Here is a 243,178-nt window from a genome sequence, read left to right on the forward strand (position 1 = left end):
ATATTCCTATATTCACTGCTTTCTCATGCTTGCATTATGTCTCCTGTTAAATGCATCAATATTATCTACTTCAAGATCGTCAGGCGTTCGAGACAGAGTAGATAGAGAGAAACATATCCCACCGGCAGAAGGATCAAGAAGTAGAGGACACCATTTTAAGATGATTGGAAAAACAACCAAATACAAAATGAGGTAAAAACTTAATTATGCAGCAAGTGGTTACAATCTGGAATGCATTGCCTGAAAGGCTGGTGGAGGTGATTTAATCATGGTTTTCAAAAGGGAATCAGATGAGCACCTGAGGGAAAAGATTTCCAGGGCAATGGGGAAAGGGCTGGCATAGGAGGTGTGGTGGAACTGGCTAAATTGCTCTTCCCAATTGATGGCATGGGCTTGAGGGGCCAAATGGTCTACTTCTGTAGCCATTCTATGATTTTATTCTATAATCTCTCCGTGTGACAGAAAGTTTCACGTCTTCATTGTTCTCTGAATAAAGAAATTCCTCCTAAATTCTTTGTTTGATCTGTTAGTGGCAGAAAATTACAGCCATGTGTTATCAGCTTACATGCGGAAGCCAATCTGATATCTTCAAATGGTGCCACCAAGGATATAGATGAGGAAGGGAAAGGGTCAAGAATAGATTTTTTTGGAGACTCCATGGGTAATAGTGTATTGGCAAGAATAGAAGCCATTACTGGAGACGTCTTGACTATGACTGGATAGTCAAGAATAAAACCAAGCATACAGATATAAGGAGCCAGATTTTATGGTCAGTGGTGCAGCAACAGTGCAGCCATTGACCTTGAATCAAACTATGAAACTATGAGCCACAATTCCCATGGTGAGAATTTCAGTTTGAAGGAGGGGCATTCCCTCCCGGTGTCAGCCCCAGCAAGGGCCAAAAGCGCTATATGCAGCACAGGCAGAAATGATTGCCAGTTGTGGGTGGGGTTTCCACTCACTGCACTACAAAATCTGTATAAACCAGGCTGCTTCAGTGAAAAGGCATTGGAACAAAGGATTAAATCAGATTTTTTTGACATAAATCATTTTACAAATTAAAAATTTAAACGTTTTTTATAACGTGCAATAATTTTGATCAGAGCCATGTTTATTTTGAGGAAGTCAGATAAATCAATTTAAAAAGTGATGTATATTGAAACATTTGAAAACTGATAAGTAAAACTTATGACTTTTTAGCATGATTTAAAAAGATTTATCACACTTTAATGTAAATTACTTTTTAACAAGATTTACTAGACTTTTAAAAAAGCATTCATGCTGACTTTTTAACAAAATTTCTCTTTTCGAAAGTTAAACAATTGAACATTAAAGTTAATGAAAGAGTCTGATAAAATTTGCAGTTATTTACATTAAACTAGTGAAAAAAGTCTGATGAATCTTCTTAAAACATTTAAAAAGTCAGATTAATGTTCTTAAAACCTCATTTATTTGGAATCCATTTTAACATTTAAAAGATGCTTTCTAGTGCTGGCTCCTCATTAAGCATTAACAAAGTAAGAGGAGTGCCTAATCACCAATGGAAGGATTAACAGCAGAGCAAGAGGCCAACAGCAAAGAAAGCAGTTAGACAGCATTAAGGAGTGGCTTATACAGAACGCCAAATGAGCCATCCACTATTGCTGTGATCAGAAGGTTTGGAAGACCAATATCGCCTATGCCACTCGAGAATGCACTTAGATGATGACGACATCCCTTAATGACTGGAAATAACCATATATGTATATTTTTTTTTCTTTATGAATACTTTGCTTTAATGGGTAATTATACCAATTCATGCTTGTTCCCTAGATACTGCTTAAATCTGCAGTAATAAAAACAGAAAATGCTGGAAAAACTCAGCAGGTCTGGCAGCATCTGTGGAGAAGAGAAACAGAGTTAGCATTTCGAGTCTGTATGACTTCTTCAGAGCTTTCCAGCATTTTGTGTTTTTATTTCAGATTTCCAACTTCATTTTAGTGCTTAAATCTGTAGCTCGGTGATAAAAGTTGTGAGGCCTTGGAAGTAGCATTGGTTGGCCCATCGCAAATTGCGGAATTACACACTATAGTGTGCACAGTTCGGAAGTTGCTGGACTAGTCCGATATTGCATTGCTGTTATTGCTCCTGTAAAATCTTCCCCATTGTTTATATTAACAACACTGCATATGGACACCAATACCATCATTTTTATTTCTAATTCAAAGCAGTAATCTTAAAATTATATGTTAAAAATATTTCTGCAATTCATTGAATATGTTTTAAATTCTCCAAAAATATTATCAATACACTTTTATTTAATTCAAGGTAAAGTTTCTCTTACTGAAGTTACACAGTTTTAATTTAAATACATACTATAGACAAATACCATTTTAGTAGCTCACATTAGCAGAGCTAAAGGGATGTGTGTGTTGTCAATATATAAAAACTACCAACAATGTACTAAGAAATTCTACTGGCAAATGAACAGACATGAAAAATATAGTATACACACATTTTGTTTTACAGTACTTACTGTAGATAGGTTACTGTATTTATGCAGGACAAAAAACCTGGTCATTTGGAAAGCAATTTGTCTAATAAACAGTGCGGATTTAGTTTAACACTGCTTAACTGATTGGAGCACCAGTTGTGACAAGTTTATAATAAGCCCCTTTAAGAGCCATTAGTTCCTCATGAGTTCCCTGCTCAATAATGAGTCCTCGAGACATGACAGCGATAATATCTGAGTTCTGAATGGTTGACAGCCGATGTGCAATCACGATGCAAGTTCTTCCTTGCTTTGCTTCATCTAAAGCAGCTTGGACAATCTAAACTCAAGAGAATGCATTAAACTTTTATCAATGTCAGACAATAAGTAATATACTTGAAGTACTGATAGGTGCTGACTGTGGAGTGTTGTGGCACTCATATTGCATCAGTGTTATTTATCATGCCACATTGTAGGTTGGTCATAAAATAATTCTGTTTCACCTATTGGGGCCAGCTCACATGTTGGGTTAGTAGCTTCCTCTAGGTGCCATTTAGCAAAGGCTGGATTGTGATATCTTGAATATCAAACATTTCTAGGGAGAAATCATTAACAAGGTATGCATGCACAGTGGTTCCAATAGAAGCACTGAGTTCAATGCATCAACAGAAACCAAAAAAATACTGGCAAGGAAGATACAGGGCTCAGAGAAAGGAATGCATTTGTACAGGGAACATTATTAAAGGGCGTGCTAAAGATCAATCTTAATGGATATGTATAGCAATTTCTTTAAAAATATTTTATTAGAAATTTTATTTGTGGGGTAAAAGCAACATGGTATCAAAATAATCTTAGGAAGTTGAGTAATTTGATTGGTTGGTTGGTTTTGTGGTAGCTGCTTATAAGACTAGATTTTCTACTTGATTGGAAACTAGCCACAACTCTAGCAGGCTGGGAATACTAAATATCCAAATAATCAATGCTAATCCTGGCTGATTTTAGGAGGTTTACCTCATTTAAACAATTTTATTCTCCCCCCCACCTCCCGAAAAATTCCCACCTGTGAGCCCATACCTGAGATACATGTGAAACATTGCTGCTGAAAACATTAGACCCATCAAGCAGCACTGTTAATCTTTGGTGCAGCTGAAGGCAAAAATACTGGCAAGGAAAATAGAACCTTAAATCTCCCTCCACCCTCCACAGCAATGTTGCATGCAGCACTTATCATCACTTCTGATAGAAATGGTTTGCAGGCTGCAGGGAATTAGCTGAATGGTACCCTCCCCAACTTTCCAACCCTACCCCCTTGACTGCATCCATCTAAAATGAGGTGGACAGAGAGTGAAAGATTGTCCATTTTATTTCCTGATTGGCATTAATGAAATGGGTTATTTGAGCAAATTAGAATGAGTAACCAAAGAGTTTATGACTATTTAGACAAATTAGTGGCAGATTTAAAGTATAGCATTCAGATTTAAAGTGTAACACAGACCATAATATAGGGCTTTTAATTATAGAGCAAGATACTAATTGATGTCCTGTGGCAAGATTTGTTGTCAAAAATAATAAAAATATATATGCATAAAGCTGTACATAAACCTGATCCACAGTCACTCAATAATCTTACAAAAGCTATTCTTGTCATGCTACATAAAGCTCAATTACAAATTCGATTATGGAAATGTAATGTCAAGGTGGAAAAGGAAATGGTTTGAAACAAAATAGAAGAAGTTAAAAGATAACAGAAAGTGTGCTGAAGATTGTAACACATCTTCTGATGGATGGTTTGATGATAAAATAAACAGCCCATTCCCCCTTTTTGGTGCATTACAGCCTTGTAACATGTCCCCACATATCTACCATCTTCTAACCAGTCATGCCTCAATATTTTCTTTGTGAGTACCTTTTCACTTTCTGTATCTAATGCAGATGTTGCTTCATCCAGTAAAAGAATTTTTGGATCCCGGACAATGGCTCGAGCTATAGCAATACGTTGTTTCTGTCCGCGCGATAACTGAGAACCTTGGGCACCCACATTAGTGTCATATTTCTAAGTGAAAAAAATACAAAAATACACATAAAATTATGTGTTTGAACGAAGTAACCTTTAGGAGATTTTAGCATTTTATATCAGATGTGAACATTTAAAACTATTCCAGAATATAGAACTGTAATTTTACATATAATAAAATAATAATTTTCAATATCTTAGTTATCTCAATATTTGTAAAGTTCCCGATTTTGATTGTTTTTTGATTCTTCGGGGTTGAATCCAATCCAGTCCTCACCTGATGCCCGCACGTGCAAATTTTGAGGATGGAGTCATTGGGTAACAATCTGAGGCAAGAACTCAGGGTGATTTTCTCCTTCCTAGTTCAGGAAAACTGAGATCAACTGCAATTACATCCTCCCAGCCTAGGCCTGAGAGAGACACTGGATGGACTAAAAATTGATAAAGAGGAAGCATGGTTCGGCTGGGCTGTGCTTAACATCGGTAAGTTACCAGAGCTGAATGAGATGCATCCAAGGATACTGAAGGAAGTAAGGGTGGAAATTGCAGAGGCATTGGCCATAATCTTCCAATCCTCCTTAGATACAGGGTTGGTGCCAGAGTACTTGAGAATTGGAAATGTTACACCTTGATTCGAAAAAGGGTGTAAGGGTAAGGCCCAGCAACTCCAGGCAAGTAAGTTAAGTGGTGGTTTTTAGAACAATAATTACAAACAAAATCAACAGTCACTCAGACAAAAGTGGATTAATTAAGGTAAACAAGCATGGATTTGTTAAGGGCAAATCATATTTAACTAACTTTCTGAGTTTTTTTTTGCTGAGTTGACAGAAAGGGTTGAAGGGGTCATGTGGTTGAAGTTTAATTCATGGACTTACAAAAGCATTTGATAAAGTGCCACATACAGGCTTGTCAGCAAAGTTGAACCCCATAAAATAAAAGGAACAGTGACACCATAGATACAAAGTTGGCTGAGTGACAGAGAACATAGTGTAGTGTAGTGGTGAATAGTGGTTTTTTGGATTATATGTGGCAACCTTCTATTCATAAGATGATGGTTTGTGTCTTGGTGGTCAACTCTGTTAAGATCACCTGTGGCTCGGAGGCCACACTCTGGCATGATAGTCTCTACTGCATCTGCTGCAGAGGAAGACAGTGGACCAAGGAGGTATAGGATTTGCTGGCCTCCGTTTTCTCAAAGCCCTCTTTTCGGCCAGCTGAACTTTTCTTTCTGCTTGCCTCTTCCAATGCATTTCCAAAAAGTCAGTATCAATATTTGCCATTTTCATATCTCGCTTGCAGGTGTCCTTTTTAGCGGAAGTGGGGTCACCCAGGAAGTCATGATCCCATGGCCAATTCACCGTAAGAAGGTCTTTCAGTATACAGCCACTATCCCTTTAATGAACATGGCCGAGCTAGCTCAAATGTCGTTGGCTTAGGAATGATTGTATTCTGATGGAATTTGCACGTTCCAGGATCTCTGAGTTTGTGACCTTGTCCCTCCAAGAGATACCGAGGATACATCTGAGACAGTGAAGATGGAAACTATTCAGCCTTTTCTCCTGCCGAGAAAATGTTGTCCAGGTCTCACCACTGTAGAGGAGTGAGCTAAGGGTGCAGGCTTGGTAGATTCGCAGTTTGGTGTTCTCATTCAGTTTGCTGTTGTTCCCCACACTCTTACTCTTGGACATAACAGCTGCAGCTTTTATGATCCATGTGTAGATTTCAGCATCAAGTGACAGATTTCTGGTGATTATGGAGCCTAGACATGTGAACTTATCAACAACCTCCGTGTCACATAATCAATGCTGATAGATGGCAGTATGGCAACATCCAGCATTGTGATATTTGTCTTCCTGATGCTGATGAGCAAACCAAACGCTTTACAGGCATGAGAGAGTTTGTCCATTCACTACTGAAGATGTTCCTCAGTACAAATGCTGGTTTGGCATCGTCAACATAGAGGAACTCTCTGATGAGGACTTGGCGCATTTTTGTCTTGGATCTCAGGTAGGCAAGGCTGAACACCTTTCTGTCAGTTCAGTAGACACTTTCTGTAGATGACCTGTAGGCATATGGCAGCAGCAAAGAGAAGAATATGCCAAAGAGTATCAGTGCTTGAACACAACCCTGTTTGACTCCACTGCGAATCTCAAACAGTTCTGATGTTGCCCTGTCATATCTGACCTTATCCATCATGTTGTAATGGAAAGAGGACATCACATTGAGTAGCTTCAGTGGCAGTCAATTTTCTCCAGCAACTTAGAGATCGCCTCTGCTCATATGATCATGCCTTGGTAAAATTGATGAAGGCAACATATAGTGGCCTCCTTTGTTCACAACATTTCTCTTTCAGCTGCCGGACTGAGAAGATCATGTCAATTGTAGATCTTCCCGTTCTGAAGCCACATTGGGATTCAAGGTAGATTCGTTCAGCCAAGATCTGGAGTCTGACAAGGGCACCATAGGCAAATAACTTTCCCATGATACTCAGCAGGGAGATGCCTCAATAGTTATTACAATCACTGTGGTTGCCCTTGGTTCTTGTACAGGGTCACAATATTTGCATCACACATATCCTGGTTCGCTGCCGCCTCCCTCCAGCAGAGATAGAGAAGTTTGTGCAGGTGCTGCAGGAGTGCCGGTTTTCTGTGCTTGATGAGCTCAGGCGATATAACATCATCACCTGGAACTTTTCCTTTTCCAAGGGAGTCAGTAGCTTTGCTAAGCTCCTCCACTGTGGGTTCTATATCCAGCTCTGCCATGTCAGGCAGGCCTTCTATGGTGTCTAGAGCTTCCTTGATGACAGTGACAACTCAAGATAGTGTTCCACCCATTTCTTCAATTGTTTATTGCAGTGGGTGATGACCTCCCCTACCTTTGTTTTCAGTTTTATTTGCTGATGGACCTGTTGCCTTTTTTATCCCTTCATACATGCCCCTGATATTCCCTGTGTCAAAAGACATCTGGATATTCTAGCAGAGTTGAAACCAGTAGTCAGTGGCTCATCACTTAGCAGTCTATTGTACTCTACTTCGAGTGGCTCTTAGTGCATTCAGAGTTTGCTCCCTCAGATCTCTCTTGTAATTAATGAAAGCAGACCACTTGGCTCCAATGACAGGATCCATCACAGTGATGTTAGCCTCAAACCAGTCAGCATTTTTCCACTCTTGCATTTCTTGAGAGTATGGTATTGTGGATGCTGTTTCAAAGTATATTCCATTTTGCTTGTGCAGTTTGTGTGGGAATGCCAGAGAGTGCCTGCTCAATCAAGACACAGAACTGTTGTGTTTTATCTGGGAAAGCAGAAAGTGGGTGACACTGATAAGGACGGCATTTCAGCTTTGAATGAAAAAGCTGGGTTTCATCCTCACCAAAAGCACAACAGGGAGTGACCTGCGTTACAGTCATGCTTTGGTAGCTGTGCATGTTGAGAATGCTGTTCAGAGAGTCATGTCTGATGAAGATCCAGTTGGTGGATGTCTCCAGGACACCTTGTGGCATGGTTTGTTCTGAAGGAAGGTGTTAGTTACACAAAGGTCATGGTAGCAGCAAAACTCAAGTAATCTTTGTTCTTATTTATTTTTGCCAGGCCATGATGTCTGAGACAGAAGGGCCATGCCTCATGGCCTGCACCCACTCTTGCATTGAAGTCCTCAAGTAGGTAAAGATGGACTGACTTAGGGATTCTCCTGATAGCAGTGTCAAGTTCCTCATAGAACTGGTCTTTCATCTCTGAAGTGGAGCACAGCATTGGAGCATGAATACTGATGAGGTTAACTGGTCCTGTTTGAGTTGAGAGGTGGATGGAGAGAATACATTCTGAACCATTTGAGGGGCCCCTATCATTGAGGGTAGTGAATTCCTTACAGCAAAGCCTGCACACTGCTCATGCGTTTCCTCTAAACTCTTTCCATGCTGGATGAATGTGTAACGCTTTTGTTTTAGTGTGTTCCTCTCCACGCGTCTGGTCTCATGCAGGGATGCTATGTCTATGTGCAGCCTGTCAAGTTCCATGTTGATCACGTGCATTATCCACCAGCTGCAAGTGACTTGTCAGTCCTGCGCACATGATTTGCTTGGATTCTGTCCACTTGTTGAGCAGAGATTCTAATCTCTAAGCATCCAGTGAAGCAGATGGACAGTGGCGGGTCAGCACTTTACTAGTAAGGGGCAGTGGCTGACTATTTGTACACGATGTTCCCTCCCACCATCAGAGATAGCCTGTAACACCTGTTCCCTGCACCAATTAAGTTGGGTTTATCACTTGTGATTACTGTTAACACTCTGTAGCAAGATTGAAGTGTCCTCGAGGACGCAAGCCTAGGCAAAATTTATGGAGACCCTGGGCTGCCCAAATGTCAGGGTCCGTCTCTCGACCTCCCCTGTAGAATCCAAAGGAATGCAAATCACATTTGGTCCCCTATCAGGCCGGAGCCCTCCAGGCCTTGGGTCACCAATGCGTATCCGCCAAGGTCATCACAGACAACAGGACGTAGCTGTCAACAGGCTGCGCCCACCTCTGCTGTGGATGTCAGGGCCGCACCCAGGCATAGTGGTAGGGCTAGGAAAGCAAAGAAATATCAAAATCACTTTTGGGTCGGGGTGTGCAACTACTGTAAAAATATTACACTTTTGTAAATGCATTTGATGATTATGTGAGTGGCTTGGTCAACTGAAGGTGTTGTGATTATGTACATTCAAATTCTCTCAATTTGAGGTTTAGCCATCCTCCCACTCAGTGATAGTTTCCCTTTGTGAGCTTCACATTCATATAATAGCAACCTCATTGAAGATAGTTTCTGCACCTTGTGTAATGTCAGGGAGATGTCTTAAAATTTTTATTGGAAGGGTGTGATTAAAACATTTGTAACCCTTCTTCCTGACGAAACACCATTGTGTGAGGACAGTCCAGCAGCCTTGAAGGATTAGCAGCAGTTGTGTCTCCTCAGTGGTAGTGCCAAAGGACAAGACCTGGACAGGAGGAGGATATCCCCAACCATGTCCTTATGTCCCTGGCCATTGTAGTTATTCATTAACGTGGCGACGACTGCTTCAAGTACGTTTTCGCAGCATTCTCACTGTTGAGTTGACTCACTTCCCAGAGTGAGCACATAGAGGGGGTACCACTGACCTTCTTAGGGATCATGGCCTGGTGAATCATGAGGCTAGAAGTTGCAAGTGTGAATGCTGAACTTGCTCCCCATGTGATAAGTCAGACATCCGTTTCAATGCAATGGAATGGAATTCAGGACCAGGAGAAATGTGACCATCTCCCCTTGCTTCACTTCACTCCTTCTGGAATCTGGTAGCAATTAAAGTGGCACGGGCAAGTCTCCCACATCTTGTTTCCTCTATGGCATTGCCCCATGGAAGCTGACCGTCATCACCCTCTTCAGGTTCCTGGGCCTCCTGATCTTCATCCACCGAGGAGCTCTCATCTTCCTCCATTTCTCCCTCTGGCAAGGGATCACCCCTTTGCAGCGCCAGGTTATGAGGGGCGTAACACTCAACAATAATGCAGGAGACCCTATCTGGAGTGTACTGTAGTGCACCACCTGAGCGGTCTAAATATTGAAAGCGCATCTTCAGGATGCCAATGGTCTGCTCAATTAGGGACCATGTGGAACTGTGAGCTGCTTTGTACCTCTCCTCCGAACCACTCTGAGGCTGATGCAATGATGTCATCAGTTATCATTTCAGTGGGTACCCCTTATCCCCAAGCAGCCATCCCTGCACATGCTCAGGCCTTTCGAAAATCTGAGGCACCTGGGAGTGACTCAGGATGTATGAATCATGGCAACTCCTAGGGAACCTGGCACAAATGTGCATTATGTACTTCTGATTGTCACACACCAGTTGAAAATTGATGGAATGATAGCCTTTATGGTTAAACATTAGGGGCTGTTGCCATAGAGCTTTAAAGCCACATGGGTACAGTCAATTGCGCAGTAATTGCGGGGCCACCTCCTGAAGCTGCGCTCGGCGTCTCCTCACCCTTCTCCTCCTCCTCCATTGAAGTAGAACCATCAAAAAGGCAGCATTGAGCCCTGGATGCATAATTGTTTTATCCTTCTCTCCGAAATGAAAGATTGAATAGATTAATGAGTAATGGGTGAACATAGTGAATCTCACAATCTGTAGCCAATAGCTATTGTAATGGTCTATAGTGGTTTCAGTCCAACTAACCTCGAAGCTAATGCAGCCTTGTATCTGAGGCACAAACAGACACAGCAAGGTGACCAAAATGCCATCTCTGTGACTTAACATTGAATTTCACAGTAGTTGAAGAAGGTTTGAATGACTTGCAAGACCTGACCTAGCTCAGTGCTCCAACCTCTGATCTGGCATACTGATTAACAGTTAGTTGTTCATGATTAATGACTGGATGCTCTTTGGGCCGTTATGAATGCCAATTCTGGAAAGCATATGAAAGTCTTTCATTGATGGGATGCCATATATACAGCACCTGCACCTCCTTAACAGTTGCCTGCATCCCCAAATTTCACATTCCTGTGTGTTAATGTTGAAATGGAGTGACTGTGATGTTAAGCCAGTGACTCCTACACTTCCCTGTTACTGCGTGGCAAAAGGCATGGGTTCCAATGGCTATCTTCTCAAGGAGGTCTCCCTCCTTTCTCTTAACTCAAACTCCAGTTTAGTCTTGTGGCTCCAACAAGTTAGGGACCGCCCCCAAAAAGGGCCCCTTAGTCCAGCAGTGCGCTCCCCTCACACTGCCTCAGACCATTCAGGTTCGTTCCTACTTTTGATTTATCATTGCGTCATAACTTCAATAGTGAAAGATGGTGGTTCTGCACTATTATTTCGAGACCAACTTCAACGGTCCTTCTCTCACTATCTGTGTCCCAGAAATCTACCTGGATCCTCACATTGTGAAGATAGAGTGCCCTCCTGTTATTCTCCAGCCTCCCCCAGTAATGCTGGATCCTATAGTTGTTGTAGTCAACATTCCTACCCTCTCCCCAATCCGCCCATGCCCCTTTGTTGTCCTCTACCTCCTCATCTATAGGCTGTGTGCATGGTCAACTGCCAAGCAGAACACCCGCCAGGAAAGCTTCACATACTGTTCCCCTCCCCCTTATTTTTTTTCCCAAATACAGGCTGGAGATGCCCCCCATAACCATTATGTCCCCATTTGCAGCCCAGTACAGAGATGGACATGCCCATGGATAGCAACTGTGAAAACGCCCTGACACTAAGCTGTGTATTATTTCAATTGAGCCCTTGGCCCTTCCTGGAGAGGGAGTACACCACGCCAACCCCCTCTGCCCCCGGTCGCAATACTGGTCTCAGTTTGTAGGTTGAGTCCTGCCTGAGGACCGCTGAACAGTGGTGTCCTTGTGACTACGGGGGCAGCTGGCAGGAGCAGACCAACCCCACAGCTGCAGCAGTATGGTATTCCACTGGCATCGCAACGACACCGGCGCAGTGCTGTGGCAGGTAGGCTATATGTGTTGCACTCACTTCAAAGTCGACTGGTGCACGCCACGCTTTTTCAAATAAGATTCAGACCGATGTAATTTCCCGCTGGCGTGACGCCCCTTTGGCATGTGATTCCGGTGAGCAGCTAATTTAATGAGCATCATGAGATGGTTACGAATGCAAAAGGCATTCATGCCACTAGTCAGTGGAATACCTGACCCGCCATTAAACCACCAACGGGAGAATTACAAACTATTTTTACGACGGCGGGTTTCCAACTTTTTCGCTCTCGCTAGATTCTCCGCTCCTGCCTGCCACAAAATCCACTGCGGGCAGGATGGGAAAATTCCGCCCTGTGATTCTGTGATATCAGCCCAGCTTGAGATCAGCTAACTCAACACATCCTCAGAGTTGAATTAACAGCCTTCTTACTGTGGTGTCTTAGTTTAATGCTGACTTTATCAACTGATCCATCAGAGAACCTTGCAGCTATTATACAGTATGATGATCTCATATTACATAATTATCAATGGACAGAGCACATTATATAGTAAAAATAATTCCCAATTCCAAATCTTGTAAATATAACAAACCATACTTTTGGTAATGACATCACATAGTCATGGAGCTGAGCTTTCCTTGAAGCTGCAATGACTTCATCCATACTGACTTGACGGTTGTTGTCACCATATTTAATATTGTCTGCAATGCTGCAGTCAAAAAGGACAGGCTCCTGGGACACTATTCCAATTTTAGATCTTAAGAAGACAGTGCTGACATTCTCTGTGTTATGGCCATCAATTAACTGAAATTAATGGAACAGAGAAAGAAAGCTGAGTTAAGTAAATGGCATTTTTAAAGTAGGATGTTTACAAGCAAACACAACAAATTGGAACAGAATATATTCTCTCACCACTTTCCCCTCATTAGGGTCATAAAATCGCTCAAGCAGTTGCATGGTAGTGCTTTTTCCACATCCGCTACTGCCAACAAAAGCAAGTGTTTGCCCAGGCTTGACTGAAATTGAAAGGCCATTTAGAACTTGGCAGTCTGGCCGAGAAGGATATGTAAATTTGCAGTCAATGAAGTTAATTCCTCCTTTAAAGTTGTCCTGTTTAAAAAAATGTTTAATTTTAGATGCAATCATTATGAACATTCATTGTGGATAGTCAATTCATTCTTTGCCATATGTAAATCAGGCTCCCACAATGCAATTGGAAATCTGCTTTAAACTTAACAGTTGCCCCACTGCTCTCCCTGGGATTGGGAACCTGGCAACAAAAGGAAGGCCAGGACTGCCGACATTAGAAGTAAGCACTTTTGTATTACTCCTTGTGGGCCATGAGGAACTGGAGAGCTCCCCTCAGGACCCCAAAGCAAGCCTTTGGCCTCCCCTCTGCCAATCATAGCCTCTCTCTCTATCCAATGCTACAAATTGCAACATGCCCCCCCTGCTAACCCCATATTTGCAGCCTGCCCACAATCGGTGACCCCAAACCCCTGATCTGAAGGCTACACCATGATTATGGCCATCTCTCCTCCCCAACACCAATCCATAACCTGCCCTGCAAATGTGATTGCTGAGGACTGTCCACAATGGTCCCGGGCTACGGCCTCCTATCACTCACTGATTTTTCCAACCAGCCAGCCTGTCAATTTAGCCAACTGCTAAGTGAGAAATGGAAGAAAAAAATTTATAATGAGGCCCTGTTCTTAAATTCAGCAGGATCTCCATGTCCCCAACCTCAACATGTTTCCCCTAGCTGCACTACCACCCTTCCCTGTACTCTACCTGCCTCTCTGTAAATATCAAGGCCATAAAATCAATTATCCCAATGCTAAAGGTACTTAACATATATTGTAGGGCAATTAACTAAGCCACAATCTAGTCAGAAGAACTCTAGCTTTCACTGAATGCCACACCTTATGATGGTGTTCAAAATGTTTTTTTTTTATATATGTAATTGTTTTTATACATGCAATAGTGTAGGTGAGTAGATTATGGGCTATGTTGTTAGTTTTGGCTCAGTGGTTTTAGATATTTCATTGAATCAGGTGTTATAACTTTGACCAAACTATAATGAAGATGGAGCAAGCTGTGAACTCCATGGGTAGAACTGAATGGGGAACTGTAGCATGGTGGTAATGTTACTGGACTAGTAATCCAGAGGCTCGGGTTAATGCTCTGGAGAGACAAGTTCAAATCCCATCATGGGGGGTCATCTAGGGGAAATTTAAATTCAAATATTGAAATCAATTTAAAAAAATCTACTCTCAGTACTGGTGAACATGGAAGTACTGGATCCTTGTAAAATCTCATCTGCTCCACTAATGACCTGCATGTGACTCAGAACGGTAAAATGATTGACTCTTAGCTGCACTCTGAAATGGCCCAACAAGCCACTCAGTTGAGTAAAAAATCCAGTTGTATCAAACTGCTACAGAAAAGTCAAATAGGAACAAAACAGGATGATAGGTATCGGACACACCAAAGACACACACAGCCCAGTCGACTCTGCAAAATCCTCTTCATTAATGTATGGGACTTCTGCCAAAATGGGCAAATCGTCTCATAGACTAGTCAAGCAACAGTCTGATATAGTCATACTTACAGAATCATACATTACAGCCAAAGTCCCTGATACTCCAGCAGCATCCCTGGGTATATCTTGCTCCACCGCCAGGACAGACCCACCAGAAGTGTTTGCACAGTTGCATACAGTCAGGAGGGAGTGGCTCTGAGAGTTCTCAACATTGACTGTAGACCCCAGGAAGTTTCATGGCATCAAGTCAAACATGGGCAGAGAAACCTTTTGCAGATTACTACCTACCACCCTCCCTCAGCTGATGAATCAGTGCTTCTCCACATTGAACATGATTGGAAGAGGCACCGAGTGTAGCAAGGGCACAGAATGTGCTCTGGATGGGTGACTTCAATGTCCATCACTAAGGGTTGCTTGTTAGTACCTCTACTGACTGAGCTGGCTAAGTCCTGAAGGACACAGCTGCTAGACTGGGCCTGCAGCAAGTGGTGAGGGAACTAACATGAATGAAAAAACTGCTTGCTGTCATCCTCACCAATCTACTTGTCGCAAATGCATTTGATGACACTCCACCATCATGTTGTGTGGCAGGCTTGCTTAACAGGATAGATTCAGATCAGATCCAGTAGCTCAAAAAACTGGACATTCATGGGGCACTGTAGGCCATCAGCAGCAGCAAAATTGTACTCAACCAATCTGTAAGTTCATGGCCTGACCTATATCTCACTCTATCATTATCATCAAGTCAGGGGATCAACCCTGATTCAATAGGAGAGCATGCCAGGAGCAGTACTAGATATACCTCGACATGAGGAACCAATTAGAGCATAAGAACATAAGAAATAGGAACAAGAATAGACCATTTGGCCCCTCGAGCCTGTTCCGCCATTCAATAAGATCATAGTTAATCTTCTTGTGTTTCGATTTCCATATTCCCATCTAACTCTGATAACCTTTGATTCCCTTGCCTAACAAGAATCTTTCTACCTCTGCCTTAAAAATATTCAATGACCCCGCCTCCACCATCTTCTGAGGCAGAGAATTCCGAAGCCACATAACCCTCTGAGAGAAAAAAATTCTCCTCCTCTCTGTCCTAAAAGGGCAACCCCTAATTTTAAAACAGTGCCCCCTAGTTCTGGACTCACCCACAACAGGAAACATCCTTTCGACGTCCACTTTGTCAAGGTCATTTAGGATCTTGTATACTTCAATCAAATCATCCCTCACTCTTCTAAACTCCAGTGGAAACAAGCCCAGCCTGTGCAACCTTTCCTCATAAAACAGCCCACTCATTCTCGGTATCAATCTCGTAAACCTCCTTTGAACTGCCTCCAATGTATCTACATCCTTCCTTAAATAAGGAGACTGAAATTGCACACAGTATTCGAGGTGCGGTCTCACCAATGCCCTGTATAACTGAAGCATAACATTCTTATTTTTATGTTCAATCCTCCTTGTAATAAAACATAGCATTCCATCAGCCTTCTTAATTACTTGCCGTACCTGCATACTAACTTTTTGTGACTCATGTACTAGAACACCTAGATCCCTCTGCACCTCTGAATTATGCAGCCATTCTCCATTTAAGTAATAGTCTGTTTTTTTGTTCTTCCTGCCAAAGTGAACAGCTTCACATTTTCCCACATTAAACTCCATTTGCCCACTCACTCAACCTACCTATATCCATCTGCAGCCTCCTCATGTCCTCTTCACAACATACTTTCCTACCTATCTTTGTGACATCTGCAGATTTAGCTATGTCTTTACTCCCCTCGTCCAAGTCATTGATGTAAATCATAAAAAGTTGAGGCCCCAGTACGGACCCCTGAGGGACTCCACTCGTCACATCCTGCCAATCAGAAAAAGACCCATTTATGCATACTCTCTGCTTTCTGCCAGCCAACCAATCTTCTATCCATGCTAACATGTTATCCACTATACCATGCGTTTTTATTTTCCGTAATAATCTTTCATGTGGCACTTTATCAAATGCCATCTGGAAATCCAAGTATAGTATGTCTAGTCTAAGCATGTATCACAATAGAGGATACAAAAAACATTCCATCTGTCCTGCCACTCATCTTTGCGGAGTCGTATGCTTTTTCCTTAAGTTTGATGTTTTCCTTAACATCGTTAGTTAACCACGGATGGTGGATCCTCTCCTTAGAATTTTTCTTTATAGTAGGGATATATTTATTCTGAATACTCTGAAATATCCTTTTAAGTCTCTGCCACTGCTTCTCTATTGATCTATCCTCTAGTCTAGTTTCCCAGTTCACTTCAGCTAGCTTAGCTTTCATCCCCAAATAGTTGCCCTTATTTAAGTTTAAGATACTAGTCTTAGACCCGCTCTTCTCCCTTTCAAACTGGATGTAAAGTTCAATCCTATTGTGGTCGCTGCTACCTAGGGGTGCCTTTACTCTGAAGTCATTAATTTATGCTGTCACGTTACACAATACCAAGTCTAATGTAGCCTGCTCTCTGGTTGGTTCCAGAACATGCTGCTCTAAGAAAATATCTCGAAAGCATTCTAAGAACTCCTCTTCTGGGCTATTACTTCAAACTGATTTTTCCAATTTATGTGTAGATTAAAATCACCCATGATTATTGCCATCCCTTTATCACAAGTGCATAATATTTTCTCTTGAATACTTTGTCCTACACTGTGGCTACTGTTAGGGGGCCTGTAGACCACTCCCACTAATGACTTTTTACCCATACTACTCATCTCCACCCAAACCGATTCTACATCCTGATCTCCTGAACCAAGGTCATCTCTAACTATTGCACCAATGCCCTCTTAGATTAACAGTGCTACCCCTCCACCTTTACCTAACTTCCTATTCTTCTTGAATGTCATGTACCCTTCAATATCAAGGACCCAATCTTTGTCATCTTGCAGCCGCGTCTCCGTAATTGCAATCATATCATATTTATTTACTTCAATGTGGGCCATCAATTCATTTACTTTGATGAATGCTACGTGCATTCAGATAGAGAGCCTTCAGTTTTATCTTTTTCTTACATTTGTAACATCTAGTCTTGACTGTTGATGTATTCTTAGGTTTTTTTTCTCTGTCTTTTCCAGCCATTCTCTGACCCTCATTTCTCATGTTACTATTTTGCTCTCCTGTCTTGACTTCTACACCTTGAATTGCTACCTCTACTCAAACTTGATCCCTCACCCCTCTTGTTTAGTTTAAAGCCCGCTCTATTTCCTTAGTTATGTGATTTGCAAGGACATTCGCCCCAGCACGGTTCAGGTGTAACAGTACAGCCCCCACTTTCCCCAGTACTGATGCCAGTGTCCCACAAACTGGAACCCACTTCTCCCACACCAGTCTTTGAGCCACGCATTCGTCTCTCTAATCTTATTTGCTCTATGCCAATTTGCACGTGGCTCAGGTAATAATCCAGAGATTATTGCCTTTGAGGTTCTGCTTCTTAATTTGGTGCCTAGCTTCTCATACTGACTTTGCAGAACCTCTCTCCTAGTTCTACCTATGTCATTGCCACCTATATGGATCACGACAACAGGATCCTTCCCCTCCCACTACAAGTTTCTCTCCAGCCCTGAGCAGATGTCCCGAACCCTGGCACTAGGCAGGCAACATAGCTGCCTGGACTCTCGCTCTTTGCTGCAGAGAGCAGTGTCAATCCCCCTCACTATATTAACCCTACTATCACTACATTCCTTTCTGCTACCCCTGCTTGAATAGCTGCCTGTACCACAGTGCCATAGCCAGCCAGCTCATCCACTTTGCATACTTTGCTTTCATCCATATAGACTGTCAGCACCTCAAACCTTTTTGACAATTGCAAAGTCTGAGGCCCCTTCAATACTGTCTGCTCGGTCCCATTACCTGTCTCACTGACAGTCACATCCTCCTGTCCCTCACTGCTGACCAAAACAACCCTATTCTAAGAGGGGTGACTGTCTTCTGGAACAAAGTACCCAGGCATTTCTCCCCCTCCTTTATAATGCACAGTGTCTGCATTTCAGCTTCCAGATCAATAATCCTGATCCAGAATTCCTCAAGCTGCTTACACTTCCTGCAGACCTATTTGTCATGGATCACCTTGGTGTCCAAAAGCTCCCACATCTCACAGCTGCAACATAACACCTCTCCCACCATTCTAACTTATGTTATTTAATTTACTTTAATTACTTTCTTCCTACATATGCTACAATTTACTGTATTTATTAAATGCTAGTACCACTGACAACTAAGGTTATATGCTTCTTAACTACATGGTACGTCTTCGCGCTCTTTTATCCTGTGTCTCCGCTGCTCTCCTCACGCTCTTTTATCCTGTGTTTCCGCCGTTCTCCTTGCACTGTTTTATCCTGTGTCTCCACAGCTCTCATCACACTCTCTTATCCTGTGTCTCCGCCGCTCTCCTTGTGCTCTTTTACCCTGTGTCTCCGCTGCTCTCCTCACGCTCTTTTATCTTGAATTGAATTCAATCCACGTAATATCAAGCAATGGCTGAGCACAATGGATACAGCAAAGGCTATGGGACCCAACAACATCAGACTGTAGTGGTGAAGACTTCTGTTCTAGAACTAGCCACACTCCTAGCCAAGCTGTTCCTGTACAGCATCTACTGACAATTTGTAAAAGTGCCCAGTTATGTCCTGTCCACAAAAAGCAAGACAAACTTAATTCATTCAATTATCACTCAATCTGTTGATGCTCAATCATCAGCAAAATGATGGAAAGTGTTGTTGGCAGTGCTATCAAGCGCCACTTATACAACAATAGCAATAGCCTGCTCACCAATGCTTACTTTGGATTTCACCAGGACCATTCGGGTACTGACCTCATTACAGCCGTGGTACAAACATAGACAAAAAACTGAATTCTGAGATAAGGTGAGAGTAACTGCTCTTGACATCAAAGCAGCATTTGACCAAGTGTGGGATCAAGAAGCCTTAGTAATACAGAAATCATTGGGAATCGGGGGAAAACTCTCCACTGGCTGGAGTTGTACCTAGCTCAAAGGTTGTGGTTCTTGGAGACCAATCATCTCAACCTCAGGACATCGCTACAGGAATTCCACAGGATAGTATCCTAGACTTAACCATCTTCAGCTGCTTCATCAAAGTTCTTCCCTCTAACATAAGGTCAGAAGTGGGGATGTTCACTGATGATTGCATAGTGTTTGGTCCCATTCAGATCTCAGGTAATGAAGCAGTCTGTGCCAGCATACAGCAACACTTGGGCAACATTCAGGCTTGGACTGGTAAGTGGCAAACATTCATGCCACACAAGTGCCAGACAATGACCTTATCCAACAAGAGAGAATGTGTTATCTGTATATTAATTGTGTTTAATTGTATATAGTGTTACGAAATAGAGATAGTTTAAGTAGGATATATTTGGATTTGTGGGTGTTAGGAATGAGTTTTAGTTTAATGTTTAAGTTTGATTTGTATTTCTGTGTTTATGTGTTAAGAAAGGTCAAATGGAGTTTTAGTTTCACTTTAAAAGCTGCCTGCATTTCTAATGAGAGTTTTACAACTCTAAGCTAAGTTAAACAAACAAAAGTAGAGAAACTGAGCTGTTGCCTAGCAACAGGAGTCCAGAGAGGCAGGACCCTCCCACAGATACACCAAATAAACTAGAAACAGCAGCTTTATTTGGAAGCTGTTTGAGTTCAGCTGGTTTTGAAAGTAGCTGCCAGGAGAGACTGGAGCAAAGGGCACAGATAGCCAATCCTAAGCTAAGGAAAATACCCCAAAATCCAGGGACGTGGAACTGGAGCAAGTCCCAAAAAGACCTTCTAGTCAAAGGGAAAGACGGGAACCTGAAAACGTCCCGTTAAGTAAAGTTAAGAGTGAGGGGCAGAGAGAAAGGCTCCAAGCTTTAGATTTAAAGAGACAAAAACTGCAGAAAGCAGATTTAAAGTGAGAACAGCTTGCAAGAGGCCAGAAGATCCAAAGAGACAACTGAAGGTCTATAGCTCTTTGCTATGGGCATATGAAGCAGTGCTATTCTGTTGAAAGCTGAGTCGGTGAGAGAAAGTGCATGGAAGAAAGTAAGAACGCATGTGGTGACCCAGGGGAGAGGAACATTGGAAGGAGGGCTTGAAACCCTGGAGATGAACCTTATGGAAGGCATCTGAGAGAAAGCATCAGTTTGGGAGTAGATTCCAAAGCAAGTCCTTGGAGAATGGAGTTTGGAAACATCATGTGAAAGATGGAGTTCGGTGAGACTGGTTGGCTCAGTGTGTAACAAGCATCTGCGGGGAGTTGAGGAGAGATCCATAGCATCTGTGTGGCGTGGCATCTGTCACTTGGTGTCAGAGTGTGGTGTGTCTGACCACAGTTCGTAATTGGTTTACGTGGACTGCGTACTTACTGTGAACATTAGAGTATAAGATAGCTTTGTAACTCGTGTTACCCTTAGAAACCTGTATATATCTATAAAGGTATAGTTGTGGGTGAAGAAGTATTGTAATATAGTTCATCTTTTCTTGTTAAATAAATGTTTTATTTTTTTGTTAAAAGTTCATTAGCTGACTCCAATGACCTTGTTCAGTAGCCACTTTCCACGTATCTAAACAAACAAATAAAAGTTAGGATCCATCATGCCGGGTTCCACCCTGGGATCAGGCTTGTCCAGTGGTAACCTCAGCTGGGGATCATAACAATCGTTAGTGGGCATTAACTGGAGATTTACTTTAACCCCTATAAAAATAGACACAGACTAAAACTAATTGTTCAGTTCGGCTGTAACCCCGTAAACGATTATAAAACTGTCCTATCCTTCATCAACTGGCTTTCTGGTATAGAACACTGACCACTCTCCCCTTGACACTCAATGACATTACTCTTGCTGAATCTCTCACCATCAACATCCTGGGGGGTTACCATTCACCAGAAATTTAACTGGACCTGCTACATAAACGTTGTGACTACATTAGTAGGTCAGAGGCGGGTAATTCTGCAGCGAGCAACTCATCTCCTGACTCTCCAAGGCCTGTCAACCATTTACAGACACAAATCAGGAGTGCAATGGAATACTCTCCACTTGTCTGGATGAGAGCAGATCCAACAGCACTCAAGAGGTTGAACACCATCCAGAATAAAACAGCTCACTTGACTGACACATTATCTACTGTCTTAAAACTTCATTCCCTTCACCACCGGCTCAGATCAACAGCAGTTTGTACATCTACAGGATGCACTACAGCAGCTTTCCAAGTTTCCTTTGACAGCACCTTCCAATCCTGCAATCTCAACCACCTAGAAGAAAAAGGGCAGCAAACACATATGAACACCACTCCCTCCATGTTTCCCCGCAAGTCTCACACCATCCTGATTTGGAGTTATATCACCATCCCTTCCCTCTCACTGGGCCAAAATCCTGGAACTCCCACTCTAATAGCACTGCGAGTGTACTTACACCCATGGACCACTGCTATTCAAGAATGCAGTTCACCCACTTAAGAGTAATTAGGGATGGGAAATAAATGCTGGTCTTGCTATCCCATGAACGAAGAAAATAAATGGCTGCTTAGTCTGAATGTTATCACAAATAGTTGGGTTTAGGATGCCACCATGGTGCTAATAGAATCTACTATTACCTGAAAAATCTTCATATCAAGTTGAATCATAGGAACTCACTGTTTGGTTTGTCTGCTTAATTGTTTCCTTACATGCTTCAAAATAATTGTTATTCAAACTAACTGTGCTAATTTTGGCTACATTTTGCTGCAATTCTAAAATATTCTATCCTTGAATAAGTTTGTTCGTTAATTTTAAGAAAGTGGCATGACTGATAATCATCTTCTTGGATGTTAAGCGGAAACAGAGCACACTATCTCAGATTACTTTGCATACCAGATTCAGGTCATCAACCTGAAACGTTAACTTTGTTTCTTTCTTCACAGATGCTGCCAGACCTGCTGAGTATTTCCAGCATTTTCTGTTGTATTTCATATGTCTTTCACACTTGCATTAGGGTGCTGTAGCTATCACAGGATTTAAAACACAGAGAAGAGACCAAAGCCCCAATTTCACAGTGCTATCTCCCATGTCCCAAGAGTGCCTGAAATAGATCCAATCCTGTTGGACAATTTTTCAGGCATCCCTGCTGGCCACATAAAACAGGCTAATAGCATTTGTATTAATTCACAAGATGTGGGTATTGCTGGCAATGCTGGCATTAATTGTCCATTACTAATTGCCCTTTTCTGAGTGGCTTGTTAGGCCATTTCAGAGTCAGGAGATTGGGTTGGTCAGTGGAGGAGATCAAAGACCTTGGTATGGACTCAGAGGAGACCAGAAGGGTCAGTGGTGGAGGAGATTGGAAGCCAAGTAGGGAGAGATCTTGAGCTGCAGAGATGGAATGGGGAGGTAAGGAAGTGAGAGCATGGGGATGATTGGAGAGAATGATTGGAAAGACAAGGAGCAAGTGATAGATTGGTGGAGGAGTGCAGAGGGCGAGGGGTGGGTTGGTGGTTGGGGGGTTAGTGGAAGCAGGCAAATGGAAACGCATATACCTGTTGGATCTAGCAGTCTTTACCTCCATTTAGCTGCCAGATTTCCTCAGGCTCATTTCCCAAGTATTAAATTAAAATAGGGATTAAATCTAAGGCATGCAGCCCCATTATGATATTTAAATGATTGAATCATCTCCTGGGCATGATTTGGTTGCCCTAACCTCGTCCACTCTCTGAGTAAACTGCAAGTGGGTGGGGTTTGAGGTGGATTGGAGTTGGTTTTGAGTTTTTAAATATTTTTACATCCCAGTTGACTCAAACATACCTGTTTTTAGGAAATAAAATTTCCCGATTACTGTTTCTCTTGCCGTAGATGCCACGTGATCTGCTGAGTATTTCCAGCATTTTATGTTTTTATTGAAACATATTATTTGGCTAGAAAGCTATGTGCTGTGGTTGGATGGAAACTTTCTACTGCAGATTAATCCTGCTCTTAGCTAATAAAATTGCCAAAATTTAATAATCTACCTAAATGGAATTAAAGCATTGTTCTAGTCTGATAAAGGTCTGTTGCTAAATGCGAATCATTAATTCAACATGAGCCAGTAAGATTGCCAGCTCTTTGTCATTACAGAATTGCAAAACTAAAGCAGTAATTAAATAAATACTGGATCAAAGGTTAACTAGAGCGTACGGACATAAAGTGTGACATTGAAGCTTGAGTGGTTTGTCAATGTTATTTTGACTCAGAGAAAGTGTCATGTTGATGAATCACAGTTCAATTCATGTTTTCCTCTATATTCTGGAGGTGAGGGAGAGAAGGATTTCTACAATTTTTGCCAATTGTTTTTTTTTTGCTGGTGACATGCTGTGGTGGGTAGGGACTGGGGGCAAATAATCATATCAGATTGAAATTAGGCAGTGAGTACCCTGTGAAAGGATTGCTGGTGGCTGCTGCACAGAAGGCTCAGAATTTTTATTCCAGGGGATTTTGTGGAGCCAGCAGGAGCAGAGCTTGTCTTCCACCTGCTCCCAGGCCTGGCCTGTTGGCCTGCTGAACACAGAACCAAGCTGATTTCCACCACCCCATCCCACCCCCCCCCACATGTGACGAACTGCAGTGGAGCACCCATTTGATGCCTGCAGCTAACTAGCTACATTCAAACTTTACATATCCAAAATACATGCCCAAATTTGCCATGAAACAAACATAGGCGGCATTGTAGATGGAAGCCTAAAATTACAAAGAGATAATAACACATTAAGTGACTGAGCAAAATGATGGCAAATGGATTTCAATATAGGCAAGTGTGAGCTCAACCACTTTGGACCTAAAGAGGATAGAACAGAGTACTTTCAAAACGGCGAAAAGTTAGAAATAACAGAGCTCCAAAAAGACTTGGGGTCCAGGTACATAGATCATTAAAAGTCAGGAAAGGCTAATGGAATGCTGGCCTTGTAGCTAGAGGTCAAAAACAAAAAGAGTTAGAACAAAACTCTGGTTAGACCACACCTGGAGTGCTATGAGCAACTCTGAACAACACACTTTATGACAGATATATTGGCCTTGGAAGGAGTGCAGCTTAGATTTACTAGAATGATATCTAGACTCCAAGGGTTAAATTATGAGGCAAGATTGCACAAACAAGTTTACATTCCTCAGACTTTAGAACATCAGGGGTGATTTGATCAAAGCTTTCAAGACATAAAGGACAATTGATTGGTAGATAGAGGGAAACTATTTCCACTAGAGGACAGAGCTTAAAAATTAGAGCCAGGCCTTTCAGGAGTGAAGTTAGGAAACACTTCTACGAACAAAGGTGATAGAAGTTTGGAACTCTCTTTCAAAAATGGTAGTTAATGCTGGGTCAATTGTTTAAACTTAAGATTGATAGATTTCTGTTAACCAAAGGCATTAAGGGTTATGAGGCAAACGTGGGCAAATGGTGTTAGGTCACATATCAGCAACAATCCCGTTGAATGGCAGAATAGGTTTGAGGAGCTAATGATCTACTACTGTTCCTATGTCCCTAAATGAAGCCACAACCTGAAAATAGTTAGGGCTGCGGGCAGGAATTGGGGTTGCTCTGCTGAATTTGCACTTGATTTGGGTGGAAGACATTTCCCACACCCACTCCCTCACCCACTATTCAATCTGTTAACTATACTGATTCTTGACTAACAAGGGGGTGACAGCTTATTGGGGGCAGGCAGGAATGTGGGGTTGAGGCTACAATCAGATCAGCCATGATCTTACTGAACGGCTGAGCAGGCTTGAGGGGCCGAGTGGCCTACGCCTGCTCCTAATTCGTTTAGTTCATATGTTCTCAATCAGTTCATTGTTAAAAGTAAATCTATTTCTTTGTTAAAACAAATCAGTCAACTTTCTTCCAAAGCAGCCTGCACGTCTGTTGATTCTTTTATTGAAGATTCTCAACAGCAGAGTTTTGAAAATGGGTGAAAGAAATTAATGATCTTTAAGCAGAAACATTTACTATTCACTTTATTTTTATATCACCCAACACAACATAACTGAAAACTTTTATTATGAGCTCTGTCATACTTTCTATCAAATGATATAAGTCCTCATAAGAAGTCATGAACAAACATCTCATGAAAGACCTGACACTGAAAGTCCCTGGTTTTGACCTCCCACAAAGCTCATGGGCACCCCTGCAACACATCCTTGCAAACAATGGATACCTGATGCTCAAATGGAAAATTAAAAGCTCTCCTGTGCAAGATTGTGGTCACCCAGAACAGAAAATGGAACACAAAACAACTCAATGCCTGACTCCTAAATATGAAGCAGGTGTTACAGTGATACACACTACCACTCCTGACATAATATCCTGACTTGACCGCTTTGATGTAAAATTATAGTTGTTGCTCTCCACCCAACCATCTGAAAGAAGAAGTTGTCTTCAAAACCATTGTATTCAGTGAATTCTCAGAGCTCCTTGTTCCATCTTGAGCTTGGGGGTCATGATGGGGTTTCTTTAGGGTTTGACTGTTAACCTAAGAATGCTACCATAGACCATTATTTGTAAAAATCATTCTTGTTTATTTACAGATCTTTGTATATCCTAGTATTCCACACGAGGTTGTACTCTTGCTTCCCATCAGATCTCAGTATTTTAATTATGTGACATTGCATTATAGTTAATCAGTAGTTACATCTGTATCAGGAGCTCCCAACGTTAACCCTTTACTCTACACTCCTAGCCAGTGTTACAGTCCTGTAACGAACTCCAGTCTGTGCTACTTTATATAGAATTGTAAACTAATTTCATAAATCACTGCTTGAAATGGTAAACCAATTTTTAAAAAAAGAGCTGTCTTCAGTTTTTGTTTTCTTGATTATGCAGCAAACTGTTCTATTACCTTTAAAAGAGGTAACATGAAACTTATTAACACTGTATGCATCATTGTTCTGAAACAAAAGCCTAGCTCTCTATTGATAAAAAATTGATACGATACCCATTTTTCCCCATCATCATTGTAGATATTGATTTTGGGAACTTGGTCAATCAGTTGAAAAAAGCGTGCAGCAGCTATCTTAGCTTTTGCATAGTCTGGGGTATATGATGAAGCTCTTCCCAGTGCTGTGCCACTTGTTACTATGGCAGAAATCACTCTGAAATAAAGTAAGATTACTGATTTTAAAACTTTGTGACTTACATATGATACAATATTTTTGTTATATAACAGAGTAATCATACCTGAATACCATGCTGAAGTGAAGGTTTTCAGCAACAACCAAATAACCGCCAAATCTATATGATGCAGCATTGGCCATGAAGATTATAGATTGGGCAAAACCAAAGCATAAGCCATAAACATTGGCTTTTTTAATTGCAGCTCTGTAAGGGGCTTCTAGCTGTGTCTCATACAATTGCACAAACATTTTCTCCTTTGCTAGGCCAGCTATAGTTCGGATGTTACTCAGGGCTTCACTGGAAATCTAAAGAGTAAGAGAATGTTGAATTCAAAGTATGTTTATTGGAATAAGACAAAACTCTGTGTGGCAATGGAGATAATAATCTGAAATATACCTGGCCAGCAACTTCAAGGGCTTGCTTATCCTGATTTGCAAATCCTGTTAACATTTTAGCTTGCAGAGCACCAGACAATGCCAGAAAGGGTAGAAAACAGAGTATAACCAAAGTTAGTTTCCAGCTAAAGTAGAAAGCGATGATCAAAGACACTCCTATATTGGTGAGAGAATTCACTATCATTCCAATCTGAGATCCAGTCGCCTGAGGGAAGATAAACAAAAGAAAATCAGTTATAGAAATTGCACACACTCAACAATAGAAAACCAGTTATAGAAATTGCACCCACTCCAACCACTTCACTCATATAACTGTTGTTCAAACTGAATTTTTTTTTATCATCCTTGATGTAGCATTACCGTATAGCTACATTCTCCAAAGAAAACAGGTTATTGGCATTAAATTGGAATTGGGAGCACCCAGGGTTTGGGCACTGTTGGTGCTATTTGGTGACCAAAATGGTATCTGCAGTGCACGTGCGTACTTTTTGGGTAAGTTGCACCAAATGCTATATTGGTGAAAGTGTCAGCATGGGCACAGTAAATGGCTGCTGGAACTATGCAGAGCAGGAAGATTATGATATCAGTCAGCATGTAATGCTGATTTGACCCCAGTGGTGCCATTTTGGTGTTTAGTGCTCCAGTTAATGCTCTCGGTTAATCTCGCATAGCTGAACATATGTTTAACAGCAGGAAGAACCCTCCACCAGTGCTATTTAAAAGATAGTTGTTGGTTGATTTCTTCTGCCTGTTGCTTTGATTCTAGAGGTATTTTGATATAGCTTTCTATAGCTTAAAGTTGCAAAAGTCTGCAATGACAGGTGCTCAAAGAGTTTCTGTTGACCTCAAGGCTTCTGCACAAACTAGTTGCTCCCATACATGGTGCACTAGTTGGCATTCCCTCTGGAATACAGTATAACAGGGTGAATAAGCAAAGGCCACGCTAGAGCAGGACAAGCTGCTGGAAAAGGGAGGAAGAGGAGGTGGGGAGAAGAACTCTCAGCAGGAGGCCATATCCAATGAGAGTGTTCAAGGCGCAATTCTCTGACTTGAACATCAGCAAGGAACATGTGCGCAATATCTCTGCTTCAACAAGGACGTCCTTATTGAAATCTGCCAGTTGCTGCAAGCACAACTGCAACCTCAGAGCAGAGCAAGGATGACATTGTCAATGATTGTGAAGGTGATGTACATTTATGAGTCTGGAGCTGGAGATATCTGTTACATCCTGCAGTTTGCCATCTACCATTGTGTATGGGAGGTCACCGAGGTTCTCTATTCATTGAGAGCTAACTACATTTCATTCTCTCTTGCCAGAGGTAAGCAGACAGAATGAGCCTGCAGCTTTGCTAGGATTGCAAGCTTCCCATGGTGCAGTGCTGTTGACTGCATTCAAATGGTTTTGTGGGAATTGCACGCCAATTCTGCCCTGCACTTGAACTGTAAAGGATTCTACTCCCTCAATGTGCAACTGGTGTGTAACCATAGGCAGAAAATCATGCAGGTCAAGCCTGGTGTCCTGGAAGCAGTCATGATTACTTTGTTTCATAGCAATCTGCTGTGTTAACTCACTGCATTTGAGTCATCATGATAAACCAAAGGGTGGCTACTGGGTGACAACGGCTATCCACTGATTACTGATGATACCAGTGTGCAGCTCATGCACATGTGTGCAGCATTAATACAATAAAAGTCATGCTGTCACACAAAATGTGTTAGAGCAGATCATTGGCGTACTGAAACAATGCTTCTGCTGCCTGGACCCCACTGGAGGAGCCCTGTAGTACTCAGCAGAGCAGGTGTCAGGATTCATCATGTTCTGCTGAATGATGCACAACCTTGCCATCATGAGGGGACATCCCTTGCCACCAAGTATACCAACTATATAGTATACAGGGCATGTGGAGGAGAAGAATGTGGAGGAAGAGGGGAAGCAGGAGAAGGAGCATGAGGAGAAGAATGAGGTGGCAGCCTACACAACCCCTTTCTGGCCCTGTGGATTGGGAAGAACTTGTCTGAGTGCGATACCAGTAACCACAGCCCCAATTCTCCATTCAACAACAGTCCCAAACCTGACTTTCCTGTCATTGGCCATCACAGCTGACGCAATACAAAAATAAAAGCCAAAATATGCATTTCAAACCAAATTTATAAATGAAATAAGAAGTTGTTGCCAGCAACATGCCACCTCAGGGTCTCGCTGCCCACTGGACTGGGGCCGGTTACCGCTTTCAGTCCCAGAGGAAGAAGTCTGTGAAGAAGAGTCATATGGACTCAAAACGGTAACTCTGTCTTTCGCTCCACAGCTGCTGTCAGACCTGTTGAGTTTTTCCAGCATTTTTTGTTTTTGTTTCAGATTTCCAGCATCCGCAGTATTTTGCTTTTATGCAGTTGATAACTACCTGCATTCTGGGAATGTCCGCTATAGAATTGTGTTGTCTATCATGCTGTTACTGAGGCAAAATGTCTATGATCTTGTACCCTTGCTGAACAATGTATCCATGGACCTTAGACTGAGAGGAATTGCTTTTATATGGTTCTTTAGTTGCCAGAAACCAAAGAAGTTCCAGAGGTCCTTTTACTAATTTGTTTCCCCAAATGTCACCATTCTTCCTGGGGCCACACGGTCTGATGATGGCAGCACTTTTAGTGTTTGTGCTATAACACTAAGGGGGAGCACTTCATGCACATGTGCAGATGTGCAGACCGGGAGTGGTGGCCACTGCTGGAACAGCATCCAATCCCAGCAAAGAAGAGCCAGGAGTTGGATGACAGGCACATTGGGTGGGGTGGGGGTCTCTCAGCTGGGCCAGATGAGGAGGCTCCGGGGGAGGGGGCAGGGACCTCTGATAGGGAAAGAGGGCCCATGAAGGAGGCAGAACCCCTTTCTGAGGTCCAAACAGGTTTACCTGCCAGGCTTCCCACCCATCGCCAACTCCTCCTGCCGGCTGAAAAACTATGGCTGAGTGGGAAGTGACCTTTAATTGTCCATTAATTGGCCACTAAAGGGCCTCAATTGGCACGATAGCAGGCAGGCAGCCTGAGGCCTTGCCTGCCACCCATTAGATCATGTCCAAGTTGAGGGCAGGTGACAGGAAAGGTATCCACAGAATTTTACAGGACTCCCTCACCTGCAAAGCCGCCAGCAGAGGACTGTAAAATTCTGGCTCAAATCTCCTCTTTTTGTACTCTATTCCACAATAACTGAATCCTGTTCCCTTGCTATGTCATATTCTGCCACTAAGAGTAATTTTATGCATCTGCAGTGCCGGGAGATCTTCCTTACTAGCAGCACTGCCAGGAACTAGTAATGCATTGTCCATGACTTTCCAACCATTAAATACATTGGAAATTCATGGGCAGTATCCACATGAATTTTCTAGTTGTGCTGCTGGTGTACAAGGTTTTCCATTGATGGACAGAACTCTCAATTCTCTCCTCTACACAGGTTCCACTGGCAGGAACTAGAAATTATTCAGAGAGGAGATGCAGTAAGTTTAACACAGATCTAAGCAGCATGGACTATTGTGAATAAGAATCTAGATCTTCAAATAATGATATACGTTAATAGATTTTATCTTTAAATTTGGCTTCATTCACCAAACAAAGATTACTTGGTATGTCTATTTTATACAGCCACAGAACTCTACTTTTTGGGAACCAAATGAACTTGCCAAATTTCTTCAGTCTGTTTGGCACCAATGCTGCCCCATGAATCAACAAGAGAGAACAGGGCTGATTTCAGTTTCCTTTGCCATGTATAGCTGCCCAAGAAAGTTGTCAGATCCCTTACTGCTTAGTTTATGCTGATGCTCTCACCCCTCCCAACTTGGATGGTCCTGAAATAGGAAGCCAGAGTGTCTGACTTTCTATAGAGGAGGTCATATATAATATGTAAACCAGGGTCCTATGACCTCAGAGGCCTGCTAATGAAGCTGGGCATCAAGCAGCACTGGCCTCATGCCAGTAAGAATTGATGGACTGTAGGCACACACTGTTCACTGCTCACCTAATCTCAGCCTGTAGTTAAAATCTGCCTGGGCGGTTTCAGCAATTTTTAATTTCAGCACACTTGAAGGGTATTTCATTGATCAACTCAATATTCCACAAAACCACGATATCAGGGGGTAAATTTTGGGCTTCACCAATACTCATTATGAAACTATTCATTTTTTAAAGTGCCATTGATAGAAATTACCATAGCTTACCCCTTGAACCTGTGATGCATCTGTCGCAAGCCGCGTTGTTAATGTCCCAGGGCTGTTCTTGCGATCATCAAACCAGCCAATTTCTTGTCCTAACATTGCTCGGAGACCTAACTTCCGGAGTCGTCGTGTCAACAATTCACCAGATTTGGCAAAAAAGTAGCCCTAGTAGGAAAAAAAAGTGCCTATTTTTGACAACAAGATACAGAATAAAGTGGCAGTGTAGAATATAATTAAAAATAATGGAAAGGCAAAATACTGCAGATGCTAGAAATCTGAAACAAAAACAAAAAATGAAACTCAGCAGGTCTGAAAGCATCTGTGGCATTCCGTAGGGACTGTTCCCTCCGTGACACCCTGGTCCACTCCTCCATCACCCCCAACACCTCAACCCCCTCCCACAGCACCTTCCCATGCAATCGCAGAAGGTGCAACACCTACCCCTTTACTTTCCCCCTCCTCACCATCCAAAGGCCCTGACACTCCTTTCAAGTGAAGCAGTGCTTCACTTACACCTCTTTCAATTTGGTCTAATGCATTCGCTGCTCCCGATGCGGTCTCCTCTACACTGGAGAGACCAAACGTAGACTGGGTGACCGCTTTGAGGAACACCTTTGGTCCGTCCACAAGCATGGCCCAGACCTTCCCGTTGCTTATCATTTCAACACACCATCCTGTTCTCATGCCCATATGTCCATCCTTGGCCTGCTGCAATGTTCCAGTGAAGTTCAACGCAAACTGGAGGAACAGCACCTCATTTTCCGATCAGGCACTTTACAGCCTTCTGGACTTAACATTGAGTTCAACAACTTCAGACCATGAACTGTCTCCTCCATCCCCACCTCCTTTTTGATCGCCCCCTTTTTTCTTATTCATTTTTATTTTTATTTATTTATTATTTTCATTCTTATTACTTTTAAAATTTATTTCCATTTTTATTCATAGTTTTATCCCCAGCTTTTAGCCTTTTCGATCTTTTTTCCCACCAGCATCCCCTCTCCCCATTCCACCCCCATTAGGGTTATCTGCAACTTGTCAGAGTGCTTACCCTGGTCCTGCCATTATCACATTCTGCTTTCCACTCTTAACATCACCATTAGCACCTCCTTTAGCCAGTGCCACCACTATTAACAACCCTTTGACCTTTTGTTTATGACATCTTTCGCAACCTCTCCTTTGCCTCCACCTATCGCTGGCCTTCTATCCAGCTTCATCTGTCCCGCCCCCCTTAAACAGTATATATTTCACCACATTTCTACTGCCCTTTAGCTCCGAAGAAGAGTCATATGGACTTGAAATGTTAATTCTGTCTTTCTCTCCACAGATGCTGTCAGGCCTGCTAAAAATAATGGAAGGTTGGATGGCACAAAGGAAGGCTGTCCCTTCGTATCTGGGGCCTGGGTTTGAGTTGCAAATTACCTGTCCAAAATGTAAAGTCCTAACTAATATTAACTTGGACAGATTACGTTACATTCTTCTGTGAAAATACAAAATTACCTAAAATTCAATGGCCCAAATCTTTTGGTCCCCAGTTGTACGACTGAAGATGTGCGTTGGGACCTTGTGGAAGTCCAGATGCACGGACCTATGTGGGAATTGCCTGAGAAGCTTCAACTGCGATGGGCAATTCCGCTGCTCCCTGGGACGTTCCATAAGTGTTTCCGACTTTGGGTTAGAGTCAGAGACTTCGGACAGTTCCGATTTACTTACCTGAATAGTTACCGAGGAAATGTTAGACAGAAAAAACCTAGTCTGGATTTTACTACACAACTAATTCCTCAGTCAACTTCCCCTCTCCCCACCCACCTGAACGGACTCAATTAACCGCCTGAATCAGCTACCTCCTGACCACCCAACTACACCCCTGAACCAATCCGACTACGCCTCCCGAACTGACCTGACCCGATTACACCCTGTATTGCCCTACTACCTATTAGACCGACCCGACCTGACTGCCCTCCCAACCAGACCTGACCCGACTTATGCCACTGACCGCCTAACTAAACCTGACCCAACTGCCCCTTATCTGACTCCCTCCCGCCACCGCCCACCGCCCCCCCGCCCCCGAGTCCCCTCTCCAGACTTGACCTGACTGCCCCCTGACCCAACCCAACTACCCTCCTAACCTGATCCGACTAACCACCCAACAACCACCTCACCCACCTACCATCTCACTCACCCAACCCATCTACCATCTCACCACCCACCCTCTCACCCACCCTATCACCCCACCCACCTCCCACCTAACCCACCTATCCATTCACTCATTCACCCATCAACTAATGCTCATCCACTAACATCCGTTCACTAACATTCAAACTGGACCTTTAAGCTCATCATATGACATCTAGTGCCATAAAACGGTGGCAGGTCCTGTGTTCCCCAAACTCTACTCCGCTTCAACAGAGTTCCCTGGAGGATGTTGGCACTGTGCATTTCTGGGAAAGCCGGGCCTGGAAGATCCCGGTAGAATTGTGCAGAACCGTACAAGTCAGGGGAATTTTTGATTGCAGTGGAAATCCAATGATCATTGCCACTGCTCAGATGACCTGGCCAGTAGTAACTGGTTGTTTTTCTCAGAGCGGTCAGATGGATGGTGGATATGTCAAACTTTGGAGTTAAGATGTATTGTTGGGGTGGATTAGACAGAACTTGTCCTTGCAGCTAGCCTGTGCTAAACCCGACCTGAGGGTCTTAACTGCAGATAGTCAGGCCCAGATTAATGGGGACAAAAAAAAAAAAATCACCAGGAAAAATCTAGAATCAAAAACAAATATTTTGCTGAAAGAAAACATGTTTATACCTGTAGAAACTGTGTCAGAAATGATATAATTCCAACAATAACAAAAAATAAGCAAATTGAATTGATCTGATTCCTTTTCTCTTCTTCATTTTGCAGAGAAAATATCTGGGGAAATGAAAAAAACAATTATTACCTTTCACCCGGATTATGTTATCCAAATTAAATTAACAGTAAAATGGGAAAAAGAACTTTCTTACCCGAAGAATCTGACTGAACAAAAGTGCGTAGACTGGATTGACTCCACCATTAACAGCAGCACCAAGTGAACCAAGCAACATATACGGCCATTCAGCAACATTGTATTTGAGAATTCTAGTCACTGGTGCAGGCTCAATATTCTCCTCTTCCGCCCCCTCCTTCTCCATTACCTTATTGTAAAATAAATCTCTTTTAGACTATAATTAAATTAGTCCAGATTAAATTTATAGACCATATACTGGATGGTAGCTATTAAGAAAAAAACAATCAAATTTTGTGATTTGATAGAGTAAAGAGAGTACAGTACTGGCAATAAAAAATGTAAATTAGCTGATCATGATTGTGAATTCATTCAAAACTCAGCTGAATGCTGAGATGTCATTGACTCTTGGGTGTCTTTCAATTCTGAGTGAAGGACAGTTGAAGCCAATTAATAAAACTTGATACCTTTTTATTTTTTCTTTAAAGATTTGCATGATTGTCAAACTAATATTTAGACCATGGAGGACCACAGCAACAAAGAGAGATCTAAAAAGATATGAAATTTAATACAAAGGTGTGTGAAATGACTCCTTTTTGGTAAGAAGAGCGCAGAGAGACAATGATGGGTACAATTCTAAAGAGGATGCAGAAGCAGAAGGACCTGTGTGTATATGTGCGCAAATCATCGAAGGTGGCAGTACAGATTGGGAGAGTGGTTAATAAAGCATATGGCACTCAGGAATTTATCAATAGGGGCATAGAGTGCAAAAGCAAGGAAGTTATGTTAAACCTGTATAAAACACTGGTTCGGCCTCAACTGAAATATTGCGTCCAGTTCTGGAACCACACTTTCGGAAGGATGTGAAGGCATTAGAGAGGGTGCAGAAAAGATTCACAAGAATGGTTTCAGGGATGAGAGACTTCAGTTATGCTGAATTCCCCCAGTATCAACACTCTGGGATTATCATTGGCCATAAAAATACTGTGGCTATAAAAGCAGGTCAGAGGCTAGGAATCCTGCAGCGGGTAACTCACCTCCTGACTCTTAAAAGCCATCCACCATCTGCAAGGCACAAGTCAAGATTGTGATGGAATACTCTCCACCTGCCTGGATGAGTCCAGCTCCTACAAAACTCAAGAAGCTGAACCATCCAGGACAAAGCAACTCGCTTGATTGGCACCCCATCCACAAACATTCACTCCCTCCACCACAGACACCCAGTGGCAGCAGTGTATACCACATACAAGATGCACTGCAGCAATTTGTTAAGCATCCTTTGACTGCACCTTCCAAACACACAACCTCTACCAACTAGAAGGGACAAGGACATCAGATGCATGGGAACACCACCACTTGCAAGGTCCCCTCCAAACCACACACCATCCTGATTTGGAACTATACTGCCATTGCTTCACTGTCGCTGGGTCAAAATCCTGGAGCTCTCTTAACAGCACTATTGGTGTCCCTGCACCCCATGGACTGCAGTGGCTGAAGAAGGTGGTTCACCACCACCTTCTTGATGGTAATTAGGGGTGGACAGCAAATGCCACCCTAGTCAGCAACGCCCACATACTGTGAAAGAGCAATGAGAAAATAAAAGTGGCTGTTTCTGGGACCAAAATGCAAAATTTAGAAAAAATCAAATCTTGAATAATGAATGGTCATATTTGATTTATTTAAAATTCAAGACAAATCATTTGGACTGTTACATATGCCTTGCATCCACTGAAACTCAGAGATATTCCTCTCCCTTCATCGCTATAACTTATTCATCAAAGGGTATCCAGCCCAAGATGCAGTCGATAGTAACCTAGAATGGAGGAAATATCCTGTAGAAGCTTGAAGTTTGGGCTTTTTCAGACTATATTATTTTCCAGCTAATCTTGGAACCAGGGAACCTCAGTGATAGTTCCACAAATTAAGTCATTTAAATATTTGATGATATTACTTGTTAACTGTTCATCATCTCATTAAGAAATTCTGCTTAAAGAACTGTAACACCTGAAGGGTTCCACCCATCACTCCTCTATAAGCAACGCCTTGCCCTTTTCTCATCTCAGCCTATTTGCCATTAATTTCCTTTACAAAGTCAAGGCATTGGGTAGATTAAATTAGACTTTGCTGAACTTGTTTTCTAGGCGGAAGAGAAGTCCAAGTTAAGGAGCCAACTTCTCATGCCAATACTGTTTTCTCTCTTCTTTCCCTTCTAACATTATTTTTGCCATTTTAACACTCCACCCTGCTCTCATGCCCACATGTCCATCCTTGGCCTGCTGCAATGTTCCAGTGAAGCTCAACGCAAACTGGAGGAATAGCACCTCATCTTCCGACTAGGCACTTTACAGCCTTCCGGACTGAATATTGAGTTCAACAACTTTAGATCATGAACTCTCTCCTCCATCCCCACCCCCTTTCCGACCCCCCTTTTTTCCAATAATTTATATAGATTTTTCTTTTCCCACCTATTTCCATTATTTTTAAATGTATTTCCATCCATTGTTTTATCTCTACCTTTTAGCCTATTTCGATCCCTTCCCCCCACCCCACCCCTACTGGGGCTAGCTGTACCTTGCTCGTCCTGCTTTCTACCCTTAATGTCACCTATTAGCACATTTCTTAGCTAATATCACCACCATCAACACCTCTTTGTCCTTTTGTCTATGACATCTTTTGGCAATCTCCACCTATCACTGGCCCTCTATCCAGCTCTACTTGTCCCACCCCCCTTAAACCAGCTTATATTTCACCTCTCTTCTTTTTTTCCTTAGTTCTGTTGAAGAGTCATACGGACTCGAAACGTTAACTGTATTCCTCTCCGCAGATGCTGTCAGACCTGCTGAGTTTTTCCAGGTATTTTCATTTTTATTTTAGTTTTTAGTTTGGATTTCCAGCATCCGCAGTTTTTTGCTTTTAACATTATTTCTTCTTCGCTTCCATATTTAGTTTCCTTATCTCCTTCCCTCCACACTCACCTCTTTGCCATGTTTTGTATTTCCTCCCTTTCTATGTACCATGACCCTCCTGAGTATGTCTATGTCCTTTTCCATTTTTGTGTATGTACATCACTAATTTCTTTCCCTTTATTGGTTACCTTCCTTATATAGAAGTAGTATCTTCAACAAGTATTTACAACAGAGTTATTGAGAATAGACCTGTTCTTACATAGGATATACAGCACAGAAACAGGCAAATCTGCCCAACCAGTCCATGCTGGTATTTATGCTCTATTTGATCCTCCTCCCATCCTTCCTCATCTAATTGTAGTAGCATAACCCGTCTATTTTCTTCTCCTTCATGTGCTTGTCTAGCATTCCCGTAAATGCATCTATACTATTCACTTTAATTACCCCCCATGGTAGGGAATTCCACATTCTCACCATTCTCAGGGTAAAGAGGTTTCTTCTGAATTCCCAATTTGATTTCTTGGTGACTATTTTATATTGATGGCCTCTGCTTTTGCATTTTCCCACAAGTGGAAACACCCTTTCTATGTGCACTCTGTCAAAGCTTTTTATAAAAGACCTCTATTAGGTCACTCATCAGCTTTTTCTATTCAAGTGAATGGAGGCCCAGGCTTTTCCACCTTTCTTAATAAGGGTAACCTTGCAGTTCTGGTATCATCCCTGTAAATCTTATCTGCACCCTCTCCAGTGCCTCAATATTCTTTTTTCCTTCTGTGGTAAGAAGAATTGTACACAATACTGCAGGCGCAGTCTAACTAAGATTCAATACCACTACTCTCTGCTTTCTGTCTTGTTGCCAGCATGTTATTTTTTCTGCTATATGTCCCTTGACTTCTCATACCCTGATCTTATTAATTAATTTGTTATATTGTACCTAATCAAGGGCCTTTTGGAAATCAATGTTGATCTACTACATTACCCCAGTCTCCTCTTTACTAATTCTTCAAAGAATTTAATGATGTTGGTCAAACAAGACTTTACCTTTTGAAATTGATGTTGACCATTAATTATAATATGTTTGGGTTCTAGATTTTTCTTGAATTTCTCTTTTAGTATCCTATCCTTTCTCTTCTTTATTGATTCATTCCTTTTCCTATTTTTATTGTTCCTCTCTTTCTCTCCTCTCCCATTTGTTTCTTTCCAACACTTCTTGCTTTTCTCTCTCTCATCTACTTTTCTTTCCCTCGTCCTTTTCTCTTTACTGCTTTCCTCCCTCCCTGTGCTTACATTCTGGTTAGGTGGATGGGAGGAAGAAGGGGAAAGAGACTGTAGGATATGTGGTCATTGAAGACCAGAAGATAATGGGAACAGAAAAGAGGCTGCTAAGGTAGGTTGAAAGCCAACAAGAATTTGTGTTGAGGGAGAATGGACAACATCAAGAAAAGGGCCAAAAACAATACACTACACTACCACAGGCAGTGGGATGGCTCCAGACTGTGCTGCAAACATCTCATTCTTGGAAGCACAGACCAATGCTCCCAATATTTGAGATAGTTGCTAGCTGAACCACTTTGCAGAGATGGTCCTTGCTCATCTCTATTGCTGTCCCGCTTCCCAGTGTTTAAAAACCACAACCCAGGTTATTAATGCTTTTAGAGCTTCAACAATTGGATTTTACCATTGCAAATTCACACTTTAAATTTGGAAAAATTCCCCTCTCTGATTCAGGGAGCTCCTGAAAATTTAGTTAGAGCTTTGCTTATGTTTTTAGTTTTTTCCCCCGAGGATTTAGGGTGTATCTTACTTAACATAACATCTTATTGTTCCTTACGTTTGTTATCAATTCCCAAACCAGTTTTGTTAGATCTAAAATTTTGAGAGATATTCTTATAATGTAAAGAATAAATTTACCTGTCATTGCCTGATAGACTTCCTAGATGAAACACTTTAGAGATTAATTACAAATATGATTGTTCCAGTGGGACTGGAGAGTTTATTGTGCCATGGGAGCAAGATTCTGCTTTGCACTGTTTATTAATGTAACACAAGAGTTCCTGAGATACTCAGTCTGTTATAAAATCCAATACAGCAGAACTGAAAGCAATGCATACTTGTTTTAAAAAAAATTGCATTTCAGTTTTGCAAGTTTGAAGAAAAAAATCATGGAAAATACGTTTTCTCGAAAGATTAAACTGGACAATAAAGAGTATATTATTTTCCTTGTGAATAAGATATAACAGAAAGAAATGGATCAACTTGCTGGATTCTGAGGAAATCACTGTGAACTCTGCTCTCATTCTTCTACCTGAGACACCTGATCATTAATTTTTTGTTCTTCTCAACTTAATATCACAAGTGACTTTTCTTCTGCCCACAATAAAATAAATCTAGTCAGGTAATTGACAATAGATTTTACATTAAATTAATGGAATTTCCAACCTTGTCTTTATCATCAAGATACCCAGAGGAACGACGGACAGTTGAAGCAACATCTCCGGGCACAGACAGATCAGCAAGTAGGTTTGACGTCTGAGATCTAGAACGCTGACGAATTGAGGATCTGCAGATATATAGTGATTTCTAATACAGTTATATTTTCCAATATATATTTTAAAACAACAACAGGTTCAGTTTGTTCAATTGGAAAGTATTAAGGAAGGAAACAGTTTTGTGATTATCATTGTCCTTTTGCATTATTAAAACTTGAAGAATTTAATCAAATTGTTTAATCTAAACAAAGTTAGAGATCAATTAGGTACAATTGTGCGCTGGAATTAAACCAAAACATGCATCTGGATGAAATTATTCTTGATGCACAGGCAGTCTGTAAATGGATGTTACAGGAATGCACTTGCCTTTGTGAAGCTTGGATGCATTAAAATGCTAAAAGTGACGCACAGCTGAGGGGTCATCCCCTAGAATGCTGCTTTACTCACTAAATAGCTATTTATTTCAAAGTAGGCAAAATTCAGACAAAGGCACTCTAGAAGGCTATATATATTGAAGAACTAAATATGCAAGAGCTATCCTATTTGAGAAAGGGCAGAGGTGAAAGTTGGAATGGATCTTAAAGGAGTGGAAATGTTTCGAAGATTGGAAATCACAAACCATTGATGGGCCTCAGCAGAAATTGAGACCTTTTATTAACAAATCATTGGGGTGGAATGGACACATCACTTCAGAGCAATATACCATTATTTCCCATGGCCCACTGCCACCTTTCCCAAGGTGATTCCAAGAAGTGTTGGTAACATAGGACAGAAAGAAGGAAAATCCTTTGGCACCTGGGCCCTGTTCCCATTCTAATATTTGCATGCAGCAGGTGTGAAAAGGACAGGCAGCGGTGGATCTGGTGGGGGCGGGAGAGGAAAAAGTTTAATAAAGCAGAAAATGCTGGATATACTCAGCAGGTCAAGCAGTGAGAGGGACGCAGAGTTAACATTTCATCAAACCGAAACATTAGGCTGGATTGTCATCTTTGAGGTGGGTAGTGGGAGTTGGGAAATTTCCTGGCTTGGCACACCCGTATTGGGAGAAAGTGCCAGCAACGCTGGGATTTTCATTGCGTAGTGTGGGGGTTGGGTAGGGTGTTGGGTGATGTGGGTGTGGGCTGCAGTTGGGCTAAGCAACCCTGGAAAGAGTTCGGCAGTCAGCCACAGGAGCTGCCGGGTGCCATGGCGGGCTGTGGGAAAGGCCCACCTTGGTGCTGTAGGACTTTGTCCCAGTTATTATTAAACAGTGGGACCCTTTAGCCCTCGCCACTCACACCCCCTCACCTCTCCCCCCACACTCCCCATGGCCTAGCCATGTCCCTCCACTCACTCCCCATGGCCCCTCATACCCCTATGCCAAACTATACCCCCACCCCGCTTGGCCCCTATCATGAAATCCATTGATCTTTGTGTCCCTTGGTGCTAAATTAGCTGTCTGTGGAGATTGTAACATTTAAGGTACAGGATATTCAAATGCTTGTTAGATTGGTTCCTGCCTAGTAACAAGGGTAGGACTCTCTGGCAGTGTTTTGATAGGCCACCAGATCAGTTCAAGAATCAGTGAACAACAGTTGTCAGTCAGTCAGTTTTGGGGGAGTCAGCCAGAAGTGTCACAGACACAGAAATAGGAATAGGTCCTGTTAAGTATATTAAAAGAAGGAAGATAAGAAATGGGGTCCAAATTAAAGAAAGAGCTGCAGTTATTGTGGGCTGCTGGGACAGAAGTACCTCTTCGGAGCAGTGGTGTTCTGCTTGGCATAGCCAAAGAGCTGAAATTGTGCTTTTGAGATAGTGTTTGAGTGTATTCAGGAAACTAGGGAAAAGGAATCTTGGAAGGCGAGATTGAAACACTTTGAGGTGAGCCATTGTTAAAGCAATCCTAGTGGGAGTGACTTTTGGAGAGAATTTGGAGAGAAAGTGAGATCTTTGAAGGTGAAGCTGGAAATTCAATGTGAGACAGAGTTTCAAAGAGATTGTTTGACTTGGTGGTGACTGACATCTGGGTGTGTTCTTGAGAAATCCATGGACTCTGTCTTGGTTGCATCCGTCACTTACTCCGAAGTGTGGTGTGTTTAACTACAGTTTATCTGTTAATTCACACATACCTCACACTTACCCTGAATGTTAGTGGATAAGATACATATTGTGAATTGTTTTATCTTTCTGAACTTATAGTTGTTTGGTAGTACAGGGCTTGAGTATTGCTGAAAAAATAGACATGTTGAAGCTTTTTGTCTTGTATTCATCAGGACACTTCACAAGAATACCAATATAAGGGGAAAACAACAATTTATACTGTATGTGAAGACAGTGCTGATTAGTTGGCAAATGGACTCTGATTGGTAGAGGCATTGCCATGGAGAATGCACCACTAATGGTGAATGACAGTTAACTGCCAAGCATTGTTTGAAATTTAAACCATGCATCCTGACCCTGATTGGTCAAGGCATTGCCCTGAGGCATGAGTCATATATCACTTTACTCAAATTCTGCTCAAACCAGTTTTGAATAAGTTTTCCACATACAAAGTGAAGGATTCCTTCATATTTGCGAAGTCCATACAAGACTTGCATATCAATTGCAATGCTGTGTCCATGTGCTCATTAAACATAGCTAGCCTATTCACCAATATTCCACTTATGAATCCATTGATATTTGCGCTGCAGCATTATATCATAGCAATCTAGACCTGCCACCATTGCGTGAATCAGTATTCATTGAACTTATGATCTCAGCAACTCGCACAGCTGAGTTCAGTACTAATGATACTACATATGCCCAAATAAATGGTGTTGCCATGGGATCCCCTCTAGGCCCAGCTCTAGCAAACATCTTTGTTGGATTCCATGAGAAATGTGTTTTTGATGGAATGGCACCTAACCTCGTACCCCTCGCACATTTCTGGTATTTGGATGATGTGCTATATTTAAATCCACAGCACGTAATAATTCCCTTACATGTCTTAATGGGTTCCATCCTACGCTCAAACTCACCTTTGAAATGGAGCAGTCAAATGAACTTCCCTTCCTTAACATACTAGTCGAGAAATCTGCTGGGGGTTCTCTACCACGGTTTACTGCAAGCCTACCTTCACTGATCAATATACGCAATGGGATTCTGACAGTTCCACGCGCTATAAGATTGGTCTTATCAGCAACCCTGTGAAAAGGGCCTGAGCCATTTGCTCACCATGCAAGTTTGATGCTGAAATGGGGCGCATCAAAGGCATCCTGCAGAATAATGGCTACTCTGATCAGATCATTTCGCGCTGTATATCACGCAAACTCATAAACGAGCCTAAGGCCATCACTCTCGACCCTAAAAAATGCCCAGTCTACCTCAGATTACCCGGAAGAGCAAAGTCTCTCAAAAATTTGAACAACAGGTGAAGCTAGCTGCTTCACGCTGCTACTATGCAGTAGCAACATGAGTGATATTTGCCACTAACAGGATGCTGTCATCAAGCCAAAAAGATGTTCTGCCTTTCGCACAAATGAGTAATGTGGCATATGGATTTCAGTGCCAGTGTGATGCTAGGTATGTAGGCCGTACATCCCAAACACTGGCGGATATCATATCACAGTATGCCCCAGCCACTGTCCGCAATGGACAAGACCGTACCCAACCAGCCCATGTTTGCAAAACTCAAAACACAGTGTCCAACTTTCAATATGATTCTGCAATTGGACAACATTTGCTAAATAGCCCTCAGTGTGCTAAGAATTACCCTGACAGCCAATTTAAGATTGTCAGTCAGGCTCACAGTGTGGTACATTTACGTGCACTGGAAGTTACATATATTAATACATAGGGCCTTGTTTTTTGTAGACAGAGAGAACGTACACATAGTGCGCCTGTTTCAGCTAAACAAAGTGAATGACAGTCATTCCTCAGGTCAAAACCTTGACCAATCAGGGTTGAGCTGCCTGGTTTAAATTTCAAACAATGCTTGTTAGTTAACTGTCAGTCACCATCAGTGGTGCATTCTCCATGGCAACACTTCTACCAATCAGAGTCCACTTGCCAACCAATCAGCACTGTCTTCACATACAGTATAAATTGCTGTTTTCCCCTTATATTGGTATTCTTGTGACATGTCCTGGTGAGTGCAAGACAAAAACCTTTGACATGTCTATTTTTCAGCAACACTCTTTCTGAGCTTCTACAGTTAAGTTTGTTTTTGTTTGCTCAAAACCTGTGGAATCTTGTGCCTTTATTCCAAAAGCAGGTGTCTTGAATCTCAACTTCTATCTATTTTAAACACAACATTATTGGTCCTAACTGAATCTCCCCGAACGTCCCAGGGTCTGGCCAAGAATCATATCATCGCTCATACCCCCATGCCAAGCTTTCTCCAGCCACACCCCCATGGCCCCTCATACCCTCCATGCCATGATATGGCCCTCACCCACCCCCATGGCCCCTCATATACTTCATGCCAAACTTTAACCCCTCCTTACCCATTCCAATGGACCGTCATACGCCTCCGGCTCATGCCAAGCTATGGCACTTTGTGTTAGAAAAGCCTGTAGTGAAAGTTTTTTTTAAGAAAGTGGAAAATTATGAATGACATTTTTAAACACGTTATTGTCACTTTAGGGTTGATTGGTTCTATACAGTAGGTGAATGGGCATGGAAGTGCCATGGCTTGGCATGGGGATAGGAAGGGTGGGTGTAGGTGGAGGCGTAGCTTGGCATGGAGGGTATGAGGGGCTGTGGGGGTGGTTGGGGGGCATAGCTCAGCATGGAGGGTATGAGAAGCCATGGGGGTCGGTGGGGGGCATAGATTGCCAGGGGGGTCCTGGGTAAGAGCTTTTGAACTTACCTTTTAAGAGTTTTCCATATCTAAACTATGGTTTGCATCACCTCTGAGTCCTTTAAAAGCTGACCTAACCCCATCAAAATTGTGGAGGACTTGAACATGCATTGACCCACAATGGAGCTGACCAGGATAGGAGTGCATGGTGCAGGCTCAAGACTCAAATCAGCCCACACTGTTAAACAGCACTATTAAAAACAGGAAACTCCGGAAACTGGCTCGGGAGTCTCGAAATTGGGTCCCTGCCGCCATTATCACCCCTCCACAGAGTCTTCCAGGCTCATGAAAATCCAGCCCATTAACTCTGTTTTTCTAAAGATGCTATCTCATCTGCTGAGTGTTTCCAGCATTTTTTTTTGTTTTTATTTCAGATTTCTTGCACCTGCAGTATTTTGCATTAGAGGGAAATCTTTGTTGGGACAGTGAAATGGCCGTAGGTCTCAACTACTCAGCTTGTCGTGAAGGATTCTACTGCAGTATATTTTTGCTTCTTACTGTAAACTTGCTCGATAGCTCCCTCTTCTGAAAGACTGTTGGTTTTCAATTGTTGGTTCTTCAATTGGGCGATTTGCTGCCACGAAGAAATGAGTAAACTTAGAAAGTAACCAAAAATATTTCTGTCATTTGTTATAAAATTAATCAACGAGCATTTTGTTTTTAACAGATTAAATAAAGTTATTGCTTCACAAAAAGAGAAGTTAAAGTTTCTTACTTTGCCTTGTTTTATCATTGAGAGCCTTATCTCCCTGGCTTTGCAGGGTTACCAAAGTAAAATAAACCCCTTTTCTTTCAAGTAGTTCTGCATGTTTTCCCCGTTCTACAACTCTTCCATGCTCAAAACCAATGATCACATCAGCATTTCTTACTGTGGATAAACGATGAGCGATAGAGATTGTTGTTCGACCCAACCGAACCTTTGCACAAAAATAATTTCAACATGCTTTCAGAATTTCTGAATTTAGTCTCTTTAAAAATGATAATGACGTATAATTACTTCATTAACCAAACTATATAGGACAACAGATAGCCGGTAAAACAATAATTCAATATAACAAAAAGAATAATAGCAACAACAATAATCCTTTATATAGCGCCTTTAAAGTTGAAAAATATCCAAAGGCGCTTCTCAAAAGGTGAAAAGTTAAAAAGACATCAAGCCAATGAGCGAATAAGGAAGAAGGGTCATCGAAAACTTAGTCAAAGAGACAGACTTACAGGGAGAGCAGGGGTTAGAAAGGCAGACAGGTTTTGGGAGAAAAATCATGGAAGTGGGACCTATAGGCAGATGAAGGCACAACCACGAAAGATAGGATAAAGACAGGGGAGTGTGCTGAGGAGGGATGCAGTAAAGGCCGGCATACAAGACTGGAGAACCCGGGGAGGTTGTAAAGCTGAAGGAAGTTTCAGGGGACATATCTGCCAGTGGTTTTCTGTAACCTTGTAATAAAAGCACACCTTGTCCAGTGCATTTTGAACAATTGCTTCACTCTCGTTGTCTAGTGCTGAAGTTGCCATGTCCAGCAACAGAATTTTGGGGTTTCTCACAAGAGCTCGAGCAATGGCAATACGTTGCTTTTGTCCTCCACTTATTTGACCTCCACCTTTGCCTACAAGAGTATTAAATTTCTGAAAGAAAATGAATATGAATGAGCAAGTAGACCCTACATTTGGAAGAATACAAATATACAAAATATTCAGCAAAAATTAAATTTAAATAAAACAGGTATTTGTTTTCAGAGCATGGCACACCATTCAAATATTCTGTGGCTGCAAAGATATCTTGGCTATTACCAAAAATATATAAACGACCTGATACAAGGAATAATATACTATCCTTAACAAAGTATTTTATGGCATTTAATAAAAAGAGTAATTCACACAGTTTTAAAAGATTGTCAGTATATTTTTCTTTCATTTCTATATTATAGAACAAGTATAGCAGTCTAATAATAGCACTGATTTTCGGGATATTTGCAAAAATAATCTAATGTGTCCCTGTTATGGTGGGGATTAGTATAACATCATATAGGTGCAGTGATAATATCCTGGGGCGGAGTTTTACACCGGTGGGATTTTACGGACTCGCCGCTGTCAATGGTCTTTTGAATGACTCGATGCATTTTACAACCCCGTCCCCGCCACGACAGGGTCATTAAAATTCCACCCCTGCAGATCTAATTTATGAAAGAGCAACACTGAAAGTCTTTCAATGCAAGAAGGACAGTTGTTTGGTGATCCTATTAAATAAAGATTTTATTTCCATGTGCCATTTTTATCTTAGGTTATTATCTTCAGTAGAGCATTTGGATGGAATTTTATGGCCCTGTAGCGCCGGAGGTGGCGTCGTAAAATGCGGCGAGCTGTTCAAAAGTCCATTGATTTCGGCGGGGCAGGGAAATCCCGCTGGCGGGAGGGACCATAAAATTTGATTATTTCAATTTGTACTTGTTCTGTACAATTCTGAACTAAAGAGGTTAATTAAGGTAACATTAATTATATTGCCTGGGAGGCTGTTCCATTGAGCCACTACACTAATTGGATAATACCTACTCTTGCCACATGTGAAGAGTAATTTTTAGATGATACCTCTGGCAGATCCATAATGAAGTTGTATGCATTAGCTTCCTTGGCTGCTCTGACAATCTGATCCTTTGTCAAACCGTCACAACCATAGCGAATATTCTCTTCGATGGTGGTGGCAAACAAGACCGGCTCCTGTTCAACAACTCCAATCAAAGAACGTAGCCATTGGACATTCAGAGAGCGGATATCGTGGCCATCCAGAGTGACCTGCAAGAGCAAGTCAAATTTATAACAACACAATATATATGAGGCATTCTATATTAAACAAGTTAATTTAATATAATCTGTTCATTATTTCAAATATGATCTATAAATGTTAATATTGTTTTTAAGAAATAAATAAAAATATCTACTTTATGGAATATGAGATGATCTAAACTGAATCTCAAACATGAATGCTGTTCTAGATATTCATTTTGCCTAATAGGTGCACAATATACTTTGGCAAGAAAAAATCCAAACTAATTTAAGATCCCTTTTCTCTCCCCACTGGCCAATTAATGGCCAGCCAGCGTGAATCGCGCACTGAAACGCTCAGCGCTGCCTGGGTGGGGAGGGGTGGGGGAGCATGAATGTCAGCGCATGCGCACGGGTACGCTCACAGAATGCACAGAACTGCCTCAGAGAGCTGAAGATTTTCCACATTAAAAGTAAAGTTTTTATAAATGAGAACATGTCCCCTGACTGTGTAATATGAGCAGGGACATGTTGCAAATGAGTTCTGAAAACTTTTATTTTATTTTTAATTAACATTGGAAACCTAATCCTGCCCATGGATGAGGTTTCCTAAAAAATACAAAGCTGCTTGGCCTATTCACCCGCCCGCCAAATGTAAGGTTGGACGAGCAGGGAAAAATTCTATTTAATTAATTGATTAATGGGCTTACAGCCCTCTTAATTGTCGGCGGGCACACTGCCGACTCCGCGCAAGTCCAATGACTGAAATATCTCGTGAGTGCGCGATGACATCGGGATGCTCACCCGACCTCAATGTGTGCTATTTCACGCTCGTGTGTGTCAGGCATGCGCCCTCATGCCAAGGTGAAAATTCAGCCCTAACTGTCTATTGCTTTGTCCAAAGAAATAACTTGCATTTACTGCAGCACCATTTCCATCTTCAGGATATTGCAATGTACTTCATAGCTAATGAATTACTTTTATGGTCACTGTAGTTAATAAGGTAAACAATTTGTGCACAATATGGTCCTACAATGAGATAAATGACCAGCCGCTTTTGTTTTATTTTGGTGCTGTTGGTTCAGAGATGATTGTTGGTCAGGACATTAGGAAACTCTCTGCTCTTTTTTGCAAAAGATATCATGGATTGTTTTACATCTACTTGAGCAGGCAGATATTACACTTAATCATTAGCCTGGAATCTGTGCTCAATTCTGTACAGCTAAGGACACCTACACATCTTTATGAGGCTTTTACTTCTTGACTTCACGGGAAGAATTTTCCCGTTGGTGAGTGAGGGCAGAGCCCGCTCACCGATGTGTAAAATGGCGGGCGGTGACGTCGGATGGGCGTCCCGATGTCACCGATCGTCATTTAGATTTTCAGTTCAGCGGGCGCGCAGCCAACTCGGCTGCCCACCCACCGAACTATCAAAGGCCTATTAAAGCCATTTAAAACCTAATTCATTCAATTCAATGAGCTGCCCATCCAACCTTAAGGTTCACGTTTTTCATGAAACCTCATCCACAGGCGGGATGAGATTTCATGAAGTGTTTTAAAATCTAATAAAAATTTATAACTTTTATTCTTTGACATGTCCCAGCTCATGTGATAGTGTCACATGAGGGGATATGTTTTAAAAGTGTTAAAAACCTTTATTTAAAACTTTAGTACTGAAACAAATCTCCCTGAGGCACAGAGGTGCCTCAGGGAGTTCTCTGCACACGAAAGACCGCCGGGAACCTCTCAGGAAATTCCGCCCCCCCCCACCCCACAGTCTGCATAGGGAGCACTCAGCCTTAATTGGTCGGCCCACGTAAAATGGCAGCGCGTCCCCGATCGGAGGTGCCGATCGAGTTCACGCCTGCACCCACACAACCCCCCCAATGGGGGGAAATTTCTGGCCCACGTTTCAATAAGTGAAAACACCTCAATTGGAAAGGGGAGAGGTTTCTTGTGAGTATTTCTGATCATTTGTAATTGGTGTTCATCCTATTAAAAGTAAGATGAATGCAAATGTGAAATATGCTTTTCACACTGCATTGTTATAAGGTCCAACTACCCTCACTTACCTTGGTTAGCCCAGGAGGTCATTCAACTGTTTTCCAGCACATAGTTGCTATGTAAGATTCACGGATTGGCTAAGCTATCTTCTTGCACTGTGTTTAAGCCAACCTTTCGTTTGGCCTCTTTCCATTGGTACCAAATAACTGCTCCCTTTCTCTTATATGGGCCAATAAAACCTCTTCTGAAGAGTCTAAAAACTCAGAGGCTTTGTGCCTTGCAGCATACCCTCAAGCAGGCCACTTTGATCTCAGTTAGTTGCTATTAGTTCTTATATTGCTTGTCAGGGAGCTTGACCTATGACGACAAACCCAATGCTGGAAAATGTAATGTGGCCACAGTAGATTGACACCTGTGGCTGGAAGCACTGCATTGCCACATCTCCAGTGAGAAATCGGCCAGAGTAAAGTCAAAACCAGGGACTTTAACAACAAATTAATAACCTGAGGTTTTTAAATGCCTACTGAATATTGCAGGTATGAATAGAAAGTGAGAATCTACAGCTGAGAGAGTAATGGTTTATGCTGCAAACTATAATATTCCAAATGACTATGACTGTAAGCTATACGAAAAGTTAATCTATATAATTAAAGGCAGGCAATCATACAAACCCTTAAATATTTATTTATTATTTTTGAAAACAACTTGAAAGCATACCATTCCTTGTTTAGGATCATAGAACCTCTGAATGAGCTGTACTGCTGTGCTTTTACCAGACCCACTTGGTCCAACAAAGGCTGTTGTTTCACTTGCTTTAATCACCATACTGAGCCGGTCAAGAATCTGGTATAAAGGCAAGTTATAAACCACATGAGTAAAGTAAGTTAATCATTTATGTATATACCAGCAAACAGTAGATCTGTAGTGGTGATGTCTTTAAATATTCATTTATTTTTAATTTAGTTAAGGAGCAACACGGTAATTAACACATCCATAATGCTGTGGGAAGGTGCGATCCGAAAGACATTGAATCTTCTGGTTGGCGTGCGGGGGTGGGCCCAACACGCCAATGTGTAAATGATGTGCGATGATATCAGGCGTGCATCCCGATGTCGTTGTGTGTTATTTCGACATTTCGTTCGGCGGGCCCGTGCCAGAGGAGGCTGCGCGCCCGCCGAACTGTCAACGGCCTATTAAGGCCATTAAAAAAGTAATTAAATTTGTTAAGAACGCTGCCCGTCCAACCTTAAGGCTGGCGGGCAGGCGAAGAGCCCAAGCAGCCTTCCCGTTTTTCAGGAAACCTCATCCACGGGCGGGATGAGGTTTCCTGAAGGTTTTATAAAATAATTAAATAAGTTTTCCAGACTTCACAAACATGTCCCAGCTCATGTGACATTGTCACATGAGGGGACATGTTTAAATAAATTTTTACTTTATTTATGAAGAACTTTTATAATCCATTCAATCTCGCTGAGGCAGCTCCATGCCTCAGGGAGATTGTTGCGCTCTTTCGCACAGGCACTGGCTCTCCCTCCTCCCCCCACCCACACAGGTAGCGCTGAGCGCTACCGGCCGCATGTTACGCTGGGCAGGCCTTAATTGGTCTGCCCGCATAAAATGGTGATGCGCAGCTGATCGCGGGCGGCGATCGGCTCCACACCCACCCCCCACCCCCGGTCCTGCCCAGCCCGCCCGCCAAAGGAAATGTTCTCCCCAATGTCTTCCTATATCAGCGGAAGTAAAATCAGAGATGCTGTCCTACACCTCCTGCTGGCTGGTTTGAGAATGCTACTGATGGCAGGGACCTTGTCACTTATCCATGGGTTATTGGCCCATGGAGAATCTTAACGGGAGGTAAATGTAGCATGAATATCAGAGGTAGTAGCCTTGATATTGGAACCAAGACAAGCAAATGGAATTGAGATAACGATCCACCATGATCTAAGTGATTGACAGAACAGGAGTGGTCTACTTCTGTTCCTATGTTCCTGAAAACACAGTGAGCAGCTTAGGCCCCAGAAAACTTCAATGCAGTCTCTGTAAATGTTGCAGTCTTTGTTAGAACACTTGGGGACAGCAGACATTCCCAGCAGCACTTTGAAAAGATCTTTTACTAAAAAAATCGGTCATCACTTTTATAGTGACAGTCAGCTGGTAAAGCAATGGAGATCTTTGCAAGGAAATTTGCACGGAAGTACAACGTCAGACCTGAATGATCATACCTTTTGAATTCAGAGCTCCTCCGAGAGGTCCTCAAACACACTGTGAGGAGTAGAAGACTGCTGTCTTATACCACAGTTTCTAAAATTCTTTTGTGAGGTGTCAGCACTGCTGGTAAGGCCAATATTTGTTGCTCATCCTGAATTTTTTTGTATCTTTATTCTTTCAAGGGATGTGGGTGTCACTGGCAAGGCCAGCAATTGTTGCCCATCCCTAATTGCCCTTGAACTGAATGGCTTGCTAGGCCAGTTCAGAGGGAAGTTAGGAATCAACCACATTGCTGTGGGTTGTTGAAGTCACATATAGGCCAGACCAGGTAAGGTGGCAAATTTGTCCCAATAATGTCCTAAAGGACATTAGTGAATCAGATGGTTTTTTTTTCCAACAATCGATGATAGTTATCATGGTCACCATTACTGAGACTAGCTTTATATTCCAGATTTATTAATTGAATTTAAGTTCCACCAGCTGTCCTGATGTGATCTGAAACCACATTGCCAGAGCATTAGCCTGGGCACTGGATTGCAAGTCCAGTGTCATTATTGCTACGCCACTGTCTCCCCTGAATTGCCTTTGGGAAGGGGTTGGTGAGCCGACTCCTCGGCCTGCTGTAGCCAACCTGGTGTACTCCTACAATGATGTTAGGAAAGGAGTTGCAGAATTTTGACCCAGTGGCATTGAAGGAATGGTGATATAGTTACAACCAAGTGAGGAGGGGTTGAATGGCTCCCCTCTTTGCCTTCTCTTTGTTTCACTGCAACAGGTTTTTTGTGTGAAATGGATATACTTACCAATTTAATGAATACTTAACTGTTTATGCACTGTGATCATAAAAGAACCAATAGGACAGGTTTTCTTGAGTTTAACAAAGAAAGAGGTTAGCTTTATTATACTTAAACAAATATAAGTAAAATAATAAAATTTGCATTGACTTTCTCACACATACACACACACACTCGAGGTTCTCATACACACACAAATACAGATTATAGAGTGGGGCCAATGGTTGGCCAAATTAGAGTCCACAAAAAAAAGTAAGAGTATACAGTCTGTAGCTTGGTGACATGGCTGGCTTTAGTCTGAATTCAATGGTCACGATGCTTCCAGTTTAAAGATGTAGACAACTGTGTTGGTTGTTCTTTGGGAGATAATAGTGCTGGGTTGGATTCTTTTAAGAATTCTCTGGGTGGAATCATCCCAGATTTGCACTAAGTGTGGCAGTGGATGGGTAAAACGACATTTTACCTGCCGGCCGCAATGGCAGATGTTCACGCCATATTGTCCCAAACCCGTCGCATTAATTATGCATTCCCGGGAAACATAATGTTTCCATGGTGGACGGGATCTCATTTGCCCACCACGCCATCACCTCACCGCTTCATCACACCAGGCGCCATATTTAAAGTGTAACCGCACGCTCACCTCTCAGCACTTCCAGCTCACGACTGCTGCACAGAAGATGTGGCCCTGAAAGGCAAGAAGACTGCAGCCCCCAGGTTCAATGGCACATCCCTCGAGTGCCTTTTGGACACAGTGGAGGCCTGCCCTGATGTCCTCTATCCCTGCTCTGGCCGCAGGAGGAGCAGCAACATCACTAGTTGGGCTTGGGAGGTGGTGGCAGTGGTGGTCAGCACCAATGCCCTGCAAAAGAGGATAGCCACCCAGTGCTGCTACAAGATGAATGGTTTCATCCATGCCACCAGGGTAACTCACTCTTCTCATCACTCTCAACTCTCACCCTCACAAATCCACGGGGATCTCACACCTCAAGGGACAACATCACTAACTCTCACGCGCACCCTCACATCTCCATCAGGCTCATACCCTCTTGAGCTCATGTCCTCATCCTGTCCATGGCTCCGCTCACCACACAAACATTCCATGCAGTGCCATCTGTCCTGCTCACACTCTCTCCATCTCTTTCATGCAGGAGAAACTGGCTCACATCAGCAGGAAGAGGTCCCAGACCGGGGGTGGAGTGTCCTACATTAGGCCCCTCACTCACTTTGAGGAGTGTGCCAACGCGTTGGCTGGTGAGGACATGGACTGTGCCTGTGGTGACGGTAAGGTTGGCAGCGAACACCCTCGTGAGGATCCTGCACCACATCATCCCTCTCTCAGTGCAAGTGTGAGTGCTCTGTCTCCTGCTTTTGACTCTGCTGCCATGCACTTCTTATCTCTACTTTGGTTCACAGGGAGCTCTGCTAAGCGACCGACACCCTCAGCTAGCCAGTCCCACGGTAACTGTAGGGCTCCAGCATCTTCTGCTCCTCGGATGTCAGCGACATAAACAAGGCCCTAGCAGTAAATCCTGACTTCTGCACGTCACACTTGTCAAGATGTATCTGCGCCGGCATGCAATCATGCTGACGTAGATGGATGATCCCGGGGGGCGCGTGATGAGTCCAGCGGGGTGGCCTTATAGTGCTATGCAGATGTATTACAATGAAATTCCCGATGTCTGCTGGTGGGGAACGCAGCCCGCCATCGACAGGCTGAACGGATGATTGCAAATTGCCTTCTCACCATATTGTCCACTCACATCACTGAACATGCCCGCGTCAGCAGTCATGGATGATTCCGTCCTCTGTCTGTAGTAGGTGTCTGAATGATCACATTCAGCAGACTTTGAAGCTTACCATGTGGGTTGGAGAAAGCAAAAGGAGGCAGGAGGGGCCCTTAGGTCTTTTTCCTAAGCTGATTGTCCTCAGTTCTGCTGAGGAAACATATGCTTAAAGTATGCAAAGGGTTGGCTTGTCATGTATCCTTCCTTATCCAACTGTGAGGGGGATTCAAAAAAAGACATTGCCCTTGTATTCTAAATGTGACTTGATTGGTTCATGCCTGGAAGCTAACTTAGCTAGGGTTCCATTGTCCAAGCAATTAGTCTTAATGGCCCATCTTCAACAATTGAATACCTTGGGTGATTGCCATAAATGTCTTGCTAATGATCACAATCCCTGAAGATATTGTCTTTGATGGGTTTTGCAGATAGACTGACTCCACTTCAATGAATTGGAATGTGGAACATATAGTAATGCAAATTGGGGTTAGCTATCTTGGGCTGTGAGTTCAATTCACTTTAATCTCAGTAATTTTTAAAAAAGATCTGTTTTTAAAAGTTCAATTCAGGTTTCCAGCCAATGGATTAAAGATCATTCTTTGGCATAAAGCACATCTTCATGACAGTTCCAAGTCAGGATGGTGAGTGCCTTATTCTCCTCGCCTTCATGTACTGCTCTCCCTAGCATGGCAGAGAGTGAATGGAAAATCAAAAGGAATTTCCATACCTTCTTTAAAAGGAAAGAGTGGGGGATTGTTGGAAAATGTAAGATTGGATGAGACTGTAGCACTGTGGGGAGGTGGGGGACGGTGGTGGGGTGGAGTGTAAATCTCAGTGAGCGCAACCCACAAGGGATGGGTTTGAAAAAAATGTTCCATGAAATGAGTAATCATAAAGTTGGAGATCTTCAAGTCTCTTTACCTCCGTAATATCCCCCTGCATCAGTGAGTGGGGTAGCAGCTGCACCTGCCTAATATGGGTCTAACTTTCTCAGAGTGTATAATTGTCCTAAAAGCAGGGGATTCATGCACACTGATGGATACTGTTTCTATGGAAACGTGCGTCCACGGCTTGGACAAATCTACCAAAAAGATTTTTAAAATGTTGACATAATTCCAAATTTAAAAAAAGGGTCAAAAGCAGAACCATGTAACTATAGATTTATTAGCTTAGCCATTAATAATAGGCAAGATACTCAAAGCAGTTCATAAGGATTCTTGTTTCAGATTAATAAATTATGGAGGACTGAGGTTCATGTTTACAAATCATGTAAGAGCAGAACTAGATTGGCTGTTAGGTGATTCTTCTTTTCCCAGAGAAGAGCAGACCTGTGAAACACTGAACACCAATTCACTGTATTCAGAGCTAGAGTTGTTTCTGGCTAAGACAGAGTTCACCTTGTAAAAGAGGTGGGTATCCAAAGATATAATATTCGTGTATGTTATATCAGAGAGTCAAAACAGCACAGAAGGACTTGGACTAGTTTGATTGCCTGTTAAGGCTGCAGAGGAAGTATCCCGGACTCTCTTCTCTAATGCCCTGAGATTTTGTCTGGTTTTTCACCACTCCTAGGAGATCACATGACTCTGGGTGGGGAGTATCTGTATTGTGATACATTTGGCATCACAACAATATGGGGCAGGCTAGATGGGGCTTTTCTAGTCTGTCATTTTCATCTTATCACACAAAACCCATTTTTAGTACATTATTGGCATATAACCAGCAAAATGTGCTAAACATGACTTTTTTTGATCCTTTTAGTGTAATAATGGTGTAATAATGTCATAAATTCTGAAGATAGCACTCAGGACCAACATGCTATAAGTATTTTTTTATTCATTTACAGGATGTGGACTTCACTGGTTAGGCCAGCATTTATCGCCCATCCCTAACTGCCCTTGAGAAGGTGATGGTGAGCTGCCTTCTTGAACCGCTGCAGTCCCGGTGGTGTAGGTACACCCACAGTGCTGTTAGGGAGGGAGTTCCAGGACTCTGACCCAGTGACAGTGAAGGAACGATGATATATTTCCAAGTCAGGATGGAAAGCGACTTAGAAGGGAATTTCAAGGTTGTGGTGTTCTCATGTATCTGCTGCCCTTGTTTTTCTAAATGGTAATGGTCATGGATTTGGAAGGTGCTGCTTAAGGAGTCTTGGTGAGTTTCTGCAGTGCATTTTGTAGATGGTACACGCTGCTGCCACTGTTCGTCAGTGGTGGAGGAAGTGATTGTTTGTGGAAGGGATGCCAATCAAGCGGGCTGCTTTGTCTTGGATGGTGTCGAGTTTCTTGAGTGTTGTTGGAGCTGCACTCATCCAGGCAACTGGAGAGTATTCCATTACACTCCTGACTTGTGTCTTGTAGAAGGTGGACGGGCTTTGGGGAGTCAGGAGATGAGTTACTTGCTGCAGGATCCCTGGTCTCTGACCTGCTCTTGAAGCCACAGTATTTATATGGCTAGTCCAGTTCAGTTTCTGGTCAATGGTTACCCCCAGGATGTTGATAGTGGCGGATTCAGAGATGGTAATGCCATTGAATGTCAAGTGGTGATGGTTAGTCTCTCTCTTGTTGGAGATGGTCATAGCCTGGCACTTGTGTGGTGCAAATGTTACTTGCCATTTGTCAGCCCAAGCCTGGATATTGTTCAGGTCTTGCTGCATTTGGACATGAACTGCTTCAGTACCCGAGGAGTCGTGAATAGTGCTGAATATTGTGCAATGTTTACAGTTTTACTTAATATCACATATATTAAATACTTTGACCCTTTGCATTGACAATTATTTCACTATGGCTCAAAGCATATGTCATCTGTATTGTTTTTTAATGAACAAAAACATGTTTCAGAGAGCATTTGAATACCTTAACTTCTGGCCTGGAGGGATAATTGAAGGTTACATTATGGAATTCAATATCGCCTTTTACTTTATTCAGTTTGTATCCTTCTTCTGACATGCAGTCAATCTCAGGATCCTAAGATGAGTAAGAAGAGTTAATTTATTACCCTAGCTTGCTGAGTTCACACTATTTTAATCTGAATTAAAGACCTGAATAAAAATACTTCAACTCACTTGGTCTATAGTTGCAAATATATTTGTGGCAGCGCCGCGGCCAGAGGCAAATGTCTCCAAACAAGGTGAAGCCTGACCAAGATTGATAGCAGCTACTAGTACTCCCAGGAACACCTAAAATAAAATAAAACATTTACAGCTCAATCTAAATCTAACCTTGGTGCATGAATATTTATGAAATGGGGAAATAATAACTTGTAGTGAAAAATTACTTCCAAATATCTTTTAAATGATGAGACTGCACTAACCCTCATTTTCTGGAGGAGAAGTTTGTGTAGCGCCGGAACCGGCATGAAATGGACACCACAGATAAAATGCGCACCACAGCATGCTGGACTGAGACTCGCTGCAAAGTAAGCCTCAGGCCTCACCTCCACAAAAGGCCGATCAGGCCTTCGGTTGGGGCCTTAAGACAGTTGGTCAGCTCCAATGTTGAACCAGCATGTAGATAACGCTTGGCAGGGGGAAAGGAGGTGAGCAGGGCTGGCAGCATCCTACAATACTTTAGTGGAGCCAAGAGGGACAATCTTTCTGCACCACAGAATAAGGAAGTTACTTTCTGACTTGTGGGGAGCCTCCAGCAGTCTCTTGAAGGAATGTTAGTTAAGCCACTGTAAACCAGAAAAACTGAATGGAGCATAAACAGTGTATGATCCGCCAAGTTGATGTTGAGTTTGGAGAGGGGTCCTAAATGGTGTTTGCACACTGATTTGCATAATCAGTTCCTGGTCAATGGTAGCCCCCAGGATGTTGATAGTGGGGGAATTCAGAGATGGTAATGCCATTGAATGTCAAGTGGTGATGGTTAGACTCTCTCTTGTTGGAGATGGTTATAGCCTGGCACTTGTGTGGTGCAAATGTTACTTGTCACTTGTCAGCCCAAGCCTGGATATTGTTCAGGTCTTGCTGCATTTCGACATGGTCTGCTTCAGTATCCGAGGAGTCATGAATGGTGCTGAACATTGTGCAATGTTTACGGTTTTACTTAATATCACATATATTAATCACTTTGACCCTTTGCATTGGCAATTATTTCACAATGGCTCAGAGCATATGTCACCTGTATTGTTTTTTAATAAACAAAAGCAAAAGGGGTCCTAAATGATGTTAGCATACTAATTTGCATATTCAGGGTGCCTAATGCCTGTTTCAGGCAGGCACCCTGGACACCTGGAAATTGCCAGAATGCTTAGTGGGAGCAGTGTGACAGATTACAGCCTGATATTGGAATAACGCGCTTAAGATTGAATGATTCTTGAGGCAGAAACACTTATGGAGTCAATTACACTACCAGAATATCATGATATGTGTTCTGTATTTATCTAGGTAAATATGAAACAAGGCTTGTTCTAAACTACATATTAAAAGTTATGTATGAAAAGTTAAAGCAACTGATCTGCAGAGCTGATTACACACCTACCAACATATGGAGGAGAATTTTCTCCCCATCGGGTGGGCCGGTTGGGAGTGGGCGGGGGCGGCGCAGAGCCGATCGCCACCCGCAATTGGCCCCGCGCCTCCATTTTTCGTGGGCGGGCCAATTAAGGCCCGCCCAGCGTGAAACGCGGCTCCCGAGGACAGCAGGAGTGGGTGGGCGGCGGCGGGACTGCAATGATCGCCGGGTCCAATGGCGACCCGGCGGCCTGTTTAAAGAGTGCTCAGGCAGCCTTGCAAAGGTTGTCAACCATGGCCAGCAGAAGAGCTCCCCAGAGCGCTGCTGGTGAGCATTCAGGCAGGACGGCAGGTCAGTGGGGCACTGTGCCCCTCACTTCTTGGACGAGTGCCTTCCTGCCCTCCTCAAGGAGGTGGCAGCATGGCCTGAGATCCTCGTTCCAAGGGACGGGAGGAGGAGACACCCCCACATGACCAAACGTGTCTGGGAGGAGGTGTCTGTGAGTTCCAATGACGTGGTGCGGTGCACCTGGGTTCACTGCCACAAGTGTTTCAATGACCTCTTGCACTTGGGAAGAGTGAGTACCGTGTTGGCATGGATCATTTAACACAGCAGTTAGGTTTCCCCCCCTACTCCTCCCCTCTCCCCCTGCCCCCCTCCCCCGCCCCTGTCCCCCCTGCCTCCCCCACCCCCCCTACCCCCTTGCCCCCCCAATGCAGGGGCCAGTGAGGAGGGAGCACCTAGACGTAACACCCAAAAATGTAAACTTAAGGCACCTTAGGCACACCATGGACTTCTCACTGGCGGTTCTATGTTGCCCCGCTATTGGTTGATTATAATTTGATGTGCAGCTCAACACCTTTGAATTAAGTCTCTTTTCTGTTTTATTTGTTACATTTATTAAATGCTTCATTTGTGAACATGTCTCAGGGTGATTCCTTACTTCTGCAGGCGTACTGGTATCCATGATGTTATGAGTGACTTGTTTGTCACTGAGCTTTATTGACAAGGCACGAAGTTAATGTTCCTAACCAGGGAGATGTTGCTCTTAGGTATCAAGTATGGAGCCTGCAGCCCTGGCATGTGTTGGAGGTCCATCTGAGGTGGGATAGCTGAAGGAGCATTAGATTAAAACCTCCCAGGTGTCCCTGCCTCCCTGGAGGTTGCCCAGGGCAGCATCTATCCCCTCAGCGTTCTCCTGTGCATGCTCATCCTCGGACTCACTATTGGACTCATTGTGCGCAGCCGGAGCAACTGCACCTACATCTTCTTCCTCCACTGTGTTCCCCCTTTCCAGTGCCAGATTGTGGAGAGTGCAGCACGCAACCACCATCAACGACACATGATCTGGGGGGTATTGGAGTGCACCCCCTGAATGGTTTAAGCATCGGAAGCGCATCTTGAGAAAACTGATGGTTCTCTCTACCACAGGCCTTGTGGAGGCCTGGCTCCTATTGTACTGCTGCTCAAAGAACAAAGAACAAAGAAAAGTACAGCACAGGAACAGGCCCTTCGGCCCTCCAAGCCTGCGCTGATCATATTGCCTGTCAAACGAAAACATTTTGCACTTCTGGGATCCGTATCCCTCAATTCCCATCTTATTCATGTACTTGTCAAGCTGCCTCTTAAACACCACTATCGTACCTGCTTCCACCACCTCCTCTGGCAGCGAATTCCAGACAGTCACTACCCCCTGCGTAAAAAACTTGCCCCGCACATCTCCTCAAAAGTTTTCTCCTCTCACCTTAAATCTATGTCCCCTAGTAATTGACTCTTCCACCCTGGGAAAAAGCTTCTGACTATCTACTCTGTCCATGCCACTCATAATTTTGTAAACTTCTATCAAGTCGCCCCTCAATCTCCGTCGCTCTAGTGAGAACAATCCGAGTTTCTCCAACCTCTCCTCATAGCTAATAACCTCCAGACCAGGCAGCATCCTGGTTAACCCCCTCTGCACCCTCTCCAACGCCTCCATATCCTTCTGGTAATGTGGCGACCAGAATTGCACACAATATTCCGAGTGTGGCCTAACCAAGGTTCTATACAGCTGCAGCATGACTTCCCAGCTTTTATACTCAATACCCCTGCCAATGAAGGCAAGCATGCCATATGCCTTCCTGACTACCTAATCCACCTGCGTTGCCACTTTCAGTGACCTGTGGACCTGTACACCCAGATCCCTCTGCCTGTTGTTGCACTTAAGGGTTCTGCCATTTACTGTATAATTCCTACCTGTATTAGACCTTCCAAAATGCATTACCTCGTATTTGTCCGGATTAAACTCCATCTGCCATTTCTCCGCCCAAGTCTCCAACCGATCTATATCCTGTTGTATCCTTTGACAATCCTCTTCACTATCTGCAACTCCTCCAACCTTAGTGTCATCTACAAACTTACTAATTAGCCCAGTTACATTTTCCTCCAAATCATTTACGTATACTACAAACAGCAAAGGTCCCAGCACTGATCCCTGTGGAACACCACTAGTCACAGCTCTCCATTCAGAAAAGCACCCTTCCACTGCTACCCTCTGTCTTCTATGACCAAGCCAATTCTGTATCCATTTTGCCAGTTCACCTCTGATCCTGTGCAACTTTACCTTCTGTACCAGTCTGCCATGCGAGACCTTGTCAAAGGCCTTACTGAAATCCATGTAGATAACATCCACTGCCCTTCCATCGTCGATCATCTTTGTCACTTCCCCGAAAAACTCAATCAAGTTAGTGAGACACGACCTCCCCTTCACAAAACCATGCTGCCTCTCACTAATATGCCCATTTGCTTCCAAATGGTAGTAAATCCCGTCACGAAGAATCTTCTCCAATAACTTCCCTACCACAGATGCTCGGCCTCTATTCTTGGATGGCGGAGGGGCATTGAAAGCCATGGGCCACCTTTTGAGGGGATAGCCCTTGTTACCCAGCAGCCATCCATCCAGTCGGGCTGGAGCACTGAAGAGCCTCGACACCTGGGAGTGTCTCAGGATGTAAGCGTCATGGGAGCTGCCTGGATACCTTGCGCAGACCTGCAGAATCTGTATCCTATGATCACACACTATCTGCACGTTCATAGAGTGGGATCTCTTCCTGTTGACAAAGGCACCGGGCTCACCCACTGGCACCTTGATGACCACGTGTGCAGTCGATTGCGCCCTGGACGCAGGGGATCCTAGCAATCGCTGCAAAGCCTCTGGCTTGCTTGGTTTGGCTGTCTTCGTCCCAGCGGTAGTGAATGAAAGTCAATGCACGCCTGAACAGAGTGTCTGTCACCTGCTTGATAGACGTGTGGACAGCTGACTGGGAGACTCTGCAAAGATCACCCATTGACCCCTGGAAAGAGCTGGAGGCATAGAAGTTGATGGTAGCTGTGACCTTCAGTGCCATTAGCATGGGCAGCCCACCCACACAGTTGGCGCAGATCTCAGGGCCTATCATCTGACAAATGGAGGTCACTGTCTCCCTTGAGAGACGGATCCTCATTCAGCATTGCGCCTCAGACATATTGAGGGAGCTGCTTTGCCACCTGTAAACCCTGGCAGCAGGACAGTGGCGTTTTCTGCGGCTCCTTCTGCCTTGCTCTTCCTGTTGGCCCTGTGCCCCTTGTACCTGCAGCTGTCCTCCCAAAGATGGCTTCTCTGGAGGCTGAATATGGACTCCTGGCCTCCTCCCCCTTCTGGCCCTCCCTTCCTCCTCAGATGGGATGCTTCCAGTGAAGAGCACAACTCCCATTCCCAGGCTAAAGGAAGGCTTCCTGAAACCAACAAGGCCCCAAGAATGATGTTTACTTCAGAGTCCTGACCTGAAGCCTGTTATTCCTGTACAAGCAGCTGTGAAGAGATTTGAAGTTGTCCTACTCACACAGGCAAGTAGCAGTAAGTTTACACATTAAATGTCTACCAAAGGCCACTTGTGACCCCACTCACTTCTTTTATCCCACCTGTGGATGAGGTTTTTAAAAATGTGGCCTGCCCGTTGCGCCTTGCAACGATCTGAAGGTTGCACGGGCCCCGAAAAATCGCCATCTATTAGTGGCTCAAGGGCCTTAACTGGACCGTTAATTAATGGCGGGTGTGCATCAGAGATAATCGCGTCCCCACCCACCGAAATATCACGATGGCGCACGGTGACGTCGGGACACATGCCCACCGTCCCCGCTCATCATTTTACGCATCAGCGTGCGGGGCCCATTCCTGCACGCCAACAAGAAAATTCTGCCCATGAATTAGGAGGAGGACTGGCCATTTGGCCCCTCGAGCCTACTCTTACATTCTATAAGACCATGACTGATCCTGTGGGCAACAAAGTATAAATGTACCCTATTTTTCTTTGGTCTAAAATTTTATTTCATTTTCATTACGACTTTATTAAATGTCAATTAATAATTGGGCATTTTTCTTAAACATACCTGTAAAAGACCTCCAGGTGTATATTCGTTCTGCTCTATGACCATCTGAGACCCATACCAAAATGCTAGAGCATAGCAGAAGAAGATGATCATCCACACGTAGCCAGTGAAAAATCCCATTATCATGCCTTTCCTAACACCCCAGCGTTGAGCAAACACCAAGTTTTTGTCATATCTGTATAATAAATATTGAAATATTAATTATTCTGCAGAGTACATGCAAACAATAGCTTGTTCTACCAATGCTTTACATCATTCTTTTGTTAAATATATAAAAAGCTGTGTGGTGCTGGTGAAGTAGGAGAGTGGTTATTTTTTTATATAGCACACTTCATTCATTTCTGATGGATTCATTCTTTCACTAGCATGTTAGTTTATTTTGCAGAACATATTTTAACATTTCCTAATATCCAAAACAGGAATGTTGGAATAAATTCTGGATGGTGAATTTCGGCATCCCTGACCCTTTCTTTTGTTTGTAAGTATAAATCCTGATTTATTATTTGGATTATGGATTTGGACTCTTTAATACAGGCTTCACTGCATGTATCATATAACCTTTTTCTTGTTTATTAATAACTGAAACAATAAGTAAAAGGGCAACCTTATCATGGTAACTAACCTTTCAACCTCTTTTTTCTCACCACTGAATGCAGCCACTGTTCTTATGGAAGAAAGCACTTCATCTGCTACAGCACCAGCTTTAGCATAAGCCTTTAGTCCAAGACCAGTCAGTTTTGAGACAGACTGTAACACAATTATAGTTAACATTATTCCAGAATACCAACTATTTTCTCTATTAAAACATTTAATTGGATCATGTAACTGATTGCAGGTTAAGTTAAATATTCAATAATTTGCATTTTTAAAAATTCATTCACAGGATGTGGGCTTGGCTGGCTGGGCCAGCATTTATTGCCCATCCCTAGTTGCCCTTGAGAAGGTGGTGGTGAGCTGCCTTCTTGAATTGCTGCAGTCCATGTAGTGTAGGTGCACCCACAGTGCTTTTAGGGAGGGGGTTCCAGGATTTTGATCCAGCGACAGTGAAGGAACGGTGATATATTTCCGCAACAGGATGGTGAGTGACTTGGAGGGGAACTTCCAGTTGGTAGTTTTCCCTTCTATCTGCTGCCCTTGCCCTTCTAGATGGTAGCGGTTGTGGGTTTGGAAGATGCTGTCGAAGGAGCCTTGGTGAATTCCTGCAGTGCATCTTGCAGATGGTACACACTGCTGCTAATGTGCATTGGCGGTGGAGGGAGTGAATGTTTGTGGATGTGGTGCCAATCAAGCAGGCTGCTTTGTCCTGGATGGTGTCAAGTTTCTTGAGTATTGTGGGAGCTGCTCTGATCCAGGCAAGTGGGAAGTATTCCATCACACTCCTGACTTATGCCTTGTAGATGCTTTGAGGAGTAAGGAGGCGAGTTACTCACCACAGGATTCCTAGCCTCTGACCTGCTCTTGTAGCCATAGTATTTATATGGCTCGTCCAGTTCAATTTCTGATCAATGGCCCCAGGATGTTGAGAGTGGGTGATTCAGTGATGGTACTGCCATTGAACGTCAAGGGGCGATGGTTGGATTCTCTCTTGTCATTGCCTGACACTTATGTGGCGCACAAGTTACTTGCCACTTGTCAGCCCAAACTGGATATTGTCAAGGTCTTGTTGCATTTGTACATTGACTGCTTCAGTATCTGAGGAGTCACAATTGGTGCTGAACATTGTGCAATCATCAGTGAACATCCCCACTTCTGACCTTATGATGGAAGGAAGGTCATTGATGAAGCAGCTGAAGATGGTTGGGTCTAGAACGCTACCCTGAGGAACTCCTGCAGTGATGTCCTGGAGTTGAGATGACTGACCATCAACAACCACAACCAGCTTCCTTTGTGCTACGTATGACTCCAACCAGCAGGGAGTTTTCCCCTTGATTCTCATTGACTCCAATTTTGCTAGGGCTCCTTGATGCCACATTCGGTCAAATGTGGCCTTGATGTCAAGGGCAGTCACTCTCACCTCACCTTGGGAGTTCAGCTCTTTTGTCCATGTTTGAACCTGTAATGAGGTCAGGAGCTGAGTGCCCCTGGCAGAACCCAAATGGTGCGTCAGTGAGCAGGTTATTGCTAAGCAAGTGCCACTTGATAGCATTGTTAATGACCCCATCCTTTACTGATAATCCAGAGTAGACTGATGGGGTGGTAATTGTCCGGGTTGGATTTGTCCTGCTTTTTGTGTACAGGACATACCTGGGCAATTTTCCACATAGCCGGGTAGATGCAGGTGTTTAGCTGTATTGGAACATGTTGGCTAGGAGTGCGGCAAGTTCTGGAGCACGGCAAGCTCTGGAGCACAAGTCTTCAGTACTATTGTCGGAATATTGTCAGGGCCCATAGCCTTTGCCGTATCCAGTGCCTTCAGCTGTTTCTTGATATCACATGCAGTGAATCAAATTGGCTGAAGACTGGCATGCGTAATGCTGGGGACCTCTGGAGGATGCCAAGATGGATCACCCACTCGGCACTTCTGGCTGAAGATTGTAGCAAATGCTACATATCTTTATCTTTTATCTTTATCTTATCATATGCTTTATCTTTTGCACTGATGTGCTGGGCTCCTCCATCATTGAGGATGGGGATATTTGTGGAGCCTCCTTCTCCAGTGAGTTGTTTAATTGTCCACCACCATTCGCGACTGGATGTGGCAGGACTGCAGAGCTTAGATCTTATCCGTTGGTTGTGGGATTACTTACTGTCTATCACTATGTTGATTGACACACAAGTAGTCCTGTGTTGTAGCTTCACCAGGTTTACACCTCATTTTTAGGTATGCCTGTTGCTGCTCCTGGCATGCTCTCCTGCACTCTTCATTGAACCAGGGTTGATTGTCTGGCTTGATGGTAATGGTAGAGTGGGGGATATGCCGGGCCATGAGGTTACAGATTGTGTTTGAGTACAATTCTGCTGTTGCTGATGGCCCACAGCGCTTCATGGATGCCCAAGTCTTAAGTTGTTCAAAATCTATCCTATTTAGCACAGTGGTGGTGCCACACAACACAATGGAGGGTATCCTCAATGTGAAGGAGGGACTTCGTCTCCACAACGACTGTGCGATGGTCACTCCTACCAATACTGTCATGGATAGATGCATCTGTGGCAGGCAGATTGGTGAGGATAAGGTCAAGTATGTTTTTCCCTCTTGTTCATTTACTCACCGCCTGCCGCAGACCCAGTCTAGCAGCTATGTCATTTAGAACTCGGCCAGTAGTGGTGCTACAGAGCCACTCTTGGTGATAGACATTGAAGTCACCCACCCAGAGTACATTCTGCGCCCTTGCCACCCTCAGTGCTTCCTCCAAGCACTGATTCATCAGCTGAGGGAGGGCGGTATGTGGTAATCAGCAGGAGGTTTCCTTGCCCATGTTTGACATGGTGCCATGAGATTTCATGGGGTGTGGAGTCAATGTTGAGGACTCCCAGGGCAACTCCCTCCCTACTGTATACCACTGTGCCACCACCACTGCTGGTGGGACAGGGTGATGTGGTGTCTGGGACATTATTATGTAAGATATGATTCCATGAGTATGTTGCTTGACTATTCTGTGAGACAGCTCTCCAAATTTTGGCATTAGCCCCCAGATGTTAGCAAGGAGGACTTTGCAGGGTCGACAGGGCCAAGATTGCCGTTGTCGTTTCTGGTGCCTAGTTCAATGTCAGGCGGTCATCCGGTTTCATTCCTTGGTAATGGTTTGACACAACTGAATGGCTTTCAGAGGGCATTTAAGAGTCACCCACATTGCTGTGGGTCTGGAATCACATGCAGACCAGGTAAGGGCGATAGATTTCCTTCCCTAAAGGGGATTAGTGAACTAGATGGGTTTTTACAACAATCGGCAATAATTTCATGGTCATTCCACCATCTGCCGTGGCGGGTTTCAAACCCAGGTCCCCAGAGCACTACCCTGGGTCTCTGGATTATTAGTCTAGCAACAATACCACTACGCCATCACCTCCCCTAGTATAATGGATACTGCATATATATGATATCAAATTGGGCTCTCATGCTGCATCAATTTCATATGAAATGGACTTAAATTCCTAATCCCTTTTGAAGCCTTTTATTAAATATATTTATGTACTATTTTCATATTTTTATTCATTTATTACTGGCAATTATGCAACTGCAAAAAAATCACCTATAGCTTTAGCAAAAGGTATTTTGCAAATTGAACACTTCTTTAAGCAGCTTCAGAAAATGTCCTGAAAAATAAAAATGTATGGACCCTCCATAGAAGCCTTTAGAAAACCATTAGCATTTTCAATGATTTTCAACAAATTCTATTTGCGACTGCAAATGCGATGATTTAAGATAGTGGGGAGGGAGGAACCTGGAAAGTAAAGACCTGTCAAATGAACATCATTGGTAAGGGAGTTACTAGAAACTATTACTGGAGATAGAGTGATCGAGCATTTGAACAAGTATAAACTGAGACAAAAAAACAGAAAATGCTGGATAAACTCAGCAGAGTTGCTGAGCTTTTCCAGCATTTTCTGGTTTTGTTTCAGATTTCCAGCATCCACAGTATTTTGCTTTTATCTCAAGTATAAACTGAGCATGGATTTGTGAAGGATAGGTCATGCCTGACTGATCTAGTTGAAATTTTTGTGGAGGTGTACTGAATGTTTATGGATATAATCTACATGGACTTCCAAAATATATTAGATTAAGTTATTAACAAAAACGAGACTGGTAGTAACCTTAGAACATTGATTGAAAATTGGTTCAGAGATAGAAGACAGAGAACTTGCAGATGACATTAAATTAGGAGCAACAGTAAGTTCTGTAGACAGGAGCATGAAGTTACAAAGGCAAAAAAACAGATTAAATTAGTTGGCAGAACTGTGGCATATATAATTCAATGTGGGGAATAATAAGGTAATCCACTTATCTCCAAGGAAGACAAATTGGAATATTTTCTAAATGGTGAGAGAACAGAGATAGTCAAGGAGCAAAGGCTTTTGGGTGTCCAGGTACATAAATCATGACAAACTAATGGACAGGTGCAAAATCTTACCAGATAAACTTTATCTTTTGCCTTTATCTAAAGGGAACTGGAATACAAAGGGAAGCCATGCTTCAGTTTTACATCGTCTTGGTCAGACCCCATGTGTTGTACCACGTTCAGACTAGTACCACAATTCAAGTAGACATTGGCCTGGTGGGGAGGGGGGTGTTGGGGTGGGTATAGCACAGATTCACCAGAATCAAACCAGAGCTAAATAGGTTAAATTATGAGGACAGAGTGTATAAACTTTAGTTGAGCTCCCTTGTGTTTGGAATGTTATCAGACGATTTAATTGAGGTGTTTAAAATAATAAAAGAATTTGAAAAGTAGATACACCTATTTCCTCTAGAGGAGGAATCCAGAACAGGTGGATAAAATCTTAAAATTACAGCTAGGATATTCTAGTTCTTGAAGTCAGGGAGCAATTTTTTTCCTCACACAGGGTAGTAGAAAAATGAAACACTTTCTTGCAAAAGGCAATTGAAATTTTCAAGATTGACGTTGACAGATTCTTATTGAGTAAGGATATCAAAGGCAGATGAACCATGATCTAATTAAATGATCTAACAGGCTCAAGGGGCTCAAAGCCTACCTTTCTCATTAATTATCAAGATAATTTTCAGTGTAACTTGTACGCGCAGGAATCTAAAGCCAGCCTCCGACCAAGCAAAGGTATAAGATTCAAGTGTGTGAGGAACATGCCCTCTATTTTAGAACTTGCTATCTGAGAGTTGCGCGAGATCTCTGTTGTTAGAAAGATGTTGTGGAGTGTGTGAGATCAGAGTGATTATATGCAGTATTATGCCCTAAGTATTCAGGTATATGTTTTACGGTCAGTGCCTTTAGCCTGTACTTTGGATGTCTTGGTGTGATTTGATGCAGCTAAAAGGTGCCTATCTGAATGCCAGGATCCTGAACAAAGTGGTCTGGTTGGTATTAAGTAGTATACATTTTAGGTGGACTACGGAATTGTTCAGTCCCATTGGCATTGGGTGTCATAGTGTCATGGTGGGTGGGGGCGGGGGTGGGGTGTGGAACAATATGGTGAGAAGGCCAAAAATCGGTTTTACGCCATTGTGAAACCAGTTTGCGAATGTCCATTCCACCCATCAATGATGGGCCGCGTTACCCACAACCGCACGTCGGGAACCTAATTTCAATGCTTTAGCCCTGCTTACTGAAATTACCTCCCCATGTCAAATTTACTGCCCACGTCTGTGCGATTTCAGAACGGCGTGCTTCACGACTGCCTTTAAAAGGCGCGCACCTGGTGACCTGAACAATCGAGGGGAGCTCGGAGGTGTGTGCACACAAGCTTGTGCAGCACTTGTGGACATGGCCTGTAGGAAATCAAGGAAGATGCGTCACGCATTTAATGGGGCCGGGCACAGGCAAGTCGCTTTCTGCCGGTTGGCTTTCAGTGTGGTATGGGGGCAAGGGCTCCAGTGCGGGTCAGGCCAGTGGGGTGGGGGCAAGACATCATAGACTAAAGGAATTACATCAGCACGTGCTGGGGGGTTGGGGGACAAGGCAGCGCAGAGTGAAGAAAGTATACAAGCACATGCAGGGGGGTGGGGGTGGGTGATGTGAGGGAAGCGGCCATACACTTGGAGAAGCTCGTCAAAAGTGAGCATTCTTCCGCAGCTGAGACCGTTCAGCTGCAGCTCCATTGACTTGCTTGGAATCAGGCCTCTGAAGTTTTTCTGCCCACTCAAGCAGCTCCAAATGCTCCAGAGCTTTTAACCTCTCGGGCACAGATTACAAATTAATGAGCGTTTTAGTGGGGAGCAGAACAATTGGACAACTAGGCAAGTTGTAGAATCCTATTACAAAAGGTGGCCATGGAGCAGTCACTGGTGGAAGTGCTCAATGCCCCTTGCAATGTCTTTATTAAGGTTTGGACCAGTATCTATTATGGTTCAAGCTAACAGCGCAGCCTTGCAGTGCGGTTAGGAGAATGCCTGCACCTGAGCTGAGAGCACAGCATGCAGGCCAGTGGTCGAAGCTGCCACCAATCGGTCAAGTGGAGGGGGATGGAGGTAGGTGGGGTTTCAGCCAATCAGCCAACTGGCCATCCAAATGGTGGCCAGCACTCTCCTGCATGCATGAAGGAGCCTTCAGATTTAACCAAGAGAGGTTCTTAGGACACATTTGCTAACCCATGCGACTCTGTCTTTGATCCTGCAGGAGGAGAACATCAGGACCATGGAGCCTGGTGATTTAGCAGTATGCCTCATGGCTTAGAGAGCAGAGAACAAGAGGAAGCGTGTGACAGAGGTGACTGGCTCAGCAAAGGGAGGAGCACTTCCCTCAAGATGCCTGCTTCACACTCAGCTGAAGATCCACAGCGAGCCAGAGTCTACAGATGGCGCTTGCCACATCTGCAGGTGACAGAACCAGTGTTGCTGAAGGCTTTGCTTGTCTAGGGACTGGTTGGTCACATATGCCACCTACTGCAGGATTTGGCACCACGGAGACATGCAGGGCATCCACTGCCAGTGGCTGTGAAAGTGACTGCAGTGCTCAAGTTTTACGCCAGTGGCTCCTTCCAGAACTCCACAGGTGACCTGTGAGGGATCTCACAAGCCTCCATGCACAAGTGTATCCAGGACGTCATGGACATCATCTTCGCAAAAGCACAGAACCTTGTGCATTTTGCCTGGGATCAGGAAAGCCAGGAAGCAAGAGCACTGGGATCTGCACAGAGCTCTGGTTTTCCACAGGTGTAGGGTGCCATTGACTGCACTCATATGACGCTTAGATCTCCCAGGCAACAAATAGTCAACTACGTCAACTGCAAGGGCTTCCACTCACAATGTTCAGTTGGTGCATTCTGAAGGCCTGCGCATGATTCCCAGGGAACATCCATGACTCCCACATCCTTAACAGGTCTCAGATCCCTGACATCTTCCAGGGTCCGGAGAGACTGCAGGGTTGGCTCCTCGGGGACAAGGGCTACCCACAGAGGACATGGCTGATGATGCCCATGTGATGGCCTCAGGTTGCAGTAGAGTGACGGTGTAACGAGGCACATGCTGCAACCCGGTCTTTGGTGAAGCAAGTGATAGGCATTTTGAAAATGAGTTTCTGGTGCCTCAACAGGGCTGTGAAGCACTGCAATACAGTCCCCAGAGGGTGTCGCGCATCGTCGTCACTTGCTGCACGCTCCACAACCTGTCGCTGCAAAGGGGAAAGGACCTGACTGAAGGGGAAATCAAAGAGCTGCACATCTCCTTGAATGAGGAGGACGTCAGAGGGGATGACGGTGATGAGGTGCTTGAAAGCAGGGATGCTGGCAATGAGGCCATCGCACTGGCCAGATGAGGCAGGCAGGCTCAGGAGGCCCTGATAGTTGCAAGATTTGTGGAGGATGATGACTAAGTGCATTGAGGACAGTCCTGACATCCTCACCTTGCATCTGTGAACTTTTGACTCCTGTGTGTCTGACGGCAGCGCACATACCTCCAGCGCTCAAGCTCATGTCATGGAGACACAACGGAGGCCCTAATAGTCGCTAGATTCCAGGAGAATGATGATGATATGCAGTGAGGATGCTCCATACGTTTTTACGTTACCTCTGTGAATGTCTGATTCCTGTCTGGCTGAGGGCAGCTCACTTGCGCTCTGAGATCAGGATCATATCATGGAGATGAAGCCGTGAAACTTTAAAAGCACCTGATCTTTTATCAGCTTTCAGCTCCTGCCCCCTTCAGGAGCACAACGTCACCGGTCACAGATGCTGTCGAGATGGGGACCAGCCCCACCTCAAAGGTGCTGAGAGCAGAGAGAGAGAGAATGACGGAACTCTGTGATGCCTGCCCTCAGCATCCTGGCAGCAATGACCAGCACCATCGAGGTGCAGGCATCACTAATATGTCCAGTGGGTGTGAATCCGAACCATCACTTTGGTCTAAAAACAGAAAATGCTGGAAAAACTCTGCAGGCCTGGCATCATCTGTGGAGAGAAACAGGGTTAACGTTTCAAGTCTGTATGACTCTTCTTCCGAGCCTAAGAAAAATAGAAATGTGATGGATTTTATACTATTTAAGATGGGGCGGGACAGATGGAACAAAATAGGTCACGGATAGGCGGGAGCTCAGGAGAAATTTGACAAAGATGTCATGGACACAGGACAAAGGGAGTATTCATGGTGCTGTTAAAATCTAAAGAAGGTGCTGATAGTGGCTTAAAGATAAGATAGCAGAATGTACTAATAGAAGAACAAGGGTCAGTGCTGTGAAAGCAAAACATAGGCCTGAATTTTACCCTTGGCGGGTGCGTTCGATTGGCAGGCCCGTGACTGGTTGGGAAAGGGGCTGCTGCCCGCGATCAGCCCCTGACTGTGATTTCACACTGGCCAATTAAGGCACGCCCAGCGTGAAACGTGTCTTCCCAATGGTCGGGAAGGACCGGGCTGGGGTCATTGGGTCAAAAGCAACCCAGCGGGCGGTTTAAAAATGGCTCAGGCAGCTCCTTGAAGGCTGCCAGGAACAACATATTTTCAGCGTGCAGAAGATTTATGGCCTCAAGTGCAGCTGGAGATGCCAGGCGGGAGGGCATGTCAGGTGGGCACTCAGCTCCCCGGTTTTCGGGCGAGTGCCTTGAGATCCTCCTGGGGGAGGTGGCTGCCAGGAGGGACACCCTCGTCTCCAGAGATGGAAGGAGGAGGCAACTGCACCTGACAAAAAGAGCTTGGGAGGAAGATGCAGCCCCGGTCAGCAGCCATGATGTTCTGCAGCGAATGTGGGTGCAGTACCGCAAAAGGTTTAACGACCTGCTGCGCTCAGCGAGTGCGAGTACTGTGTTGGCATAGCTCAGTGTGTTGAAGTGTTAAGGTCTGGTCATCCTCCCGTGGAGCTCAGGGGTGTTAGGGTCTGAGTGCCAACTGTCAATGACACTGGAGCTGGCCAAGGGGGTGAGCCCTGGCTGCTTGGACCGAGTGCCTTGTGGCTCAAGGGCTACGACTTGGATGTGCCCTGTGAGGTGTTCCTCAGGTGGGGTTGGCCAGGCTGCAATGGCACTGCCGGTAGATAGTGGACTAATCAATGTTCCTCTGTCCTTTCAGGAGAAGATGAACCATATCAACATTGAGAGGTTGCAGACAGGCAGAGGCCCCTCAAACCTCCTAATCCTTACAAGATTTGAGCGGAACACCTTGGAGCTAGAGAGGCGCCACGCACCTCGCTCAGCTGATCGCAGAGAGACTGGGGTGTCAGACGAAGGTAAGGTTCAGTGCACAGAGTTGAGAGTATCGGATGGTGCACGCATTCTTGTGTAGTCTCTTCATTGATGGAAGGCTCAAAACTGCAGTCCCCATTGATATGTGAAAGACAATGGCACCATGATGCAGATCTCCATTGTCTCACCAGGTTGCCTGGCATGCACAGTGACAGTGTGATGACTTAAACTAATGACATGTTGTTGTTCTCACTTAGATTCCCCAGCACGCACCCAATTGCAGGACCCCGAGGAGCCACCCCTGATGGTAGATGACCACCGGGCTTCAGCTGCACCTGCGTCAACACCCGCTCTCAGAACCAGACACCAATACCTCGATGGGCATTAGATCTTCAGCTAGAATGCTGGAGGACAGCGGTGAGGGCACTTCACACTTGTTTGAGGAGCAGGCGGAGGAAGAAAGTGCCCAGGGTGCTTTCAGTTGGAGGACTGCTGGGGACTAGGATGACGCTGAGTCGAAGGCAGATGATGAGACCCTGGTTTGGTCTATTAGGTGGCAGATGCTGGATGTCCAGCGGGAGGATCTGGCAGAAATCCATGAGGGTCTGCGTGCCATGATCTCTGTTGTGGAAGAGTCCATGCGGAGCATAAGCGCTGTGTTGACCCTCATGGCCGAGTGCACTGCCTCCTCCGGTGAGAGAGTGGTGACTCTCATGGAGAGACATATCCAGGGAGAGAATCAGAGGTTCCTGGGGTTGTGCTCAGACCTGCAAGCCCTCACACAGGCAATGACCTCAGGTAGTCAGTGTCAGTGTGGGAGATGGATGAGGCACCCAGTATCCCAGCTAGGTGACCGTCCATCAATGGTGAGCCAGAGAGATCCAAAGCGACCTCACGTCAGCGCATGAGCTGCCTGTCGTCTCTGCGGGCTCCTCTCAGGGTGCACTGGATGAAAACAGCAGCTCCTCCACCCCTCTGCCAGTGACTGTGGCACCTGATGAGGCTGCAATGACTGGGGAGATGTCAGCCGTGGCACTGGCCACTCCCTCCCAGGTGGAGCCAGCACAGGCTCCACTGGCCAAAGGATGAACGCCAAGGTCATCAAGGCCAACAAGACACCAGAGTTAGCAGGCTGGCTCCAATGCTGCTGCCAGTGAGGGGGTGGCACCAAGACGTAGCACTTGTAAACCTAAGTTTAAAGCACCATGAGCACAAGTGGTGCTGTTCACGGGTGATCTTCTGTTCTGTAATGTTTTGTTTATGTTTACTGGTCTGGGAATGAAGACCAGCGATGGTTATGTTCATTTGTTTGGATTGTGAAAATGACATAAATTTTGTTTTTGTCATAATGGCCTGAGTATGCCTCATCTTTTTGGGGGGCAGGGTACGCCAGTATGTTATGCTGGACGTGAGCGACTCTAAACGTTATTGCACAGGCACTGAGTGGACTTTGTGTTCAAATGAAAGGGTCATTTCAGACATCCAGGATGGAGACAGCAGCCCTGGCATGAGGTCAAAGCATATCTTCAGCAGATAAAAGCAAAATACTGCAGATGCTGGAAATCTGAAACAAAAATAAAAATTGCTGGAAAAACTTAGCAGGTCTGACAGCATCGGTGGAGAGGAAGACAGAGTTAATGTTTCGAGTCAAAACGTTAACTCTGTCTTCCTTTCCACAGATGCTGTCAGGCCTGCTGAGTTTTTCCAGCAATTTTTGTTTCGTATCTTCGGCAGCCTAGCTGAAGGAACATTGGATCAAGGTGTCCCTGGTGTCCTTGTCTCCCTGAAGGTTACAGAGGTCTGCCTCCACACCCTCAGCATTCTCTTCACTGTGGTCCTCTTCTGACTCACCACTGGATTAATCTTCTGTGGCCTGTGGGGCTGCGTCAAGATCCTCTTCCTCCAGTGGGTCCCCCCTTGCCAGTGCCAGATTGTGGAGAGTGCAGCATATGACCACTATCATTGACAGCCGCTCTGGGGGGTACTGTAGTGCTCCCCCTGAAAGGTCCAGGCATTGGAAGCTTGTTTTCAGAAGACCTATGGTCCTCTCTATCATCGCGCTTGTGGAAGCATGACTCCTATTACAACGCTGCTCTGCCTCTGTTCTTGGGTGACGGAGAGGTGTCATAAGCCACTTTTTCAAAGGATAGCCCTTGTCACCCAGCAGCCATCCATCCAGTAGGGCTGAAGCACTGAATAGCCTCGGCATCTGGGAGTGTCTCAGGATATAAGCGTCATGGGAGCTGCAAGGGTACTTTGCACAGACTTGCAGAATCTGAGTCCTGTGGCCACACACCATCTGGACATTCATGGAGTGGAAGCCCTTCCTGTTGATGAAGGCACCCAACTGACCTGCTGGCACCTTGATGGCCACATGTGCGCAGTCTATTGCACCCTGGATGTGGGACAACCCAGCAATTGCTGCAAAGCCTCTGGCTCGCTCAGCCTGGCTGGCCTCGTCCGAATGGGGATAAATAAATGTCATTACCTGTCTGAACAGAGCTTCTGTCACCTGCTTGATGCAACTGTGGACAGCTGATTAGACACTCCACAAAGATCCCCCACTGACACCAGGAAAGAGCAAGAGGTATAGAAGTTGAGGGCCACTGTGAGCTTCAGAACCACTGGCATGGGGTGTCTACCCACACAGTTGGAGGTGATCTCAGGCCCGATCATCTGAGAAATGGAGGTCACAGTCTCTCTGGAGTACCCCCTTCGGCATTGCACCTCAGACATATTGAGGTAGCTGCATCACCGCCTGTGACCCCTGCCACAGGGTAGTGGCATCTTCTGCAGCCCCCTTCAACCTTGGGCTACATCCTGGCCCTGCGCCCCTTGTGCCTGCGCCTCTCCTCCCATAGGTCGCTCCCCTGGAGGCTGCATTGGGTCACCTGGCCTCCACTGCCTTCTGCCCCTCTCTTCCTCCTCAGAGGAGGTGGCCCCAGAGGAGAGCACAATCCCCATTATCAAGGTAACAAAAGGCTGTCTGATACCTGGAAGGGTCCACACAGTCAAAATCCTCCAGGGACCTTGGAGGCACCAATGAGACCCGAAACGAAGCCTATAAATGTTAAGAATGAAGCTCAGAACAGAGATGAAGCTGTCAAGTTCAAATAAGCAAACTCTCCTAAACTTTTCACTACTCACAATGGCAATGCTGCTGACCCTTTTTTCCTGCCCTTGGATTAGTTATTACAAAACGTGGGCTGCCTACCTTCACATTTTGCCTGTGCGATGAGTGCGAAATTGTAAGGGCAATGTAAAATCTGGTTCACTTGGGTTTTTAATGGCCTTAAGTGGCCTTTTAATTGATGGCAGGCATGGCTCCGACACCCATGCGCTCATCGACCTTAAGATTATGCATGCATGGATGATGTCGGGACACTCATCCGATGTCTACTCTCGCCATTTTTCACCCAATTGGGTTGGGCATGTGCCCACCTGTGAGGTGTAAAATTCTGCCCATAAAAACAAGTGACAGATGGCCCTGTTGGTGGAGGGGTGGATTGGTGGGGGGGACGGTTGGGGAAGAAGGATTAAAAACTGAATTCAAAAAAAAAAATTGGATTAAAAAAGGCTAGAAATGGAGGAGAGAGCTCATGGTCTGAAGTTGTTGAACTCAATGTTAAGTCCGGAAGGCTGCAAAGTGCCTAGTCGGAAAATGAGGGGCTGTTCCTCCAGTTTGTGTTGAGCTTCACTGAAACATTGCAGCAGGCCAAGGACGGACATGTGGGCATGAGAGCAGGATGGTGTGTTGAAATGGCAAGTGACAGGAAGGTCTGGGTCATGCTTGCGGACAGACTGAAGGTGTTCCGTAAAGCAGTCACCCAGTCTCCCCAGTGTAGAGGAGACCACATTGGGAGCAGTGAATGCAGTAGACCAAATTGAAGGAGGTGCAAGTGAAGTGCTGCTTCAGCTGAAAGGAGTGTTTGGGCCCTTGGACAGTGAGGAGGGAGGAGGTAAAGGAGCAGATGTTGCACCTTCTGCGGTTGCATGGGAAGGTACCGTAGGAAGGCATTGAGGAGTTGGGGGTGATGGAGGAGTGGACCAGGGTATCACGGATGGAATGGTGCCTACAGAATGCTGACGGGGCTGTGAGGGGAAAATGTGTTTGGTGGTGGCATCATGCTAGAGTTGGTGAAAATGGCAGAGGATGATCCTTAGAATGCGGACGCTGGTGGGGTGAAAGGTGAGGACAAGGGGGACCCTCTCATGGTTCTGGGAGGGAGGGGAAGCGTAAAGACAGAGGTGCGGGAGATGGGTCAGACATGGTTGAGGGCCCTGTCAACCACAGTGGGGGAACCCTCGATTAGGGAAAAAGGAAGACATGTCAGAAGCGCCGTTTTGGAAGGCAGCATCATCAGAAATGATGCAATGGAGGCAGAGGAACTGAGGGAGTGGGATGGAGTCCTTACAGGAAGCAGTATGTGAGGAGCTGCAATAGATTTTAGCTGTGGAGTCGATGGGCTTGTAATGAATATTGGCAGACAGGCTATTAGAAATAGAGACAGAGAGGTCAGGGAAGGGAAGGGAAGTGTCGGAGATGGATCACTTTGGTCTGAAGGTTACACACTGCACAGGGAAGAGGCCCTGGAATGAGACACCTGTCCTTTTCCTGTGCAGGAACTGAGGTTTCACATTTGAGTGACACGAACACTGCTGATCATGATAAGGAGCCATAGGCAAGGAGGCATTCTTGGGAGTTTATTTACAATAGTGAACATTATGTACAAGTGATCAACACCCGTGCCCAGGCTGTGTAACTACATCTTCTTAACCTTCCTAACCCTGTCTTGGTGCTCTCCCGACATCCACAGCAGAAGTGGAGGCAGCCTGCTGACTTTGGCATGCGTCCTCTGGAGAGCTGAGACCTGGAGGGCCCCGACCTGCTTTGGGTATCCTGCTGGGGACCAGCTGCACCCTCCTCGGCCTATTAAGCTGGAGCTGCTGGGGTCACAGGAAGAGGGGATTTGGATCGGCTGGACATTCCCGGAGTCACCTGGGTGGGTGGCCTTGGGGTGTCGAGCTGCTGTCCTCCTTACTATGGGTTCCCGAGAGCACCTGGCTGAGCCCTTGAAGAGAAAAGGAAGCTGGAGTGAGATCAAGCTGCCCCACAACTGTCTCGCGTTGACACTGTTGGAGGCCAAATATGGCGTCAGTGATGGAGTTCAGCCCCTGCAGCAGTGCAGGAGTGACGTCCTGGACCAAGGTCTCCATGGCAGCCGCCATCCTACCAGTGTTGACCTTGGTGCGTTGGCATGCTGATGCTCCCACCTCAGACTGAAGGTGGGCTCCTCCATTGTACCTTGCAATCTGAGGAGTGCAGCGGACATCCATTCCTGATGTTCCAGAGTTTGCAGCTCCGGAAACTGAGGTATGACCGAGTCCAGAGGCTCCTCATCTGACTCGGACTCAGCAGATTTCTGGCCTCCAGCAGCCCTCTGAGTACCGGAGACCTGGGAAGTGCCTGCCACCGCCTGCTGTGGGTCAGACAGTGCAATGTGCTCACCAGATTGTGACCCTGAGGCTACTCTAGAACTAGGTCCCACTGAAATGTGTGTCTCCGAGCTGGTGGAGGGTGTGGGTGAGCTCTGTGACGGGTCTTCAATTAGGGCATCATCGCATTCTTCTTCTGAGGTGTCTTCGGGGCTTGATTTGAGGACCTGGCTCATGGATCCCCTCGGCTGCTTCCCAGATGTGGCTGTGCAAGCAAGGAGAGATAATTAATACATGACAGGGGACTGCGGAACACGAGAACTCATTCACAGCATGGTTGTCTGATGAATGTTGCGCTGCTGGATTCTCACTTGGTTGAGCACCTCCGACCTCACTGTTAGCACAGGATGACTTTATTTTCAAAGTCTGTGAGAACCTTGATGTTAGGCATTCCTCCACCAATCCACGATCTCTACTTTTTGTTGTGTGCCAACTTGTCCTGCATGAATACAAATGGAGAGAGTGTAAGCAGGACACCTGCCAGGCTAGATGATAAGGATGCCTGACATGTGTGGGTAGTGAGTGGTGCCATGGACGTGTTATGGACATGATCCGCAGGACAGATGAAGGTGTATTGAGAGAATGAATGATGATGTCCCTTGAACTGGCAGTGAGCAAGATCCCTATGGATGTGTGATGGGTTAGTGAGTGTGAGAGTTCGGAGTGATGAGAAACTGACTTACCCTGGTGGAATGGAGGATATCATTCATCCTCTTTCGGCACCGAGTGGCTGTCCTCTTCTGCAGGGCGTTGGTGCTAACCACCGCTGCCACTGCCTCCCATGCTGATTGGTGATCTTGTTTGTTGGTCTTTGCCCAGAGCGGGAATAGAGGACTTCATGGCAGGCCTCCACTGCGTCCAGGAAGTGCCTGATGGAGGTGTCATTAAATTTGGGGACAGCATGTTTCCTTCCTTTGGCAGCCATGACTTTCCAGCAGCTTCCAATCCCTTAGAGGGAGCCAGCTCTATGCAGGGGCACCCTTTAAATATGGCGCCCGGATTGTTGAAGGTCTGAGGTGATGGCGGGGCAGGCGATTCAGAGGCCACCCTGCCAGCGATCTGACGTGTTTCCCAGGAATGCATTATTAATAAGGCAGGACCCGTCGGGAATGGGATGATACGGCATGAAAACCCACCATTGCGGCCAGCAGGTAAAATTACTTTTCTCAGCCTCTACCGCACTTAGTGCAAACCTGGGACAATTCCACCAGTCTTTGTATTTAGTAAGGTGGTTGTGTTTGCTTTGAAGATGTTTACGAGGGCATTTTTCTTGAGCATGAGGCTTTCAGGAAGAGAAAGGAGAGTTAAAGAAGTAGGACGATTTGACATTTGTCAGGATAGGTACTGAATCTAGAGCTTTCCCAGAGTAGTAGCTTTTTACTGTCAACTGGGTCTCACTAACTGAGATTGGCAAATTGAATAACTATACACTATGTGAGTATTGGAATTGCATGGCTTGCTATTCTAATAAGCTGAGCGAAGTGTAGTCTTGTTCTGTTTCAAATCCTCCATTGATCTCAGGAAAGTATAAGATAAGTTTATAAACAGTTTGCTTAATTGATGCAACAGTTCTGCTTTACACGCTACCAGATTGTGTACATGATCATCTTCCCTTGTTTGTCATCCTGCTTCTAGTGTTTGATTGTGGTATGCAGGAGTAGTTTTTAAGTATCTACCGACAACAATGATGGAATTTTGATCCCACGCCCTGAGGACCAGGCACATAAAGCTCAGCATTCAACAAACTGCAGTATTATGGGTGGATTATGAAAGGCAACTTTGATGCATTGAAAAGCAAGAATTTATGTAGCAATAGCATAAAATCCAGATACAGAGCTAATGTTAAAATTACCATCAGCAATATAACCTCAACAAGATTAAAATATTTTGTTATTTTACCTACAATGAGATAATTGAATTGCTGTAACAATATTTTCTTGCTGCTCCTCTGACAATCAAATAGCAGCTAAAACCTAGATCAGTTTAATTCTTATGCACCAGAACCAATTAATCATTATGTTGCAATATGTAGATTCTCTGTGCATGGCAGCTCATGCCATTCACCCTGTTTTTGAATATTTCCATATTGAGGAACTATGCTCTAGCTCCATTAGAATTACTCTGCTTTTCTATTTCCCTCTCCCTTCCATCTCCTTCCTGAAATCCTAGCATTTGGTAATTCTTTCAAATTGAACTTAAAATGAATCAACCAACAAATTATCAAGTCTAGTTTTTAATTAAATTGTACCACTTACAATTAAACAGACTTCTTCACCCACCTAAAGTCAGAAATGCTGGAAATACTCAGCAGTTCTGGTAGCATCTATTGAGAGAGAAACAGAGTTAGCAGTTCAGGTTAATGAGAAAAGTTTTGACAAAGGGTCATCATCCTGAAAATTCAACTCGGTTTCTCTCTCTATAGGTGCTGCCTGATCTGCTGAGTAATCTAGCATTTTCTGTTTTTTAAATTTCAGCATCTTCAGTACTTTGCTTTGTTTGAGTCTTTTTTATACCCATCATGTGTGACCTTCTAGCCCATAATATGCTGAGTATCTTTAATTCTTCATGTGACCTGATCCTAAAGCTGATTAGTCACCACTGAACCAACATTGACCTTCCAGGTTCCACTACCAATAATACCTGGTCTTAGATTACAGATATTTGAAAGTGAACACACTTCCCAATACATACGCGTCCCCAGTAAACATTCAGCAGAAAGAGCCTAAATCACGCTTTGTATTTCTGTGAACTGGAAGAAGTGGAACTTACCAATTTCATAGATGCTTTTAAAGGGAAGCTAGATAAATGCAGTAGGGAGAAAGGAATTGCAGGATATGCTAATAGGATTAGATTGAGTAGGGTAGAAGGTATATCAAGCATAAACACTGGCACGGAGCGGTTGGGTCAAATGGCCTATTTCTGTGCTGTGTATTCTACGTAACCTGAAAAACAACATTATTAGGCTAGAAAAAACTCAGTTGGTCTGACAGCATCTGCAGAGAGGAATACAGTTGACGTTTCCAGTCCGTATGACCCTCTGTAGATGCTGTCAGACCTGCTGAGTTTTTCGAGGTATTTTTGTTTTTGTTCTAGATTTCCAGCATCCGCAGTATTTTGCTTTTAGCATTATTAAGCTGTTGGATCAATGTCACAATGGAGCTTGTTTATTCAGTCTCACATTGACAAGCTGAGCACTGACAAGTAATCGAAATCTGAGGTCTTGAGTATGTGATGTATGCACAGTTATGGCACTAATTGTTGTGTATGTAATTATTTTCTCACCAATGCCATGAAAGCAGCTCCAAGACCGATGAGAGGACTGACAGCAATAATAACCAGTGTAAGTTTCCAACCGCTGACAAATCCGAGGAGGAATCCACCAACAAAAGTAGTGAAACGTTGAATAAAAATCCCAACTTGATCAGCAATAGCATCATTGATTTTATTAATATCACTGTAAAAAAAATGAAGAACATTGAAGGCACTTGTGTTCACCACCATGCCTTGACAGAGTTGCAATGCTAAAGAATGATCAGATTATTGCTATAATTAAAGAATGCAGATCATCAAACTCTGTCACCCTCATCCTGCACCCACACATACACAGTAAACCTGGAGCTTAATTATTGGTTGAAAACAGGCCTTCAGCTCTGTATGGTTCTGTTGCAGGGCTGCTGCTGTAAAGCCAAGCGAATCAAAGTCAACAATTGCAATCATATCCAAACTGCGCACTCGTATCTGATAGCAATAACAAATTATTGTGAAGTATCTATATTTAGCAACTGACTTCACTTCTAAAAGTAATCTTTAGTATGCTACAATCTGGGCATTATCTTGCTCTTATTCACATCAATTTTAAGGACTCGTCGCAATTTGCAATCTCTGTGCCATGAAATAGACAAACTAATGTCTGGAATTCTCACATGAAAAGTATTGGATACCAACTGGACCACTTGGTTGAGAATGGTCCAGAAAGAATGGCGACCATTTACTTTCTTGCAACAATGGAGGAAAATAATGGGACTTAAAAAGGCTTAAAATCAAAGACTCTGAGGAAAGAAATAAATTTTACATATAATGTGGTGACATCATGAACATTTTCAATGGTTTTCACCCTGTTTTCGGATGGGAACGGAGCAGTAGTGATCCAAAAATGAAGAAGCTGAATTTACCGCTTGTTCCCACTCCTAATCCACGTTGCTATGACTTGGTTCAGCCTTCAGGTGGGAGTTTAATTAAAATATGAAAATTGGGCTCCTTATAGTGCAAAGAAGACCAATGCAATTTTGAGGTACCAAAGGTAATGCCCATTGGCATTAAGCAGTAAGCAGCCTATCGAGCTGTTCCTAAACCATGAATGCTCCTCCTGGTCTCACCAAAATATTCCAGCCAGCAGCCAGCCCCTCCATGCCATCCCTCCTTATTTTACCTTTTACTGTTGAACTTCTGACTTAGTCCCTCAAAGGAGTTTCTGGCTTTTCTGCTGTCCCTCAATCAATCAGCTGCCTGTCAGCACCATTTTGGTGCTCTCAGCTTGCTGGCATTACAAAAATAAGGCCCGGCTATCAAAATGGCTCATGATTCTCACTGAGGACATTAAGTGAGGGACACAATTAAATTGCCCTGATGTCTGCCCAAGGTGAAAATCTTTTTGATCATGATTGGGCTTTTACTACACAGAGGTGAGAGAGAGAGAGAGAGACTTGCATTCTATAGTGTCTTTCACAACATCAATATTTTACAGGCAATGAAATATGTTTGAAGTACAGTCGCTGCTGTAATGGAAGAACCAGAGAATGTTTTCAGGTTCATTGTTCTTTGAATACTATTTAATAATGGCAGATCTGCCTTCTGATTGGCCAGCTGTAATGTCATACTTTATTAACATCCTTAAATATGGGTGTGGATAGTAGTTCAAACATAAATCATTAGCTGTGTCAGGGGGCTAAGACCTCACACTCTATATTTTTAGAAAATACATATAGCTATCCTGATGGCTAATTTCTAAAATTTTAAGAACTGGACAAAGATCCATTTTTAAAATGGCTGAAACTAGGTCTGTCTGTGACCCTCGAACAATAAGAGTTAATAGATGAGTTTTGCAGAAACTGACACCTTATTATCTCTGAAGAGATCCTAATGACTCCCAGTGAGCTGCAGAGACCAAGTTTAAAGGGAATGAAACAAAGGCCATCTACATTTCATAAGCCAGGCTTGGCCAACCAGAGCTGATTTGTCTGCTGGGACAAAGAAACCAGCAGCCTCCCTTCCAAGACTTAATGTTTGGAACATTAATAAACTCAGGGACCCAGACAAAGGCACACCCTTTGTCAAAAGCAGAGTAGAGATGTGGGAATCATGTAACATGAATTCCTAGCTAGTGGAACCAGTAATATTGTCTTGTGGTACTAAGAAACCTCAGTCTGCCATTTTTTCATTGACCTAGCAATAGAACAGAAAAGGGGCTCCCCCCCGGCTGAATATATGGCCTGATCTACACTGTTTCTACTAGATCTTCTGTACCATCGTCTACAAGACTGATTCATCTCCGTGGCCAGAATTTTCCTGTTGGCGATTTGGGGGTGGGGCCTGCTCACCGACGGGAAAATGACACGGGAGGAACCGCTGACGTCATCCTGATCCATTTAAATTTTTAGGAAGGCAGGCGGACAGCGAAATCAGCCCGCCGACCTGTCAATGGCCAATTAAGGCTATTGACAGGCTCATTAAGATCATTAAAGACCTGCCCGTCCAACCTTAAGGCTGGCGGGCAGGCCAGGAGCCCCAGCGGGCTTCTGATAATACATGAAACCTCATCCACTGGCGGGATGAGGTTTCATGTCTGTTTTTAAAAAGTTTAATAAAATTTATGTCCTTTTTATTAACATGTCCCATCTCGAGTGACATTGTCACATGAGGGGACATGTTAATATTTTTTCTATTTTTAATATTTTTTTACACTGTCAGTGATCTCCCTGAGACACCACTTAGTTTCAGGGAGCAGTGCGCACATTCATGCGCATGCGTGAAAGAGCACACTTTTACAGATGGGGAATCCCTCCACCCCCCCGCACAGGAAGCACATAGCTTAATTGGCCCGTCCACTCAAAATGGCGGCGGACCCCGTTTCGGCGGCGGAGTTCGGCTGCCCGCCTGACGCCGAGCCGGTGGGGCGCACCCACCCATCAAGGTAAGAATTCTGGCCTATGTGTCTATCTTGTTGTAGAAGTCAACACTATTGGAAAAATGAATTATCTAGCATCAGTTTTCAACCTGCCAACCCCTATGAATGAATACTTCATTGAACTTTGATTCTGGACTCTGGACTCATGTTAGACAATAATTATTTTCTCTGTGGCATTGAGCCTGTAAATCTTTCTTTCTCTATCCCTCTTTTATTGTATGAGTGCACAGGGGGCTACATAGTGACCCCACTCCCCACCGCATTTTGAGTGTGTGCAAATAAACTAACCTCCGAGTTTATCCTATCTCAGGTTTACTGTGGAGTTATTAATAGAAAATTGGATCACACTAAAACTGAGGCATTGGGAAACATGCCAATGCTTGTAAAGGGGGAAGCAAATCAAAATACCTTTTTGTTTATGGATGGTTGGCAAGAGGAGAAATTGGGGCTGTGTAAATTAACCCCCCCCACCCCTCATGTACTTAGCAGCTGTAATTATAAATTGATCTAGAGTACTGTATACATAATGTAAAACAAGTGAATTATTTAAAGCCTATCCCCATAACATCTATTTTTAAGTTGTAATTATTATTGGTATAATTAACTTTGTATCCAATATGAATCCTTATTGGGACAGTAGTTTTTATAGCCAGAGTAAAGCTGTTTTATGAAGTTAAATAATATACTTACTCTGACATCCTTGTGTTCAATTCTCCAGCAGAATTACAATCAAACCAACCAATCTCCATTCTCATAATTTGTTTGAAGTAAGCTTTCCTTATTTTTTGAACCTGCCGGGCAGCTGCGGTGACCCAGAAGCATATCTTGTAAAGGTAGATGTAACAACATTAGGAAAGCAGATTTGTTTTTTACCACTATCTTCAGCTTTTCTAATATGTAAGGAAGTGAGGTTATGGGTTTGGGGATTAGGTGGCATGCTGTTTTTCAACTCAATCAGAATTTCAGTTCAGACCAGAATGATGGAAAGAAAGTCTCCATTCTTCCTGTCAGGTTAAGTGTTCTATATGAAATGAATTTAGGAAGTCTAAACTTGGTTCCTAAATATGCATTTGTGATGTTCATCTAAGGTAAAGCATTCTATTGGAGTAGAATTTACAGAACTCTACTATAAATCTAGTCAAGCTGTACTTGAATTGGGAGTGCAAAATGCAGATGTTGGGTATCAACACAAACATTAATAAACAAAATAATGGTTTTGAAATTCCTGGGCCTTTGAGAGAACATAAGAAATAGGAGGAGTAGGCCATTCAGCCTCTTGTGCCTGCTCCCCCATTCAATAAGATCATGGTTGATCTGAGTGTGGCCTTAACTCCACTTTCTTGTCCCCCATATCCCTTTATTCCCTTGTAAATCAAAAATCTGTCTAACTCGGACTTGAATATATATTGAATAACCCAGGCTCCACTATTCTCTGAAGCAGGAAATTCCAAAGATCAACAACACTCTGAGAAATGAAATTCCTCCTCATCTCCATCTTAAATGAGAGACCCCTTATTCTGAAACTGTGCCCCCAAGTTCTAGATACCCTCACGAGGAGAAACATCATCTTGGCATTAACCCTGTCAAGCCCTCTCAGAATCTTATGTTTCAAGAAGACCACTTCTCATTCTCCTAAACTCCAATGAATCTAGACCAAACCTGCTCAACTTTTCCTCCTAAGATAACCCCTTCATCCCGGGAATCAATCTAGTGAACATTCTCTGAACTGCTTCCTTAAATAAGGAGACCAAAATTGTACACAATATTCTAGGTGCCTCTCAACATTGCCCTCTTGTGGCAAGACTTTCTCACTTTGCTACTCCATTCCCCTTGCAGTAAAGGCCAACATTCCATGTGCCTTTCTAATTACTTGCTGTATCTTCATGCTAACTTTTTTGGTTCATGAATGCGGCTACCCAGATCCCTCTGCACTTTTATAGTTAAATGGGGCAGAGAGACGGAATTTGGGCAGGATCATATTTTACATGGTCTTTGTTTCTTTTTCAAAATGTTAAATTCTAATGGTGGGAGTGTTGGTGGGGGTGCTTTATGTGCGGGAATGGTAGCTTCTTGAATCTGTGCCCCCATGCCCAAAGGAGTAGGTGAGACTCAGCCACCTGCTAATCTTCCTTTGCCCTGAAGGCAGGTTGCATGTTCAGTGTCAGGATAAAATTTTGGCAGAAGCAGGGCCCACAATGACACTTTTTTAATGGCATCACTAGGAAGCAGCTGTTGGAAAATTAATAGACAGAATCTGTATATTGCCCGAATGGAGTACTGAGTTGCAGCTCTGAACTTTTTGGCTCTCTTGTGGGGGAAAATGACCAGTGAGCGTCATTATTGGAGCAACTGTCAACCCTTCAGTCCCATGAATTTCAGATCTATGAAGTTTTAGTGGGCACGTGGGGATTGAGCAGGAATGCCAGTTTTTTCTTGAACTGGAATGTATCTTTCAGTGACCCAGTACAGAAGTGAAGTACAGTGGCTGCAGAATTGGAATATAATTCCATAGAACTGAAAATACAAAAAACTTGTCATCTCACACAACTTCCTTTTTTTAATTCATTCACAGGATGTGGCACCACTAGAAAGGTCAACATTTATTGCCTATCCCTTATTGCCTTCATGAAGGTGGTAGTGAACCACCTTCTTGTCAACAGAGTGGCTTGCTAAGCCACTTCAAAGGGCAATTAAAAGCCAAGCACATTGCTGTGAATCTGGAGTTACATATAGACCAGGCAAGAATGCCATATTTCCTTCTGTAAAGGACATTAGTGTACTAGATGGGTTTTTAATGACAAAAGCAAAATATTGCAGATACTGGAAATCTGAAACAAAAATAGAAAATGCTGGAAAAACTCAGCAGGTCTAGCAGCATCTGTGGAGAGAAAAACAGAGTTAAAAAGATGATAGAAAATGGGATAGAAGGGGGGGGGGGAATGAAAAGGGGGATAAAACCATGGATAAATGAATAAAAATAAGATCTGCAAATTGCCTTTGCAAATTGGCATAGGGTAAACAAGATTAGAGAGGTAAATGCTCAAAGATTGATGCGGGAAAAATGGGTTCCGATTCTTGGGGCACTGGCACCAGTACTGAAGAAGGAGAGCGCTGTTCCGTTGGGACGGGCTACATTTGAACCATACTGGGACCAGTGTCCTGACGAATTGTATAACTTGGGTTGTAGATAGGGCTTTAAACTAATTAGTGGGGAGAGGGTTCAGTTGAAGGGAAGTTTAGAAAATCAAAAATAATCAAGAGAGCAGAGGTGCAGGGGAGCGAACAATAATCAAAGTGTGACAGGAAGGGGCAGGAAAGTGCAGCAGAAATTAGAACCAGAATGAGTAATAATGGTAAAAAGTCAAAGCTTAAGGCTCTTTATCTGAATGCATGCAGCATTTGTAACAAGATAGATGAGTTGACGTCACCAGTAGAAATAAATGGATATGACTTGATAGCTATTACAGAGACGTGGTTGCAGGGCGACTAAGACTGGGAACTCAATATTCAAGGGTATTCGGCGTTCTGGAAAAATAGGCAAAAAGGGACATGATATGGGGTAGCTTTGTTAATAAAGGGAGTTATCAGTGGGGTGGTGAATAGTGATATAGGTGCAATAGATTGTGATGTGGAATCAGTTTGGGCGGAAATAAGGAAAATAGCAAGGGGAAGAAGTCATGGGTGGGAGTTGTCTATGGGCCCCTGAAGAGCTGCCTGACTGTAGGACAAAAGTATAAACCGGGAAATAATGGAGGCATGTAAAGAGGGAACTACAATTATCATGGATGATTTTAATCTGCATATTGACTGGACAAATCAGATTGGCAGGGGTAACATGGAAGATGAATTTGTGGAGTGCATCAGGGATTGTTTCTTAGAGCAGTACATTGCAGAGCCTACCCGGGAACAGGCTATTTTAGATTTAGTAATGTGTAATGAGGTAGGATTAATAAGCGATCTCATAGTCAAGGATCCTCTAGGGAGTAGCGATCACAACAAGGTTGAATTTCAAATTCAACTTGAGGGCAGGCAACTCGGATCTCAAACCAGTTTCCTCAACTTAAATAAGGGCAATTACAGAGGTATGAGGAAAGACTTGTCTAAAGCGGGCTGGGAAAATAGACTAAGGGGAAGGTCAGTGGATGAGCAATGGCAGACATTTAAGCAGATATTTCATAATGCTCAGCAAAAATTTATCCAGGTCAAAAAGAAGGACTCGATGAGAAGGATGAACCACCCATGGTTAACAAAGGTGGTCAAGGAGAGTATCCAATCAAAAACTAAGGCGTACAAAGCGGCAAAAACTAGTGGTAGGCCAGAAGATTGGGAATTTTTTTAGGAACCAGCAGCAGAGACTAAAAAGCTAATAAAGAGAGAGAAAATTGGCTATGAAAGTAAATTGGCAAGAAATATAAAAACAAACAGCAAGAACTTCTATGGGTATATAAAAAGAGAGTAGCTAAAGTGAGCGTGGGACCCTTGGAGGATGTGACTGGAGAATTGATAATGGGGAACAGGGAAATGGCAGCTAACAGTCTCTATCATGAGGGACAAAGTATTTGAGAAACTAATGGGACTAAAGGCAGACAAGTCGCCAGGACCTGATGGCCTGCATCCAAAGGTTTTAAAGGAAGTGGCTGCAGAGGTAGTGGAGGCACTGGTTGAAATATTCCAGAACTCACTGGATTCCGGGAGGGTCCCAGCAGATTGGAAAACTGCTAATGTGACGCCCCTGTTCAAGAAGAGAGGATGACAAAAAGGAGGAAACTACAGGCCAGTCAGCCTAACATCTGTTGTTGGGAAAAAGCTAGAGTCCATTATTAAGGAAGAAATTGCAGGACATTTAGAAAAGCTTAACACAATCAAACAGAGTCAACATGGTTTTATGGAAGGAAAATCATGTTTGACAAATTTGCTAGAGTTCTTTGAGGATATAACAAGCAGAGCTGATAAAGGGGAGTTGGTAGATGCAGTGTATTTGGATTTTGAGAAGGCATTCGATAAGGTGCCACATAAAAGGTTAGAGCTCAAGATATGAGCTCACGGTATTGGGGATAGTGTATTAGCATGGATTGAGGATTGGTTAACACACAGAAGACAGAGAGTCGGGATTAATGGGTCTTTATCAGGTTGGAAAGATGTAACTAGTGGAGTGCCACAAGGATCAGTCCTAGGGCATCAGTTATTTACTATCTATATTAATGCCTTGGAGGAGGGGGCAGAGTGTAATGTATCCAAATTTGCTGACGATACAAAAATAGGTGGGAGGGCATGTTGTGATGAGGACATAAGGAATCTGCAAGGGGATATAGACAGGTTGAGTGAGTGGGCAAAACTTGGCAGATGGAGTTTAATGTAGGAAAGTGTGAGGTCATGGACTTTGGTAGGAAAAACCAAAAGGCAGAATATTATTAAAATGGAAAGAGACTCCAAAAAAGTGCAGCACAGAGGGATCTGGGTGTTCTTGTGCATGAAACATAAAAAGTTAGCATGCAGGTGCAGCAAGTGATTAAGGAGGCAAATGGACTTTTGGCCTGTATCGTGAAGGGGTTGGAATTTAAAAATAGGGAATCCTTGTTACAACAGTACAGGGTGTTGGTGAGGCCACACCTGGAATACTGTGTACAGTTTTATTTAAGAAAGGATATACTGGCATTGGAGGCAGTTCAAAAGAGATTCGCTGGGCTGATTCCTAGGATGAAGGGGCTGACTTATCGAGAATGGCTAAATAGGTTAGGCCTTTATTCATTAGAGTTTAGAAGAATGAGGGGTGATCTTATTGAAACTTACAAGATTCTGAGGGGGCTTGACAGGGTAGATGTAGAGAAGATGTTTCCACTAGTGGGGGAATCTCAAACTAGGGGACATAGTTACAGAATAAGGGGACATTCATTTAAAACTGAAATGTGAAGGAATTTCTTCTCTCAGAGGGTAGTGAATGTTTGGAATTCTCTATCTGTGTTGTGGAGGCCAGATCACTGAAAGTATTTAAAAGAGGAGGTAGACAGATTTTTGAAATGTCGGGGAGTTGAGAGCTATGAGGAGCTGGCACAAAAGAAGAGTTGAGGCCATGGGGCAGATCAGCCATGATCTTATTGAATGGTGGGGCAGGCTTGAGGGGCCGAATGGTCTACTCCTGCTCCTATTTCTTATGTTCTAAAAATAAAAATAAGTGGATAAAAAATAAAAATCAATAGAAAAAAGGGGATTAAAAAAGGGGTGATGATGGAGGATAGAGTGCATGGTCTGAAGCTATTGAACTCACTGTTAAGCCCGGAAGGCTGTAAAGTGCCTAATTGGAAGATGGGGTGCTATTCCTCCAGTTTGCGTTGGGCTTCGCTGGAACATGGCAGCAGGCCAAGGATGGACATGTGGGCATGAGAGCAGGGTGGTGTGTTGAAATGGCAAGTGACAGGAAGGTCTGGGTCATGCTTGTGGGCAGACCGAAGGTGTTCCGCAAAGCGGTCACCCAGTCTGCGTTTGGTCTCCCCACTGTAGAGGAGACTACATAGGGAGCAAAAGGGGTGTTTGACCCCTTGGATGGTGAGGAGGGAGGAGGTAAAGGGGCAGGTGTTGCAACTTCTGTGATCGCATGGGAAGGTGCCGTGGGAAGGGGATAAGGTGTTGGGGGTGATGGAGGAGTGGGCCAGGGTGTCCTGAAGGGAACGGTCCCTATGGAATGATGACAGGGGAGCGAGGGGAGGATGTGTTTGGTGGTGGCATCATGCTGGAATTGGCGGAAATGGCGGAGGGTGATCCTTTGAATGCAGAGGCTGGTGGAGTGAAAATTTAGGACAAGGGGGACCCTATCGTGGTTCTGGGAGGGAGGGGAGGGGAAGGTGTGAGGGCAGAGGCACGGGAGATGTGTCAGACAGGGTTGAGGGCCCTGTCAACAACATTCGGTGGGAAACCTTGGTTAAAGTAGAAGGAAGACATGGCAGAAGCGCTGTTTTGGAAAGTGGCATCATCGGAATAGGTGGAACGGAACTGAGAGAGTTGAATGGAGTCCTTACAGGAAGCACGGTGTGAAGAACTTCGGTGTGAGCTGAAGTAGCTGTGGGAGTCGGTGGGCTTGTAATGAATATTGGTGGACAATCTATTACCAGAAATGGTGACAGAGGTTAAGGAAGGGAAGCGAAGTGTCGGAGATGGACCATGTGAAAATGATAAAGGGATGGAAATTGGAATCAATGGTTTTTATGACAATCCATGGTCACCATTCCCGATACCAGCTTTTTAGTTCCAGATTTATTTAATTGCATTTACATTTTGCAGCTGCTTGTAGGGGGGATTTTCTCCAGATCATTAGTCTAATAGCATAACCACGATGCTACTGTTCCTCTCCCTCTTTGTTTTTTTATTATTTGTTCAAGGGATGTGGGCGTCGCTGTCTAGGCCAGCATTTATTGCCCATTCCTAATTGCCCTGTTCAGAGGGCATTTAAGAGTCAACCACATTGCTGTGGGTCTGGAGTCACATGTAGGCCAGACCAGGTAAGGGCAACAGATCTCTTTCCCTATCGGACATTATTGCAAACTAGTAAATTATGAAAAGATATTTACCATCACTGGAAAAAGTATAATTTACTTGGTTTGCTTTTTATATTTTATCAGAAGATAGTAAATTTACTGAAATGATTTCTGACAAATCCGTAGATTAAGTGAGTAACGTAAGGAAAACTGATTGGTGTTCATGTTACACAAGAATTCAGAGCTTCTATCCATATGACAGCCATTCCCCCACACTTGAGATAATTCCTCATTCCTGATTCTGAACAACTATCCGATCAAAGTTCACACAATGAGCAAGAACGATATTTACAAAACAAACATAAAACTTTACAAAAACTTTGCTAATCTTCTCCATGGAACCACAAACAAGAGTCACCTGTTAAAGTTAACTAACAAGTTACTGACTTTAAATTTCTTAAGTACTCATTTATATTTGTATATCAACACTAAAGACAATGTTGGCTATTTTGAGCAGCATTCAGTTAAATGTGGTCCCTATCACAATTAATATCTTGTTTAATAATAGGAAGCGTAAGAGATTTTAACATTGCTGATAGGCCCCTATCATTATACAACATAAAACATTCTCAGTTTAACTGGGGACGAAATATTTCTCAACTTAGAAACCATGCCATATTTGATGATCCATTGTTGGAAATTATGAGTTGAAAATGAGATTCAGAATTAAAAACCTACCTGACAGTAGCCCAAGAAGAGCACAGATACTCCCATTGCAATGTAATAGTAAGCAAACATGACCATTTCTTTTTCAATGTCTAAGACCCTGGAAAGACACCATCAAAATTTATGGGTTTCATATTTTATTTATTGCTGAAGACACACTTTGTACCAATAACAACTTATTCATATAATTTGGGCAATGCTAACTTTAATACTGTGATTCTTAATTAAGTCATTGCTTACAATGGCATTGCATTACAATGCACAATTAGACTTCAGAGAAATAAAGATCCTGTTTTTCATAACATTGTTGATTTATTAGAAATTCATAATACCATACGAGTAAGAATATCCTATCACACCATATTTTAGGTTTTCTTACTGTAGAATTGAATTTTACAAAATGTGCATTTCTCCATAACAGTCTTTAACTTCTTTTAATTTGGTAAATCATCGAAATTATTTACAGTGCCATCCTACTACTAAACATTGCTTTACTTGACCTGGGAGTGGTACTCATTGGAAGATCCATTCCACACCAATATCATTCTTTACTTTAACCACAAAAGTGAATTTAATAACGGTACTGGAAGAAAAGTGGCCTGCAGGAGGCTGCTCCAAAAGGAGGAGAGATAGGACTTTTTTTAGTGATTCTTGTGAGGTCAGGAGAAGCATTAACACTCTTGACCCCATAAAAATTGGGCAGTCCAATGCCATAATCATGCATGCCCCTTGCATGAGATTGCCTATTCCCCCCCAACATAACATGATTAGAATTTTTTGTCTTTCCCAATTGATTAACAAGTTTCTGCAAATGTTCAGGCAACTTGCCATGACTATGGTCATGAGGCCTCTGAGCACTTTCATCAGGCAAGTGGCAAACCCATCCCATGCGCCTCCAGTCTCTGGGCAAGTGATGGATCAGTGCAGCTCTTGAATTCACTGAATTTGAAGACTGAACAAATTAAGATGCTGTGTACAGATGCAAGAGAAGGAGACACACTTAAAAAAAACTGCCAATTAGTAACATGACCAACATTTTCCCTAATTTTCTTCCAACTGGACAGGTGATTTCTTTAAGTGCATGGCTCCTTTAATTTTTTTGTGAGAGAGAGTGCATGCACAGTAATTTAAAGGGGCTAACTAATTGCAGGGTCTTTTGTGTCGACGCACAATTTAAAGGGAACATTGAAGATAACCCATCTTCACCATTTAACAGATATCTCGGCCAAAGTATGCAGCCACTAATTGTTGCTCGTCACTTTATTCCATGGGGTAAGATTTCTCTAGAGTTCCCTTAAGCTTCTGTCATAACTTCATCAGAAGATCAGGGAAAATACGGAGAAGCTGTTTACACCATTTCTCCAGTGGGTGATTGGGAATAGTGAGAATTGATGCCCCAACAGATATTGCAGGCCAGGCCTTCACACAACTTAACAGCACTTTAATTGATTGTCATGCATGTCCATACTCTAGTAAGGCAAAAATTTAACCTGCAATACACAACTGAAACCTTTTCAAAGGCTAGCCAGTTGAAGTTATTATAAAGCAGCCTTGCTGCATGATGTATGTTGACTTACTGGCACACAGGATGGGCTGCAGGTTGGACAGAAAGCCGTCCTTGTGCTCTTGTTCCTTCTACTCACAGCATCAAAAGACTACTTGCCAAGGACAAGGCAGATAATTGCCAGCACAGGCAGGAAGGGCTGAATGGCTATCTTACGATTCTATGATAATGGAAGGGAACAGACCTAAACTAGAAGAGAGCTGAGAGATTAGAAGTCATTAACTTTGACTTTGCAAAACCTGATATTCTTACTTATAAAATACATGGAGGGAATAGACAGAGAACTCACAGGCCTCCTTCAAGCTTAGCATTAGTGCCAACTAACTCTCATATGTCTAATTATACTTGATTTCTCTGGCATGTCTTCTTTTATATCATTACGGCTATAAAATGCTATATTTTGGGCACATTAAGGTCAACCTTCATCGTTAAATTTAATTTAACTTGGAGTTTATATGATTCTTTAGATTCTATTCAGATGTCATGTTGCTGCATGGCATTTTCATTGTCACATTTATGAAATCATCAGCTTCAAATTACAGTGTTTTCAACTAAGTTTGAAAATATTCAGCTGATTGATTCAAAAGAATATATTCCTACTCTTCTAAAATTCAAAAAATGAATAACAAAGAATGGATAATAAAAGTATTTTCAGTAAAAACAAAATAAATTGAATTTTTTTTCAAAATTCCCAAAGATCTACTGCCTCAAGTGAATTATTGTACATGGATTTTTATCCATTGCCTGCTGTGGAAGGCTGTGTAGGACTCACAGTAGAATTCCTATCCTTAACAGGTGAGAAGTTGCAATGCTCTTAATTTAAATACATTTTAAACTCTTGGACATAGGAACATAGGAAATCCGAGCAGGCATAGGCTATTCACCCCCGAGGCAGGTCCACCATTCAACTAAATCATGGCTGATCTTCTATCTCAGAGCCATTTTCCCACATTATCCCCATATCTCTTGATATCTTTAATGTCTATAAATCTATCAATTCCTGTCTTGAACATACTCAATGACTGAACCTCCACAGCCCTGTAGGGTAGAGAATTCCAAAGATTCACCACCCTCTGAGTGAAGAAATTCCTCCACATCCCAGTCCTAAATGGTCAACCTCTTATTCTGAGACTGTGTCCCCTGGTTCTAGGCATCTCCTTGCACCCCTCAATCCCCACCAGCCAGGGAAATCATTCTTCCAGCATCTACCCTGCAACATTTATGAAATCATCAATAATTTTGTATGTTTCATTAGATCACCTCTCATTCTTTTAAACTCTACAAACTATGGGCCCAGTCTCCTCAATTTTCTGCAAAAGAACAGGAAGGTCATTTGCAGCCTCTTCTCATAAATTCTGCACCTGTAGGCTCATCCCACTAGCCAGAAAATATTGCTTACTGAATATGTAGGAATGAGAGGGGGCATGAAGGATGACAAGCATGGAACTTAAAGGACAACATTTATTCACAGTTTCCTCCTGGATCATGTCACTGGCTAATAATGAACCGACACTGACAGAATGCTAAATAGCAAACTGAGATTACATCACCCAGTCCACCTGCCTGAAGCAGAAGGAATGTCAATGAGTAGCCTACAATATGGAAAGAAAGTAAGTAATACAGGCATCAACTTACCCACATGGCACTGTCTCATTGTTTTGGTTTTGGTATTCTGACCCATTCACCCAAGTAATGGTATTATTCATGCATATTTTTTCCGGGTTACTTAATTCTTGTAATTCAATGTCATATGCAATGAATGTATCTGTCAACAAACCAAACACCAATAACATAGTAGGCTGGGCTGCTCCATGAAGCAGAGCACAGAGGCCTCCAAATACCATCAGGGTGATTTCTTGGCAGGAAGCAAACCTGAACTGGAAGAAAGAACATTTAGCATATATGTAAGAGAAACAGCTGCTTTTCATATTCTATTCTCAGGAAACTCTTTCGAGTTACCAACAGTCATAGATTGCAACTTCTTTCGAGTACAATCACAGTTCTTGGTTTTTCCAGGAGTGGGACATGAACCCACAACCCTCTGATTCAAAGGCAAGGGTGCTATGAACTGAGCCACAGCTGACACCTCAGTGTGCAAAAGATTCACCAATGCTAATGCAGTGACACAACAAATTGGTAAAGGCCAGTCCCAGGTATGCCTAACAATCTGTAAATGAATTTGGTCATAATATTAATGGAGTTTAGAAACACCTGAGGAGTGCAAAACATAGTGGACAAATGATCCTAACCAGGTTACATCTCTAATTTTCAGGTCATTGACCTGAGGTGTAACGCTATTTCTCTCCACAGATGCTGCCGGACCTGCTGAGCATTTCCAGCATTTTATGTTTTTATTGCAAATTTCCAGAAACTGCAATATTTTGCTTTTGTGCTAATGTTTAATTCGCTGCCACTTCTCCAGGAATTTCTATCTTGGAGAAGTTCTGCTCTTCCCTCCGATGGGATTTTCATTTGTCTCTTCTATCTTGTAAAAATCTATTACATTTCTACCTTTTCTAGGCCTGGTGAAAGACCATCAAGCTGAAAGGTTGGGCTAGATTTTCAGAGCAGGATTGGGAGCACAATCCCACAACTGAATTGCGTCACTCTCATGATGCTATGTTCAAATGCTAATGCCCTATTCGGGCAGGTGGTGAGTTTGGAGACCAAATGGAGGCACCGCATGCCTCCAGGAGGCAGGAGCTGCCTACCTGGCGCCAGCGGCAAAGTCAGGTGACAACCATGTTGGGGGCGGCTGCTGTCTTCCTGAGGAGAGCAAGCAGCTTGTTATAGAGTCGGGAGGATAAAGGTGGTGAAAATTGGCCAATGAATCCACATTGAGGTACAGTGCTCACCCTGGCATTAGTTGACCTCTCAAATAGAAAAAAATTTTCTTTCAGCCTGTGGCGAACTCAACAAATGTGCACTAACATGTACCAGACTGTTCAAAATTGCCAAAATGAGACTTCAAAATTGCTTTCCCAAATGCCCTGGCCCCTTAACAAGTTCCTTAAGGTGGTGAGCAGATATCCCATTCTCTATCCCTCCCACGCCACCCCACCCAAAATTTCAAACTGTCCCGGGGCATTGGGATATTGAGGTGATTTTCAAATCCCGACTGCACTGGGTCCCGACTCCACGGCCCTTTGAAAATATAGCCCTTTAACTCCATTTCTCTCTTCACAGATGCTGTCAGATTTGCTGAATATTTCCAGAATTTCTGTTTTTATTGCAGATTTCCAAAATCTGCAGTGTTTTGCTTTTGTATTGCTGTAGGATTAACTAAGGAATGTTTGCAACTTTTGAGTGGTTACAAGGAAAGCAGCACAGCAATTAATTTTCTGTTTGTAGTTCATAAACTAAAATGTGGGATTTAAATCCCCCACAGCAGTCCAGACAATTACACTGAACAATGAATTTTAAAAAAATATTCTTGGGATGTGGCCTATGCTGACAGGCCACATTTATTGCCCATTCAAAGCTATTCTGAAATGAAGGTGGGCCAGCTCCTCAATTGCCAGAGTACTAATGGTGATGGTTTCCCCATAGCGGTGTTAAGGAGAGAATTCTAGGATTCTGATAACAAAACAACAACTTGTATTTATTTAGTGCTGTTGAGGGAGTAAAATGTTCCAAGTGGTTCACAGGAGCACCAAACAGAATTTGACACTGAGCTACATAAAGAGATATTAGAGTAGGTGTTTGGTCAAAATGGTAGGATTTAAGGAGTATCTTAAAGGAAGAAAGAGAGGTAGAGAGTTGGAGATGTTTAGGGAGGAAATGCCAGAGTTGAGGGCCTTGGCAGCTGAAGGTGTAGTCATCAATGCTGGAGCAATTAAAACTGGGTCCGTGCAAGTGATCAGAATAAGAGGAGTACAGATACCTTGGGAGGTTTGTAGGGTTACAGGGTGGGCGATGAGAGGTCAATGAGGTGTGTGTTGGACTATTCAAGTTTAGAGGTAACAAAGGCGGATGGGTTGGGGATTCTAGCAACAGGTGAGCTGAGTTGGGACAGAGTCAGATGATGTTAGAGGTAAAAATTGGCAACAATGAAGAGGTAACATAGCGGCAATGGAGGTGCAACAATATATATCTTTATTGTTATAATCAGCTGTGAGCTACAATCAGGAGACCAGTGCAGATCTCAAGAAAGGAAAATTTCCAAAGAATGAAGCATTAAGAATTAAGGTTGTGTTACAAGGATGTGTGTTTTTAAAGAAAAATAATATACATTTCTAATGCCTTTTTTCTGGCCGGATTTTAATAAACTGTAATCCCATTAAGACAATGGAATGACTGCCAGCCAGCTGAATATATACCTTGCATTCTACCCCAAGTGGGATGAAAAGGAACAGATTCTTAACACCACCTCCCCCCCCAACCACCACCGGGAACATGAAAGACCCCATCTCCTGTTGATATTTACACTATTACTCTTCTGAGATAAGGCATCAGAAATGTAATTATCTGTTCTACAACACCGTGACTACAGCAGGGATGATAATTAAATTCCTCTGGAATATACAGCCAGCAAGGCTTTTTAAAAAACTGTTTACCAAGTCAGAGCAGAGAGTGCAAGGATATACTGAAAGGCTACAAGAGTTGTGTGTCTCTCTCTCTACCTCGGAAGTATTGTGCATGGATATTGCAAAGTAACCATCCCGAGAAGGGAAAATCTTCTGCAAACCAAGATCTTTTGGGGAGAACATGTGAAAATCCGCTCTGTACAGCTATACCCAAGAAGATAACTGGACAAAATGGCCGGAATGTGGAATCACTGCATTGAGACCAGCCAAAGGAGAGTTAACAGTATATTTCTTTGACTGCTTATTTTCTTCACAAACTGTAAAAAAAAATTAAATCTATCCTCACATTCTACCATCTTTACTAGTGTATGTGTGGTTCCCAGGGAATTTGTGTGATGTATGAATGAGGGTTGCGATTTACCTAGCTTTTTTTAAATTCAGGAAGCAGAGTCAATAAATTTAACTCGTTCTTTGAGTTAAACTCAGAAAGCCTGTCTCATTAATTCTCTGTAATCTGAAAGTGTGCATAGTGGGACTCCTGCAGTAACAGCAAAGCATATCTCACTAAATTCACACAAAACCCGATTACAGACAGACCTGGAATGGTCAATTGGAGGAGTCAATTTTTAACCCTCCTCATGTGGTCATCATAGATGTTAGGTCTATTAATTAGATGCTGGGGGATCTATCTTAAATATTTAAATGGAGGAGAGATACACTAATAAGAAATGTGGCTAACCCCCAGGATTGCTTAGGGCAGCAGGCACGGGAAGTGGTAAAATCAAAGAATCAGCGAGTATGTACACACACATCTATAACGTTTATGATTTATGTTGGTAAATGAGAATTGGTACACGGTTAGGGAGAAAGCAGAATTTGTTCACTACTGACCATGCTTCAGATTGGAGCAGCCAGTGCAGAACATCAGCTTGATCAGGCATACAAATTCAGGAATTTGCACAAATTTTAATTAATTTGGAAGATCTTCAAGAGAGCCTATTGTCAGTCATTTTGCTTAAACAAATTTGTTAATGATGCTTGAGTTGTAATGTGAATGGACTCTTCACACATGATAATATATGAACTACTTTGAGGCCACTACAAAATTTTGCAATCACTTTTATAATTCAAGGGGAGAATTTTCTCCCCATTGTGGGGGGGGGAGGAGGGGGGGGGAGGGGTGTGGGGGGTTGGACGGGAGCGGGCGTGGGTCGGTATGGGCAGTCGCATGCACGCAAAAGAACATAAACATTTCCCTGAGAGCTGCCTCAGGGAGATTAGTTTGATTTTTGAAAATTTTAATAAAGAAAAAAAAATTTTAAGACTTGTCCCCTCATGTGACAGTGTCACATGAGCTGGGACATGTCAATGAATTTTATTAAAATGTTTTATTAAACTTTAAAAACTTTCATGAAACCTCATCCCGCCCATGGATGAGGTTTCATGATAAATGCGAAGGCCACCTGAATTCTTTGCCTGCCCGCCAACCTTAAGGTTGGATGGGCAGCTCAGCTTATTTGTTTATTTGATATTTAAATGGCTTTAATAGGCCTTTGACAGTTCGGCATCGCGCAGCTGATTCCGGTGCGCGCCCGCCGAAAACAAGATCTGAATGATGTGCGGTGATGTCAGGGCGCATGCTCGATGTTACCTCGTGTCATTTTACGCGTTGGTGAACGGGCCCCGCCCCCGCTCGCCGACCCAAAGATTCTGCCCCAAAAGACTTTTAAAAAATCTTCATTAGTTAAAAACAGGGAACAAAATCAAAGATTTTTTGGTGCCTGCCTGAGGAATGCATGATTTTCTGCTATACACTGGCAATGAGGGAGGTTCCTCACTGTTGTCAAGCAATCAAAATGTTTAGTCAGGGGTTAAAGCCCCATTAGAGTTAATGTATATGTCATGTTGCATTAGTATGTAGCTATTCAGTGCTAAGCATATACAAATGCTTTGTTATTCAATATAGCAGCATGAATCGACAATTAATGCACTTTTGCCAGGCTCTCAAGAGACCAACCCTGTTTAGCATGTTGCACAACTCAGAATTGTAAAGGCTTCTAAACCACCAATGAAAGAATGTACAGGAGTAGGTATTGAGCCTTGAGGATGATCCTGAGATGGCCCTGTTGTGATTCAACTATTGTTTACCTTAATGAATGGCAGATACAGATGGTCTCACTTAGAAGTAGCCTGTCCTCTTCTAATGGTAATCATTTCTTCCCTGTATGTTTCTACTTTCCCTAGTTTAGAGACAGCTGCAGGGAAGGGATTAGTGGTGATTTAAGGATTGCTCACGGATTCCTATGGTCCTAATGGAGACTGAGTTCTGTCAATAACCACTCGCTTTGCACTGCCAAGAGACTTTTCAACCTTTCACTCTGGATCTGCCTCCAAGTGTGTCGAAGCCAGTCATTAGTGTATCATGGAGTATGATGTATCATTAATGTATCATGGAGTGTAAGACTGACCTAACTCTGGATGAATTATTTGCATTATACTTTGCAAACAGGCAAGTGACTGGTGATAAGTCATTGTTGAACTATGCTCTATTTCACAGCTTGTTCTGTGAGGGAAAAAAACCTCAAGTGACTCAGCAAGACTCCATGGCAATGATTTGGCTGCACTTAACAGCAGCCAGCCCTTTCTCAACCATCATGTCAGCCTCTTCCACACCCAAAAAAAGTGATTCAGTCATTGTTTTCTCATTACTAAAACAAACCCAAGTGTGTGGTGCTTGTCTAAACTTCAGTGATGTTTAAGAACAGACACTAAGGTCAGCATGATGGTTAGAAAAAAAAAAAGCTACTTTGTGATACATATTATGAAATACATTTATGTATGAAAAGATGTTTGGAGGTCAGTTCCGCTGATGTCTCCTTGTTTATTGAACTGTTACTTCCATAAGTAGACATTTCTGAGAAATAATTGATGGACCGCATGGTCTGTAGACCCTGGAGAAAGGGTTCTTCCTAATAAGTCTTCCCTTTTGATTTAGAATCACTCTAAGCATCTCATATTCTCTTCTTCCTGTTCCGACTCTGCTTTCATCATAAGAACATCAAAGGAATGTCCATTGTTAACCCCAAGAAAAGAACTCCATAACAGAAGAATGAGAAAGAAAATAATTCCGTGAAACTCCTGAATGGCAGTTTGCAGAATCCTTTCTTAGCATCATTCAAGGAGACATTCAAAGCCTGTGAACAAAACCACTTGCTGGTTTGTCAACTCCTTTAGGTAATGTATACCCCTTTTTTTCATGTTTTGCTTACATCAGGCATAATTCTGGTGTAAATACAGAGTATCTTGGCCTTTGACCCACATTATCACACACATTCACACCAGTAGGAGGGAGATAGGGTTGGGGTGGTGAAGGTGGCGGGTGAGAGGTGGTGGCGAGTGAATCTATTGCCAATAACCAATTCTATCTTAATTTAGGGATGAATTTTTGTTCCCAAGTCAGGAGCACAGAGTTGGGAAAAGTCCCAACTGCGCAAAACCAACATGAGAAAGTGCCACGAATCTTTGGATTTTTGTTCCGGGGCTAGATGGGGATGGGAGTAAGGCCAACCACCTCAGGAAACAGTGCAGATGCCACCACAGGCACTGCTGCTTGTTGAGGTGGGCTGTTGGAAAGGCCTGTCTCGGCGCTCTGGGACTTTGTCCCAGTTACAATGAAAATGGGAAAACAGGAAACAAAAAACAGCCCTCTAAACCTCTAGCCCTCATCCCTCACACTCCTCATGCTCCATTCATGCCACCTCATTCCCCTGTACCCAATTCCCATGCCCCCTCATACCCTCCATGCCAATCTCTATCAATGCCCCTCTACCAACCCCATGCACTTTTAAAACCCCTATGCCAACGTAGTGCTGACTCATGCCAATCCATGATCCCCAATTCCTACCCTTTTCCCTTACACCCTCCACGGCAACTCACACAGTATCCACATGGGCAGACCTCAGGAGCCATGGTGAGATGAAATAAAATAAAATTCTAAGTGTCTGTTGCAGGCTTCACTGTTTTATACACTCTCAATCATAAAAACCCATTCAATACATTTAAATTCCTTAATCCCCTATGACAACGAACATTTGTAACAAACAAATTTGTTACAAACAAATGGAATTTTGGCATTTATTGCTAAAGGAATAGAATATAAAAATAGGAAAGCGTTGTTGCAACTGTACAAGGCATTGGTGAGACCACACCTGGAGTACTGTGCACAGTTTTGGTCCCCTTACTTAAGGAAGGATGTAGTTGCATTGGAGGTGGTTCAGAGGAGGTTCACTAGATTGATTCCAGAGATGCAGGGCTTGTTTTATGAGGAGCGATTGAGCAGTTTAGGCCTATACTCGCTAGAGTTTAGAAGGATGAGAGGAGATCGAATTGAGGTATACAAGATGCTAAAGGGGATAGACAAAGTAGACGTGGAACAGATGTTTCCCCTTGTGGGGCATTCTAGAACAAGAGGCCATAGTTTTAGGCTAAGGGGTGGTAGATTTAAATCAGAGATGAGGAGGAATTACTTTTCTCAAAGGGTCGTGAATCTGTGGCATTCACTACCTCAGAGTGCAGTGGATGCTGGGACACTGAATAAAGTTAAGGAGGAGATAGACAGATTTTTAATTAGTAACGAGTTGAAAGGTTATAGGGAGAGGGCAGGGAATTGGAGTTGAGGCCGAAATGAGATCAGCCACGATTGTATTGAATGGGGGGGGGGGGGCAGGCTCAAAGGGCTGAATTGCCTACTCCTGCTCCTAGCTCTTATGTCCTTATTCATAGCCCCACATCAAATCTTTGTAATCATATGGAGCTGTCAGTCAAACTGTGAACTTACAGGCTCCCCACTGTGATAATGATAGGTTGTGGAATCAGGCACGCAGCTATGATCTTATAATGATAACCCTCAGGCTTATGTCAACAGAGTGAAATTGCAAGCAGCCACAGCCGGCTGTTTTTCCCCCAAAATTCAAGGGGCTTGGGGATTTGAATGGTCAACAGCTTGATAGTTCCACTGAGCTTATCCACTTTTACTCACATTCAAGCCTACTCAACAATTCCAAAGGGCACCTGACCTCTCCCAAAGGCACCTTACCTCGCCCATAGGGGCACCTGACCTCTCCCAAAGAGCACCTTATCTCTCTCAAAAGGCTACCTGGACCTCTCCAAAAGGGTACCCTGCCTCTCCAATTAACTCTGGCAGCTTTAGACCTTTTCCTCAAATGTCTAAAGCCCACATGTTTTGGAGATCCCAGTTATGAAAATTGCACATGTTTGAAAGCAGCTGCACTTTTACAATGTTCAGCTGACTCTACAAACCACAGATGTACAAATTACAACCTGCCCCATTTCTCGTCCCCCGTGAAAATAGTGGGTGCTGGCTTCAGAGGCAGGACTTCCAGAATCGGGTCTCCAGTGCCATTTTGGCTAAGGAGGGGAGCCCTTCCAACTGGGCCTGTGTGTGTAAATCTAAGGCATCTAATTTATGTCCTAAATTCTGGTCACTTATGCCAGAATTACACCAATTTTTGCACTAAAAAATGACATTTCAGGCCTGTGATATCTAAATGCTTTGATACACTGGCCAGCTTTCACCCAGAAAGATTCAAGTATGAAATTGAAATCCATGGGTTATAACCCAGGGAAGAAACGATTACAAAGAAATCCACTTCAGTTTAAATATTCTTTTTTAGAAAAATATTCTGAACGCTTAAAAGTATTGCATAGAATTTACAATACAGATGTATTGGCAATAAGAAAAGTCATAATTACCAGCTCAAAAAATCCGACCCTAATGCTATCTTCTTTTTTCTCTGTTAATCTTTAAATGCAACAAAATCAAACGTCAATTTAAACCTTGGACATCTGAATATAAAGAAACTGCAATCAGTATGTAGCCAACATTTTATATGCGACTATTTATGTAATACTTTGTTCTGGACTTACTTGTCTCTGTTGCTATTCTCACTTTTTGAAGTAGGTTGTCCATTTACCCTGTAGGTATTTCTGTCAAAAAAACCCAGGGATATGATTCAGAGTGAGTTAATGAGTAAAAAAGAGGAAATCATTTCTATTCTAACGGTGTCCAAATAAATCGCTTTATTGTCCATATAGTAAAACACATGTACAAAGGCACTTCATTTTATAAGCACCTAAGTAAATATATCTGCATACTCACCTTCGACGAGAACTATCAATATCTGTAATAGAAAAGAAGCTCATCACACAATATAGCAGAGGAAAAGGACCAACTTGCATTTATAAATCATTTTTAAAGTAGAAAATGGCCCTAGGCACCTCACTAAGGTGAATTTAAAAAAATGGAAGCTGAGCCGAAGAAGGAGATATTAGTAGAGGTGACCAAAGGCTTGTTCAACAAGGTGTTTATTTAACGAGAGTATTAAAGGAACATAAGAGCATTAGAGCATAGGAACAGATGTAGGCCATTCAGCTCTTTGAGCCTTTTCCATTCAATGATATCATAGTTGCTATGTAATCTAATTCCACCATGGCTACCAAAACTCAACCAATCTCAGGTTTAAAATTATCAATTGAGTTAGCATCTACTGCTTTCTGTGTGAGAGGGCTTCGTGCTTCTATCATCCTTTGCATGTAGATATGTTTCCTAATATCTGAATGGATTGGCTCTGATTTTAAGTTTATGTCTCCTTGTCCTAGACTCTCCGACCAGCAAAAAAGTTTCTCCCTATTAACACTATTCATTACTTTCAAATCCTAAAATGCTAAATCAATTCACCACTTATCCTTCTATATTTCAGGGAATTAAGCCTAGTTTGTGTAATCTCCTCTTTTAATCCAACCCCCTTGAAGCCTTGGTAACATTCCAGCAAATTTGGAGGTGTCAGCTGTGGCTCAGTTCATAGCACCCTCGCCTTTGAATCAGAGGGTTGTGGGTTCATGTCCCACTCCCGGAAACCAAGAACTGTGATTGTACTCAAAAAGAGTTGCAATCTGTGACTGTTGATAACTCGAAAGAGTTTCCAGCAAATTTGCAATGCATTCCTTCTAAGGAGGGGAAGCTGAAGTGGAGAGGTTTAGGAAGGACATTCTAGAACATGGGGCTTAGGAGACAGAGGCATGGCTTGCAAATTGTCAGCCAAATGGAGGGAGCTGCACAAGAATTCAGGGTGGGATGTAGGGCTGGAGGAGATTAAAGAATGAGGGAAGGGAGTGATTGAGAAGCAATTTAAGGATGAGAATCATAATATTGAGCTATTGGAGGAAAGGGAGCTAATGTAGATCAGTGAGGGCAGCAGTGGTGGGTGAGCAGAACTTAGTGTGGGATAGAAGATGGATGGCAAAGTTTTGGTTTAAACTTCAGCTTAAAGAGGGCGGAGGATAGGAAGCTGATTGAAAAGCATTTTAACAATTGCATATGAAAGTGACAAAAAAAAATGTATGTAGCATTATCATTCTCTTTATGCTTGATTCTATCTTTATCTTGAACAGAGTGTTTTATGGATAGCATTAACCTGAACTTAAATCTTTTCTATTCCATATTGCCATGTGTAGTAAGTATGCAAGAGAACAGATTCTGGCTGGTGCAAGAAAGGGTCTGTAGTAATTGGGCAGAGATTGATTTAATTTGATCCTCATTCAAAATTGATTTAACTTTATTCCATCTGGTCCACAGAGGTTATTCCTGGTTGTGCAGAATAAGCTATTAGTGGATCAAATAATGGACATCTGTGGTAATTGAGGAGGACTGAAGACAAGAGCTGAGTGGAAAATATTGAGCTTCATGGAAACCCCTTTGCAACCTTCAAGAACAGTATATCAGATTGACATGTTGGTAAGACATGTAAATAAAGCTTTATTCTTCAATTGCTTATTTAAAAATGAACTTTGCTGAACCAAATGATGGCTGTCATAAGTCACCTGATGTCTGGAATTGTAAAGTGACCACTAAGGCATTATATGGATTGCACTGGAGGCATTCCCTGACATGATGCTCACGGAATCTCAATACCTGGGATTATTGGGGTCCATTTCAAAAAGAAACTATTGAAAGGAAATAGACATCATTTGCATTTGATAAGCTTATCCCTTAACGCAATCTAAGGGTCCACCAAGATAATAGCTACCTGGAACAGGGTCATTAATGTGGGTAATGACTCTTTCGGAGGCTAATGACTGGGACATTATGAACCATAAAACAAAAGCCAGGTCCAGACACCAGATAAAAATCTCTTTATGAAATCATTGTGGAGGAAGGGGAATTCAGAAGCAGGCCAGTTTGTTGATTTATCTCCAACTTCTCAACATCTGACAGCAGGACTCCAAGCTGACCAAGCAGTCTGCAACAAAGCCTGTTGATCCGGAAGCCACTGGCCACCTCCTGCCAAGCAGACCAAGTCTATGAATATTAACCTCATTTCACTGTGGCACACCGTCTTAAAGGATTTCCGCACTTTTGCCTGCAGCTAGGAACCTGCCTGAAGTGAAGGAACCCCCTCTGGCTTTGGACTTTCTGGACTCTGGAAATCATGTGAACTGATATCTATTTCTATCGGTCTTTTTACTGTTAATTTATTTATAGTTGTAAACTCCCGTCTTTTCTATCCCCCTTACCTTTATACGTGTGTGTGTGTGTGGAAAGTTGTGCTCAACCCCGGGATTTGAATTTGCAAATAAACTAAACTCCCAATTTAATCCTAAGAGAGTTTGCTGTGAGTGACTTTAAAAATTGATGACATAAAGCAAGGTTATTTTGCAATAAGCACCACAGTCTATTTTAAACAAAAAAAACACCTCTGCTTACAGACAGACAGAGAATAAATGAGCTCGGTTTTGCCCTCTCTCATGCCCGTAACAAGACCCTTATAAAAGTGAGATAAGTCCAATGGCTGAAACTTGAATGGTGCCATCACCAGTCTTCTGCCCTATCTTTATTACCACAGGTGGCCATCATTTAACCCGCTAATGTCCCACTATGAACTACTAGATATAGACTCTCTTAAACAAATGTTAAGAAAGCTAAGCCAATTTATTATTCAATATATGCTCAGCATACATGTTTTACCCTAATGTTTCACTTTGTGATGTTTAATGTGTATATTGTAATGGTCCTTCTGTTAGCTGCTGGTCTTTGAATTGAAGTCACCCTGAATTTTCTGGTGCTAAGCCATGAGATGGATCAGTAATGGCTGGCTGATCCTGTCCAATTTCTGGCACATTGTCTGTCATTGATTCTAGGCAAGTGAGGCTGGGTGTGATGGATACGACATTGTCCTGAGAAATTGCACTCTCATTTGTGCATTCTGAAGCCCTCTGCTCTTTCTAATGGACACCCTGGCACCGTATTCATTGGCTTCTATGGGAGCAGATTTCTGATTAGCAGTAATGTTTGTGAAGTTCTGTGTGATAGCTTTCTGAACCCAACCCATCAACTAGAATATGTGGGTTAAAACAGCTCACTGTGCCTCAAAGCCAAATCCTCCATACGAACAGCATGAGTTTTACTGAGAAATACTTTAATCGTGTGAGGGACTATTACTAGAGGCTCATGGGCAGATGATCTAGAGCAGGCTCAAGTTCACAATCTGGTATCACCGCATGGACACATGGCTGCAGCAGGAAACAGGTTCAGTCAAACTCCCCGGCACTCGGAGGGCTGCTGGGGAAGAGGCATCTGTGAGGTCCAAGTCAGAAGATGAGCTTCTGGATTCACCCTTCCAACTTATCCTGGAGAGTCAGCAGATAGTGGGGGAACATCATGCAGAGCTGTTGGAATCCCTCAGAGTGGCACATGAGTCGGAGGAATGCGTCCACCTGCTCTCTGATGAAGTGGTGTCTACATGTGCACGTGTGGAGGTCTCCATGAGACTGATGGCAGACACCATGGAGACCCTGGTCCAGGGTAATGCAGAGATGTGCACAGACCTGCACGCTATTGTGGGAGCCATGGCTGAGTTCCTGCAGTAGCAATGCAAGGGGGAAACGGGCCACCTCAACGTCCCTCCAGGTGCTCCTGATCCTCAAGGAGTCAGGCCAGGACCCTCGAGCATCCGAAGGGAGGAGCAATAGCAGCTGAACACCCGTGGTTCATCCACTGAGGAATCTCAGAGGCTGTCCTCCCGTTTTGCCTGTGACCCCCTCAACCTCGTCCTCTGTCACCGCATAGGGAGTAGCTGGTCCACAGGAAGACAGCCAAAGCAAGCCAAGGCCCTCAAGGCCTCAACTCTCCAAAGGATGCACGCCAAAGTCAGAGACAAGGCCAACCATTGCACAGGCTGCCTCCACCCCTGCTGCGGATGTCAGGGCAGCAACTAGAAGAACTGGTAGGCCAAGAAAAGTTAAGAAATTCTGATCACAAGTGGTTGCACAGTAGTATCCAGTAGTGCAACATCCAAACAACCCACTGAGTGATGTGTCCTGTTTCACAGGCTGGTGTTGTGCACTAATTATCTCCTTGCTTTCGCAGGCATACCTGGGAAATAGCCGATGGAGTCCACAACCCAGGGCCTCTAATCAAGCCCTGAAGAAGAATCTGAAGGCACCCACCTTGAAGTCCTGTCACAGCACTCACCCACATCCTCCACCAGCGCAGAGCCACACACGTCAGTGGGACCTAGTTTTAGAGTAGCCTCAGGATCACAATCTGGTGAGCACATCGCACTCTGATCCATAGCAGGTGGCGGCAGGGACTTCCCAGGTTTCCAGCATTCGGAGAACTGCTGGAGGCCAGAAATTTGCTGAGTCCGAGTCAGATGACGAGCCTCCGGACTCGGTCATGTCACAGTTGCTGGAGCTGCAAAGACAAGCTCGGGAACATCAAGAAGGGATGTCCATTGCACTGATCAGATTACAAAGAATGATGGAGGAGTTTGTCAACTTTCAGGAGGAGGTGATAGGGCCGGCATGCCAACACACTGAGGTCAACATTGGTAGGATGGAAGCTGTCATGGAGACCTTGGTCCAGGATGTCGCTCCTGCACTGCTGCGTGGGCTGAACTTCATCACTGATGCCATAGTTGGCCTCCAACAGTGTGTACACAAGAGGGGTGTGGGGCAGCCCGATCTAACTCCAGCTACCCCTTCCGCTCACGGAGTCAGCCTGGGGCCCCTGGGCACCCATAGGGAGGAGGATCAGCAGGTGCACACCCCGGGGCCATCCATCCAGGTGACCCTGGGAGTGTCTGGTCTATCCGAATCCCCTCTGACCTCAGTAGCTCCGGTGTCGCAGGCTGTGGAGGGTGCCAGGACACCAAAAGCAGGCCAGGCCCTCTAGATCTCAGCCCTCCAGAGTATGCTCACCAAGGTCATCGCCAACAGGGCGTAGCAGGCATGAGGCTGCCTCCACCTCCATTGTGGATGTCCAGGGAGCACCAAATATTAGCAGCAGGGTTAGGAAGGCTAAGAAGATGTAACTGTTTTGAGCCCAACCAAATAAACTAAGTTAACAAATCAGGAGACAAATTAAAAAAGGGCAGCCCCTTACAAGGGAAACTGCAAAAACAAGACAAAGTTTAAAAGAAACTTAAAAATTGCACATCCTGGGCATGGGTGATAATCAATTGTACATACTGTTCGCTATCATCAATAAACTCCTAAGAATATCTCCCTGCCTGTGGCTCCTTATTCTGATGAGCAGTATTCATGTCATTCAGATGTGAAACCTTTCTGCACAAGATAAAGGCAGGTGTCTCAGTCCAGGGCCTCTTCCCTGTGCAGCCTTCAGACCAAAGTGATGGTCTAGCCTCACACTCCCTGGACTCATTACTGATGCCTATACCTTGACGGTGCTTGTCATTGCTGCCAGGATGTTGTGGGCAGGTGTCAGAGTTCCGTCATTCTCTGTGTGCTCTCAGCACCTTTAAGGTGGGGCTGGCCCCCATCTCTTCAGCATCCGTGGCCAGTGACGTTGGGCTCCTGAAGGAGTCAGGTGCTGAAGGCGGACAAAGGGTCAGGTGCTTTTAAAGTTTCGTGGCTTCGTCTCCATGATATGACCCTGATCACAGAACGCAAGTGAGCTATCCTCAGCCAGACAGGAGTCAAACATTCTCAGAGGCTGTGTGAAGATTTACAGAGTGTCCTCACTGCATGTCGCCATCATCCCCCTGCGATTGAATGACTTTTAGGGCCTCCACTGCCTCTCAATGATGCCTTATCACAGAGGGAATGTGCGCTGCCATAAGTCAGACTAGAGTCAAGTGTTCACAGATGCAATGTGAGGATCTATGGTGACTCTTCACTGCATGTCGTCATCATTCTCCACAAACCTAGCCTCCTGAGTGCACCTGCCTCATCTGGCCAATGCGAGGGCCTCATCACCGACTTCGAGGACCTCCTCACCCTCATCTCTGTTGACATCCTCATCGGAGGAGACTGCTAGTTCCTGCATCTCCTCCTCAGCCAGCTCCTCTCCCATTGCAATGCCAGATTGTGAAGGGCGCAGCAGGCAACAATGATGAGTGGGCTATAGTGCGGGGCTCCACCAGACCAGTCTAGGCTCCAGAATCTCATTTTCAGCATCTCGATGGTTTACTCCACCAAGGTGCAAGTTGCAGCATGAGCCTTGTTATGCCTTCACTGAGGCCACCACACGGGTGTCATCAGCCACGTCCTCTGCAGGTAGCCCTTGTCCCCGAGGATCCAACTCTGCAGCCTCTGTGGACCCTGGAAGACGTCAGGGATCGGAGATTGATTAAGAGTATAGGTGTCGTGGACACCCCCTGGAAACAGTGTGCAAACCGGCAGGATGGATTTTTGGTGGTTGCACACCAGCTACTCAGTCAGCCAGTGGAAGCCCTTGCGGTTGACAAAGTTGACCCCTTCTTACAATGGAAATCTGAGCACCAGGTGACTTCAGTCAATCGCACCCTGCATATGTGGGAAACCAGAGATCTGGGCAAATCCAATCGCTGTTGCATCCTGATCCTTTTGGCCCCGGGCAAAATGCAGAGTTGTGTGCCCTCGTGAAGATGGCGTCCGTGACCTCATGAATACCTTTGTGGGTGGAGGCTTGCGATATCTCAGAGGTCACATCTGGAGCCTTGAAACAAGCCATTGGTATAAAAATTGAGCGCCGCGGTCACTTTCATGGCCACTGGCAGTGGATACACCCTCCATGCCCCTGTGGCACCAAATCCTGTAACAGCTGGCAAATGTGACCAACCAGTTCCCTAGACATGTGCACATCTTCAGCAACACTGGTTCTCAGTCATCTGCAGGAATGAAGGGCAGCATCTATAGACACTGGGTCTAGCTAGGCACTGACCAATAACGGCTCACTGGGGCTTTTCAGTGTCGTGTGTGGGAGCCCCAGCTGTCCCTTCTTCCTGAAGGTTCTGTTCCCCTTCTGCGCAGCCAGGGGCCTCTGTCGCTCTCTTCTCCATCATCCCTGCTCTCTGTACACCACCGAGACATACAACTAGTTGACCAGGCCCCATGCTCCTGATCTACTCTTCGAGGAGGGGGGAGGGCAGAGAAGAGGAGGGGCGTTAATGCATGGCCACTTACCTCCTCTCGCACTTGCTTGTGCACTATCTTCAGCTGCAGGGCAGCCCTTGGCCCTGCACCCACCCCCCCACCCCAAATGTACCTCAACCTTGAAGTCCAACAGGTGACCCTCACAAGCACTGTGCAGTGTTACTGTGCACTCACCCCCGAGTTCCCCTCAAAGTGCAGCCCACCGAGTGGATGCCTTATATATGCTGTAGTGAAACACGTTGGCATGCAATCACACTGATGTTGATGGACAGTCCAGCTTTGTGGGGTGGGTGGGGAGCGTGATTCTGGCGGTCTGGCCTTATAATGATATGCAGACGTATTACAATGAGGTTCCCAATGTCCGATGGCGGCCTGCGTTTCCTGCCAGTGATGGGCTGAGTGGGACAATTGCAAACTGGTTTCACGATGTTGTGAAACCTATTTCTGGCCTTCTCGCCATGTTGTCCACTCAGACTGCTGAGCACGCCCAATGCCAGCAGGCACAAAAAATTCCGCCCATGGTCATCGTCAATTTTCCTGCAAGCTCCCGCATCCTTTCCCCTCCCCCAGTCACCCATGTCCTTTCCCCCATCACTGTTGACGCCCCTGGCATCACCTTCCGCCTCCCCACTATCACCTACCAGCCAGAACCCTTTCCTTTCCAGGATGTCCTGGAATATGCACATTTCCTACCTTCCTGAGAATTCCACCCCCATCCACATTGAGGCAGACACGGACCCTGGGGGTGAGAAGGAGGGGGTGTGGGAGGTCAGAGTTCCACCAACCACCCTCACTGTCCCTTCTACCACTACCATCTCACCCTCACCCTGCCAACATTCTGGTTCACTCTGCCTCCTCTCATACTCACCTTTCCCTCCCACCATACCCACTCTCACTTCGCTCGCCAGGAGGCAGTCGTTGACATCACAGACCCCTCCCTTGCACATTCACCTGGACATCACCCCCACCCCCCTTACTCCATGCTCTTACTCCCTCGTTCCCCCCAGAACTCCTTTCCTTACACCCTCCTCCCCCATTTTGACCTCACCCCATTGACCCCATTACCAGGATGCAAAGCAGGTTCACACCAGCCTCCAGCAGGATCGACATTCAGCCATGGTGGACACCAACAGATGATCCTGCTGTGCTTTCACACTGGTGTGAAACCGATTTTTGGCCTCCTCGCCATATTGCCCCCCCCATGATGCCTGACGCCAACAGGGTTGGAAAATTCCAGCCATAGTTTAAGTTTCAATCCAGCCTGTTTGGTTCAGGCATTGCTGGTTCTATTCAACCGAGGCCTAGGTTTTGAAATGGTTCTGGCATCTTTGCTCCTGGTATAGACAAATGTCCTGTCTGCTGTACCAGTTGGCCACCTGAAAATTAAAATCTACTCCATTTTGTTGCCACTACAGTCATTACAATCCTTTTGGGACAGCCTTCACCCGAACCAAGCTGGGGCCAGTGTGCTGGTGAATCATATGACCTGGGCTGTAGAAAGGGCTTTAAACTAAATAGTGGAAGGGAGGGTTCATATGAGGGGAGATTTAGAAAGTTAAAGAGAAAGGACAAGGCAATAATGCAGGGTAGCAAGAAGGGTAATGATAACCACTGGGTGACAGGAAGGGACCAAGCATACGAGTATAAGAGTGCACCAGCAAGTAGGATCAGAATAGGGAAAAATGGTAGAAAGACAGAATTAAAGGTTCTTTATCTGAATGCATGCAGCATTTGTAACAAGATGGATGAATTGATAGCACAAATAGTAATAAATGAGTATGACATGATAGCCATTACAAAGACATGTTTGCAAAGTGACCACGGCTGGGACATGAATATTTAAGGTATCTGACATTTTGGAAGAACAGGAAGAAAGGAAAAGGAGGTGGGATAGCTCTGCTAATAAAGGATGCAATCAATGCAGGAGTGAGAAATAATCGTGGTTCAAATGATCAAAATATAGAAGCAGTTTAAGTGGAGATGGGAAATAGCAAAGCAAAGGAGTCATTGGTGGAAGTGGTTTCTTGGCCTCCAAACAGTAGCTACACAGCTGGATAGAGTATACATCTGGAAATAATGGGGCCTTGCAAGAAAGGTACTGCAATAATCATGGGTGACTTTAATCATCGCATTAGACAAATCAAATTGGCAAAAGTAGCCTGGATGATGAGTTCAAATTGTATTTTGGACAGTTTCTTACAACAATGCATTCTAGAACCAACCAAAGAACAGGCCGTTTTAGACCTGGCAGTGTTTAACGAGGCAGCATTAATTGATGACCTCATGGTAAAAGATCCTCTATTACTCACAATAAGTGGTTGTAGTGGAAGAATTAATTCAGGCTGATCTTTTAGTTCAAGCTGGTTTATTTGCAATACAGCTCCTCAGTGCTACTGACTTCCTCATATCTTTCACACAAAGTGTGCCAGCTGTCTCTTTTTATTCTGTTTATATGGGATAATCAATGCCCATCAATGCCAAGGGGAGCGGAGACGCAGGATTAAAGAGCGCGAGGGGAGTGGCGGAGATGCGGGATTAAAGAGCGCGAGGGGAGTTCCAGGGAGCAGAGTCGGAGGGCAGAGTTCCAGAGAGGTGAGTATAAAAACCTGACCTCAGGGATTCGTGGACCTCGGGTCTTAAAAAAAATTTTTTAAATGGCGTCACAGTAAATCTGTGACCTGATTGGATGGTAGAGAATCTACACTGAATTTGAAACTAAAATATTGTTAAACTAATTAAAGCAAATAAATTAATGACTTAATTAATAAGTAGAGGGTATCTAGACCAGAATCAGGGGATTACTGTTCTTAGAATTTAGCATTTATAGTAGAAATCTAGCCCTAGGGAACGTATTGTTAATAAGGAGTCAATAAGCAGTTACTAGATTTAAATTAATTTATTAAATAGTTCTAGAAGTGGCAGTGGCTGGGGTGAAGTGTTTGACCTGTTGGATGTGGGAAATCTGTAATGCTTCAAGTGTCCTGGACAACTACATCTGCAGGAAGTGTACCCAATTGCAGCTCCTCACAGACCGCATGGATCGGTTGGAGCAGCAGTTGAATGCACTTAGGAGCATTCAGGTGGCGGAAAGCGTCATTGTCAGGAGTTTTGGAGACGTGGTCACACCCAAGGAACAGACAGATAAATGAGTGAACGCTAGAAGGGGCAGGCAGTCAGTGCAGAAATCCCCTGTGGCTGTCCCCCTGTCTAACAGGTATACCGTTTGGATACTGTTGGGGGGGGGGGGGGGAGATGGCCTATCAGGGGAAAACAACAGCAGTAGCCAGAGCAGTGGCACCACGGCTGTCTCTGTTGTTCAGCAGGGGGGGTTAAAGCACAGAAGAGCAATTGTCATAGGGGACTCTATAGTCAGGGGCTCAGATAGGCGCTTCTGTGGTCGTGAAAGAGACACCAGGATGGTATGTTGCCTCCTTGGTGCCAGGGTCCAGGATGTCTCTGATCGGGTATGGGACATTCTGAAGGGGGAGGGAGAACAGCCAGAGGTCGTGATACACATTGGTACTAACGACATAGGCAGGAAGAGTGACGAGGTCCTGCAGTGGGAGTTCAGGGAGTTAGGCAGAAAGTTAAAAAAACAGGACCTCTAGGGTTGTAATCTCAGGATTACTCTCTGTGCCACGTGCCAGTGAGGCTAGAAATAGGAAGATAGTGCAGCTGAACACGTGGCTGAACAGATGGTGTAGGAGGGAGGGTTTCCGATATGTGGATCAGTGGGATCTCTTCTGGGGCAGGTGGGACCTATACAAGAAGGATAGGTTGCATCTAAACTGGAGGGGCATCAATATCCTGGCTGCAAGGTTTGCTAGTGTCACTCGGGAGGGTTTAAACTAGTATGGCAGGGGGGTGGGAACCAGGGCAATAGGTCAGCAGGTGAAATAAATGACTGGGAACTAGTGAATATGGCCAGTAGGTGTATGAGGACGGGCAGGGAGAAATTACTGAACACAGTGGGGCTGGGGGTCTGAAATGCATTTGTTTCAATGCGAGAAGTATAACAGGCAAGGCAGATGAGCTTGGATTCGTACTTGGGACTATGATGTTATTGCTATTACAGAGACTTGGTTGAAGGATGGACAGGATTGGCAGATAAACGTTCCAGGATTTAGATGTTTCAGGCAGGATAGAGAGGGATGTAGAAGAGGTGGGGGAGTTGCACTGCTGGTTAAGGGGAATATCACAGCTGTACAACAGGAGGACACCTCGGTGGGCTCATGCAGCGAGGCAATATGGGTAGAGCTCCAGAATAGGAAGGGTGCAGTCAATGTTGGGGGTTTACTATAGGCCTCCCAATTGCCAGCAGGAGATTGAGGAACAGTTATGGAGGCAGATTTTGGAAAGATGTAAAAGCAATAGGGCTGTTGTGGTGGGTGATTTTAACTTTCCCTATATTGACTGGGAATCACTTAGTGCTAGGGGTTTGGATGGTGCAGAATTTGTAAGGTGCATCCAGGAGGGCTTCCTGAGACAACATGTAGATAGTCCAACTAGGGAAGGGGCAATACTGGACCTGGTATTAGGGAATGAATCTGGCCAGGTGGTCGAAGTTTCAGTAGGGGAGCATTTCAGGAAAAGTGACCATAATTCAGTAAGTTTCAAGGTACTGGTGGATAAGGATAACAGGAGTCCTCGGGTTAAGGTGCTTAATTGTGGGAAGGCTAATTATAACAATATTAGGCAGGAACTGAAGAATCTAGACTGGAGGTGGATGTTTGAGGGCAAATCAACAACTAACATGTGGGGGGCTTTCAAATGTCAGTTGATAAGAATTCAGGACCGGCATGTTCCTGCTAGGATGAAGGATGAGCATGGCAAGTTTCAGGAACCTTGGATAACGAAGGATATTGTGAGATTAGTCAAAGAGAAAAGGGAAGCATTCATAAGGGCCAGAAGGCTGGGAACAGATGAAGCCCGTGGAGAATATAAAGAAAGTAGGAAGAAACTTAAGCAAGGAGTTAGGATGGCTAAAAGGGGTCATGAAAAGTCACTGGCAACCAGGATTAAGGAAAATCCCAAGGCCTTTTATACATATGTAAAAAGCAAGAGGGTAGCCAGGGAAAGGGTAGGCCCACTCAGGGACAGAAGTGGAAATCTGTGTGTGGAGCCAGAAGAAATGGGAGAGATACTAAATGAATACTTCTCATCAGTATTCACCAAAGAGAAGGACTTAGCAGTCGATTTGTCTAGGGAAGAGTGTGTAGATAGCCTGGATCATGTTGAGATCAAAAAAGAGGTGTTAGGCATCATGAAGAATATTAAGGTGGATAGATCCCCAGGGCCAGATGGGATCTACCCCAGAGTACTGAGGGAGGCAAGGGAGGAGATTGCTGGGGCCTTGACAGAAATCTTTGTATCCTCACTGGCTACGGGTGAGGTCCCAGAGGACTGGCGAATGGCCAATGTTGTTCCATTGTTTAAGAAGGTAGCAGGGATAATCCAGGAAATTACAGGCCGGTGAGCCTTACGTCAGTGGTAGGGAAATTATTGGAGAAGATTCTTCGTGACAGGATTTACTACCATTTGGAAGCAAATGGGCGTATTAGTGAGAGGCAGCATGGTTTTGTGAAGGGGAGATCGTGCCTCACTAACTTGATTGAGTTTTTCGGGGAAGTGACAAAGATGATCGACGATGGAAGGGCAGTGGATGTTATCTACATGGATTTCAGTAAGGCCTTTGACAAGGTCCCTCATGGCAGACTGGTACAGAAGGTAAAGTTGTACGGGATCAGAGGTGAGCTGGCAAGATGGTTACAGAATTGGCTTGGCCATGGAAGACAGAGGTTAGCAGTGGATGGGTGCTTTTCTGAATGGAGAGCTGTGACTAGTGGTGTTCCACAGGGATCAGTGCTGGGACCTTTGCTGTTTGTAGCATACGTAAATGATGGAGGAAAATGTAACTGGGCTAATTAGTAAGTTTGCAGACAACAAAGGTTGGAGGAGTTGCAAATAGTGAAGAGGATTGTCAAAGGATACAACGGGATATAGATCGGTTGGAGACTTGGGCGGAGAAATGGCAGATGGAGTTTAATCCGGACAAATGCGAGGTAATGCATTTTGGAAGGTCTAATACAGGCAGGAATTATACAGTAAATGGCAGAACCCTTAAGTGCATCGACAGGCAGAGGGATCTGGGTGTACAGGTCCACAGGTCACTGAAAATGGCAACGCAGGTGGATTAGGTAGTCAGGAAGGCATATGGCATGCTTGCCTTCATTGGCAGGGGTATTGAGTATAAAAGCTGGGAAGTCATGCTGCAGCTGTATAGAACCTTGGTTAGGCCACACTTGGAATATTGCGTGCAATTCTGGTCGCCACATTACCAGAAGGATCTGGAGGCATTGGAGAGGGTGCAGTGGAGGTTTACCAGGATGCTGCCTGGTCTGGAGGTTATTAGCTATGAGGATAGGTTGGAGAAACTCGGATTGTTCTCACTAGAGCGACGGAGATTGAGGGGCGACTTGATAGAAGTTTACAAAATTATGAGTGGCATGGACAGAGTAGATAGTCAGAAGCTTTTTCCCAGGGTGGAAGAGTCAATTACTAGGGGACATAGATTTAAGGTGAGAGGAGAAAACTATAGAGGAGATGTACAGGGCAAGTTTTTTATGCAGAGGGTAGTGAGTGTCTGGAACTTGCTGCCAGAGGAGGTGGTGGAAGCAGGTACGATAGTGGTGTTTAAGAGGCGACTTGACAAATACATGAATAGGATGGGAATAGAGGGATACGGACCCCGGAAGTGCAAAATGTTTTAGTTGACAGGCAATATGATCGGCGCAGGCTTGGAGGGCCGAAGGGCCTGTTCCTGTGCTGTACTTTTCTTTGTTCATCACCTGTTTAACTAGCAATTGTTTTTAACAAGGTGATTGCCATGCAGTGTGATTGCTTATACATTGACAGATTCCCCTCTTTTTTTTTAAAATTAAAGCTTTGAAAATAATTCACATTATTTTTGAAACAAAAAGGAAATGTCACGTTTTTGCACATCTATAGATTGCACATTTCCTTTACCAAATATATATACACACACATGAACAATTAGAAAACAAAGTTTTTTTTCAATTTCATAATTATAACATAAGATGCCCCTATTCCAATACATTTAGTAATTTTAGTATGATAGTTGGTGACTTGTGTCAACCCATTGTATCTTAGAGATCTCTCTTCCCTCTAACATTTCTTTTATGCTGGCTAGGTCTATTCTTGGCCTTTTCTCAGTGACACTTTTCATTGAATGAACATTATTACAAAGGTTATCAACATAACATTCTATGGGCAAACTTTTCTCTCATTGCCCCTTAACCAATATGGTGACAAATATTTTGTAAGTAAACCCCCATATCTATCACTTCTACTAATGCCAGTGTTTCAGCAGCTAAGGTGCTTTTTACTACCTTTATTTTCTTGGCCTCCCAAGCCAGCAGACAACATTTATCATTCTTTCCCACCAAAAATAAGATAAACCCTGCTGTGCTAGAGTACCCATCTAAAGGATTGGCATGTGAAGCATTGCTAAAAATCACTAACCTCATATCTTCTGGTTCACCCAAGGCTAGAAATTTGAGCATGCATCTCTTTGAATTTAATTTCTTTAGTGTTTTATTTGCTCTCAACCTCAACTGTAGCATGTTTCATCATGTTACCGAGCTTCAACACATCATAACTAAAGTCAGGTCTAGTTTGAGTGCACAACCAGTTCAACTGGCTAATCAAACTACTCAACTGTTCTGCTTCTTCCTTGGAAGCTGGATCCTGAGGTTCTAGACCGACTTATTGGGATATGATTAACATTTTCTAGATAAGATTGTTGATTCAGTATTACTCCTGACATGCTCTGCTTAATGTCTAAACCTTTGTATCTAAAGGCCCCTGAAGCCTGACTTCCGACCTTGAATTCCTTCATCTTCTCGATTACCCATTGCTCAAATTCTACAGAGCCTCCCCGCAGGAAATCATCAACATGCATGATAAAGATTCCAGCTAGCTTCTCCCTATGATACCAGTAGAATATCATGGGGTCTGCCTGTAACTGAATGCAACCTGTTTTCAACAGGACAGACCTCACAGAAAAATACCATACTCTTGATGCATCTTTCAACCCATAAACGCACTTGTTCAATTTCCACAGCTTTCCTTCTGCATCCCTGGCTTCTTTGAGCAGTTTCAAAAAACTTCCCTTTGAAACTTCTCCCCCTGTAAAGACGCGCCTTTATGACAATCGATTTGTACTCCCAGGAATTTGATGCCAAAATAACAAAAAAAATCTTCAAACTCACTTCCCCTGCAGTAGGCGAGCCCACCCTGACACCCTAATCAGAGTCTTTATTCAAAGCCTCGGGCTACTAATCTCACTTTAGCCTTATACGTGTCATCTGGGAGTACCTATTATGTACAGATCCATCTGTGAGATAAAGCTGACTGTCCTGTCAGGTATTTCAGTATATACTCCAAATTCAAACTTTCCAACTGTTTGGCTTCTTTTATCAACTTATTTTCCAATTTATTAGCAGCTACCAAAATCTCTCGGTCATAAGGTCTTCTACTTTTATTGAGATTCCTATCTTGCTCTCTGGTCCTTGTTCTCATTAAGCTACAGCCTCTACTCACATTCCTCTTTCTGGACTACTACTATGTGATCTTTCTCCCATGCGAGCATAATCCCATTCACAAGTCTGTGATTTTCTTCTGGGGTCACGACCACTTTCTGGTCCACTGTCAGAACTTATACTGCACTTTTTGGGCTTCCACATCTTTGCCTCGGTTTGCCAATCCATAGGTCTTATCTCCTGTCCTTCATCCTGCACAGCTAGCCAATGTTTGTATTTACCAGTGGCCTTTCCTGCTCTCTCTATGATGGTGGCATTCCTCCACACACTGGTCCCTTTTAGCATGTATGTTAACTTTGTTCTTACTTTGGGCAGTTTCCCTTTTGGACAAATTGTGTTATCCTGTACGTCTGTTACAGGGCTGACTGATGATGAACAAAGTATCTACCATAGTCTGCTCCTCATAACGTGTTTGTGTGTGTGTGTGTGTGTGTGTGTGTGTGTGTGTGTGTGTGTGTGTGTGTGTGTGTGTGTGTGTGTGTGTGTGTGTGTGTGTGTGTGTGTCGTAACTATGCGGAATGTACTCTAACAGTTTGATTGCCATTCCGCCATCACTCCCTATTACGTTGCCAGGTCCTTTCCACTCTTTCTGGCCTTCCCTTTTGTAATATACTATGCCTGCTTGTCTAAAATGTATTCTTGATGGTCTTATGTGGTGCCGTAGGGCTTGCCGAATTTTCTTCTAAACCTCAGCTTTAGTGAAAGTTTTTCTGCCAGCATGCAAAGCACTCAGATAAGAAGTGGAGCAGAGCAAGGGGAGCATCTGATAACACCAAAGGCAGCTTTGAATTTCTTCCGTACACCAACTGGCATGGACTGTACCCTTCCAATCATTTGCAAAGAGTTCTTTGTGTGCACCACCTATGCTAGCACCAGCACTGTTTGCAATCTGATTGATCAGCTTATATTTTATGTAACATGTCACCTATTACTACATGGTTTCTTTCATAAAGGCCATTACTAAATAGGCTCGCAGCTGCAGTGTGCATAACTATTCCTTTTAAATTTTTGCACATATCTCAAAATTCCTCATTGGTGTATTCCCCACCATTATCTGTCAGGAACCTCATTGGTGTTCCTAATCCTGTTCCTACCCATTTCTCCATGACCTTATTGACAATGGTCATTTTGACTTTACTATGTAAAACAGTGGATAGGCTAAATCTGGTTGCCATATCCATGACGTGTAGTTAAAAAAAACCCCTATACTTGTCACAAACTTTTAAGTCCATTGCCACTGTGTTGTTAAGTTCCCTGCTAGTGGCAAGCTCACAACAGGATGCAGTGGTGTCTTGCGATATTTAAGACAAATTTCACACTGAGCAGTGACTCGTTCAATAAGCTCATCCTATCCTTTTATCAACCACTCCTGCATCTCGAAGCAGAGTCTTCAGTTTCCGTGGCACCGGATGTGCAAACTGTCTATCTATCTTCCAAATGATCTTTTTTGACCACCAAATTCTTATTCCCAGCAGTTAACAAAACTTCATGGGCAGAGTTTTATGTCCTACGGGCAGGCATGTGCCCATCTCACAACCTCAAAATCCTGCCCCATGAGCTTTTTGATGAGAAATCTCTGGCTTCCTTAGTGGCAAGCAGTAATGGCCTGACCAAGTCAAATGTAGATCCACATTTTTTCTGAACACAACTGCTCTATCATTCTTCATGTCTAGCATCATCTGAGCCTTCTTCATCACAGATCGACTTAACAATAGCGGTATCTCGCTAGAAACCACATCAGTGCTGATAAACAGACTGATCCCTGCTATTTTACAAGGGAGGATCACCCGTTTGGAGGATGTTAATGTATTATCATCTCTGAACCTAAAGCAGGTAAAGCTTTCATACTCCTTGACCTTCCACCAGTTTGCCTCATCGAGAGACTCCAAATAGCAGTTAAATCAATCCATCCCACACATTGTAGAAGTGCAAACAATGTCCAGAACTGCAAAGTTGAAGGAATTTACCAAGGAGATATTCATCACCAGATTCAAACTTTCAGTGACCAATACAATTCCATCATGGCAGTCATCATCATCATTATCAGTCTCAGATGAATCCATCTCGTGGGTCACTTCAAAAACATAATTCCTTTACTGTGGGCAGTTCATCATGTAATGATACACCGAAAACACCAATTAACCATCCCCTGTGCATTTTTTTGGTTTAAACACCTATGGTCAACGTCCCAGGTGCGCTTTTTGTCCCGACTCAGAAATTGGCTGGGGGTTATGACCATTTTCAGACCTCTTGTCATTAACCCTGTCATTGTATTGGAATCTTCATCTAATATTTGGTTGACCTCAAAATTCAGCCACCATTGTTTCACAGCATAGTTGTTCATATTTGATAAGAAAGTGGCTAGGAATGACAATTACCCCAGAAATATTTTTAAGGCAGCCATTTGATCTAGCAGAGATTATTTCCCCCAGAATTGAACACCTGTTGGTACTAAAAGACTATCAACATGAGAAATGTGAGCACAGTCAGTAATTTAAACACCAATAGCAACTCTGGAATCACAAGTTCAAATCTCTGTAGTCTCCTGTGCCATTTGGCAAAATCCATTATATGTTTTTCCACAGACTGATCATCCAATTACCTAAATCTGCCAGATTGCCCAAGCTTCATACACTTCCAGTAACTCATTCATTTTGTAAAACTTAATTAAGGATTGTAATTAAGGGTCAAATTCCTCTTCATGATCCAAATCATCCACTTTCCACTCTGAAAATGCCTTACTCATTATATTACTTTTGGCTGGTAATGATTAAGCTAATACTATGCCTTGTTTCTTTCAGGGTATGGAAATAACCCAGGTCCACATCACAACTTCAGCCTTCCATTGCTGATATGCTTCAGATTCAAAAAATTGGTGGATAGTCAAAGCTTGCAATTTTGCACTGTCTTTCCACCATTCCATAACTTAAATCATCATCAACAGTACACTTCTTTTCCCTCAGAGGATTGTAGCAAAAAGCTTCATATACAGCAATCAATCACCAAAACTTATAGTTCATCCTCTGCTATCATGTTACTCACAATAAGAGGTTATAGTGGAAGAATTAATTCAGGCATTTCTTTTAGTTCAAGCTGGTTTCTTTTCAAGACAGCTCCTCAGTGCTATTGACTTCCAACTAGCTTCTACACAACATGTTCCAGCTGTCTCTTTTTATTCTGTTTAGATGGAATAATCAATGTCCATCAACTGTTTGACTAGCAATTGTCTTTAACAAGGTGATTGTCATTTAGTGCGATTACTTATATGTTGACACCCTCTAGGTAACAGTGATCATAACAAGATAGAATTTAAATTTAGTTTGAGGGTGAGGAATTTGGGTCTGAAACCACTGTCATAATTTTTAAAAAAATCAATTATAAGGGTGCGAAGACAGAGTTGGCTAAAGTGGAATGGGAAAGTAGGTTTAAAGGGAAGATGGTAGAGAAACAGTGGCAGATATTTAAAGAGGTATTTCATAACTCCCAGCAAAAATATACTCCATTGGGAAAGGAAGATGGTATGAAAAGGATGTGTAGCTAATGATGGAAGTTAAGGATGGTATCAAATTGAAAGAAAAATGTACAATTCTGCAAAGATTCATGGTAGCACAGGAGTTTGGGAAAAAATTGTAAGTCAGCAAAGGATGACTAAAAAATAATAGAGGGAGGAAATGAGAGGAAACCAACAAGAAAAATAAAAACAGACGGCAAAAGCTTCTATAAGCATATAAAAAGGAAAAAAGTAGCTGAAGTAAGCATTGGTCCCTTAGAGGGTGGGACTGGGGAATTAATAATGGGAAACACAGAAATGGCAGAGTATTTTGTATCTGTCTTCACAGTAAATGATACAGAAAGCATTCCAAGAATAGTAGAAAATCAAGAGGGAGGAACTTAAAAGAATCACAATCAATAGAGAAAAAGTACTAGGAAAACTAATGGCACTAAAGGCTGAGAAGCACCTTAGACCTGATGGCCTGCATCTTACTGTCCTAAAAGAAGTGGCTGTGGAAAAAGTGGTTGTAATCTTCCAAAATTCCTTAGATTCTGTAAAGGTCCTAGCAGATAGAAAAACCACAAATATGGCACCACTATTCAAGAGAGAAGGGAAAGAGAAAGCAAGAAATTATAGACCAGTTAGTCTAACATATATCATTGGGAAAATGCTGGAATCCATTTTTAAGGAGGAAGTGGTAGGGCATTTAGAAAACCATAATACAATCAGACAGAGTCAACATGGTTTGTGGAAGGGAAATTGTGTTTGACAAAGTTATTAAAGTTCTTTGAGGATGTAACAAGCAGAGTGGATAAAAGGGAACCAGTAGAAGTAGAGTATTTGGATTTTCAAAAGGCATTCGATAAGTTGCCATATAAGAAGTTACTATACAAGTTAAGAGCTCAATATGAGAGGGCTGAGATAAATGGGCAGTTTTCAATTTGGCAAACTGTAACCAGTGGAGTATTGCAGGGATCAGAGCTGGTGCTTCAACTATTTATGAGCTATATTAATGACTTGGATGAAGGGACAGACTGTATTGTAGCCAAAATTGCTACTGATACAAAGGTAGGTAGGAAAGCAAGTTGTGAGGAGGATGCAAAGAGTTTGCGAAGAGATATAGATAGGTTAAGTGAGTAGGCAAAAAAAAAAGCTGGCAGATGGAGTATAATGTGGGAAAATGTGAGATTGTCCACTTTGACAGGAATAATAGAATTAGCAGAATATTATTTAAATAGAGAGAGAGAGACTGCGGAATGATGCAGTACAATGGGATTCTAGTATCCCTGTACATGAATCACAAAATGTTAGTGTGCAAGTACAACAAGTAATTGGGAAGGCAAATGGAATGTTGGCCTTTATTGCAAAGGGTATAAGTTGGGATTTTCCGGCCCCATTCACCATTGGGATCAAGTCAATGGACTTTTGGCTGGCCCGCCACATCCCCCGCGGCAAGTCCCGCCGCAGCAGAGTCAAAAATTCCCAGCCATAGAGTATAAAAGTAGCAAAGTCTTGCTGCAGCTGGACAGAGCACTGGTGAGACCACACCTGGAGTACTGTGTACAATTTTGGTTTCTTTACTTAAGGAGGGATATATTTGCATTGGAACCAGTTCAGAGAAGGTTCACCAGGCTGATTCCTGGGATGAAGGGGTTGTCTTCTGAGGGAAGTTTGAGCAGGATGGGCCTATACTTTTTTAAAAAATTCATCCATGGGATGTGGGCATCGCTGGCTAGGCCAGCATTTATTGCCCATCCCTAACTGCCCTCATTCAGAGGGCATTTTTAAGGGTTAACCACATTGCTGTGGGTCTGAAGTCACATGTAGGCCAGACCAGATAAGGACGGCAGATTTCTTTCCCTAAAGGGCATTAGTGAAACGGATGTGTTTTTAAAATAATCGGCAATGCTTTCATGGTCATCATTTGATTTTTAATTCCAGATTTTTATTGAATTCAAGTTTCACCACCTGCCATTGTGGGATTCAAACCCAGGTCATTGGGGTTTAGAAGAATGAATGGTGATCTTATTGAAACATATAAGATTCTGAGGGGGCTTGACAGGATAGATGATGGGAGGATGTTTCCTCTTGTGGGGGAATCTAGGACTAGGGGGCACAGTTTCAGAATAATGAAATAATAATCCAATTTCTATTTAAAACAGAGATGAGGAGGAATTTCTTCTCTCAGAGGGTTGTTAGCCTTTGGAATTCTCTTCCACAGAAAGCAGTGGAGGCTGTGTCATTGAATATATTCAAAGCTGAGTCAGACAGATTTTTGAAAGACAAAGGAGTTAAGCGTTATGGGCGACAGACAGGAAAGTGGAGTTAAGGCCACAATTAGGTTAGCCATGATCTTATCGAATGACGGATCAAGCTTGATGGGCTGAATAGCCTACTCCTGCTCCTATTTCTTATGATCTTATGATCAAAGGAATTCCACTCCAAAATTAAATAGGAATTTTAGAAAAAAACAAAATAAATTATTGGTCTAATACTTAATGATCCCCAGACAAGTTTTAGAAGAACAGAATATAATTTTTCTAAGAGTTGCTGTGCAATCACAGTTTTTACAGAAACAAAGAAGCTACTGCTACAAGTTCTTGTTACCTAGGTATTCAGATTCAAATGCATAGTTGTCTTCACCATGTGCTCGAAAGTGACGCAGAACAACAGAGTTTGACATTTTCGAGATTTTTGCTTTCACGGGCTACTGAACTGTTGATTGACTGAAAGCAATCAGAGAACCTGTAAGTGCAGACACAAGGAACATCTTAGCTATGAAACAGCTGATAACAAACAAAGTATAACTAAAATTAACAGTTATAGCCTAATTCTGAAGGAGCTCTAATTTCCCTTTCAGTATAAGGATGAGAGAAATTTGCATATTTTGATAATTTATGACTCACTAACCAAATCACAGAAATGAATGATTTTATATGTCATTTTTGAGAACATGATTTTGTCACTGAGGATGAAAGAAAAAGCAACCAGTCATGACAAACAGCTAACTAGCCATTTAACCAAGATAAACTTTATTGACATTAAGAATTACAGAATAATACAGAAATAAGAAAAGCCCAGTTTTTGGACTGAATGGTAGCTACTGTAAAAGACAATTGTTAAGAATTTGTTGTGTGGGGGAACACCACCCGCAAATATGAAAAAAGAGGTCATGAGAATGGCATTTTGTTACAGATATAGCTGGGCTTATTTTAACTCCCTCTGCCTGGAACAGTTTCAAAATGGCATCATATCACTTATTTTTCCATTTATGCTGGTTCTCCAGCTGTTACAATCTTAGCTAGAGTCTGGAGATGGATGGCTGGGAAACTTGCCTGTTTCAGCCAAGAGATCATTTATAATACACAAATTGAAGTCCAATGGCATATATTGGACCCTCCAGCAAAGTGAAATAATAGTATTACATGTCCCATATGAGAAAGAGAATGTACTGTTGGAAGTGATTTCCATGGGTCTATCTCAGCCCCTGCTGACCATATGTTTAAACGTAGAACTCATACTTTACCATAGGGCATCAAATGTAAACATGAAAGAAAATACTAAAAGGCTATAATAAAATTAATAAAATGGCTAAATAGACAGGGCTTCTTGGAAGGGGATTAAGAGGCCAGAGAGCACACCAAACTCCTGGTATGTATCACGTTAATAATCTATTAAGATATTCCATGGAGTTGCTCATTGTGTGCCATAAGAGAAAGGATAGATGTTCCTCCTGTACCTTGCTCCCAAATACTGCTTGAATTAATTCAGAGAAAGATGAGGCACTAATCCCTTACCCAATTCTGGATCTGAATAGCATTGCCCCAACACCTTGTTTGCATTTGACTATGCCTGAAGAGGGAGCAGCAATGTAATTTTGTAATTTACATAGCAACGAATGTCAAATGAGTCTGCAGATAGATTTCCCCTGATAGCTGTAAGTGAGAATCAGGGACAGATTGTATCCCCCATATTGACATAGTGCTACTGCTTACTGAGCCACTATATAGATACTTCTGGACGTAGTGATATGGTAGTGTAGCCATTAAAGACCTTTTTGGACTTTTTGCATTAGAAAATTGTGCTCTTCCCCAGAGCCACTAACAGCTATATCCTACCACAGAGTAAAATCCTCTCCTTTCCAGCTATACAACTGGTGTGGTTCCTTCACATTCAAAATGCACTGATATCCAGGGTCAGGGAGAGAAATCATGGGCCCTGGTGTTTCTCCTGTTTTTGTGCCCCTTATTGCAAACCATCCCCCCTTTAACCTCCCCTCACCACCCTCTATCATGCATGATGTTTTTTCCCCTTTTAAGATTCACCAATCAACTCACCAAACAATTACAGAAAAGTTTACTATTTGGCATTGGTTACAAATATTGCCCAATCTATATATAATGCAGCATATACATTAAGGGTAGCAAAGATATAATGCAGTGTTAGCTTGTGTGTGCCCTATAGGTGATCGCACTGATGATTCAACAACCCAGAGAATACAAATTTTACTTTAACAGCATTGTGCAATATTGTTAATTTGACGGGAAAATATCCAATGAGTTATTTATAACACTGTGTAGATGATAACGCTGATTTCGGTGACTCATTAACATTTTCTGCATATTGCACCATATAGACACAGTGACAGAAAATTCATATTTGGGGGAAAGATTGAATACTTGCAACCCAGATAAACTGCAGAAGATCTTCTCCATTCTGTAGAAGAAGTAGAAGACTTTCTCATGCTTGGGCGTATGATAACATTCAATATAATTATTTCATACAAGGGGTGTAATTGGATTCTATCTTTATGGTAATCTCACAGGGTAGCAATATCAAATGACTCCTAGGCAACAAAGTGGAGTGATTGAGCAACGTAGGTTGTCACTGTCAGTGAGAAGCATTGGAACCCTCAGATATCTCCGTGCAGCACAACTTTTAAGAGGCCAGGGAACAAAGGTTGGTTCACAATTATATCTGTGTTTTCTTGATCAGCAAGTCTGAACACTGTTGATTGCTGCTTCTCACTATAATATATTTTTAATATCTACTTTATCACGATATTGCAATACCTAAAAAAAAACTCATAAAAGCACCATGATAGAGTGGGATAATAGAGAAGTAGACAAAAGGACAAGATTGAAGTCGATGGAAAAAATCTATTGAGAATCATGTGCAGTGTAAAACAGGTTGCCGATTCACTATGAGCCCATTACGCACTCCAGTCCTGGCAATTCCGCCCCCCCCCCCGCCCCCAAAGCCTGCCCACAGTAAACTTCCAATATCATCAAAATAAACAGAACTCCATCCATGATTCCATCCTCTGTTCACAAGATAATTATGCATGACAAAGGCCATCTAGCCCTGCTTATCTCACCCATCCAGAATAACATACAAACCTACATATTGGAAGCTGGAGTAAGCCATTCAGCTCTTCGATTCTGCTGTACCTTTGATAACATTGCCTACATAATACCAATGGTTACAACTCAAAAGTACTGAATTAACTGTAAAGCAATTTGGGACATCGTGAAAGGTGCTGTATATATGTAGGTTTTGTCTTTCTTTCATGATATCAGAATGCAATAGGCAGAGTGAATGTAGCAATGGTGAAATTGGAAGCCCAATACTGATTCTCCAAGGTTCCCTAAGGATAATTAATCACAGAGCAATCAACTGATGTTAGGACAGTGGCTGGAAATCACTATATGTATAAAACAATTCAACTCTGTGGTTAATACAACTTTGCCATTTTAACCTCTCTGGCACCAACCCCCAATATACTATAAATGGCATCTACCCCTTTTATATTAACAACACTGTCTCTAGGGTTTGTCAATCAGACATCTACTAGCAGCTCAGGAAAATGTAGATTGAATTGTTGATTTGAATTTTTCAAAGAATGATACATGGTACAAAAATTCAGTACTGCCTTAACTCAGGAACTGAATCATTTCCCCTTCCCCTAGAACCTGTCATACAAATTGTGTTGTACACTGTGATTTTACATCCTATCTGGGGTGAACCGAGGATGGAGCAGAGATTTGTAAAATCTTTCTTTAAGCAATTTCCTGGTCATTAATAGGGATTTCATCCCCAGACTTCGCAAGAATAATGAAACAGCTGATAGTGAGACAACACCCTGTTTTTCATCACTCCCAGTTTTTGGTTTCTTACATTTATTTTGATGATGCCCAAGATTCTCAAGTCTCTGGTACAACAACACAATTGTGCCTACCTATTTTAGGGCATAATGAAAATTTAGACTGCTATTTATATGGTGGTTGAAATTCGGGAGAATCTTGACAAACATACAGTATTTAATTTTTTGACAATAAACCTTAAAAGTGACCCCTCTCACCTCCCTACCTCACCCCCTTCACTCTACCCAACTCATCACCTCACCCCCCAAGGCAAAACCCCTCACCCCACACCCCCTCACCTCCCCACCACGACACCCCCAAAAGCATCCAATTGACTCTGAAATAATTACAGGGGTTTGACTTACTATTTTTCAAGCAGATATTCAAACTGAGAGCACTCACATGACAATAGCTGTGAATAGGAACTGCTGCTTCAGACCTTCAGGCAGCTTTGCAGTTTTCTGGCGAGCTTTTCAGAATAAATTGAAAACACGAAGTAGCCCGAAGATCAGAAGCAGCAATGCAGCAATGATCAGTTGAAACTGACCTGAAGACCAGCTTAAAAAAAGATTGGAACTGTCAGGCTGAAGGTTCCAATTTTATTTTAAGCCGGTCTTTCAGGTTTGCAGCTCTGGCTGCTCAGGCTAGATGATGAGCAACTTTGTTTAAAACGCCCAAGCCCATGCAGCCCCCTGCCCCTGGGCCCCAGTGTTTGGCACTATCTCTACCCCATTCTCCCGGGCCCCGCTGATACCATAATAATACTTTACAAACAGAGCTTTATTGAAACAGTGCATGAGTCCTGTGTTTGACCCTTGATATAATGGTATTCCCCTTCACTTCTCTTTCCGAGGCTAACTGCAGAGATGCCCTGACTCCAGCTTGGGCTGCTATTGCCATCCACTTTTTGCATTTTGTCACACATTGTTAGGGAAAGGTATATGAAAATAAATGTACATATGCAGACACATGCAAATTTAAACCTAAGGCTAACAAAAATGGATTTCAAAACTTTAGATTATTTGTCAACAGCTGAAATGATAATGTTCCTGCTCTCATAGGTGCAGAAGTTCACATGATTTGAGGTCTCTATGTGGGGAGTTTTACTGGATCTGCACTTTTAATATTGCTTCTGCCTTTAAGGTCCCAGAAGTGACTGGACCTCCTCTCTCATATTGACCTATGCCCAATTTTGCACTGTCAAGTACACCATGGTACTCCTTCAATATTTAGATAGGGCCCAAGAGGAAGTTTTGGTGTTTATTTAACTCAATGTAATCAAAATATACCAGGTTCTATAATCAAAGGACAATTAACCTGACCGAGGCTGAAGAACAGTCATAAGGACTGGAAACATTAAATCTATTTCTCTCTCCAAGATGCTGTCAGACCTGCTGAGTTTTTCCAGCATTTTCTGTTTTTATTTCTGATTTCCAGCATTCGCAGTATTTTGCTTTTAAATTAATCTGACCAGATTACTGTCCAGGGAGTGAAATTGGAAATTTACCATTCGAACAATGTGTTTGTAGAATACTGGAATGTGGGACCTATCTGCTCTTTAAGGGAGGGGGTGGAGTGATATGAAGACTAGATACACGAGGGAGAGTCTAGGAATAGAGAATGTGGAGCCACCATGTGCAGGGAGGTGGGTTGCTCTCCAAACTCTATGACCAATTTGCAGTTCCTGTTCAGATCTCTGTGATCCAGGTATTGTGTGTTTCTGATATTCTATGAATGATGTGTAGTGGCCCTGCAGATTAGTATGGCCACTGCCACCGCCATCACCATCAAGTCCTCCCAACCCCAATCACCACCTTCTCCTTAAAGATATGGGCTGATATTGAGGGACAACTGAGAGATGTCAACTTGGTTGATGTGACTTAAAAATGCCACAGGTGAATATTTTCCTTTAAAAGTGTAATTTTCCATCTTCCACTCAAGAACAAGTCTTTTAGACATTCTTGCCTGGATTTATCAATTGGCATAAAATATAGCCAGTTGGAAATTTTAGCCTCTTAAATCATTATAAGAAAATGAAGCACTGTTGCAAGGAGTTAGGTCAAACCATCAACCCAATAGATGTCACAATCCTTGGCTGTGTGAGTTAGGAATCTTCAAATAATGACCAATTTAATGCAACATACCAGACTTTTTAGGATGGGAAAGGAAAATAAAACATTTATAATTTATGTAATTGTTTATGTTTTTGTTTCATTTGTGAATAACCCTGAGATTCCAAACTTTTTAGTCACAGTTCAGAGATATCAAAATTAGGGGCAGAATTTTACACCTCGTGGGCGGGCACATGTCTGACCCGATCGGGTGTAAAGTAGCATGAGAAGACGCCGGGCGAGCGTCCCGACGTCATCCCACACGCGCGCAATCTTCAGGTCAGCGGGTGCACGCGGGTGTTGGAGCCGTGCCCGCAATAAATTAAAAGACCACTTAAGGCCATTAAAAACCCAACTGAACCAGATTTTACGTTGCCCGTGTGATTTCACACTCATTGCACAGGCAAAAAGTGCAGGTAGGCAGCCCACATTTTGCAATACCTCAGCCAAGGGCCAGATAAAAAGGATCCGCAGCATTGCCAGTGTGCGTAATGAGGAGTTTAGGAGATAGTTTGCTGCTGGTTGCTTATTTGAACTTGACAGCTTCATCTCTGTTCTGAGTTTCATTCTTAGCATTTATAGGCTTCATTTCAGGACTCATTTGTGTCTCCAAGGCCCCCGGAGGAGTTTGACCGAGTGGACCCTTCCAGGTATCAGGCAGTCTTTTGTGACACTGGTAACAGGGATTGGGGTCTCTGCTGGAGACACCTCTCCTGAGGAAGAAGAGAGGGGCAGAAGGGAGAGGAGGCCAGGTGTCCCAATGCAGCTTCCAGGGAAATGAGCTGTGGAAGAAGAGGCCTAGGCACAAGGGGTGCAGGTAGTCCATGGCAGAAGGGGTCGCAGAAGACACCACTATCCTGATGCCAGGGTTTACAGGTGGCAATGCAGCTACCTCAGTATGTTCGAGGTGCAATGCCAAAGGAGGCTCCACCTATCCAGGGAGACCGTGACCTCCACTTATCAGATGATTGGGCCTGAGCCCAATCAACTCCAACTGTGTGGGTGGAAACCCCTTGCCAGTGGTTCTGAAGGACACAGTGGCCCTCAACTTCTATGCCTCTGGCTCTTTCCTGGGGTCAGTGGGGGATCTTTGTGGAGTGTCCCAATCAGCTGTTCACAGTTGTGTCAAGCTGGTGGCTGATGCTCTGTTCAGGTGGCTAATGACATTTATTCATTTCCATTTGGATGAGGCCAGCCAGGCTGAGCGAGCCAGAAGGTTCACAGTGATTGCTGGGTTCCCCCGCATCCAGGGTGCAATCGACTGCGCACATGTGGCCATCAAGGTGCCAGCGGGTAGCTGGGTGCCTTTGTCAACAGGAAGGGTTTCATTCCATGAATGTCCAGATAGTTTGTGACCACAGGATGCAGATTCTGTAAGTCTGTGCAAGGTACCCTGGCAGCTCCCATGACGCTTATATCCTGAGATACTCCCAGGTACTGAGGCCATTCAGTGCTCCAGCCAGACTGGATGGATGGCTGCTGGGTGATAAGGGCTAACCTTTGAAAAGGTGGCTTATGACACCTCTCCGCCACCCAAGAACAGAGGCAGAGCAGCATTATAATAGGAGTCATGCCTCCAAAAGGGGGTTATAGAGAGGACTATAGGACTTCTGAAGATGTGCTTCCGATGCCTGTTCAGGGGGCACACTGCAATACCCCCCCAGAGCGGGTATCACTGAAGTTGATATATGCTGCGCTCTCCACAATCTGGCACCCGCAAGGGGGGACCCGCTGGAGGAAGAGGATCTTGAGGCACCTCCACAGGCCACAGAGGCTGAATCCAGTGAGTCAGAAGAGGAGCATGGCGAGGAGAATGCTGGGGGTGTTGAGGCAGACCTCTGTATCCTTAATGGAGGCAAGGACACCAGGAACACCTTGATCCAATGCTCCTTCAGCTAGGCTGCCAAAGGTCTGCTTCCACCTCATGCCAGGGCTGCCCCTCCATTCCAGCTATCTGAAATAACCCTTTCATTTAAACCCAAAGTCCACTCAGTGCCTGTGCAATAAAGTTTAGAACCACTCACGTCCAGCATTACATACTGGCATACCGTGCTCCAAAAAATAAAAAGGTGAAGCATACTCAGGCCATTATGACAAAAACAAAATTTATGTCATTTTCACAATCCAAATAAATTAACATTCCCAGACCATTAAACATAAACAAACATTACAGAACAGAAGATCACCCGTCACCAGTCCCTCTTGTGTTCATGTTGCCTTAAACTTATATTTACGAGTGCTACATCTTTGTGCACCCCCCTCGCTGTCAGTGGCATTGGAGACAGCCTGCTGACTCTGGTGTCTTGTTGGCCTTGATGACCTTGGCAGTCGTCCTCTGGCCAGTGAAGCCTGTGCTGGCCCCGCCTGGGATAGGGCGGCCGGTGCCATGGCTGGCACCTCCCCAGTCATCGCAGCCTCATCAGATATCACGGTCACTGGCAGGGAGGCGGAGAAGCTGCTGCATCATCTAGAGCGCCCTGAGAGAAGCGAGTAGAGACAACAAGCAGCTCATGCACCAACGCCAGGTCTCTTTGGACCTCCCTGCTCACCATTGATGGATGGGCACCTAGCTGGGATACTGGGTGCATCATCCATCTCCCCCATGGGCACTCACCACCTGAGGTCAGTGCCTAAGTGAGGGCTTGCAGGTCCAAGCACAACCCCAGGAACCCCTGATACTGTTCCTGGTGCTGCTTCTCCATGAGAGTTGCCACTCCCTTAATGGAGGTGGCAGTGTACTTGGCCATGAGGGTCAACACAGTGCTTATGATTCATGTGGACTCCTCCACAACACAGACCATGGCACGCATACCCTGGTATCTGCGCTGGTGTCTGGTTCAGAGCGCGGGTGTGACGCAGGTGCAGCTGAAACCCGGTGGTCCTCTGACGTCAGGGGTGGCTCTTTGGGGTCCTGCGAATAAGTGTTTGCTGGCGATTCTAAGGGAGAACAACATGCCATCAGTTTAAGTCATCCCATTGCCACTGTGCATGCCAGGAACCCTGCAGAGACAATGGAGATCTGCATCCTGGTGCCACTGCCTTTCAATGATCAATGGGGACTCCAGTTTTGAGGCTCCCATCAATGAAAAAACTACATGAGAATGTTTGCACAATCCAAACTCTCACCTCTGTGTATGCACTCCCACCTTCGGCTGACACCCCAGCCTCTCTGCAGCCAGTTGACTAAGGTGCGTAGCAACTCTCCAGCTCCAAGGCGTCCTGCTCAAATCTTGTAAGGATTAAGAGGTTTGGGGGGCCTCTGCCTGTCTGCAACCTCTCAATGTTATAATGGCTCATCTTCTCCTGAAAGGGGAGAGTAGCATTGATAAGTCCACTCCCTACCTGCAGCGCCATTGCAGCCTGGACAACCCTGCCTGAGGAACACGTTGCAGGGCACATCTGAGTCATGGCCCTCGAGCCACAAGGCACTCAATCCAAGCAGCCAGGGCTCACACCCTTGGCCAGCTCCGGTATCATTGACTGTTGGCACTCAGACTCTGAACACCCCTTAGCTTCATGGGGGGGATGGCCAGATCTTAACACTTCACCACACTGATCAGTGCTGACAGGTTACACACCCTTGCTGAGCGCAGCAGGTCATTAAATCTTTTGTGGCACTGCACCCAGAATCACAGAATCACAGTGCAGAAGAGGCACTTCGGCACATCGAGTCTGCACCGACACATGAGAAACACCTGAACTACCCACCTAATCCCATTTACCAGCACTTGGCCCATAGCCTTGAATGTTATGACGTGCCAAGTGCTCATCCAGGGACTTTTTAAAGGATGTGAGGCAACCCGCCTCCACCACCCTCCCATGCAGTGCATTCCAGACCGTCAACACCCTCTGGGTAAAAAAGTTTTTCCTCACATCCCCCCTAAACGTCCTGCCCCTCACCTTGAACTTATGTCCCCTCGTGACTGACCCTTCAACTAAGGGGAACAGCTGCTCCCTATCCACTCTGTCCATGCCCCTCATAATCTTGTACACTTTGATCAGGTCGCCCCTCAGTCTTCTCTGCTCCAACGAAAACAACCCAAGTCTATCCAACCTCTCTTCACAACTTAAATGTTTCATCCCAGGCAACATCCTGGTGAATTTACTCTGCACCCCCTCCAGTGCAATCACATCCTTCCTATAATGTGGTGACCAGAACTGCACAAAGTACTCCAGCTGTGGCCTCACCAAGGTTCTATACAACTCCAACATGACCTCCCTACTTTTGGAATCTATGCCTCGATTGATAAAGGCAAGTGTTCCATATGCCTTTTTCACCACCCCACTAACATGCCCCTCTGCCTTCAGAGATCTATGGACACACACGCCAAGATCCCTTTGTTCCTCAGAACTTCCTAGTTCCATGCCATTCATTGAATACTTCCTTGTCAAATTAGTCCTTCCAAAGTGTATCACCTCACACTTTTCAGGGTTAAATCTGCCACTTATCTGCCCATTTGACCATCCTGTCTATATCTTCCTGTAGCCCAAGACACTCAACCTCACTGTTAACCACCCAGTCAATCTTAGTGTCATCCGCAAACTTACTAATCCTACCCCCCATATAGTCATCTATGTTGTTTATATAAATGACGAATAATAGGGGACCCAGCACAGATCCCTGTGATACGCCACTGGATACGGACTTCCAGTCACTAAAGCAGCCTTCTGTCATCATATTCTGTCTCCTACAACTAAACCAATTTTGAATCCACCTTATCAAATTACCCTCTATCCCATGTGCATTTGCCTTCTTTATAAGTCTCCCATGTGGGACCTTGTCAAAGTCTTTGCTGAAATCCACATAGACTACATCAACTGCACTACCCTCATCTACACACTGGTCACCTCCTCGAAAATTCAATCAAATTTGTTAGGCATGACCTCCCTCTGACAAAGCCATGCTGACTATCCCTGATCAAACCTTGCCTCTCCAAGTGGAGATAGATTCTCTCCTTCAGACTTTTCTCCAATAGTTTCCCTACCACTGACATGAGACTCACTGGCCTGTAGTTCCCTGGCTTATCTCTACAACCCTTCTTAAATAGCGGAACCACATTAGCTGTTCTCCAGTCCTCTGGCACCTCCCCCGTGGCCAGAGAGGAATTAAAAATTTGGATCAGAGCCCCTGCGATCTCCTCCCTTGCCTCCCTCAGCAGTCTGGGACACAAATCATCTGGACCTGGAGATTTGTCCACTTTTAAGCCTGCCAACATCTCCAATACCTTGTCACTCCCTATATCAATTTGTTTAAGAACCTTGCAGTCTCTCTCCCTGAGTTCCATATCTTCATCCTCATTCTCTTGGGTGAAGATGGATGTGAAATATTCGTTCAACACTCTACTGATGTCCTCTGGTTCCACCCATAGATTGCCCCCTTGGTCCCTAATGGGCCCTACTCTTTCCCTGGTTATTTCCTTCCCATTGATATACTGAATATCTTGGGCTTTTCCTACTTTTACCAGCCAGAGCTTTCTCATATCCCCTCTTTGCTCTCCTAATTGCTTTCTTAAGCTCCACCCTGCACTTTCTGTACTCCACTAAACCCTCTGCTGATTTGCTTCCCTTGTACATGCTAAAAGCCTCTCTTTTCCTTCTCATCGTATCCTGAATATCTCTTGTCATCCATGGTTCTCTGGGCTTGTTACTCCTTCCTATCACCCTAGAGGGAACATGTGGAGCCTGTACCCTCCCCATTTCCTTTTTGAACGCCCCCCACTGCTCTTCTGTAGATTTCCCCACAATGAGCTGTTCCCAGTCTACCTTGGCCAGATCCTGCCTTATTTTACTAAAATCCACTCATCCCTCTTTCTACCTATATCATTGGTACCAACATGTACCATGACCTCTGCCTTATCACCCTCCCCCTTCAGGATGCCCTGCAGCCGTTCAGTGACATCCCGGACCCTGGCACCAGGGAGGCAACATACCATCCTGGAGTCACGTTGATGGCCACAGTAGTGCCTATCTGTTCCCCTAACTATAGAATCCCCTATTACTATTGCTCTTCCTCTCTTCCTCCCCTCCTGTACAGACAGGCTGCTTGTGCCAGAAGCTTGGCTCTGTCTGCGCTCCCTGAAGTAACCAGCACCCTCATCAGCCTCCAAAATGGAATACTGATTTGCGAGCGGACCTCCAGGGGATTCCTGAACTACCCGCCTGTTTCTCTTGGACTGCCTGGAGGTCACCCATTCCCTTCCTTCCTCAAGTCCCTTCATCTGCGGTGTGACCACCTCTCTAAACGTGCTATTCATGATGATCTCAGACTCGCAGATGCTCCACAGTGTCCCCAGCCGCCGTTCCAGCTCTGAAACCCGAGCTTCCAGGAGCTGCAGCTGGACACACATCCTGCACACATGCTGGCCCCGGGCACTGGAAATGTCCCTGGCTTCCCACATGGAGCACGAGGAGCACACCACAGCTTTCAGTTCTCCTGCCATGACTTATCCCTTTAAATTAAACCTTGTTAATCAATGACTCTATGGCCCTTCTTTCCTGATCCTCGTTACTACAGAATATACAAACTATAAACCACAAAAGACCTTATACTATAAGCGATAAAAGTGGTAAATACTTTCCTGACCTTACCCACTATTTACCATTCATTTCTCTCCCTTGTAGCCTCTACTGCTGCAGTAGGGCAAGACCACTCTCTGAAGATTTAAGAAGTTGGATAGCAAAGAAAAAATGCAAAGAGCATCTCTTTCCCTCTGCACTGAATTCCCACTGTGCACCAAATTGCCAATACCCACACTCACTCTGGCTGTGTCTCACTCAGGATGAGGTCTCTCCCCTGCTTGTGTGCAAGCACACTGACGTGCGTTGCACAACGTCGTGGCTGCCACCTCCTCCCAAGCTTTTTTTGTCAGGTGCGCTGGCCCCTGCCTTCCATCTCTGGGGATGAGGGTGTCCCTCCTGGCAACCACCTCCTCCAGGAGGACTGCGAGGCCCGGCCCTTCCCAACCATTGGGAAGATGTGTTTCACGCTAAGTGGGCCAGCCAGCGTGAAATCGTGTTCGGGGGCTGATTGTGGGCGGCGGCTCGTTTCCCGCCGGTCCTGGGCCTGCCGAATGCCCGCCTAGAGTAAAATTCAGGCCTAGGTCTCAGCTCCTAAAATCACAGCTCACTTTGATGTAATAAGATTTTTTTTTATTTACTGTACTGGATCAGTACAAATAAAAAGGAGCAGAGGAATATTTAAATTTCAAAAATATTTTCTTACTTCACCAACAACAGCTGTTTGACCAAAATAAAAGGAAAGTGATTTTATGAATTCATTGAGAAACATAGTGTAATAATTTTACCTCAATAATGCTACAATTTACACATCAGTGCACTTCTGCTTTCATGCAGCACAGGCATGAATATTTTCTGCCAAGAAAGTAATTTTCAAATATTTTGTAATTATATTTCTTCGAAATACTTCAATGCATTTGAAAAACTTACAAGACACTAATTATGATCTGCACGTATGGTAACAACAAGCTTAAATGGAGCATGTCGCAAAAGAATATAATAAATCTTATCATTATTATTGTTAATACTATACTGCACTTCAACAATATTGATGTGCATCAGTATAACAGGTCCACTATGCCATATGTTTAACATACCTGATTTATTCAATGTAGAAAAAAGACAACAGAATCCTTCTGCATGGCTACTCTCAGCTATGACTTGTAACACCACAGTCTGCTTCACTAGTTTGGAAACTAGTCAGCAATAGCTTCAAAGTTTAAAAATTAATCTTTGTCTGCCTAGAGGTGAAGGTTAACTTGAAGTTTATTGTGTCCAATAGGTCAGTGACATTTTGCAAGTCCTGCTGGTGGCAAATAATTACAAACAATCTTGCACAGTCAGCTGGTAAGAGAGCCTCCCGTCACTTAATTTGCTTCTCGTTTATCTGCTCATTATCAGTTTTGACATTTCTACAAATGTGAACACAATAAGTAATGTGAATTTTCAGAATCTTTCTGCACAGGACATGTGGGTTAAACTTTAGAGTAAATAAATATAATTATGATCACAGATTTTAAATACAATTATATTTCATTCAGTTTTAAATACTGTCAGAGGTAATCAGTGAGACAATGTAAGATTAATATGTAATTAAGATGAAATTTTCTTTATGTGTGGGATTCATTTTACTGACCCCTGGTAAAAGAAAGAAGCATAACTTTAGAAAATTTAATTATTGACAAATGCAGTGAGAGAAATAGTCCCACGTTCAATCGATTTCTGATCTAACAATCTGTGCCAGTGATAATCCTGTTTTGGTAGTAGCAAATGGATCAACATATTCATCGCCAACTTATTCAAATTTCCAACAAATGAATGACATACTGCACAAATAGGGATCAGCAGCACTCTCTGATGGTGGGCTATCAGGGAATGGTTGGCCTTCAATAATGGTTGACTTTCAATAATTGTCATGGTGAGCTAACTTTCTTCAAGTGGGGCACCTGAAGATGGACAGCATTGAATTTGAGGACCGTCGCCACCTACTCATCTAACTGGTGTTTACCATCGGATCAAGGCTACCAGTGATTCACCTGAGGGCAATCCCCTCTATGTGCAGAAAGCTGGAAATATATCCCCCATGGATAAATACAATAGCCTGAATTTTCCCATCCCGCCTGTTGCGAGTTTTGTGGCGGGTGGGAGGAGAGAATCCAGCAGCAGGCAAAAAGCCGCAAATCCACCATCATAAAAACAAGCCGCAATTCTTCCGACGGTGTGTTCATGGCGGGTCAGTTATCCTGCCGATGAGTGGCGTGAATTCCATTTGCATTTATTAGCATGTCATGAATGCTCATTAAAACAGCTGCTGGCTTGAATCTTGCCACGCCTTCCAAAATTCCGTCACGCCAGCGGGAAATTACATCGGCTTCAAATCCATTTGAAAAAGGGGCGGCATGCTCAAGTTGGACCTCAGTTCGCTGGTAGCTTCAAGGGGAGTGGAACATATGGAGCCTACAACAGCGCTGCAACAGTCCTGTTGCGATGAACGCCACTCTGTTGCGGCTGTAGGGTTGGACTGCTCCTGCTCTTTGCTTTCATTGTCCCGAGGAACACCACTGTGCTGTGGTACTCATGCAGGCCTCCACTTTCAGAGACTAACACTTCAACCGGGGGTGGACAGTGAGGCGAGGGTCGGGTTGACAAACGCAATGAGGGCAACGAGGAGGGAAGGCAGTGGAATGGCAGTCAGGGGAAGGGCAAACACTAGGGGAGCAACAGGGAGGGAAGGCGGTGGAATGGCAGTGAGAGGAAAGGGTGAACACAAGGGGTGCCTTTCTGGGGTCGCCTTCTATACTCTTGTTGCCACAGGACTGGGCAGGAGTCTGCTTAGAAAGAAAGGAGGAATACCTCCTTGCAATGAAAGCCACTTAAAGCCAATAGCTTCATTGGCATTGTTAAAGGGCTTCTCAGAACTCAATGGCTACAGATCACAGTCACTGCATCTCAAAAAATGCTGCAAAAACTCAGCAGGTCTGACAGCATCTGTGGAGAGAAAAACAGTTAACATTTCAAGTCCGTATGACTCTTCTTCAGGAATGTAGAATTTGGGAATGCAGGCAATAGTGAAGGAGGCACAGCTGTATCATATATGGTATTCTATCAATGAAGGCCTGTCACGTGTTCACCAGGTGTGACATCCCTAACGGGCCAAAGGGCATCCATTCATTGACCATGAGCAACTGATTGGTCATTAATTTGCCACATTAGAGATTGGAGCGCAGAGCTAGGTTGGGTCACTCATCTCACTTAAACTTTAGCATCCCACGTAGGGCTCAAGATGTTACAACTGCGATGCCATCTTGGTCACCTCGATGTGTGTGCTAGTGTCTCAGGGACAAGGTGGCATCAGCCACCATGCATGTAGGGCAGGAAAATCTATGGACCCTTACAGCCTCCAAATGTGCCATCTTCCAAGTTTCACTTTCTTATCCCTTGAATCATTAATGTCTTCAATGTTTCCTTTCAGAGAGAAGGCAAAAGCAGATATGGATTCAGGGCTCAATGCTGCCTTTGTGAGGGTCCTAATGCAATAGAGGAGGCAAAGGAGGAAGAGGCAACTTCGCGTGAAGTTCCAGCAGGGAGGACTTGGTCAAGCAGAGCCACAGCATGAACAGCAGGGTCAGGAGGAGAGACCCAGACAATGGGGGTGGCTTGCCAGATCTAGGGTTTATCGCCCAAGAGTCTCCTATTTACAAATGAGTGAGAGGCAATGCCGTGCTGATCTGAGCTTGTCCCAAGCTCTGGTACATCACATATGCCACATTCTTCGTGAAGACCTGATGCCACGTGGAGTTGGAGGGTATCCCCTGCCAGTGGCTTTGAAGGTGACCACTGCACTCAATTTCTTGGCCTCTGGTTCTTTCCAAGGATCAACAGGGGACCTGTGCAGCATCTGTCAGTCTGCAACACATTGATGTATAAAGGAGGTCATAGATGCCCTTTACGGAAAGACCTAACATTATGTCAGGTTTGCCCTGGACGAAGATAGCCGGGTTGCGAGATTCACCGGCTTGCCGCCATCTCAGGCTTCCCAAGAGCACAGGGTGCAATAGACTGCACCCATGTGGCTATATGGGCTACATGGCAGCAGCCCCTAATGTTTATAAACTGCAAGGGCTATCATTCCATCAATGTATAATTGGTGTGTGATCACCAGAAGCGCACACTGCTTGTCTATGCACGAGTACCCTGGCAGTTTCCATCGGCAGAATTTTTGGGTCTGCAGGCGGCTGTGATTGGTGGGCCTGGGAGCGGCCGGGGAACGGACTGCTGATCGTGTTCGGCCCCTGACTGCAATTTTATGCTGGCTGGCCAACTAACAGCCAGCTAGCGTGAAAGGTGCGCTGAAAGGCTCAGCGCTCTCGGAGGTGGGGTGCAGGAGGAGATCAAGTGCTGAAGTCAGGGGGCGCACGGGGAATGAGAAAGGAAAACTCCCTGAAGGCAGAGAGCTGCCACAGGGAGCTGACGAATTTAAGATCAATAACAACAGAATTTAAAATGGGGAAAAAATGTCCACGCATCAGAATGAGACACTTCAACATACGGATGATGAAAGTTTTTTCAAAATGTTTTAATCTTTTTTAAAATTAATCATGGAAACCTCATCTTGTCCTTGGATGAGGTTCCCTGAAAAATGCAAAGGCCGCCTAGCCAATTCCCGCCAACTGTAACATTGGACGGACAGTGAAAAATCAACATCAGTTGCTACTTTGATGGCCTCAATAGGCTTCTTAATTGTCGGTGGGCACACTGCTGACTCTTGTGTGCGCCCACTGAACGAAATATCGCGTAAGTGTGCGATGACATCAGGATGCTCGCCCAATGTCATCGTGTGCCATTTCACACTTGAGCGTATCGGGCATGTGCCCGCACGCCGAGCAGAAAATTCTACCCCATGACTCCTACATCCTAAGTCACGCCCAGGTGCCTGAGATTTTCAAGGGGCCATTACGTCTGCAGGGTTTGTTGTTTGGGTATAAGGGGTACCTACTGAAATGTTGGCTCATGACACTGGTGCATCGCCCTCAGAGTCATTCTGAGGAGAGGTACAACACTGCTCACGCGCTCCCTTATAGAGCAGACCACAGGGCTTCTGAAGATGCGCTTCCGATGCTTGGACCACTCAGGTGGCTCACTACAATACACTCCCGACAGGGTTTCCCGCATCATTGCAGCGTGTTGTGCTCTTCACAATCTGGCTGTGCAAAGAGATGACCCCCTGCCAGAGGATGACCTGGAGGAAGATGAGAGCTCATCAGAGGATGAAGATCTGGAGGCCCAGTCAGAGTTGAAGGATGAATTTATCACGGTGGAGTGGATGAGATCATTCATCTGCTTCCTGCACTGAGTGGCATTTCGGGCGCTGTTGCCAGCCGCGCTGACCTGCTCCCGATGGCCACCCAGGCCAGAGATGTGAGGCTGCTGTGCTTTCTGCAGCAATCCCTGGGATAGGTCGTGTCCCTTTGCGCCTGCACCCCTCTGATCAAGGCCGGGAGGGCCTGGTCCGTGAAGCAGGGTACTGCCTTCTTCTTCAGGCTCTCGGCCTTCCTATTCTGGCTGCCAGGCGTCTCTGGTGGGCTGCAGAGAGTGAGATTGTGTTGGACTGACATTTCAATATGGGGCCCGGACCTTTGAACCTGCCAGTTGACCGCAGCACACGAACGAATTCCCGAACTGCCAGCTGATTCGGACCAATACGCGCCTTTGCGTAATTAATGAGGCTCCAAGTGCAGAATTGGATGAGAGTTCCCACCATTCCGGACAGTGGGGTGGGCACTGCCTAAACTGCTTACCACCACATATAGTCTCATTTATGGAAAATTCTGTCTAATGAGCGGCACTCCACACATTTTGACACTCCATTATCACCACTTCCTATCTTTATCCAAATTCATGTAAGCCTCACATTCTTGGTTCCCTGGGATTTCAGTTTTTTCAGTTGTCTTTGAAGTCCCAATAAATTATATAATTGAATTTTCAGCCCTGACCTCAGGTCCCCTTTGTTAGGAGGTCGCATGTGAAACATTGGTAGAATTGAAGTGGGTAGTTTTAAGCACCGATAAGGGAGGCATTTGGATTGGACGGCATGTTTAAAATGTAAAAGGTCTCAAACTCCAGCACAAACTGCCTCAAACCTGCTCACTCCCAGGTTTATTGTTATGGGTGGGGATGCACTTACTGGGGGGATAGCGACTAACCTGCTCCCAGGAGGTCGGTAGCTTATTTAAAGTTTTAACAAGGCTGCGTGCCTCAGACTTTATTTTTCTTCCAGCTTGAACGCTGGCTGGTCAGGTTTCTCCAGACATTGCCCCTGCCCCATCCCCCACCCCTCCAACAAAACCTGTTTTCCACTCCATACGATTGGCTCCACTTGCTGCAATCAGAGTATGCACCCAAGCCCCGCCAACAAACGGACTCCCCCTGAAATTACTGGTCACCAACACCATTCGCTAATCGGGCTTTCCCAACAATCACCAACCATGATCACCGGCTTTACCTGTGATCACTGATATCCCGCCATGACTACCAAACACACCCCCCACCAATTGTTGACCCACTTCGCTATGATCATCCTCTCCTGTAATATCCAACCTCAGCCCCATGGTCAGCAACAATGCCACGCACCCACCCATGATTACCAAAGCTTCCTGCAATCACCTAAGGTGATTATGACGTTTTATTGTTTTCTTCAACAACCTTCCAACTAGTTGTGTTACTGTATCCTCCATTCTAAGTGATCCTATTTAGTGATTCATTGGCCTGAATTTTACCCTTGGCAGGTGGGCATGATTGGCGGGCCTGCTACCACTTGGGAAACGGGCCACCGCCCACAATCGGACCCCGACCACAATTTCACGTTAGCTGGCCAATTAAAGGCCTCAATTGGGGCAAGGGCATTCATCCGAGGTCTTGCCAGCCCCAGTGTAACATCGCTGTGTGGTTGCAGAGCACAGGAACCCAGATGAATCCCGTCCCTTCAATTTCACGCTCCCCTGCTTAAAAACCCACTGGTGGAGGCGGGCTGTGGGGTCGGTCACACAATTCTGGCCCATATGTATTTTAGAGTACATTGAAGAGAAGAATATAGGTCCTTGAGTGTATCTTTGCTGGCTCTGATATATTGGTACGTTTTGATAGCTTGCCAAGAATAATAAATAGGAAACTATTTTTTTCAGCTACTGACAGAGGTCTTGACAGAAATTAACGTGTGTCTTTTAAGAATTGGGTGAATACCAATCCTAAGAATAATTTGTATTTATATAGCTCCTTTACGTAATAAAACGTTCCAAGGCACTGCATAGTGGCATTATTAAACAGGATCTGAACTGAGCAATATAACGAGATATTAGAGCAGATAAGGTAGGTTTTAGGGAGCATTTAAAAGGAGGAAAGTGAGGAAGATAGGCAGAGAATTTTAGACAGGAAATGCCAGAACTAAGGACAGGTGGGAAGTTGGGTGACGTTGTGGAAGTGGAAATAGGAAGTCTTAGCGGTGGTGCTGATATGTACCAGGAAGTTCATCTCGGGGTATGGTTCAGCCTCAGGCAGTTGCCAGGGAGTAAGATGGAGTTGGTGGCAGGAGCTAAAGACAATGGCTTCAGTCTTCCCAGTATTTAGTTGGAGCAAAATTTCTGCTCAGCCAGTACTGGATGTTGGATAAACAGTCTGATAATTTAGAAACAATGGAGGAGTTGAGAGAGATAGTGGTGAGGTAGAACTGTGCGTTGTCAGCATTTAAGTGGAAACTGATGTGTTTTTGGATGATGTTTTCGAGGGGCAGCATACAGATAGGAGGAGGCCAAGGATTTATTCTTTGCAGACATCAGATGTAACTGTGTGGGTGTGGGAAGAGAAACCATTGCATGTGATCCTCTGATCACAATTAAAAAGGTAAGAGTGGAACCAGGTGAGTGCAGTCCCATTCAGCTGGATAAGGGTGGAAAGGTGTTGGAGGCAGTGATTGGGAGAGGAGGACGCAGATGGTGCCAAACACAAGAGCTGCAGATCCAGGGCTTGTTGCTCTAAATGGAGTTTCTCGTTGTCCCTCAGCCTGATCAGCCAAAGGCAGAACTGTAGACCTGAAAGACCGACTTTAAAATCAATCAGAACCGTCATCCTGAGAGTTCCAATTTTTAAAAACTATCCATTTCACTGTGGATGGGGATGGGATTCTCAAGAAGGTAGGGAATGTGCACATTCACCTGGACATCCCAGAAACAAAAGGGCTCTGGCTGGTAGGTGTCCGTGGTGTGTGTGTGTGTGTGTGTGAGGGAGGGAGTGGGGAGCGATGGGGTGGAAGGTGATCCTGGGGGTGGTCAGCAGTGATGAGGGAAAGGACACAGATGGCTGCGGGAGGGGAAAGGATGGGGGCAACAAAAGACCTATTTCTCCAGCATTTTTCAAAATCAAAAGTGAGCGTAGCCTCATGCTGGGTGGAAACAGGTGCTGCATGGGAGTGTGATCAGTGGGTGGGCGGAGATGCAGGTCAGCTCAGATGGACAATTGAAAGCGAACCCCAGCAGGCAGCATTGAAAATGCTCAGGACATTGCGATGTGTGTGATGGAGGAATGATCCACATATGTGGGAGAGTGCTTGAACAAGGCTATGAAAGGCCCTGCCACACACACACTTCTCCCTCCAGAGTCACTCATGCGCCAGCTGCATGCAGCACTACTAGTGGGGGGGTGGGGGGGGTGGGGAGTGCAGATACAGGGGGAGGACTCATGAAGCTGAAAGACACCATTACACATTATTCAGTGAAAGGGGATATATCTTCAGATTATAAAGTGCCAAAATATGTTCACCTGTGCAACCACTTCTAGGTGCTGCCCTGACATGTGCAGCAGGGATGGGGACAGCCTGTGCAATGGTTGGTCCTGTTGCCTCTGATGAGTTTGGCATGGGTCCTCTGGAGAGCCAAGACTTTGGGGACCCCTGTTTGCTTTGGCTGTTCTCCTGTGAGCCAGCTGCTCCCTCTGCAGTGACAGAGAATGAGGTTGAGGAGATCACAGGCAAATGGGACTCAGAGGGAGAGCGAAAGCCTCCGAGATTCCTGAGTGGATGATCCTGGGGTGCCTAGCTCCCTTCGGGTGTCCGAGGGCCCTGGCCTGACTCCTTGAGGGGAAGGAGCACCTGGAGGGACATTGAGATGCCCTGTTTCCCTCTCACGTTGCCACTGCAGGAACTCACCCATGGCTACCGTGATAGATTGCAGGTCTGTGCACATCCCTGCATTCTGCTGGACCAGGGTCCCCGTGGTATCTGCCATCCTTCACATTGTGACCTCCAAACGCGCACATGTGGGCACCACTTTGTCAGAGAGCAGGTGGACGCACTCCTCTGACTCGCGTGCCACTCTGTTGTGGGTTTCCACAGCTCTGCATAATGTTCCCCCGCCTTCTGCTGGCACTGCAAGATGAGTTGGAAGGCCAAATCCAGAGGCTTGTCATCTGACTTGGGCCTCACAGATGCCTCTTTCCCAGCAGTCATTTGAATGCTGGGGAGCTCAGCTGAACCTGCCTCCTCCTGCTGCAGACAGGTGTCTGTGCAGTGATCACCAGATTGTGAACCAAAGCCTGCTCTAGATCTAGACCCCACCGAGGTGTGTGTCTCTGCGCTGGTGTGGGGTGTGGGTAAGCACTGTGACAGGTCTTCCAGGCTGCTTATATCCAGCTGTTCAATGGAGGAGGTGTCATCTTGGCTGGAGGTGAGGACCTGGATGGAGCTGAGGGACTGGCTGGCTGAGGGTGTAGGTCGTTTGGAAGAGCTCCCTGTGAACAAAAGTAGAGATGATTACTGCATGGTAGTAGAGTCAAAATCAGGAGAGAAAGCACTCACAATTGAGAGAGGGATGATGTGGTGAAGGATCCTCACTTGGGTGTTCGCCGCCGACCTCACCATTGCCGCTGGCACCCAACCACATCATCACCAGTCAGCGTGATGGCACGCTCCTCAAAGTGAGTGAGGGACCTAATTTGGGCCACCCCACCCCCCACCCCACCCCCACCCCACCGGTCTGGGGCCTCTCCTGCTGATGTGAGGAGGCTTCTACTGCATGAAAACAAATGGAGAGAATGTGAGCACAGGACACATGGCATTGTGTGGAATGTTTGTGTGGTGAGTGGAACCATGGACAGCTTGAGGACATAAGCTCCAGAGGATTTGAGCCTGTTGGAGATGTGAGGGTGAGAGTGAGAGTTAGTGATGATGTCCCCTGAAGTATGAGATCACTGTGGAAGTGTGTTGGGTTTGTGAATGTGTGAGCTGAGAGTGATGAGAAGAGTGACTTACCCTGGCGGAACATGATTCATCATTCATCCACTGGATGGTTGTCCTCTTTTGCAGGGCATTGGCACTGACCACGGCTACCACTGCCTCCCATGCTGGATTGGTGACCTTGCTTGCTGGCCTTTGCCCAGAGCCAGAGGTATAGTTCATCATGGGGCCTCTATGCTATCCAAAATGTGTTCCAGGGACACGTCCCTGAATCGGGTGCTGCAGTGTTCTTGCCTTATGGGGCCATGTCTTCTTTGCATCAGTCCTGGGCTGGAAGCACTGAGAAGTGCGTGCATGGCTGAGCTTTAAATACGGTGCCCTGCATGAGGAAGCGGTGAGGTGACAGTGTGGCAGGCGAATCAGAGGCCACCCACTAGTGAAATGGCTGGTTTTCTGCGGATGCATGATTAATGAGGTGGGATTGGGACAATACGGTGCGAAAACCCACCATTGCCTCCAGCTGGTAAAATGTCCTTTTTCCTGCCTGCTACCGCACTTCATGCACATCTGGGACAACTCCGCCCAGGATCTTAATTGCTGGCCAAACAGTTACTCAAGGACTTATGCAAAGGACATAAATATTAAAAAGGAGCTCCAATGCGTATAACTGACAAAGCACGCACGGTTTGCTATTATTTTTGAATTGTTTGAATTGTTTTCTCACTCAATCTTTCTATCTGAAAGAAACCATAACATCATGTTGAACTAGTTTGAGGGCATGATTGTGAATGAAGTCGGTTCTGATCACCTTCAGCATTTTGACTGAATTAAAGGAAACTCTAAACCTGGTTAAAATGAGACAAATCACTTAGTTTTGTTAAAGAAGCATCAGCTCATTGGGAATAAATCGTTTCCCATGTGCCACGGTTTCTAAGAGTACACCCAGGGCATATTAGATGGCATCCATGTACCTCCTGACATATGGGAAAATCCCAGTGCTGTTTTTCATTCCCCATTCGGGTTTCCAACTCTCGTGAATACCCTGGAGTCTCCAAAAATGAAAGATTAGTTTCTGAGATAATGCTGTGAGAAACTGTTGGATCCAGTGTCCTGGTTTGTTAGGGGCTAAAGGATACGGTTTGCACGCTTGTTTCAGGGTGACCAAGTTGGTACCAAGACAGAGAAGATCAGTAGATCTAAGATCGTTCTTAGAAGAAACACATTCAGTTTATTTACAAAAGGCACTCAGCAGCTACGCTTGTGTGCTTATAATTCAAAATTTGTTTTTACTCTTCAGACTCGAACTCAAGAGTGCTGACTACACAGCTAGCCCGCACTACTCTACTATTGGGTACCACAATCATGTGATCTTACATTACAACATTTGTCTTAAAGGTATATGACACATCAGATTACTACAGAAACCCTGACGAAAAATCTTATGGGCATATGATACAGGAGCATATGTTTCGCTGAAAGTCAAAAGTCACCCAATAGGGTAACGAAGACTGTTTTCTTTCCAGTTTGTGTGAAGGGCAGCTTGCCACAAGATAGATGTTTCGGGTGACCAATGGTAATAATGGGGGAGAGGCAGTTGAAGGAGGCAGGTCAGAAATCTCCCAGAATATGTTCAACCAGAGTCGGCAACCTTATTCTTCATTCAAGCTGCCCTCTATCAATTCAAGTTGATACTCTTACTATCAGTTTAAGCTGGCATGTTTTGCCTCCTCCCAGTTAATTTGGCACTCCCTCCTCAATCCCTTGCTTCATTCCTCAGCCAGTGGTGCAGCTTCCAGCTTCTACCCTCCAAAATCACTGGCCAGAATTTTTCCATCGGAGATTTGGGGGCGGGGCCTGCTCCCCAACGGGAAAATGACGCAGGATGACGTTGGGAGGAAACCCGGAAGACATCCCGGTCCCTTTAAATTTTTAGGAAGGCGGGCGGACAGCGAAATCAGCTGTTTTCCCACTGACCTGTCAATGGCCAATTAAGGCCTTTGACAGGCTAATTAAGATCATTAAAGACCTGCCCGTCCAACCTTAAGGCTGGCGGGCAGGCCAGGAGCCCCAGTGGGCTTCTGATAATACATGAAACCTCATCCACTGGCGGGATGAGGTTTCATGTCCGTTTTTAAAAAGTTTAATAAAGTTTATGTTGTTTTTATTAACATGTCCCATCTCATGTGACATTGTCACATGAGGGGGACATGTTAATAATATTTTTATTTTTCTATTTTTTAATTTTTGCACACTGTCACTAATCTCCCTGAGACAGCACTTAGTCTCAGGGAGCAGTGTGCTTTTTCGCGCGCATGCCAGTTCAGGATTCCCTCCCCACCCCCGCGCTTCCTGTCGGGCAGACCGCTGGGCGGGCCTTAATTTGCCCAAGGGCAAAATTCTGCCCACTGTCTCAGCCACTCTACCTTCAGTACCATCAAATGGGACTGGAAAATTTAGGCCACCATGTCTTTCTCGCTCATCTCTCCCCATCATTGACATTCATTTCTCTTTCTCCTACATCGCCATTCATTCTGCCCCTGTATTGTCTTCCATTTTCTTCCTTCCCTGAGCATCATTCTTCCCCGAATGCCACAGAATGAGCACAAAAATCTGGGCTGATATTCTAGTGCAGTATTGAGTGATTGCTGCATTGTCGAAGGTGCCGTAGTTCAGAGGAGACATTAAACCGAGGCCGTGCCTTCTCTCTCAGGTGGCTGTAAAAGACACCATGGCACTATTCTGAAGAAAGGGAGGGCAGTTATTCCTAATGTCCTGGCCAATATTTATCCCCCAATCAACATCACTAAAACAGTATCTGGTCATTATCAGGTTACTTTTGTGATTCCCAACCTGCCCTCTCTGCTAATAATTGTGAATCCCCATTGAGTGGTAAAAGGAGGAGTAGGGCCAATTAGGGACCAAAAAGGGGGTTTACAGGTGGGGGCAGAGGGCATAGTTGAGGTATTAAATGAATACTTTGCACCTATCTTTACTGAGGAGAAAGATGCTACCTAGGCCATGGTGAAAGAGAAGGTAATTCAGACACTAGAAGGGCTTACAATTGATAAGGAGGAAGTATTGATAGGCTATATGTACTAAAAGTTGATAAGGCATCAGGACCAGTTGAGATACATCCAAGGATACTGAGGGAAGTGAGAATGGAAACTGCAGAGGGACTAGCCATAATTTTTCAGTCATTCTTAGACTCGGGGGTGGTGCCAGAGGACTGGAGAATTGCAAACGTTACATCCTTGTTCAAAAGAGGTTGTAAATATAAGCCCAGCAACTCCAGGCCAGTCAGCTTAACTGGTGGTGGTGGGGAAACTTTTAGAAAGATTAATTAGGGACAAAATTAATATGGACAAATGCAGGTTAATTAAGGAAACCTAGCTGGGATTTCTTAAGTGAAAATTGTGCTTCAATAACTTGTTGGAGCTTTTTGAAGAGGTTACAGAGGTTGATGAGAGTAGTGTTGTTTAAGTGGTGTACATGGACTTCCAAAAGACGTTTGATACAGTGCCGCACAACAGACTTGTGAGCAAAGTTATAGCTCATGAAATAAAAGGGACAGTAGCAACATGGGTGTGAAATTGGCTGAGTGACAGGCAATAGAGAGTAATGGTTAATGGATGTTTTCTCAAACCGGAGGAAGGTTTGTAGCGGAGTTCCCCAGGGTTCAGAGTTTGGACCTTGCTTTTCCTGATAAATATTATCACCTTGGTGTACAGGGCACAATTTAAAGTTTGTGGATTATACGGAACTTGGAAGCATTGTAAACTGTGGGGAACATAGTGTGGAACTTCAAAAGGGACATAGACAAGTTGGTGGAATAGGCAGACAGGCGGCAGATGAGGTTCAATCTGGAGAAATGTGAAGTGATTCATTTTGGCTGGAAGAACATGGAGAGATAATGGGCCAGAACTTCCGAGGAGTGGCAATCATAGTCTGGCGGGGGGATGGGGTGGTACTCAGGGGTGGGGGGTTGGTCAGGGGCTGGGGGTAGCCAGGGGATGGGGGTGTAGTTGGGGGTGTGGGGGGTTAGTGGGGATGGTGTGTAGTTGGGAGATGGGGGGTAGTTGGGGAGTTGGGGTGGTCAGGTGTAGCTGGGGGGGTGTTGGGAAGGTAGTTGTTGTTTGGGGGTCAGTCAGGGGGTGGAGGTAGTCAGGGTGTCAGGAGGGTAATCAGTGGGGTGGGGGGGTTAGTCGGGGGGTAGTTGGGGTGTGGGGGGGGTAATCAGGGGTAATCAGGGGGGAGGTTTAGTGGGCTAGTCAGGAGGTCCAGTTGGGGTGTGGGGGTGTATTCAGGGGTAATCGGGGAGGGGGTGGGTGGGTTTAGTGGACTAGTCAGGAAGCCCAGTTGGGGGTTGGAAGGTGGGGGTGGGTCAGCACTATAGTTACCAAGGAGTGAGTTGTGGTTTTAATTCTTCTAACTTTTCCTGGGTAACTATCCTTCTAAGAGAGTCGGAACCATCCAAAGTCTCCAATTTAAATCGGAGTATCAGGTGATTCCTGGCACAGGGTAATTGCCTATTGGAAGTTTGAACTTCCTGGCCAATTTCCATGTAGTCCTTGCATTGGGACTTCAAGGAGGTTCCCCCAGCGCATCTTCTTGGTGCTCCATGGTGTGATCCCCCAGGCATTGGAAATTCTGGGCCATTATAAAATAAAAGGTACAATTCTATAGGGGGTGCAGGGACAGAGGGACCTGGGTGTATATGTGCATAAGGAATTGAAGGTGGCAGGACATGTTGTGCATGTGGTTAATAAAGCATACAGTATCCTAGGCTATATTAATAGGAGCATAGCATACAAGAGCAAGGAGGTTATGTTGAACTTGTATCAAACATTAGTTCAGCCTTAGCTGGAGTATTACATCCAGTTCTGGGTACCACACTTTAGGAAAGATGTGAAAGAATTGGAGAGAGTGCAGAAAAGATTCACGAGATTGATTCCAGGGATGAGGAACTTCAGTTCTAAAGATAGAATAGAGAAGTTAGGATTGCTTTCCTTGGAGAAGAGAAGGCTGAGAGGAGATCTGATGTAAGTATTCAAAACCATGAGGGGTATGGACAGAGTAGATAGGGAGAAACTGTTCCCACTCATGAAAGGATTGAGAATGAGAGGGCACAGATTTAAACTAATTGGAAAAAGAAGCAAAAGCAATAAGAGAAAAAGCTTTTTTCAAGCATTGAGTGGTTAGGATTTGGAGTGCAGTGCCTGAGAGTGTGCTGGAGGCAGATTTCAATTGAGGCATTCAAACGGGAATTGCAAGGCTATGGGAATAAGACAGGGGAATGGCTGTGGGTGAATTGCTCATTCAGAGAGCTGGTGCAGACACAATGGGCTAAATGACCTCCTTCTGCACCATAATAATTCTGTGATTCTGTGAGCACTGGACTGTGAGATCACGCGTAAACTCACTTTGGGGTTCAGGTAATAGTTATACCCTATGAGCATAAATGTCAATTACTGATTACTGCCTTGTAATAATTCCTATCGGTTCCTGTTTAATGACTAGAGCTGTTTCCACTCTGTTGCTAATAGGCTCGTAATATCTGTTATCTCTGGCCTATTTCATTTTTATGGAACGTTCCCGCTAGCTGGCTCTACACAAAGTGCAATGTCCCACCGTCTATTGCCTATTTCATCCCTTGACTACCTTTCTAGTTGTGGTTGTTCAGTTCAAGCTACATGTCAGCAAACAAAAAGGTCAGAGTCCTTACGGATATACCCTTTCTCAAAACAACAGTTTGTCCTGCAACTTTTAAATATCTCGTGGTTAGGCTTCATTTTCTGAGCATAAACTGTTTGCATCAGCACATTAAGCTCTCCTCTACAGTATTTATGCCATCATAATGTCAGGACTTGATATCAATTGTAATGGGAATTCGCAGAGCCTCCATCTTTCTCTCTTTCCAGGGCACCACAGCCTCCTTCTTTGTTACCAAGTTCAGTTGATGTGCTGGACACAACTGTTAAAAAGACAGTTTATTAGGGCAAAGGAAAGCAGGTTAACCACAGTCAGAGATGTATAAGTCAAAGGTCAATATATTACTTCCTTTTGCAAGCAATCACAACAATGCATGTCGGTAGGCCTGGATCAGCTGTATTCACTCCATTTGTAACTAAGCAAACCAATGTGAATTAAACAAATACTTCTGCTTTATCACAGTGCATTCTTACTGGCAAGACTATTATTTTTTTTCCTCAGGCTAGACAGTGCTGAACCTAATTATGTATGTTAGGCTTGAACTATGGACTAGAAATTATGTTTTATCATTCTTTCATGGGATGTGGGCATCGCTGGCTAGACCAGCATTTGTTGCCCATCTCTAATTACCATTTAGAAGGTGGTGGTGAGCTGCCTTCTTGACCCGCTGCAGCCCATGTCATGTAGGTACACCCACAGTGCTGTTAGGAAGGGAGTTCCAGGATTTTGACCCAGACACTGTGAAGGAAGGGTGATCTAGTTCCAAGTCAGGATGATGTGTGCCTTGGAAAGGGCATTTACAGGTGGTGCTGCTCCCATGCATCTACTGCCCTTGTTTTTCTAAGTGTTAGAGGTCATAAGTAGGCTTGGATCATCTATATTCATTCTGTTTAGAACTAAGCAAACTAATGCAAATTAGCTTGGAAGATGCTGTGGAAGAAGTCTTGGTGAGTTGCTGCATCGTCTTTTTTTTGATTCACACTGCTCCCGCTGTGGACCATTGGTGGAGGGAGTGAATATTTAAGGTGCTAAATGGTGTGCCAATGTGGACTGCTTTGTCTTGGATGATCCCTCCATCTCTCCCTGACTCCCTCCCTATTGTTACGGACAGGGGAGAGGTGTGGGATAATTTCCCACATTTCCCCCTCTTGACTGACCACAACAAAGTGTATTTTTGGGAAGGAGTGTTTTAATCCCTTGAGTGCTGCAACTTTTAGGAATAGACACAAAACAGGCTTTCTGGTAAGTTCGAATCAAAAGAAAGGATAAATGTTCATATGTACAACAGCCAGAATGTAATCGCAACAGACACCCACCCTTCTTTCTCTCTCTCTCTCTCACAGACACACACACATACACAAGAAAAGATGCTTCCAATAAAAAGGGTAGCATGCACTGATATCTTTAATAAGAGTTCACAAGCCGCTAATATGCTGTTACTTCAAGATGGTTGCTGGAGATGCTGCAGGCCTGAAAATTTCCTTTAGATTCGATGAAGGAAAAATGAATGTCAGAAGATTCTGGTGATGAATTCAAAATGGTACTTCAAGCTGTAGCAGGATTCTGGATTTTCCAGTCAAAGCCATGGTCAAGTCTCTATAGTGAAAAAAATGTAATCTGGCAGGTATACAAAAATAATAGAAGGAGCAACGTATTAGTCATTAAATTAGGGTCATTACATTATCAAGATGGAAGTCTTGTGGTGCAGTGATAGCCTCCCTGCCTCTGAGTCAGAAGCTCTGGATTTGAATCCCATCCCAGGACATGATGGCTAAGGAAGGTATGTTTATAACAGGGCCAAACAGGTTGAGTATCATCCTGCAAAGTCTTCCCACACATGCTGATAGCAGGCAGTAAGAGCGGGAGTGATTCCTGGTCGGCCATGTGGTGAAAAGCTATATCCACAGCTCCAGACTGCAGCATGCATTGTGAAAGTGCATGTTGCCACATCAACCTGGACTCCCTGAATGATCTGTAACATACTATCTCACCTTATTGGTGTTCAAAATTTAACAATCATTAGAGTTTATTCAGTGTGTGAATGAGATATGGTATAGGACTAGTATTAAACCTTGTCATTTTACATCTTAATTTAGCTGGTTGTTTTGAGTTCCATAGCTGGTAGATGCAATGAGATCTGCCTGTGTGTAACAAGTAGTGAAGTTTGGAGTTCAGCAGTGATCTTGCAAAAGAACAGCAGAGTTGATTGCTTCTCTTCTTGAGTGATTCCAGAACACAATTGTGTAAAGTATTTGAGTAACTATGGTAATCATGGGCGAGAATGACACTGCAAGCTCTTTTCTAAACACTTTCAATTGCTTTACAGTGCTGCTCTGTGATTCTGCTCGACCATATCAAAGGCCTGTGTTCCAATACAAAAGATGTGGAAATGGTCACAAGATCATTGCTTGAGAGGGCATGGTATTTCAGCTTCCAAAACATGTACAAAGCATATTAGCTTATTTAACAATAGAACTGATGTGTATATCCCATTTTAGATCTGCCTGAATTACTATACCTAACAGTTTGACAGTGTTATGATGTTGGATTGTGACGTCAATCAGTGACAGATTGGGAAGGGCTGGTTTGTTTTGAGCGAAGCAGATGTCAACAACCTCGCATCTATTGAGGTTAAAACACATTACGTTCTCAACAGGACAATTGTGAAGTTTCTCAAGAGCAGCTGGCATGTGAAATTCAGTGTAAATGCTTTGACGTTTGATATTGGCAGGTCATCGAAATATTTGAAGCTGTGAATGCCAGCGTTGACTTTGCTGCAGCCAGCATTGTTGATCAGTGCAATGAGCACAACAGGGCCCATCTAAGTTCCCTGGGGAATGGAGGCATGTCTACTTGGGCACTATGCCAGTGAACTTGACATACTGTTTGTGATTTGAATTGAATATGCTTATCCAAGAAACAACAGATGAATTGATTCCCATTTGTAGGAATTTTGAAATGGCGATCGTGTGATTGAAGTAATCGAATGCTTTGAAGAAGCCCGTAATTATCATTGAAGAAATTGATCCCAATGTATGAGCATGCTCATGGAATGTTCTGTGATTTTGGAGAAATGGTCAGTTAGAGCAACAAGACATCAATGCTGGCAAGTGACCATTTCAGAATAGGAATACAGTTGCCCTTTTCCACTGTGCTGGGGTGCTCTGTTATGCATATGATGCACTGATTATGTCCATCAAAGGTTCAGCAACTTCTTAAGAGGAATGATGAATTAGTTGTCTGTGATATTTTCAGGACCGCTTACTTTTTGAGATTCGATTCTAAGTTCTCAAAGACCACCCCCATGGTTGAACCTGGAGGATTGGAAGAGATGATGATACACCAGGTGTAAATCATCTCCAATGGATGCAATATGGGAACATATTGCATCTGCGATCAGCTTGATGAATGTTCTCAACTGCGATATTACAACGTGAGCTACTGCTGCAGGTCGCCATTAAATAAACCTCATTATCCCTCCCTCCCGGGTATGAACATTTTAGACATCCTACTTTGGAAGTATAGTGGTTCTGCTTTGCTCCCTTCATTTCACGTATGACTCTGTTGAGGCAGTGTCTCCAGCGTGGATATTTTCCATTCAGGTGGAAGGCATGCTGATGATTTTGTATGAGAGCCTTTGGGCAGAATTTTACGTTGGATGCATGCCCGACCTGTTCGGGAGTAAAATAGTGCGCGATGACATCGGATGAGCGTCCCAGCGTCATCGTGCACTCGCACGATATTTTAATTGGCGGCCACGCGCGAGAGAAAGAGGCCTATTAAGGCCATTAAACTAGCAATTAATTTTTATTTTCCACTGCCCATCCAACCTGGTGATTAGCGGGCAGGCGAATAGGCCAGGCGGCCTTTGCATTTTTTAGGAAACCTCATCCACGGGCAGGATGAGGCTTCCAACAGTAATTTTTTTAAAAAAAATTAAATGTGGGGACATGTTTCCCTTATTTTTAAAATCTTTGTTTTTAAATGGTAAAATTCTTCTGCTCCCTGCTGCAGCTCTGTGCTTTCAGGGAGCTTTCCGCACATGCGCAGACTTTAGCGCTCGCGCTCCTCCCACCCCCCACCCAGGCAGTGCTGAAGTTCTCAGCGCATGTTTCACGCTGGCTGGCCGTTAATTGGCCAGCCAGCGTGAAATTACAGCTGGAGCCTGATTGTGGGTGGCGGCCGGTTTTGTGGCTGCTCCCAGGCCCACCTGCCGCACTCTCCCCTTTATGTACGGCACCATCCAAACTTTGTCCTGTGGATCAGGTAGTGAACACTTCACTGTGGGAAATAAAGGCAAGATTTTTGGTAGGTGGGGTTTCCTGCCCCACCAGTGGAAAATTCAGCAGTGAATGCAATGCCGTCCCTGACAGCTGCCCCACTCTTTGGAGTGCTAATTGCCTGGAGATGTTGGGGGGTGGGGTGTACCCAATCAGAAGGCATCACCCCTTCCCAACAGGCCCAGCAGGTTACCCTGTTGGGAATTTCCCCTATCCTGAACTCCTCCCTAAAAATTGTAGCCGAGCAGGAAGCTCAAGGGCAGATGTGCGGCCCTAGGCCTCGCCCACCCTCCATAAAGTTTCTGGCTAGGCGGCGGGAGGGCAGCTGTAAATTTTTTCTGGTCTCCCCGCTTGCAAACCCGCCAGCGAGGGACCTATAACATTTTACCCTAAGTGTCAATCACTTGATGGAGTGTGCAATAAGGCACATTACACTTATTGTTCACCTTCTTGTACCCGGGGTCGAGTTCTGGTCATAAACCAGCTGATCGCCGCCATGTTGTGGTATCGGCTGGTCACTTTGACCCCTCCCCCGGACTTTGTCGCCAAAATCCAGAGAATGCTAGTCGACTTCTTCTGGGACAAAAGATTGCACTGGGTCACTGCTGAGGCTCTGAGTCTCCCGCTTAGGGAGGGCGGTCAGGCGCTAGTGTGCCTACGCACACAGGTGGCGACTTTCCGTCTTCAGACCCTGCAGCGATACCTTTACGTCGAGCCTCCTCCGAGATGGCGTGCCCTGGTGACGTATTTCTTCCGCCAGGTGCACGGCCTGAATTATGACATGCAGCTCCTGTTTATAGAGCAGAGGGGCCTCGGGGGCTCCTTACAGGCGTTGCCCGTCTTTTACCAGGACCTGATCAAAGTCTGGAACGTGGTCGCCTCGTGACGCAGCTCTCCCCCGACAGGAGTAGCGGCTATCGTCAGAGAGCCGCTGCTCAGGAATCCGCCCCTCCGTCCCTTTCAGTGGCTGGCGGAGAGGAGGGCTGTGGCTGCCGGGGTGACCAGGATCGGGGACGTGCTGGGTGGCGGAGGACTGGGCTGGATGCTCCCGCAGGAGTTGGCGCGTCGTGCGTCAGTGAGTGTCCAGACCGCAGCCAATGCCATCCAAGGCCTAAGGACGGTTGTGCTCGGACCCGATGTCATTTTAGGTCTCGAGGTGTCCCAGGTGCGCGGTGGTCTTCCGTCTGAACGTTCCCCTGTTCGGACGGAATTCCACATTGGCCCCAAGCCCCGAACCCTCCCTTGGGTGCCGGTGCCCCGCAATAATATGAGCCGCCTCGGGGACATGCCCTCCGTGCCATTTGGCACGGCGCGGAGGAGTTTCCTGTACGGACTGCTGCTGCACACCTTCCATTTTCTCGCCCTCGTCCGCCACCCGGACACACCCTGGGTGGAATAGATGCAGATTCAGAAGTCAAATAGTTTGGTTTCCTTCCAGCACATTTTACTTCCAGGCTTGGTATGTTACAACTTGAAACCCACGCAAGAATAAAAAGACTTATTTTGCTAAGGCATTAAAGCTCTTATTATAATCCCATATAATCCCATAAATCCAACAAAAACAATGGGTGGAATCATCCCAGATTTGCATTAGGTGCGGTAGCGGGTGGGAAAAATAACACTTTCCCCATTAGCCGCAATGAGGGCTTCTCACACTGTATCGTCCGAAACCTGCCACATTAATTATGCATTCCCTGGAAACATGCCATTTCCATGGCGGACGGGGTCTCATTTGTCCGCCACGCCACCACTCCACCGCATCATCATGCCGGGTGCCATATTTAAAGTGCAGCTGCGCACACACCTCTCAGTGCTTCCAGCTCATGACTGCTGCATGGAAGACAAGGCCCCGAAATGGAAAAAGACTGCAGCCCCCAGGTTTAATGATGCGTCACTCGAGCGCCTTTTGGACGAAGTGGAGGCCTGCTGTGACATCGTCTACCCCTGCTCTGGTCGCAGGATGGGCAGCAACATCACTAATTTGGCTTGGGAGGCGGTGGCAGTGGTGGTCAGTGCCAATGCCCTACAAAAGAGGACAGCCACACAGTGGCACAAGAGGGTGAATGATCTCCTCCGTTCCACCAGGGTAAGTCACTCTTCTCATCACTCTCAACTCACACACTCACAAACCCATCACACACCCACAGGGCCCTCAATTACTACCAGTTCAAGGGACATCACCATTCACTCTCTCACACACACGGTCATTGTCCTCATCCCGTCCATGAGACCACTCACCACTCACACATGCCAGGCATACTTATCATTTGGCCTGGCAGGCATCCTGCTTACGCTCTCTCTATCTCTATTTATGCAGGACAAGCTGGCACACAACAAGAGGGAAAGGTCACAGACTGGTGGAGGAATGCCTGATATCAAAGTCCTCACAGATTTTGAAAACAGAGCCATCCAGCTGGCTGGCAAGGATCTGGACCATTCTTCTGGTGGTGGTGAGGTAGGCAGTGCTCTACCAAGTGAGGATCCAGTAGTGCAACATCCATCAGAAAATCATGCTGTGAGTGATGTGTCCTGTTTCACAGACCACTGCCACACACTAATTATGTCTCCTTGCTTTCACAAGGGCATCTGGGAAACTGCCAACAGAGTCAATGACCCAGGGCCTCCAATCAAGCTCCAAAGAAATCTCTGAAGAGGAATCTGAAGGCACCCTCCTTGAAGTCCCGTCACAGTGCTCACCCACACCCTCCACCAGTGCAGAGACACAGACCTCAGTGGGACCTAGCTTTAGAGTAGCCTAGGAATCACAATCTGGTGAGCACATCGCACTTTCTGATCCACAGCAGGCAGCGACAAGGACTTCCCAGGTGTCCAACGCTCGGAGGACTGCTGGAGGCCAGAAATTTGCTGAGTCCGAGTCAGATGACAAGCCTCTGGACTCGATCATGTCACAGTTGCTGGAGCTACAAAGGCAAGCTCGGGAACATCAGGAAGGGAAGTCCGCTGCACTTCTCAGGTTGCAAGGAATGATGGAGGAGTCCGTCCACCTGAGGTGATAGCACCGGCATGCCAATGCACCGAGGTGGAGGAATGCCTGATATCAAGATCCTCACAGACTTTGAAAACAGAGCCATCCAGCTGGCTGGCGAGGATCTGGACCATTCTTCTGGTGATCGTGAGGATGGTAGGATGGCGGCCACCATGGAGACCTTAGTCCAGGACGTCACTGATGCGCGGGTTCAACTCCATCACTGACGCCATAGTTGGCTTCCAACAGTGTGTACATGAAAGGGGTGCTGGCAGCTCGATCTCACTCCAGCTTCCCCTTCTCCTCAAGGAGTCAGCCAGGGGCCCTTGAGCACCCATAGAGAGGAGGATCAGCAGGTGTACACCCCGGGGCCATCCATCCAGTGTTTTAGGAGTGTCCAGCCCATCCGAATCCCCGCTTCCTGTGAACCCAGCATCTCCAGCTCCACAGTCGAGGAGGGTGCCACCGCCAGCAGGACCCTCAAAGCAGGCCGGGGCCCTCCAGGTCTTGGTTCTCCAGAAGGCACCCATCAAGGTCATCACAGACAGGGCATAGCAGTCAGCAGGCTGCCTCCACTTCCGCTGTGGATGTCCGGGAAGCACCAAGACGTAGCGGCAGGATTAGGAATGTTAAGAAGATGTAACTCTTTTGAGTCAAAACAATAAACTAAATGAGCAAAAAGAACAAGGGAGAAAACAAGCACAGCCCCTAAGTCAGGTCAGCTGTAAAATCAAGGAAAAACTGTAAAGGAACCTTACAAACATCAAACTAAGATGTGATTAAAGGGGTCAACAAAACACCCCAGACCCCGCGGTGCCCACCGAGCACGGAAGGCCTCGATGGTGCCGGCAGACACCGCGTGCTCCCTTTCCAGGGACATCCGGCCGCGAACGTAGCCGCGGAAGAGGGACAAACAATCGGGCGGGACTCCCCCGTCGATCGCCCGCTGCCTGGACCTGTTGATGGCCAACTTGGCCAGGCCCAGGAGCAGGTTCACGAGGAGGTCCTCCTCCTTCCCGACCCCCTTCCGCACCGGGTGTCCGTAGATCAGGAGCGTGGGACTGAAGTGCAACCAAAACAGTAACAAAAGATTTTTTAAATAACTAAAAAGGGAGTGCAGCCTAAGACACCCTATATACACGTGGTCCACGGACTCCACAAGACCGCAAAAAGGGCAGGTGTCTTGGGAGTCCGTGAACCTACACATTTTACGATTATAGGGGACTGCTGCATGCAACACCCTCCAACCCAGGTCCCCGATAGAAAGAGGGAGAACACCTCCGTAGAGGGCCTCCCATCGGGGGCCTCCGCCGCCGGACGGCAACAAGGCACGCCAGGGCGTGTCCGGGCGGCGGACCAGGGCGAGAAAATGGAAGGTGTGCAGCAGCAGTCCGTACAGAAAACCCCTCCGCGCCGTGCCAAATGGCACGGAGGGCATGTCCCCGAGGCGGCTCATATTATTGCGGGGCACCGGCACCCGAGGGAGGGTTCGGGGCTTGGGGCCAATGTGGAATTCCGTCCGAACAGGGGAACGTTCAGCCGGAAGATCACCGCGCACCTGAGCCACCTCCAGACCTAAAATGACTTCGGGTCCGAGCACGACCGTTTTTAGGTCTTGGATGGCATCGGCTGCGACCTGGACACTCACTGACGCGCGACGCGCCAACTCCTGCGGGAGCATCCAGCCCAGTCCTCCGCCACCCAGCACGTCCCCGACCCTGGTCACCCCGGCAGCCACAGCCCTCCTCTCCGCCAGCCACTGAAAGGGACGGAGGGGCGGATTCCTGAGCAGCGGCTCTCTGACGATAGCCGCTACTCCTGACGGGGGAGAGCTGCGTCGCGTGGCGACCACGTTCCAGACTTTGATCAGGTCCTGGTAAAAGACGGGCAACACCTGGAAGGAGCCGAGGCCCCTCTGATCTACAAACAGGAGCTGCACGTCGTAATTCAGGCCGTGCACCTGGCGGAAGAAATACGTCGCCAGGGCACACCATCTCGGAGGAGGCTCGACGTAAAGGTATCGCTGCAGGGTCTGAAGACGGAAAGTCGCCACCTGCGTGCGTAGGCACACCAGCGCCTGACCGCCCTCCCTAAGCGGGAGACTCAGAACCTCAGCGGCGACCCAGTGCAATCTTTTGTCCCAGAAGAAGTCGACTAGCATTCTCTGGATTTTCGCGACAAAGTCCGGGGGAGGGGTCAAAGTGACCAGCCGATACCACAACATGGCGGCGATCAGCTGGTTTATGACCAGAACTCGACCCCGGTAAGACAGCACTCGGAGCAGTCCTGTCCAGCGCCGCAGGCGAGCGGTGACTTTCGTCTCCAGTTCCTGCCAGTTGGCCGGCCAGGATTCCTCGGCAGGGCAGAGATGGACCCCCAGGTAGAGGATGCTGGTCCTGCTCCAGGTGAAAGGCCTGAGCTCCTCGGGTAGGGGATCCGTCTGCCACGGGCCGACCAGGAGTCCAGAACATTTCTCCCAGTTGATCCTGGCAGAAGAAGCGGCAGAGTAGACCTCCTGGCACTCGCGCATCCTCCGCAGGTCAGCCGGGTCATTAAACATTAGGAGCACGTCATCGGCGTATGCCGAAAGGACCACCCCGATGCCCGGCCCGCGCAGAACCAATCCCGACAACCTCCTCCGCAAGAGGCGCAGGAAAGGCTCCACGCAAATAGAATACAACTGGCCGGACAGGGGGCAGCCCTGACGTACCCCTCTCCCAAAGCGAAGGGGCGCCGTCAGGGACCCGTTAACCTTCACTAGACACTCCGCGGCGGTGTACAGAAGTCGGATCCGGGCGACAAAGTGCGTCCCGAAACCGAATGCTCGCAGAGTCCCGAGTAAATATTCGTGATCCACCCTGTCGAACGCCTTCTCCTGATCAAGGGACAGGAAGGCGCTCGACAGACCAGCCCTCTGGGAATGGTGGATTATGTCCCGGACCAGATGGACGTTGTCGTAGATCGAGCGGTCCGGGACGGTGTAGGACTGGTCAGGGTGGATCATGCGGTCCAGCACGGTGCCGAGCCGAGAAGACATGGCTCTGGCGAATATTTTATAGTCCGTGCTGAGGAGGGAGACCGGGCGCCAGTTTTTAAGTAGGCGGAGATCCCCCTTCTTCGGCAACAGGGCAATCACGGCCCTGCGCCACGAAAGGGGCATCTCCCCGGTAGCGATACTCTCCCCCAGGACCCCCGCGAAGTCGCCCCCCAGGACGTCCCAGAACGCCCTGAAGAACTCCACGGTCAGCCCGTCAAGTCCCGGGGACTTTCCCCTGGAGAGACCGTCGAGGGCGCCGGTCAGCTCCCCCAGACTTATAGGGGAGTCAAGCTTTCCGGCGCCCTCCGGGCCGACCTGCGGCAGGTCCTCCCACAAAACTCTGCAAGCATCCTCGCTGGACGGATCCGAAGAGAACAGGGCAGTGTAAAAGTTCCCGGTAATGGCCCTGATGCCCTCCGGATCCGAGACGAGGGATCCGTCGTCGGCCAGCAGCGTAAAGAGCTGCTGACGGACCCCGTGCCTTTTTTCCAGCGAGTAGAAGAAGGGGGAGCCACGGTCCAGGTCCTTGAGGAACCGGATCCGTGACCTCACGAACGCGCCCCGGGACCCGGCGAGCTGCAGGTCCCGCAACGCGCCCTTCTTCTCATCGTACACCGACCGCAGGGCCGGGTCCGCGTCGGGCCGACCGAGACGTGCCTCCAGGTCGAGCACCTCCTTCTCCAACTCCTCCACCCTGGATTTCCGCCTCTTTGTCGACCCCTTCGCGTACTCTTGACAGAAAACTCGGACGTGAGTCTTGCCCACGTCCCACCATAGCCTCAAGGAGGGGAAGCCTCCCCGCTTCCTTCTCCAGCCGGCCCAGAAACGACAAAACGAGTCCAGGAACCGCTCGTCCTCCAGCAACAGGTTGTTAAAGTGCCAGTGCGCGGACCCCGTCCGAGCGCAAAACGGAGCGAGCTCCGCCCACACCAGACGGTGGTCCGTGCACGGCACCTGCTGCACGGAAGCCGCCGGAACGCAGGACACGTACGCCTTGGAAACGTAAAGACGGTCGAGTCTGGACGCTCCGACTCCAGGTAACACAAAGGTGAAAACGCTGGAATCGGGATGGAGATTTCGCCAGACGTCCACCAAGTCGAAGGACCTGACCAAGTCCCGTAACTTACTCACACCTCGCGTACGGTGCTGGGTACCGTGACGGTCCCGGTCCTCGAGGGTGCAATTAAAATCCCCCCCGAGGACGATGCACTCGCCCGCGTCGATGGAGCCCAGATGAGTGGACACTTCTTCGAAGAAGCTCGCTTGCTGCTGCAAGCCCAGGGGAGCGTACACATTCACAAAGTGAAGCACCGCGCCCCCCAGGCGCACAGTCAGGTGCAGCAACCGGCCTGGCACCGGCTCCTTGACCCCCAAGATCTCGGGCTGAAAATGCGGGGCCAACAAGATAGCCACCCCGCCTGAATTGGAGGCTAGGTGACTCATGCAAACCCCCCCTCGCCACTCCAGGAGCCACGTAGCTTCGTCTCCCGGAACGGTATGGGTTTCTTGCAGGAAGCACACCGCATACCTCCCGTCCCTGAGGACCGAGAAGTTCCGGAACCTGCGCTGTGCGTCCCTGCTGCCACGGATGTTGAGGCTGGCTATAGTTGTCTTCATTGTCAAAGAGTATATACACCGTCACCTTGTTTAAAAGAAGGAGAGGACTTTTTAATCCTTCCCCTCCCTCAGGAGCCCAGCGAGAAACGTTTGGACCCTCCGCCGGGCGTTCCTGTCCAACTCGGGAGCCTTGAGGGCCTCGCGAGTGGACCAGAACACCAGCGGAAAAGAATGCCACCGGGCCAAGGCCAACTGGACTCTATTTCGGCGACCGCGATGACTCGCTAGAAAGTCCTGGAGTTCCCGTGGGGGGACGAGGGGAGAGTCAGTGGAGGGCACCAGGGTATCCATCGACTCGCTCGAGAACGAGTCGAGGTCATCCCCGGTGCTCACCACCGAAACTCCGTCCTCCTCCGGGTCGTCGCCTCCAGCTTCCAACCCCTCCCCCGTATTGAGTACGGGGGCTGGTCCGGAGCTGCCAGTAGGCTCCACCTCTACCTCGATCCCACCCCCAGGATCAAGGCCAGAGTGGTCCTCTCTGGTCTCCTCTAATAAGTCGGGGCCAGAGGGTGGCGGCGCTACGGACGCCCGCTCTCCTCCCGGCACCGGGTCGTCCGGGGAGCTCGAGACGAGCTCCTGATTTAAAACAATGACGCCCGGTGCTAGGTTCTGGGAGGGAGCGGGAAGGCCTTCCCCGCCACCACCACCCAATGACCCAGTTAAATTTTTTAAATTGTTAATCTCGCAGTCCCCCGACGGGCCAGAGGATACCTCGGGGGTATCGAGTTGTTCTAAATTGGGCACCCCCACAAGGGAGGTGCCCTCAGAGACCCCCGAGGGGCCCTGTTCAGGGGACTGCAGCAGGTTGGTGGGGGGATGGGTATGTGATTCCCCCAGAGGGCAGGTTGAGGTCTTAATGGGTGGCGGAGACACCACCACCTCTTCGTCAGGGGAGGGGACACACTCAACCTCTTCAGATTGGGCGTCGCCCTCCCCCTCCTCTTCCTTCTCGGAGGGGTGGCGTCTCTTCCGAGGGAGGCTGGGGGCTAGGGAGACCTCCATCTCTGGGGCCTCCTCCGCCTTGTCCAGCCTACCCGGACGCCCCGCCCTCTGGGGTTCGGGGTATTCTTTTTCCCCCGGCTCGGGGACACGAGTCTCGCCCCCGCTAGCCCCGGGGACCCGTGCAGGGACGACGCCGGGCCCAGCACACGGCGCCTCGGCACTTACGGGCCCGGGAGCACACGCGGAGACGACGCAGGGGCCGGATGGTATTACTTCCCCCGAGCCGGTGTCTACAGGGGTCTGGGGATCCTTGGGGGGTTGGGGAGTCTCGGGGACCACCCCCAGGTTACGGGTCTTCCTCCGCGCCTTCTTATGACGCGGGGGCTCTCCCCCCGCCTCACCGGCAACCGAGATGGCAGTGACTGCCGGCGACGCCTCCCCTTGCGGAGAGGTAGATGGAGTAGTGGCGGGGGGAGGAGGGGCGGTGCCAGCCGCGGCCGCTTGAGCGGTGCTAGCGGCCTTGAGGACGGGGCAGTTCTTTCGGACGTGCCCCGCCTCCTTGCAAGCATGGCACCGCATGCCCTCCGCGGTCCAGAAGACCCGGTAGGCGGTCCCCTCATAATTTATAGAAAGGGCCCCCTCCAGGCACTCCTCCCGGGCCAAGCGGACAAACACCTGGCGCCGGAAAGAGTACACGTGGCGGAGGGCCGCGTCCTTGAGGCCGAGCGGGATCGGCGCCACCCCCGACCTGACCTCCCCCAGTTTACAAAGGTGGGGGAGGAGGAGCTCACTTGGGAGAAAGGGCGGGACGTTGGAAATTATAAGCCTCTGGGCGGTGGCCTCGAGAGGGTCCACCGCCAGAAAGGTCCCGCCCACAGTGAGCCCCTTTTGTAGGGCGAGGTGCACCGCCCGCTCAGACCTCAAGAAAAATATGGCCTTCCCATACATTTCAGAGGCCGCGACTATGGCCGAGGGGCCGACGACCCCAGCCATAGCCTTAACGCAGGCCTCTATAGTCATTTCAGGGTGAGCGTAGCTCTTTACCCCCAGGGCCCTCGTTAGGAGGCGGAACGGTGACAGGGCTGCGGGAGCAGCAGGAGCTGCAGAAGCAGCCACCCCCGCATAGGTCTTTTTAGAAGGCCCTGGCACCGGTGACAACACCACCTCCACGTTAGCCCTCGAGGGCCCGGCCACAGGTGATGGCGAAGTGGCCTTTGGGCCAGAGCCACACCCACCCTGGGAAGTATTGGCCATTTTACTGATGGTTTTTTTTTTTAAATTAAATATATATATATTTTTTTTAATAAATAAAGCTCCTTCCTGGGGGGGAAAAGGGGGAGAGAGGTTGGAATAACCTCCCCCCCTTTAATGCAGGAGAGGAGAGGAGGGAGAGAGGCAGAGGACAGGGAGGCACAGGAGGGAAAAGGGGGGAAAACTCTAGGTGGGTGTCTCCTGGTCTGAAAAAGATGGATGGTGGGTGGGGGCTTGTTGGCCTTCTGGTAGGGGGAGGTGATGGCTTCAGCCAATATAGGCCACCGGAAAAAGGCCGGGTTGTGTTGGGGGGGGGGGGGGGTGGGGGGTGGCAGCAAAGATGGTTTATAACCACACACACACACACCCTCCCTCCCTCTTCCTTCCCCAAGCCCTCCGGATGGTCTTCTATCCTCCCCCCACAGTACACAGTTCTCTATAGCCCCCACCTGAAGACAAAAAAAACCAAAGTCCAAACACCCACCTAGGATGTTGTGAATCCCAAAGTCAGGCCTCCTGGCCTTCCTGTCCTGCAGCAACCAAACAAAAGAAAGTTGTTCTCTTCTTCTTCCTCCTCTCTGGCCCCCCAGGAACAGCAGCAGCAGCAGCAGGAACAGCAGCAGCAGCAGCAGAACAGCAGCAGCAGCAGCAGGAACAGCAGCAGCAGCAGCAGGAACAGCAGCAGCAGCAGCAGGAGCAGCAGCAGCAGGAACAGCAGCAGCAGGAACAGCAGCAGCAGCAGCAGGAACAGCAGCAGCAGCAGCAGGAACAGCAGCAGCAGCAGCAGGAACAGCAGCAGCAGCAGCAGGAACAGCAGCAGCAGCAGCAGGAACAGCAGCAGCAGCAGCAGCAGCAGGAACAGCAGCAGCAGCAGCAGGAACAGCAGCAGCAGCAGCAGGAACAGCAGCAGCAGCAGCAGGAACAGCAGCAGCAGCAGCAGGAACAGCAGCAGCAGCAGGAACAGCAGCAGCAGCAGCAGGAACAGCAGCAGCAGCAGGAGGAACAGCAGCAGCAGCAGGAGGAACAGCAGCAGCAGCAGGAACAGCAGCAGCAGCAGCAGGAACAGCAGCAGCAGCAGCAGGAACAGCAGCAGCAGCAGCAGGAACAGCAGCAGCAGCAGCAGGAACAGCAGCAGCAGCAGCAGGAACAGCAGCAGCAGCAGCAGGAACAGCAGCAGCAGCAGCAGGAACAGCAGCAGCAGCAGCAGGAACAGCAGCAGCAGCAGCAGGAACAGCAGCAGCAGCAGCAGGAACAGCAGCAGCAGCAGCAGCAGCAGGAACAGCAGCAGGAACAGCAGCAGCAGCAGCAGGAACAGCAGCAGCAGCAGCAGGAACAGCAGCAGCAGCAGCAGGAACAGCAGCAGCAGCAGCAGGAACAGCAGCAGCAGCAGCAGGAACAGCAGCAGCAGCAGCAGGAACAGCAGCAGCAGCAGGAACACCTCCTCTCTCCTCTGGCTCCAGCTCCAAACTGAGCAACAACGAGCTCAACGAGATCGTTAAGATGTAACTCTTTTGAGTCAAAACAATAAACTAAATGAGCAAAAAGGAACAAGGGAGAAAACAAGCACAGCCCCTAATTCAGGTCAGCTGTAAAATCAAGGAAAAACTTTAAAGGAACCTTACAAACATCAAACTAAGATGTGATTAAAGGGGTCAACAAAACACCCCAGACCCCGCGGTGCCCACCGAGCACGGAAGGCCTCGATGGTGCCGGCAGACACCGCGTGCTCCCTTTCCAGGGACATCCGGCCGCGAACGTAGCCGCGGAAGAGGGACAAACAATCGGGCGGGACTCCCCCGTCGATCGCCCGCTGCCTGGACCTGTTGATGGCCAACTTGGCCAGGCCCAGGAGCAGGTTCACGAGGAGGTCCTCCTCCTTCCCGACCCCCTTCCGCACCGGGTGCCCGTAGATCAGGAGCGTGGGACTGAAGTGCAACCAAAACAGTAACAAAAGATTTTTTAAATAACTAAAAAGGGAGTGCAGCCTAAGACACCCTATATACACGTGGTCCACGGACTCCACAAGACCGCAAAAAGGGCAGGTGTCTTGGGAGTCCGTGAACCTACACATTTTACGATTATAGGGGACTGCTGCGTGCAACACCCTCCAACCCAGGTCCCCGATAGAAAGAGGGAGAACACCTCCGTAGAGGGCCTCCCATCGGGGGCCTCCGCCGCCGGACGGCAACAAGGCACGCCAGGGCGTGTCCGGGCGGCGGACCAGGGCGAGAAAATGGAAGGTGTGCAGCAGCAGTCCGTACAGAAAACCCCTCCGCGCCGTGCCAAATGGCACGGAGGGCATGTCCCCGAGGCGGCTCATATTATTGCGGGGCACCGGCACCCGAGGGAGGGTTCGGGGCTTGGGGCCAATGTGGAATTCCGTCCGAACAGGGGAACGTTCAGCCGGAAGATCACCGCGCACCTGAGCCACCTCCAGACCTAAAATGACTTCGGGTCCGAGCACGACCGTTTTTAGGTCTTGGATGGCATCGGCTGCGACCTGGACACTCACTGACGCGCGACGCGCCAACTCCTGCGGGAGCATCCAGCCCAGTCCTCCGCCACCCAGCACGTCCCCGACCCTGGTCACCCCGGCAGCCACAGCCCTCCTCTCCGCCAGCCACTGAAAGGGACGGAGGGGCGGATTCCTGAGCAGCGGCTCTCTGACGATAGCCGCTACTCCTGACGGGGGAGAGCTGCGTCGCGTGGCGACCACGTTCCAGACTTTGATCAGGTCCTGGTAAAAGACGGGCAACACCTGGAAGGAGCCGAGGCCCCTCTGATCTACAAACAGGAGCTGCACGTCGTAATTCAGGCCGTGCACCTGGCGGAAGAAATACGTCGCCAGGGCACACCATCTCGGAGGAGGCTCGACGTAAAGGTATCGCTGCAGGGTCTGAAGACGGAAAGTCGCCACCTGCGTGCGTAGGCACACCAGCGCCTGACCGCCCTCCCTAAGCGGGAGACTCAGAACCTCAGCGGCGACCCAGTGCAATCTTTTGTCCCAGAAGAAGTCGACTAGCATTCTCTGGATTTTCGCGACAAAGTCCGGGGGAGGGGTCAAAGTGACCAGCCGATACCACAACATGGCGGCGATCAGCTGGTTTATGACCAGAACTCGACCCCGGTAAGACAGCACTCGGAGCAGTCCTGTCCAGCGCCGCAGGCGAGCGGTGACTTTCGTCTCCAGTTCCTGCCAGTTGGCCGGCCAGGATTCCTCGGCAGGGCAGAGATGGACCCTCAGGTAGAGGATGCTGGTCCTGCTCCAGGTGAAAGGCCTGAGCTCCTCGGGTAGGGGATCCGTCTGCCACGGGCCGACCAGGAGTCCAGAACATTTCTCCCAGTTGATCCTGGCAGAAGAAGCCGCAGAGTAGACCTCCTGGCACTCGCGCATCCTCCGCAGGTCAGCCGGGTCATTAAACATTAGGAGCACGTCATCGGCGTATGCCGAAAAGACCACCCCGATGCCCGGCCCGCGCAGAACCAATCCCGACAACCTCCTCCGCAAGAGGCGCAGGAAAGGCTCCACGCAAATAGAATACAACTGGCCGGACAGGGGGCAGCCCTGACGTACCCCTCTCCCAAAGCGAAGGGGCGCCGTCAGGGACCCGTTAACCTTCACTAGACACTCCGCGGCGGTGTACAGAAGTCGGATCCGGGCGACAAAGTGCGTCCCGAAACCGAATGCTCGCAGAGTCCCGAGTAAATATTCGTGATCCACCCTGTCGAACGCCTTCTCCTGATCAAGGGACAGGAAGGCGCTCGACAGACCAGCCCTCTGGGAATGGTGGATTATGTCCCGGACCAGATGGACGTTGTCGTAAATCGAGCGGTCCGGGACGGTGTAGGACTGGTCAGGGTGGATCATGCGGTCCAGCACGGTGCCGAGCCGAGAAGACATGGCTCTGGCGAATATTTTATAGTCCGTGCTGAGGAGGGAGACCGGGCGCCAGTTTTTAAGTAGGCGGAGATCCCCCTTCTTCGGCAACAGGGCAATCACGGCCCTGCGCCACGAAAGGGGCATCTCCCCGGTAGCGATACTCTCCCCCAGGACCCCCGCGAAGTCGCCCCCCAGGACGTCCCAGAACGCCCTGAAGAACTCCACGGTCAGCCCGTCAAGTCCCGGGGACTTTCCCCTGGAGAGACCGTCGAGGGCGCCGGTCAGCTCCCCCAGACTTATAGGGGAGTCAAGCTTTCCGGCGCCCTCCGGGCCGACCTGCGGCAGGTCCTCCCACAAAACTCTGCAAGCATCCTCGCTGGACGGATCCGAAGAGAACAGGGCAGTGTAAAAGTTCCCGGTAATGGCCCTGATGCCCTCCGGATCCGAGACGAGGGATCCGTCGTCGGCCAGCAGCGTAAAGAGCTGCTGACGGACCCCGTGCCTTTTTTCCAGCGAGTAGAAGAAGGGGGAGCCACGGTCCAGGTCCTTGAGGAACCGGATCCGTGACCTCACGAACGCGCCCCGGGACCCGGCGAGCTGCAGGTCCCGCAACGCGCCCTTCTTCTCATCGTACACCGACCGCAGGGCCGGGTCCGCGTCGGGCCGACCGAGACGTGCCTCCAGGTCGAGCACCTCCTTCTCCAACTCCTCCACCCTGGATTTCCGCCTCTTTGTCGACCCCTTCGCGTACTCTTGACAGAAAACTCGGACGTGAGTCTTGCCCACGTCCCACCATAGCCTCAAGGAGGGGAAGCCTCCCCGCTTCCTTCTCCAGCCGGCCCAGAAACGACGAAACGAGTCCAGGAACCGCTCGTCCTCCAGCAACAGGTTGTTAAAGTGCCAGTGCGCGGACCCCGTCCGAGCGCAAAACGGAGCGAGCTCCGCCCACACCAGACGGTGGTCCGTGCACGGCACCTGCTGCACGGAAGCCGCCGGAACGCAGGACACGTACGCCTTGGAAACGTAAAGACGGTCGAGTCTGGACGCTCCGACTCCAGGTAACACAAGGGTGAAAACGCTGGAATCGGGATGGAGATTTCGCCAGACGTCCACCAAGTCGAAGGACCTGACCAAGTCCCGTAACTTACTCACACCTCGCGTACGGTGCTGGGTACCGTGACGGTCCCGGGCCTCGAGGGTGCAATTAAAATCCCCCCCGAGGACGATGCACTCGCCCGCGTCGATGGAGCCCAGATGAGTGGACACTTCTTCAAAGAAGCTCGCTTGCTGCTGCAAGCCCAGGGGAGCGTACACATTCATAAAGTGAAGCACCGCGCCCCCCAGGCGCACAGTCAGGTGCAGCAACCGGCCTGGCACCGGCTCCTTGACCCCCAAGATCTCGGGCTGAAAATGCGGGGCCAACAAGATAGCCACCCCGCCTGAATTGGAGGCTAGGTGACTCATGCAGACCCCCCCTCGCCACTCCAGGAGCCACGTAGCTTCGTCTCCCGGAACGGTATGGGTTTCTTGCAGGAAGCACACCGCATACTTCCCGTCCCTGAGGACCGAGAAGTTCCGGAACCTGCGCTGTGCGTCCCTGCTGCCACGGATGTTGAGGCTGGCTATAGTTGTCTTCATTGTCAAAGAGTATATACACCGTCACCTTGTTTAAAAGAAGGAGAGGACTTTTTAATCCTTCCCCTCCCTCAGGAGCCCAGCGAGAAACGTTTGGACCCTCCGCCGGGCGTTCCTGTCCAACTCGGGAGCCTTGAGGGCCTCGCGAGTGGACCAGAACACCAGCGGAAAAGAATGCCACCGGGCCAAGGCCAACTGGACTCTATTTCGGCGACCGCGATGACTCGCTAGAAAGTCCTGGAGTTCCCGTGGGGGGATGAGGGGAGAGTCGGTGGAGGGCACCAGGGTATCCATCGACTCGCTCGAGAACGAGTCGAGGTCATCCCCGGTGCTCACCACCGAAACTCCGTCCTCCTCCGGGTCGTCGCCTCCAGCTTCCAACCCCTCTCCCGCATTGAGTACGGGGGCTGGTCCGGAGCTGCCAGTAGGCTCCACCTCTACCTCGATCCCACCCCCAGGATCAAGGCCAGAGTGGTCCTCTCTGGTCTCCTCTAATAAGTCGGGGCCAGAGGGTGGCGGCGCTACGGACGCCCGCTCTCCTCCCGGCACCGGGTCGTCCGGGGAGCTCGAGACGAGCTCCTGACTTAAAACAACGACGCCCGGTGCTAGGTTCTGGGAGGGAGCGGGAAGGCCTTCCTCGCCACCACCACCCAATGACCCAGTTAAATTTTTTAAATTTTTTACAAGATTAACATCGCAGTCCCCCGACGGGCCAGAGGATACCTCGGGGGTATCGAGTTGTTCTAAATTGGGCACCCCCACAAGGAAGGTGCCCTCAGAGACCCCCGAGGGGCCCTGTTCAGGGGACTGCAGCAGGTTGGTGGGGGGATGGGTATGTGATTCCCCCAGAGGGCAGGTTGAGGTCTTAATGGGTGGCGGAGACACCACCACCTCTTCGTCAGGGGAGGGGACACACTCAACCTCTTCAGATTGGGCGTCGCCCTCCCCCTCCTCTTCCTTCTCGGAGGGGTGGCGTCTCTTCCGAGGGAGGCTGGGGGCTAGGGAGACCTCCATCTCTGGGGCCTCCTCCGCCTTGTCCAGCCTACCCGGACGCCCCGCCCTCTGGGGTTCGGGGTATTCTTTTTCCCCCGGCTCGGGGACACGAGTCTCGCCCCCGCTAGCCCCGGGGACCCGTGCAGGGACGACGCCGGGCCCAGCACACGGCGCCTCGGCACTTACGGGCCCGGGAGCACACGCGGAGACGACGCAGGGGCCGGATGGTATTACTTCCCCCGAGCCGGTGTCTACAGGGGTCTGGGGATCCTTGGGGGGTTGGGGAGTCTCGGGGACCACCCCCAGGTTACGGGTCTTCCTCCGCGCCTTCTTATGACGCGGGGGCTCTCCCCCCGCCTCACCGGCAACCGAGATGGCAGTGACTGCCGGCGACGCCTCCCCTTGCGGAGAGGTAGATGGAGTAGTGGCGGGGGGAGGAGGGGCGGTGCCAGCCGCGGCCGCTTGAGCGGTGCTAGCGGCCTTGAGGACGGGGCAGTTCTTTCGGACGTGCCCCGCCTCCTTGCAAGCATGGCACCGCATGCCCTCCGCGGTCCAGAAGACCCGGTAGGCGGTCCCCTCATAATTTATAGAAAGGGCCCCCTCCAGGCACTCCTCCCGGGCCAAGCGGACAAACACCTGGCGCCGGAAAGAGTACACGTGGCGGAGGGCCGCGTCCTTGAGGCCGAGCGGGATCGGCGCCACCCCCGACCTGACCTCCCCCAGTTTACAAAGGTGGGGGAGGAGGAGCTCACTTGGGAGAAAGGGCGGGACGTTGGAAATTATAAGCCTCTGGGCGGTGGCCTCGAGAGGGTCCACCGCCAGAAAGGTCCCGCCCACAGTGAGCCCCTTTTGTAGGGCGAGGTGCACCGCCCGCTCAGACCTCAAGAAAAATATGGCCTTCCCATACATTTCAGAGGCCGCGACTATGGCCGAGGGGCCGACGACCCCAGCCATAGCCTTAACGCAGGCCTCTATAGTCATTTCAGGGTGAGCGTAGCTCTTTACCCCCAGGGCCCTCGTTAGGAGGCGGAACGGTGACAGGGCTGCGGGAGCAGCAGGAGCTGCAGAAGCAGCCACCCCCGCATAGGTCTTTTTAGAAGGCCCTGGCACCGGTGACAACACCACCTCCACGTTAGCCCTCGAGGGCCCGGCCACAGGTGATGGCGAAGTGGCCTTTGGGCCAGAGCCACACCCACCCTGGGAAGTATTGGCCATTTTACTGATGGTTTTTTTTTTTAAATTAAATATATATATATTTTTTTTAATAAATAAAGCTCCTTCCTGGGGGGGAAAAGGGGGAGAGAGGTTGGAATAACCTCCCCCCCTTTAATGCAGGAGAGGAGAGGAGGGAGAGAGGCAGAGGACAGGGAGGCACAGGAGGGAAAAGGGGGGAAAACTCTAGGTGGGTGTCTCCTGGTCTGAAAAAGATGGATGGTGGGTGGGGGCTTGTTGGCCTTCTGGTAGGGGGAGGTGATGGCTTCAGCCAATATAGGCCACCGGAAAAAGGCCGGGTTGTGTTGGGGGGGGGGGGGTGGGGGGTGGCAGCAAAGATGGTTTATAACCACACACACACACACCCTCCCTCCCTCTTCCTTCCCCAAGCCCTCCGGATGGTCTTCTATCCTCCCCCCACAGTACACAGTTCTCTATAGCCCCCACCTGAAGACAAAAAAAACCAAAGTCCAAACACCCACCTAGGATGTTGTGAATCCCAAAGTCAGGCCTCCTGGCCTTCCTGTCCTGCAGCAACCAAACAAAAGAAAGTTGTTCTCTTCTTCTTCCTCCTCTCTGGCCCCCCAGGAACAGCAGCAGCAGCAGCAGGAACAGCAGCAGCAGCAGCAGGAACAGCAGCAGCAGCAGCAGGAACAGCAGCAGCAGCAGCAGGAACAGCAGCAGCAGCAGCAGGAGCAGCAGCAGCAGGAACAGCAGCAGCAGGAACAGCAGCAGCAGCAGCAGGAACAGCAGCAGCAGCAGCAGGAACAGCAGCAGCAGCAGCAGGAACAGCAGCAGCAGCAGCAGCAGCAGGAACAGCAGCAGCAGCAGCAGGAACAGCAGCAGCAGCAGCAGGAACAGCAGCAGCAGCAGCAGGAACAGCAGCAGCAGCAGGAACAGCAGCAGCAGCAGCAGGAACAGCAGCAGCAGCAGGAGGAACAGCAGCAGCAGCAGGAGGAACAGCAGCAGCAGCAGGAACAGCAGCAGCAGCAGCAGGAACAGCAGCAGCAGCAGCAGGAACAGCAGCAGCAGCAGCAGGAACAGCAGCAGCAGCAGCAGGAACAGCAGCAGCAGCAGCAGCAGCAGGAACAGCAGCAGCAGCAGCAGGAACAGCAGCAGCAGCAGCAGGAACAGCAGCAGCAGCAGCAGCAGCAGCAGGAACAGCAGCAGGAACAGCAGCAGCAGCAGCAGGAACAGCAGCAGCAGCAGCAGGAACAGCAGCAGCAGCAGCAGGAACAGCAGCAGCAGCAGCAGGAACAGCAGCAGCAGCAGGAACACCTCCTCTCTCCTCTGGCTCCAGCTCCAAACTGAGCAACAACGAGCTCAACGAGATCGTTAAGATGTAAGTTGCTACAGCCTGGGCATGGGTGTTAATCACTTGTACATAATGTACACTATTGTAAGTAAACTCTCAAGAATGTTTCCTTGTTCTGATGAGCAGTATTCATGTCACTCAGATGTGAAACCTTTCTGCAGAAGATAAAGGCAGGTGTCTCAGTCCAGGGCCTCTTCCCTGTGCTCTGTGCAGCCTTCAGACCAAAGTGATGGTCCAGCCTCACACTCCCTGGAAACATTACTGATGCCTATACCTTGGCGGTGCTGGTCATTGCTGCCAGAATGTCGTGGGCAGGCATCACAGAGTTCCGTGATTCTCTCTATGTGCTCTCAGCATCTTTAAGGTGGGGCTGACTCCCATTTATTCAGCATTTGTGACCAGTGACGCTGTGTTCCGGAAGGTGTCAGGTGCTGAGGTTGTACAAAGGATCAGGTGCTTTCAAAGTTTCATGGTTGCACCTCCATGATATGACCCTGATCACAGAGCGTAAGTGAGCTGCTCTCGGCCAGACAGGTGTCAGCATTCACAGAGGCTAGGTGAAGATCTAAGGAGTGTCCTCACTGCATTTCATCATCATCCTCCTGCAATTGAGCAACTATTAGGGCCTCCGCTGCATCTCCATGACAGGACCATTATCACAGAGGGCATGTGTTCCGCCATAAGCCAGACTAGAGTCAAACGTTCACGATGCAACATGAGGATCGATGGGATCACCTCACTGCATGTCATCATCATCATCCTCCACAAATCTAGCTGCTATGAGGGCCTCCTGGGTGTGCCTGCCTTGTCTGGCCAGTGCGAGGGTCTCATCGCCATCACTGTCACCTTGGAGGACCTCCTCACCCTCATCCCCATCAACATCTTCCTCATCGGAGGAGACGTGCAGCTCCTCCATCTGCTTCTCTTCCCAATTCAGCGGCAGATTGTAAAGGGCAGCAAGCAACAACGATGCATGACATCCCCTGTAGATTATATTGCAGGGCTCCACCAGACTGGCCCAGGCACCGGAATCTCATTTTCAGCATCCCGATAGTTTGCTCCACCAAGTTGCGAGTTGCAGCATAAGCCTCATTATACCTTCTCTCTGCTGCAGTCTGAGGCCGCCACACAGGTGTCATCAGCTACGTCATCAGTGGGTAACCCTTGTCCCCAAGGATCCATCCCTGCAGCTTCTATGGACCCTGGAAGATATCAGGGATCTTATGACAGACTGAGGATGTAAGATTCACGGACACTCTCTGGAAACTGCACAGACCTGCAGGATGTGTTTGTGGTGGTCATTCACCAGCTGCACATTTAGCGAGTGGAATCCCTTGTAGTTGATGTTGTTGACCACGTGTTGCGAGGAGATCTGAGCGCCACGTGAGTGCATTCGATGGTACCCTGCACCTGTGGAAAACCTGAGACCTGGGAAAATCCCAGCACTCTCCCACCCTGGCTTTCCTGCTCCTGGGCAAAATGCACAAAGTTGTGTGCTCTCGTGAAGATGGCATCTGTAACCTCATGGATGCATTTGCGAGTGGAGGCTTGTGATACCCCACAGAGGTCGCCTGTGGAACCAGAAAGGAGCAACTGACATAAAAATTCAGCGTTGCGGTCACTTTAACAGCCATGGGCAGTGGATGTCCTCCATGTCCCTGTGGCATCCTGCAGTAGCTGGCAGATGTGACCGAGCCGTTCCCTGGACATTTGCAGTCTTCGGCGACACTGGTTCTCGGTCATCTGCAGGAATGAAAGGCGGCATCTTTAGACCCTGGGTCTAGCTAGGCACTGACCAGCGGCAGCTCACTGTGGCGCTTTGGCAGCAAGTGCAGGAGCTCCAGCTGCCCCTTCTTCCTCGGGGTGCTGCTCCTCCCTCTGCACAGCCAGGCACCTCCCTCGCTCTGTTCTTCATCAATTTCGCTCTCTGTACACAATGAGGCATACAGCAAGGTCACCAGGCTCCATGCTCCTGACATACTTCTCCTGCAGGGCCACTCAGCTCCTGAGCCTTGGTTCAAACATGGACAAAAGAGCTGAACTCCCGAGGTGAGGTAAGAGTAACTGCCCTTGTCATCAAGGCGGCATTTGACCGAGTGTGGCATCAAGGAGCCTTAGCAAAACTGGAGTCAATGGCAATTAGGGGGAAAACTCTCCGTTGGTTGGAGTCATACGTAGCAGAAAGGAAGCTGGTTGTGGTTGTTGGACGTCAGTCATCTCAGCTCCAGAACATCATTCCCCCCTACATTGGATCATCCGCCCATGCTGGCATGATTGTACACCAGCATTACACACAAGCTTACACTCACATTTTACAACAGCACATATAAGGCATGCAGGACTTCCTCAGGGTCTTCTCCTAGGTCCAACCATCTTCAGCTGCTTCATCAATGACCTTCCCTCCATCATAAAGTCAGAAGTGGGGAAGTTCGCTGATGATTGCACAATGTTCAGCACCAATCGTGACTCCTCAGATACTGGAGTAGTCCATGTCCAAATGCAGCAAGACCTGGACAATATCCAGGCTTGGGCTGACAAGTGGCAAGTAACATTCGTGCTACACAAGTGTCAGGCAATGACCATCTCCAACAAGAGAAATCCAACCGTTGCCCCTTGATGTTCAATGGCATTACCATCACTGAATGCTCTACTATCAACATCCTGGGGGTTATCATTGACCAGAAACTGAACTGGACTAGCCATATAAATACTGTGGCTACAAGAGCAGGCCAGAGGCTAGGAATCCTGCGATGAGTAACTCACCTCCTGACTCCCCAAAGCCTGTCCACCATCTACAAGGCACAAGTCAGGAATGTGATGGAATACTCCCCATTTGCCTGGATGAGTGCAGCTCCTACAACAGTTACCCTTACGAAAGAAAAAGCTGGACACCATCCAGAACAAAGCAGTCCGCTTGATTGGCATCCACAAACATTCACTCCCTCCACCACCAACGCATAGGCACCACCAAGGCAGCAGTGTGTACCATCTACAAGGTGCACTGCAGGAATTCACCAAGGCTCCTTAAACAGCACCTTCCAAACCCATGACCTCTACCACCTAGAAGGACAAGGGCAGTAGATAGATGGGAACACCAGCACCTGGAAGTTCCCCTCTAAGTTGCTCACCATCCTGACTTGGAAATATATCGCTGTTCCTTCACTGTCGCTGGGTCAAAATCCTGGAACTGCCTTCCTAACAGCATTGTGGGCGGACCTACACCAAAGGGACTGCAGCGTTCAAGGAGGCAGCTCACCACCACCTTCTGAAGGGCAACTAGGGATGGGCAATAAATGCTGGCCCGGCCAGCGAAGCCCACATCCTGCGAATGAATAAAAAAACAAGAGAGAGATGTGTGGGTTAGCTCAGGTGTTCCAAGAACCTCTCTTGTTTAAATCTGAAGGCTCATTAATGCACCCCGGAGAGTGCTGGCCACCACTTGGATGGCCAGAGTTTAGTTCTCCGCGTGGCTGCCTGAAACCCAAACCACCACCTCCCCACTCCACCTGACTTATTGGCAGCAGCTTCACCCACTGGACTGCTCAGGTGCAGACATTCTCCTAACCCGCGCTGCAAGGCTGCACTTTTTGCTTGTAACTTGGTGGGGAGACTGGTCTGAGCTAAGATGATGACATTGCAAGGTGTTGTGAGCCAGTGACTGCTCCAAGGCCAGCTTTAAAAAGGAGATTTTACAACGTGCCCAGTCGTCTAATTGTTCTGCAGTCCATTAAAACGTTCATTAGTTTGCTGTCTGTGCTTGAGGGGTGAAATGCTCTGGAGCACTTGGTGGTACTTTGATGCCTCTGCATTGCTTGAGAGGGCAGATAAGCTAGAGGCCTGACTCCATGCATGTCAATGTGGCTGTATCTGAACTCAGCTGCAGAGGAATGGTCACTTTATACAAGGTTTCCCTAATGCGTGGCCACTTCCCTCCTCCCCACCCCACACATGTTTGTGCACTACCCTCAACTGCAGGGCAGCCCTTGCCCCCACCCCCAAGTCGCCTCAACCTTGAAGTCTGACAGGCAACCCTCACAGGCGCTGTGCAGCATTACTGTGCATTCACCTCCGGGCTCCTCGCAAAGTGCAGCCAGCCAACTGCACGCCTCATATGTGCTGATGTAAAACATGTGCATAATCTTGTGTGTAATGCTGTTGTGCAATCATGCCAGTGTGGGCAGATGATCCAGTGAAGGGGGGAATGATTCTGGCAGGCTGGCCTTATAATGATATGCAGATGTATAACAATGAGATTCCCGTGGTCTGACAGTAGGAAGTGTGGCCTGTCACAGAATTACAGAATCACAGAATCACACAGTGCAGAAGAGGCCTTTCAGCCCATCGAGTCTGCACCGACACGTGAGAAACACGTGGCCTACCTACCTAATCCTATTTACCAGCACTTGGCCCATAGCCTTGAATGTCATGACGTGCCAAGTGCTCTTCCAGGTACTTTTTAAAGTATGTGAGGCAACCCGCCTCCACCACCCTCCCATGCAGCGCATTCCAGACCATCACAACCCTCTGGGTAAAAAAGTTTTCCCTCACATCCCCCCTAAACCTCCTGCCCCTCACCTTGAACTTATGTCCCCTCGTGACTGACCCTTCAACTAAGGGGAACAGCTACTCCCTATCCACCCTGTCCATGCCCCTCATAATCTTGTACACCTCGATCAGGTCGCCCCTCAGTCTTCTCTGCTCTGACGAAAACAACCCAAGCCTATCCAACCTCTCTTCATAACTCAAATGTTTCATCCCAGACAACATCCTGGTGAATCTCCTCTGCACCCCCTCCAGTGTCATTGATGGACTGAGCAGATGAATGCAAACTGGTTTCATGACGTCGTGAAACCAGTTTTTTTGTCTTCTCGCCATATTGTCCATTCATGAAGCCAAACATGCCCGACACCAACGGGCACAGAAAATTCCACCCAATATGTGTAGGGCGTTGAACCCATGGCAGATTATATTCATCGTATCTGCACTGTTTGTGCCATTCACTATTTAAGGTGCCAGCTTTGGCTAAGTGGTAATGCTTGGCTCTGAAACAGAAGATTGTGGGTTCAAGTCCTACTCCTGAGAACCGTAGCACAAAATAAGCCTGACACTGCAATACACAACTGAGGGAGTGCTGACATTTTGAAGATGCTTTCTTTGGGATAAAATGTCGGTTTGCTCAGGTGGACGTAAATGATCCCATGGGCCTATCTTGAAGAAGAACAGAAGAGTTCTCTCTAGTATCCTGGGCAATATTAATGTCTCAACCAACTCACTAAACAACAACAGATTATCTTGACATTATTGCATTGTTGTTTGTGGAACCCTTTTGTGCATTAATTAACTGTCATACCTGCATTACAACAGTGATTACACTTCAAAAGCACTTCAGTGTCCATAACATGTTTTTTTTCTTTTGTTCATGGAATATGGCTGATCCAGTTATGTTTCTGGTCAATGGTGACCCTCAGGATATTGATAGCGTGGAATTCAGCATTGTAATGCTGTTGAATATCAAAGGGATGTAGCCAATTTCTCTTCTGTCTTAGATGGTTATTGCTTGGCACTTGTGTGACCTGAATGTTACTTGCCACTTAGCAGCCCAAGCCTGAATGTTGTCCAGGTCTTGCTGCATGTGGGCACAGATGGACTTGTGAGTGGAACTTGTGATATGATCCTAGCTGATGTTACTACTGGACAAGTTAGATCTGAGGGTGGAATCTGGCTTGATAGGTCCTAATTTTTATTTTTTGTTTAGAAACGTGGAGGGCGGAACAGAGTCACAGAGTCTGCTGATGTGCTTTTATCAAAAAAAAAAGTTTATTAAACAAGAAAATTATGAACTATATTACAATACTCCTTCACCCACAACCATACCTTTACAGATATACACAGATTCGTAAGAATAACACAAGTTGCAAAATCCATTTTATACTCTAATGTTCACAGTAATTTTACAGTCCATGTAAGCCAATCGGCGATCTGTGGTTGACACACCACACTCTGGAACCAAGTGACAGATGCCATCCCAAACAGATGCCATGGATCTCCCATCAACTCTCCCCAGATGCTCATCATACCATGTGCCAAATGGTCTCACAAAACTCCATATTTCTCCCAAGGGTTTCCAATAATTGCTTTGGAATCTTCTCCCACGAGATGCTTTCACTTGGGCATCTTCTACAAGGATCCACCTCCAGGATTCCAACCTCTGCTTTTGATGTTCCTTTCCCCTGGATTGCCACGTGCATTCAAGATTTGCCTTTCATGCACCCTCTCTCAGATACTCAGCCATGCCAACAGAACACCATTGCTTCACAGGCCTGTAGTAAGGTATCACTAACCTTTAGCTGCCTCCTCAGATCTTCTGGCTTCTCACACCCCACTTTGCCTTGTTTCTGCTCCCCGCTGCTTTCGTTCTTTAATTTGGAGCCTTTTACTCTGATCCTTAATTTAACTGCACTGAACAGAGCCTGTTTCCGATTCCTGCTCTTGTTCCTTGCCTTAACTTAAAGATCTTCTTGGGACGTTTCTCCTTTTCCGTTAGGCCTTGCTCCCTGCAGTTCCCTCTCCCAGTAGACTGATGACAACTTGGTATCTCCCTTGAGATCCTGAATTCACTCGACATTCACTATTACTTTTACTTTAGAGCAACTTATCTAAGATTTGTAGACTTATTTTCCTGAGCAATCTGCCGGTATGTCCAGCTAGAGAGAGACTTAAACTGCTTCCTTCACCTTAGAGCATAATCACCAACTGAACTCAAACTGCTTTCTGTTTCCCTTTTGCTAGGCAATAGCATAATTCTCCCTATTTTGTTTTAACTTCCTTAAACCACTCCAAGGGTCATAAAACCTCATTAAAATACAGGCTTATAAATAGATCTTAGACTTATTGACTCCACTCTAAAATTAAACCAAAAATCCAGGCTTCACCTTTCTAACATGCAAATGAAAAAAATTAAACTTAAGCTTAAACTTAAAGGTTAAACTTAAACTTAAAGCTGTAGCTTATCCCTAACACACACGAATATTTACATGAATTACTTAAAAATATCTCTAGTTCCTAATACTTGTTATGATCCTTGGCCAAATCCTGGGTTGTGGTGGGAGATCTGGTTTGGGACCAATGACATTTTGTTTAAAGTAGACAAAGTTTGATATTTAAGATCTAAGTGAATAAAGTCACAGGATTCCATAAGTTTGGAACAAAAAAAAACTTTACCATACAAGTTCAGAAAGATAAAATTATTTACAATATCTATCTTATACTCTCACATTCACGGTAAATATGAGGTACATGTGAATTAACAGACAAACTGTGGTTAGACATGCCACACTACACAACAGATGGCAGATGCACCCAAAACATATTCCATGGATTTCTCAACATCCCACCCAGACATTTGTCACATTGTGAGCCAACCAATCTCACTGAAGCTTTGTCATTCTCACAACCTTCACCTTGGATGATCTCAACTTGGAATTCTCTCCAAAGGTTGCTCCCACTCGGATAGCTTCAACAATGGCCCACTTTGCAGGGCTTCAATCTTCCCTTCCGAGATCCCTTTCCCGTGGATTTCCAAGTACACTCAAGCTTCACCTTCCAAGCACAATTTCAGATCTTCGGCCGTGCCAAGCAAAATGCCACTGCTTCAAAGGGACAGCTTTGCCCCAGTGGCCTGCAGCACGGAGTCAGCAACCTTTGGCTGCCTTCTCAGATTTCAGGGCTTCTCTTGAGCCACTTAATTTAAAGATTGCTCGCTGTACCTCTTTCTTTAATTCACAGCCTATTTCTCTGCTGCTCTCTTAACTTAATTTAACAGCACCTATTTCTGTCCCCTGTATTTGTCCCTTACCTGGGACTTCCTTTTGGGACATCTCCTTGTCCCCCTCCCTGGTTTGGGATCTCTCCCTGCCCCCCTCCCATTTCCTGCTACCTGGGATACTCACTCAACAATGGCACTCCTTTCCAGGTCATCTGAACTGCCCTTTCATGCTGTTCCTCCTTCTCTCTTCTGTGCAAGCACCCAGGGCCAGTCCTCAGCCTGAAGAGCATAAAATATCCGGACTGCGCATGTTTGGGCAGTTCCCAGGTGGCACAGGCACGGGAGGCCTCAGGTTCATCTGGAATCAGGGTTCCTGACCTCCGGACTAAAGAAGGTGAGTTTGAGTTTCATCACACCCTCTCGTTTGGAAGAAAGCTTCACTACTGTGAAGGTTTCATTACAATTGCTTTACGCTTTCTTTACAAGAACTTAACATCATAAACTTCTAACACTAAGATAAAGGCAACGTACTGCGGATGCTGAAGACCTGAAACAAAAACAAAAAAAATGATGGAAAAACTCAGCAGGTCTGACAGCATCTGTGGAGAGAAAGACAGAGTTGACATTTCGAGTCTGTGTGACTCTTCTTCAGAACTAAAGAGAAGTAAAAATGTGGTGAAATATATACTGTTTAAGGAGGGTGGAACAGGTGAAGCTGGATAGAAGGCCAGCGATAGGTGGAGGCAAAGAAAGATTGCAAAAGATGTCATAAACAAAAGGTCAAAGGGTGTTGATGTTGGTGGTACTGGCTAAAGGAAGTGCTAATGGTGACATTAAGAGTAGAAAGCAGAATGAGCAAGTAACAGATGGCCCTAGTGGGGGTGGGGTGGAGAGAAGGGACGGTGGTGGGAAAAAGATCGAAATAGGCTAAAAGGTGGGGATAAAACAATGAATAAAAATGGAAATAAATTTTTAAAATCATAATAAAAATAGGTGGGAAAAAATATATATATATGAAAATGAAAAATGATAAATGAATATTTGAAAAAAGGGGATAAAAAAGGAGTGAGGATGGAGGAGAGGGTTCATGGTCTGAAGTTGTTGAACTCAATGTTAAGTCCTGGAGGCTGTAAAGTGCCTAATCGGGAGATGAGGTGCTGTTCCTCCAGTTTGCATTGAGCTTCACTGGAACATTGCAGCAGGTCAAAGATGGACATGTGGGCATGAGAGCAGGATGGTGTGTTGAAATGGCAAACGACAGGAAGGTCTGGGTCATGCTTGCGGACAGACCGAAGGTGTTCCGCAAAGCGCTCACCCAGTCTGCGTTTGGTCTCTCCAATGTAGAGGAGACCGCATTGGGAGCAGCGAATGCAGTAGGCCAAATTGAAGGAGGTGCAAGTGAAGCGCTCTTCACTTGAAAGGAGTGTTTGGGCCCTTGGACGGTGAGGACGGGGGGTAGTAAAGGGGCAGGTGTTGCACCTTCTGCGGTTGCATGGGAAGGTGCCATGGCAGGGGGTTGAGGTGTTGGGGGTGATAGAGAAGTGGACCAGGGTGTCCCGGACGGAATTGTCCCTACGGAATGCCAACAGGGGGAGGTGAAGGGAAGGAATGTTTGGTGGTGGCGTCATGCTGGAGTTGGCGGAAATGGCAGAGGATGATCCTTTGAATGCGGAGGCTGGTGGGGTGAAATGTGAGGACAAGGGGGACCCTATCATGGTTCTGGGAGGGAGAGGAAGGTGAGAGGGCAGAGGTGTGGGAGATGGGTCAGATACGGTTGAGGGCTCTGTCATAGGTGGGAAACCTTGGTTAAGGAAGAAGGAAGACATGTCAGAAGCACTGATCTTTTCCGATGATGCCACTTTCCAAAACAGTGCATCTGCAATCTCTCCTTTACCTCTACCTGTTGCTGGCCTTCTATCCAGCTTCACCTGTTCCACCCCCCTTAACCAGTATATATGTCACCACACTTTTCCTTCTCTTTAGCTCTGAAGAAGAGTCATATGGACTCGAAATGTTAACTCTGTCTTTCTCTCCACAGATGCTGTCAGACCTGCTGGGTTTTTCCAGCATTTTTTGTTTTTGTCCCATCCTATCCAATCTTTCCTCATAGCTGAGACCCTCCAACCCAGGCAATATCCTGGTAAATCTCCTCTGCACCCTCTCCAGTGCAATCACATCCTTCCTATAATGTGGTGCCCAGAACTGTACACAGTACTCCAGTTGTGACCTAGCCAGTGTTTTATACAGTTCCAGCAAAACCTCCCCGCTCTTTTACTCTATGCCTCGGCTAATAAAGGCAAGTATCCCATATGCCCTCTTAACTACCTTGTCTACCTGCCCTGCTACCTTTAGGAATCTGTGGATATTCACACCGAGGTCCCTCTGATCTGGAGTACTTTCTAGGGTCCTACCATTCAGAGTGTAATTCCTTGCCTTGTTAGCCCTCCCCAAGTGCATTACCTCAAACTTTTCCAGGTTGAATTCCATTTGCCACTGCTCTGCCCACCTGACCAGGCCATTGATATCCTCCTGCACTTTACAGCTATCTTCCTCACTATTCACCACCCTACCAATTTTTAGTGTCATCCGCGAATTCTTGATCATACTCCCTATATTTAAGTCCAAATCATTTATGCACACCAAAACAGCAAGGGGCCCAGCACTGAGTCCTATGGAACCCCACTGGAAACCGACTTCCAGTCACAGAAACATCCCTCTACTATCACCCCCTGCTTCCTGCCTCTCAGCCAATTTTGGATCCAACATGCCATGTTGCCTTGGATCCCATATGCTCTTAGTTTCTTGACCAGTCTGCCATGAAGGACTTTATCAAAAGCCTTGCTAAAGTCCATGTAGACGACATCAAATACATTACCCTCGTCAACACTCCTGGTTACCTCCTCAAAAAATTCAATCAAAACTGCCAAACACGACCTTGCATTAACAAATCCATGCTGACTATCCCTGATTAATCCATGGAAACCAGGGGATTGGGAAGCCTACAAAGACCAACAGAGGACAACTAAAAAAGAAATAAGGAGGGAGAAGATTAAATATGAGGGTAAACTAGCCAGTAATATAAAAGAAGATTGCAAGAGTTTTTTTAGATATATAAAGGGTAAGAGAGAGGCAAAAGTGGACATTGGGCCGCTGGAAAATGACGCTGGAGAAGTAGTAGTAGGGAACAAAGAAATGGCAGAGGAACTGAATAGGTACTTTGCGTCAGTCTTCACAGTGGAAGACACGAGTGACATCCCCAAAGTTAAAGAGAGTCGGGGGGCAGAGGTGAGTATGGTGGCCATTACCAAGGAGAAGGTGCTAGGAAAACTGAAAGGTCTGAAGGTGGATAAATCACCTGGACCAGATGGATTACACCCCAGAGTTCTGAAGGAGATAGCTGAAGAGATAGTGGAGGCGTTAGTGGTGATCTTTCAGGAATCACTGGAGTCAGGGAGGGTCCCAGAGGACTGGAAAATCACTAATGTAACTCCCCTGTTTAAGAAGGGAGTGAGGCAAATGATGGGAAATTACAGGCCGATTAGCCTGACCTCGGTCATTGGTAAGATTTTAGAGTCCATTATTAAGGATGAGATTTCAGAATACTTGGAAGTGCATGGTAAAATCGGGCAAAGTCAGCATGGTTTCATCAAGGGGAGGTCATGCCTGACAAATCTGTTAGAATTCTTTGAGGAGGTAACGAGTAGGTTAGACAACGGAGAGCCAATGGATGTTATCTACTTGGACTTCCAGAAGGCCTTTGACAAGGTGCCGCACAGGAGGCTGCTCAGTAAGATAAGAGCCCATGGTGTTAGAGGCAAGGTACTAGCATGGATAGAAGATTGGCTGTCTGGCAGGAGGCAGAGATTGGGGATAAGGGGGTCCTTCTCAGGATGGTGGCTGGTGACTAGTGGAGTTCCGCAGGGGTCAGTGTTGGGACCACAACTTTTCACTTTATACATTAATGATCTAGATGAAGGAACTGAGGGCATCCTGGCTAAGTTTGCAGATGATACAAAGATAGGTGGAGGGACAGGTAGTATTGAGGAGGCAGGGAGGCCGCAGAAGGATTTGGACAGGTTAGGAGAATGGGCAAAGAAGTGGCAGATGGAATACAATGTGGGGAAGTGTGAGGTCATGCACTTTGGTAGGAAGAATAGGGGCATAGACTATTTTCTAAATGGGGAGAGAATTCAGAAAATTGGAGTGCAAAGGGACTTGGGAGTCCTAGTCCAGGATTCTCTTAAGGTTAACTTGCAGGTTGAGTCAGTAGTTAGGAAGGCAAATGCAATGTTGGCATTTATTTCGAGAGGACTAGAATATAAAAGCAGGGATGTGCTGCTGAGGCTTTATAAAGTTCTGGTCAGACCACATTTAGAAAATTGTGAGCAATTTTGGGCCCCTAATCTCAGGAAGGATGTGCTGGTCCTGGAGAGAGTCCAGAGGAGGTTTACGAGAATTATTCCAGGAATGAAAGGCTTAACATATGAGGAACGTTTGAGGACTCTGGGTCTATACTCGATGGAGTTTAGAAGGATGAGGGGGGATCAGATTGAAACTTACAGAATACTGTAAGGCCTGGATAGAGTGGACGTGGGGAAGATGTTTCCATTAGTAGGAGAGACTAGGACCCAAGGGCACAGCCTCAGAGTAAAGGGAAGACCTTTTAGAACAGAGATGAGGAGAAACTTCTTTAGCCAGACAGTGGTGAATCTATGGAATTCATTGCCACAGAAGGCTGTGGAGGCCAGGTCATTGAGTGCATTTAAGACCGAGATAGATAGGTTCTTGATTGGTAAGGGGATCAAAGGTTACAGGGAGAAGGCGGGAGAATGGGGTTGAGAAACTTATCAGCCATGATTGAATGGCGGAGCAGACTTGATGGGCTGATTGGCCTAATTTCTGCTCCTATGTCTTATGGTCTTATGGTCTTATGGTCTTATGTCTCTCCTAGTGCAGATATATTCTGTCCTTCAGAATTCTTTCTGGTAACTTCCCCACAACTGAGGTTAGACTGGCTAGCCTGTAATTTCCTGGTCTATCCCTTCCTCCCTTTTTTAATAACGGGACAACGTTAGCAGTCCTCCAGTCCTCTGGCATCTCATCTGTGGCTAGAGAGGATTTGAAAATTAATGCCAGGGCCCCTGATATATCTTCCCTTGCCTCCCTCAACAGCCTGGGATACATCGCATCCGGGCCTGTGGATTTATCCACTTTTAAGGCCGCTAAACCTGCTAGTACCTCCTCTCTCTCTCTATGTTAATTTCCTCTAATTCTTCACAATCCTCCACCTTGGCGTCTATACCTATGTAGTCCTTTTCCATTGTGAAGACCGTCACAAAGTATTCATTGAGGACTGTACCTACGTCTTCCGGGTCCACACACAGATTACCTCTATAGTCCTTAATTGGCCCTACTCTTTCCCTAGTTACTCTCTTACTCTTTATATATTAAAAAAAACCCTTTGGGTTTTCCTTTATTCTACCCACCAATGTTTTCTCGTGCACACTCTTAGCTTTCCTAATTTTCTTTTTAAGTTCCCCCCTGCACTTTTTAATACTCCTCTAGGGACTCTGCTGTATTGAGCCCTCTGTAGCTGCCATAAGCTTCTCTTTTTTTCTTAATCCTGATCTTTATGTCCCTTGACATCCAGGGTTCTCTGGACTTGGTCCCCCCTACTTTGTCTTTATGGGAACATAGTTGCCCTGTACTCTCACTATTTCCTCCTTGAATTCCTCCCGCTGCTCTGACACAGTTTTATCTGCAAGTACCTGCTCCCAGTCCACTTGGGCCAAATTGTATCTCATCTTAGTAAAATTAGCCTTTCCCTAGTTTAGAACTTTTATGAGGTAATGCACCTGTGGAGGGCTAACAAAGCAAGGGATTACACTATGAAAGGTAGGACCCTAGAAAGTACTGAAGATCAGAGGGACCTCGGTGTGCATATCCACAGGTCCCTGAAGGTAGCAGGGCATGTAGGTAAGGTAGCTAAGAAGGCATATGGGATACTTGCCTTTATTAGCCGAGGCGTAGAGTAAAAGAGCAGGGAGGTTTTGCTGGAACAACCTTACCCTTTCCCATAACTATCCCAAATCTAACTGAGTTATGGTCACTATCTCAAAAATGCTTCCCTGCTGATGCGCCTTCTACCTGCCTGAGCTTATTTCCGAATATTAGGTCCAGATCTGCCCCCTCCCTTGTTAGGCTTTCTACATACCGGCTAAAAAAGCTCTCCTGGATGCATCTTAAGAATTTTGCTCCCTCCCTACTTGCACACTAAAATTGTCCCAGTTAATATTTGGGTTGTTAAAATCCCCTACTATTACTGCCTTATTATTCTTACACTTCTCTGAAATTTGATTACATATTTGATCCTCTATCTCTCTCTGACTGTTTGGGGGCCTATAGTACACACCCAACAGCGTGTTTGCTCCTTTTGTGTTTTTTACTTCTACCCATATGGCCTCATTTGATGATGTTTCCAAGGTATCATCCCTCCTCACTGCTATAATTGATTCCTTGATCAATATTGCGACCCCCTCCTCTTCTATCCTTCTCTCTATCTCATCTGAGTACCGTAAACCAGGGATGTTGAGCTGCCAATCCTGCCCTTTTAGCGAAGTCTCAGTCATAGCCATGATATCATACCCCCACATGCCTATCTGTGCCCTCAGCTCATCTGTCTTATTCCTTAGACTCCTTGCATTAAAATATATTCCATTTAGCCTTGCTAAACTCACTATTTTCTTATTTAACCTATGTTTCCTCTGCCTTCCAGTCCCACTTACTAGCGTTTTAATTTCTAATTCCATCTCAGCTTCTCTCCCCGCTGAACTACTTTTCAGGATCCCATCCCCCTGCTAATTTAGTTTAGATCCTGTCCAACAGCATTAATAGACCTCCCTGCGAGGACTCCGGTCCCATTCCTGTTCAGATGTAACCCGTCCAACTTGTTACAGGTCCCACCTCCCCCAGAAACGGCTCCAATGCCCCAGGAATCTAAAGCCCTCCCTCCTGCATCATCTCTCCAGCCAAGCATTCATCTGCTGTATCTCTCTGTTTCTATACCCACTACTTCATGGCATCGGGAGTAATCCAGAGATTGCTAACTTTGAAGTCTTGCTTTTCAATTTCCTACCTAACTCCCTAAAGTCTGCTTGCAGGACCTCATTCCTCTTTCTTCCTATGTCATTGATCCCAACATGGACCACAACCACTGGCTGTTCACCCTCCCCCTTCAGAATGCCCTGTAGCCGTTCTATGACATCCTTGACCCCGGCACCTGGGAGGCAACATAACATCTTGGAGTCATGTCTACAGCCTCAGAAGCACCTGTCTACTCCCCTCACTCATGAATCCCCTTCCACAATTCTTCCTCACCCCCTCCCCCACTGCAAGCAATTGGACCACCCACAGTGCCATGGCCCTGGCTCTGGTTGGCCTCCACAGAGGAACCATCACTCTTAATGTTTTCCAAGGCCGAAAAATAGTTTGCAAGCGAGATGCACTCGGGGGATTCCCTCACTACCTGCCTGGTCCCCTTCTTCTGTCTGTCGGTCACCCATTCCTTTTCTGCTGTGCACTTCCTTAAGCTGCGGGGTGACCACATCCTGAAATGTGCTGTCCACGAACCTCTCAGCCTTGTAAATGACCGTAATGCCCCCCGCTGCCGCTCAAGCTCCAAAACCCGGAGCTCGAGTTGCTGCAGTCAGAGGCACCTCCCGCACACATGGTCATCTGAACCACCAGATGCATCTAGGATTTCCCACATAGTACAGGATGTGCAAATCATGGGACTGAGCTCCCCAAACATATCTTAACTAAATAGAATATTTTATTTTATTTTACCCTTACTCCTACTTGAGTCTTGTTGTTTTAACCTCTCTCTCCCAAACTCTCCCAGCTCCCAGCTCCTCTGACAGTCTTTCTGAACCCCTGGCTCCACTCCCGATCTTTTTGAGCTCGCAGCCCCTCTCGCTGGAATCATACATAGTACAGAGGAAGATGGCTGTGATTGTTGGAGGCTAATCATCTCAGCCCCAGGACATCACTACGGGAGTTCCCCAAGGTAGTGTCCTAGGCCCAACCATCTTCAGCTGCTTCATCAATGACCTTCTCGCCAACATAGGGAAGAATTTTATGGACCTCCACAAATGGCTTTGCAGGCAGGGCAGGGTTCTTAAAATTCTGTGGGTGACTTTTACGCCACCTACTTGCCTGCCATGACCTCAACAGGTTTTCACCAATTGAGGCCTTTATGGGGACTGCCTTCACCTTGCTGAGAACCCCCCACTTCTGCCCCACTGCCCGCACTCCCCCACCCCCCCCCACTCCAACCCCCACCCCTGACTTACCTTGAATCCAGCTCCTGGCTGCTCTTTGCTGGCACAGGATGCAGTCTGAGCAGTGGAAATTACTCCCAGTAGTGCTGCTGGGACCAGAGAATTGCCAGCCATTAAATGTTGCCCATAAAGTCAGAGTGGGGATTTTTGCTGATGATTGCAGAGTGTTCATTTGCGATTCCTAAGATACTGACAGTCCATGCCCGCATGCAACAACACCTAGACAACCTTTAGGCTTGTCTGATCAGTGGCACAAGTGCCAGGCAATGACTATCTCCAACAAAAAAGTATGACTTCCCTTAACTTTCAATGGCATTACCATCACTGACTAATCCACTTGTGTTAGATCTTAAAATGTCTGCCCTTACACACAGCCTTCTCTCTTTTATACATAATTTCCCCTTTGAATGCAAATTCCCATTGTTTCACTATGTCTTTGGGCTTTACCTCTTTAATAATAAAAACCTGTCATAGTACTAATTTTACCAGTAATCTTTGGGAGAAATAAACACACTGTTCCCTAACTTCTTCTGGCTAGGTGAAATATTTCACCCCCTCTTTTGAATTCAAGCTACTCTGATTTATTTAAAAATGCAAATGTTCCCTTTACACCTCACATTCTACAACTTCAACCATGTTTACCTAGTTAACATGTCAAACCTAGCTTATCTTCTGATACATCAAAGCCTCCAGACCAGCTACCTTTATTCAATTAAGCCCCACACTCACACACCCATACACAGACACACACTATTACTCCATTTTACAATAAATTCCAAATGACATTATGAAAATTATTATATCTTCTTGGCAGTGCCACAAACTTATGCTATGATCTTTGGCCAGACCTCAGATTGTGGTGGGAGATCTGTTTGTGACCAATAACGTTTTGTTTAAAGTAGACAAAGTTTGACATTCGAGACACTAAGTGAATAAAGCCACAAGATTCCACGTGTTTGGAACAAACAAAAATAAACTTCACTATACAAGTTCAGAAAGATAAAACAATTTACTGTATCTATCTTATATTTTAACATTCAGGGTGTGAATTGCCAAGTGGACTGTGGTTGGACACACCACACTACACAATAGATGTCAGATGCAATTCCATGGAGTTTCAGCAACCCACCCAGACATTTGTCACATTGTGAGCCAACCAATCTCACTGAAACTTCATCTTCCTCATAAGGATTTTGAATTTCCAGCTTTGGAGATCTTGCCTTGGAATTATCTCCAAAAGTCACTCCAACTCAGACAGCTTCAGCAATAGCCCTCCTCACACGGTTTCAATCTCGCCTTCCCAGATTCCTCTCGTGGGATCTCTGAGCACACTCATGCTTTATCTTCCAAGTACAATTTCAGATCTTTGGCCATGCCAAGCAAAACACCACTGCTCCAAAGGGGTATCTTTGCCCCAGTGGCCTGCAGCATGGACTCACCAATCTGCGGCTATCTTCTCAGATCTTCAGGACTTCCCTCATGCCCACTTCGCTTAAAGTCTTCTCCCTGTGGCTCTTTCTTTAATTCAGAACCTATTTTCTGCTCCTTTTTTTAAACTTAACTTAATGGGACCTATTTCTGTCCCTTGTCTTTATCCCTTACCTGGGATTTTCTTTTGGGGCTTCTCCCTGTCCCCTCCCTGGTTTGGGGCCTTTCTCTTTCCCCATCCCATGTCCTGCTCCCTAGGACACTCACTCAACAATGGCACTCCATTTCAGGTCATCTAACCTTCCCTTTTTCATCATTCTTCTTTCTCTCTTCATAAGTAGGTGTACAGGGCCAATCCTCAACCTAAAGAATATAAAATACCCAGACTGCACATGTGCGGCCAGTTTCCAGCCAACGCATGCACGGGAGGCTAGAGGTTTGTCAGGAATTGGAGTTCCTGACCTTGAGAGTAAAGAAGGTAAGTTTGAGTTTCATCACAAATTGAACACTGTGGATTCATCAACAAACATCCCCATTTCTCACATTATGATTGAAGTAAGGTCACTGATGAAGCACTGAAGATAGTTGGGTCTAGGACATGATGCTGCAGTGATGTCCTCTGGCTGAGGTGATTGGCCTCCAACAACCACAACCATCTTCCTTTGTGCTGGATATGACTCCAGCCAATCGAGAGTTTTCCCCCGATTCCCATTGACTTCAATTTTACTTGGGCTCCTTGATGCCACCCTCTGTCAAATGTTAAGGGCAGTCATTTTCACATGAGCATTGGTGAATAGTTTATTGGTACTTGATAGCACTGCCGATGACACCTTTCATCACTTTGCTGATGATTGAGAGTAGACTGATGGAATGGTAATTGGCTGGATTGGATTTGTCCTCCTTTTTTGTGACATACCTGGGCAATTTTCCAATTGTCAGATAGATACCAATATTGTAGCTGGACTGGAAGAGCTTGGCTAGTGTTGTGTCTAGTTCTGGAGCACAAGTCTATAATACAACGGCTGGGACGTTGTTAGGTTCCACAGCCTTTGCTGTAGCCAGTGCACCCAGCCATTTCTTGATATCGAGTGGAGTGAATTGAATTAGCTGAAGACTGACATCTGTGATGATTGGAATCTTTGGAAGAGGGTAAAGTGGATCATTCACTTGGTAACTCTGGCTGACAATGGTTACAAATGCTTCAGCCTTTTCTTTTGTGTTCACGTGCTGGGCTCAGCCATCATTGAGGATGGGGATGTTAATGACACCTCCTCTTCCAGTTCATTGTTTAATTGTCCATCACCATTCATGACTGGATGTGGCAGGACTATGGCGTTTTGATCAGATCCGTTAGTTGTTTGATCATTTAGCTCTGTCAATGGCGTGCTACTTTGCTGAAAGAAAGATTCTGTGAGAAGGATGCACCATCCGTGGCTAACTAAGGAAGTTAAGGATAGTATCAAATTGAAGGAAAATTTGTACAATACTGCAAAGATTAATGGTATGAAAGGAGATTGGACAGATTTTAGAAACCAGCAAAGAATGACTAAAATAATAATAAGGAGGGATAAATCAGAGTGTGAGAGAAAGCTGGCTAGAAATATAAAAACAGGGCAGAATTTTATACCTTGCAAGCAGGCGCATGCCCGACCTGACTGGGCATGAAATTGCGCGAGATAACGTCAGGCGAGTGTCCTGACGTCATCCCGCACATGCACAATCTTCAGGTCGGTGGGCGTGTGCGGGTGTGGGAGCTGACAATTTCAGAAACTTTATCCATGGGTGGGATAGAAAGGGTCAGCAGCATTGCCAGTATGAGTAGTGAGGAGTTTGGTAGATAGTTTGCTGTTGGTGACTTATTAGTATATGGCAGCTTTATCTCTGTTCAGGGCTTTATTGTTAGCATTTCCAGGCTTCATTTCAGGACTCCTTGGTCTATCCAAGGAGCCTGGAAAATTCAGACCATGTGGACCCTTCCAGGTATCAGACAGCCTTCTGTTACCCTGTAATGGGGATTGTGGTCTCCGCTGGTGGAACTCCTCTGAGGAGGAAGAGAGGGGCAGAAGGGAGAGGAGGCCAGGTGCCCAGTGCAGCTTCCAGGGGAGCAACCTGTGGGAGGAGAGGCACAGGCACAAGGAGAGCAGGGCCAACAGGTAGTTCAAGGTGAAAGGGTCTGCAGAAGACGCCACTATCCTGCTGCCAGGATTTACAGGAGGTGATTCAGCTACCTCAATAGGTCCAAGGTACAATGCCAAACGAGGCTTCGCCTGTCCAGGGAGACTGTGACCTCCATTTGTTAGATGATTGGGCCTGAGATCACCTCCAACTGTATGGGTGGACACCCCATGCCGGTGGCCCTCAACTTCTATGCCTTCTGCTCTTTCCAGGGGTCAGTGGGGGAACTTTGTGGGGTGTCCAAATCAGCTGTCCATAGTTGCGTCAAGCTGGTGACAGAAGCTCTGTTCAGGTGGGTAATGACATTTATTCATTTCTGTACGGACAAGGCCAGCCAGACTGAGCAAGCCAGAGGGTTTGCACTGATTGCTGGGTTTCCCAGAATCCAGGGTGCAATAGGCTGCACACATATGGCCATCAAGGCGCCAACAGATCAGCCGGGTGCCTTTGTCAACAGGAAGGGCTTCCACTCAATGAACGTCCAGGTCGTGTGTGACCACAAGACACAGATTCTGCAAGTCTGTGCAAGGTACCCTGGCAGTTCCCATGATGCTTACATCCTGAGACAATCCCAGATGCCGTTGCTCTTCAGTGCTCCAGCCCGACTGGATGGATGGCTGCTGGGTGACAAGGGCTATCCATTGAAGAGGTGGCCTATTCGATATGACACCTCTCCACCACCCAAAAAGAGGTCGAGCAACATTATAATAGCAGCCATGCCTCCACAAGGGCAGTGATAGAGAGGACCATAGCTCTTCTGAAGATGCACTGGACAATTCAGGGCGAGCACTACAATACCCCCCAGAGTGGGAATCACTGATCATGGCTACATGCTGTGCTCTCCCAGTCAGGCACTGGCAAGGGGGGACCCACTGGAGGAACAGGATCTTGAGGCAGATCCACAGGCCACAGAGGATGAATCCACTAGTGAGTCAGAAGAGGAGCACAGTGAGGAGAATGCTGAGGGTGTGGATGCAGACCTCTGTATCCTTCGGGGAAGCAGGGATACCAGGGACTCCTTGATCCAACGCTCTTCCAGCTAGGCTGCCAAAGATCTGCTTCTACCTCATGCCAGGGCTGCCCCTCCATTCTGGGTTCTGAAATAACCCTTTCATTTAAACCCAAAGTCCACTCAGTGCCTGTGCAATAAAGTTTAGAGCCGCTCGCGTCCAGCATTACAGAAAGGCATACCCTGCTCCAAAAAAAAAGGTGAAGCATACTCAGGTCATTAAGACAAAAGCAAAATTCATATAATTTCCACATTTTAAACAAATGAATATTACCATATCTGGTGGTAATGCCCTCACCAGTAAACATATAAACAAAACACTGCAGAACAAAAGATCACTTGTGATCAGTCCCTCGTGCTCATGGTGCCTTAAACTTACACTTATGAGTGCAGCGTCTTGGTGTCCCCCTCCACACCCCCTCCCCCCACCCCCCCCCCCCCCCCCCCCCACCCCCGCCATTGCTGTCAGTGGCATTGGAAGCAGTCTGCTGGCTCTGGTGTCTTGTTGGCCTTGATGACCTTGACGGTTGTCCTCTGACCAGTGAAACCTGTGCTGGCCCCACCTGGGAGCAGCCAGTGTCAGCCCGGCATCTCCCCAGTCATCGAAGCCTCATCAGATGCCACAGTCACTGGCAGAGGAGCTGCTGCCGTCATCCAGAGCGCCCTGAGAGATGCCCACAGAGATGACCGGCAGCTCGTGCGCCAACGTGAGGTCGCTCTGGACCTCCCTGCACACCTTTGATGGACAGGCACCTAGCTGAGATACTGGGTGCCTCATCTGTCTCCTACATTGACAATGACCACCTAAGGTCAGTGCCAGTGTGAGGGCTTGCAGGTCCAAGCGCAACCCGAGGAACCCCTGATTCTGTTCCTGGAGCTTCCTCTCCATGAGAATCGCCATTCTCTCAATGGAGGAGGCAGTACGCTCGGTCATGAGGGGCAACACAGTGCTAATGCTCTACATGGACTCCTGCACAACAGAGACCATGACACACAGACCCTCATGGATCTCCACCAGATTGTCCCACACATCCCGCTGGGCATCCAGCATCTGCTGCCTAATGGACGACTCCAGAGGCTTATCATCTGCCTTTGACTCAGCATCGTCCTGGTCTCCAGCAGTCCTCTGATTGTCGGCGCCCTGGACACTCTCTTCCTCCGCCTGCTCCTCAAGCAAGTGTAAAGTGCCCTCACCGCTGTGCACCGACATTCTAGCTGGTGATCTAATGCCCACCGAGGTGCTGGTATCTGAGCTGTTGCCTGGCTCAGAGAGCAGGTGTGATGCAGGTGCATCTGAAGCCCAGCAGTCCTCTGGCAACAGGCGTGGCTCTTAGGGTCCTGCGAATGAATGCCCGCTGGCAAATCTAAGGGAGAACAACGACATGTCATTAGTTTAATTCATCACACTGTTACTGTGCATGCCAAGCACTCTGGTGAGACAATGGTGATCTGCATCATGGCGCCTTCATCTTTCATTGATCAATGGAGACACCAGTTTTGAGGCTGCCATCAATAAAGAGGCTACAAAAGAATGTTTGCACAATTCAAAACTCTCACCTCTGTGCACTGCACTCCTACCTTCATCAGAGACCCCTGCCTCTCCACGACCAGCTGAACAAGGTGGGTTGCGGTTCTCCAGCTCCAAGGTGTCCAATTCAAACCTCGTCAATATTAGGAGGTTTGGGGGGCTTCCACCTGCCTGCGACCTCTCAATGTTGTTATGGCTCGTCCTCTCCTGGAAGGACAGAGGAGCATTGGTTAGTCCACTCTCTACCTGCAGTGCCATTGCAGCCTGGCCAACCCCACCTGAGGAACACCTTGCAGGATACATCCGAGTCATGGCCCTTTAGCCTCAAAGCACTCAGGCCAAGCTGCCAGGGCTCACCCCTTTAGCCAGCATCATTGGCAGTTGGCACTCAGACTCTAACACCCCTGAACTCCACAGGGAGATGGCTAGCCCTTAACACTTATCCACACTGATCCATGCCAACACAGTACCCACCCTTGCTGAGGACAGTAGGTCGTTGAACCTTTTGTAGCATTGCACTCATGCGCGTCTTGACATCATGGCTGCTGACCTCGGCTGCCAATTCCTCCCAAGCTTTTTTTAGTCTGATGCGATGACCTGCCATCCCTGGGAACGAGAGTGTCCCACCTGACACCCACCTCCTCCACGAGGACTGCGAGTCACTCCTCTGAAATATAGGGGTGCCGAATGCCCACCTGACCTGCCCTCCCGCCTGACGTCTCCAGCCGCTGTTGAGGCCATTGTTGCAATCTCCAGACCGCTGAATATGATTTTCCTGTGGCAGCCTTCAGGGAGCTGCCTCTGCCATTTTTAAACCGCCCGCCAGGTCGCCATTGGAACTGGTGCCCGACAGGCCCCCGCCCCCGTCCCTGCCTGGCGCTTCCTGACCGTTGGGAAAGCCTTAATGGGCCAGCCAGCGTGGAATCGTCGTTGTGGGCCCATCGCAGTCGGAGGCCTGTTTCCTGACTGCTCCCGGGCCTGCCGATCGTACGCGCCCACCAAGGTAAAATTCAGACGAGCCAGAGTTTCTACAAGTAGTTGAAAAGGAAAAGAATAACTAAAGTCAGCATGGCTCCTTTAGAGGGTGAGACTGGGGAATTAATAATGGGAAACAAGGAAATGGCAGAAGCGTTGAACAATATTTTGTGTCCATCTTCACTGTAGAAGACACAAAAACACCCCTAGAATACTTGAAAATCAAGAGGTAAAAGAGAGGGAGGAACTTAAAAGAATCATAATCTCTGGGGAAAAGGTGCTGGGAAAACTGTTAGAACTTAAGGTTGACAAGTCTCCTGGACTTGATGGCCTGCATCCTAGGGTCTTAAAAGGAGTGGCTGTAGTGATAGTAGATGCATTGGCTATGATCTTCTGAAATTCCCTAGATTCTGAAAATGTCCCATCAGATTGGAAAATTGCTAATGTAACACCTTTATTCAAAAAAGGAGGGAGACAGAATTCAGGAAGCTATAGGCCAGTTAGCCTAACATCTGTCATCAAGAAAATACTAGAACCCACTATTAAGGAGGTAATAGCAAGATGTTTAGAAAATCATAATAATCAGGTTTTGTGAAAGGGAAATTGTGTTTGACTAACTTATTAGGGTTCTTTGAGGAAGTAATAAGCAAGATGGATAAAGGGGAAACTGTAGATGTGGTATACTTGGATTTCCAAAAAGCAATCAATAAAGTACTGCATCAAAGGTTACTACATGGAATAAGAGCTCATGGTGTAGGGATAACATTTTAGCATTGTCAGAGGATTGGTTATGTAACAGGAAACAGAGACTGGGGATAAATGGGTCATTTTCAGGTTGACCAGCTGTTACTAGTGGAGTGCCACAGGAATTAGTGCTCGGCCTTAACTATTTACAATCTACATCAATTACTTGAATGAAGGGACTGAATGTATGGTAGCTAAATTTGCTGATGACACAAAGATAGGTAGGAATGTAAGTTGTCAAGAGGACATAAAGAGTCTATAAAGGGATTTAGATTAAGCGATTGGACAAAAATTTGGCAGATGGAGTAAAATGTGGGAAAATGTGAGGTTGTCCATTTTGGCAGGAAAAATAGAAAAGCAATGTATTATTTGAATGGAGAGAGACTACAGAACTCTATAGCCTGAATTTTACCCTTGGCAGATGGGTGCAATCAGCGGGCCCAGGAGCAGCTGTGCAACAGACCCCCGATCGCTATTTCACTCAGGCTGGCCAATTAACGGCCTACTGGCAGAGTGGGTAAAGGTTAACTGGTAGATATAGTACATCTATATTTCCAAAAGGAATTCAATAAGGTGCCACACAAAAGGTTAATTGCAAGATAAGGGCTCATGGAGTTGAGGGTAATGTATTAAGTTTGATAGATGATTGGTTAATGGACAGAAAGCATAGAGTAAGCATAAATGGTGCATTCTCAAATTGGCAGGCTTGACAAGTGGAGGGCTGCAAGGATCAATGGTAGGGCATCAGCTATTTATAATCTATATTAATGACTTAGAAAAAGACACAGTGACTAATATATCTAAGTTTGCTGATGATAAAAACTAAGTGGAAATGTAAATTGTAAAGAGGACTCAGAGAGGCTGCAAAGAGATATAGACAAATTGAGTGGGCCACTGGAGTATAGGCTGGAATTTTATGGTCCCGTTGTGGCGGGGATGGGGCTGTAAAATGCGGCGAGCCAATCGGCAGTAATATAAAATCCCACTGCCATAAAATTCCACCCATAATATGGGGAAGAGTGAAGTTATTCTCTTTGATCATAAGAATAGAAAAGCAGAATATTTGTTAAAAGGCATAAAACTTGTAAATGTTGATGTTCAGTGAGACTTGTGCGTGCTTGTGCAAGGAATTCAGAAAGTTACCATGCAGGTACAGCAAGCAATTAGGAAGGCAAATGGCATGGTGGCCTTTATTGCAAGAGGATTGGAGTACAGAAATAAATAGGTGTTGCTACAGTTATACAGGGCTTTGGTACGACCATACCTGGAATACTGTGTGCCATTTTGGTCTCCATATTTAAGGAAGGATATACTTGCATTGGAAGTGGTGCAGCAAAGGTTCAGTAGACTGGTCCCTGGGATGAGATGGTTGTACTATGACTAGAGGTTGTGTAAATTGGGCCTATATTCCCTGGATTTTTGAAGACTGAGAAGTGATCCCATTGAAACATATGAGATTCTGAAGGGGTTAGATAGGGTTGTCACTGTGAGGTTGTTTCCGCCGGCTGGAACAGCTAGAACGTGGATGCACAGTCTCAATATAAGGGTCGATCATTAAAGTTTTGCCTTTATGTTGAGTTGTCCATACCTTCAGTATTACTGGCCAGTCCTTTATCCCAGTCCTTTGCAAAGGTTTATCATCTTATTACTCTTCTGGCACATTAATTGGACCTAGTTTGGTGGGCCCATATTTTTAACCAGGATCGCTGAATTAACCCTCATACATTGAGTTCTTTACTTTCTTTAGTAGTCTTGATTTTCTGGTCAGTGGCAAATCAACAGTGCCAGGCATTCATTACACTTACACTTGCCAGCAGACACTCCATGGGGTTTTACACTTGTGGTGATTTGAAATCCACTTCGATATGGCACCCTCTATAGGGGATGTGGGAACTGTGAGAATGGGCAAGCAACTGAGTATCCCATTAATGAATCAGAGTGAAGAATCCTTACTTAGGCCTGCAGAGTATGAGTCAGAATAAACATTTCCGTGTCACAATTTGTACAGAAACAGCAACAACAACTTGCATCTATATGGCATCTTTTAGGTAAAAACCATCCCAAGGGACTTGTGAAATAAAGTCATATTAGAGCAAATGGCCAAAAGCTTGGTCAAAGAGATAGTTTTAAGGAGCATCTTAAAGGAGGAAAGAGAGGTAGAGTGGCGGAGAGATTTAGGAGGGAATTCCAGAGCTTAGGACTAGGAAGTTGAAGGCACAGCCACCCATGGTTGAACAGTTAAACTCGGGAATGCTCAAGAGGCCAGAATTAAATGAGCGCAGATATCTCTGAGGTTTGTGGAGTTGGAGAAGATTACAGAGATAGGAAGGAGCAAAGCCATGGAGGGATTTGGAACCAAGAATAAGAATTTTAAAATCAAGGCATTAACCAGGAGCATGAGTGGGTCAGTGTGCACAAGGGTGATGTGTGAATGGGACTTAGTGCTAGTAAAAACATGGGCAGCAGAATTTTGGATAACCTCACAGTTATAGACCGTAGAATATGGGAGGCTGGTCAAAATGACACTTTGAATAGACTAGTCTAGAGGTAACAGCAACAGATGAGATGAGGCAGGAGTGGAGTTGGGTGATATTATGGAGGTAAAATAGGTGGCCTTAGTCATGCCCGGGTATGTGATTGGTAACTCATCTTTGGGTCAAATACGTGGTCAAACAGTCTGGTTCAGCCTGAGGCAGCACGCATCCAAACACAGAGGCAAGGGTCTCTATGTTTACACAGGGAGCTTTATGTGCCCTTGGCTGCAATTGAATTGCCTAATCATTTTATAAGCTCTTCAAATTGTTTACACAGTTCCTTTGAAGAGCTTGTTTGTTTAAGCAGGGTGTTTTATGGGCTATTCAATGGCTCATGAGTTCTGTTCATAATTGGATAATAGGTGAGAGGGGTGAGGGAGTGAGGGTGAGGGGGATGACAGGGGGTGAGGGGTCGGATAATGGGGACGAGGGGTTTCGCGAGAGGGAGTTTAAAGTGGTCAGAAGGTTCAACACCATGTAGACGAATCATTGATTGCTTTGGAAGCACTGGGCCAAGGCTTTTTGGGAATGAATTTTAATCTGCCCGCACTGGACTTGGGCCTGCCATCTTTGGCCTGCACCCTCGGAATTTCCCGCCTGCCAGTAGTCTCAGGTGGGATCGTGATGCCAGGAACAGTCCAGGCTCTTGATCCCTACCTCCAATATAAAAATCTGGCTTTTAGTTTTTGTTAGAGATTTTGAGGACTGATGAGAATTTTACATTGAGAGTTAATTTTATAAATATTCAAGGAGCCTACCACCTGTTTTATGTATACACCTGGAACTGCATTGGATTTTCAGCCTATGTTTTGTGCTCAGGTTTCTAGGATAGAGTTTGAATCCATAGCCCTCTAGCACACAGACAAGAGTGAGCCACAACAGATATTATGCACACTGAGGTGAAGTTAGAACATAACACTAGCACTAAGAACAATCTTTCTATTTACAACAGCATGTAACTTTAGCTGTTTCAAAGCTAAACTTTTTAGCAGGTGCTCACCTTTCCAGCCTGCTGGCCTGCCTGCTGACTGGTTAATTATTTCTCCTTTTGCACTTAGTCCCAGGAGCTCCTAAGGGATATTTTGCTTACTGATTTCATACTTTCTAGCAGGTGCTCACCTTTCCAGCCTGTTGTCCTGCCTGCTAACTGGTTATCTATCTCCTTTCAGACTTAGTCCAATGAGTTGTTTTGAAGCTAAATTGCTTCTACTGATTTTATTGCTGGCTGTTGCAACTATATAAATGGGTGCCACATGGCAAGTGGAATGTGAAGCTGTCTTTCAAATTCAAAATGACAGGTTGGCTGCCTCTTTGGCATAATAGAATTTAAACCTTATAGCACAGCAATGAGGTGACATAAATGGTTGCTTTTTGTATAAATTATTTCACTAAATATTTCTTCACTTATGCATATTTTACTATTCAAATTGTAATAACCATATCTCTAAAATTAAGACTATGATTTCAACTAAAAATTGTTGTTGAATAAAAAATTTAGAATATGATAGAACAATTCATCTTCCTAATAATTTTGCACATCAATACAAAATAATGTAGAAACATAATGACCCGGATTTTGTAAGTGATAATGAACATAAAATTATCAGCATTCGTTGTTATTAGTTCATTGAAGCTGACAAATTTCGGGAGTTTGCCCATGTGCAGTTAAAAGTGGGAATCCAGGAGTTGCTATCAGTGACCCTGAACTCTTTTAGACGTACATTGATCCATTGAGGAGCCCACAGAGTGCAATCCTGAACCAATCAGTGAAATCACATAACATTCCACTTTTACACTGTTAGTTATACCTTATTGAATGAGGTGAAGCTGGGGTTTTAACAGCGTACTAACTTCAGAATTACTGCTAAACACTCTCACTGGCCCTGAACTATTTTTATATTTGTGGAATGTCTTTTTTTCCATGATGCTGAAGAAATCCATAGTTTTAAATTACAATTTTGTAAATTCTGTTGATATTGATATTTTAGTTCCTAAATTCAAAGCATTTATTTCGCTCTCCGAAAATTTAAATTAGAAGTGAAGGATAAAGTGCTTTTAACTTCCTAGTTTGCTGTCTGTGAGAATATTTAAACATGATTGCTTACTTATCCTGCTTGCTGACATCATTGCTGCTGGACACCTGGAGATCCCTTGATGTGACACCAGATTCAAAGTGCCATTGGGAATAGCGACATCATTCTGCACCACATATATTGTCAGATCTTTGTCAGAGTTTCAGCTCTGAAGAAGGGTCATACGGACTCGAAACATTAACTCTGTTTCTCTCTCCACAGATGCTGTCAGGCCTACTGAGATTTTCCAGCATTTTCTGTTTTTATTTCAGATTTCCAGCATCTGTGGCATTTTGCTTTTATTCTATATTTGATCAATCAGAATAATTTGTGGCTGAGAGATTTCAAAATTATTTGAATATTAATAATTTCATGAACAAAAACCAATAACAATAACTGAAACAGTGACAAAGATGTTTTAATGATTTCAGTTCAGTTCAGTTACTCATATGTTTCCTGTTACTATACCACACAGTTAAGCAATCAAGATATTATGAGGTTTCCATTATAAATCATGATTATAAAGCTGGAGCAGAGACATATATTTCTGGGCAAGTGTTATTGTAAATATTCTTGCATTATGCTCAACAGTTGTGGTTCAAATCACTAAGTCAGTATCCTAGAATTTCCCACAAAACACTGTTGGTGGAAGCACATCAACACTGGAACTAAAGCAATTGAAGCTAAAGGCCCTACCCCCTACTCAGAGCAACTAGGAATGGAATTTTGCTAATGTTGTGATTATTCCAAGAACAAGTAAATACTGAAGAAAGGTCATTGACATTAAATGTTAACTGTGTTTCTTCACAGATGTTGCCTGACCTGTTGAGTATTTCCAGCATTTTCAGTTTTTATTAAACAAAACATTGAGCTTTGTTTCCCTTTTGAATCCCACCCTCCCTCTGCAACCATCACTCCAACTAATACTCTGCTATTCTACATCTGGATTTATGTGTGTCTCCATCCACTCCACCGTCAGTCACAAGGCTTTCTACCATCATAGTCATCCTGAGTGAAATTATTTTTCAAAACCCCTCTAGCTTGCCTTTCTGAGATGGAGATGAAGGGAGTTGTAATTGATACCATGCCTATTGAACTGAAGGAAGAGTTGGAGGTAGAGTGCCTTCATTAATTAGGGAGTAAGGAGTACTTTTGCGAGTTGGCAGATAATAAAGAAAAAAGAGTGACTATTATTTGTGGAGGGGATGTGTGTGAGAGAGGGAAGAATGCCTCTTTGAATTGGGAGGATTAGAAGGGTGGAGTGCCTCTGTGAACTATCCATAGCTTCAGGCGAACAACATGCATGTAAAAAGTGTACGTTATTACAGCAATTCAGCCTCCTTGTGGGTGGGCGGGGCAAGTGTTTTTAGCTGGACGGACAATGTGGATTTGATTGGTGCCAACAGTGTAGGGTTCAAAACCTGTTCTGACCAAGGTGGATTCGGGACCTGCCTCCTTGCCCATTGTGGCTCTATGGGTCAGACCTGCCTTCGGGCAGAGCACTCAAGAAGAAAACACTCATTTGCTGTAAAGGGCACATAAGGTAGAGTGATTGTGAACTGGGACATTGTGTTGGAGGGGGATAATGTTTTTCCAAACTTATCATTGTCGAGAAGCAGATTGGAAGTACAGTTATTGTTAACAGTATCTTCCTGTGATTTTCACAATTATATATATATATATATTATCAGTACATTCCCCACAAGTAATTAACATGCACAAGTTTGACACGCCCACGTTTCCCTTCTTCCATCCGAAATACTGCTGTGGCGAATGAGTTACATTTATTTTGCCAGTTCAAATCTCAAGCATCAGACAAGATCGTACAGAACGTCCCATCGAGAGCATGCCCACCCAGGGAGGTTTGGCAGCAGGGAAATCCACAGCGAGTTTTATGAACAATTAATCCGGAGTAAAGGGCAAAACTGTAAACAACAATCACTCCCATTCCGCCTTCCAATCAGCCGTACACAGGGAACAACCTCGAGATTGGCACATTCTTCAGGTAAGAACTCTCTTTCTGTTCTGTTTTGGTTTAATGTGTGGGCGAAGCCCCTACACACTCAGGATTACAGCTTTGGACTCAGGGTAGAAAGAGGCAGTGCTGAAACACTGTGAAATAGTTATTCTATATCGCTACGCGGAATCGGGTTATATATTCCTCAAAAAAACTGCAGGTACTGCCACAGCCGCGCCAGCATTGACAGAGAGCTGACATAGCGTCAAGGGAAAAAGTCAAGTTTGAGTCATTCATTCACCTGGGTGAACTGGATGATGGATTAAAGAAATACCGTATTTAAATTAAGCATGTTTATACTTGGAGAAGGGAACAATGTCGAGACACAGTAGGATGCATTTCAACAATAGCTTGAATTCAGAAAAACAGACCTGAGTCAAAGGGAGTAGTGAGGAGGAGTGACTGCTTCAATACATTTCTGGCTGGCTCCCCCCTCCGCAAACATGAGCTCATCCAAAACTCTACTGTTTGTAACCTAACTGGCAGCAAGCCCTGCTCACCTATCCCTTACCCTTGCTGAACTATTCGCCCCGTAAAGCCTCGATTTTAAAATTTCCATGCTTTTCCACATCCCGCGGTGGTGTCACCACTTCCTATCTCTGTAACCTTCAGCTCTACAACCTTCAGAAACCTCTGTGCTCCTCCGATTCTGGACACTGGATTTCCATTGATTCACCATTGCTGGTTGTGCCTTCAGTTGTCCAAATTAGGGTTGCCAACCTTCCAGGATTGGCCTGGGGTCTCCAGGTCACTGCTGTGTACAGCCCTGGAGAAAAATCGTCAGGACATTAAAAATACAATTTTTTTTTGTCATTTCCTTTGAACACTTCTCTTTGATAGATATAAAAATATTGAAAATGGGGGGAAAGGCTGCTTGGCTGACAGTCAAGCATCATCCAATTGGGTAATGAGTCTTTTTGCTTTCCAATTGGTGTAGGAAGTACTCTTTGTGTTTTGGCTGACTAATGGCAAGAGCTTTGGGGAAAGTCATGTGATTAAACCTCCAGCAATACATTTAATCATAATTGGCAACCCTCGTCCAAACTTATCTACCTTTGGACCTCTCTGCTCCTTTAACTCACTTCTTCAGCCATGTCTAAAATTATAGAATGATATGACACAGTGTGGGGGCCATTTGGCCCATTGTGCTCTTTGTGATGTACCCGCACTTTGAAAGAACCAACTAATTAATCCCGTCCCCTTTCTCTTTCTCCACAGCCTTGCAATTTGTTCCCCTTCAAGTATTTATTCAATTCCTCTTTGAAAGTTTTAATTAAACCTATTTCCACACCTCTTTCGACCAATGCATTCCAGATTGTATCAACTCGGTGTAGTGATATTGTCACTGGACTAGTAATCCAGAAACCTAGGATAATCCCGGGTTTGAATACGTCAGATGGTGGAATTTGAATTCAATAAAAATCTGGAAGTAAAAGTCTAATGACCATGAAACCATTGTCGATTGTCATAAAAACCCACCTGGTTCACTAATGCCATTCACCTGGCCTACATATGACTCCAGACCCACAGCAATGTGGTTGGCTCTTAAATGCCCTCTGAACAAGGGCAATTAGGGATGGTCAATAAATGCTAGTTTAGCCAGCAATGCCCACATCCCATGAATGAATGAAAAAAAGTAATTCTGTTATAAGACACATCGGGTGGGATTTTCCAGTCCCACCCGCTGCTAGACCTGATGAAGTTAGTGTTTTATCCTGCTTACAGTGCAGGTTTGTCTATCTCTCACTTCCTTTGGTTAACTTCTCTCAATGAGCTGCAAACCACACTGCAACTAAAACCCTCCCCTAGCAAACACCTAGATAAATTGAAACCAGAAAGCCTTCCTAAGCCCTCCACCACCTTCTCAAGGACAATTGGGAATTGCCATTAAATGCTGGCCTAACCAGCAACGCCCACATCCCATGAATCAATAATAAAAGAAATCATTCAAATCATTTGTAAATATGGTAAACAATCATGACCCCCAACTCCGATCCTTATGGAATACTACTTTCCATCTTTTGCCAGTCTGAGTAACTATGTTTAAACCTTACTCTCTTTCTGTTTTGCAGCGAGCTTGCTATCCACTCTGCTGCTTATCTCCTGACTCCATATGTTACTTGTTGCCTGACTCCAAATGTTCTAAACTTAGTCATGGGTCTACCATATGTTATCTTATTGCACCTAATAAAAAAGGAAGGAACAAAAGGAAGGATCATTTATTAAAAGCCCCAGGTCTGAACATGCTCATTTGGAAAGTAAACTCGAGTTATATTGAATAAATGTGTGAAACCACTAATGTTGTACTTAGTTGTAGTAAAAAAAATGTCTGATAAGGTACTGGGCTGTGTTAGTTGAAAGAACTGAGTGAACAGTGGAATAGAGTAAAAGTCAAAGAGTTTGATTTGTTTATGTGGAGCAGTAGATATAGTGCCATCAACTTACTGTCATTGAGTACGAATAAAGGTGAGCAACCAAGATACTTCTGGAATAAAGAAATTTAAGTTATGGGAAAATGTTACGGTGTTACACACTCCAGAGGGATGGATAACGCTTTTAAAAGAGATCCTTTTAAACCAATCTTTGGAACTCTCTTCCTCAAAAGGTGGTGGAAGCAGAGTCTTTGAATATTTTTGAGGTAGACCTAGATAGATTTTTCATTAACAAGGGGTGAAAGGTTATCAGGGGTAGACAGGAATGTGGGGTTGAGGTTGCATTCAGTTCAGCCATGGTCTTATTGAATGACGGAGCGGGCTCAAGGGACCGAGTGGCCTACTCCTGCTCCTAATTCGTATGTTTGTATGACAAATTTCCCAGCCACCGGCAGAAATAACCAAAGGGCAGGATTTCACATTTTAAGACTTTTACTGTAACAAACAAACAACATAGAGTAAACGTTATTTAACAGGCAGCTAATACACCAACTAAAGAAAAGGTACTTCCGCATGAACTAATTAAGTCAATTATGATTATTCTTTCAACTCCTTTCTCTGTGCACCGCACTTCCAGCACATGGGTAGCAACACAGATTAAGTTCCAAAATACTCCCAACTTCCAGCAGGCTCCCATCTCCCTGTTACACCTGGCTGAATCTTCCAATGTCCTTCAAAAATCGCTCCACTCAGCTGGATTATCTCAGCACCAACTTTCACCCGCGAGGCCCACCTTGGCAACACCTTCCTCCTTAAATTTCAAAAAGTCCTGTCAACCCTGTTCCCTTTCTTTTGAACAGAAAAACAAATTTTCCAAGCATTCTGCTTAATTGTTAACATGGAAGCAGTTTTTCCTGCTCTTCACAGCTTTCCACAAAGCGGTAATTCCTTTGCTCCTGTGTCCCTGTGCCTCTGTGTTCCACAAAGCAGCTGGCCCAGATGTGAAACCTGTCACTTGATGTTCAATAGGCTTTGGTTACAGATCACATGGGCCTGTCTATGGGCAGAGTTAGTATGATCACTACAACCCCCACACCCCCCCCACCCCTATCCAGGACATTCTAGTTTACCTTAAGTTAAAAGAGATATTTTAAGTTATGGCTATTTTGTAAAGTACTGCATTTACAACAAAGGAAACCAGACTTATTTTAATTGGAAAAGAGAGGACTTTGAGGTGAAATTAAATTTACAAGCCAATAAAGAAATTCACAAAACAGATTTAGGCAAATTGTTTATCACAGTAACAAGTTCAAAAACCTTAAGATAAAAATTAAAAATGAGAAAGAAAAGCAAACAATTTTTTCATTTAAATATTAGAAATGTACAATAATTTAACAGGAAACGCCACTGGGCATTATAAATAGATTCAAAAGACAATCAAATGCCTTTCTGAAAAGAAGAAATTGATGAATACGGTGGTTACCTATTGAATGCCTGTGAGCCAGCATCAGTTAAGGAAAGTGCCTAACCCTACTGGTGATTTAATATGAATATTATATTTAAATTCTCAGCTCACTTTCCCCCATATCCCCCTCAAATATAATGACTCATGTCTGGTTTATCCAATATGATGCATTGTCAAAAACCTGTCTTAAGTAACATGTTAATACATTTGATTTATTCTGTTAAAACTGCAAATGTTAGATTACCACCAATGGCAACAATCACAAAAAAGGGCATGCATGGACCAGTATCACCCTAGAAACTGAAGTGCCAGCACATCACCTTGTAAATTCACAGTGATTTCAAATGGAAGCAAAATATTTGCACAACATCCTATGTACAGGACAGGGGTGTGGATACCTGCCTCATCAGCTTGGATCAGGAGAAGGCCTTTGACAGAATATCGCACACCTACATGGGGGATGTGCTCTCCAAAATGGGCTTTGGGGAGGGAATTCGAAATTGGATCCAACTGCTCTACACTAACATCAGTAGCGCAGTCTCAATCAATGGGTGGGAAACAGATAGCTTTCCGATTAAATCTGGAGTCAGGCAGGGCTGTCCTCTCTCGCCTGTCCTTTTCGTGTGCTGCATAGAACCCTTTGCCGAGTCCATCAGGAAGGATCCGGGCATAAGAGGAGTGACGATCCCAGGCAGTGGAGGCACTCAGGTAAAAGCCTCCCTGTACATGGACGACGTCGCCGTCTTCTGCTCGGATCCGCTGTCGGTGCGCAGACTGATGCACGTCTGCGACCAGTTCGAACTGGCCTCGGGAGCCAAGGTAAATCGTGGGAAGAGCGAGGCCATGTTCTTTGGGAACTGGGCTGACCGATCCTTTGCCCCCTTCACTGTCAGGGCTGACGGCCTGAAGGTGCTGGGGATATGGTTCGGAGGGACCGGGGCATGCGTTAGAAACTGGAAGGAGCGAGTGGCTATGGTGAAAAGGAAACTGGGCATGTGGGAGCGACGCTCCCTCTCCATTGCGGGTAAGAACCTGGTCATCAGGTGTGAGGTACTCTCGCTGTTGCTGTACGTGGCGCAGGTCTGGCCCATTCCACACTCCTGCGCGATGGCGATCACTCGAGCCATCTTCCGCTTTATCTGGAGGTCGAAAATGGATCGTGTCTGCAGGGACGCGATGTACAAGCCTCTAGATAAAGGGGGAAAAAACGTGCCCAACATCGCCCTCATACTGATGGCCACCTTTGTGTGTGGCTGCATCAAGCGGTGCGTAGACCCTCAGTACGCAAACACCAAGTGTCACTACGTGCTGAGGTTCTACCTGTCCCCGGTGTTGCGAAGGATGGGTCTGGCCACGCTGCCGCGGAACGCTCCAAGTAGTTGGACCGTGCCGTACCACCTGTCCCTGGTGGAAAAATTTATGCAGAAAAACACCTTTGACCACAAGTCCATCAGGCAGTGGTCAGCACGTAACGTCCTAGAGGCCCTGAGGGATAAGGAGAGGGTGGACCCTGTGGGATGGTTCCCCGAGCAGACTGTCAAAGTCATTTGGCAGAATGCCTCATCGCCAGAACTTTCCAACAAGCACCAAGACGTAGCTTGGCTGGTGGTGAGAAAGGCCCTCCCCGTCAGATCCTTCCTACATGCCAGGAGTCTCACCCCCTCTGCACGATGCCCTCGAGGTGGCTGTGGTGGGGAAGAGACCGTTGTTCACCTCCTTGTGGATTGTGCCTTTGCAAAGAAAGTCTGGAGAGAGATGCAGTGGTTGCTGTCGAGGTTCATCCCGAGCAGTTCTGTGACACAGGACTCTGTGCTCTACGGGCTGTTCCCAGGGACACACACCGAGACAAACATCGACTGCAGCTGGAGGATCATCAACTCGGTGAAAGACGCGCTTTGGTCTGCCCGAAACTTGTTGGTCTTCCAGCACAAAGAGTTGTCCCCGACCGATTGTTGCGGACTGGCACAATCCAAAGTCCAGGACTACGTGCTGAGGGACGCACTAAAGCTTGGGGCAGCTGCCGCAAAGGCGCAATGGGGAAGGGTCGCTGTCTAAGACCTTTCTACCACAGCGCACCGAGAGACTGGGAACTGTTTAGAGCCCCTCGGGCTGTACAGATCAAAATGAAAGGCTGTAAATGATTGTAATATTGTTTGTACTGATGCACCTGGTGATACATTTTGTAAAAGTTTAACCTGGATTGTACCCTTGTAATGTTGTTTTTGAAATGGTTTTGAATGTGATTGAAGATTTTTTATGAATAAAGTATATTTTTACAAAAAAAAAAAAAAATATTTGCACAACATCGCCCTCATACTGATTGCCACCTTTGTGTGTGGCTGCATCAAGCGGTGTGTAGACCCTCAGTACGCAAACACCAAGTGTCACTACGTGCTGAGGTTCTACCTGTCCCCGGTGTTGCGAAGGATGGGTCTGGCCACGCTGCCGCGGAACGCTCCAAGTAGTTGGACCGTGCCGTACCACCTGTCCCTCGTGGAAAAATTTACGCAGAAAAACACCTTTGACCACAAGTCCATCAGGCAGTGGTCGGCACGTAACGTCTTAGAGGCCCTGAGGGAAAAGGAGAGGGTGGATCCTGTGGGATGGTTCCCTGAGCAGACTGCCAAAGTCATTTGGCAGAATGCCTCATCGCCAGAACTTTCCAACAAGCACCAGGACGTGGCTTGGCTGGTGGTGAGAAAGGCCCTCCGCGTCAGATCCTTTCTGCACGTCAGGAGTCTCACCCCCTCTGCACGTTGCCCTCGAGGTGGCTGTGGCGGGGAAGAGACCGTTGTTCACCTCCTTGTGGATTGTGCCTTTGCAAAGAAGGTCTGGAGAGAGATGCAGTGGTTACTGTCGAGGTTCATCCCGAGCAGTTCTGTGACACAGGACTCTGTGCTCTACGGGCTGTTCCCAGGGACACACACCGAGACAAACATCAACTGCAGCTGGAGGATCATCAACTCGGTGAAAGACGCGCTTTGGTCTGCCCGAAACTTGTTGGTCTTCCAGCACAAAGAGTTGTCCCCGACCGAGTGTTGCGGACTGGCACAATCCAAAGTCCAGGACTACGTGCTGAGGGACGCACTAAAGCTTGGGGCAGCCGCCGCAAAGGCGCAATGGGGAAGGGTCACTGTCTAAGACCTTTCTGCCACAGAGCACCGAGGGGCTGGGAACTGTTTAAATCCCCTCGGGCTGTACAGCTCAAAATGAAAGGCTGTAAATGATTGTAATATTGTTTGTACTGATGCACCTGGTGATACATTTTGTAAAAGTTGAACCGGATTGTACCCTTGTAATGGTGTTTTTGAAATGGTTTGGAATGTGGTTGAAGATATTTTATGAATAAAGTATATATTTGCAAAAAAAAAAAAATATTTGCACATTCGCTACAGAGAATGATTAGCAGTAAAAGGTCCCACTTTGTTTGAAATGTACTCTGGAATTGTGCTGACGTGAATGCCTGCTGTTCTTATATACAAGATCAGTAATTCAATGTCATCTCACACACAAACTGTTTTGACGGAAAAAGGTGTAACATGAAGACAGCTGAATTCTATTCTGATCAGTGCAATCAAAATGAATTTGATCCCTAAAGTAAGAAGATAAAATATTTCAACAATTCAGTCAGATGCAAGTCAAAATAACTTCAAACCTGTACTAGCTTGTCATTTTCAATTTAACCCAAACACCTGTACTGCTGTTGGCTGCAGACATGACAAAGAATCTCACTTCCATTCTGCTCTCCAAAAAGTAGATAGCTTTTACAGTACCAACAAAGATGTCTTTCTAAAGAATGCTTGGCATGGAGGAGTCAGGATAGGAGTTATATAATATCCAACCCATCTACGCATTTGCCTTTCATACTTAGAACATATAATAGATAAATTGCTGCTTTTCCTGCAGAAAACATATTTATACAGGAACCTATCACTTTTATGACATTTTATTTACAAAGAACAAAGAACAAAGAAAAGTACAGCACAGGAACAGGCCCTTCGGCCCTCCAAGCCTGCGCCAATCATATTGCCCGTCAACTAAAACATTTTGCACTTCCGGGGTCCGTATCCCTCTATTCCCGTCCTATTCATGTATTTGTCAAGCTGCCTCTTAAACACCACTATCGTACCTGCTTCCACCACCTCCTCTGGCAGCGAATTCCAGACACTCACTACCCTCTGCGTAAAAAACTTGCCCCGCACATCTCCTCTATAGTTTTCTCCTCTCACCTTAAATCTATGTCCCCTAGTAATTGACTCTTCCACCCTGGGAAAAAGCTTCTGACTATCTACTCTGTCCATGCCACTCATAATTTTGTAAACTAATTGTGAAAAAAAGCCTAAGAAGGATACTAGCAGGGTTTCATCAGCAAGCAAGGCCATTTCTTGCTACAAGTAGCTTTGCTAAAGATTAAAACGAGGGACAGAATTAAACTATAGTCAGATTGCTATTTTTTTTAATAGGATTTACTTTAAGTGTAACCTGGCAAAAGTTGAAGAACATGAAGGATCCAATCATAACAATGGAAAGGTAATAAAATGTGATTGCACCCAAATACCCAACTTTAAAAAAATGAACCTGTATTCATTTTGGAACTGAAACGTGTTAAAGAGCTGTCCAGATATGCACCTATGTTGTGCACTCTCTAAATGTCATGTTAAGAAAATAAATCACTACTTATAATTTTACTCCTCAGTAAAAGCAGTTTAATTTTAAACAGATAAATATTTACACTTGAACAAGTTGTTACTTTCATGCTAGATTTTAAATTTTAATTTGTAATGTGTGACTTCTTGAAATAGAAACAATATTTTAGCATTTTCATGTCCTCAGAAAGTCCAAAGTCTTTTACAGCTACTGATAAATGTCTGAAGTGTAGTCACTGTTGCTATAGAAGAAAATATGCCAATTGATGTATACACAGCAGGGTCCCACAGAGTAATGAGATAAACAACCAATTAATCCATTTTTGGTTGTGTTACTTGAGGAATAAGTGTTGACAAGGACAAGGAAAATGCTTATGTAATGATGCATTTGCTTCCTTGTTTTCTCTCCTATAACCTCTACTAACATGAAAGAAATCAGCATTATACTAAGCCAATGATTCATTTTAAATAAGAAAATTATGGTCAGAATCTATTGCTCGGCATATGGGCGCGCGCCCGACATGCTCGAGTGTGAAATAACGCACGATGACATCTGGTGAGCGTCCCAATATCATCGCACACTCACGCGATATTTCAGTCAGCGGGCACGTGCAGGTACCAGAGCCGTGCCTGCCATTAATTAAGAGGCCAGTTAAGGCCATTAAAAAGTCAATTGATGCCGATTTTTCATTGCCCATGAGATTTTGCGTTTGTTACACAGGTAAAACAGGTAGGCAGTCAGCCGACAATTTCAAAAACCACATCCACAGGTGGGATAAAAAGGGTCAGCAGCATTGCCAGTGTGAGTAGTGAGAAGTTTGGTAGATATTTTGCTGCTGGTGACTTATTAGTAAATGGGAGCTTCATCTCTGTTTGGGGCTTCATTGTTAGCATTTCCAGGCTTCATTTTAGGACTCCTTGGTGTCTCTAAGGCCCTCGGAGAATTCAGACTGCGTGGACCCTTCCAGTTATCTGACAGCCTTCTGTTATCCTGGTAATGGGGATTGTGGTCTCCGCTGGTGGCACCTCCTCTGAGGAGGAAGAGGGGGGCAGAAGGGAGAGGAGGCCCAATGCAGCTTCCAGGGGAGCAACCTGTGGGAGGAGAGGTGCAGGCACAAGGGACACAAGGCCAGCTGGTAGTCCAAGGCGTTAGGGGCTGCAGAAGATGTAACTATCCTGCTGCCAGGATTTACAGATGGCAACGTAGCTACCTCAATATGTTCAAAGTGCAATGCCAAAGAAAGCTCCACCTCTCAAGGAAGAAAGGACCTCCAGATGATTGTCAGATGTTTGGGCCTGAGATCACCTCCAACTGTGTGGGTTGACACTCCAAATGCCAGTGGCTCTGAAGGTCACAGTGGTCCTCAGCTTCCGTTCATCCGGCTCTTTCCAGGGGTCAGTGTGGGATCTTTGTGGAGTCTCCCAATCAGCTGTCCATAGTTTCGTCAAGCTGGTGACAGAAGCTGTGTTCAGGCAGGTACTGACCTTTATTCATTTCCATACAGATGAGGCCAGCCAGGCTGAGCGAGCCAGAGACTTTGCAGTGATTGCTGGGTTCACCCGCATCCAGGGTGCAATCGACTGCACACATATGGCCCATCGCCAAGTGGGTCAGCCGGGTGCCTTCAGTAACAGGAAGAGATTCCCCTCCATGAATGTGCAGATAGTGTGTGACCATAGGATGCATATTCTGCAAGACTGTGCAAGCCTCGTAGCTCCCATGATGTGTATATTCTAAGACACTCCCAGGTGCCAAGGCTGTTCAGTGCTTCAGCCCGACTGGATGGATGGCTGCTGGGTGACAAGGGCTATCCGTTGAAAAGGTGACTTATGACGCCTCTCCACCACCCAAGAACAGAGGCAGAGCAGCGTTATACTCGGAGCCATGCCTCCACAAGGGTGGTGATAGAGAGAACCATAGGCCTTCTGAAGATGCGCTTCTGATGCGTGGACCATTCAGGGGAAGCACTACAATACCCCCCGGAGCAGGTGTCACTGATCGTGGTCACATGCTGCGGTCTCCACAATCTGGCACTGGCAAGAGGGGACTCACTGGAGGAACAGGATGTTAACGCAGCTGCACAGGCCACAGATGTGAGTCAGAAGAGGAGCACGGTGAGGAGAATGCTGAGGGTGTGAAGGCAGACCTCTGTAACTTCGAGGGAAACAGGAATACCTTGATCCAACGTTCCTTCAGCTAGGCTGCCAAATAAGCGCTACCACCTCATGCCAGAGCTGCTGCCTCCATCCCAAATGTCTGAAATGACCCTTTACTTTGACCCCAAAATCCACTCAGTGCCTGTGCAATAAATTTTCGAGCCACCCATGTTCAGCATTACACAATGGTGTGCCCTGCACTACATTCAATAAAAAATGTGAAGCATACTCAGGCCATTATGACAAAAGAAAATTTATCTCATGTTGACAGTCAAAACAAATTAACAGAACCTTCTCTGGTCTTCAACCCCAAACCAGTTAAAATAAACAAAACATTGCACAACAGAAGATCACCCCTGACCAGCCCCTCTTATGCTCACAGTGCCTTAAACTTACCGTTTGCGAGTGCTACGTCTTGGTTCTCCCCGTTCGCTGACACCAGTATTGGAGACAGCCTGCTGTGTCTGCTGTCTTGATGGCCTGATGACCTTGGTGGTCGTCTTCTGGTCAGTGGAGCCTGTGCTGGCCCCACCTGGGAGAGAGCGTCCAGTGCCACGGCTGGCATCTCCCCAGTCGCCACAGCCTTATTAGATGCAACAGTCATTGGCAGAGAGGCGGAGAAGCTGCTGCCGTCATCCGGAGTGCCCTGAGAGGAGCCCGAAAAGAGACAACAGGCAGCTCGTGCGCCAACAAGAGGTATACCTGGACCTCCATGCCCGCCATTGATGGACAGGCACCTAGCTGGGATACTGGGCGCATCATCCATCCCCCACATGGACACTGACCACATGAGCTCATTGCCAGTGTGAGGGATTGCAGGTCCAAGCACAATCCCAGGAACCCCTGATTCTGTTCCTGAAGCTCCTCTCCATGAGAGTCACCACTCTTTCAATGGAGGAGGCAGTGTGCTTGGCCATGAGGTTCAACGCAGTGCTCACGCTCCCCATGGATTCCTTTTTAGGTGCAAAAAAAAGAGTTTGGATTATTAGAAATGTTAGGTTTGCTCATTGATGGTTCTTAAGCTGCTTCACCAATGACCTTCCTTCCATCATAAGATTAGAAGTGGGGATGTTTGCTGATGATTGCATCATGTTCAACACCATTCGTGACTCGTCAGTTACAGAAGCAGTCCACATCCAAATGCAGCAAGACCTGGACAATATCTAGGCTTGGGCTGACAAGTGACAGGTAACGTTCATGCCACACAAGTGCCAGGCAATGACCATCTTCAACAAGAAAGAGTATAACTATCTGCCCTTGACATTCAATGGCATGACCATTGCTGAATCCCCCACTATCAACCTCCTGGGTGTCACCATTGACCAGAAACTGAACTGGACTAGTCATATAAATACTGTGGCTATGAGCAGGTCAGAGGCTAGGAATCCTGCAGCACGTAACTCACCCACTGATTCCCCAAAGCCTGTCCGCCATCTACAAGGCACAAGTCAAGAGTGTGATGCAATACTCTGCACTTGCCTAGATGAGTGCAGCTCCAACAACACTCAAGAAGTTCAACATCATCTAGGACAAAGCAGCCTGTGTGATTAGCACCCCATCCACAAACATTCACTCTCTCCACAACCGATGCACAGTAGCAGCAGTATGTACCATCTACAAGATGCACTACAGGGTCTTATCAAGGCTCCTTAGACAGCACCTTCCAAACCCACGACCACTACCATCTAGAAGGACAAGGGCAGCAGATGCATGGGAACACCACCACCTGGAAGTTCCTCATCCAAGCCACACACCATCCTGACTTGTTCCTTCACTGTCGCTGGGTCAAACTCCTGGGACTCCCTCCCTAACAGCACTGTGGGTGTACCTACACCACATGGCCTGCAACAGTTCAAGAAGGCAGCTCACCACCACCTTCTCAAGGGCAATGAGGGATGGGTAATACATTCTGGCCTAGCCAGTAATGCTCACATCCCATGAATGAATAAAAACAAACGGTTGCTCGATGCTTGATTTGATGAGCTCACCAGACAAGTTGCATGCTGACTTCATTTGTCGATCAGGGTCTTCGAACTTGCATGGGACTCCGATTTAAAGGAATCTAACATCTTAAGGTGGGTACCCTGAATGATTAAAAAGCTACAATAGCATCCTGAAGGCATTTCTGACAATGGTGAGGTCCTTGAGGTTTCTGAAGCCCAGCTGGAGGTGATGCTTGTAATATTGAGGACCAGGAAGGAAATACTGTTCTCATAAAGTAGCAAGAGAAAATCCAACAGCATCACCAGGACAATCTGGTTTTCGAGGTATCAGAGAAGGCTAGCATCAATAGCAACACACTAAGGGCCTGGCTCACCAAGGGGAGGCGATGGCGTAGTGGTATTGTCACTGGACTAGTGACCCAGAGACCCAAGTAATGCTCTGGCGACCTGGGTATGAATCCTGTTTGGCAGGTGGTGGAATTTAAATTCAATATATAAAAAAAATCTGGAATTAAAAGTCTAATGATGACCATGAAACCATTGTCAACTTTTGCAAAAATCCAACTGGCAACAGCCTGACAGTTATCCTCAGAATCATATCTTAGAAATAATGTCCCAGACACCACCATCACTATCCCTGCGTATGTCCTGGCCACCAGCAGGACAGGCCCAGCAGAGCTGGTGGCAGTGGTACGCAGTCGGGATGGAGTTGCCCTGGGAGTCCTCAACATTGACCCCGGACCCCATGAAGTCTCATGGCATCAGGTCAAACATGGACAAGGAAACCTCCTGCTGATTATCGCGTACCACCCTCCCTCAGCTGATCAATCAATACACCTCCATGTTGAACACCACTTGGAGGAAGCACTGAGGTTGCCAACGGCGCAGAATGTACTCTGGGTGGGGGGCTTCAATGTCCATCATCAAGAGTGGCACGGCAGCACAACTACTGACCGAGTTGGCTGAGTCCCAAAGGATAAAGCTGCTAGACTGCGTCTGCGACAGGTGGTGAGGGAACCAACAAGAGGGGAAAACTTACTTGACCTCATCCTCACCAACATGCCTGCCACAGATGCATCTGTTCATGATGGTATTGGTAGGAGTGACCACCGCACAGTCATTGTGGAGACGAAGTCCCGCCTTCACATTGAGGATACCCTTCATCGTGTTGTGTGGCACTACCACCGTGCTAAATGGGATACATTTCGAACAGATGTAGCAACTCAAGGCTGGGCATCCATGAGGCGCTGTGAGCCATCAGCAGCAGCAGAATTGTACTCAAACACAATCTGTAACCTCATGGCCCGGCATATCCTCCACTCTACCATTACCATCAAGCCAGGGGATCAACCCTGGTTCAATGAAGAGTGCAGGAGGGCAAGTCAGGAGCAGCACCAGGCATACCTAAAAATGAGGTGTCAACCTGGTGAAGCTATAACACAGGACTATTTGCATGCCAAAAAGCGTAACCAGCAAGTGATAGACAGAGCTAAGCAATCCCACATCAACGGATCAGATCTGAGTTCTGCAGTTCTGCCACATCTAATCGCAAATGGTGGTGCACAATTAAACAACTCACTGAAGGAGGAGACTCCATAAATATCCCCATCCTCAATGATGGAGGAGCCCAGCACATCAGTGCAAAAGATAAGGCTGAAGTATTTGCTTCAATCTTCAGCCAGAAGTGCCGAGTGCATGATCCATCTCGGCCTTCTCCAGATGTCCCCAGCAGATGCCAGTCTTCAGCCAATTCAATTCGCTCCACGTGATATCAAGAAACGACTGAAGGCACTAGATACTGGAAAGGCTATGGGCCCTGACAATATTCCAGCAATAGTATTGAAGACTTGGGCTCCAGAACTTGTAACGCCCCAAGCCAAGCTGTTCCAGTACAGCTACAACACTGGCATCAACCCGTCAATGTGGAAAATTGCCCAGTTATGCCATGTACACAAAAAGCAGGACAAATCCAACCCAGCCAATTACCGACCCATCAGTCTACTCTCGATCACCAGTAAAGTAATTGAAGAGGTCATCAACAGTGCTATCAAGCGGCACTTGCTTAGCAATAACTTGCTCACTGATGCCCAGTTTGGGTTCTGTCAGAGCAACTCAACTCCTGAGCTCATTATAGCCTTGGTTCAAACATGGAGAAAATGGCTGAACTCCCAAGGTAAGGTGAGAGTGACTGCCCTTGACATCAAGGCCGCATTTGACCAAGTGTGGCATCAAGGAACCATAGCAAAACCGGAGTCAATGGAAAACTCTCCACTGGCTGGAGTCACACCTAACACAAAGGAAGATGGTTGTGGTTGTTAGAGATCAGTCACCTCAGCCCCAGGATATCACTGCAGGAGTTCCTCAGGGTAGTGACCTCAGCCCAACCATCTTCAGCTGCTTCATCAATGACCTTCCTTCCATCATAAGGTCAGAAGTGGGACTGTTCGTTGATGATTGCACAATGTTCAGCACTATTCACGACTCCTCAGAAACTGAAGCAGTCCATGTCCAAATGCAGCAAGACATAAACAATATCCAGGCTTGGACTGACAAGTGGCGAGTAACATTCACGCCCTACACAAATGCTAGGCAATGACCATCTCCAACAAGAGAGAATCTAATAATCGCCCTTGATGTTCAATGGCATTACCATCACTGAACCCCCCACTATCAACATCCTGGAGGTTAGCATTGACCAGAAACTGGAACTGGACTAGCCATATAAATACTGTAGCTACAAGAACAGGTCAGAGGCTAGGAATCCTGCGATGAGTAACTCACCTCCTGACTCCCCAAAGCCTGTCCACCATCTACAAGGCACAAGTCAGGAGTGTGATGGCATACTCCCCACTTGCCTGGATGAGTGCAGCTCCTACAACACTCAAAAAGCTTGACACCATCCAGGACAAAGCAGCCCACTTGATTGGCACCACCTACACAAACCTTCACTCCCTCCACCACCGATGCACAGTAGCGGCAGTGTGTACTATCTACAAGATGCACTGCAAGAATTCACCAAGGCTCCTTAGACAGCATCTTCCAAATCCACCAGTACCATCTAGAAGGACAAGGGCAGCAGATACACACACACCATCCCGACTTGAAAATATATTGCCGTTTCTGTTGCTGGGCTAAAAAGCCTAGAACTCCCTTCCTAGCAGCACTTTGGATGTACCTGCACCACATGAACCGCAGCGGTTCAAAAAGGCAGCTCATCACCACCTTCTCAAAGGCAATTAGGGATGGGCAATAAATGCTGGTCCAGCCAGCGAAGCCCACATCCAAGAAATTCAATATCATCACTAGTTCAGGAAAGGTCAGTACCCCTCCTTGCTTCCTCATTTCTTGCATGGCATCTTATCACCATCCCTCTATTCTCTCCTCCACCATACAATCCAATTACCACCCTGCATCAACTCCCACAGCATAAATCACAATGCCTTCCAATTTCTCATACCATCACATTCATACAAATGCTCAAGTATGTTTCTTGGAAATCTCCATCTGTGTCCTTTTAGCAGAGGGAGGAGAGGATGCCACCTCCTGCAAGTCATCTCCTAGACTGTCAGTGCCACTCTCACTTTCATGCCCGCCACAAAACCTAGACTCCAGCGTGGAAGGTTCCGGCCATTGCGTGTGTTTATGTGCTTCGTTGTACTCGGCAGTGCCCTGGGAAGGGTGCCAGTTATAGCAAGGGCAGGTGATTGAGAAATGGCTAGTAGAACCTGAGGATAATTGAATGTGGGCATGGCAAAGAGAATTTTAGCAGCACATGGGCTGAGCTAGGGGCAGAGCTGACAATTGACAGAGCAGACATAGAAGTGGGCAGTCTTTGTGATGGAGAAAGCATAGGCTCAAAAGTTCAGCTTGGAATCTGTTTCAGATCATGTTCTTGTTCATGTGCCGTACGCTTCAGCAGTTAAGGGCTCCTATAACTTCTGATTTATGCCCTTGGGGTGATAATGTCTACTGGTGCCTGGAAGGGATATTTAGGATAGAAACTTCTGGTCTCACCAGCAGTGGGAAGCTTGGCGAGCAGGGAAACTTAATTTGGAATGAGACCAAAAATCAGTTTCCGACATTGGGATGAACTTTAGGAATTCTGTTCTTTGGACTTTAATTGCGGGTTAAAGGCAGGTCGAGCTTCCTGACAAGAAATGTCGGGAAGCTCTTTTGCATGCATTAGCAGGTCATATATGCTCATTAAAAGGCCAGCTCACTGGAATTAAGTTCCTCCGCTAAATTAAGTTCCCTGCCAGTGAAAAATTAAAACATTCATTTTTATGACTGCTCATAAGTGGCATGCTCTTGCTGAGGTAGATGTCTTCCATGATTAATGGTGAGTTGCCGCTTCATTGTCCTCTTTGGGGAGAGTCTGTAAATGCCAGCCTATGCTTGAGACCGAGTGGTGGCAGTGCAAGTTGTGTGGAGGATGACCAAGGAAAGGGGGAAGGGTTAGCAAGGAAGGGTGGTCCACCAGGCAAAGGTGGAAGAGGAAATGCAGGCTGTCCAGGTGTGTTTTAAATATGGCACCAGAACTTTCGACCTCAATGAGGTAACGGTGAGGACGGTGACTTCCTGCCTGGCCCCACCATAAGATTCATCGAGCTCCTCACGGGTGCATATGTAATGAGCTGAACAGCACAAGATCACACATGGTCAGGCGTCCTGCACCACCACCCCCTCCCCCCAGCAAGTATCTCTCACTTTCATGCCTGCCACCAAACTTAGACTTCAGAATGGAAGATTCCGGCCATTGTGTATGTTTATGTGCTTCATTGTAATAGGCAGTGCCCTGAAAAGGGGGCCAGTTATAGCAAGGGCAGGTGATTGAGCAATGGCTAGTAGAACATGAGGATAATTGAATGTGGGCATGGCAAAGAGAATTTTAGCAGCACACGGGCTGAGCTAGGGGCAGAGTTGACAATGTTACAGTTGTAGAAGTAGGCAATCTTTATGATGGAGAGAGCATAGGCTCAGAAGCTCAGCTTGGAGTCTGTTTCAGTTTGAGAGGAAGGATGAAATTGGTGGTGATGATATAGATGCTGCAAGGAGGGGCGATGATGATGGCTTTGGTCTTCCCAATGTTTAGCTGGCAGATATTGCAAATCATTCAATACTGGATTTGAACAAGCAGTCTGGCAGCACTGAAAGGTGTGGTAAAGAGGTAAAGATAATGTATATAAGTGACACCATGTCAATGGATGCTGCTGTTGTGGGGCAGCATGCAGATGAGGCAGAAGGCCAGGAATAATTTCTTGGGGGATTCTGGAAGTGATAGCGCTGAGGCTAGAAGAAAGGCCATTGCAGGAGATGCTCTGTCTATGGTCAGATCTCAGGGGCGTGATTTTCCAGCCTCTCCTGCCAGCAGGATTATCCGCTCGCACTGAAGTCAACAGAGATTTGAAAGGCTCGCCACATCTGCTGTGGGGAAACCCACCGTATCGAGGCTGGAAAATCCCGGCCCAAGTGGGGGCAATCCCGTTGAGCTGGGCAGTGGAGGAGAGTTGTTTGGGAACGGTGTGGTTGACTGTCTTGAAGACTGCAAAGGAACCCAGGACGAGGAAGAGGAATGATACAACATGGGGTCACGGTCACAATGGATTTTAACAACTTGCCTTAATACAGCATCTTCATTATATCTTCACAATGAAGTAATCAAAAAATGGATGCTGTGGCAAGGAAGCAGAATTTGGGGGGGGGGAGGTACTAACTAACAGCTTGGTCACAGAGAAGGGTTTTAAAAAGGGTCTGAAAAGAGGAGAGAAGGAAGATTGTGAGTAAAGGAGTTCAGGGATAGAATTCCAGAATGCTGTTCCTAGGAAGCTGAAGGCATCTACGTCGATGGTGGAAAGAAGGGTGAGGGATTTTGCGCAAAAAGCCAGAATCAGAAGATCCCAAAGTGATAGGAGGAGATTGTATGTTTTAGGGGGTTATGGAGATAAGGAGGAGAAAGGTCATTAAGCATTAGAATTTTAAGTTTGTCAGGTACCAATTCTGTTTCTCCTACTGCTTTGGTTGGTCAATGTCACAGACTAACATCCATATTCTGCCAATATTAATAAATTTGGTTAGAATTAGCTGAGCCAGTCATGACCCGATGATATGACCATCTATATCTTGACCATTATACATATACAGATAGAAGGGAATACCATGGATCTTTGGGTATTAACAATGCTGGATATAGCTCCTGAAGTGGCTGTTGCTGAACCTGAAAATGTGTTGCCTCATGAATTTGTACACCTTTTTTTCCAATTTGCTGCAACACGATGGGAACAGCCAATAGATTCCAATCCTTCTAATTTGTTAACTGCAGCTTATACCACAGCAGTAAAAGGAAGAACATCTGAACAAACTGAAGTCATGTAGGAAAGGGGACAAAGAGTGAGTGTTTATCCTCTAGAGAGTGGCAGTGGGGAGTTAATAGTAGATAATAAAGAAATGGCAGAAGAAATGAACAAATATTTTGTTTCTGTGTTCACTATAGAGGATACAAAAACATTCTCATAATAGCTGCAAATCAGGGGGTGAACGGGACAAAGAAACTCGATGAAATTGAAATCACTAGGGAAATGGTACTGAGCAAATTGATGGAGCTGTGGGCTGGCAAGTCTCCGGGTCCCGATTGACTACATCCTAGGGCCTTAAAAGAGGTGGCTAATGAGGTAGTGGATGCGCTGGTGTTCATTTTCCAAAATTCACTAGATTCTGGAAAGGTTCCATCAGATTGGAAAGTAGCAAATATAACCTCTCTATTCAAGAAGGGAGGGAGGTGGAAAACAGGAAACTATAGGCCAGTTACCTTGACTTTTGTCATGGGGGAGTTATTAGAATTGATCATTAAGGAAGTTATAGCTGGGCACTTAGAAGAACTCAAGGCAATTGGTAAGAGTCAGCATTGTTTTGTAAAAGGAAAATCATGTTTAACCAAGTTATTGGAGTTTTTTGAAGAAGTAACATGCGCAATGGATAAAGAGGAGCCTGCAGATGTACTGTACTTGGATTTCCAGATGGCATTTGATAAGGCGCCACATCAAATATTATTACAGAAAATAAAAGCACATGGTGTAGTGGGTAATATATTAACATGGATAGAAGATTTGCTGGCTGGCAGAAAGCAGAGAGTATGCATAAATGGGCCTTTTTCTGATCGACAGGATGTGACGAATGGCGTCCCACAGGGGTCTGTACTGGGGCCTCAACCTTTTACTATTTATGTCAATGACTTAGATGAGGGGAGTAAAGATATGGTAGCTAAATTTGCAGATGACACAAAGATAGGTAGGAAAGTGTGTTGCAAAGAGGACATGAGGAGGCTAAAGATGGGCATAGATAGGTTGAGTGAGTGGGCAAAGATCTGGCAAATGGAGTTTAATGTAGGGAAAATGTGAAGTTGTTCACTTTGGCAGGAAGAACAAAAAAGCAAAGCGCTACTTGAATGGAGAATGGCTGCATAATTCTGAGGTGCAGAGGGATCTAGATATTCTAGTAAATGAGTCACAAAAAGTTAGTATGCAGGTACAAAAAGTAATTAATAAGGCTAATAGAATGCTATCCTTTATTATGAGAAGGATTGAACATAAAAGTAAGGATGTTATGCTTCAGTTATAAAGGGCATTGGTGAGACCGCACCTCAAATACTGTGTGCAGTTTTGATTTCCTTATTTGAGAAAGGATGTAAATGCATTGGAGGTGGTTCGAAGGAGGTTTACTAAATTGATACCTGGAATGAGTGGATTGTCTTATGAGGAAAGGTTGGACAGACTGGGCTTGTTTTCACTGGAGTTTAGAAGAGTGATTTGATTGAAATATACAAGATCCTGACCGACCTTGACAAGCTGGACATCAAAAGGATGTTTCCTCTTGTGGGTGAGTCCAGAACTAGGGGGCACTGTTTTAAATTTAGGGGTTACCCTTTTAGGACAGAGATAAGGAGAGCTTTTTTCTCTCAGAGGGTTATGTGGCTTCGGAATTCTCTGCCTCAGAAGGTGGTGGAGGCGGAGTCATTGAATATTTTTAAGGCAGAGGTAGATAGATTCTTGTTAGGCAAGGGAATCAAAGGTTATCAGGGTTAGATGGGAATGTGGAAATCGAAACACAAGAAGATTAGCCAAGATCTTATTGAATAGTGCAGCAGGCTTGAGGGGCCGAATGGTCGACTCCTGTTCCTATTTTTATATTCTTATGAAGTAAAAGAGTTCAAGATGTTCAATGGACCATTAAACTAATGAACTAGTTTAGTAAACTAAACTTCAATGTTTGATAAAAGAATAGAACCTTGCATTATGAGGCACCAAAACAGGCCAGGCCCTCTTTCTGTATTGTGTTTATTTTGTAAGGTGGTAAGACTCACCTGTAGTCAGTCATAAAGTTCAGTGTGGAATCTGATTTTCTAAAAGTTTCGATTAATGAGCTTTCTGTGTGCCTTAATTATAGCCTTCATCTGAGTCCCCAAATCGTACTGTACAACATTAGATGCACTGGACATATGACGTATGAGATCATTTCACCACTGGAATCTTGGAAAATTGTGGATCATGGGCACATATCCTACAATCTCTAATAAATATGAAACTACATAAGCTTTATCATATAGAATAAGGGAATGGTTACAGCACAGATGGAGGCCATTCAGCCTGCTGTGTCTGTGCCAGCTCTCTGTAAGATCAACTCAGCTAGCCCCTTTTGTCTGCCTTTTCCCTGAACCCTGCAAGTTTTTCTCTTCAGGTTCTCTTTTGAAAGTCACAATTAAATCTGTTACTGCCACACTCTCAGACACTGCATTCCATATCCCAACCATTCGCTGCATAAAAAAGTCTTTGCTCATGTTTGCTCTGGTTTTTTTGCCAATCACCCCTGGTTCTTGACCCTTCCACCAATGGGAACAGTTTCTCCTTATCTACTCTGTCCAGACCCATCTTGATTTTGAACATCTCTGTCAAATCTCATCTCAACCTTCTCTTCTCTAATGAGAACAGCCCCAGTCTCGCCAGTCTCTCCAATTAACTAAAGTAAGCCTCATCCCTGGAACTGTCCTTGTCAATCTTTCCTGCAACCTCTCTAATGCCTTCACAGTCTTCTTAAAGCGTAGTGCCTAGAATCTGAAATAATACTCCAGTTGAGACTGAACCAGTGTTTAATAAAGGTTCACAATAACGTCCTTGTTTTTATACTCTATGCTTCTATTTATAAAACACAGGATCCCTTATACTTTATTAATTCACAGATGACACAAAACATGAAAGTGTTGAAAACCGTGAGGAGGATATAGATAGACTCCAAGAGGACACACGCAGGCTGGCTGAATGACCGGACATGTGGCAGATGAAATTTAATGCAGAGAAGTGTGAAGTGATACATTTTGGGAGGAAGAACTGGGAGAAGCAATATAAAATAAAGGGTACAATTCTAAAGGGATGTAGGTTAAGAGAAATCTTGCGATATATGCGCACAAATTGTTCGATGTAGCAGAGCCAGCCGAGAACGAGGCTAATAAGTCGTAGGGGATCCTGGACTTTAAACAGAAGCATAGAGTACAAAAACAAGGAAGATATGAAAGCTTATAAATACTGATTTGGCCTCAATTGGATTATTTTGCCCAATTCTGAGTACCACACTTTAAGAAGGATGTCCGAAAAGATTGACAAGAACAGCTCCAGGGATGAGGCTTACTTTAGTTAACAGGATAGACTGGTGAGATTGGGGCTGTTGTCCTTCGCGAAGATCGAGAGGAGATTTGATAGAAATGTTCAAAACCATGAGAGGCGTGGACAGAGTAGATAGGGAGAAATTGTTTCAATTGACCCAAGGGTCAAGAACTAGAGGATACATACTGATTTAAGGTGACTAGCAAAGGAACCAAAGGCGGCATGAAGAGTAAGCTTTTTTTATGCAAATAGTGGTCAGGATCTGGAATGCACTGCCTGAGTGTGTGGTGGAGGCAGAATCATTTGTGGCCTTCAAATGGGAATTGGTTAATTATCTGAAGATAAAAGATTTGCGAGGTTATGGGGAAAAGGCTGGGGAGTGGGACTAGCTGAGTTCTCGCTGCAAGACAGCCTGTACAGACACAATGACCTCCTTCTGTGGTGTAACCATTCTGTGATTCTATAATTTAATACCTTAGCCATGTTCTCTGCCTCCATATGTAAATTTCCCTTTTGGTCCCTAATCTGCCCCATTCCACCTTTTAGCATCCTTTTACCATTTATATGCATATAGAAAACTTTTAGATTCCTTTTTATATTAGCTGGCAATCTCTTGTTTTACTCTCTTTGCTGCTCTTTTTCTCATTTCCCCTCTGAACTCTCTATATTCAGCCTAACTACATACATTAGTGTAAGGGCCCCTATATTGTGTCATAGCTCCAAAATGTAGATTTTGTCCTTGACCTCTCTAAAACATCCACTCTCTCCAGCACTGTAATGTTTCCCGTAATCAATACTGCAACTCCTCCTTTTTTTCCCTCCCTATCTTACCTTGTGTTCAGGAATATTTAGTACCCAGTCCTGCCTTTTCTTTGTACCAGGTCTCCATTATCACCACAACATCATATTTCCATGTGGCTATTTGCACTGCAGCTCACCAACCTTATTAACCACACTCTGCACATTTACGTACATGCATAGTCAACTTAATTTAGATAAAAGCAAAATACTGTAGATGCTGGAAGTCTGAAACAAAAACAGAAAGTGCTGCAAAAACTCAGCAGGTCTAACAGCATCTGTGGAGAGAAGAACAGTTAACATTTCAAGTCCGTATCACATTCCTTGTTACTCATTATTCACTTAGTATCTTATTATTTCCTACTTTAGTGCTATCTGTCTCTCCCAATTCTTTGTGCATCTTGTTTTTCCTCTCCAATATTACCACTTGGTTCCCAGCCCCTGCTAAGTTATTTTAAACCCACCCCAAAAGCACTACCTATTCATCTTTTTATCAACTATTGCTTGCATACTGCATGCGCAATGTTCTTGCTTCTATTTACGGAAGGTTTACATTAGAGCATTAGATCAGTTGATTGCACAGCTGAGGATCCAGTAGTTGTTGAATAGCAAAGGGTGTGTGAATTTAGGAGTGGTATAACACAATATACGCTTGACTCTGAAGTTGCAAAATCTTTGGAAAAATAATTGGCATTGGAATAGTCATGTTGTGTTTTCCAGAAAACAATAATGCTCATGGGTGGAGCACTAAATGTTGTGTACAGTAATACATTCGGATTGTGAAAACTAAGTCATGAAAATAATTCTGCTTAATTCAATCATCTGTTGTTCTTTCATTATTTAGCAGGTTATACATGATGATTCATTGTCCTGACACACCCAGTGCATTTTTTCTTTCTGTTATTTGCCCGTTACAGTCATGAATGCTTCATCCTCATCACAGTAGGCCATGTTTGTCATAGTTTATGTCGATCTGCTAAGGCTTTGGTTCTCCTGTTTGAATTATGGTGGTTTGAGGAGTTAAATTTCACATTGGAATCTAATTGTTAAAGGCTGCTTCAATTATATGAGAGAGAATTGTAGTAGAGGACCCCATTCTCTCTGCTTCAACCCAGCTATTAATCCTAACTTCATAAGAGCATTCCCACCTGGACCAGCATTTTTATTTCAATTCCACATCAAGCTTCTGTGATTGAGCTTGCTGATTTGTTGGTAGCATTTTGCCATTGTGAACTAGTTTAATATATCCTGTGGAAATATGCTCAAACTGAAGGCCTGACAGGAACTGGGATAGCCCTGCCCAGGGTAGTGCACTGGAAGTTTGAATTTCTTTGCCACTAGCTCTTTACAGGCTGCCTCAGCTGAGATCTGTAGAGATCAACCACTACACAGCACATCCATTACTTGGCCAAGGATTTTATTGGCTCAGATCTTCACGTCTCTGGATTGTCGGAGGTTGAATATATGATGGAAGAAGGGAAGAAGCACATAAAGACCCTACAGAAGTCCTAATTCGCGGACCTACGAGGAAATTGCCCAAGAAGTTTAAACTTCCGTTGGGCAATTCTCTGCAGCTTGGGACCATCTGCAAATGTCTCCAGCCCTAAGTTAGAGTTGGAGACTTGGGCATGATCTGCGCGGCTTACCCGGATAGTTACCTAGGAAATGTGAGACAGCTTAAAACCTGGTCTAACAGCTGGGTATCTCCACATTGGACCCCTCCAATCAACACCCTCCCCAGGGCACCCAACTACCCCACCCCGACCACCCAACTAACGTCCCCAACCACGCGACTAACACCCCAAATACCACCCAGCCTGACAACCCAGTCACCCATGTAACCACTTCACCCACCTACCCACCTGCCAACCTACCCATTAACCCATTCATCACCAACCCTCTCACCCACCTACTTACTCACCCACCTACCCACTCAGCCACCTACTCACCTATCTACCCATCCACCTATTCACCCACTTACTGACCTCACTCACCTACCCATATCACCCACCTACTGACCTCACCCACCAGCTACATCAGCCATTCATCCACCTCACCCATCTATCCTCCAATTACCCATCTCACCCACCTACCCATCTATGTTCCTACCAACTCACCCATCTACCGAACAACTCTCTTACTCACCTACCCACTCACCCACCTACTGACCTCATCCACCTCCCCATCTACCCACACACACACCTCATCCACCTACCCAACTACGTACTTACCCACTCACCTATTCCCTACATACCTACACAGCCACCTCACTCACCTATCCCCTACTCACCCACTCACCCACATACCCACTCAGCCATCTATGGAACTACCCTCTAACACACTTGCCCATTCACCCACCTACCCACTCAACCATCTACCTACCTAATCAACCTACATGCTCACCCACTTACCCACCTATCCATCTCACCCACTCACCCACCTACCTACCTCACCCACCCATTCACCCACCCACCTCCCCACCCAACCACCTCATCCACCTACCCACACACCCACCTCATTCACCTATCCCCTACTTACCCACTCACCCACCTGCCCACTCAGCCATCTACTGAACTACCCTCTCACAAACCTACCCATTCACCCAGCTACCCACTTCACCTACTCACCCACCTACTCAGTCACCTCCCCACCCCTCCACGCACCTACACACTCACTCACCTACCCACCTATATGCTTACCCACCTACCTACCTATCCACCTCACCACTCACCTACCGACGTACCTCACCCACTCATTCACTCACCCACCTCACCCACTCACTTACCCATCCACCTCGCCCACCTCACCCACTCACTAACCCATGCTCATTCATTAAAAGATTAGGCCTTTAGAAACTTGCCATATGACAGCTTGTGCTGTAAAAATGGAATGCGTCCTCGCATTCCCCCGACTCTTCTCCGCTTGCTGGATAAACACAGGGGCTGTGGGGGTGGACTCTGTGCTACACATTTCTTCTTCAGCCGGGATCGGAAGATCTCAGAAAAAATGCGCAGCAGTGTCGGGTTGGGAAAACCTTTGCACACGGCGACAATGCACACAGCATTAACGCTGACCAGAGGATTCAGGCCAGGTTTTACTAATGAGCAACAAAAGGAGGTTTTTCATTTCTTTATAGTGGCTGGTTTTCCATAAATGCAAGGCTTCATCAGTAAAACCTAGGTGGCCATATGGACTCCTTGCACCTGTACAATGCTGTTTTTAAACAGAAGGACCTTTATTTCAACAGCTTGCAGGTTAGTATGTGACCATCAGACTGGTAAATACAAGGAACATTCATGACATAGCAGTTTGCAATTGCACCACTATTACAAAATAATTGCACGCTAAATGGCTTCTGGGCAACCAGAGATACCCTATCGAGCAGTGACTAAAAACTCAAGTATAGAATCCAAGAGCTGCAACAGAAAGTCCAATAATATGCACGACTGCACAAGGGTATAAGTAAAGCCTATGGTAGGACTGCTCCAACTTCCCTATATGGATAAAGTGAGATGAGGTAAATTGGGAGGAGGCTTGTACTTGCATAGAGCTGGTGGGCCAAATCGGCTGTTTCTATGCTGTAAATGCTGTGTAATACTAAGCAAAGATTCAGCTGATTGGACCAGTTGCTGTACTGTTTTATTTACTCGATGCCCATCAGGAGAGAACCCATCATGCAAAAAGAAAGATCAGGTAGTAGCCAGAGATAACAGAGACAAGGAGACTGAAATTTGGGAGATGCCATGTTCATGGAGCACCATCATAACCAGCAAACATGCCAATATTTAGTGGAAAGCCAGGTTCAATTAGAATTGGACTCTCCTCGCAACTCCCACCCCGCCATTTCAATTTATTATCCTTGCATTTTTCCTCAGTGAACTGTTGCACCAAGTCAAAACAACATCCTGTTCCGTGTTTCCAATCATGTCCTAAAGTAGAAAGGTGTTAGAAGACAAAGGAACTTGCAACATAAATTTGAAGTCCAAATTCTCAGCTTTAATTTGTGCTCTAATGGTGTTCTTTGTGCAATGTCTATTTTTGTCACAAAGGGGTAAAAAACAGATAACAATGAATAGTGGTCTATTCCTCATTACACAATGATTCCTCTATGTGCTACCTTAGTAGGGCAAAGAAATGAGATGATTGGTCAATTGTTTCACCAATGGCAGCCTGGGACAGTGTGGCTTGTTACTTCATCTATGGGTGAGAAGATGCCCCTGCAGGGATAACATTTGTTACTGTGGTGGCTACTACGATCTGTTCAGTTTCTTTTTTTAAATTTCATTCGTGGGATGTGGGCATCGCTGGCTATGCCAGCATTTATCGCCCATCCCTAATTCCCCTTGAGAAGATGACGGTGAGCTGCCTTTTTAAACCACTGCAGTCCTTGTGGTATAGGTGCACCCAAAGTGCTGTTAAGGCGGGAGTTCCAGGATTTTGATCCAGCGAGAGTGAAGGAGCAGCAATGTATTTCCAAGTCAGGATAGTGAGTGGCATGGAGTGGAACTTCCAGGTGGTGGTGTTCCCATGTTTTTGCTGCCCTTGCCCTTCTAGATGGTATCGGTTGTGGGTTTGGAAGGTGCTGTCTAAGGAGCCTTGGTGAATTCCTGCAGTGTATCTTGTAGACGGTACAGACTGCTGCCACTGTGCGTTGGTGGTGGAGGGAGTGAATATTTGTGGATGTGGTGCCAATCAAGCGGGCTGCTTTGTCCTGGATGTTGTCAAGCTTCTTGAGTGTTGTGTGAGCTGCACTCATATAGACAAGTAGAGAGCATCCCATCACACTCCTGACTTGTGTCTTGTAGATGGTGGACAGGCTTTGGGGAGTCAGGAGGTGAGTTACTCGCTGCAGGATTCCTAGTCTCTGACCTGCTCTTGTAGCCACAGTATTTATATGGATAGTCCAGTTCAGTTCTTGGTCAATGATTACCCCCCAGGACGTTGATAGTGGGGGATTCAGTGATGGTAATGCCATTGAATGTCAAGTGGTGATGGTTAGATTCTGCCTTGCTGGAGATGGTTATTGCCTGGCACTTGTGTGGCGTGAATATTACTTGCCACTTGTCAGCCCAAGCCTGGATATTGTCCAGGTCTTGCTGCATTTGGACGTGGACTGCCTCAGTATGTGAGGAGTCGCGAATGGTGCTGAACATTGTGCAATCATCAGCGCACATCCCTGCTTCTGACCTTATGATGGAGGGAAGGTCATTGATGAAGCATCGATGAAGATGGTTGGGCCTAGGACACTACCCTGAGGAACACCTGCAGTGGTGTCCTGGAACTGAAATGATTGACTTCTAACAACCACAACCATCTTCCTTTGTGCTAGGTATGACTCCAACCAGTGGAGAGCTTTCCCCCCAATTCCCATTGACTCCAGTTCTGCTAGGGCTCCTTGATGCCACACTCGGTCAAATGCTGCCAAATGTAGTCACTCTCACCTCACCTCTGGAGTTCAGCTCTTTTCTCCATGTTTGAAGCAAGGCTGTAACAAGGTCGGGAGCTGATTGGCCCTGGCGGAACCCAAACTGAGCATTAGTGAGCAGGTTATTGCTAAGCCACTCGAGGGCATTGTTGATGACCCCCCCATCACTTTGCTGATGATCGAGAGTAGATTGATGAGACAGTAATTGGCCGGAATGGATTTGTCCTGCTTTTTGTGTACAGGACATACCTGGGCAGTTTTCCACATAGCCGGGTAGATGCCAGTTTTGCAGCTGTACTGGAACAGCTTGGCTAGGGGCATGGCAAATTCTGCAGCTCTAATCTTCAGTACTATTGCTGGAATATTGTCAGGGCCCATAGCCTTTTGCAGTGCCCAGTGCCTTCAGCCATTTATTGATATCACGTGGAGTGAATCACATTGTATGGTAAGTTGAATAGTTTTCCTGGATGGCATGAATGGTGAGTCCTCCTGAATAATAAATGCCACATCCTTCCTACCTATCCTTACCATTACCCTGCATGTCACACCATCTCATGGGAGCAGATCTTTAGGATCAAAATCCTATTTAGATCATGAAACCAGACAGAAACAAATCATAGATGTCAGAATATGGTCTCTATTAGCATTAGTTACGCCAGCCCTGAGAGAACCCTCAGCTGTACTTGGGACCTCAGTTAAAAGAACTTCCCGCTAAATGCGCCTGTGATGCCAGACACTCCAAGGTGGACTACATTCTGTGAAGCAATTAGTTATCACTGGATAGATATAAGAAGTGAATTCCTCCATATTAACCATCATAACCATCAGTTTTTTTATTACACAATCTCAAATTACTCTAGAAATTGATGGTATTTAGAAAGCAGTGTTCATTTATAGGCAGGTCCTGAATCCAAGAACTCTTCATCTGAGGATTGACAGGAGCTTGCTTCTTGAATAACATCTTCTGTATCCTTAGCTACCATCTATTCTTCCTCATGCTGTATATTTCATCCAGTGATTCTTACTGTATCTCTAACTACATATCTTCCTCAAGCTGAGTTGGTGCTTGAATCTGAGTGCATGAGTGACATACTGTACAAGGTGGATGAGCCCAAGCACACTTCAGATTGCTGCTCCTCAGCCATCAATCTAGAAGGACAATGAGAAGAAGCTTACAAAGAAGTAAGAACTTGGAGGCAAAATCTGATGGCTCCCACAACCGAGCGTGGAGATTATGATGTGTGATTAACCTGTGCCCATTGCTTCTGATGCATGCAGTACATAAAGTTGCTGCTGCCTGCTGATTTAAATCATTTTAATGTCCAACTCAGTGCTAAATATGCAGTTGAGTGGTCGCACACCTTAACAGGAGACCCAAGGTCAAGCAAGGTGAGTACCACTTAAAGCTAGCCCCCATTACATAAAAGTAGCCTGCACCTCTTAGAGAGAAAGTGCATTCTGGCAGAACAGGGCTGCAAGTGTCTAGGGACCAGAGTCTGACCTGCAAGAGAAGTGGCTTATGACACAAAAGGGGAGAGCGTGGGATGAAAGCTTCTCAGGCACCATACTGGAGGCCTTGGCACAGAAGATGGAGAAAAGGAGAGATGCCCACTATCTACGGAGGGCCAGGAAGCCCTCCAGGCAGACATTGCAAAGGCAGTCAAACCAGAAACCTATCATGGTTAATGCAAGTCAAGCCTCAAGGATCTGGATGCAGTGCTCCAGGAAGTTCAATGACCTTAAGTAATTGGTCAAGTTCAGTGACTGCATTTTCAAATGTTGTATCCTACCCACTGAACCATTAGCTTCAGACACTACTCAATTCACCTCATCCCCACCACTCAGCAACCAACAATCTCTGTCAATCATGGTTAATACCTTTCATAGCTTCACTCAGCTCTCACGCATTTAGCACTGCTGTAAGCCTCACACCCACATTCCACAGCTTGCACACATTGCCAGCGAAAATGCCCTATTTGTTCCTTTTAATAGCTTAAAAACTTTGATCAAATCACATGAAATTCCAGGGAATACAACCCTAGTGTGTGCATTTTTTCCTTGTAACTTAATACTTGGAGTTCAGGTATCACTCTAGTAAACCTATGATGAACTCCCTCCAAAATTAATGGCCCCTATCTTTCAGTCTCCAGATCATCAGAGACCAGACATACGATCCTAGGTGTGTGTCAATATCCCATGGAAGCTCCAACGCACTGATCTCCATGGGAATTGCCTGGGAAGTTTCAACTTCCGATGGGCCGTTCCCTGCTCCCCGGTACTCTCTACAAAAACTCAGAGTCGGAGACTTCAGAGAGTTCCAAGGAACTTACCTGGAAAGTCCAGGAAATGTTAGACAGAAAAAACCTAGACTAACTCCTGAGTAACGACACAACTGACTGCCCATTCACTCACACTGACCCTGCAGATGACCTCCCCGATATTCCAAAAATATCCCGACTATTCCCTTGACACACGACTATGCCTGACCTTCCGATTGTCCCCGACCCGACTAATCCCTTGACCCCGACTACCTCAACTACCCATCCAACTCAACCCCACCTAACTACATCCCCAAGACCACCCAACTACCCCCGTCCAACCTGACCACCCCCTCCACCCAACTAGCTCCCCCAACCTGACATGACTAGTCCCTGACCTGACTATCCCTCCTGACTAGACCCGACTATCTCCACCTACCCACTCACCAATCTACCCACCTACCACCCTACCCACCTACCCACCCTACCCATACACTCAATCATCTGCTCACCCCTTCACTAACAGTCATCCATTCACCCATTCGCTTACACTCACATGGGACATTTAAACTCACCAAACAGCAGCTGGTGTCCTAAAAAAGGGGCGTGTCCTGTCTTCCCCCCGACGCTACAGCGCTGAGATGGAGTTCTTCAAGGGACACAGTGCTTCACATTTCTGGAGCAGCCGGGCTTGGAAGACCCAGTAAGAAATGTAGAGCAGCAATGAGGCATGGAAAAGTTTGAGCGGAGCAGCAATACGATGATTGCCATACCACGCAAGATCTGAACCAGTATATACTTCCTCATGTGTGGCTGCCAGAGCTGCTCACATACCCCAGCAGCTGTGGTCTAATCAGGGCTTTGTAAAGTTGAATCCTGACGTCTACCTCCTGGTCATTTAGACATTAGACTTTTTGACTCTTTTCTGTACCTGTTCATGACTTTTTAATCATTTATGTATCTGGACCCCCAAGCCTCTTTGGACCTCTACTGTTGTCAGCTATTCACCATATAGAAAGTATCCTGTTCTATTCTGTTTAGGTGCAAAGTGGCTGACCTCATATTTGCCACAGTTTTGCGCATTAACTTTATCTATCTATTTACTTTAATAATATTATGCTTCCATCTAAACTGCTCACAATGCAGCCTATATTTGTGTCATCATCGGATTTGGATATGTGGATTTCTAACTTATCATGCAAGTCATTAATAAATATTCTAAATAGTTAGATTACACAGATCCACAGGCACTAGTCACATCTTTCCAATTAGAATACCTTTCCATTGTTTTTACACTTTGTCTCCTGCCACTCAGCCAGTTTCCTAACCAGGTCAAAAATTTGCCATCAACTCCATAAACTTAAACTTTAGCTAACAGTCTCGAACGAGGGGGCTTATCAAGTGCCCTCTGGAAATCCATATAAATAACCTCCATAGGCATTCCCGTCAACTAATTTAGTTACCTCTTCAAAATTTCAATCAGGTTTGCCAGGCATAGCATACCTTTTACAATTCCATGTTGACTCTCTTTGATAAACTGAAAATTTTTACAGCGTCCAATCACGCTATCCTTAATATAACGTCTAGTAATTCCCAGACAAAAATTCTCAGCTAACAGATCTGAAATTCCCTGGTTTCCCTCTTTCGACATTCTTAAATTGTGGATTGTGGCCGTGGCACTGTGGTGCCATGGAACATGAACCTGCTGTCCTCTCTCAGGGTGAAAGCATTCATCCTCTCACCACTGCCATTCCATCAGTGTCGTTGATGTTGCCTGTCAGCCAGCCAGCCTAGACTGCTGCCACCCATGCTGAAATGGTGTAGTCTGAAGCCAGATCTTCTAGGGCCAGAGCTGCTTGAGGTCACCCTCCAAGGCAATCTGCAGTGTCCCTCACTGAAATTCAGCAGCCTTCCACCAGCCATGCTGCAGCCACTGGGGTAGCACTGCATAGGAGCACTAGGACAGGCAAAGGCACACAGAAGACAGGCACTAAATGAATGCACAAGGGTGATTAGTTGATGTTTGCATACAATGTTGGATGGTTGGTTTAAAAATTTGGTTGGGATTATTTATTTTGTGGTGGTTTTTATTTTAGCATTGTGGCCAAGATGATGCTGTCATTGTCAGTAACAGAGGGAAAGTTTGGTGTGGAACTGTTGTTGAATGGGGAATTGGGATTGTGCTCACTGCTACCACAATTAGATGAGTCAAACACCGATTAGAAAGGGACTGTGATGATTCACTTCTTCCCCTGCCTCCTCTTCTTCCTCCTCCTCAGTTGGTCACCATTTAATTAGTGGGATGGTCTGTGCCCTCATGGTGGTGAGTTGTGTAACATGCAGGAGACTGTGATGAATCTAGACACGTACTCTGCTGAGTGCTGCAGGGCTCTTCCAGAGCAGTCCGGGCAGTGAGTGCTGTTTAAGCATTCCAGTAATCTGCTCAATGACATTTCATGTGGTAACACTGCTATTCTGCGTGTGTGTGTGTGTGTGTGTGTGTGTGTGTGTATATGCGTTGTGCAGCTGAGTTATGAGCTGTGTCGTCAGTGGACAGCCCTTGTCACCCAGTAGCCACCCTCTGGTTTGTAGTGGTTGCTCAAATGCAGATGGTATAGTGGATTGCCATAGAATGAAGGCTTCCACCAGGTTATTGACTGTTGACCTGCATGATGTGCTGAGCATGGTCACACATCAGCTGGGTATTGAGGGATGGAACCCCTCTAGTTGCCATACATTTTGGGGTTGATGGTGTGTGTACAGTCAGTTGCACTCTGCATCATGGATAACGTCTGAAATCCTTATGAAGCTTGGTGTTCACTCTTCCTGCTCACATCTACCAGAACAGGCTGAGGGTGCCTCAGCTTAACTTCTCATCTGAAAAGCAGCATCTCTGACAGTTCACAAGTCCCTCAGTACTGCACTAAAGTGTCAGCCTAGTGCTCAAGTGGCCAGTGGAGGCTCAAAACCATGTTATGTTTCACAAGTAAGAATGTTACAGCCACTGAACTAAGGTTGGCACTCAAACATATGAACACACTCCTTATAATAGATTTTGGCTGCCAACAAAGGCTATGCTATAGCTTAACAGAGCTTGGTAAATTGCCTGTTGACAGAATACTTGAGCGAAAATATTTTTGGGGACCAAATAACTGCAATAATGGATACTTGCTGTGATGCAGCTTAGTAACTTTCCTATCCACCTCCAATGAACTCAGCATATGTCAAAAGAAAGATTTGTATTTATATAGCATCTTTTGAGCCCTCGGGGCATCCCAAAATGCTGTGTTGCTAATGAAGTACTTTTTGAAGTGTAGTCACTGTTGTAATGTAGAAAACATCATGCATTTCTGTGATTTAATCAGCAAATTACAATGAAATATAGGGATTCTTCCATTTTAATATAAAAGGTGAACTTTCTTTCCCCCACCCAATGTTGGAGTGTTTGTGGCAAAGTTTTTAATTATCTTTATAAA

The 243,178-nt window shown here is 45.6% G+C and overlaps 1 protein-coding gene across 1 annotated transcript; it reads right to left on the reverse strand.

The window, feature by feature from the left end:
• Positions 1-1,097: 1,097 nt before the first annotated feature.
• On the reverse strand, positions 1,098-140,538 carry LOC144686726 (bile salt export pump-like). Its single transcript, XM_078552328.1, has 29 exons — positions 140,421-140,538; positions 127,161-127,298; positions 105,166-105,187; positions 104,934-104,993; positions 104,760-104,808; positions 96,097-96,338; positions 92,910-92,997; positions 85,393-85,526; positions 81,801-81,972; positions 63,406-63,530; positions 62,784-62,958; positions 56,987-57,100; positions 56,778-56,888; positions 49,857-49,982; positions 46,962-47,165; positions 45,831-46,001; positions 45,088-45,289; positions 44,871-44,946; positions 39,504-39,624; positions 34,178-34,348; positions 33,981-34,085; positions 31,181-31,342; positions 26,974-27,177; positions 26,641-26,882; positions 26,399-26,555; positions 12,838-13,035; positions 12,523-12,729; positions 4,377-4,523; positions 1,098-2,810 (listed from the first exon to the last, which is right to left on the reverse strand). Exons 2-29 carry the CDS (start codon positions 127,234-127,236, stop codon positions 2,610-2,612), a joined length of 4,062 nt encoding a protein of 1,353 aa, XP_078408454.1. The 5' UTR covers positions 127,237-127,298; positions 140,421-140,538; the 3' UTR covers positions 1,098-2,609.
• Positions 140,539-243,178: the final 102,640 nt, after the last annotated feature.

Source organism: Cetorhinus maximus, chromosome 11 (genome assembly GCF_964194155.1).
Source record: "Cetorhinus maximus chromosome 11, sCetMax3.hap1.1, whole genome shotgun sequence".
Lineage (NCBI taxonomy): Eukaryota > Metazoa > Chordata > Chondrichthyes > Lamniformes > Cetorhinidae > Cetorhinus > Cetorhinus maximus.

Excerpts from the sequence above, each read along its gene's own strand:
- LOC144686726 (XM_078552328.1), bottom strand. The coding sequence starts at position 127,236 with ATGTCAAACTCTGTTGTTCTGCGTCACTTTCGAGCACATGGTGAAGAC. Across the intron at positions 26,556-26,640 it reads CACTTCAGCATGGTATTCAG|AGTGATTTCTGCCATAGTAA; the intron begins GTATGATTACTC and ends ACTTTATTTCAG. Across the intron at positions 12,730-12,837 it reads ACCCTAATGAGGGGAAAGTG|TTAATTGATGGCCATAACAC; the intron begins GTGAGAGAATAT and ends CATTAATTTCAG.